Here is a 213,723-nt window from a genome sequence, read left to right as displayed (position 1 = left end):
CATTCATAAGATGTTTTTTTTGGATGAAATTAATACTTTTATTCAGCAAGGATTCATTAATTCATCAAAAGTGAGATTAAATCCATTTATAATGTTACAAAAGATTTATATTTCAAATAAACGGTGTTCTTTTGAACTTTCTATTCATCAAAGAATCCTGATTTTTTTTTATCATGGTTTCCACATATATATTAAGCAGCACAACTGTTTCCAATATTGATAAAAAAAAATAATAATAAATGTCTCTAGAGCAACAAATCAGCATATTAGAATGATTTCTGAAGGATCATGTGACACTGAAGACTGGAGTAATGATGCTGAAAATTCAGCTTTGCCATCACAGGAATAAATTACATTTTATAATATATTGAAATGGAAACAGTTATTTTAAGATTTAATAGTATTTCACAATATTACTATATTTTTGATCAAATAAAAGAAGCCTTGTTGAGCATAAGAGATTTCTTTATAAAGCATTTTAAAAATGTTTACCAACCCCAAACTTTTGAATAGTAGCATATGTTCAATAGAAATTAGTATCTTAAAAAGTAATCCAGTATATCATTTGCATAATGATGAATGCATGATTATGTTCACACAAACAATTCATTGAGGGAAGAACTACAATAAATCTGATGGGACATTGTCTTCACTGCTTCATCTAAGTAACAAGAATTGCATACTGTTGATCTGTCCTGACCAGTATACCAATATATTGTAGTGACAATCCTCATACACAAAATATGACTAAATCATACATGGCAAACTCTGTACATGCCATGCAACAAAAAAAAAGAGAAAGAAAAAAGTGTTTCCCTATAGGTTAGAGACAAATAAAATGTGCAGTGCAAGTGATCTTCAGGAGCATGATTGAGAAAAACTTTGGTATAATATATTAGTATACTAACAAATTATATTCTCTCATTGAGTTGATCACATCCAGGTATTTTATACTTATACTAATGCTACATTAGCATTATGTGTATTTATAAGTAGTTAATACGGAGGTTTGAAAAAGATAAGATTGACAGAATTAACTGTAATATAGGAAAACAAGCATCAGCACTTCTGTTTTTTCAATTTGCAGAGGGCCAGTTCATCACCAGTTCAGTATGACATGGCCTTAATGTTTGAAGGGCCTCGTGGTTTTGTTGCCGCTGCACCCTCAGATAATGGCTGCGATGGTAATTTTGTCCAGGCTCAAAAGGGCAAACCTGGCATTTGCTGTAGAATAGCAATTATATCTGTATTTGGGTTTAAAAATAGTTTTCATGCAGATAAACTGGATATGCATGCTGAATTCATGAGACAAAACCATTCCTGCATGTGGCAGCACTGAAGTTATCAATACTTTTGGAATCAAATTCATTTTAGTATATTAAAAGGTGTATTAAAGTAGTAGTTTCTCTTGCTTCATCTATCATTTTAAGTGGAATTGTTCACAGAGCTTGTCGTAGTGCATTGTGAGATTGCCTTATATGTGAAGGATACAGTAATGTTGAATTTGGCCAAAATATTGTGGATAAGATCCAGTAGTTTTTGTCCAGCTGAAAATTACCAGCATATAGACTAACCTTACATTAAAAAGTTTATTCAAGTGTGCTATTAGCATACTTCTTTTAAACTAAAACTAAGAACATATACTTTCAGTCTACTTTTTATGTATAGCATATTGTAATATTTCACAATATTACTGCATTTACTATAAAAGAAGCCTTGGTGAGCATAAAGTGATATCTTTTAAAACATTTGATTGGTAGTGTAAGTTCAGTGTAAATTAGCGTATTGTCTGTCTTCCAAAAGACACCATTACACCTTTTGCTTAATGATGAAAGCATGATTATGTTCAAACAATCAATTGATGTTGATGGATGAACCACAACATATCGGTTAGGACTTTATAGACACTTTGAAAACTTGTGGGTGTATCAAAAGGTAAAGTTACCTGTCAGTGAGATTAATGGTTTTATGAAAGGTGCAAGACAAGTTTAACCAGACTGCCGCTGGTATGTTTAAATCGTAAACTTCAGTATCCTGTGATTATGTTGCAACAGCGACTTTCTGCCCTTTCAAAATGATGATGCTACCCATTAGCACAGGGTTGCATTACTTTGTCCTTCAGAATGTAAAGAGAGAGAAAGGGTCATAAGTTAATCACAGTGTTCGGAAATATAAATTCCACAGGAACATTCAGTGGCTCAGAGTGAGCAAAAAGCATAAAATTAAAATGTTGGCAGGGCAGTTTCTCCTTTCATGTCATTGACAGCATCCAGTTCCTTTGCTCCCAAACTCTAAAAGAGATTTACTTACTGTATAAAATTGTATGAAACCCACACATACCACAGACATATATCATTACATCACTTTTGATATATTGCTGCATGGTATATAAAATGATTAAATATTTATATATATGGTCAACCAAAGAAGTTGAGTGCACATGCTCAGCATCATATCCAGAGGTTGGCTTTGCAAAATAGATGTATGAGTGCTGCCAGCATTGCTGCAGAGGTTGAAGGGGTGGGGGGTCAGCCTGTCAGTGCTCAGAACATACACCACACACTGCATCAAATTGGTCTGCATGGCTGTGGTCCCACAAGGAAGCCTCTTCTAAAGATGATGCACAAGTAAACCCGCAAACAGTTTGCTGAAGATTCGTAGTTGATGGAGATTTGTGGGATGCACATCCAGGGCACGAAGCTCCCGTTCCACCACATCCCAAAGATGCTCTATTGGGTTGAGATCTGGTGACTGTATTGGGTTGAGATCTGGTGAACATGACTCATTGTCATGTTCAAGAAACCAATTTGAAATGATTCGAGCTTTGTGACATGGTGCATTATCCTGCTGGAAGTAGCCATCAGAGGATGGGTACATGGTGGTCATAAAGGGATGGACATGGTCAGAAACAATGCTCAGGTAGGCCGTGGCATTTAAACGATGCCCAATTGGCACTAAGGGGCCTAAAGTGTGCCAAGAAAACATCCCCCACACCATTACACCACCACCACCAGTCTGCACAGTGGTAACAAGGCATGATGGATCCATGTTCTCATTCTGTTTACGCCAAATTCTGACTCTACCATCTGAATGTCTCAACAGAAATCGAGACTCATCAGACCAGGCAACATTTTTCCAGTCTTCAACTGTCCAATTTTGGTGAGCTCGTGCAAATTGTAGCCTCTTTTTCCTATTTGTAGTGGAGATGAGTGGTACCCGGTGGGGTCTTCTGCTGTTGTAGCCTATCCGCCTCAAGGTTGTGCGTGTTGTGGCTTCTCAAATGCTTTGCTGCATACCTTGGTTGTAACGAGTGGTTATTTCAGTCAAAGTTGCTCTTCTATCAGCTTGAATCAGTCGGCCCATTCTCCTCTGACCTCTAGCATCAACAAGACATTTTCGCCCACAGGACTGCCGCATACTGGATGTTTTTCCCTTTTCACACCATTCTTTGTAAACCCTAGAAATGGTTGTGCGTGAAAATCCCAGTAACTGAGAAGATTGTGAAATACTCAGACCGGCCCGTCTGGCACCAACAACCATGCCATGCTCAAAATTCTTTCTTTCCCATTCTGACATTCAGTTTGGAGTTCAGGAGATTGTGTTGACCAGGACAACACCCCTAAATGCATTGAAGCAACTGCCATGTGATTGGTTGATTAGATAATTGCATTAATGAGAAATTGAACAGGTGTTCCTAATAATAGGTGAGTGTACATTCATATGTTTTTCTAGGGTACTCCGACAAACATGGTCACAGGGATCATTGAAGTCTATAGTTTAAGGGACCATTTCTTTGTTAAAGCTTTACTATACTGCATTACACTAAAGTGTCCTCTCCTTGAGAGAAAGAACGCATTATCTTGATGTTTTGAGACGACTCTCCTGTTTATAATTAGAGCCTGGCCAAATCCAACCTTGGAAAAGCTGTGTGTCGGTGTGTCTGTTAGTCTTTTTGGTTACAGGTTAAGGAACCACCGGCATTATCGGAGATTGTCTGAGTTGTTGTTTGGGACATGCTGGCAGCCAGCAACCCAGAGACCTTGAAGGTCACGACGTGCCTAACTTCAGGGTCCGAGTGTCAACTGCATAATCGATGGAGATATGCTTCAGTCTATCTGTATGTGGAAAATTCTTAGCCAATGAGAATCATTCAACCTGAAGGAAGGACGTAGCTTAGACCTTGGTGAAGGGTATAACTGCTGTGATCTTTGTTCTGTGATCGAACTCCATGTGAGTCTTGAAGCTGACTTCTGCTGATGAAACTGCAAACTATCTTCAGTAAATCTCCGGGTAAAGACTCCGGGTTTTCATTCATCATATCTGGTTCTGGGTCTTTGACTATAAAACCCCTTACAATGTACTGTGACATACTGAAGCAGAGCATGATCCCCTCCCTTCTGAAACTGGGCCGCAGGGCAGTATTCCAACATGATAACGACCCCAAACACACCTCCAAGACGACCACTGCCTTGCTAAATTGGAGTGGAAGAGGACTCCAGTGGCAACCTGTGAAGCTCTGGTGAACTCCATGCCCAAGAGGGTTAAGGCAGTGCTGGAAAATAATGGTAGCCACACAAAATATTGACACTTTGGGCCCAATTTGGACATTTTCACTTAGGGGTGCACTCGCTTTTGTTGCCAGCGGTTTAGACATTAATGGTGTGTGTTGAGTTATCTTGAGGGGACAGAAAATTTACACTGTTATACAAGCTGTACACTCACTACTTTACAGCAAAATTTCTTCAGTGTTGTCCCATGAAAATATATAAATGTGAGGGGTGTACTCAATTTTTTGAGATACTGTATACATACATATATGTATATATATATGTATGTAACGAAGGCCAGCTAGTAAGCTAGTAAACCTCACTCCTCTGATCTCAATAGGCGCTATAGCGACAGACGCTAGAGGCTGCAGTCTTTAGCCTCCTTGTTAGAGCGTCTGACTCTCACGCCGGAAACCCGGGTTCGAGGCCCGCACAGAGTGGGTGGAGGGGTTACATATATCTATCTATCCATGTGATTGGCTCAATCTGTGATTACCTGTGGTAAAAAAAAAAAAAAACCTTTAGACAAGTTGGCCAAATGGCTCAGAAAATATAGCAGCATTTGTTTGCCGATGCCTATTGTTGTTTACTATTTTTAAATGACATTCAGACATTTATAGGTATAACTTAAGTGTCCAAATACTTTTTGGGGCCCTGTATTCAGCATATTATTTGGGAATTAGAAATTACAGTTCTCAGATTTCTTTTGTGATTTGTGAGGGGAAATGTACAGCACAATATAGCAAAGTCACCTAATGCATCTAGTACGGTATTACAGAGACACATGTAAGTTTGCATAATCATGTGAACAAACATCGGGATGAAAAAGAAATCTGTTGGGGAAATTGTGCTCTGTTTTTTTGTTTTGTTTTGTTAAGATAGCCGACAGGCAAAATAGCCCATGTCTATTCATGACCCATGACCCAAGGTCATTTTCATAGGAATTATGTTGCATTAATGATCTAATTTCAATATCAGAACAAGGGTTGAAATTCTGAAGATTAATTCTTTCTGGGATCAAGTTATGACTCACATCCCTTACTGAACCACTATACTGTTAACCTGCACTACCTTCCTCTATTCTCATCTATTCACATGCAGTGCCTGAACAAAAAAGATGGCTAACTTCACCTCAGACCATGCAAAGTTTGCAAAACTCAAATTTCATTATCAACCCAATGTGACATTTGGTCACATGTTTTCTTTTTCTAGGCCAATGAAATGACTGGCATCTTCTTCTCATGTGTGAAACATTAAAATCATGCAAAGACATAATCTGTCGCTGTTTTTTTGATAAATAAGTCTTTATTTTTGCGAGCAAAGGTAGAACCTGACCAAAAGCGGCACAACAGAAACACATATTTGGTAACCAGGCCTGCAGCGGTCCAGAGCTGACATTCATGACATCTGCTGTTATAAATACCATTTGCTTACAAGAGTAGAAAAACTATAGAAATATCACTGTACAATATGTACACAGCCATTTATCCTCATTTTTTGCACAATATGTGATTTTCATTCACAATGTTTTGTGAAAGGAAACTCCACGAGGCGGTGAAATGTGTGGGAAAGGAGTTTGGAGCACAGTTAGATTAATCATTATGAATGGCATGAACCGAATGAGCAACATTAAACAAAAATAGGAAAACAAAAGGCTTCTGTGAAAGCTACTGATGAGGCCTGATACAGAAACATGTTGTATATGTAATGTAATTGTTGTATATGACTGTGTATGTCCATTATAATGACCATTATGAAGCTCGTTACAAATGTATACTGTACGAGTGAATGGAGTCTTTTTATAATGTATCCTGGAGAGATGCCTTTGCTCAAGCAGGATGTGAACGCTTTCCCCTAATTGCTCTATAGCAGGAGTGTCCAATCCTGCTCCTGTCCTGTAGAGCTCCTAACCCAATTAAACACACCTGGACCAGCTATTGAAGGTCTTATTAGGCAAAATAGGAACTTCCAGGCAAGTGTGTTGAGGCATGTTGGAGCTAAACTCTGCAGGACAGTGGCCCTCCACTTTTGATGGCGAGAGTCTTTGGCAAGTATGCTGCTCTCGTCTTTGCATCCTTTCTTTGAAGTTGAGGGCTTCATTCTCCCCCTGGAACTTTTGGTATATCGAAGGTCATAGTTGATGTACTCCCTTTGGTAGGCTACTCACTTAAGAATTTGTCAAAGTGCTGACATAGCTGGGCCATCTTCCCTTAGAGCTTTGCTCTTGGGGCCTTATAAGGCTAACGCCTGTCCCGCATGGGAGGGAGGAAGGTTGAATTGGCTGGAATTTCCCTTGATATAAAGCATAGAAGCTTGGGTATCTTCTCTTGCTATTGGGAGATATTGGCTAATGCTGGGGCCACACCAAAAGATATTTAAAATCTAAGATTTTCAAAATGTGAGAGACCACAAACATGAGGACAAAAGATCCTAGATTTAACAGTTTATCTCCTATAGTGAGTGGTGTGCCGTGATGTGAAGAAGACATCTTCGCAAAATCTTGTGAGACTTCATAATAAACATGGCGGACATGTAATAATAAAAATTGCTATGATATTGTTTGGAATGCTTTTGAAAGAACATTGACAGGAAAAATGTCGTGTAGACGGCGGCAGCATGGACTTTACATGTAAATGAGCCATGGCTGCGGTTGTTATGCTTCCATCTTCAGTCAGCTCGCTTTCTGATTGGGTATCGTTTCATTCCATCTGACAATCAACAGAGTATGTGCGCGTTTGTCCTCTGGGTTCTCCCCACACATTGGGATTTCTGATCGTAAATATTCAACATGTTGAATATTTACGAATCACGATCTCTGGCGTTCTTCCGAGCAGGTTCGGTCACTCTTAACACACCTCACACCACAGGAAAATCTGATAAGATAATCTGTAGAACCATCAAGATAATCCAGACTTCACTTAGGATTGTGGGAAGGGGAGAAACCGTACCGAATATCTTATGGTGTGGCCCCACCATTAGGGAATAGCACCACCAAGTAGTCTTTGAGACATTTTGGATGTGCCCTTGGGGTTGGCGCGCTCGGACTCCAGCTATAGTAAGTAATCAAGCAAGTCAATTTAGGCTTTGCCCACTATGTTTGTGCATATTCACAGCTTAGTGAGGAAGGCATTCCCTCAGCATGGCGTGGGAAGTGCCTTTCCACATCAAAGAGAAAACATCTAGGTTAGGACAGTTCGCAGAGAAGGGAACAAGATGCTCCGTCACGTCATAGGATTTGCCTGCATGTCTCCTTCAGACAAAAGAATTGATGACTTTTATACTCACAGGTGCTCTGCTTGTGAGGTCAATGACTGCAGTCAGCCAGTGAATTGGTGTGTTTGGTATATGTGTTTCAGACACGGTCATAATGATGGTGTTCCCCATAGCGTCAACTCCATGACGCAGCATCTCGTTCCCCTTCTCAGGGAACCAGGGTTACATACATAACCTAGACGTTATGAAATAAATCTTACTGCACTTGAGTATTTACAGCATGTGCTATAAGTTTAAAGCATAAAATATTTCATAATTCACTGATGTATACTTATATATACTCACATTGGTAACTCGTTTGAATGCACATTAATTAGGAATATCTAAAATAGAATTTAAATGATTAGTTCCCTTCAGAATAAAAATTTCCTGATAATTTATTCACCCCCATGTCATCCAAGATGTCTTTCTTTCTTCAGTCGAAAAGAAATGAAGAAATTTTGAGGAAAATATTCCAGGATTTTTCTTCATATAGTGGACTTCAATGGTAACCAATGGGTTGAAGGTCCAAACTGCAGTTTCAATGCAGCCTCAAAGGGCTCTACACAATCCAAACCGAGGAATAAGAGTCTTATCAAGCGAAACGAATGGTAATTTTCTAAAAAATATATAAAAATGTATGCTTTTTAACCACAAATGCTCATCTTGCAGTAGCTCTGCGTTGTGCCACGCATTACATAATCACGTTGGAAAGGTCACACGTGACGTAGGCGTATTGACGTATTGCGGTACCATCTAATTTTCTCCTCCAACTTCAAAATCGTCCGATATCATTGTTTTACCTTTTTTTTGTAAAGGGCATTTGACTTAGTCTTTGCATGTTCGCTTTGTAAACACTGGATCGGTTCTATCGCCTATGTTGCAATTGACCTTTCCAACGTGATTACGTAATGCGTGGTGCATCGCAGAGCTACGGCAAGATGAGCATTTGTGGTTAAAAAGTATATAAATCTTTATTTTTTATAGAAAATGACCGATCATTTTTCTAGAAAAGACCCTTATTCCTCGACTGGGATTGTGTAGTCTTTTGAAGCTGCATTGAAACTGCAATTTGGACCCTCAACCCGTTGGTTCCCGTTGAAGTCCACTATATGGAGAAAAATCCTGGAATGTTTCCCTCAAAAAACGTAATTTAATTTTTGAATGAAGAAAGAACCGCCGGTTCTTGGCCAGACTAGAATATTTCTAACTTTGCCTTTTGTTTTTGTTACATTGTGTGCAATGGTTGATGGTGCAACTCTTTGCAATGATGTTGATTTACATGACATGTTTCCTTTCATCCTTTTTTTTTTTTTTTTGCAGCACAAGGGATTCTGGGATACATTCGAGGTTCTCGCGGCAGGAACTTTTTCTGTCCGCCATTGCGCTTCCAGCAAATACAGCACAGTTCATTGACCCAGACTGTATGAATCTACATGGCAAGTATTTACTGATAATAATTGCCAAAAATCTTGGGCAGTTCGAGCACTGTGTACACAGGGAGGCCATAGGGTACAGTTCAGAACACCGATTGATGGGAAATCTACAGTAAAGTTTGGTTTAATTCATTACTTAAATCACATTCAACAGAACGGGCCACATGAAATGAAATGTAAATAACTGTAATGAACTGATTAAAGAAAAACAAAGATTTCTCCCTCCACAGAATCTAGGAAACGCTCAGAAAGCTAATCAGATGATATCCAAAGTGTCTTACAAATGAGTGCCATGAGAGAGATGGAATGTGTGATAAGCCTTTCAAACGAAGCATCAGAGGTGAAGATTGTTAATGAATTCTCTTGCTCACAGGGTTGTTTGCTCTAATTATCCGGAATGTGAATTATTTGGTAATTATCAAAGCAGCAAATCATTCGCCTACGTTGAAAATTCCATGAAAATGTGCCTCAAAGCAGGGTGCACTGAAAAATTAACAATTCTGCGTTGGTTAACGACTTGTGGAATTATGAAATCAGCTGTTATGTGTGAGTGTGTGTGTGGGGGGGGGGGCTTCTTTTATGCCATAACGTGATGGTAAACACGTCCTGTCATAAGTAATTAAATGCTTTGCATGTTAATCAGATGCTTCTGAGAGGCATGTTGACTTGCAGCGGGTTCAGGTTATTGTTGACGACATGCTTTCATGTAACGCTGCACAGCTCAATCAGCTCATCTTCCTGCTCTACAAATACTAATGATCAAACGCTCCCACAGTAAGGGAAAAAGAATGAGAACAAAGGTTAAAAATGAAGAACAAACATTATTACATTGCATATTGCTTATCAGATAATGTGCATTCTACAGGGCCTCTAAAGGGACATGGAATCATTTGATTGAATTATTTCCCTGTTTATCACTGTAAAGCTGCTTTGAAACAATCTGTATTGTATAAAGCACTATATAAATAAAGGTGACTTGACTCGTTCTCTCGCGTTCCCCCGAGAAATTTTGCATTCGCCCGCAAAACCTTTGCATTATCTCCCAAGCAAACGCAAAAGCATTGAAATTTAATTTTTCTTCCATCTCATATTTTTTCCATCACCATGTCCCTTTAGGGGCTCCGTAGTCATATTTTTTTATAGTATTCCTGTAGCTCAAACAGTTGTGCTAGCAATTCTAGAGTCATGGGTTCGATTCTCAGGGAACGCGTGAACTGATAAAATGTATAACTTAAATGCTATGTAAATCACGTCTGCCAAATGCATAAATGTAAATTTTCATTTATATAGTGGTGTTTGACTGTGCAAAACTCACTGCCACAGTGGTAGGGTGTTGACAGTGGTCACCTATTTTATTATCATCCATCAGATGAAAATCATAAGTTTGATTGTGTAGAAAACAATGCACAAATGAAACGGGATCTCTAACTTATTAGGGCCCGAGCACCGATGGCGTGATGACCCTCTTGGAATTGCTTCGTTTATTGAGTATTTGGAATTGTAATTGTGATGTTTGGCTTAGCAAACACCACTAATAATGTTTGCTGATGACTTAAAAGTTTCAAATCTTAGACATTACTCACAAAGAAATGCACAAGCACATCCCACCTGTCTGCCCTCCTCTTACCTCTCCCGTATGAGTCTGACTAATGCAATCATTTATTATGCTGAAAGATAAAGTTCAACTAGCAATGTCTGTCCAATGGGAAATGTCAGTGAGTTCATTTGACTGTCCTGAGTGCAGAGAGTGATGTAATTAAATGAGGGTTTGTGTGGCTGCACACCTGAAGAGCTCCCGCACAGACACGGGCTCATCAGATGACAGAGACGGAGCATAGTTTGGGCGAGTGTAAGCGTATATTTGTGTATGTTTTACATTACGTAAAAGGATGAAGTTACCTGGGCATTGAAGTAGCATATGCAGTGATGTGGCACAGAAGAGAGAAATGAAAATAAAGATTAAATGAAGTAGATATTAAAGGTGAAGTGTGTAATTGCATAACTAACGACTGTTTCCAAACAGGTTTCTCAAACAATTGTTCCCTTCTCATAGTGCAGCATTTGGTTCCAGAAGTAAATATTCTTTCCAGCTGGTGAGAATCTGTTATTTTAGAACTGCGTTCGATTTAATGTTTACTGTTGTCACGTGTGTCTACCTCTGTGCTAAAGATATATCTGTACTGTATGCACATTTGTTTTGCTAGGGTTATCCTCTGTACATACACTACTATTCAAAAGTTTGGAGTCATTGGGATTTCTTTTATGTTTTTGAAAGTCTTTTATCCTCACAGAGGCTGCATTTATTGAATCAAAAACACAATAAAATAGTAATACTGTTAAATATTATATTAATTAAAATAACTTTTCTCTTTTAATATATTTATTCCTGTGATCAAAGCTGAATTTTCAGCCTCATTACTCCAGTCTTCAGTGTCACATGATCCTTCAGAAATCATTCTAATAGCTGATTTAGTGCTCAAGAAACATTTTATATTATTATCAATGTTGAAATGTTGTGCTGCTTAATATTTATGTGGAAACTGTGATAGATTTTTTCAGGAATCTGATGAATAGAAAGTTCAAAATAACCGTGTTTATTTGAAATATAAAATAAATGACTTTACTGTCACTTTTGATCAATTTAATGTGCCCTTGCTGAATAAAAGAATGAATTAAAAACTGGCCCTAGACTTTTGAACCGTAGTGTAATTTGACAAACCTTAGATATAGCTTTAAAGGAGACATATCATGCTTTTAAATCGTTCCTTTTTACAGATAAATCATACATTTGTAGTCTATATAAAGCGGAACTGCAATGCTTGGGTCTGAATTCCTCATTATTATTAGCTCCACAGGCCCCTTTTCTACCCCTTTTCTGATGTGCGTCTGAGAGCAACTCGTTTTGGTGCGGTCTCTTTAAATACAATTGAGACACTTCATACCCCGCCCCCTCTCCAGGATGCAGAGGTTCAACTCCACCCCGTTCGGCCATTTTTGTAGTTTGATAGCAGAGATACGATTATCTAGCGGCACAGAAACTTTTTATTCACACGTTATTAACAAAATGTCAACAACGGAAGACTTGTCCAGCCAGCCTTACATGTTCGAGCCAGAGTCGGAGCCGGAGCGAGATGAAAATGAAGACGACGAACCTGCAGAACAACGTCTTCATATGGATGTATCGCAATGGTGTGTTACTGTATTTACACATGAAACTTTGGTCTTCCGACCTTTTACCACCGTGTCGATTTATTTTGATTAATATGTGCGAGGGAGAGAGAGCAAGACAGCGTCTAGTTTGGAGACGGTGTCTTGTTTACATTTTCGCCTGGCTCCGAAGAGAGAGAGAGAGAGTGCGTGCACGCGACCGGGTCTCTCTATCTCTGCTCGTTCTTTCAGTTAAACATGCGTCCTGTCACAAGCGCGGCAGTTCATCTACATTAGACGGTGTAATGAAGCGTGTGGGTTACTACATCCAACAACCGAACATTTTAACTTACCCTCTCGTAACTTCTGCATCTTTTAGCTTGGACTACAAAATTGCAGCGAGAAATAAAAATGGCGGATTGCTCGAAGTGTTGGGCTGGAAGTCAATGTCCTTATTTGGCAGTTCCGCTGCAAATACTGTGACGTAATAGTTCACAAAACGTCATAGATAACAGAAAAATCGGAACAGGTTGAAAAATAAGGCCAAAACAGAATATAAAGATATCAACGAAGCACCTGAAGAGAATGATTTCAACTTTTCTGTACTTCTAAACACTCCAAATATACAACAAAATGCATTTAATGGCTAAAAAAGTGGATTTAGCATGATATGTCCCCTTTAAATAGAAAATAAAATGAAAAGATTAAAAGAGGTTTCAGAATTATAAGTGTTCAAATCTTTTGATATTTTGAATTCTTCTCATTTCTGTTTTAAAGATTTAACAAAGCATAATTCAAATCTTTCTGTGTACCAGTGTCTCTCGTATCCCTGCTTGATCATTTCTGAATTACACGACCCATAATCCTGAAGAGTTACTTTGTATTGTAATACAAATACTAAAGTGAATAGTTTTATATTGGACTGTCATTTCTGATTCTATTATGCATTTGCAATCCATCTTGGGAGAACATTTGCATTTATTCATTTACCAGATGCTTTTCAAAGTGAGGAACATCATAACCAAGTACTTTTTTTACTCCACGAAATACAGTTTTTCCAGCTATCAGGGAATGTTCTCTGGTTGTCTTGGTTCGAGGCTCAGAACACTATTTTGAAGAATTATTTGAAATCCCTAGAGGAAATAAATGAGTAAAAAACCTCTAGAGTCATGGCTCCTGAAAAAGTCACAGTTACGTTCAGTTGTTTGAATAAACAGGTTTCCTCATTCCCAAATCACACCAATGGTTGAGGTAATGTTGCGGTTTCAGAAACAGAGCAGATATTTGGGAAGCCACCATGGTAAATGGCTTGTTTATTGCCTACTTGTCTTTGCACGTTTAACTTGGATATTATAGTATAAAAATGTACACTTCACCTTTAATACAGCATGAATATCTCCAGAATGGTTGTGATGTTGATAGCTGACAGATATGGGCTTTGTCTATGCAGATTACGAAGGAGATGCAGCCTCTTTTGGAAATCAAAATCTAACCGAAGGTACCAGTCATATTCTGCATAGACTAACAATGCAAGGGCTCTCTAAACTGAACTCAGTCCGTCGATCATAAGCCGGCGTCAAGATTTGCTGTCACGCGACTATGAGGTAAGAACTCTTTCCAGGGCTTGATTGATTGTGACAATGCAGTCCAGATGAGATAATAAGAGAGAGAAAGGCCTTCTGAAGAACGGGAACCCATCGCTGTCACAGCCTATGAAAAGGAAAACAGATGAAGTTAAACCAGCATGAGAAATTATGCTTATTTCCTCCTCATCTGATGGGACACATTTAAAAATATACACACAGAAACACATTAACTCCAAAACCTAGTGAGCTGCCTACCTACACAACATTTTCAGACATTATAGGTGTGCATATGACACAAAAGCTGTTTCTAAACGTAGCCAGCAACATCATGCCTTCTTCAGACCAGATTTTAAGCAACATGCTAACATAAACCGAATCAACTGTGAGTGTTTGCTGAGTTAATAAAGGAGCATTATTTGTGTTCAGTGAGCCAAATCGGAGTTATTAGCATTAACTAAAACTAAAACCATAAAAAAAATCATTATTAAACATTCCTGAAATAAAATATAGAACTATAGTCCCCTTTAGACTTCAATGGTCTCCCTTAGCCATACTGTCAGTTAACTCTCATTAATTTGCAACTACAGTATACTATGCAGTGTACTTAATACAACTACAGTGTACTATAAAAGCTGTTCATCATATAAAGTAATCATGTCTCTTCAGAAAATTTGCACTAAACCGCTCAATTGGATTCGTTTTATGATCTCTTTATGAACTTTTTCAAAGTCAAAGTGGTAGTTGCATATTTGTTAATGGAGCGACAGAAGTCTCTCAGATTTCATCAAAAAGATCTTCATTTGTGTTCCCGAAGATGAACGAAAGTCTTACGGGTTTAGAATGACATGAGGGTGAGTAATTAATGACAGAATAAAAAAAAAAATGGTGAACTATCCCTTTAATGTTAGTCACATGAAAGGGCATTTAGTGTAAACCGCCTTCTTTTATCGACACTTTCATTGAACTTCTATGGGAAATCCTGCTGATTGAATTAGAAATGTATCAAACTGTCAAGGTATAGTTAGCTATCTAAATACTACCAATAATTAAAGCCATTTTCTGCCACAAAAATGCACACTTACAGAGACTGTGCACTTGCAATGCTTTGGCCACAGGATTTGCATCTGCATTTGAGCACTTGTGTTGAGTACGTTTTTGGCCTTGAACCCTAAAATTCGCACAATAAAACCCCGAGCACGATGAGAAGTCTGCGTCAGCATTCTCGCCGTCATTGCTAGTGGATCTCCAGCCTGCTGTGCGGTACAGCATTACCACTCTTTTATCACCCACCTTTAAATCTAACCTTTTCTCATTCTCTCACAGCTCTCTCCTTTTTTGTCCCAAGTTCGTGACTAATCAGCACAAGCTCAGTGAAGTGTGTGGGTGTCATCAGCGAGGTAAAGAAAAACCTCGACTCTCCTGCGCATATGACTTTTAAACTAGACATCTGAAGCATGAAATTGGTCAGATAGTCCTCCCACATAGACAAGACATGTATTGATACAGTACCTGTGACTGGACACCTTTTAGATTGGAGCGAATATGCTCATTTTCAGTGTAAACTCAGCTTGAGGCCATGAATACAGGTCAATTTTTTTATTTATTTTTTTAAATGTGAATGTAGCAGCAACAAGGTTTGGAAATTTCATTTACCTTCAGGCCTGGTTTGTGCATCCCAGTTCAAAACAACATACTTATTATGGGTGAGAGAAATTATACGTGGGGGTTGGTCAAATGAGAAAAGTCAAAAATGGAAGATTCAAAACGTTCAAAACACATCAGACGTTCGACAAAATTATATATTTTTTTAGTTTTGTTTTGTGCTTCTGAATACAAGCTCTGTTCCAAAACTTAGTGAGCCGCCTTGCTGTTTGCTGTCTACACAGGCAGCTACCTTTTAAGGCAGTACCATAAATGAAATGAAACCTCAAAAGTGACACTCTGTAGTGTTCCTCAAGCAATAATCCGGGCCTAAAACTAACTTTATGCCACACCTGCCAACTGGCAATTCCCTTTTCCAATTTTGATACCACAGCTAAAACTACTAGCCTGACTAATATGCTATGGGCCCTATTTTATCGATCTGAAACGCAAGTATCAAGCGCGAAACGCAAGTAACTTTGTGGGCGGGTCTTGGGCGCTGTTGCTATTATACCGGCGGGATAAATGACACTTGGGCCCGACGCAAATCTAAAATGGGTTGGTCTGAAGTAGCTTCATTATTCATAGGTGTGGTTTGGGCGTAACGTGAAATAAACCAATCAGAGCGACATCTCACATTCCTTTTAAGAGCAGGCGCGCTTGTTCCATGGCGGATTGCTATTATAACGGTGGATTTGCCAGGCGCGCACCAGGAGCGGTTCACAGCCGAGGAGAGCAACGTTCTCGTCAGGGCCGTAAAACACAGAGAAGTGACATTGTATGGGGATTGGAGAAACCCACCCAAATTAACTTCGGTTAAACAGGCATATGATAATTTGGGTAAATGTGTAAGCTAGATGCTTATGCTTTTATAATAAACTATCTATCTATCTATTGTAATAATGTATGATTTGCAAAAATGAAAACTGCTTCTGTGTAGATGAGAGAATCAAAGTGTATGCGCGTTGTGCACACGCTACATTGATTATGGCCAAGCATGCGTCCTTAAAATAGCATATGAATAACATGCGCAACGCGCCACTGACTTGGTCTAGGTTTTTCCTGGTCTGTAGCGGAATTGTTTTCTAAACCTGCAAAATAGCATCAGGGAACGTTTGCGCCGGAACACGCCTCCTCTTTTCTCTGAACCGCCCCCGGGAGCGCAAGTGTATTTCCTAGTTTACCGACGTGCGTCTGTGGAGGGAAAAGTCCGCTGTGCGCGGGTGCAAAATAGGAATGATACATGCGTCGGTGTACAAAGTCAATTGCGCTGGGTGCAAGATAGGGCCCTATAAATATAAATATAGTCTGCATAGTCTTCACTGTATAAAATAAAGATATATTAATCCATATTAAAGTTACAAAAGTTATTCAGTCAAGAGCAGTGAGTGATTTTTTACTGTGTTCTTTGCTGTTTGATGAGCATTAAAAACACAGACAGCAGAATGTTAGGCTGCTGTCACTTTAAGACCTAAAGCACGGATCCAATATACTGATACTGTTACACATGCGTTTTATTTCTCAACTGTTTACGTTAACTTAAAACATAACCTACTATGTTTACAAGGATACTCGTCGAGACATCTTTTTGTGTGAATTTGTCAAATCAAGTGCAAGAAGGTTTGAAATAGAGTTCAGTTTAGTGTTCACGCGCTAAGAGACGTGGATTTCTGGGTGCGCTCTACGGATGTTTATATTTCCCAAACAGTGTGTGAGTAACGAACTGAGTTCCCTTTCACGTCTTCTTGCGCTTGAATATTTAAATTGTCAAGGCTTACACTTTCGTGACGATGCAGCGCTGGCTGTTAACTGTCCTGAGCGTCGTTCAAGTTTGTTCTCATTCAGGTTTTCACAGTATTGCATTGTTAGAATTCATAATATTGTTTCCGGCCAACTGGATTGGAATGGCAAGGTTCTCTCAAAGTCATGAGCAAACATTCTTCCGGTAATATTAATAGAATGCTCATTCATTGTTATTATCTGGTCTTTAGTAACGTTCTCAAAACGTTAGCGCAAAAACATTATTAGTACATCGTTTATGAAACGTTTAGTTAGACATTCATCTAACGTTTTTCAAATGTTATTACATGTTCCAAAACATTCAATATTCAAAAAGCAATGTGTGTAAAACGATCAAATTGAATGTTCCCTTAATGTTTTTGCCAACCTTCGCATAAACAAGAAACTAGACATTTTGAACATTCGGAGAACATTCAGAAATAACATTTTGATAACTTAATGGGAACGTTATCTTAATGTTCTTAGAACATATTTTTGTTAGCTGGGATGGAACCATCGATGCCAGTAAAGAACCTTTATTTTTAATTAAAAAACAAACAATTCTGGATATGAACTTAAAGGCACACTATGCAAGATTTGTACCTTAATATAACAGCTTCGAAATCATTTTGATGGTAAACAAACTCGTAGTAGGGCGAATCATCCCGATAGCAAAGCAAGGGGGGGGACGCCGCTGGCAAAACCAGCAATGCAACTGGTGACGTCCTGACAAATCTCGCGAGAATCACGACTTGCTTTACGGCACAACGTCACATACATCAACAACATATGAAGCATTTCAGACGTGAATCATGGCAGAGTCGACGAAGAAAACGAGGTCGGAAGAGTGCAGAGACGGCTCTGCGTGAGTGGTATTTACGACAGTAACGTTAAATACAAGTACTCCACTTGAGAAAAACGGAAACTGCATAGTGTGCCTTTAATACATAAAACACCCATATATATTATGCAAAATAATCCATTTTTAATCACACTAGACTATTTTATATCATGTATATTTTTATTATAGACATTTTATATTTTTACTGAACTTTTCACAGTGCATTGTGGGATTGCATTCCCTAAAAAAGATACAAGGCAGCATAGTTAAGTAGCCTACCTTTCAAAACAGCGTTTGCACAGTAATGTGCTTATGACGCCTTAAAAGGCTCCTTCTGTAGTCAGCTCACTGGGTTTTGGAACAGATAACTCCAATAGGAAATATATACAGCGTGCATATCTACTGTAGTGTGTAGTCTACATTCAAAAGACAGATAATTTCACTTCCTTTACCATGCACTCTCTCACTCACTGCTCCTAATTCAATTAAGGATCCCCTGCTAATAATTTATCGTCTTTTATGGTAGTACTCCACAGGTCTTTCTTAAGCACTAATGCTCATCTGACTCTGATCCAGGGAATTAAATGAGTTTATCTGCTTGTAATTGGAGGATCTGAGAGGTGCTTCCTGATGAAGGTTTCAGGTCAGTTTGTTCTCTGCATAGTTCTATTATGTGTTGAGTGAAACCAAGGTTTTTTAAAGAAAACATTGATATTTTTGAATTGACATACCTATTAACTACTTGTCCTACTTGAAATTATAAGAGGCATTATACAATGTGTATAAAAATGTTTAATATATATTATATTGTAAAAAATAATTATTTAAACAATACTACTAAAATATTTGAGAATATAACTGTTAAGAAATATGTCATCAAAGCTCATTTTGAGCCATATGTCTGTAGTGAGTTTCAGACTCACCTCATTTAGTATTTTAAACAATGATTTGCCCTAATTAAACTCATCAGCTGAGGGAGAGATTGGGAGCAACAGGAGCAGATCATTCTCTCATTAGAAAGACTAGCCAATAGAGATGTGATGATTGACATTTGCAATCACATGTTGTCTGTTGCCCAAAACCTTAAAGGGATAGTTCACCCCAAAATATAAATGGTATCTCGTGTCATTTCAAACATGTATGAATTTCTTACTTCTGTGGAACACACAAGATGCACGAGGAAAACTGCACAAGAGTGAACAACCAGTACATTATTTAAAATGCGTTTTCTTCCACAGTACAAAGAAACGCATATGTGTTTGGAAGGACATGTCATGTGTGATCCTTTTAAATACACATTTTTAGCTCTGGATGTTGACCCTTTTTTACACTTTATTTTTATGGTCCTCTTTAGACATTCTGATGATTATAAGTAATGTTGCACCTACATGTCAACTAACTCACATTAGAGTATTAGTTGAGGACTGTTGGGGTTCAGGGTTAGTAGAATAAGTTGACGAACTTGCAAATAGTATATAATCAGTAGAATGTCTGTTGGGGAACCCTCAAAATACAGTGTTAGCAGATATTAAGCACATAATACTCTAATAAGAGTTAGTTAACATAGGTGCAACATTACTTACACTCTAAAAAAGAAAGGTTGAAGTTTGAACTCACCATTGAACCCTGGGGTTCTTGACTCAATTTTAAAGAATTCATTTTCACTCTTTTTCTAGTGATAAACTATGTTTACAATTTACAAAATTTAATTAAAATGAAAAATGAATTCAAATAAAATCCATAAAATGGTCCCATGATGGGAACCCCTGAAAGATTCTATATATGAAGCACCTCACAGAACCGTTTAAAGGGTTAGTTCACCCAAAAATGTAAATTCTGTCATTAATTACTCACCCTCATGTCGTTCCAAACTCGTAAGACTTTTTTTCATCTTCAGAACACAAATGAAGATCTTTTTAATGAAATCTGAGTGCTTTCTGTCCCTCCATTGACAGCTACACAACTATTACTTGACGCTTCAAAAAGTTCATAAAGAGATCGTAAAACTAATCCATATGAATTGAGCGGTTTAGTCCAAATTTTCTGAAGAGACTCGATTGCTTTAAATGTTGAACAGATTTAGTAGACTTTTGTTCACATTGTTCAAACATTGATCAACGAACATAAACAGCCGCTCAACCGAACCTGCTTGATGTGCGAGAACAAATGGTTCTTGCTGAAGCTCAAACGTGTTGCGTAACACGAGAATGAATCTCATTGGTTCTTGAGGAAACTCAAACGTGCTGCGTAACATGAGAATGAATCTCATTGGTTCTTGAGGAAACTCAAACGTGCTGCGTAACATGAGAATGAATCTCATTGGTTCTTGAGGAAACTCAAACGTGCTGCGTAACATGAGAATGAATCTCATTGGTTCTTGAGGAAACTCAAACGTGCTGCGTAACACGAGAATGAACCTCATTGGTTCTCGCAGGTCAAGCGAACATGCTTGAGCTTCTATTTACCACAACTGATGTGTGAGTTGATGAATGTTTATATGTGAATAAAAGCCTACATTTAATCTGTTAGACTAAACCGCTCAATTCATATGGATTCGTTTTACAATCTCTTACAAGTTTTTGAAGTGGTAGTTGCGTAGCTATCAGTGGAGGGACAGAAATCAATCAGATTTCATCAAAAAGTGATTCATTTTCAAGAGTATTTTTTAGATGAACTATCCTTTTAAGGTTCTATATAGAACATTTTCTTCTATAATCAACAGAATGTCTAAAGGTGACCATCAATATAGTGTTACCAAAAATTGATAGATCAGAGGTTTTAAGCCATATTTCTTTATCTCTAACCAACATTATGAAGTCTTAGGCTAAATCCGATATCAAGAATCAGTTTAATAAAGATATTTTATTAATTATGATATTTGTGAATATTTATAGTGTGATTTAGTACCTTTTTTTGGTATAGTTGCTCAAAATTAAGTTTAAGTGACAAAAGCTTTATTTTGTTCCCAACTCATTAAAATAATTACATTTACTTAACCACTTAAGACCTTATCATACAACGTTTCCTGTTTAAAGCTTTTTACATAATGTAATATAGATTTTCTGTGAACATAAAACATGAATCATGACAAGGAGCAAAAAGAAATGACGAACAAAAAACAAAAGTCCAAAATCAACACCTTTTTATTTATTTCATAAAGGATGAGTGCAAAGAAAGAGCTTGTGATGTGTACCAGTCGCTAAGCCATGGACCATAAGGCATCAGTAAATACAAGCTTTATATATACTTACAACAAATACATAATACAAAAAATCAATCATGGAGGCCATCAAAGAAATCTGCGAAGACACGCACACAATATCAGAAAAGAAACGTAAACCAGAGCGATGGTAAATAATCAACGACCACCAAGTAAATGCATGGATGGATAGAAAGACGAAAAAAAGAAAAGAAAACAACACCACGCACACATACACACAGAACAATTCATACATTCATAATGGGGCAGAAATATAAGAGATGACAATGAGGTCGGATTCAGTGACTGGAATATTAATTACAGCAACAGATTATTAAGCAAAATCTACAGCCTGTTAAATAGGCCTGATATGGAAGCTGCTAATGGTTGTTAACAAGATCCCATCTTCTCGTGATTTCCCATCATTCCCAGCGTGAAAACACTGTCCCAACACATCCTCATAGCCCCCGTTTCAAAAAATATATATAAACATTATAGCACAGTTATTTATTTATAGGTTTAAAATTGCGCCTTACAAGGCCTGATCATATCTGTATTACTTTCTCAGGTTATCACACAAGCTGTCATTTTTTATTTAGTCATAGTTTGTAAAACTACCATGTGTGTGGTACTGTATTCGGGGGGGTCCGTAACGTGAACAAATCCCCTAAAAATGTTCTCATGCATGTAAAAACGGTCGACCGTACAAATATAAACGCCCACTTAACAACATCTGTATTTTCGTGATCCTAAAATATACTTGAAAAATAACAGCAGCAACAAGTTTTGTGAGCACTGGCACTGTTCATGACCCAAAAAACCATGGCTTTACAAGTGAGCAGATTGTCTGTACCCAGAGTGCATGGTGTGGAGAAAGCGGGATAGCGGTTCTGTTTAAGCCATACCTAGCTAGCGACACCAACCTTCACACTCATTTTGACATGATCACCGTTCCGTGTTACAACATGGACACTCCAGAACTTGCAACATGCAACAGTCATATTAATGAGATGTGACTTTTAATAGTAATATACAAATGCCGTCGTGGTGAAAAGTGCACTATTACTCATGGTACTGTATATTCTCTACAATAGAACAATGTGTAGCCTAGTACAAACAACGCAAAGCTTTCAGTTACGCTAAAACATTCGTAAGTATGCACTGATAAGAAAAGGTTTGTAAGTGTGATAGATACAGTCCGTTATATCTATCCCTTTCTTTGTAGGCTCAGGAATAGCAGTTCTGTTTTTGTCACAGTCAGGCATGATACAATTCAAGTGTCGATAATATACATACGTACGTGCCTCGCGGCGGCACACTCCGTTACGGCGCCGTTGCACGAACGCGATGCTGACCGACCGCGCGAGTAAATGAGTGACGGCTGTGCAACGCGACGGGAAGGGAGAGAAATGATTCACATTCCCCGCGTTACGGTAAAGCTTTGTGATCGGAACGTCCGCACGTAATAAGCAAACGACGGGATGGAGTTCTGTGAAACATACACAGCATGGATGACAGAAAATAAACAAGCGTAAAACAACTCCGAAAGGTACATTTTTCAAAATCGAACAAAAATAAATAAATAAATAAATACATTCATCCAATGACTAAATTCAGAAAGGAAAGGAAAGAAAAAAACAATACAGACGAAATAACACTAGTTTCAGTTGTTTATAAAAATGCATTGCAGAGGTTCGACGAAAGAAAACAACATTCACTGAAAGTGGACTCATTCAAGATAATGAGAAATAATCACAAGCAGTTGATATATGCAAAACAGATCAAACATTTAGCTGAAAAAAAGAGAAAACATCTCTCTTTCACCAGAAAATACTGTGTGCTCTAAATATGCTAAATGATCACTGCTTTTAGGAAACGTTGCTAAATACAGCAGAATACATGCACCATCCAGAAGCGACTCTCGATCGATTCTCTCAGTCGCGTCGACTGACTCCATTTTAACGATTGTTTTGTTGGGGTTATTTGTTCATTCGGTTTTTTTGGGATATAAACTGGCATTTTTGAGTTTAGCTCATTTCACATACTCAGCTGATTTCCAGAAGTGTACTGGGTGAGACAGGCGACGGTTGCGTTTCGGAAGTTTCTCTAGTAGTTCCACGAGCTTGGAGAAGCTGGGCCGCTCTTCCTGTTCATACGCCCAACAAAACAGCAGGATGTCCTACACAGGAGAGAAGAATCTGTTTATATACTATCACTCACACGATCTAAAAGCCAGTCAAGCATGCCCGAGTCCGGTTTTTCCAATAAAAATAGATTGAATAGCCTCTTTTGGGACTTTCATGCTCCATAAAAGCACAATAAAAGTGGTTCATGTGACTCGTACAATATATTCTGACAGCTTTCTTTGTGTAAAGTTGGTAGTATTCAGACTTTCCCATACGTTTTGCTTATCTGCATTAGTGAGGTATGTGGAAATACTCACGGATATCTCCTTGCCCATGCCTATCTGAGTGAGGTTGGGCTTCATTCCACTTCCCACCTGCCAGATGATGACTTCAGCCGGCTGGTTCTTAAAGGGCCACTCACGCGCATGGAGCTCGAACCAGATAGTGCTGAAACATATGACACACACGAGTGTTAATGTGCATGTACTGGTTTGTCTATACTTGTGAGGGCCAAATGTATAAAAATGTTGTCACTGATATAATAAAACCTATCAAAAGCAAATAAAAAAGGGTTTGTAAATGGGCTTAAAGTGCCTCTATTTCAGAAATTACCTTTCATGTAGTGTGTTACATAATGTAGTGTGAATGTCTGCAAAGTTTCAAAGATCAAAGTGCACAATGGGGTTTATGTCTCCCAAATGGAAGAACCGATTCTGAACTGCCTGAAACGAGTCGTTAGTAATTCCAGTCTTACTTCCTGCATGAACCTACATAGGTTCGTAACAAATTTGCATTGGTCGCAAACAATGCCTACTTTGACCCGCCCTGAAGAAGCAGTGTTGAGAAGACATGCGCTGTAAGCAGTAGACCAATCACAACAGACTGAACCATCTGACCAATCAGAGCAGAGTAGGCTCTCGGAAAGGAGGAATCCCTTTATCGATCCGTTTCAGACACTGTGAGAAAAGAGGTGATGCTGCAATGTATGTTATGAGAAAATTAGAGTGTTTTTTGAACTTGGATGCATGTAAACCTATTGTAGGAGACCTTCAAAACAAAATTAGGAACATCTGAAATAGCATTACATAAATTATTTATACATCTATAAATCTTAATTCTAATATGACTTTTAAGAAAATTGCAAAATAAAAAAAAGTCCATTTAAATATACAGGAAAACTCTAAACTAAATAGGCCAAATAATGTCTTTATTAAAATATATTTTTTAAATTATATAAAATGAATAAATCTACAAATTCTTAATTTTAATTTAAGAATGCAATACCCTGACAAATTTAGTAAACCTCTGGTTCATAAATACATTATTTATATAAAATAAATTGAATAAAGCCATCATTCTAAATTATAATTATAATCTTAATTATAATTTAACTTAAGAAGAACAAAAAGTCAGATGGAACTCCTCACAAGTATATCACGTGTGCGTGTGTGTGTAAGGACGAGGACTCGCGCCTCCCTAAGAGACCGCAATACAGCAGTTCAAAAGCTTTATAGCACTACTGGTGCACTACATCACTTTGCATTCCCTGAAGCCGATACCGTCAAAGTCATCCGAGATAATTAATAAATGACTTTGAGGTGCTGTTGACTGCTGAAAAACACAGTATTCTGCTCTAAAGAGCATGCTCGTGTTAAAGTTTACTAAACCACACTTAAGAGCTAATTAACAATCATTGAACGAAGAGCCCTGCTGAAAAGGCCAATCATCCGAGCTCTGCAATTTAAAGCCAAACGTGAAACGTGCAGCTTGCTGAGACTTGTGAGAGAGAGAGAGAAAAAAAAAAATGTAATTGAGATGGCTTTTGCAATACTGAAGTGGGGGAATTCACTAAGAATGAATTGCATTTTCAACCAATGATAGTGTCATTTATTTGCATGCAAAAAAAGTGTGCTGAACGCAGTTTGCATGGCGCATTTCCAATCTTGCAGGTGATTTCTTAGTGCTTGGTTGCACCTGATCTGGTGTGTACTTTACTGAGACTGTATGACTTCACCACTGTGATCCAGACCCCTAAATCATCTCTCAAAAATGCTGAAAGTGCAATATGCCCGGTGATAGCGTCTTCTACATCATTTGATCGTCATTTGATGAATTACTACTGCCATGATCGCTAGAAACCGTATATAAACATCTCTTTTTGTTTTTTATAACAATTAATTTACCGCCCACAGAAAGCAAAGTTGATTGTGCCAGGCAAACAGTCCTGAATAATGCGCATACTATAATTAGCCTAATTTACTAAGAAAGAATGACAATGGATTGCAGGTGGTTGGTAAATAAGGCCATTTAGTGAATTTGCCCCTGAGTTACAGCATAACATACACTACATCCAAAAGTTTGGAATAATTAGGCTTTTTTAATGTTTTTGAAAGATGTCTCTTATGCTCACCTAGGCTGCATTTATTCATTTTATCATATCATCTGTGAAGTATCATAAGAATTTAAAATAACTGTTTTCTATTTTAATATATTTTTATGAAAAGTAATTTAGTCCTGTGATCAAAGCATCATTACTCCAGTCTTTAGTGTCACATGATCCTTCAGAAATCATTCTAATGTGCTGATTTGCTGCTTAAGAAACATTTCTTATTATTACCAATGTTGAAAACAATTTTTATATTTTTGTGGAAACAATGGTACACTAGCATTCAAAAGTTTAGGGTAAGTGAGTTTAAAAAAATAATAATAATACTTTTATTTAGCAAGGATCCATTAAATTGATCCAAAGTGACAGTAAAGACATTATAATGAAACGCTGTCAAATTAAATTTATGTCAAACAAATGCTGTTCTATTGAACTTTCTATTCATCAAAGAATTCTGAAAAAAAAAAAGGATCAGAGTTTCTAAAATTGATGATAATAATAAGAACCGGTATTAATAATTAAGCACCAATAATAACTGATAATAATTGAGCATATTATAATGATTTCTGAAGGATCATGTGACACTGAAGACAGGAGAAATGATGCTGAAAATTTATTTTAGATTGTAATAATATTTTACAATATTATTCTTTTTACTGTATTTTTGATCAAATAATGCAGCCTTGGTGAGCCTTTCAAAAAATATTGAAAACTTTTTACCGGAAGTGTATTGTACAGTACATACAGAAAAAGTCCATAAAACAGAACACGAGAGCATTACAGGCATAAAATATCCCACAGCTGCTGTTAAAAGCCAATGCGAACTCTCTGCCGCATTAAAACACAACGGAAGTGAAAAGAGGAGGCAGAAGGGACAATAGGGAGCATTGCTTTGGGGTCACCTCTAGGTAATGTCCCTTTAGTGGGACCAGCTGGACGGCTTGCGTGGGTGCTGTATTTGGCTCCCATAGAATGACAGTGTGACAGAGCCTCCATATGGAGAGAACAGCTGAGGACGCAATTGTGTTAGGACCCAACAGAGCAGCATTCCTTCATTTCGTCAACCATCCATCCATCCATTCTTTTATTCATTTGGCCCACACACTCGCTGCCTCTGGAAAGGCCCGGGTCAGGTCGAAATGAGTACAGATGGAGGTTCAGTTCCGCATGCCGTCTCATGTGAATGCATTCTGATTAGTGAAAGCTGAGCACTGAGTGAATCAATTCTTTGATAATCCTCATCCTAAACGAGCCTCTTGATGTGTATTATTGTGATTTCATGATCATGTGTGGTCATTCACAATGTCATTTTCATAACATTTGATACTATAGCTGAGCTGTACTGTAGCAATTAAAGGGACAGATTTAAACGGAAAAAAGATTTCGGTTTATCTGGTTGGATATCCAAAATGTATTTGGATGCTTATAAATCGATGAATGGAACTGCATTAGATAATATATCAAACGAAGTGGCATCTGCATGCAAATAATGCTGGAGATTTTCTCAAAACTGAAGTCACTTTTCTGAGACATTTTGCTTTTGTCTTTTATTCAACTGGTGGTTACATAGTGGATACATAAATTCAGTTCAAGTTCATTTTGAAAAGTACGTTTTTTATTGCAATTTAATGTTTTTGAAAGAAGTCTCTTATGCCCACCAAAGCTGCATTTATTTGTTTATACATTTTGATGTAAATAATTGTCTTCTATTTTTATATATTTTAAGCGTAATTCCTGTGATGCAAATCTGATTTTTTTTAGCAACAATACTCCAGTCTTCAGTGTCACATGATCCTTCAGAAATAATTCTAATATGCTGATTTGCTGCTCAAGAAACATTTCATATTATTATCAATGTTGAAAGTTAATATTTTTGTAGAAACTGTGATAGTTTTTTTTTTCAGGATTCTTTGATGAACAGCATTTATTTGAATTAGAAATATTTTATATTATTATAAACATCTTTACTGTCACTTTTGTAGGATTGAGTGCGAAACAAACACAAATGAATCTTCCAGGTGAATTGTTCAAACATAATTTCTCACAGAACTGAACATTCCAGACACCAAATCACCAACCCCAGAGCCATAAAAGAAGGCTCCAGCCAGCCAGTCTCCGCTGACCAACGAAAACCCCCAGCTAAGAACTTTATGGCCATGCAAGCTTCAAAGAAGATGAGCCCAACTAAAGGAAGAACTGGTCAATGTGAGATAGCTTGGAAAAGAATGATTGGCTCAGAGATAGCACAATTCAGCCCGATCAAGATAACAGCAGGAGCTGCTCGAGCCCACAACATTCCAGACCCCTCCTTCGTAAGGACCTCTGATAGACCTCAGGGTGTAAAATCGTTTCAAACCACAGAACTGAGATTTTACCTATAACATAAATAAAATCATTCAAGAACAATTTTCAATGGACTTATAGATCAAGCATCATGCAACGACATGATTCTATATTGTTCCTACAATAGATGGGTGTATCTGATATGCTTAGATGCCATACAATTCATGTAATTGTTATTATTGTTAGATGTTTGAATGAAAATGTGTTGTGTTTCATATCAATATTATCGTATGTTCTTAATTCAAAGGATGGCTTGATTGAAATCTGTGGAAAATGTTTCGGATTCTTATAATAGTAATAATGTCTTAGCTGTGGCCTCTGTACTCTTTGCTAGAGCTTAGAGAGTAAGGAGAGCACAGATAAGCTTGATTTATGATAAGAAGTGAAGAGAACGCCACCTCCTAAACAAAGACAGTGTCTAATTGGTTAGAACTGATCCAGGAGGCTGGGCGGACATTTGAGTTTAAAATCTTAACACCAGAACAAAGTTGAGAGTTTTAGTGCAGAACCAAAAATGCAGCGGGAGATGAGGATCTAAGACAGACCAGTAACCATGTAAAACGCGCAGACGAAATAACCCAAATCAAGATCTGAAGAACATGGGTTAAACAGCTTCATTCAAGCCATCATCTACTCCTCTCAATTTCCTTTCTTTTCTTAGTTTCCTTTCTTTTCCGTTGTGAGTCTCGGTTCTAAGTTAAGTTTTGCGACAAGATTTCGAGCCACGTTTCTTCTGCAAAGCCAGCTTCAAACAAAGACTTTCATTCCGCCAGCACGCCACGTGACTGACCACGTGACCCAGACATCAGGCACTCGGAGACCAGCCAACGAACGGACCGGGAAAACCCCTTTCACGCAACAAAAAGGGAATCCCCAAAAGCAAAGACAAGCAAGTACTGCCTCCAGACTCTTAAACTGAACTGGTGTATTTGATACAGATTTAATAACCTAGGAAACGATAAAAGGGTTAAACTAATGATTGATGGTTCATTCAGGTTGTGTTTTATAAGTGCATAGAAACTTGGGATTACATCATCTCACTCTTAAACTCACTCTTAAAACTTAATCTTTCCTTACTCTCTTTCTTTCTGCAACGCGTATGAATGTGTGTGTGTGTCTGTGTTAGATATTAGTTATGTGTTAGAATAATCAATAAAGTCTTGTTTGTATTTTAAAGAGAAATATTACTTGTGTTATTGTGCTTACAAAATTTAATGTCTTAAACTTCTGATCTAAGTTACCTTGCTAACTATATAGTGTTTCACTATAGTTCGGATATTTATATCCGTTGCAGAGTTGATAGTTACAGCCAGTTCAAATGAACCGCGAACGAGTCATTTGCTCGGTTGTAATAAGTGACTCTTTTGAATTCCCTATAAATTAATTAATAAATCCTTTGAGCTAAATTGTAATCACTACAAATTACAAATATCCTACACTTTTGATTAATTTTATGAATCCTTGCTTAATTAAATACATTTTTTATAAAATATTAATATTAATTAAAGATATATTAATTTCTTTTTTTTTTTTATCTTACTGTCCCCAAACTTTTGAACGGTAGTGTAAATCTACAGTATTATTTTATCATTAAAAAATAAACCCAAACAAACTTATTTTTGATGAATGTTTTGCTTAAAAAATTTGATACTTTCAAATAAATGCCGCTCAGTTTGAAATTGTCCTAATGCAACGCAATTCATATGTTTTAAACACTTTTCTTAAAGGGGGGGTGAAATGCTATTTCATGCATACTGAGTTTTTTACACTGGTAAAGAGTTGGATTCCCATGCTAAACATGGACAAAGTTTCAAAAACTAAGTTGTACGTTTGAAGGAGTATTTTTGTTCCAAAAATACTCCTTCCGGTTTGTCACAAGTTTCGGAAAGTTTTTTTCGAGTATGGCTCTGTCTTACGTAAGATAGGGCGGAATTTCCTTATATGGGTCCTAAGGGCACTTCTCCGGTAAGATCGCGGCCGCGCGCGCACTCGTAGACCAGAGCAAGAGAGTGAAAGCAGTTCGCCATCAAAGCGCCCTGCCCGGCTTTTGGGAAGTCAATGTCACCAAAGAAGTGTGTTTTTGGTTGCCAGGGCAAGACAACCCTGCACAGATTCCCAAAGAACCCAGCGTTAAGGAACCCGTGGATGGAGTTTGTTTTCCTGAGCATAAACGGAGTTGTGTAAGACTGTTGTTCCCTGCATTTCGACGATGATTGTTTTATAAACAAAGCCCAGATCTACGGATTTGCAGATCGTCTAATGCTTAAGGATCGAGCAGTCACAATGATAAAAATTCGCGGTCGTGCGTTGGAACCGGACGGTGAGTAAAACTGTTGAACTGAACAAATGTCTCTGTGTGTTGTCACTAGCTTGGCGCGTTAGCACAGCTAAGCTTCGCCCACACGGCCCGCCCCCAGCCTCTCGTTTTTTTCCGGAAAGACTCGGTACAGCCTATCTTTATGTTAAAAATTTAATAAAACAAAAGACTTTTTGGAGATATGAAGGATGCAATATTACTCTATAGGTACTCAAGATTAACAGGAGATTGAGTGAAAATGAGCATTTCACCCCCCCTTTAATGAAATGTGATTACATTCTAGATTTAGAATCCAAAAATGGTTATGCTGACACTATAAGAGCACATTACATGTGGAGAGAAACGGTCATAAGCTTATTTCTGTAAATAAAAATGGATTCTGTTGGTTTCCTGAGTGACAAAAATCAGAGAAGCAAGTGATTGGCGACAGAGAGAGACCCACCCAAAGGCAAAGACGTCAGACTGTTTGGAGAAGGGAAGCTGGTTTTCTGCGGTCTCGGGGGAGAGCTGACGGATGAGCTCAGGAGCCAGATGACACAGCCAGCCGCTTGGGATCCGCAGCTTATCCTTTCTCCGGCTGGAGAGAGAGAGAGAGAGAGAGAGAGAGAGAGAGAGAGAGGGAAAAACCTGAAGTTTAATACGTAATCAGTCACAACACACCAATGCTTTGAGTTCGATTTATTTGTACTACGCAAAAGGTCACAAAACAAACCAAAAGACCATTATAGGGACAATATACTATCAAAGAAATACAATAGAGGGCAAGTGACTATTAGTCTTGCATAGTCTGATTATCGACATGAAGTCTAGTCTACAAATGAGATCTCTTTTTGAACTCCGTTTCCCCTAGACAGATCAAATGGCTTTTGCATTAATCTCCTGTTTCCAAAACATTTTCTAAGACAGATACTCAAGAAATCTCAGATGTATCTTCTGTAGTTTCAGATCTCAACAAAGATATTTCTCATTAAATTGTCATCATCTGAGCTACACAATTCACAATCAGTTTTTAGCTCTATACTTTATTTCTAAATCTATTTCAAATTTTAAAACAAAGTTGATAGTTGCTACTAAACAGAAACTCTTCGATACGTTTCAAAGATTGAATGGCAAGAAACCTTTTCTTTACACAGTGCTGCAGTCTGGAAACTTGTAAACTCAACTTTGTTTCCCACTGGACCGATTAAAAACCTGTGAACCCTGTACAATGATAAAGTAGTTGCCTCGTTCTCAAGTGTAGGATGTGGATTTGGAAGTGGTCTATCACTGAGACAGAGCTGTTTCAGCTTGACTGAATGTCTGATCCAAGTGAAAACAAACTCAATCACCCATGATATATAATATACCTCCAAACCAGGGGCAGAAATTAATGGGGCTTGGGGAAAAATGCCTTCGAAATTGACAAAAAATACCCCCTACAATTCTTTTTTTTCTTATTTTATTTACATATTTGACAATATTTTCTTATTATTATCAATGTTGAAAACAGGTGTGCTGCATAATCTTTCTGTGGAAACCGTGATACACTACCGTTCAAAATTATGTGTTACACTACCCTCTTTATGTAAAAAATAAAGAAATTCAGCAAAAAAAATAAAATATTTTTTAAAGTTACATCTAAAGGAAATCTTTAAATAATTTATCAAACATCTATATCAAGCAATACAAAAAGTAATTCTTGAATTATATTTTCCATTAAAAAAAAAAAGCCTATCAAAATTGTGTCCTCGCTTTGCGTCAACTCCAAGTGGTTTTTTACTCCAATAAATCAGGCAATGTCATGGTTATCTTTTAACTCTGAGGACCCCTTTCCCTATTTCCTGCTCATTGTGGATCTCACAGAAGGACACATGTTTTATCTTTTTTTATTTTATATTTTATACAAACAATGTTGAAGTCTCAGTCGCAGTCACATCTTTAACATGTCAACTCCGTCATCCCGGTGTAATAGTTTCTGTAAATAGTTGTGGGATAAATCTTGCCATTTTTGATATGTTTATTAAGGCAGCTACAACTGAGGGGGAAAAAACTAAATTGCTCCACTGTACAACATGTGGTTAAGTTGGAAATATATTCAGTTTTGTCAACTCCATCAGGTTTTATGTCTGACAGAGTTGACTTGTAAGCTAATGGAGTAGACAATTGCCCACAAAACTTTCTCTATACAGTATATAAAATACTATATTTATAAATATGTCTAACGAATACTTATATATGCAACATCTTATATAATATGCAGAGTAAGACTTCATTTTAATAAATTAATGCAATATATCTATCATAAAATATGACATAATGGCTTGGTCTCACAAACAGTGCTTAGATTAAGTCAGGATTAAGCCTTAGTTCAATTAGGGCATTTAAGTAGCTTTTATAAACATGCCTTAAAAACACATTACTGGTGTGCTTACTTACACATGCACATAATGTGCTTCCACATTACTTACATATCTGGTGTGAAACAATGGCACTGACATATTTTATGATATGTCATTGCAAGTTGCTTTCAGCTAAAACAGCTCAAACATGCATTTTAGTCTGGGACTAGGTTTAAGCCCTGTCTGTGAAACCAGGGGACGGTGTTTTTATACCTACATAAAAGTAGAAAAAAGCCCTCATTTAAGACAAGAATCAAGACAAAAGCATGACCTCTTGGGTCTTCCGGAACATTAAAACTGCTATTGTCTCAAATCTGGGCAGTCTGTCAGACTGTCCAGAGTAAAATTCCAATGACTTCATCTCTCAAAAAGACTCAAACCCTCACAAAGAAACCTTGACATGATGCTTCAGTACGAGTTTGTCCACAGCCTCACTAGCCTGATAAATGTTGCCTTGCATGGATGTGGAATTTCAAACAGAACCAAATCCCAGAATAATCAGATCTTATTACAATACCCAGTCAGGTCCTGAGTCATCATAATACATAACTAATGTAAAATCATGTTATTAAGAGCCAGACTTATGCCTTTCAGATAAACAATTCATAATTATGCTAGAGCCTGCACGTCCCTGATGGCCGCTCTCAAATACTATCCCTTCCACCTAATAACTCCTGATAATAATTCACATGGCTGCGGAGGAGTAGAAGTGGGCTGATCAGAACGCAACCGTGAGCCGATCCAAGAGACTCGATCAACAATGGCTGCAATGTAAACCTGTCGCTGTGGAGACGTCAGCTTTTTCCCGGTGATTACTGCCAACATACGTAAACACACTTGTGCGAAATCAGCCTCATAATCAGATGAACCGATGGGCGCGAGTGTTTGTAATATCGCTCCATCGGGGATGCTGATTTACTGCTTTCAATGCCAATGAAAACATTTTCAAAGAGGCGAGACGCGCAAACACAAACGGGACGAGTGCCAAATCAACATCAACACGGCCATCAGTGGTGGCAAACGCTTCATGTTGCCCCAGATAATTTACTCTCATTTTCAGCACTTTCAAAGCCAAAGACTTTATTAAACGTCTTAATGCACTAATAAACATATAAAATCAAAACAAAGAAGTAGATTTAAATAGTGTCTCAGGACTGTTGATTGGTGACTGCAAGAACCGAACACTGTTCAGATGTTGCTGAATCTCATTAAACCGGTCAAGAACATGTTTAGGACAGATTTCATCACAAAAGAAAGAAACTCTTTTTCCTGCTTAACGTCTTATTAAGATGTTTTGCACTGTGGCATTATTATTACACGACATCTTTATTGCATTCATATTTTCCTTATTATCATTACTGGAAAAAAGTTATAGTAATACATGTAAAAATATACAATTATTTAAATGATTAAGTGTGTATATATCATGGCAGTATTAAATTATATTAGCATGACACCAAATTTATCACATTAATCATATTTCCCTCATTCTCATTACTGTAATGCTGGGGGGGGGGGGGGTATTATAAATGTACAAAATATAAAATTATATAAGTATTTAAATGGTAAAGTGAGTATTAAATTACATTAACATGACATCATATTTAATAAGAAGAAGAAGAATACATTTTATTTATTAGGCGCCTTCCATGACACTCGAGGTCAACTATTTATCACATTTATCATATTTCCCTCACTCTCATCACTGTAATAAGCTATTATTATAAATGTAAAAAGTATATAATTATGTAAATGCAAGTGTGTGTATAAATTACGCCAGTATTGAATGTGCTTAATTGTCTTAAACATAATATCAAATTGCAAGTACATTTTAATACTCCTAAAAATAGATATATCTGACTTAAGTAAGGGTTAATGCCCGACGAGGTGTCCATTATCAGGTTTTAATGGACAACGGCGAGGCGTGAACCGTCCGACGCGCAGCGGAAGTCCATTAAAACCTGATAATGGACACCTCGAAGGGCATTAACCCGCTTATACCATGGTCACTTGCCAAATAACACATTTTTAAAACATTAGTTTATATTTTAATTAGTTTTACAATCGAAATCTAAAGTTACAAGTTACAAACAATAACTTGGTTTCCTTGGTTACGCCTGACGGTTTATTTAGGTGTACATTATCACTTTTTAACGGACACCCTGCAGCCAATCAGAATCGAGTATTCACCCAGACCATGGTATAATGCAAAATAAAATTATAAAACTACATAGTTAGTACATGGTAAAGTGTAAATCATGGCAGTATTAATTTAAATTACATTAAATGAAATTAGCATGACATCACATTTATCATATTTCCCTCATTCTCATTGTTGTAATGCTGGAATAAATGTTATTATTATAAAACAATAAATAATAATATTAGGTTACACTTTATTTCAAGGTGTCATTTTTACAGTGTAGTTATATATTTAAGCACTGAGTAATATTAATTAACTACATGTACTTACTATAGGGGGTTAGGGTAGGATTAGTGTTTGGTCGAGGGTTAGTTGCATGTAATTATGCATAATTTATTGTAATTACTATGGCAAGTACATGTTACATATGTAACAAGGACACTGTAAAATAAAGTGTTACCTAATATAATAATAATAAATAAACAATTATATAGTTATTATATGGAAAAGTTATGATTTTGCAGTGTAGCCGGTTAAATTCAATGCACTGTACAAGAGGACATGTCCTCTTATGACCCTTCTGTTTGCCCATTCAAAACTGGTGAATAATCAAGATATATGGAGTATGGCACAAATTTACAAAACAAATCAAACGTATGCCACTGTTCACAGTGATTCAATGGCCTTGCCTGGAGGAAGGAATATCTTCCAGTTCATTCAGCCATAAAGACGAGGATCTTTCCTTTTAATACATTGCAAGAGAGCAACAAAACGCATACATCAGACACCCTTTTTCATGGATTTTCCTGTTCAAAGGACTGTGGCGGAGAAAGGCTTCTTTTAAGTCTTTGTCTCTTGAAGGAGAGACAGCGGTCCTATTTGTAAGGACTGTGTGGTACTCAATTAAGAAGGTGGTGGAGGTGATTAGTAGTACGAAGCCAAAAAGCATGTCAAGGTAGCTGTTATTCAGTACTGATCTGAGAAAAATGTTGTGCTTTTTCCTTGTGTTCTGCATTATGACTCTCAATCATAAATTAATGAATGCCAAAATCCTCACCCGCATCACATACTCAGGGGGAATTGATTCAATTACTTGGCGAAAATTGGCATTAAAACATAATTAACAGAATATCTGTAACATTGAATATTGATTTTAAATTTGAACTGAAATGAAGTGACCTAAGGGAAACGCTTGCTCAGTTGATAGACTCAAAAATATTGCTCATATATCTCGTGCTCATCGTCACGAGAATGGAAATGCTTCTAGCAATGAAAGCTCGATTTCACGCATTGTTGCGTTCTGAAATGTGTAAGATTGAAGGGATGGTTCACACAAAAATGAAAATTCTCATGTTGTTCCAAACCTGTATGATTTTCTTTCTTTAGTGAAACATAAAAGAAGACATTTTGAATAGTCTTTTTTTTTTTGTCCATACAATGAAAGCCATTGGGGTCCAATGCTGTTTTTGACCCCAACGTCCTTCAAAATTCCTCTTGTGTTCAGCAGATAAAAGTTGTACAGGTTTGGAACAATAAGAGGGTGAGTAAAAAAAAACAAAAAAGGTCATATTATGCCCTTTTACAAAATCTTGATTTTGTTTTTAGAGCACATTACGCTTTTCAGAAGGAGGGGCTTCATAGAGACAGGAGCTAAACAGAGCGTTACTGACAGACAGGGAAGAGAGGTGCTGCCACAATGTAAAATATATGAAAAATAAGTTGTTTTTGAACATTCAAGCATGAAAATATATTCTAGTTGACTCCAATTGGATGGCTGGACTGTGTGTTGATTGGTCACTGCTTTGAGTGTGTTTTGGAAATGTCACGCCCCTTACCTTAACTGCGAGATTAAACACACTACTTACACAACTCAATCAGGCCCCGCCCCTTTATTTTGCACATGCCTTGGGTGAGAATTATTTAAATGAGGAACATTGTGACGTGTACATTCCCTGAAGAAAGCTCAAGACTATAATCGAGGCGTTCCAGGAAGTTCAGAAACAGTGCTTACTGATATCGAGAATAACTCCCTTTGGAGTGACTTTAGCTTTTTCATGCTCAAACAGCAACATTACACACTAAAGAAGGTTGAAAATGAAAAAAAAAAAGCATAAAAGGTCCTCTTAGTATGTACAACGGGAATTTGCATGTGTTGCATGTTACATGTGTTGGCCAGGCTTTCATGTTTTTCATGTAATTTTGTAAAGTATGTTTCTGGCTTTATACTGTCAAGTTTTAAGAAGCATAAAAATAGTCCATATGACATGTGTACTATATGAGAACTTCATTTTATTTAGACAGTGCAGTGCACTGACATTGCTAGAGGGAGTTTCCCTGATAAAAGTTATTGAAGTTCTGTCAAACGCTTGTGTGTCGATAACATCTGCTGCTACTTCAACTCATTGAAGCATACATTTATGAAGAAGCATGAGAACACTGAAGGTCAAATTGGATTTAGCTCTGTGGCCCACACTTTAATAATTACAGGCTATGGTTTTTAATAAGCAGTTCTGAAAGTCATTACGTCATTTAAGGACGTTATTAATGGCCTGCCACATGTAGAGTGTGATGGGTTGTACATTTGTCACTCTTTTACAGACGAAACCTAGCTTATAATCAGAGCTCTGATGACTACTCTCGATTTCAGTGAACAACCTATCTAGACAGCATTTTACAGCATCACAGGCACACTCGCGTTAAAGGTACAGTAGCCAGAAACATCATGTTGCCTTCTTAGGCCCTGTTTACACCTGTATCTAAAAGGTTTAGAGCTTGTCCACTTTCGACCCCTTCTAGAGGTAGCCGAAAACGCATTCAACTGGATTGCTTTCGTAGTGCAGACGCGAATGTGTTCGAACAGCCGCAAAAGACCGTCTACTCTCCGCCTACTGAACTAATGAGTAGACATTATGGGAAGCGCGCTAGCCAGACGGGATTTAAACTTTGTCGGCTGGAGACCCAAATTTAGTTTGAAGACAAAAAAAATGTACCAAGCACAATGTTCTCTCACCGTTCCTGATTTCTAACACACACTCACAGCGTTCGGTGTGGTTTTGCGGCTGTCAGAGCAGAAACGAAAGTTGATGCTCTCCGTATATTTTTCCACCGTCTCCGGTCGCGTTCATATGTAAATTGCGTGAGCTTATTTAGTCCATTAGATCAAAAGATCTGAAAAAGACCATACATTTACGCACCCATAGACCCTCCCCTTGAAGAAATCAGGACAGAAGTGGTTGAAAGTGGACAAAAGAGACGGATTAAAACAATAGGTGTAAACGGGTAGGCCTATGTGTCTGTCTCCCTCTTCTACTTGTGATCGGAACGACCAAAACGCACCTTAATACCAGGTGTAAACAGGGCCTTAGATACCTAATGTTGGCCAATGTTTAAGGCAATATCACATGTATCCTATGCGAACGAGGCAATTCCAGAATGCACAAGAATAAGCTCAGTGAACAAATTAATACAAGATGAAAAGTACTGATAACAAATTCACTGGAGGTAAAAAGTTTGGAAGAAGTCTCTTCTACTCACCAAAGCTGAGTTTATTTGATAATATCTCAGCTCAGCTTTACTGTATTTTTGATCAAATAAATGCCGCCTAGGTGAGCAGAAGAGATTTTTTTTTAAAACATTGCACGTCTTACTTATGTGTGTTTGTGTGTATTTTTACATACCTGCCTGCTTGTAGAACACCAGATATTGTGAACAGGCCAAAGTCAGTGATGACCACTTTCCCGTTGTCATAAAATACATTCTTGGATTTCATATCTTTGTGAAGGATCCCTTTGGCATGTAGGTAGCCCATGCCCTGGAAAAAAAAGGTTAATGTAATTAGGAGAGCATGTTTTGGTAAAAAGCCTAATTGCGATTTATTTTCTGATAAAACTTGCAATTTAAAATGTGATTAAAAAGGGGGGAAAAGCTTCCAGGTTTGCTGTGCTTGTTTGTAGCACCTTCCCAAATGCACATTATGAAAAAGAAACAAGCGAAAAAGAAATCTTAAAAAAAAACAAAAAAACTTTATCATGAGCTGCTTGCTTGTACCAGAACACAGTGCCAAATTTTTGTTTTATTCTGATTAATCGTCCAGCCCTAAATGTAATCACAGGCTGTATAAAGGAACAGTACAGGTACATACAGTATAAAAGCTTTCCAACAATACCATGTTTTTCAAAATGACTACTGAATCAATTTTAGCTGACATTTAGCAAACAGTCTTCATCCTGACTTCACATCAGTAACTCTTACCTTCACCATCTCTTGTGCGATTTGTCTAGTCTTGTTCACGTCGAGAACAACTTTTGCATCTCGTACCACTGAGTAGAGGGTCCTGCCCTTACACAAGCTACAACAGAGAAAAACAACAAAAGAACACGTATTAGACATCAGCAGTGATCATAACATCAAAATATAATCATTTCATGTAGACTGGAAAGCTTCTTGTGCATATTCCAGGTTTTCAAAACGATCTTTGCAGAAATAAAGAACAGTAACATTACAGGGTCATGCAAAATACATTTGACTATTTTCCCAATTTATCGGCAAAAATGCAAAACAGTATCTATCTATCTATCAATCTATCTATATATCATTAAGCTCTGTTTCTGAACTCCCTGAAATGACTCAATTGTTCTCTTGAGTTTTCTTCGAAGAACGTACACGTCACAATATTCCTCATTTAAATAATTCCTGCCCCAGGCATATGTAAAATAAAGGGATGAGGCCAAGTTCAGTTGCATTAGTAGTATTTTGACATTTGTGGTTATGTTAAGTGGTGTGACATTTCTGAAGCACGCTCAAAGCGGTTAACCAATCACAACACACTGCTCCAGCGGACCAATCAGTGCACATTGGGCTTTTCAGAAGGAGGGGCTTCATAGAGACAGGAACTAAACCGTTACTGACAGACAGGGAAGAGAGGAGCTGCCACAATGTAAAATATAGAGTAAATTATGTGTGTGGTTTTTTTTTTACATTTAAAAAGAAAATCAAGACTTTGGAAAAGAGCATAATATGGTCTCTTTAACCTTCAAGATTTTAAAACTACTTTAAAATGTTTGCCAGGCTTTCTCAAGTCAACATTAAAGATTGTTTTGAACGTTTTTATCTAGTTACGTTTTAAATTATGATTGTATTTTATCAATGTATTATAAATAGGGCTGTCAAACGATTAATCGCGATTAATCGCATCCAAAATAAAAGTTTGTTTTTACATAATATATGTGTGTGTACGGTGTATAATTATTTTCTATATATAAATACACACACATGCATGTATATATTTAAGAAATATTTGCATGTATATACTGTGTATATATATTTATATTACATATAATTTATATTATATATAAATATTTTATATATAAATAACACATTTTTCTTAAATATATACATGAATGTGTATGTATTTATATATAGAAAATAATTATACACCGTACACACACATATATTATGTAAAAACAAACTTTTATTTTGGATGCGATTAATCGCGATTAATCATTTGACAGCCTTAATTATAAATTATGAATGTTATTTAGCTTGTTGATGAAGAACATCCTGTGAAAGCAGTAGGCGAAAAGCAGTAGTCAAAATGCAATATTATGTATTTTATCCATTTCCATTCTTGTGCTGCCACTGAGAATGATGGGAAATGAAGGTAGGGTCATTTGACAAACCCGCTGAAGCAACCTGTGGTTGAACACTTCGCTCTAGGTCACAATGGTAAAAGTTCATGGATCACCACTTGCATTGTTTGAACCTACAACCTACATTATCATATGACATGTGTTAGATACATGTTCATACTTCAACATGCTGTTGTGTATTTGCACACAAGCAGATATGAGCGCTGTCACTAATGATGCTGAGTGAGCCATGAACTTCACCTCGGCAGGAAGGAGGAGAAAGACACCCGAGCTCCTACTGTGACACCTGACGAAGACATGTGCATCTTTCCCCGGGCTGCCCTCTTCTTCCCTTTATACATATTCATAAAGGCATCAGGGTATGACGCTCATTTATTTTGCATCACTCTGGCCTTTTGGCCTTCTACAGTGTGGGACTGTTAAAAAATGTGACGTACAAATGCAAATGCTGAACTCTGTATATATGCCGTCACGAAGGAAATGTCTTGAGTGCATCACATTTCAGCTGTTAACACTAATAATGTCAAGATAGACTATTCGAAATAATAACAGGCTCTGACATTCCGGTGCAATTATGTTGTACACACAGCATTTGTGAGCAAAAGCCAAACTTTTATTCCACACTGCAGGGGTAATATGGAAAGCAATCAATGCATAATCACTCATAACAATGCTAAGAAAAACAATCAATATTTATTTTTAAGAAAGAGCCCATTTCAAGCAATTATTTCTCAATTTGCTTGTTTGGGCCTGCTTTGCTATGATTAAGGACTATGAATAAAATCATTATAACTTTTGTCTTTGTTAATAGTAATACACAAAATCATGCGCTTAAATAGTTAGGATTAGACATTAATAAATGTCTACCAGTGTTTGGCCAAATGAAAACTATTTGTCAATAAACTGAAATGATTCTTGTTTGGAAATTTTTACTGGAAATGAACTACTAAATACTGAACAAGTCAGATGTACATTTAAATATTGGCTAGTTTATTATCTATTTATCGTTTGTGTGTGTACCGGTACACACACACACTCACCAGCCACTATATTAAGTACACTTGTTCAACTGCTTGTTAACCGGTAGAAATTTGTCAACCGGTAAGGATTTTGGAATACCGTCTCTATCGCGGTTAAACTCCCGTGATGTTGCCGTGCTGCACTGTCACAAAAGCTTATCATTTGCATGCAAGGGATTTTAAAACGTTGAGGTGCAATAAGCAGCGAAAGATAACTTATTTTGGTATATGCACACACTGTCTGAGAGACGCGCACACATGAAGCTGTTCATAGAGTAAGAGTACTGAACTGAGTTATTTTTGAACGGTCAAATACACATACTTATGTGTCAAAATGCCCATCTTTGCTTGTATCCTCATAAACACAGTCATTTTTGTCATAAGTGAATGTAAACAGTTGAAAGCGCATGTGTATCAGTATATTAGATCAATGCATTCGGTCTTAAAGTGACAGCATCCTAATATACCTGCTGCTTTGTGTCATTAATGTTAATCAAACAACAAAAAACAAATTCCTCACTGCTCCTGACTGAATCACTTTTGTAAAAAAAAGATATATTTAAGCTACACAGTGAAGACTATGCAGTGTTTTTGTACATTTCATTACTTTATACAATTTATGTAGTAGGTCTATTTCATTTGTGTCTTTGTTTATTGTAGTTTTGTCCTATTGTTTGTAATTAGTTATGTTATTTTATCACTGACTGTTTACCTGTCTTCAGTAAGACTGAGAGGTTTTTTTAGTATTATTTTTTTTTTACTAAGGCTAGTATAGATTTTTTTGTTGTATTCAAAATGGTGATGATAATTATGAAATTTCAATAGTATCAAACTTTTGATACTACACTTCAATTATAGAAAAAGAAAAGATCTAAAAAATCTTTTATTGGTCATGGTCATGCATCTCAGTATATGCTTGCAAACAAACAAACAGGAAGCACCAATTTGTGTGGCAGGAGGAAGGAAATAATATTGGCCATCTCCTGTTGACATAGTATGCTATAGTAGCACTTGTTTTTAAAAGCTAAAACCAATGCTGACATGTCTTCTGAGAATCCTGAGAAGTGAAAAAATTCAGCCACTTACATATACATTTGTGGCCAATGACATGTTGTTTCAAATTAAGCTGAAAGCAGCTACTAATGCAAGCTATGAGGTCATGCTGATTAGAGAAGATCAGGAAAAGTGAGTCAACTTCCCACTAAGATATAGTCAGGCCCCGGAAATATTGAGCAGTCGTCACTCACAAAATTCTGCTCAAGCCTACCTGGTGATGATGGCCAGATGAGGGGGTCTCATACACGCTCCCATGAACAGGACCACGTTTTCATGCCGCGTGTTCCTGTATGCCATCACCTCTCTTTTAAATGCTTTCAGCTGCTCTTCATTGTCTCTTTCAATGTCAATTAGTCGTATGGCCACTTCTCCGTGCCAGCGTCCATGGTAGACCTGTCCAAACCGGCCTTTCCCAATCAGCTCTCCGATCTCCAGCTGCTCCATGGGAATGTCCCACTCCTGCAGGAAGATGCTGGTCTGGCTGGCCTTACGTGGGAAGTTTCGTGCGGACAAGAGGGAAAGATTCATCTCCTCAAACTCGTCCGCTGAGCCCTCGGCCTCATCGTTGCCTTCCTCGTTCTGATAGATAAATGGAACAATAAACACAACAATAAACAACAGAGAGAAAAGAGGGATGGATGGATGGATTATAATATTAGAAAACAGATTAACAGACAGACTGATGATAGAGTGATAAATATAAAGAATAATGGATGGATGGATGGATAGACAAATTAACAGACATGCAGATGATAGAGTGATAGATATAAAGAATAATAGATAGAACGATAGACAGACAGACAGACAGACAGACAGATGGATGGACGGATGGATTATAAAACAGATTAACAGATAGAGCGATCAATATAAAGAATAATGGGTGAATGGATGGATGGATTATAAAACAGATTAACAGACAGATGATAGAGCGATCAATATAAAGAATAATGGGTGGATGGATGGATGGATAGACAGATTAACAGACAGGCAGATGATAGAGCGATAGATATAAAGAATAATAGATAGAACGATAGATGGGTGGATGGATGGATGGATTAACAGACAGACAGATGAGAATAATGGATGGAAGGATGGATGGATGGACAGGCAGAGAGGTTAACAGACAGACAGATGATAGAGTGATAGATATATAAAGAATAATGGATGGATAGAATCTTAAAACTCTTAAAAATAAAGGTTCTACAAGGGGATTTTCACAGCAATGCAATAGAAGAACCATTTTTGGTTCCCCAAAGAACCTTCCAGTGAACAGTTCTTAAAAGATCCTTTTTTCCTACTGTAAAGAACATTCTAATAATCTAAATACCCTTTTTCACTGTAAAGAACCTTTTGTGCAATGGAAAAGTTTCATTGATTTGAATGGTTCTTCATGGAATCATCTATGCCAATAAAGAACCTTTATTTTTAAGAGTGATGGTACTCCGGTTTTAGCATATGATTGTACACATTTGCAATAGAAGACGGATGACTCACATCAGATGTTGGCTCAACCTCAATTTGTAGCAAGGGACTCACTTTGGTACTGTGTGAAGAGAAAACAGAAAATGTGTTTGCACAGGGAGGGTCGTTTACCTCAGCAGAACGAACCAATGTTTCATTTTCAAAGGCCTATAATCTAATTAAAATCCATTGTTTACATTAGGTCATCTGAAAGGATCACATAAAAAATTCTGTTTGTTCATCTTCATATTTTTAGCTTCTACAAAAGTGGTTCACACAGGCTCTACAGCTGAGTGAGCTGCCTTCAGTCAACCTCAAACCTCAAAACCCAGAAGACTAATTCGCCACTGGTTCCCTTGAGACTTTCCTATGTAGTTTTATAATGGGGTTTATAAAGAAAATAACATTCAAGTATCGTCAAGTTATGTTTACCACAGACCTTATTTTACTAAGAAAATCTTGAGGGAACCCATGGTGATTTAGTCTTCCGGGTTTTGACTCCGCATAACTCTATAATCACCGTAAACATAAATATCACAGACAAATACCAGGCAAAATAGTCTTAAATAGTATAAAATACAATTCAGCCTGGGCAGCAGACACATCCGCAAAAACCAGCAAACCAAACCAATCTGCCCAGTACAATCAGTTCGAGCTGATTTAAATGTTTTTTTTATTTATTATTATTGAATTTAATTTAATTAAAAAATATTTTTATTTTGTTTTATTTTATTTTATTAATAGAAGGCAGCATGACGTTTCTGTGCCTGGAATAAAAAATGTATAAGGATTATAACTTTTCCATGACCTTAGTAGCCAGTACAGCATATAATCATCATCTTCCACTTACAAAAAAGAGATTCAGTGTCTAAAATTAAATAAATCTCAAGGCCTTATTCAGTCTGGATGACTTGCCTTATACATGTCTGTGGTAAGAAATGTGTTTGTTAATACGCCTTTGACCCTTATTTGGGTTGAAAAATATGGAAGGACAGTGCCGGAAGATCTGTCAGGGCATTAATGCATACATGCTTGTAAACAATTGCACTCTACAGCCATGTCAAACAACTTATTTCAGCTGCATTACGATACCCCATAATGCAATACATACTGCTGTCAAAGCACTACAGAAACTGCAATGCCGTTTATACATATATATATATATATATATATATATATATATATATATATATATATATATATATATTTAATTTTTCTGAAGTTATTGCATCTTGATTCAGTTAATTAAAAAGGCCATTTTTCTTTATGGGTCTTTGAGTTTTACAAAACATACTCAGATATGGTTGACATCATCACTGTAGCGTGAACTCAAGCCCACTTTTTGTTTGGCGAAAGAGTATGTGTGTGTGTGTGACTTGTCTTCAGTCACATCAACTATTGCACCACAAATATTTTTGCTCTAATAATTCTGTAATCTAAAATGCTCATATCTGCCATAAATAGACACAAGCCGTGGCGTAACTGTCTGACATGTCTGTGGCCTTTCTCTGGGCATCGCTCTAAATATGCACAGAGACGGTACAGGACAGAACATGACATTTCAGACACTTTTGTATATTAATAAACAATGTTGAATGGTCTTGGCATGTCTTTATAAGTGACAAAAATCATAATAATTCCACATTTTATGGTATTTGACCTCTATCCAAAGGGGCAAGAAATCAACATAACAATATATACAGTAATCTACATTTTATGCCACTAATTTTGCATTCAGAATGAACAGAAGCTGATTAACATGTGACCTTCAGAGAACACTGTTAGTTTAAATAAAACCAGAGGTAATTAGAGCCTTTTTTTAACCTAAATTTCCACAACAGCTTTAACAAAAGATAATGTTAACACTTTACAATAAGGTTCCATTTATTAACATTAGTTAACTACATAAGTTAACATGAACTAACAATGAAAAATATATTTATTAATCTTAGTTCATGTTAATTTTAAAATTAACTAATACATTATTTCAAAATAAATACATTAATATTAAATACATTATTAAAATCAAAAGCTGTATCTGTTAATATTATTTAATGGACCTCAGCTAACATGAACTAACAATGAAAACTTGTATTTTTCAACTAACGTTAACAAAGATGAATAAATACTGTAACAAATGTAGTTAGTTAATGCAAAAACTATTAATAACTAAAGTGTTACAGAGATAAGTAATCAACATATTTGATTTTCATGCATTTGCACTTATTTACACTGTAAAATTCCCCAAAAAAGTGCACTATAAATACCCAGATGTTGTACTTAATTAACAGAAAAAATAAATTATGGAATGTTGGGCACTTTATGCACTCAACTGTCGCAGCTTTAATTACGTAGCAGAAGGGGCGGGGCTATCACACTCAGATGTTGGATGACAAAATAACCTTATAAAATCCATGCACTTCATGGTAGAGTACATAGTGAACAGTATATGTGCATAGTGTATAGTGTGTCATTTAGGACACAACTTTACACTTGCTGTTTACGACCTCAGACTGATTTTGAACGCTCTACATAGGCAGACTGATTTTCATAATGTTTAAATGCATCCTAAAATGTCAAATCAACAAACTCACACACACATATGAACACACACGCGCACACTTACCCAGTCTCAGACAGAACAGGGTGTAGAATGACTTGAGGGGCCCTGGTGGGAACCTCAGGGGCCACGTCTACAAAGAGAAAGAGTTAAAAGATAAGTCACAAGGCAGAGATGAGAGAGAAAATTACATTAGTAAAAGAGTGTATTTTTATAGACTAATGGAGAAATAAATTGATGGAAACATGCAGGAGTACTGCTGAGAACAACATTTAACTCTCTGACTTACACTGCAACAGTCAAAAGCTGATTCAATGTATTTTCTACACAACCATCTGAAGAATTACAACCGGTCAAATGCTTGGGGTTAGTAAGATTTATAATACATTTATTCAGCAACGATGCATTAAACTGATCAAAAGTGCCATTAAAGACATTTCTAATGTTGAGAATTGAAAGTCTTTGGGATGTGCAGGAGGAGACTTTACAGAGTGCTTGACTCTTGCATTATCAATGCAAGATCATGACCAAAAATTGATGCACCTCTTGATGGAAATAAATGTTGTGATGTTATTTCCATCAAGAGGTGCATCAATTTTAGGTCAAGATCTTCTATTGACAATGCAAGAGCCAAGAACTCTCCTCCAGCACATCCCAAAGACTTTCAATGAATGTAAGGTCTGGACTCAACGATTCTTCATGCTCCCTCTCAACCATTCTTTCACAATTTGAGCCTGATGAATCTTGACATTGCTGGAATATGGCCATGATGTGTATTCCTACATAGTTGTTTGAGAAATGAAAAGCTACGCACTCCATCAATTAGGGTTAGAAGAAATGTTGCCAATAAAATCTCAACTCAAGCCAACATGAACGTCCATTGATTTATTTATTTGGCAAGTAAGCAACATATTATACTGTCAGACAAATATATTATGCTTTATTGTCAGGAAAGGTGAATCCCTAGTTGATTTTCATTTAACAAACACTTTCCTTTAAAAAAAAATCCTTTTTGTCTAATGGATAAAACTGGCCGTATGTTCCCTTCTTAAAGGTACAATGTGATCTCAGCACCTCACATTGGTGTTCTCTTCATTGGATTAAACCAGTTAAATTGCCATCAGTAGCCACTATCTAAACTATCAGGCTATCAACAACACCATGGCTTTCCTCCCTCCACACGCTCATCAAAAACATGCAGCGAGCTGAGTGCCTCCCACAGAATACAGGCACTTATCAGCCGTCCTCGCCTTTAACAGAACCATCATTATAGAATACAGCATTGCTGGTTAAGATATGACAAGAAGAGGAAAGAGGAAAGAGAGACAGAGGGAGAGGGTTTGTTGCGTCTCAAAGAAAAGATGGTATAAAAATGACATCAAAAAAAGTTTGCCTCGGTATGTCGCGCTGCATTATGGGTAGGGGTAATGAGCAATTATGACACACTTACCAGGGAAGATGAACTGCTGCTTGTATTTGTAGAAATGAGATGCTGAGAGGAGCACAGGAGAGAAGCAGACAGAATTCAATAAAATTCAACAAACCCCCAGGTGATTATTGGCGTGTGTTATTGCTCTGCAAAATTCACCACAGTTTATCACAAAGAGAATATAGAAATACCGACTTTTAGGATACAGAAATGTCCAAAAGTCTGAGATCACATTAAAAATCTTGGATTCAATCAGCACCTTTACATGCACATTCTTAACTCGTTTATGCTTAAAAAGCCATCAATGCACATGGTCATGTAAATGCGTTAACCCGTTTTCTTTTATCGGAATAAGGTCAAAAGTGTATCCTCCCCAAGTGACTCCAAACTGGCATTCAGATCTGCTTCCATGTAGATAGCAACGCCCAACTTCCTACGATCCAATCAATTTACGAAAGACGAAATCAAGTTCCGCCCTACTTTTTTCTGTGGATTTAAGAGCACCCAGACAGAGCGAGCCTTTCACGGTAGGAGAGGAGGAAATATATCAAAAGCTCAGACTCTTTCTTGACCCAAGAAATTATAAAAATGTGGTCATCTCATGAAGAGTGGTACAGTCAAACTGCAGGAGAGGAGAATATGAGTCTGTAAGTTTCCCACTGACATTTTGGAACACTCTTGGGTTTTCAATGCTTTATTTAACATCACAACTGACATAACATATGAAATACTCAGAGTCAGATGTGCGAGTGGTTAGGTGTGGTTTGACATCACTACCAGGGAATAGCCTGATTTAATAATAAAGTTTTGTAAACGCAGTTTACTTGCATTGCCGGATTATTGGTTTGCATATAAACCGGGACAACGGGTTATTTCAATAAGCTGATTTTTGGAAGTTATTAGCATACTGGTGTGCATGTAAACATGCTGTCTAATTTAAATCAGGAAATATTTTTTTGGTTTTATGATTTTTGAAAAATGTATAACTAAGAAATGTTAACAATTAATAAACATTTATATTTCTGCACAGTTTTTATATCACTAATCAAATGAGCAATTTATGATGTCAAGTGAACTACAATTTTCAGATTTTCTATTCTTTGGCTCATTATCAAATCATGCGCACAAGGCTCCAGACCACAATTAAAATAAAACTGTTCTGGGTTGGTACCTGTAAGGTTGGACTGTTTCTGCTGTCTGGCGCTCTGCGGGGACGGGTGCAGAGGAGACGGGGGTGTCGCGCTGGGCGGCAGAGGGGGAGCAGGAGATGAAGGGGTGGAGGAGGTGGTGGAGGAGGGGTTGCTGCTGGAGTCGGGCTGATATGGCACAGGGATGTGGTCCTGAAACAGAGAGAGACAGACCTTCCGTAACACAAAAAAACACTCCCTACTCTGCTCATTACTGGCACGGTCAGACATCAGTAAACCTGGCTTCATTCTCACGGTCAGTAAAATATTCATCAAAAACCAGTGGTGTGGCGGCTGTAGACCTGATCTCCTGTGGGCTGAAAACTGGAGAGTCGTGCTACATTAGAAAAACTGTCCAACACTGTGTTGGAAAAAGGAACACATCAATTAGCCAGCAAGACTGAGTGGTATGTACTGTATACAGTGAGGAATATACAGAATACTGTATATATACAGAAGTATTTGAGAATATACTGTATACAGAAGTATTTGGACACCCTGCTATTTTGCAAGTTCTCCCACTTAGAAATCATGGAGGGGTCTGAAATTGTCATCGTAGGCGCATGTCCACTGTGAGAGACATAATCTAAAAAAAAAAAAATCCAGAAATCACAATGTATGATTTTTTAACTATTTATTTGTATGATACAGCTGCAAATAAGTATTTGAACACCTGAGAAAATCAATGTTAATATTTGGTACAGTAGCCTTTGTTTGCAATTACAGAGGTCAAACGTTTCCTGTAGTTTTTCACCAGGTTTGCACACACTGCAGGAGGGATTTTGGCCCACTCCTCCACACAGATCTTCTCTAGATCAGTCAGGTTTCTGGGCTGTCGCTGAGAAACACGGAGTTTGAGTTCCTCCAAAGATTCTCTATTGGGTTTAGGTCTGGAGACTGGCTAGGCCACGCCAGAACCTTGATATGCTTCTTACAGAGCCACTCCTTGGTTATCCTGGCTGTGTGCTTCGGGTCATTGTCATGTTGGAAGACCCAGCCTCGACCCATCTTCAATGCTCTAACTGAGGGAAGGAGGTTGTTCCCCAAAATCTCGCAATACATGGCCCCGGTCATCCTCTCCTTAATACAGTGCAGTCGCCCTGTCCCATGTGCAGAAAAACACCCCCAAAGCATGATGCTACCACCCCCATGCTTCACAGTAGGGATGGTGTTCTTGGGATGGTACTCATCATTCTTCTTCCTCCAAACACGTTTAGTGGAATTATGACCAAAAAGTTCTATTTTGGTCTCATCTGACCACATGACTTTCTCCCATGACTCCTCTGGATCATCCAAATGGTCATTGGCAAACTTAAGAAGGGCCTTGACATGTGCTGGTTTAAGCAGGGGAACCTTCCGTGCCATGCATGATTTCAAACCATGACGTCTTAGTGTATTACCAACAGTAACCTTGGAAACGGTGGTCCCAGCTCTTTTCAGGTCATTGACCAGCTCCTCCCGTGTAGTTCTGGGCTGATTTCTCACCTTTCTTAGGATCATTGAGACCCCACGAGGTGAGATCTTGCATGGAGCCCCAGTCGAGGGAGATTGACAGTCATGTTTAGCTTCTTCCATTTTCTAATGATTGCTCCAACAGTGGACCTTTTTTCACCAAGCTGCTTGGCAATTTCCCTGTAGCCCTTTCCAGCCTTGTGGAGGTGTACAATTTTGTCTCTAGTGTCTTTGGACAGCTCTTTGGTCTTGGCCATGTTAGTAGTTGGATTCTTACTGATTGTATGGGGTGGACAGGTGTCTTTATGCAGCTAACGACCTCAAACAGGTGCATCTAATTTAGGAAAATAAATGGAGTGGAGGTGGACATTTTAAAGGCAGACTAACAGGTCTTTGAGGGTCAGAATTCTAGCTGATATACAGGTGTTCAAATACTTATTTGCAGCTGTATCATACAAATAAATAGTTAAAAAATCATACATTGTGATTTCTGGATTTTTTTTTTTAGATTATGTCTCTCACAGTGGACATGAACCTCCGATGACAATTTCAGACCCCTCCATGATTTCCAAGTGGGAGAACTTACAAAATAGCAGGGTGTTCAAATACTTATTTTCCTCACTGTATTTGATAAGACAACAAAAAAGCCAATTCTATGCTATGCCAGTCATTATGCCAGGCTTTTTGGATACTATTTCTGGTGATTAAGGGCCAGATTTACTAAACAGGGCAAATTAGCATGAGACCACAATCCCATAAAAGTGCTGATGGGAGTGGAAAGTTCTTCAGGTGGACAGACGCAGCAGCTCAATTCCTTTATGACTAAGGGGCCGTTTACACAACACCATTTTCAACTAAAAACATTTTATGCGTTTTGAATATAACATTTGCAATTTTTATAACTTTTGAAAAAGAGTTTCAAAGTGCACGTTTTTGAAAACGATACCGTTATGCAATATTTCCAATTTATTAGCCGCTACAGGTAGATAACTAGAAGAAAAACAAAGTACAGTAAACGATAAAACTATTTGGCAACAAGCCAGTTTGTTTATGATTATGACAATAAAGACATTTATTTTTGTACAGGTAAAATAACTGGAAACGAATGACACCAGAATCCTCAAACATTCAAGTTACAAATGGCAACGCTGGTTCTTACCTTAAAAATAAGGTGGATACAAAAAATACTAATAATAAAATGCTGTGAATTGTCAAAATTGACCATTCTTAATTTTTGGAATATTGCTGTTTTTATTATAAATGATTAACCCATGCACAACATTATTATTTTTTAAATTCATTTTCCCCTTATAATCTTTAATCAAAATAACTTCCCCTCCTTCTTGCAGCAAAATCTCTTCTAATCTCTGATGACGTGTTTTTTTTACTGGCGTGAGGGCGGGACAACCTGTCACTCACACGAGATCGACCAATAGCAAACCACAACTATCCAACCATCCAATCAATTCCTGATGGAAAAAATCAAGTCCCGCCCTACATTTTTTCTTGTTCGAGAAGCTGTTACAGTTGGATAAACTCCTGCAACTTCCATTTCATGCTGACTTTAAGACTTTCATACAGTACATAACAGAAAGTTACACGTTTCATATTATTAAACATTTTTTAAATTTGCAGTGAACTATACTTTGTCACAGTTATTCCTTTGACAGATATATTAGGTACACATCCTGTAGCAGCATATTCTTTTGCAGTTATTTTTCCCCAGCTTTTTCTGAAGTGATTTTTATTGGATATGAAGTCAGTTCCCTTCACACAGGAGAGCACAGACAGAGGACGTGTTCTTGCATTTAAAAGCAGCTAAATAAAGCGCAATACAATTGAATTGAACGCGGGGTTCTCAAGACACGTTTTTAAACATAGACTGGTCTTAAAAATGTCACGCTCATCTAGTCGTGCTTTGTTTTCCAATACACATACAGTATAAGAAAACCAGTTGTGTGGAAAACTGCAGGAAGGTTGTTTGGTTTTGGTCTGCAAAAATTGCTTTTGATGCAACTTATTTCAATAAAAAGCAAAAGCAAACGTGTTGAAAATTACAGGAAGGACATGTAGTGCCAATCTGCCCAAGATAGTTTTGTAATGATGTTGACCGTGGAGGGATGTAACACGGTTCAGATGTGTTTGCTTAGACGTAATGCTACGTAACTATTCTTACCTTGTTGATTTTGTTGGTCTTGGGGAGAGTCTGGCTAATGTGGAGATCTGAGTACCTGAGGGGGTTGTTTATGTCACATGGTACCGACTCGGTCCTGACGAGCTGACGAGCTAAGAGAGAGAGAGAGAGAGCGCGAGAAACAGCATAGTATCCACGGTAACAAGAGGCAGTTGTCACGGTAACAGAAAAACTCTGAAAAGTCTTGTCACATTTTAATGGAAGAGCCACTAAACCATTATGTACAGTATATATCAGAAATATCACAGCAACGACCAGGGTATATAGCAGAGAAAAGATCAAAAGTATAGTAGAAAGTATTTTAAAATTGGGTAAACATATTTGCTATGCTATATATATTCATTTTTTCATATACTGTAATATATTGATATACAATACCTCTCGAAAGAATGGCGTCAGTAGGATTTTTTTCTTTAAAGAAATAAGTACTTTTCTTTAGCGAGAACACATCAAATTGATCAAAAATGACAGTAAAGGCATTTATAATGTTACAAAAGATTTCCATATCAAATAAATTCTGTTCTTTTGATCGAGAAGAATCCTGAAAAAAATGTATCAGGGTTTCCACAAAAATATTAAGCAACGCAACTGTTTTTGACATTGATAATAGTAAAAAAAAAAATCTTGAGCATCAAATCAGCATATTAGAATGATTTCTGAAGGATCATGTGACACTGAAGAGTATTCATGCTGAAAATTCAGCTTTGACATCACAGGAATAAATTCTATTTTATAAATATGTTATAATAGAAAATTGTAATAATCTTTTACATTATTACTGTATTTTTGATCAGATAAATGCAGCCTTGATGAGCAGAAGAGACTTCTTTCAAAAACATAAAAAAATCTTACAGACAACAAACTTTTGATTTGTAGTATATATATTCATATGACGCTTGAAACATTGCCAAAACAAACCTGAAGGTATGAAAAAGGAAATAATGTGCTTAAGGGGCACAAACCTGCTCCCTCACCTTGAGATGTTCCTTGATCTGCAACATCACAAATGAGGGAAAGATGAGGTGGTGAAAACAGCACACAGTTGGAGAAAAAAAAAAGAAAGAGAAAAATGGTAAGGTTGCAGACTGAAGGTTAAACATAATGCTTCACAGAGAACAAGACAAATTAGTACATTAATGCAAAGCAGATGTGAAGCCACTAACTATGACAGTCTTTTAAAAAAAAAAAACATTCTTCATTGTTCCCAGAATTATTCCCTTTAAATACATTCTCTGGTTTGGGAACCAATTTTCAAAATGCAATGTTTTTCTTTATATACAGATAAAGCCTGTAATTAAATATGTTCAATTGAATATAAAGGAATTATGAGGTTGAAAACATGCTGTGTATAGGAACATTGCAGTTTCTGAAATCATATTTGAACCATAATTAACGGCCTGCCTTGTGTAGTACAATGGATTTTAGCATTCATTCATGGAGTTAACAAAGAAGAAGAAGAAGAAGAAAACATAAAAGTTTAAATACCTCTGAATGATTCCCTACCTCCTCTGTGGTATATGAGTAAATGACAGGGCGGTGCTTCTTTGGTGCATTTGTTGTGGCACTTCAATCTGACAAAAGAAAGCATGACAGAAATGTTTATTAGTTTGCTCTTGTACAAGCAAATCAATGAATATTCAAAACAAACACTTAATATGCAGCCATCATTTGGAGGGTGTCAAAAACCAGCAAGTATCTTAGTAACAAGATGCCATAGTCAAGGGTGGTAGAGTGGAAACTATTAGGAAAGTAATTTATTCAAATAATCTTTTAATGATAATGATAATTATGCTCAATTTGAATGTTATACTGACACTACTGCAGGCAAAAAGTGTCTCGCCCTGAATGCTAAAGAGGCTTTGATGAAAACCAGAACATCAAATCACATCTTTACAAAGCTGAAATGGTAGGAATTTTCCTTTTCAGAGATTTGTATAATCATAAGAGATGGTTTAAGAAATGGCAATAAATAGTGGAGTATATATTTAACACTTGACATTTATGGCCTACACATGATGTGCAGAGTTTCAGCGTGTAATTTCTGCATCAGAAGCGGCACCAGACAGAATTGCAAAATTGACTTGATTTTTTATTATCTTTTGATCTTCAAGAAAACATAAGTGGTGTTTGCCCATGCAAAACACATCACAACCATTGCTTGAATTATAGCACTTTGCTAATGTTTTTTTTTTTTGTATCTGGGTGGTTGCTTACTGGTCCGAGTTCTGATCTACAGATATGGTTTCAATATCAGTCTATGGGATTTTTATTGCCCATTTTATCATTCAGAGGATTTCCACTTTGTGAAATTTCAGCTGATAATAAAACAGGTGAAAAATTTCACATACTTACATTGAATGGGAGGCCCAAGCCATATCTAATACTAATTAGCTAATGATCGTTTCCTGACAGGTTTCTCAAACACAGGTTTATAATATGCTGAGCCATTTATGCTATAAGCTGTTTGGTGCCACTAAGGGGTTAGGAAACATGAAATGGTTGTTAAATTATATATTTTCTAGCATTTTAAGGTTCAGACCAGGCTAATAAATGTCTAGAATTATTTTCAGACACCTTTGGAACAATTAACAAACACAAATAATAAAACGGTGTGCTGTGCTCTGTCAATTCATAATATACATATGCAAACCCATTTCTACCACATAAGAAAAAAATAACATGAAAAGTCATTAAATGTAGAAATTATGACATAAAAAATTGGAACTATGAGATAAAAAGTAAGAAAAAAATCATTTAAATTGATTGATGAATCAATTTACATCAACGTCATAAATCAATTATGAAATAAAAAGTCATAACTTTTTGTTCATAATAACTTATCTCATCATTTAAATTTCTTTAAATGTAAATTTTAGCTCAATTTTGACCTTTTATGTCATACTTTCTACTTTTTATCACATAATTATGACTTAGTATCTCATAATTTCAAATTTTTATGTCATGCTTATGATTAACAAAAGCCTGATTTATTTATTTTTTGTGGCATTAAAGCACTTACTTGCAGTTTTTGCATTTCAAGCCGAATAGCATTCCTTTCCCGCACACGATACACGTCTGCGACATCCAATACTTCGTGGAAAACCTGCAGAAGCACAAACGAGTGACGCAATTCATTAATGACCCTTTTTTAGAATCTAATTTCATCCATTTTTAAAATGCATGAGACCATATGGGTTTGTTTTGCTTCGCTGTCAAATTATTGACAGATGGTTCTGACCTTTTGACAACCACTCCTAAACTCTTCAGATGAAAGAGCGAATGTGTCACTGCAGTGATCACGTTTGCCAAGTAACCTTTTCATCGAGAGACAGATATGTGCAGCATATGCCCAAAGATAGACACTTCGGCAGTAATTCTCAGTTCAGGGTAATTTAATAGTAACCGAGTATCTCTCAATATCTCCTTTGCGCTCAACTGAGCATCCGCACTTGACAAATATACGTGAGGACAAAGGCCATATGGATGCATTGGTGATTGTTCGGCAGAATTGTATAGCAAGCGCTCTGTTTTTTCTTCATTTTTTCTATCTCTATCTCTTTTTGTTTACATGTAGTCACATTTGCTGTTCTCCACAATGAAAGGGCCATTCAAATCTCCTGCAATGGAGTTCCTCTGAAGGGTCACTGTGCATTTGCCAATCTATTTCTCTGATATGAACAGAAGCTGACAGTTAATAGAATATGACTAATGGGTTCTGACAGTGTCAAAGTGTCTTCATTAGATTGAAGCCGTGCTGTCTCGTAAAAGAGGAGGCTGGCTTTAGTACGCAGCTCACATCACCGTAGCCATCTCAGTTTAAAGTTGACATGAGCGTTTCAATTTTTTGGATCTGTTTATCTTGCTTGTGTTTTGAAACTGTGGCAGTTGTCCATCTATGTTGACATTCATTTCCACACCTGCATTCCATTCTGAAGGGCTCATCCCTATACCCTAATCCCTTCGAAGCGTTTACCCCAGAGTGAGGCCTTCGGAGGGATGAAGGGTGTAGTGGACCAAGTGTCATCTTGCCAAGCCAACTAAGGAGGCACCGTCGCACAAATATGTATACTGCTTGCCTGGGCAAAGAATCATGGGAGTGGAGAGTCCATCAGTTATACCCTTTGATTTTGGCCCTGTCCCAAACGGCATACCCAACACTTGCGGCCTTTCTACGAGTTTGCACTTCCGTGACGTGACAGCGCTTTGACTGTTGGGTAGAAGTCTCCTGTGGAGCTTACTTATGTGAGGGCTCTACAAAAGTGTGCATCGAAGGTGCATATCGGCTGCAAAGGGGACACTTGCGAACACCTTCTGAATCCTAAAATGACAGGATTGTCTTGTGGAAGTCTTGTGGACTTGCAATGGCCGCCACGTGATCGTGAAGTCCATGATACCATAGGGTGTCACATTTGTCAGGGCATATGAAGTGTGCCATTTGGAACAGGGCCTCTGAAGGGACCAGTTTTGAGCACACATGACTTCAATATGGCGGCCATGATTGTTCTCACTCCGAAGTGCCCTTAGATCTGTCCCATTTGGAATGCAGCCTAAATCTAAAGTATGAGGAAAAGGAGACGTGAAAAACAAGGCATTTTTTAGCCTTGGTGAACGTTGCATGTCTTTTGATGGCTAAGCCATGTCAAGATCTCATTATAAACTTTATGGGCCCTATCAGACAGGTGGTGCAATACGGCGCCAGGCGCGACGCAAGTGTTTTTTGCTAGTTTCAGCCTGACGCTGTTATCATTTTCACGTCCTGCGCCACATTGTTTAAACAGCAAATCCATTTGCTATTCGCCCATGGGCTGCTGGTCTGAAAACGAGGTGTGCAAATTCTGCCATGTAAATAGCAAATCAACCATGGCGCGAGCACAACTGGCTTTTAAAGTGAATGGGAGATGAGACTCTGATTGGTTTATTGCATGTTACAGGTAAAACACACCCATTACTCATTAAGAGAACAGGGACAACCCTTTTAGACCATTTTTCTCGTCGTTAAACTAGCAAAAGTAGATTCGCACATGCCCTAAGTGCACTTGCGCCGTGCGATTTAGACCATGCGCTTAGATCATTAAAATAGGCCACTATAACTTGCATCACAAAATCTTCAGTGTTTTGTTGTATAAGCACAAACGCAGACTCTTTGTTTGACTTGGGATCAGTGGTACTTGGGGTAATCGAGTCGTCAGATGTGAGCAGGCATGACTGGAGCTGCACAACCACATGAGTTAATTGGCTTGACATATTGTAACTACTACCACACACTCATGCATGCACAAAACTCACCTGTGTTTTATAGAGTTGCCAAAGTCTCTACGAGGTATCTGAGGGGACCAGCGGGGAACAGACAGAGTATCTAGATTAGATAAACACAAGAAAATAGAATTAAAACTTTTAATACAAGGTATTAAAAAAGCAAGACAGTTATAAACCTTAAAATCTCTTTCATAAAGCACATAAAAGAGGTTTTATAATTCCAGTTCCCATACCTGACTGGATGAGTGACAAAATTGTTGTAAAACAAAGCATTAAGTTACAAGAAGTCATACAGTGACTTTTACCATGGTTAAGAGGTTTTCAAAACTAACAAAATCGTAGCAACAACAATATGATAGTAGACACAAATGTTCAATAATGAATACATTTATTATCAATCATGAACTATTACTTGGATTAACGAAGGTTGTTTATGATTAACAAGAATTTTGACGCATTAATATGGAATTAAATTGATTTGTGGTTAGATGTTTGCACATATCAGAGATTGTACAAGTAATGTATAATATATGTGTACACACAGTACCGGTCAAAGTTTGGAAACATTACTATTTTTAATGTTTTTGAAAGAAGTCTCTTAAGCTCATCAAGCCTGCATTTATTTAAGCAAAAATACCCCCAAAAAAATCTGTAATACTGTGAAATATTATTACAATTTAAAATAATGGATTTCTATTTGAATATACTTTAATATAATTTATTTCTGTGATGCAAAGCTGAATTTTCATCATTGCTCCAGTCTTCAGTGTCACATGATATTTTCAAGAGACTTCTTTCAAAAACATTTAAAAAATCTTACTGACCTAAACTTTTGAACATTATAGTGACTTCATTATGAATTGTTAGCAAGCGCAGAGGCAAAACCAAACCAAATTTTTCACGGAAGTTCAAAAAAACCTGGGATCGTTATTTAACATATAAATCCTAAATGCTAAACCAAAAGATAAATCTGATAGAATTTGAAGATTTGAAATTTGATGTCTTCTGTCATCGCTCAAATGGAAGAGATCTGATAAAAACTTAAATGGAGACTTGTGAAACAATAATTGCATTTGCTTCCCACAGCACTGCTAGTTCAAAAGACCATTCATCAGATTGTCTACGCTCAATTATACTCTATTTGTTTATGATTAACAGGGAGATACGAGGACAAGTACGCACACACACACACAAACAGGATAATCTGCTCTGCCTTATCCTAAAAGCATAAAATACTGTCTGAAAAAATATGAGGAGCCTTGCGTTCATAACCAGATTTCTGCATTTGATTGCATCCACTTATATATTCACTTGAGATTCCTGATGACTGCCTCTGTCAATGTGCATTCCATGAGGCTTATATCAAATACGGATGCGAGTGTATCTCTATTGTGACCTCTGCATTCTGCTCGGCTGCGTCTTACAGGAGAATCAAGGATGTACACAGTGTTCCAAATTGGATCAGAGCTTTGATATGATCTCTGTTCTGGAGTGCTGGACCTCTATTGAAACACAAGTGATCTTGAGAGGGAAAACAGTATAACTACTGTATAAGAGTATTTGGAAGTTAGAAAATAAGCTGACACACTCTTCAAAGTGTATGGGAGAGTCTTTGCTCAAATGAGCAAAAAGAAAAAGAAAAAAGTATTTGTTTTTGCTCAAATCCCATTTAAAACCTAATCTAGTACTCTAGATTACTCATTTAAGGTAATGTTCTCTGACTACTTTTTAGATTAATTTTGAACTCATTTATCACATTGATTTTAATAGGATAATAATAATAATAATAATAATAATTCCTTACATTTATATAGCGCTTTTCTCTGCACTCAAAGCGCTTTACATAGAAGGGGGAATCTCCTCAACCACCACCAATGTGCAGCATCCACCTGGATGATGCGACGGCAGCCATATTGCGCCAGTACGCCCACCACACACCAGCTTACTGGTGGAGAGGAGACAGTGATGAAGCCAATCAGTATATATGGGGATGATTAGGAGGCCATGATGGACAGAGGCCAAGGGGTAAATTTGGCCAGGATGCCGGGGTTACACCCCTACTCTTTTTCGAAGGACATCCTGGGATTTTTAATGACCACAGAGAGTCAGGACCTCGGTTTAACGTCTCATCCGAAGGACAATCTTGTACTGTAATAATCTTGTACCATATTGATATAAAAATACAAAGATAAAGAATATATATTCCATTCTTTGTTATCAACAACATAAAAGTGCATTAAATATTACATAACCATTATGCATGGTTAAATGACTCACTGAGTGATAATCAAAATTATAATTAATGTGTTTGTCAGGAGATGATTAGATATGCAATTTTGCAATGTTAAGAAAACTTCTTAAAAGTTAAATGATTTCTGTAAATCCAGTGATCAAATGCTGTGTGGCTCTCGGTTTCAGTGTTAGTCACATGACTACAGGCTGGTCTGTGTGTGCGAATCCACAAATCTGGAAGACCTTCTGAACGTATATAAGCAGTAGACTTTATAGAAAGGAACATTTAAAAAATAACAAAGTAGTATAATCAATGATTTACGAATAATGAATAATTTACTGCCATTGTGAGAATAACATGTAATCATGTAATCAATAGAAAAGTAACTGTAATCTGATTTTGAGGATTTTAAAATGTAATATAATCTAATTACAAGTACTTAATTTTTGGAATCTGATTACGTAATCCAGATTGCAGTAATCAGTTACTACCCAGCACTGTATATATACACAGACATGTGAAAAAGAAAGGACACCCTTTAGAATTTTATGGTTTTACGTATCAGAACATAATAAAATCATCTGGTCCTTGGCAGGTCTTAAAATTAGGTAAATACAACCTCAGACGAACAAAGCCAAAATGGAAAAGCCATGGGTGACAGACTAAGTACACCCTATGATTCAAATGCTTGTAGAACGTCTCGGTTACTAATGTAACCCTCGTTCCCTGAAGGAGGGAATGGGAGACGTAACGTCGACGTGACGACGTAATTGGGATCACTTCAGGGAGCCCTATCAACTTCGACTGTCTACAGAACGAGCCAATGAACGTTGGCTCGCGTGAATCGCATCACACGCCCCCGCCCCGCAACGCGGGTATAAACAGGAAGCGGGTGCACGCATACATTGTTTTTCACTTAGGAGCTGAGATTTGTGACGGCCATGCAGCGATGGTCAGCAACGGTGGCGACGGGACCGGGGTTGTGGGACCAATGTACGAGGGTTACATTAGTAACCGAGACGTTCCCTTTCAGTCGCTCACGTTCAACGTAACGTTGACGTGACAACGTAATTGGGATCCCATGGAAAACGCCACAGTTGCTGCCACATCCAGCGCCCTACGCAAGACTCTCAGACCCCCAACTGCTGGGGCGGAAGACCTGCGTAGAGGGAGTTCAACTGCTGTTCCATTATACCCCACACAGTGGAACTCTTGGATAACACTGGGAAAGCGTACCTTTCCAGGGGAAAGGACGCTGCGGAGCCACATCCTGCCCGAAGGGAGGTAACATGTGGAGAATACACATATGGACTGGCCGAAGGGGCAGTGCAACATATGGAATGTCACTGGGGTGGCTCCACCCGAAGGGGGAGACTACACCGACAGTGACGGCAGAGCAGACTCTGCCGAGGGAAAGACACGGGCTCACCGCAGGGAGCTGGTAGTGGAAGAATACACATATGGGATCGCCGCAGGGATCACCACATATGGAACCCAGCCTACCACAAGTTACACAAGCATACGAGCACTAGGCCTGGCGTCGGACGCTCCGCAACGTCCGACTGCCGAAGGGGTGCGGAGGAACTCACAGGGTTCGCCAATTGGGGAACTCGACTGGAGCAAAAAGCGCACGTATCCATTCCTAGGAAGGGAGTGGCGCAGCAAGCCGACACTAGAGCGGGAACTTCGGTGTTACCGGCTAGTTGAAGCGAGCACACAGGAAGAAACCAGCTCAACACGTAGGCTATAAAACCTAGCAAACGTGTTAGGTGTCGCCCAGCCCATGAACGGAAGAAGCGACACCCCTAGTGGAGTGGGCTTTCAACCCGGGCGGGCAGGGCACGCCTTGGGCTTCGTAAGCCAAGGCAATGGCATCCACTATCCAGTGGGCCATCCTCTGCTTGGAGACAGCCTTTCCCTTCTGCTGGCCTCCGTAACAGACGAAGAGCTGATCTGAGGTCCTGAGGCTTTGCGTTCTGTCCACCTACAGACGCAGAGCGCGAACGGGACAGAGAAAAGCCAGGGCTGGGTCTGCCTCCTCCGAAGGCAGCGCTTGCAGGTTCACTACCTGGTCCCGGAAGGGAGTGGTAGGAACCTTGGGCACGTATCCGGGCCGGGGTCTCAGGATCACGTGAGAGTTATCCGGGCTGAATTCTAGGCACGATTCGTCAACTGAAAATGCATGCAGGTCCCCTACCATCTTGATAGAGGCCAATGCAACCAGGAGTACTGTCTTACAGGACAGGATTTTTAACTCAGCTGATTGCAGAGGCTCAAAGGGTGGTCTCTGAAGTGCCGAAAGGACCAGAGACAAATCCCAAGAGGGTATAGAGAGTGGGTGAGGAGGATTCAGTCTCCTCGCTCCCCTCAGGAACCTGACGATCAGGTCGTGCCTTCCCAAAGACTTACCATCAACACCATCGTGATGTGCGGCAATAGCGCCAACATACACTTTAAGGGTGGAGGGAGACAGCCTTTGCCTCAGCCCTTCTTGCAGGAAGGAAAGCACGGCTCTGATAGAGCAACATCGGGGGTTCTCCTCGTGAGAGGAGCACCAGTCAACGAACAGGTTCCACTTCAACACATAGAGGCGCCTCGTAGAGGGGGCTCTAGCAGAAGTGATGGTGTAAACTACCGCAGGGGGTAGGTCACCTAGAACCTCCGCCATAGGGTGCCCTGTCTCTGAGAGAGCAGGTCCTCTCTCAGAGGGATGGGCCAGGGAGGGGCTGTCGCGAGGAGCACTAGTTCCGGGAACCAGGTCCGGTTGGGCCAATACGGCGCAATTAGCAAGACCTGCTCCTCGTCCTCCCTGACTTTGCACAAGGTCTGTGCAAGAAGGCTCACTGGGGGAAACGCATACTTGCGTAGGCCCTGGGGCCAGCTGTGTGCCAGAGCATCCGTGCCGAGGGTCCCCTCGGTCAGGGAATAGAACAACTGGCAGTGAGACGTGTCCGGGGCAGCAAACAGATCTACCTGTGCGGTCCCGAAGCGCCTGAAAATCAGCTGGACCACCTGGGGATGGAGTCGCCATTCTCCCGGTAGCACCTGCTGCCGTGAAAGCTCGTCGGCTGCAGGGTTGAGCAGGCCCGGAATGTAAACGGCACGAAGCGACCTCAGATGCTTCTGACTCCAGAGGAGGAGATGGCGGGCGAGTTGTGACATGCGGCGGGAGCGTAGACCACCTTGGCGGTTGATGTACGCAACGGTCGCAGTGCTGTCCGTACGGACCAGTACATGCTTGCCTAGTAGCAGCGTTTTGAAGCGGCTCAGCGCAAGACGAACTGCTAACAACTCGAGGCAGTTGATGTGCCAATGCAGTTGAGGCCCCGTCCACAGACCTGAAGCTGCATGCCTGTTGTACGTGGCCCCCCAGCCGGTGGCAGAGGCATCCGTGGAGACCACAGAGTTGTTCCAGGGGAACACCTGCCCGCAGGAACCAAGGGTCCGACCACAAGCTGAGAGTTTGGCGACAGTGCGGAGTCACTTGGACCCGGCACGAGCAGCTCTGCCACGCCCATCTCGGGACTCGATCGTGGAGCCAGTGTTGGAGCGGTCTCATATGAAGCAATCCGAGCGGCGTAACCGTGGCTGCAGATGCCATATGCCCCAGGAGCCTCTGAAAAAGTTTCAGTGGTGCCACTGTTCTGCGTCTGAGCGTGCTCACGCAGTTCAACACTGACTGGACACGGGCCTCGGTGAGGCACGCTGTCATGTTGATCGAGTCCAACTCCATACCGAGAAAAGAGATCCTCTGCCCAGGGGTGAGTTTGCTCTTTTCCCAGTTGACCCGAAGCCCTAGGTGGCTGAGGTGACTGAGCACCATGTCCCTGTGTTCGCACAACTGCTCTCTCGACTGGGCCAGAATAAGCGAGTCGTCGAGGTAGTTGAGAATGCGAACACCACGCTCACACATGGGAGCAATGGCCGCCTCCGCGACTTTCGTGAAGACGCGGGGCGACAGGGCCAGCCCGAAGGGTAAGACCGTGTACTGATATGCCCACCCCTCGAACGTAAAGCGAAGAAACGGTCTGTGTCGAGGGAGAATCGAGACATGAAAGTACGCGTCCTTCAGGTCGATCACTGCAAACCAATCTTGGGGACGGATGCATTTGAAAATGCGTTTCTGCGTAAGCATCTTGAACGGTAGCCTGTGAAGGGACCGGTTCAGGACGCGCAGGTCCAAGATTGGTCGTAACCCACCACCTTTCTTGGGTACAATGAAGTACGGGCTGTAGAAGCCGGTCTTCATATCGGCTGGAGGGACCGGCTCGATCGTGTCCTTCGCCAGTAGGACTGCGATCTCTGCCCTGAGCACAGGGGCATTGTCCGCCAGAACACGGGTGAACAGAATGCCCTTGAAAGCAGGGGGACGCCGGGCAAAAACTTACAGGCCTTGGACGGGAGGCGTGGATTACCCCGCCAAGAGGAGGCGGACGCCGGACACAGTTGCATCGCAACGGCCCGCTCCACTGGGGGGATATCCACATACCCCTTAGCTGCCCCGCCGTCGAGGGTGGCGAGGGGGGAGGAGCCACTAAGACGGCTTCGGGCACTATACGGTGCCTTCCACGTCCTAGAAAGCTCCTCATACACCTCCGGAAAGAAAGGTACCGGGGCGGCGCACTGAGAACCAGCACGGCCCGCCCCGAGAAACCAATCGTCCAACCGAGAAGGTTCGGGACGTTGTGGAGGTCGGTCTCGGACAACGCTACACGCCCCGAGGGGGGTAACACAGCCGAGTCGTCATCTCCAGAGGACTGAAGCTCCCCCTCCGATGCTGCGATCGACATCTGGTCATCAGGAGGAGCCCCAAAGGAAACGGTTGGTCGTTCCGGAGAAGGACCAAGACGTTCGCTAAGGGACTCCAATCCTCAGATCACCCTGGTCATGCACTGAAGTAGGTCTATTCTGCGGGGCAGAATAAACACTAGATCGGGGCATAGGCGAGGGGACTGCACCTCCCTTGAGGTAAGCGAGTCTCGATCTAAGCGCTGAGATAGTCATATTCCCGCAATGGGAACATGAACTATCCACAAAAGCTGCCTCAGCGTGTTGAATGCCCAAACACGAGAGGCAACTACTGTGGCCATCTGCTGGCGCCAGGGAACGACGGCATCCAGAAACGCACAAGCGGAATGACATCTTGAAAAAGACGCAGGGTCACGCTTGTGTTGCTCTTTTAGTGAAAACAAAAAAATAGAAAAATAACTCTCTCAGTGCTGAGGCACCCAGGGGTAGCCGCGGTGTGAATGAACACACAGGGAAACGCCCACCGAACCGACACACACACACACACAGACACAGAACATAGTGCTGTGAAAACAGCAGTTGTGAGCTGCAATGCTCGCGGCCACCGCTGATCGCGCCGTCACACCAACACAAGGAGAGTCCTCTTCTCGTTCTCAAAGGCAGTCTTTTCCTGTAGAGATCGGAAGTGAAAGCAAAAGCTCGGCTCCGAAGTGAAAGACAATGTGTGCGTGCGCCTGCTTCCTGTTTATACCCGCGCTGCGGGGCAGGGGCGCGTGACGCGATTCACGCACGCCAACGTTCATTGGCTCATTCTGTAGACACTCAAAGTTGATAGGGCTCACTGAAGTGATCCCAATTACGTCGTCACGTCGACGTTACGTCGAACATGAGCGACTGAAAGGGAACCACTTTTAGCAGCAATAAGTTGAAGGACTCGTTTTCTGTATGACATTTTCAGTCACTCACATTGTTCTGGAGGAATTTTGGCCCAATCTTCTTTATAACGTGATTCAGTTCATTGAGGTTTGTGGGCATTTGATTTTTGCACAGCTCTCTAAAGGTCCCGCCACAACATTTCAGTTGGGTTAAGATCTGGACTTTGACTGGGCCAGTCAAAAAAAGTCAATTGCAACACCTTGATTCTTGTCTTTTTCAGCCATACTGTTGTAGATTTGCTGGTGTGCTTGGTATCATTGTTCTGTTGCATTGCCCAATATCAGCTGTCAGACAGATGGCTTCACATTTGACTCTAGAATACTTTGGTATACACAGGAGTTCATGGTCGACTCAAAGACTGCAAGGTGCCCAGGTCCTGTAGCTGTAAAACAAGCCAAAAATCATCAACCCTCCAACAGCGTGATGGACAGCTGGTATGAGCTGATATGCTGTGTTTAGTTTTCACCTAACTTGGCGCTGTGCATTACGGCCAAACGTCTTAACTTTGGTCTCGTCTGTCCAAAGGACATTGTTCCAGAAGTCTTGTGGTTTGTTCAGATGCAACAAACCATACTTGTCCCATCTTTTTTTAATTGTACTGCCCTGAACTTTAACATTTAACATGTTAACTGAGGCCTGTAGAGTCTGAGGTTTAGTTCTTGGGTGTTGTGCGATTTTTTGCATGGTCTGACCTTGGGGTGAATTTGCTTGGACACCCACTCCTGGGAAGATTGGCAACTGTCTTGAATGTTTTCCACTTGTAAATAATCTTCCTGTAGAATACTGGACTTCAAATTGTTTGGAAATAGCCTTGTAACCCTTCCTAGATGGGCAGCAACAATTGCTTCTCTAAGATCATTGCTAATGTCTTTCCTCCTTGGCATTGTGTTAACACACACCTGAATGCTCCAAACCAGTGAACTGCAAAAACCTCTGCTTTTATAGAGGTGATTGCACTTGCTGATGATCAGGTAAATCAAAGACATTTGATTAGCAGCATTTGATTGCTACTTACCCTCTTTATTCGTATGGAAGCAACCTGTACTCAGTTTGCCACTCATGGCTTTTGCATTTTGGCCGAGTTTTGTTAAATAAATAATAACAGTAATATGTCATGTGTGTCAATTATTTTACAGTTAGATTATTTACATGTGGAAAACATTCATATAACCTCAGAGGAATGTTTTCCACATGTAAATAATCTAACTGTAAAATAATTGTAAGACCTGCCTGTAAGACTTTTAATATGTGTGTGTGTGTGTGTGTATATATATATATATATAGGTTACACTTTATTTTAAGGTGTCATTGTTACAGTGTAATTATACATTTAAGTACTGAGGAATATTAAGCAACTACATGTACTTACTATAGGGTTAGGGTAGGATTAGGATTTGGTTGTGGGTTAGTTGCATGTTATTATGTGTAATGTACTGTTATTACTATAGTAAGTACATGTAACATATGTAACAAGGACACTATAAAATAAAGTGTAACCCATACATATATACATGTATACATATATACATAAATATATACAGGTGATGAATACACTATGGTTAAAAATAATACAAGTTATTTTAAAATAGTTTAAAGTGTGTAAATACTAATAGGCAAAAACAAATGACCAATAGTATAAACTGCATTATACTGCAGAGATAATGTTAGACAAAACCCTTCCTTGCCTGTTTCTACGGTAACCACTCAAAGTTTTAAAGAAGATGATGCAAATTATAACAAACTCCAGAAATTTTACAAAACTAATCTTACATTTACTATAATAATAAAATACATTGGTAAAGATTAAACTGAAATAAAAGCCAATTGAAAAATGATGCAACATCTGACAACAGACTTTCAAACAGTATTTTGAGAGCATCCATCAAAAAAAGTACTGTGGTGGCACCAAGGCATACAGATGCTATCAAATAATACCATTGTACTTTGATATGATACAGAATGATCACCATATTAATATACCATGTCATGTACATGCAACTTGAAATACTTTCATCCTATGAAGAAGCGGAGAGAAAGAGAGCAGTCTTTCATTACAGACCAGAATAAAAATTTTACCTAACAAACTCATTGTCTCACAGCAGGTAAATATTTTATCCGCAGGCGTAGAAACAGACCTACTAGTGAATACAAACCAGCATCACTACTGAGCAGGCGAATTTGTGTTTAATTGGTGCAAATATTGCTAAAAATAAGAAAACTACTAGAGGCAGGCATCTAATTTGCAGAAAAACATTATACATTTCTCTCTTTTGCTTTTTGAACCAACAGTCAGTCATTAAAAACCAACATGTTGACTCAATCACTCAATTAGCTATCAAATTTAGACGACATCACAAGCAGGAGTTTGTTCGAGCCAGATGAAGCAACAGTTGGCCAATTTTCACGATCAGCCAATCACATGCCAATGTTAGTGATATACATATCACAGGCATCTTACAAACAGACAGACTAAACAAAATGATTTGTAAAACAATGACTAACATAGTGATCCACCACTATTCCAGAACACAATATTGGATATTACACATATTGGATTTAAAGTTTAAGATTTCAACTGAGGCTTTTTTCAATAGGGAAATATGAGTGAGTGACACTAAGTACATTTAACACCAGCTATTGACCTGCTCTTAAACAATTCTATGGATTTGACTGACAGCCAGATAAATGGCGTTATAAAGGTGCTGCACTGCTTCTTTGTGTCATGGGGATAAATTGTTGCAGTGAAGAAATTACAGTCAAGAGTTGGCTTTTGCATTAGTTTAAATTTTTTCTATATAGCTAGAAAATAAATTGACACACTATTCAAAATGTATGGAAGAGTACAAAAAAAAGTCCTCAAGCTTTTTAGAAAGTAATACAATTAAATGGAGAACAATGGAGACTTAGGCTTGTAAGTTGTTTTGTCACAATTCTGTTTAAGTTGTTTTTGATCAAATATCAATTAAAAACTTGTGTACTCGAACTGCGTCAAGACGCTGTGGGAACGCTCCTGCGCGATTGCGTCGTGAAGCATGTGTATAATCAGTCCAATGGAGAGACGAGATGTCATAGGCGGGTAACCGACCAGGAAACTATAAAGCACACCTGAAAACAGACCGCAGATCTGTGCCTTCAGCAAGCGCTTTCTGTATACTGTTCCTGTCTATTTATTGTTGTCTGTCATTGCAAGCACAATATTTCACAGAAAGATATATATATAAATGGTGAGCAAGCAAGATTTTAAGCGGTGTGTTGTTCCTTGCCCTCGTTTCATCACGGGTGGGGACACAAACCAGCTTTGTGTTACTTGTTTGGGAGTGGAGCATGCCCAGTCAGTTCTTGAGGGGGTTGACTGTGAGCATTGCGAAAAGCTGTCCATGAGGACGCTCCGCTCCCGCCGGGCGTTCTTTGAGGAGGACGGTTCGGTGTGCGCTCCCCAGGGTGCTGGTCCCTCTGGTGCCGAGGCACAGCGGCGACGCACATCTTGGGGCTCGCAAATTGATCTGACAGCGGGGTTTGAGACGGGCCCAGCCCTATCTCAGCCTTCACCTGCCAGATCCAGTGCCTTATCTCAGGGAGAAGCACGCGCAGCGGTTTCTTCTCCCCGGGATGAGGCACCAGTGCTGCGATTATCCAGTTCTGAGGAATTGGATGTCGTCAGCATTGATGCAGGGGATTATGAGAATTCGCCATCTCATACCCCTGCTGATGAGGAGCTTATGGAGGTTGTGACTCGCGCTGTTGCCAAATTAAATATAGATTGGCCAGCTGAGGAACAAGAGGAATATAAAAAGAAAAGTTTACTAGATGAAAGATATTTACCATCTAGGTCACAGCCTCCTCGTCAGGGCTTGCCGTTTTTTCCCAACCTCCACACTGAGGTGGCGAGGTCGTGGAAAAAGCGGTTCAGGCTGCGGCATGCTTGCATACAATGTCAATCTTGCAAGCATACAAGGCTGATCTGCTTAGGGACATGGATGATTGTGATGAAGTCAGCACTGACGCAATTCGAGAATTGCGTCGCGCAACAGATCTGTCTCTCCGAGCCACCAGGAGATGGGCAAATCAGTAGGCCGGTCTATGGCAGCCCTGGTGGCCACGGAGCGACATTTATGGTTGAATTTATCTGATAGGAAGGATAGAGACAGATCTGTTCTTTTGGACGCTCCGCTTTCGCCTTCGGGTGGAGAAGAAGCAATCAGCGGCGTTCAAGAAGTTTCTTCCTCGCTGATCTAATGTCCCCCGTCGGCCATCTACAAGCTCCTCGCAGCACAGAGTGCAGCAAAAACAAAGCGTCGCCACTGTGGCAGTCACAGTCGAAGCCGGTTCGACAGGCAAGATCTGAGGGCTGTCATCGTCTCTAAAAAGGCTTCGACAAAGAAGAAGTCCTGACGCCGAGGCTAGTCCCCTTCGGGGAGAGACAGGTTCCCGTTTCTCCTCAGCGCCCTCTGGGGGGGCGACTCTCTGAGGAGGGTCACAGTGCTGCCAGTTCGGTTGTTCCCTGCTGGTTCGCCGCTTCAGGGCACCCAGGTGCCTGTACATCTCAACGATCTTCCGAGGAGGGTCGTAGAACAGTCAGTTCAGTTGTTCCCTGCCGGTTCGCCGCTTCAGGGCACCGAAGTGACTGTTCGACCAAATCCAGAGGCCAGTCTCGAGAGACTGGTTCCCTTAGTAGAATTTCTGGCAGCGTGGAAGCTACTGCCAAATATATCTCATTGGGTCCTGCATACAATAGAAAAGGGTTACAGAATTCAGTTCGGTTCTCGTCCGACCAAATTTCTAGGGGTCCTCGCTACGGTGGTGGTCCCCGAGCAGGCTCTGGTTATGGAGCAGGAAGTACAGACTCTTCTACGAAAGGGGGCCATAGAAAGGGTTCCTCCTCCCAGCAGGGAATCAGGGTTTTACAACCGGTACTTCATTGTTCCAAAAAATGATGGGGGGGTTGCGTCCTATTCTAGATCTGCGCCAACTAAACCGCAGGGTCCAGAAAATCAAGTTCAGGATGCTTACACTCAAACAGATCATGTCACAGATTCAGTCCGAGGACTGGTTTGTCACGATAAACTTAAAGGACGTTTACTTCCATATATCCATCCATCCTCATCACAGGAAGTTCCTGAGGTTCGCTTTCGGGTGCGAAGCGCACCAATATCAGGCTCTTCTGTTCGGCCTAGGTTTATCACCCAGCACTTTCACAAAATGCATGGATGCAGCTCTAGCTACCCTGAGACTCCAGGGCATTCCGCATGTTGAATTACATCGACGATTGGTTGATTTTAGCTCAGTCCGAGCAGATGGCGGTTCGGCATCGAGAGGTTGTTCTGTCCCACATAAAGATGCTGGGGTTGAGGCTCAACGCCAAGAACAGTGTGCTCCTCCCGTCTCAGAAGGCCACTTTTCTAGGTATGGTATGGGATTCGACAACAATGCGGGCACAGTTGTCACCTGCACGTATTACTTCAATTCACTCAGCCGTAAATGGGGTAAAACTAGGCCAGTCACTCACTATGAAACAGTTTCAGAGACTGTTGGGTCTCATGGCAGCTGCGTCCAACGTAATAACTTTTGGCCTCCTGTACATAAGACCCCTGCAGTGCTGGCTCAGGTCCAAGGGGTTTTCTTCGAGGGGAAATCCGTTTCACATGATCAAGGTCACGCGGCGATGCCTACGTGCCTTAGTCATGTGGAACAAACCTTGGTTCCTCGCCCAAGGCCCAGTGCTGGGGGCTTCTTGTCGACGTGTAACGCTATCGATGGATGCTTCCCTCACAGGTTGGGGGCGATCATGAGTGGTCACTCGGCGAAAGGGCTATGGCAGGACAATCTACTTTCTTGGCACATAAATCGGGTAGAAATGATGGCGGTGTTTCGAGCTCTCAAGCACTTCCTGCCAGACCTGAGAGGTCACCATGTGCTTGTCCGCACTGCACTGCACTGAAATGGAAAATGTTCTTTGCTTGGTGCGGATAACGCCAACTGAATCCTGTTTACTGCCCTGTTGGTACAGTACTTGAATATCTGCAAGAACATTTTTCTGCGGGGTTATCTCCTTCCACCTTGAAAGTATATGTGTATATGTGGCAGCTATATCTGCTTACCACACTCCTCTGGGTGGTGCATCATTGGGGAGAAATCCTCTCATTACTCGTTTTCTTCGTGGCACCCTGAGGCTGAGGCCTGCACTAGAGCACCGGCTTGGGATTTGGCCGTTGTACTGGAAGGCCTGGCTTTGGCTCCCTTCGAGCCCATTGAAGAGGTTTCAGAAAAGTTCCTTACACTAAAAACTTTATTTCTCATTGCTATTTCTTCTATCAAGAGAACTGGAGATTTGCAAGCCTTGTCGGTTGCTCCTTCGTGCCTAGAATTTTAACCTGTTATGGTGAAAGCCTAGCCAGGCTAACGTCAGACCTCTTCTCATTGAGACGTGGTCTGGGAACCACATGTTCATTTTCTCGTATTTGAGGCGTGGTTTACGAATGCCCAGAGCCGTTTATTGGGCGCTACGAATGTCTATCAAATGCGCCTGTACGTAGCTCATAGCCAATCGTTTCAATTATACCAGATGACGTATGTAGAGCGACAGAAATTCGACGAGGAAGAAGATGAAATAAACTTGCGTTCTAAACTACTTAGAACACTATCTAAGGCTGCATCGAAAGGCAACTTCGCGTCTGATGCCATGTTGGATCCATAGATATAAACAAACTGCTTCGGTGTGTCGCATAGACATCGTCATCGTCTTGCTGCTCCCTCCTCATTCTGTGATTGGTTCCCTTTTTGAGGGGAAAATCTGGTCCATGGTATCCAGGCTGCCTAGCAGCGTGAATAAAATCGCGCTGCGCACAAGGCAGCATTGGGAAACCCAGGCTAGTGAAAGCCTTTCTTCACCCAAGGCTGGGTATATATTCCTTAGGTCCCTACTAATGTTATGGGCCCAATTGTGCTGCAGGCCTTCTGTCCTCCACCTTTTAATACACCAGATCAGGAATAACTTAATCCGCTGTGCCCTGTGCGGCCTTTGGATGCTTACGTACACAGAGCTGCCCTGTGGCGTAAATCGGATCAACTATTCATCTGTTTCTGGTCACCCAGAAAAGGTTACCCTGCATCCAAGCAGAGAATGAGCAAGTGGATAGTCGAAGCTATCTCACTTGCTTATGACGCGGCTGGTCAGCCTTCACCTTTGGCTGTACGGGCCCATTCTACTAGGAGTATGGTTGCTTGAAAGGCTTTATAATTGGGAGTTTCCCTCCATGACATCTGTGATGCGGCAGGCTGGTCCTCACCGCATACATTTGTTCGATTTTATGACTTGGATCTAGGCTTCACTCCGGGGTCTAGGGTGCTTGCTTCTTAGTGTGCGCAATGAATTCACACAGAACTGATATAATACTGCTGATATTTACGCTACGCCATGACGCACTACGCTACTTCTGACGTCACAAGTTGCGTAAGTTGCACATTAGGCGTAAGTAGACTGCGAATGGCCGTTTGGCCAGAAGCTAGACTTTTACTTTGTAACGTGTTAAATATTAATATTTTTCTTACACAAACGCATCGCTTCACTTTAGAAGGCCTTTATTAACCCCCCAGAGCCGTGTGGAGTTCGTTTATGATAGATGCCCTTTTATGGACTTAACAGAAACAGCAATTCACTGCCATTATAAAACTTGGAAAAGCCAGGAAATGTTTTAATATAACTCAGATTGTATTCGTCTGAAAGAAGAATGTCATATACACCTAGGATGACTTGAGGGTGAGTAAATCATGGGCTAAATTTCATTTTTTGTTGAACTAACCCTTTAAAAGTGGCCTTCTCTCTTGTGAAGTTATGATATACATACATACATATGGCCAAAAAAGTCGTTGTCTGGATTTAAATAGGCAAATGCTTCAATCATTATTGCAGTGATTATTATGTTTCTACCATGCTACAAGTTTGGCAACAGTTCTTCTAACCCTAATTGATTTTACTTTAGAGTGCTTGACTCTTGCATTGAATGAATGAGGCATTTATATAGCGCTTTCATATGTACTATTGTATACCCAAAATGCTTTACAACCACCACCAGTGTGCAGCCTTCACTTGGATGATGCAACGGCAGCCACACACCAGCTATAGGTGGAGCGGAGAGAGAGTGATAGAGCCAATTCAATGGAAAGGGATTATTAGGAGGCCATGATTGGCAAGGGCCAATGGATGGAAATTGGCCAGGACACTGGAGTCGCACCCCTACTCTTTACGAGAAGTGCCATGGAATTTTAAATGACCACAGAGATTCAGGACCTCGGTTTAACATCTCATCCAAAATGACAATCTAACACATTGTCAATACAAGATCCAAACCAAAAATGTTTGCACCTCTTGATGGAAATAAATGTTGTGATGTTATTTCAATCAAGAGGTGTATAAATTTTTGGTCAAGATCTTGTATTGACAAGACACTCTGTAAAGTCTACTCCAGCACATCCCAAAGACTTTCAATGAATGTAAGATCTGGACTCAACGATTCTTCATGCTCCCTCCCAACCATTCTTTCACAATTTGAGCCTGACTAATCTTTACATTGTCATCCTGGAATATGGCCATGATGTGTCTTCCTACATGATTGTTTAAGAAATGAAAAGCTACACACTCCATCAATTAGTGTTAGAAGAACTGTTGCCAAACATATAACATGCTAGAAACAAAATAATCATTGCAATAATGATCAATTATTGACTCTTAAGCATTTGCCAATTTAAATCCAAACAGCGACTTTTTCTTCAGTTGTGATGTTAAAAGTTAACAGTTAAACTGCACGTAATCATTTCAAAGTATTGCACACACTACTTGTATCCTGTGTGCACGTCAAGAAGCTTGAAACCGTGAAACACAGGCCTCCGGCACACTGTTGCTTGCTGTGTACAATAATACTGTCACCACATGCAGAAAAAGCAGACGCATTACCAGGGCTGACGACACTCGTGAGGCCTGGTTACTGCCAGCGCGTCCGGCCTGGAGCCCCATCGGGACGTCCAGAATGCAAGTAATGCCATTACAGAGGCTGCCACAAACCCAATGAGATTATAAACCTGCAACTGGTTTATCGGAAATTCAACAATAACGTTCTTTCATCTTGTTTCACAACAAGCCCTTGCGTCCCAAACTCTGGAGGAATTTGGTTGTTTGGGTAAAAAATCTTAACAGCAAGGATGTTATTAGTTACTTTTATGAAATATAATATGTTACGTTACTTTTGCATTACTTTTTCTCACCTGGGCTGGGCTTGTTTGTTTTTTAATAACAAAATAACACATTTCTATTTTTGGCAATGTAAAAGCCCTTTTACACCAAAAATGAAATTACTCAGGACAGAAATAAATTTAAAACAATGAAACTTAAATGTGATGTTTTTTGCTTATACTGTAAGTATGATTGAATTGGATCATAGAAGATCAACATCAAGGACATTGGTTAATAAAGTGAGATTAAATGCATAAATTAGGTGTCATTCAACATTTTAATTATTCCAAGTTTGCTTAATAGTTTGCATTTCACTGTTTTTATTCATTTTGAGGAATACTGAATCTGTATTTGTGAGTAAATTTATGAGTAAATACCTGCTCACATTTAGTCTAGAACTACAATGACGATCATGTTTACACAGCGCACAAAACGCCTCTGTAAATTTAAAAGTAATGCGTTACTTTACTTGAAAAAAGTAATCTGATTATGTAACTCACATTTCTTGTAATGCGTTACTCCCAACACTGGTTATTATCGTCAACTACTATTATCAAAAACTACTAATACTACTATTAACTATTAATACCTCTATGCTCATTGAAATATGTACAAAACATTCAGCAGATTGCTAAATCTTGGAGGGGGTCTATCATTCATAATTCTGGAAACAAGCAGTCAAAACTTTTCCCTCCATCTGTACGATAATCTCATTCCAATCTCAGTCTTTTGCGTCACTCTTGTGTCATTCCCAGTCTTCTCACATCCACACTGCTTCCGTTCGGCCCATTATTCCTCTAATAGCCCACGCTAAGAGGCCCCCGGTGTAGATATTGGGCTTGGACAATATGCGCTTACACGCTGCCAGGTGTCCTGGGACACGTGTAGGTTTGGGACGCTGCCCTTTAATAGGTAATGAGAAGGGAAGTCACATTTTGAAAGGAAACGACAAAGAAAGTTGTAATTGCCCGACATGCGTCATCAGACATCTGTCTACACTAACTGTGATCTAATGGTGTTGACCAACCTAGAAGAGTTTCAATGTCTTTAAACACGCACATGGGATAAAGCTGAACAATGTTACTCTAAAAGAAATTCAGATCAGGGAAAGTAGACAGAAGAAATGCATAGTATTTATTAATTGCTTAAAGGGTAAGTCCAACCAAAAATGAAAACGTTTCTCCTCCTCAAACCTTTAAGACTTTCGTTCATCTTCAGAACACAAATTAATCTAAGAGATTTCTGCCCCTCCACTGAAAGTCTATTCACCTAAAGCTCTGATGCTTCAAGGAGATTGGTAAAGAAATCCAAAAGAATTGAGCAGTTTAATCCAAGTCTTCAGAAGAGACACGATCCCTTTATATGATGAACAGATTTAATTTAGGCTTTTATTCACATTAAACATTGATCAGCAAACATACATAGTGCACTCAAATCTGGCAAATGGAAGTGCAAGCATGCTTTCAATGGAGGGACAAATTGATGTTTCAAAGATGAAAGAAAGTCTTACGGGTCTGGAACGACATGAGAGAAATTGATGACAGAACTATGCCTTTAAGTAATTAGTAAATACTATGCATTTCTTAAGTATATTTCTTATGAATTTGAAAAGACAATTCTCAACATGAATCATACTTTACAACCCATTTTAATTCTAGTAGGCGAAATGATTCAGGATATTCAATGAGCAAAAACATTCTTCTTTTTTTTTAATCAGAATGGTTTTTGTTCAAACTTTTAAAAAAAATCCATGGATATCACTCCCATACCAGAATAGAGGCAGGTGCATAAAAGGACATTAAGCAGAGGAAGTTTTTCAAATTTAATGAAAGATTATGAAGTCAAACTTTTTTCTTTGGAATAATGTGCACAATAAGACCAGGAACATGCATTAAAAAAATAAAGAGGTGAATTCAGATTACCCGTTGACTTAAACTAATAATCTGTGAGGTATTATATAATTAATAAATAAATATATATTATATATATTATTCATTCATTTCAATCAGTAGTGTATATTTGGGTAAAGCATCCTTTATGCTTCAGTGTTTACTTGATATGATGATGACGGCAGATTGCTTTGGTGTTCAATCTGGATAGTTGCATGTGTTTATTTACAGGCAAAGGATCACACGCACCATGCAAGGTTCTTCAGAAGTTAAAAGGTATAGGACTGAAAGGAGAACCCAAAATAATGTGTTGTCCTACACAGAGGTGAATGGATGTGTTTACTCACTTGCTGAGGGGGTGTCGGAGTGAACTGGTGGTGTCGAAGGGACAAAATTAGGGAAAAAGAAGGAGCGAAGTGAGTGGTCGGAGTGGAGAGGAGAGCGCTGGGTCGGCAAGTTTTCACAGCTCCCAGCAACACTGCTGTGGATCTTCAGGTTCAACGGCTTGTTCTTTTTTTTTGTTCTACAAAGAGAGTTAGAGAAAAAAACAAATGAGCCCAAAATAAGACAAGATCACAATGTTTACAATGTTTTATCTACAGTAGTTTCCAAACACACACTTGCACATCAAGCTCCATGACAGATTTAGCTTCAAAACTCAACATAAGTAAACCCACATGCGCACACACAAACTCATGTAAGGATGCACAAAAAAAGAGAGAAAGAACTATTTAAAATTACGTGATTAGGGTCGGTTGAGCGTTGTAACTGATTAGTTAGTTAAGAGAATGATTAGAGAAATTACTCGCTAGGCCCTTCAGTAATGACAACTGATCCTAATCAAGAAGGTTTTGTGTTGTACTTCTTTTCACAAAGTATGGTAATTTCACTGGTAATTTGAATTTATTTTGGATTTGTGAAAAACTAGATTAGACATTCTGTAAGATCAAATAAAAACAAAAAACATTTAGCAAATAAATCAGCATTTTTAACACACTGTCAGTGAGCTTGCGTTGAACTGCAGGGCTCAGTCGTGTCAACTTTCATTGACCACTTCAGTGATTAAAAACAAGCATTGGCATTGGCATTACAATGTAAATTGTATTAATTTAAGCATTTAAAGGTAAATTGAACTCAAATTATGATTTTCGTCATAATCCTAAACTCATGTAGGCTATAACAAGACATTTCATGCTACAGTTTTTGTAGCTGTACTTCTCACAATCTTAACACTGTTAAACAAAGTTGTTTGTAGCATCTGTGAGAAACCATTTGATTGCAAAAGAATAAAAAGACCACAGGTTATCATCAGGGCTCAGTCAGCAATTAAAAAAACACATTATACCCAGGGCTTAATTTGTGCCAGAAAAAGCTGGATCCGACGCCTCTGATATACGATCCAGCACCTCATTTGGCAGACTGCCCATCTCTCATACACCACTGAAATATGTTTATGTTATGACTTGTTATTGTTATGACTTTATGTTATGACATATGTTCAGGAAAATGATGTATAATAACTATAATGTTGTTAATAACTTGCTATGTTAAATGTATAAATTAATTATTAAGAAGTGGAAGAAATGCAGCTACAAAGTGGTCCATGCCATGTTTTGGCAAGGATTTATTGGATTTGACCACTATTCGCATGTCCAAAGCATGACAAGCAATATAAAGAGAATATATATAAACTTTGATGCACTTCTGTTAAGCGGTTTTCTGAAACTAATGGGTGGGTGCATGTTTGCAAGGGCAGATGTCTTACTGTTCAGAGAATATCATCATGTCACCTTTCTCTTAAATATCTCATTAAGTCTATCATTTTAATAATCAACATAATAATCTAATAATGGTATAGACTTCGAAATATCTATAACCAAACAGTTGATGGCCACATTGACTTCCACAGTATTATTTAACCCCCATACTATGGAAGTAAATGGTTTGGTTACCCATATTCTTCAAAATATCTTCTTTTGTGTTCAGCAGAAGATAGAAACTCATACAGGTTTGGAACAACTTAAGGGTGAGTAAATGATGACAACATTTTCATTTTCGGGTGAACTATCCCTAACACATAACACATCAAATTAAAAAGTGTATCTGTCCTGCACACAACATTGTCCATGATACAACATTATGAATATATCATATTGATATAATAAATAAACAGCATACTATCTTCTGGGCCAGATTGAACTCATTCACAAGCCAAATTTGTGTTTGACAACCCAATATTAAAGTCTAACTAGACTGAAAAACATTTGTTTACCATATTAGAAAGAGCTTGAGTTGACATCAAAAGAAAAGTGTGAGCATCAAACCATCCCTGATTGGTTCTTTTCATTAGTCAGATCACTCTCTGAACCCACTTCTAAATGTAATCAATGAACACATTGCATTTGATTTTACCCGGTTTTAATGTGTTGTCTTTTTGGTAAAGGCATTGAAGTTTATAAAGCTTTGAACTAGGAGGGAGATGCAGACATGTAAACTAATAGCGAATTAAAATGGGAACTCTTTCAAAATAATGCAAATCATAAACATGAAGATTCTTTTTGGTAAAAAGAATTATTATAATCCAAAAAAGGGAACTAATGTTCACCAATGGTTGGATGTTTTGGTGCATTGTGAGCGTGTTTGCGTGTCTACCACCGATGACAACGATGTGCAAGACTCTGAGAGGCGAGCACAATGCATTAGTGTGTGGATATGACAAATCCTGACAGTGTGTGTGAGAGAAGCTTTCTTATTGTGCAGGGATAAGCAGAACGATGAGGTGTGTGAACGCAAAAGCAAAGAAAAAGGGAGACAGAGAACAGCAGAAAAACAAACAAATAGACTGGCAGCAAACTACTGATGACAGATTTTCATTCTTTCTTTTATACGTTTTGCCTTTTTCCTTTTTTTGCCATCTTGCTTTCTTTATTTTATTGTCTTGCGGTTTAAGACTAGGTATAAAGTGCCAAATAGTCTGACATTTGATCAAAATATTACACCATGTGAGGTTTGACATGGATGTTAAAACAAAACAAAAATTGATCGGGCAGTCGACTGATTGATAAAAATTATAATTAAATAACGTGACATTTGAGAAAGGCCCTCAAAATGAAGATAATTCAACCTTAACCAAATCATTGAACAAACTTTAAAAATAGTGTCTATTCAATAAAGTCAATAAAATTAATATATTAATATATAATTTCCATTTCACTGACCTACAGGCCACGGGAATAAAGAGAATGTTATAATTAAAATAATTTCATTATTCTCATGATACATTTTTGCATGTGAATTGTCAATTTGGGCAGAACTATCCCTATTGATGTAAAACATAAAATTAAATTAAATGAAATAACATAAACAAAAACAAACAAATTAATTACATAGCATTGAATATAAGTCTATCACTTACCTACAGACCACAGGAATAAACAGTACATTTTGGAGAAAAATCAAATATTGTCATGATGCATTTTTGAATGAGAATTATCAATTGTGGGGGAACTATCCTTTTAAATGTAAAAAATAAAAATTAAAAAATGAATAGAATTATACATTTTAGAAATATAATATAAAATAAAATAAAATAATTTTAAAACATAAAAAGAATGTATATTAATAGCATATATTATATTAGTGTATAGTTTTACATTTAAAGAAGATTTATTCCCAAAGAGGGAAAATAATGCAACTCCAATGCTTTACTGACTCTGTCAATGAAAGCAGCCCCGGTGAGCGTGTTGTTTTTGTAGAGCTGTCAACGTTTTTTGGAAATGATCTGTTTGTTTTGTGTGTGTGTGGCAATGCTGTCACTGATGACAATGATATGAAAGTGTCCAAGCGCGCAAGGCATTAGTGTGTGGACATGACACATACTGACAGCAGATGTTCTTGAGGTGTGTGTGTGTGTGAGTGAGTGAGTGAGTGAGTGAGTGAGTGAGTGAGTGAATGAGTGAATGAGTGAATGAGTGTGTGATGCAGTACTGAAGGTTTTGGAACATGACGCAAGCAGGAAACGTGACAGAGAGACCTTGACATGCTGTTACTCCTAACCTCAGAAACTATATTTTAAAGAGAAAATGATCAAGCAGCTAGTAACTTGAGGCCATTTCTACAAAATGAAAACCAATTAGCTTCTCTACAACAGTTATTTTTAGAAATCATGCACATGTGATTCTAACAGTGCTCATATCAGGTAAGGAGACAGTGAACACAACTTTCACAATATGAATGAAAGTTTAGTACTTAAAATTTGGGGTTTGTTCAAATCACTAACCCTAAGTATGAGCAATAACAATAGTAATGCCTGCCTTCAAAAGCACCATATAATTGAAATAACTGGTACTTTAGCAGAGTACTTTAACAGTTATATACTGTATATTTATGTATGGGACTCATCTATCCATCTTTCCATCAATCTATCCAGCCATCCATCTTATTTCAAAACTTTCAAACAAGACTTTGTCAAGCCAACATTCAAATATTGACAAACTTTCCTATTCCACACTGAAAAAATAATTTTTCGAACACTGCAAAAAATGCTTTTCTTAGTATTTTTGTCTTGTTTCCCGTACAAATATCTATACATTCTTAAATCAAGATGCATTCACTAGATAAGTAAAATGACATTAGATATTATGTCTTGTTTTCCGGTAAAAAAAAAGAAAAGTCAAAATAATTATTTTTTTTAAACCTTTATTTAACCAGGAGAATCCCATTGAAATTAAGAACCTCTTTTGCAAGGGTGACCTGGATGAGTTTTTGCTTAAAATAAGCAAAAGTATCTGCCAATGGGGAAAGAAAAAGAATCTTGTTTCCGTTTGAATTTTTGCAGTAAAGTTGTAAATAACATTTTACAGAAAAATACAATTTCAGTTTTTCTACTTCAAAAATGTCATGTTTAATCCAAAGTGTTACTTACTGTTTTTTTGCAATTGTTTGTTTTCAGTATAGTTAAAATTAGTTATATGAATTTGTTTTAATTTTACATCCTTTCAAATTTAAATTGCAATTATGTATTCTATTTGCTACCTCAAATAAATGTACTAATTGGACTGGAATTCAAAAGGCATTCTCAATTAAATTCTGAATAGTGCACAACCCTGCCCTTTGACACAAAATCTGCCCATAAACATCACATTATTGAAGCAAACTGCAGCTGGCCACTTTATATCGGTCAAATGGCATCTTCCTGCCTAGGTGGGCGGTTCTTCTCTCTGGACTATGCAGTAATGAGCAGTGAACTCAATGCCGCTAGACTGGTTATGTGAGACTGGAGCGTAATGCCTACCGTGGACTCTCCCCTCAGTAAGAGCAGTGCTAATAGGGAGGAACAGGGATAGTTAAGCTTCATTAGACCTCAGCTACGCTCATTATTTGCAACTCTGCTCTGCAGAACAGTGGGAAAATGTGCCATATAAAGGTGAAGGAGAGGAGCAGGAGGGCAATATAATTTTTCTACTTAAGGTTTTATATTCAAGAAAAGAGCAAGAGACTCACAACATAGACTGTAAATGAGAACAAACAAAGTTTGTAATTACGTTCGTCTGCAACTGTTGTGCAAGATTATTAAAGACTGAGAATAAGGTAACACTTTACAATAAGGTTTCAGTTCGGGTCTCGCCCGCCCAGGTTTATGGGGGTCCTATCCACCGTGGTGGGCCCCGAGCAGGTTCTGGTAATGGAACAAGAAGTGAAAACCCTGTTAGAGAAAGGGCCCATAGAATATGTACCTCCCTCCAACAGGGAAGCCGGGTTCTACAGCCGGTATTTCACAGTTCCAAAGAAGGGTGGGGGGTTGCGTCCCATTTTGGATCTTCGAGTGCTGAACGAAACATTATGCAGCTAAAGTTCAAAATGTTAACACTGAGACAAATCGTGCCACATACAAGACGGCTAAACACCAAGAAGAGTGTGCTTTCTCAACTACAGAGGACAACCTTTCTAGGCGTGGTTTGGGACTCAATGCCGATGCAGGCACGCCTGTCACCAGCACGCATAGAGTCCATCCTTTCGGCTGTGAAAAGAATAAAGCTAGGCCAGTCACTCACTGTCAAACAGTTTCAATGACTGTTGGGTCTGATGGCAGCAGCGTCCAACGTGATACTTTTTGGACTGTTGTACATGAGACCCCTGCAATGGTGGCTCAGGACCAGAGGGTTTTCCCTGAGGGGCAACCCCTTTCGCATGATCAGGGTTACATGGCGGTGCTTGCGTGCCCTGGCTATGTAGAAGAAACCTTGGTTCCTGTCCCAGGGTCCCGTGTTGGGAGCTTCTTGTCGTCGCAAGATGCTAACGACAGATGCCTCTCTCATGGGCTGGTGAGCGATCCTAGAAGAGCGCTCAATTCAGGGTCTGTGGAGGGACCACCATCTCTCATGGCACATCAACCGTCTGGAGATGTTGGCTGTATTTCTTTCTCTAAAGAATTTCCTCGCAGATCTCTGCTTGTCCGCACAGACAGCACATCAGTGGTCGCCTATATAAATCACCAGGGGGGTTTGCACTCGCGTCCACTCTGCAAACTGGCACACCAAATCCTCCGGTGGTATATAGGAGCAGACATCCTGTCGAGACAAGGGCAGAGGCGTGGGGAATGGAGACTCCACCCCGAGGTGGTGGAGCAGATATGGAGGGTGTTCGCAAGTGGATCTGTTTGCGTCTCGAGAGACATCTCACTGTCCAGTTTGGTTCTCCCTCACGTATCCAGCTCCTCTCGGACTGGACGCTATGTTACAAACGTGGCCGAGGCACGGGCGTCTTAGGGTAAAGACCCGTTGGTGTCTCGTTTCCTCCGTGGTACTCTGAGGCTGAGGCCTGCAGTTCGTTCCAGGGTGCCGACATGGGATCTGGCCATTGTCTTTCAAGGCCTTTCCCTGGCTCCCTTCGAGCCATTGGAGGAGGTTCTGGCCAAGTTTCTGCCCTTCAAAGCTTTGTTCCTACTCGCTATCACTTCTCTTAAAAGGATAGGAGATTTGCAAGCACTGTCGGTTGCACCCTCGTGCTTGGAATTTGCACCTGGCATGGTTAAAGCGTTCCTTCATCCTAGACCAGGCTAGGGTCCCCTGCAACTAAGCAAAGAATGAGCAAGTGGGTGGTCGAGGCTATTTCACTTGCTTATGAGTCGGCCGGACAGCCTTCGCCTATGGCTGTCTATTCCCACTCTACTAGGAGTATGGTGGCCTCCAAGGCCCTTATATCAGGAGTTGCTCTCCAAGATGTTTGTGATGCGGCAGGGTGGTCCTCACCGCACACATTTGTGAGGTTCTATTCTTTGAACTTGGACTCTACACCAGGGTCCCAGGTGCTCTCGTCCAAGTGCTGCTCCTCGCGATTTCACACTGGACAGACACTTGTCGCCATGGTGGCGTTGGTATAGACGTTCCCTTAGCGTCAATCCGACACAGCACGAGTTCCCTTGAAAGGGAACACCTCGGTTACGACTGTAACCTCGGTTCCCTGAAGAGGGAACAAGACGCTAAGTCACCTTGCCATATCTTCTACGTGCCTGTCAGCGACTACTTCAGACTTTTACGAAGTGTTATTGATACAGTTTCCACATGTTCACCGCAATAAATTAGAAAAATACTCAGTAAATAAATAAGTACAAGTAAAATAATCGGTTTGTTTGATGGACATGCACTTATTAATGCTGATGGTGAGGAATTACAGTTGCAACATCTCATAATATACCTCAAACTGAGAAGCGTATCACTGAGAAACGTCCTGCTCGAGTTGTCCTTGCGATGGAGGTTCGGGTTGAATAACTAGTTCTTCCAATGTTTCATTATTGGACTCGCACTCAGATTGATGTGGTACAATCAACGTCATTGTTCGTTACTGTGTTTAGTTTACGGTGTAGGAAGCCTCAGGACACGCAGAGTTGACGTTGTTATGGCAATGGGTGGTTTTGTTTTCGATACACACGCTGCACGCGGAAGACCAATCACAACAGACTGAGCTGTCTGGCCAATCAGAGCAGAGTAGCTTGTGGAAAGGAGGTATTTAGACAGATTGATCTGACGAGTCGTTTGAGAAAATGTGGTGATGTGCAAATGTATATTATGAGAAAATGAAACTGTTTTTTGACCTTTGGTGCATGTCAACCTGTTGTAGGAGACTCCAAAACAACATTAGGAAACTTTAAAATGGCATACTAGGGGCACTTTAACAAATAAGACATTATTGTGAAGTGTTACCTAAACTAAAAACAAAAACTTTCCATGCTAACCATAGTTTCAGATAAAATGGCAATCAGCAGCTAATAAACACTATATCATTATTTATCACACTTTTTGTTTTTTGAATCACCTAAAAATAACAAGCAACAGCAACTATGACACTTTGGTGGAAACAATGGTTACCATGGTGAATTTCTGAAGGGGAAGAAAGGCTAATAATCTGTTATGACTTTTTCTTCTTTTCTTATTAAGCTAATAAGTAAAAAAAAGAAAAAGCGATATTATATAAAAGGGAATTTCATAACAATCTAATAAATGAGTGTGTGTCTCTTTAAATGAGCAACATTTCTTACTGTGATGGAAGTAATAATTCAGATCTCAGTCAGACTGCACTGCATACATATCACCGAGATGAAAGGCAGATAGGACGTGGGATCTGATTCATTGATATAGCTGGTCTCCAGATACCCGTTCAGGGTCTCCTGGCAGGTTTGTGTCCGACAGCTCGACTCCCGTCAGTAGTTCACGGCTGTGATAAATCAATGATACGCAGGGATGCAACTGAGGCCGGTCCCTCTTAAACACTCATTTAAATTCGCAATCATGACTCCAATCTGTGCGGGAGGGAGAAGAGAGCGACTCATTACGAAGGCCAGACTGGGGAAAGGAAACCGGCCACACTGGTGCTTATACGCCTTTAACCTGACCGCTCATTAATGGGACGGAGAAAGAAAAGGCTGGCATTAACATGGATGAGGTTTTCTTAATGGCCCGATCCCTCAAACACACAGTGCTTAAACACATGTGCAAGGAGATTTACAGCCTAGGCCCTAGCACATATAATACATAGAATCTTCTTTCACCCAAAATTGAAAAGGAAAAAATGCAAAGAAGAAAAATTACATGGACCCTTTTCACATTTCCGGGTTTGTCAGAAGCGGAAGTCATCATATAGTTGGGTAAAATGCTGGTGAACTGAAACTACAACAAATATATTTTTTTTGCGTTCACATTTGCTCAGATAACAAAAGAAAAAAAATCTATGATAGCGTTTCTATGAGTTCACAAAAAAATGGAGAGATTGATTATGTTGGTCAGAAGAGAGAAAGATGTCAAATTTGCCGTTGCATTAGAAACACTCGCAAAGCAAACTAACTTATAAACTAGTTTTCTGAAATTGAATGCCAAGGTAATGAAACACAATGTATTTTGTTATAAATTTACATTACATTTTTTAATAATGAAAATATAAGATTTAAAGATTTAAAATGTTAAAAACTGTGGAAACGCATCATCACAGTCTGTGAAAAAGTATATATCAATTAAAATGTAAAGAATTTATACATCCTGGTAGTATTTGTTCTCTATTTAATGTGCTAGTGCTACAATGCAAATTTATTTATAATTTTTTTTAAATCATGGTGACTGTAATACAGCATGGAGAATCTTTAATGATAATACGGAGAATTACAAACTAAAAAATAAAACATTAAAATGTATGATAATGAGAATTGGGAAATTTGACCAGATCGGAGTTCAGGTGCAGGTCAGCATTAGAGTCGTGATTTGTGTCTTGAGAGAGGAACAGGTTTGTCCTGACTCTTGGGACTGTATTGGGACTCTATTGGACATGAGGATTTATGAGCTGTTCGTGCACATTTTGAAGAGAGAGGCCATTAAAAGAGCTTTTAAGACTGCACAGCACTGCTGTGCCTTTTTTAATTCTCTATCGGTTGTACACTCGATAGTGCAGTGCATTGTGGGATTGAATGAGTGCATTCGTTAAGATGTATTATGGATTTGGACACCACTACAAACGGCTGTCCCCTCAAATAGTGCCCTATTAAAGGGTATAGGGGGCGATTTCGGACACAATCGTGGTCAGTCAATGCTGGTGATGAGGGCTAGATGAGTTCCAGGCGTGTGTGGTTATGTGCCAGGGAGAATAATGGGAAATGCAGTCTTTGACACTAACATAATGATATTTACACATTTCTATGTGTGGCTCAAAGGAATAGTGCACTTCAAAATGAAAATTCTGTCAACATTGACTCACCCTGAAGTTGTTTCAAATCAATTTCTTTTTTCTGCTGAACACAAAAGAAGATATTTTGAAGAATGTCGGTAACCAGACAGTTGATGAGACCCACTGACTTCCATAGTATTTTTTCCTACTATGGAAGTCAATGGGGTCCATCAACTGTCTGGTTACCGACATTCTTCAAAATATCTTCTTTTGTGTTCAGCAGAAGAAAGAAATTCATACAGGTTTGAAACAACTTGAGGGAGAGTAAATGATGACAGAATTTTCATTTTGAAGTGAACTATTCCTTTAAATGTCAAAATACAAGTATAATGAGTTCTGTTCACTTCTTCACCAACCTCTAAAAACAAACGGTTAGTACATGATTCAACACCAGCCTCAGTCACTCTATTTCACAATTACTATTTAAACAAGTAATAAAAACTCAGTGAGTGTTTTAGCGCAATTTTCTGACGTCATGGGATCACAACACTAAGAGATAGTAAATCTTTTTATGTTTTTTTTTTTTTTTTTTTTTTTTTTGTGTGCGTTCCCGAGATTAGACCTTCCTTAACATAATGCCGAAAACCCGAAGTCTCTAGGTGGTCTGGTTGAGGAGGAGATAGAAGTGCAAGATTGGTGCGCACAGACAGAACAGAAATCATGAGTTAACAATCGCAATTTTGTCCGTAGGAAAATTGCGCTAAAAAATGACTAGACAAAAACACAGAAAGCCCTTTGTTCATTAGCAACTTCAATCTTCCACTGGCCAAGAACAAACATTTGCTGTTAGGTCTAAATGTTGAGGAAAGTACAATGTTAGGAAAAAGAAATCCATTTCCCCGAACCAGAAATTTAGAAAAGATTTCATCACACATCAATTGCAAATTTTATGTAAATTACTTTTCATTGTGGAAAGGTGATTCTGTCTGTGTGTATTTACTCTTTATTCAATGACTCATCTGCATGATAATACTTTACTTTGAATTTTCAAATATAACCCTAAACTGTTCATTTAATATGGAAAGTCTTTATACAAAAATCAGTATGACTGCGCTAAACTAAATGGTCTTATTTTAATGCTTGCAAAATTTTGGCTTTGAGTTTATACAATGTTAATACAAATCTAATATTTATATACATCTACACAAATTGTGAATTGGCATTCCCTTGCATCATAATATGCTTGATTCTCTCATTTTTGTATGACTTTTGTAAGCCCAAGAGACATGATCCTATTTCCATATTCTTTAGATTCCCAGACGTCTCAATAGCCCTGAACTAAACACGATGATCAAAGACAGGTCTGCTCCTCATCTCATTTCAAAAGTTTTCAGCAATAAAAAAAAACACTCTCATTAAAAGAGAGATGTGCAGGAAGAAGGAGTAAAGGGGAGGTAACAGACCTAATCAATCCAAACACAGCGGCTCGCATTGAGGCCGATGCAAATTTCCCAATTTCAAGTAATCCATGGTGGAATTACTTGAAGAAAAGGCTTCACAGCGTGATTTATGCACCTCCTCCTCCATATTCCACCCTGTTCCCAGTCCTCTCTCCAGTATTTACTCCATTTCTCCATCAGAGTCTCCCGAGCTCATCAGAATAAATAAAGGAGTGCTTAACATTTGCCATAAAGACAGCCGTTCCCACGCATATACACACTCTCATTAAGTACTGCACAAACAGACCTTAACTTTCATGAAGGAGTGTATTATATTTATATATATAATTTATTCTTTTAGACAACTTTATAAAAGTAAGCTTTCTCACATACATGTATAAAGTTGCATGCGCTGTCTAGTGTTCACTCATATTAAACAGGATAAGTAAATGTCATCTGCGTGACGAAGTTCTAGAGGTCTACAGAGCAACTTAAAGAGGCCTTATTATGCTCTTTTACAAAGTCTTGATTTTGTTTTTGGGGTCTACTAGAATGACCAAAAAACACTTTATTTTTTCAGATATTTTACATTGATGCAAGCTTGCAGCACCTCTCTTCCCAGTCTGTCAGGAACACACTGTTTAGTTCCTCCAAGACTACAAGAGTTTTCAAATTTGAACCGATTGTGAAATCTGGTTACATCACACACATAAGGACAATCTTCAGTTGGGTTCCTCTGGATGATGCATTATCATGTTTACCGTTATTACCTTGTCAATTCACTATAAAAGAGCCATGTTTGCAGTCGTGCCACCCTGAAATTTGAGAATACACAAATTGCTAGACAAAAGTTTTTCAATTATCTCAACAGCTTTAAAACTACTGATATTTATAAAATTAGTTTACTGTAGATGAAAGGTTTCAAACCTAAATGATGCTATAGTATTTAGTTTTTAATTTTTTTTATTATCAAGACACCATTTTAAATAGTTTTCTTAGTCTGTTTACGTTCGGACAGTTGGGGGTTTAAGATAACAAAACATAAAAAAAATGTGCTATTTAAATGTACTAAAACTTAATTCAAACTAAACAGGTTTTGTAGAATAAAGTGATATAGGTCGTGAATTTATCAGATAATTTTAAAACTAAATAATGCACTTAGACCCTCATGCATTCCCTGGGAATCAAACTAATGAATATTAACTCTAAAAAATCTTCAATGCATTTTGACTGTATAACTTCTTTAAAACATGAGTAACATGTAACTTGTGAAATTACAGTTTTAAAGTAGCTAACTGTCTTCCGGCTCATCAAGTAGTTGACTAGCACAGAGGCCCGGAGAGACATTGGCCTTTATGCAGATGCATGTTGACGCTCATTAGCATAGCAAATAAGCCTTGCTAATTATCTCTACAGCTGAGAGCAGCACTCAGCTTGAAAAGGGCAGAGAGAGAGGTGGCCCGGGTACATAAGCAAAATTAATAGCCATCCACTCCACGCTAAAAAAGTTTAAGATGTGACGACTGCTGAGCGTTGCAAAGATGGGATGAGAATCAAATGACCTCAGAATATACATATAAATTATAAATTCACCATAAAACATATTTTATTTATATATATTTTTCAATATATGTTATAGTTATATATTATTGAACAAAAATTTGATATCTACAAAATTACATATATAGATAGAGACATACATATATACATTAACGTTCAAAAGTTTGTGGTCGCTAAGATTTTTTTCATATTTTAGAAAGAAATCTCTAATGGTCATAAAGGCTGCATTTATCAATATTGAGAAATATTATTACAATTTCAAATAACTGTTTTTATTTTATTATATTTAAAAATGTAATTTATTCCTGATTTTACTCCATTCTTCAGTGTCACATGATCCTTCAGAAACCATTCAAATATGCAGATTTTCTGTTCAAGAAACATTTCTTCTTATTATCAATGTTGAAAACAGTTGTGCTGCTTATATTTGTGTGTGTATAAATATGAACATGCATGTAAAACAATTGCAGAGATTAAACCGATTCTTATTTCATCATAATTCACCCCCCGACCATTCAAAAAAACTCTCTAATATCTATTGAAATTTGAAAAGGTCCTCGAAAAACATTGAAACTGACACACTTCTCTTATTCAGCCAAGTGGGGATGGATATTAGCCAATGCCGATACTGTCGAACACTGGTTGATGAATCAGGCTGACCGATATACAGTATCTGTCTACCACAAACACTGACATAGAATATGGATAATACATAAAAATAGAGACAGATAAAACTAAATTGAAATCATATTCAACAGATTACAATGCCAAATGATTCTAAAAAATCCTATCAGTTACAATTCAATCACAAAGGCGGAATCAGATGACATGCAAATCAAACAACCCTAATTTCATCATCTCCTGCTTCTCCGTTCCAGCCGTTTTTCGCCTTCAAACCTGCCAGATATAATAGAACAGCTGCCAAGCATTTCACGCTTCTAACGCCTTTCAAAAATATCTCCTCACACACAAACACACACACACGATACAATACAGGAGCCGGCAAGTAGAAAGAATGCTGCACAGTGCAAATGACACCATGAATGATGAGCAGGGAGAAAATAACATTCATGTTAGCTCTTTATGAGACGACTAAAGGATAGACACATTCTCACAGTCTCCATAATACAGATTCTTCTCATATGCTAGATGCACATTTGAATGGTGAGAGAATTCCTCTGTCCGGTCTCATTAAAAAGCCATCATTAGGAATTCTGAAAGTGCGTGTGCGTTTGAGCATGAGTGTCTCAGTGTGTGAGGGTCATAGGTTAATGTGAGCTGTCAAAAGGTCTGTAATTATGAGGAAGAAACATGGTGAGCTCGGGTACATGCCCACTTCTGTCCCTCGAGACGACGAACATTTTTCCAGAGCGTCAAAAAGAGCCCATTCCTGAAGAGCAACATAATTTCAGACTCCAAACAACCTGTCCCTGGGCTCTCGAATATAAAAGTTCTTCAATAAAAGATTAGTAGATGATTCTTGAGTTTTATCTTGGGGTTTTTAATTAACACAAGCAGATTTGGAGTCGTGATATGGCAGCATTAGTCTTGAGACCTTTCGAGACCACATAAACGTGGCCTTGGTCTGGATCTCATTAGGTGGTGTTTGGGTCTCAGGTTATGGGATATATATACACTTTTATTCTGCAAGGATGTATTAAAATGCAAATAAAAAGTCAAAGTGAAGACATTTCTATTTCAAATAAATGCAGTTGCATTCATCAAAGAATCCCCAAAAAATGTATCATGGCTTCTACAAAAATATGAAGCAGCACAACCGTTTTCAACACCGTTAATAATAAGAAATATTTCTTGAGCAGCAAAAAAGCATATGATTTTTGGAGGATCATGTGACACTGAAGAATGAAAGTAATCATGCTGAAAAATCATTACTTCGCCATCACAGAAATAAATACATTGTAAAATCTATTACAACAGAAACACTTACTTAAAATTGTAATAATATTTCACAATATTGCTGTTTTTACTGTATTTTGAATTTTGTATTTTGACTGTATGCTTAAAGAAAGTACATTCTGATTTCATGTTGACTTCATTCTCCTATTAACAGCCATGTCTTCAATAATTTCTTAATTGACAGTTCAGGTTTTCTCCAATTTATCATTAAAACTGTCAATTTAGGACCATGACAGTGCCTCACAAAGACACATTCATAATCAATCTGCATACATGCTGCACACAAGCTAAGCATCTTTCATTCGTCGTGATCGTATCAAATCAACAGAAAATCCAAATCCATTGTGACTGAAATAGGAAGTTGGAGTAAAACTTATTAATATACTACCTGTTCTAGTAACTGTTTCCTCTTTTTATGATTCAGCTAAACAGCTGTTCTAATGAGATATCTGTAGCACCACACGTCATTTATTAAGGTAGGAATTGAAAACACAGCATTTCTCAATCAGCTTATGCAAATATGTAAATACGGCCATAAAACAATTGTGGTTAGAATGTCCTGCAACTGGTGATGAAACAAACCATTATGAGCCACTAAGACTTTATATAGAAAGTACTCCTCAACAATAGCAGTGAAACAATGTGGGTTTGACAGACAAGCTCATTAGCCGTTTCAAATAATGCATTATGAAAACCTTCATAAATTGTGGAAAGGTTGTTTTGGAGAGACTTTAGGCCCATTCACACCAAAGACGATAACGATAATGATAAAGATATAGTTCTAAAAATTGTTCTAAATATAAAAGAATAGCAAAGGCCACACAACAAATATAACAATAATGGCACAGAGAAACAATATCTTTGGAATCACTTTCAGAATGATTTTTTTCAAGCTGATGAGCGATAAAAACATTGACAACCAATCAGAATCCACCCTGCTTTAAAGGGGTGGTATAATGCTCTTTTCACAAGATGTAAAATAAGAGTGTGAATGTGAAGTTTTAGCTCAAAATACCCCACAGATATTTTTATATAGCATAATAAAATTGTCACTTTTTGAGGGTGAGCAAAAATGCACCGTTTTTGTGTCTATCCCTTTAAATGCAAATGAGCAGCTGCTCCCGGCACAGAGGGCGGAGCTTCAACAGCTTGTGTCCTGAAAAATTCAAAAACCTCTTTGTTTATGTTTAAATTTATGTAGCTGATGTGGAGTTAACTATCTTCTAATCATTGATTAGCATATTCTGTCATGATAATCTATTCATCGCGTTCCCGGGGGCGGGGTTTATGTAAATTTTAGGGTTAGTGATGTCACTAACCCGGGAGGAATGTTATGTAGTCCATACCAGCCGTTTGTTGTAGTCCTTAAAAAGCAATTTCTTTAAAAGAAAATATCTCCCTTTGCTTTGAACTTTGAGCGTTGTAACTTTGCGAATGTTGTTTATGCTCAAACAGCAACATTACACACTAAGTAAAGTTAAAAAAGTGAAATCATAATCAACCACCCCTTTAAAAAGAAATGTGGGTGTTTATTTTGACACCAATCTTACCTTTGAATATCATGTTAAGAAGTTGGCTCAGTCTTTATCAGGCAAGGCGGTTTTTAAGTTTTAATGATATAGAGAAGCTTATTCATGCTTTTATTTCATCCTCAGTCTTGATTATTGTAATGCCTTGTTTTCTTCTTTAAATCATCATACTTTATCGCGTTTACAATTAGTACAGAATGCTGCGGCCAGACTATTGACACGGACAAAGTTATTTAATCATATTACACCTGTTTTAGCTTCTTTACATTACATACAGCTATCTGTTCATTTTAGGATTGATTTTAAGATTTTATTGGTGACATACAAAGCATTAAATGGTTTGGTGCCTGAGCTTTTGACCTTACAAAAACAGTGAGATGTCTTAGATCTTCTTTAAACAAATTGCTGGCTGTTCTGTTTCTGTTTTTAAATGTCGTTAGTGATGTCTTTTTGTGTATTTTGAGGTTTGATATTTTATATTTATATTACATTTTGCTTGTTCATACATTGTGTACAGCTATTCATGAATGTATTCTTAATGATTGTGTTCTTATATTGTGTAAAGCATTTTGTACATTGCATTTTTGTAAAGTGCTATATAAATACATTTCACTTACTTTTAACTGTTCAGACAGCAAAAGTCATTTTGCATCCACTATTTCCACACAAACGCCCAACATCTACACCAAATGGTCTCACCGTTGACCTGAGCCTGAGGCTAAAATGTAGTAGATCTGGATTCACAACTGATGAGCTGATTAGCTGACTAACTCTTATTTACAAACAAATTCCAGTGCTGGCCATAAATTAAAATCCAACAATAGGCCTTGACAATGAGATATGCTTGGACTTTTTGAAATGCCATGCATGTTCACGCCTAAATGTATTGCTTCATAAGGCGGGTTAATTATACAACACGATGACCTCCTTGCGCAAACATATCAGTGCCTGTTCACAAACTATCCTCTGCATGAAATCAGCAAAGTCTCAAATGAACAATATAAGTCCCAAATCAGGTCTAGTGGAGGTATCGGAATAGCTTTGTCCTGATTGGATTTCCCTATTTGCTGGCATTCTCAGCGTCCAGGCCCTTATTAAAGGGGCATGGAAAGGGTCTGGATCACATCAGAGCACGGGGACTGGTAATCACTGATCTAATGCCATTTAATCCAGTTTACTGATCTAAGCTAGGAAGTAATGTCTCTCTATTCTTCTATTTCTTTCTTTCTCACAAGACAACACAAGGCACTTGAGCATCATGAAACCTCATACGTTAGTTACACTCTAAAATTATTATTCATGCACACAAAAACAGCGTCTTTGAGAGTCTAGAGACAGTTGCTTTCAGATTATTCCAAAATAGTTTGCCACTAACATTTTCCTGGACTAATTACATGATTCTCTAATAAGTAAAACAAAATACACAAATACAGTTTGAATCAGTGTTATTTTAGTATCATTGATGTACTATTACATTTTTTTTAAGTAAATTTATTTCAGCTAGTTTCCTAGATATAATTTCTTGTTTTCATTTAGTTTATCTTAAAGTAGTTTAACAAAAAATAATGTATGGTATTAGTTTTAATTTTAGCTAACCCTGGTTTGAATTTCTCAGAACTGCTGTTTTATTAGTGTTTCATTAATAGTTTCCAATATGAAAGAAATGCAAGTATATTTTAAGGGTTGTATATATATATATATATTATATATATATATTATATATATATATATATATTATATATATATATATATATATATATATATATATATATATATATATATATATAAAACAATCCCAGAATGCATTGCACTAAGCTTGATTTTTATTCAGATGGAGGAATTGCATATATTTACAATTTTTTTTATTAAATGAAATAAATATATATATATATATATATATATATATATATATATATATATATATATATATATATATATATATATGCTGATTAATTCATTAATCAGTGCATTCTGGGATTGTAACTGTGAGGGATTACATGAGCATTGAGCGATACATTTTAGAAGGGAAGCCTAATTTTGCTTCCTAACTTTTGGCTTTTGCATCAAAAACATGTTTACGATGCATTAAAATGCTGTCTACGTATGCAACTCGCTTGATTTTGCTGAGCTAGAGACAAACATGTGGCAAATCAACATTTAAAATGCACTATGACTCACTTGGGTGTCTGTGCGTCATCTATTCTGTTCCCCAGCTGGAACTCGTGGGATTTGCTGCGGTGCAGAGCCGTGAACCCCGGCAGAAGGTGGATGAGCTTCCGGCTGGCGGGCGGTGGGGTTCCGGGGGCCTTCAGTTTATTCCTGCGCCTGACCTGCGGCGTCCCTGGAGGGGTCATGGTGTTCACTACTAAGGGAGTCCGCGGAGGGGTGTGGGCAAAGTGCCTCTGTCTGGGGGAAGGAGGGAGAGAGTGATGTCCCGTATCCAGAGGCGAGGGGAAGAGGCCGGAGTGAGGGTCTACGGTCAGCCGGTCTGAATGCAGGTGAGGGGAGTAAAAGGGGGGTGCCAGGGCCTGGGGGCTCTGGCACAAGTGCTGGCTATAGCGCGAGTGCAATTTGGGGCTCTGGGAGAGCTGGAGACGGACCCACTGACTGGGGTCCGACGGCCCCACTGGGGTATTCTCTTTACCCGACTCAGACGTGGGCCACTGAATGGACCAGTCCTGCTTGGATCCTGTGGACACACAGTGTGAGAGGTGGAGGTTTGTACTGGCCAGAATAAAGAGGTACAGGTAAGTTAGAGAAGAAACACTGGAGAAGAAGAAATGAGATAAGATGAGAAGTAATAAGAAAAGAAGAGATGAGAAGTAAACAGGTGATGAAATAATAAGAAGAGAAGGGACGAGGTTAAATGAGGTTACATGAGATGACAAGAGAAGAAAAAATGAAGATGAGATGAGACAAAATTAGACACGTATAGTGGTTGTTGTTTTTTCTATGCCTAAAGCCGATATCTTAGAGAACAAAGTGAATCAACACAAATGAAAATTTATTTTACATAATATTTAATAAAAAATGAATCAATTTGAACATAAATTAAACTTAATTTAATAAATCTGTAAAATAAATATTTATTTATTTACAATTTATTAACATATTTATGAAAATAATATGAATTAATTTGAAAATGAATCATTTTGAACAAATAAATTGAACTTAATAAAAACAAATATGTAAAATTAATATTTACTTTACATAATCTTTACTAAAATAATTTGAAAATGAATCATTTTGAACAAATGAATTTGAATAAATTTGAGTCAACTAAATTGACAAAAAATAAATCTGTAAAGTGAATATTTATTTTTACATCATATTTACTAATATATTATTTGACAATTAAAAAAAATATATTGAACAAATAAACTTGATAAAAACAATGAATATTTATTTTACATTATATTTACTAAAATAATTAATTTGAAAATTAATCAGTTTCAACCAATAAACTGAACTTGATAAAAAAAAATCTGTAATATATATATATATATATATATATATATATATATATATATATATTACATAATATGTACTCAAAATAATTTGAATTAATTTGATAAAAAAGATATACAGTATTTACCAAAATAACTTGTAATAATTTGAAAATTAATACATTTTTAAAAAGACTTAAAACAGATTCTGTAATCCTTAATCAGTCAAACAGAAAGAGATTAGATGAGACAGCTGAGATGACAGAAGAGAAGAGAAGAGAAGAGAAGAGAAGAGAAGAGAAGAGAAGAGAAGAGAAGAGAAGAGAAGAGAAGAGAAGAGAAGAGAAGAGAAGAGAAGAGAAGAGAAGAGAAGAGAAGATGAGTTTGATACCAAGTGCCAGATGAAGGATGTCAACAGTGAAGAGACTCAGACTGCATCTATCATGACAAACAGACAGAAAGATGAAAGGACACGTGTGATTGAGAGCAAAGTGATTCTGAAATGTCTGAATGTAATGAGTACTGAAGTTGACTGATACGCAAACACTACTATGACAAAAGACACATTTGAGAAAGAGAAACTGACAGTGCCTCACCTCCATTACTGTGTAACTGGTCCTCCTCAAGTTGTTCTTGAAAAACAAAAACAATGCAAATTCATTAATACATATTTAAATGCAATTCAATACATATTCATTTGATTTCTCTATGGCCCTTATCTTAAAACAATACTAAAGCAATTAAGAAATGATCCCATCTGAGAGTATCATTTACGTATCATTAATTAGATTCAGGTATATTTGTCTTTGGACTATCATTAATTATTATGTTAAGAGCAAATTAATCTTCTATTTAACCCTCTTTGAATCTTAGAGCAAATCCCATTCATAATAGAATCACCAACACCATTAATATAGAAGAACAAAAGATGACACAAACACAAAGCTCACAGTGAACTTTATCTATTAGTGATCCACCTTTTGTTCCAGAGGATGACCATCATCCATCATGTCCTGTTTTTCACAATCTCTCTAGCTTTCTCCTTCTCTCTTTCCTTCTCTCAAAAATAATTTGGTGTTGACGTAAATGTCAGCGCATTGACGTTAAACTCTACATTACAGCGAACAAACAGAAAACATTAAAGATGTCTAAAGATGTCTTTTCGGGCTTACCCATTTTCTGAGCATATGTATTTTCAGGAGACGGAAAAGTAAGTGAGCTGAGGAAAATGTTTCCAACTCTGGGAGAGCAGCAAGGCTGCTGTGATTTGATTGATGGTGCCTTTATTTAGCATAGCTGAACGACAGGAAGATGGATGGAAACCCATACGATGAAATGTGCTCCAGAACATCAACTCTTTTTCAAACTCGCCTAACAGGTTAATTGTAAAAGTGGTTAAATTTTTCATTCAAGTAAATTGCTTTAATTCTGCACCTTATTAAATTATGTGTTCCCAAAATGCATGTTAACTTTGCTGCAATTTCATTGGGCTCTACAAATATTGGCACCCTTTGATTCAAAATATTCACAAAAGTCTAATCTGTAATTAAAGTCAAATAGTGGAAAGAAAGAAATTCGGTAACACTTTACTTAAAGCCTTTATGTATTATAAAAGTATTTTAATGCATTCATTGTGGCATGTGATGCACCTTAAAATGCATTGGATAGTCTCATGAATAATTGTAATCACAGTTTTGATACATTATATAACACACCTTAAGTTATCAATTAAATAATCAATTAAAAAAGACTTAAACCAGATTCTATAATCCTTATTAGGTCAATTTTTGGTTACAATTATTTACGAAAATATATAATGCATTATAACGTACATTATAAATACCTTTTTAATGCATTATACATAGAGGCATTAAGTAAAGTGTTACCAGATTCTTATTATATATTATTTTTCTGAAATATATGTCATTTAGAATTGCAAAATCTGTGTGAGAAATCTTTCACTCTCACATGAAATACCAGATCGTATGGTTTCCTACAGAAATGACTATTTTATCCATGAAAATTCCCTGAACAACAGACACATGATATGACTACACCTTTAGGCTTCAATTTTATTTAGTTAAAATTTGTAACTCTGATTTCAACTATTACATTTTTCTTGAAGTGTGGATTTTTTTGCCTACATTTTATTAATATAGAACACGGTCAGGTAATATCACAAGCCGGATTTGAATGCATGCCGCTCACATGGGCATCACAGATGTCAGGGTAAATGAAGTAAACTTTAGGTCACATTGCAAAACTATATCTTCACAAAGTTATGGTTTACAAATAAAACTTTCTGGGGAAAAAAAAAGAGAGAAATGTCAAAAATGGTCAGTTTCCGTCAAAGATTGTTAATCAGTAATTGCTTTGAACCCACAATCCACCAACTCCACACACAAACATCATTACAGGAGCTTCCCTCTTGTGGTTTCTACCTGGGCCGCGGCTCAGCGGTCACAGTTCACTGTGCACAAATGAATCCAAGGGCTCTTAACAACCCCCCAACCCCCCTACAAGACACGCTCGCTCTAGGGGACACACTCCCACTCTTTGAGCATGATGGGAGATAAGTGTTTGCTACTCCTAAGGAGGGGTCCAGTGGGCACAGCTGAAGGACACTTCTCACAGTCCACCCCATGGCCTGGAAGATGCTCAAATGAGCATTTTTAATTACAGCAAAGAGATGACAAACAAGCTACTCGAAGTTTCAAAGTTTCAGGCATGGACACCACTTGACCCGCTGGGAGATGTGTGACGTTTGCCATGTCTAGTTGCGTGCGCGATTGAGGAATCAATGACCAGCTACTCAGCTGACAAGGACTAATACTTAGCATAGCCTCGAAGGATCATTAAACAACATCCTTCTCCTTCTTTCAGGTGATTTCTAAGGAGTGACAAACAAACAACCCTAAATGTGTAGTTCATTTTAAAAGTGTGACATTGACCAGAAATGACAATATATGGACTTAGAATGAAGATGAAGACATTGGGCCAGATTTACTAAACAGGGCAAATTAGCGTGCAGCCGCAATCAAAAAAAAAAAGGCCATCTACTATCTTCTTACAATGCGCAAATTCAGTGCCATGTCAGGCGCAAAATGGGTTGAACTTGCCTTTTTTGGGGTGGTAAATAATGGCGCAAATACCAGATAATTGACTACTGGAAACCTTAGTAAATCACCTTGCATGATTCATTAAAATACTCTCTTCCCATTCATTTTGCGTCTGAACGGGAAACTCCTACAAAATCATATGCAATAAGGTCAGCCAGAAAAATAACTGTGTCCATGCTTTTTAAACAAACTACACCAGGGTCATCACTTGTACACCATGTTTCAAAAGCACTAACCAGATATCCTTTTATGTTTTGCTTTGTGTATACTACTATGTTTGGGGTCAGTGACAAATTAAAAGATTGAGTACAACTATAGGCCAAATATATTTACAAAGTCGTACATTTCTACGTTTCTAAGTCGTACACAAAAAATATATTTCTGATAAGTGCATAAAAAGTAGACTGAAAGTATACTTTCTCATTTTTAGTTTAAAAGAAGGGTAACACTTTAGTTTAGGGTCCAATTCTCACTATTAAAGTTGCTTATTAGCATGCATATTACTAGGATATTGGCTGTTTATTAGTATTTATAAAGCACATAATAATGCCTTATTCTGCATGAGCATATTCTACATCCCTTAATCATATGATACCTAAACTCCTTAGGAGTCTACTGAGGCAAAAGCCATAGTTAATAGTGAGAATTGGACCCTAAACTAAAGTGTGACCAAAATAACTATACTTCAATAAACTTTTTCTTAAGGGTAGTAACACCCTGAAATGAGTACAAAGATTTAAAAAAAACCTGTTTGTTCTCCAAAAAAAGCTGTTATATGTATTTTTCTAAACATCCTCATCTCACCACCCCATGTAGTTTTGTCTGTCGTCAATTTCCGACCTCAAGATTCACCTCTGTCTTGCTACAGAAAGGTGTGAATGAATCTGTCTGTTGTGCAGTCGATTGTGGCAAGAGCTATCAATAATTCCTCAGTGTTTGTTCTCCTGAGATGATGAATGTCTTATTAAAGCAAGCAACAATTGTTAAAGATTTAATCCTACACAATTAATATCACTTGAAGACGTGCATTGCCTCGCAGTTAGTGTTACAAATGTTCTTCCTGATTAAATTCATTGCATTTTTGAGTTACAAATCAACTCCTCTCATGTGCAGAACTTGATGCCACAAGGCTAGAGTGTTCTGGGAGTTTGACAAGATATTGCTAGGAGGTTGCTAATGTGTTTTGAGTGGTTGTTAATATACTGTATGGTCGTTTACAAAGATATGCAAATCTATAGGGTTTTTTTGACTGTTTTTCATCACCCACCAGGTCTAAATCATTGCTTAAAGTGCTAAGAAATCAAGCAGCTCCAGTTGAAATTCCATTGAGGTCTGTAGCACAAACAGTGTGTGACGAGTTACATGACCAAATTGCTTACTCGGGGTTAAAGGTTGGTTCAAATCCCTAATATGAGCCTTATAACACCACTAATGACATAATGTCCAAACTACAGAACATAAAGAAGGAAAGTCAGTCAATAATAATCCATCCAGTAAATCCTAATGAGAACATCTCAACATTTCTGAAACAATACATTTGCAGTCACAACCATTGCCTAGCAACAGTGCCTTATGCAACTGCTACAAAGGGACACATGGATGCTTCTATTAGCATCTCGATTAGCAACGCCATTATCACAAGTCGAAGATACTACCATTAATGTCACAAAACGACTCATGAGAGGTGTCAAGACGACTCCACCCCCCACCCCCACCCGCGGTTTGCCTATACATTATCATTTCCCAATACCGTTAATTAGGTTCTGCTCTAATAATAAAGCAATATGACTTTGACTACATTACACGATGACTATGTATATGACTTAGCAGTGATATTTGTGTCAAGACAAGGCTAATTATAAAGGCTCTCAGCCCTCCAGAGTAGACAGAATCCTGACAGACAGGAAATGACACAAGTATCCAATCAAAAAGACATTTGAAATATTTGGAAATGACTAAGTCTCTCCAACCAAACAAGCTTTTAACCAAGAGGAACTGTTCTTTTATATGTACTTCTTTGTTTTACATGCATATAAAAGGCATTTTACGTGTTACACTTTACAATATCATTCAAAGGTTTGGGGTTAGTAAGATTTTTTTTTTTAAATTAATCAATTTTATTCAGCAAGGATGCATTAAATTGATCAAAAGCGAGAGTAAAACATTTATAATCTTACAAAAGATTAAAAAATTTCAAGTAAATGCTGTTCTTTTGAACGTTCTACTTAAAGTATCCTGATAAAAAATGCCATCACAGTTTCCCCAAAAATATTAAGCAGCACAACAGTTTTAACATTGATATTAATAAGAAATGCAGCAAATCAGCATATTAGAATGATTTCTGAAGGATCATGTGACACTGAGGACTGGAGTAATAATGCTGAAAATTCAGATTTGCATCACAGGAATAAATTACATTTTAAAATATATTCAAATAGAAAACAGCTATTTTACATTGTAATAATTATTTCAGAATATTTTACTGTGTGTTTTTTATCAGATAAATACCGTCTTTGTGAATATAAGAGACTTCTTTCAAAAACATTAAAAACTTTGAATGGTATAAAGTAAGCTCTATACTGACAGCTTCTTTTCCTACTTCAAAAATTCAGTCACACTTCAGTTTAGGGTCCAAATCTAAATTATTTATAATTATTACATGGCTTGGTTGAATTCCAATGTAGAATGCGGTCTGTTATTTCTTGTTATACCATGGTCTGGGTGAATACTCGATTCTGATTGGCTGCAGGGTGTCCATTAAAAAGTGATAGAGGACACCTAGTAAATAAACCGTCAGGCGTAACCAGGGAAACCAAGTTATTGTTTGTAAAAACTTTAGATTTCGATTGTAAAACTAATTAAAATATAAACTAATGTTTTAAAAATGTGTTATCTGGCAAGTGACCATGGTATAAGCGGGTTAATGCCCTTCGAGGTGTCCATTGTAAGGTATTAATGGACTTCGGCAGAGGCCTCGCCATCATCCATTAATACCTGACAATGGACACCTCGTCGGGCATTAACCCTTACATAACAGACAGCTGCGAAGTATAACACACCGTTGCCATGAAAAACAAAGCGTTGCTATGGACACGGAACAGACTATTTTCTTTAGCGGAAGCAATACAATCATTTTTAAATCAATAAACTCCTTTTTAAATCAATATTTTGTGTCAAATTATTGATTTATTTGGTAGGTAGCCATGTAATAAGCGGGGTAATGTAGAGCGAGGCGGTTGTTATAGCGAATAACAACCCCTTCAGGCGAATAACAACCCCGTTCAGCCTGTCGGGGTTGTATTTGCTATAACAACCGCCTCGCTCTACATTATCCCTTACTTAGTATAAATCTCGCTTATTAATAGTTAGTAAGGTAGTTGTTAAGTTTAGGTACAATAGGATTAAGGGATGTAGATTGTGGTCATGCAGAATAAGGCATTAATATGCTTTATAAGTACTAATAAACAGCCAATATCCTATGCATGCTAATAAGCAAAGTTAATAGTGAGAATTGGCCCCTAAACTAAAGTGTTACCAAAACTTCTAACAGACTGTTACACTGAAATTCTAAATGGAATTTTTCTGGTAATTTGGAACATCCCATTTTAAGTACATTCCTGGACACACATTTTCTTTTGATTTTATGACATGATGGACAAGTTGAAATGATTGCAAACATCACGGAAAGATGCTGCTGACAGAACTAAAACTGTATTGAATCTTGGATATGAGTTTAAAGCCAGGTATAATGAGAAGTAAAAACATCATGGTTTATATAAATTCTTTTTACCATTTGTAAATTTTTCTTTTACGAAAACAGACACTTTTGGGTGAATATATGTGGCAATGACTTCTGAAAAACAGACTATAACGCTGTTTGAATGACTGCCTTTGTGAGCAATTGAAAACATACATTCCAATTATACACTAATATGGATGATAAGCAGCATTTACAATGAGGAAGCCTGCAGGGGAGGATTGTGGGTAAAACAAGGACACAATTAGAATCCCGAATGTGACTTACCAGCATGCCTACTGACTCAAGATAATACATTTGAACAGAATTACACTCTTTAAGGCATTTATCTTTTCTTACTTTGGTTAATTAACTCTTAAGTGTCTGAGTGTTGCCTCCAGCACTGCCTTCAAATCATATGTGTGGTTGTCTGTTGTATGCAATCTCTCTTCTTCAGTCAAAAATAAAATAAAATAAATGTTTAAATGTCCAAGAGACGCTCAAAGTGAATAAATATCTCTACGAGGTCAGAGGCACCTGTGAATAAAGTAGGGTTTTCTAACTCTTAGTATAGATTAATAACTGCACTAATCATTTATTTAGTGCTTTTGAAAACGCACTATACTCGTCTACAGCAAATACATAAAAGTAAACTAATTTTGTACAATATGGATTTGTCACTGTATGTTGGAAATAACATGGTTTGAACGCCATAATGTTTTTATGCCAGTTATGGCAATTTGGTCAAACAGCTGCTCTGCAGTAATAAAAAAAAAAAACGTTTTATAATGTATAAAATGCCTATTCAAAAGTGAATTCGATGAAGAATTCAAGTTTTGTTCAACAATGGGAGGTCAATTAAATAGCAAGATGAGCAGTATTATACACCTGATCTTTATAAACTGTAGATGTATAAATGCTGACATGCTGAACATGAAATTGGTACACACTATTTAAAGGTCTTGGGAAATGGCTGAGATGTGATTTTGCACTTTCACTATGGTGTATGTCTTTTAAAAGATAAGACAGAAATCCCAAAACAAAAGATAGATGACTGATTCCCTTGCGCTGCTTTGCTCTGCCTACAAGAACCCTGCTTGACAAAATTACTTTTTTTTTCTCTGGAGAGCAGTGAGGTGTGAGGTAAATCACATGGAACACAAAATAAAAGGTTTAATTGAACATCATGCTTTCTTTCATAAACTGAGACTGAATGGTGACCAAAGCTCCATAAAGCATGTTAAAAGTAGCCCATATGACTCATGTACTATATCATATTTAAAGGGGTGGTTCAGGATTTTAGACATCGGACATCATTTCCAAGTTAGCCTGGGTGTTATTTATCAGTGGAGACAGTTTTCAAAAATTTTCACCCAGTCCTCCCAGTTGCATAGTTCGCTGGTGCTAGGCTAGCGCGAGTCAATGGTATCTGCTAGCCTGCCATTAAAAACAGTTTTACCCACTCCACAGTACACCAAAAGCAAATAAATTATAACGCCAGACTATCGATGTAAATGTCTGTTGAGAGAATAAAGTTAGAAATCAAACTACCCTTTCATCGCATTGCAATAGTTATACTTTGTTCCCTGTATTTATTAGCACAGTCTACAGCAACGGCGGAGTGATATTAAGTTACCTAGGCAACCGAGACTACTACTAGCTAGCTAGACGTCCCGACTGTAGTCCGCTTCTGTTCTGTGTTTACTTTTCGGCGCAGTACTAACCGGAGCAAAGTAAAATTCCGCCGCTGCTGAGAAACTAGTTCCTGTAAATGTAATGCGATCATTGAGATGCAAGAGTAGTTTGATTTCTAACATTATTCTCTCAACAGACATTTACATCGATAGTCTGGCGTTATAATTTATTTGCTTTTGGTGTACTGTGGAGTGGGTAAAACTGTTTTTAATGGCAGGCTAGCAGATACCGTTGACTCGCGCTAGCCTAGCACCGGCGAACTATGCAACTGGGAGGACTGGGTGAAAATTTTTGAAAACTGTCTCCACTGATAAATAACACCCAGGCTAACTTGCAAATGAGGTCCGATGTCCAAAATCCTGAACCACCCCTTTAAGTCTTCTAAATCCTAATAATAGCATTATGTGAGGAACAGACCGACATACTGTACAAGTCTTTATTCACTGATAATCTTTCTCGACATCCCTAGTCACCGTTCACTTTCATTGGATAAAAAGCAACTTGGATCACAGAAGAAACAATGTCCCAAGTGGGTTCGTAATGACATGAGAGTGAGTAAATGATGACAGAATTCTCATTTTTAGGTGACCTATTCATTTAAATGAATCAGAATCTGAATAAAGACACAGCAGAGATGAGAACAAGGGGGGTATATAGTGGCAGACGGAGATGGAGAGCGCTAAAGAAAAATAAATCAAGATGAAGAGAGGTGCGATTTCTAAATTACACACCACACTCTCGCGACAGCTGGAATCCCCCGTCGTCCTTGTGTGGCACCTCTGCTGAACCCGTGCTGCGTCCTCAACAAGCTACCAGCATTTCTAAGCCCGTCTTTAAGCTTTAAAACAAAGCAATCCAGCCTGATCTCACTTTCAACAGTGCAATCGGCGGTTAGCGCTGTGTCTGAAACACTATCACAGCGGGAATCCACGTTTCAGAAAATCCAGGCACTCCAGGGCGGCCGCACTAACGCTACTCAAAGCAAATACAGAGTCAATGGAGGAAAGAAATATCCAATGAGAGGGTACCACGAAATTGGTAAAGAGATTCAATTACAACAAACTGCATTAATTTACATTTCATCACTTTTTTTTATCAAGATACCAGCACAATTTGAACCGATAGAGAATAGCCTGTAAACAAACACTCAACTATAAGTTTACCTTTTTTTTAAAAAAGCACTATGAGGCTTGTGCAAAGTAATATGTGTAATATAATTCAACTGCAAAAGAACATGCCAGAATAGTTCTCCTTTGTTTCTATTCTAACATTTACACAACATACTAACAGACTGAAAAAGCTTTGCTGCCCTCTGTTGGTCAACACAGACATTTTTAAGTTTCCCAGAGTTTCCAGTTTTGTCTTTGATCAAAGACGAAGCCTGGGAAATTCATTCAAGAATTTTTTTTTTCAACATTTATAAAAATCGAATGTTTCTTTCAGGTAAAACAATGGAAAATCTCATTATGAAAATAAATGTTTTTCTCTAATATACATTGGCCAGGACTAATGGCACCCTTTCATTTCATACTTTTTACAACCTCCTTTTGCCAAGATAACAGCTTTTGAGTCCTATAATGCCTGATGAGTTTGGAGATCAGAGACCATTCCTCCATACAGAATCCCTCCAGATCCTAATTTCATGTTGATACGCTCTCCTCTTCAGTTTTCTAGGATTCAGGTCAGGGGACTGGAATGGACATGGCAGAAGCAACCACGGCTCATTATAAGATTTCTAGCAGAAGTGGTCAGGTTTTGATTTTGATTTTGGTTGATCTGTTGGTATTTGATAGAATCAACGATGCCACGTCTCTGAACAAGATGTCCAGGACCTCCGGCAGACATATAGGCCCACAACATTAAAAATCGTTCACATGGGTTACTTTTTATCCCCATCTGCACCAAACCCATCTGGTGCGTTTGCTGCCAAAAAACTTTCTTTTTTTTTGTTTAATCTGAACATAGAATCCAGACCCTTTTGAAGTTCCAGTCGTGTCTGGCAACTGAAAATGCTGGAGTTTGTTTTTGAAGGAGAACAGAGGGTTTTTCTTGAAACCCTTCCAAACAACATATGGTTATTAAGGTGCTGTTTGATTAATTTTAATTTTATTTATTTATTTTTTGAGGTTTTCTGACCCAGAGACTTAACTAATCTCTGCAATTCTCCATCTGTGATCCTTGGGGAGTCTTTGGCCACTCAATCTTTCCTCCTCGCCGTGCATTAAGACAATATATTCTCTTCTAAGCAGATTTGTAACAGCTATAGTTGATTGGAACTTCTTAATTATTGCCCTGATGATGGAAAAGGGGATTTTCAATGCTTTAGCCATTTTCTTACAGCCACTTTTTATTTTGTGAAGCTCAATAATGTTTTGCTGTACATCAGATATCATCAGACTATATTCTTTGGTTTAACTCATTGTGATGGATGATTAAGGGAATTTGCCCTTTGTGTTTCCTCATATTCATACTCCAGTAAAACAACAAGTCATGGCTGGAGAATATCAAGTTCCTAGTCACCCTGGTGTGCTAATATACTTCAGAGATATTTTACTCATAAGAATTTCTAGGTGTACTAATAACTGTGGCCAACGTGTTTTGGAGAAAAAAAAAACAACATAATTTGATTCCCTCTCCCACATCCATTAATTTTACTCCAACGAAATGTTATATTTTTGTAAAAAAATATATATATATATAAAAAAAATACACATATATATTAATATATATATATATATATATTAAAGATCAAAAGGATAAACAATGCAGATTTATTTTCACTACCTTCTTTGATCATATTTACCAAGGGTGCCAATAATTCGGACCACATATGTGTATATTATGTGCAAGATGTGGTTTTATAGGCTCCGGTCCTTCAAGTGATTTAGCATCAGTTATCGAGCTCTTCTAACTTCACACACTGGTGACATCTTAAACTTTACTGAGATTAGAACATCTGCAGCAGAAACACTTCCTTCAATCAAATCTTTTTCAGGTGAGAGCAGGAACAATCATCTCCAGCTGTGGAGGCAGAGGACAAACACTGCCTTCGCATCTTTCCGTTCATTTAAAGTGTGAGGTTACCTAACACCATTATCAAACTGTGCTGTATTTAGAGAGCATAGTAATGCAATGCTGCCCTCCAGTGGTAGAAACACACACACAACGAATAAGCTCTGAGGTATCATACAGCATGTAAAAACACAGCCCTGAAGCTCACTGCAATAAAAAGCCTCATTTTATTTAAAAACTTTTCTTTTCTTGTTTCAAGCATAAAATATACTGCTGAAAATTTGATTAAATGTTTAATTTGTGTTACTATGGCTAATGATTTTTTTTTTTTAAATATACGCTTCTATAGGGTAACAAATGATTACATTTGTAAAACATTTCTGTGCATGTCGTTTCCAATTATTATTTTTTATCAATAGTAGTAGTAGTAGTGATACTATACTACAGTAGTTTAACTACACTCACCATCCACTTTATTAGGTACACCTGTTTAACTGCTTATTAATAAAAAAGTATCTAATCAGACAAGTCAAGATGAGCTGATAAAGTTCAAACTGAGCATCAGAATAGAGAAGAAAGGTGATTTAAGTGACTTTGAACGTGGCATGGTTGTTGGTGCAAGACGGGCTGGTCTGAGTATTTCAGAAACAGCTGATCTACTGACATTTTCATGCACAACCATCTTTAAGGTTTACGTGGTCCGGAAAAGAGAAAATGACCGGTGAGTGTCAGTTCTGTGAGTGAAAATGCCTTGTTGATGGCAGAGGTCAGAGAAGAATGGCCAGACTGGTTCAGCTGATTGAAAGGCAACAGTAACTCATACAACCACACGTTACAACTAGGCTTGGCGCGATAGTCGGTGTTACCGGTGTTACACGGTGTTCAGTCGCAACACCGGTTGCATCACTTGCCCACCGCAGCACCGCAAAAAAAAAAAAAAAAAATTTTTTTAAAGCAATTACGCAGTATCCGTATTTTCTGTCACCAGTTGACTAGCGTTGTATGATCAAGCTCAACCATTCAAGCGCGACAAAACAAGAGACCGCGCTGTAAGTCCTGCCTATTACACACACACGGAAAAGACGCGCGTCAGTATCGAGTTCTCTTTTCGGCCTTGAACAAAACATAACACACACAAATTATGCCAAAATGTCCGTTTTGTCGAGTGTTCTCATAAGAGCAAATGATTTAAATAATATCATAAATTAATGTAGAGATTTGTGAGAATGGGACGCGTGTCAGATGGAGTGTCATTAATGTTAATCAAAGAACAAAGGTAAGAGAGTAAATTACTCACTCAGACCCGGCGCCAGGAGAATTAGTATACCGGTAGCCTAATAATCATGAATACACTCTCTTGTGTGCATGAATGAATCTTTTAACACATCTCCGGCGAACGGCTTCTTCACGCAAAATAAAAACTCTTCATAAAGCGCAGTGAAATTCATGTGGCGTTTCCTGATGGAACGAGGTTGTTCGTTAACTTCATTTTATACGTGCAATTCACACGAGCTCTAAACGAATGTGAGACTGCTGCGATTAGTCAAACTTTATTAATGAAACAAAATCAGAGGGAATAGTTTCTTTAATGTATTTTTTTCTTTTAGTTTTTTTTTTTACCGGTTGGCCACAACGGTTTTCATAGTTTTCAGTTAGGCTAGTGCGGAGACCAGGGCCGGGTTTCCCGATAACGATGTATCTTGGATCTTAAGAGCGTTCTCTATGTGCAAGGTTACGCTCGTCACACGCCGCAATTCCACGCGCGTTTCCCAAAAATGCACTTAACATGAATGCGCGAGAACGCATTCGTGATACTTAAGAGTCGCTGTCCATTCGCGAAGTGCTGAAATAATAACATGCGTTTTTCATGAATAATAACGAACCCACCATTCAAACATTGTGGTTGAATCCGAAATCGCGCCCTATACACTCAAATAGGGCGTTATTGTTCTCAACATAATCTCAAGCAGTGAAAAATAGAGGACACGGACAACGCGCTGAAAGACAGGACCGAGCAGGTAATATTTAATATGAAACAGTCTCAACTTTCAAATTTGGTCAGTCAAACAAAAATAAAATAGGCCTACCGTTTTTTGGCTCTTTAATGTGTCGTGACAGATTGCCTCAGTTAAAGCCAAGTTCAAATCCACCGAAGTTTATCAATAACTCTTCTGACTGCTTTATCGCACAAAAATGGTGGAATTTGATTGGTCAGATCGCATGTCAATCAAACTCAATACGAATGATGAATTGACGCCATGTAAAAAAAAAAAAAACATCACTCTAACACCCCCCACCCCCACGATGAAACCGGTAATACCGGTGTTGTCACAAGTCGATTAACCGGTGGGAGAATATTATCACCGTCACATCTCTAGTTACAACCAAGGTCTGCAAAAAAGTCTTGAAGCAGACGGGCTAATAGCAGAAGACACACCAGTGCCACTCCTTTCAGCTAAGAACAAGAAACTGAGGCTATACAATTCACACGGTCTCACAGAAACTGGACAATAGAAGACTGGAAAAACGTTGCCTGGTCTGATGAGTCTGGATTTCTGCTGCAACATTCAGATAGCAGGGTCAGAATTTGGCGTAAACAACGTGAAAGCATGGATCCATCCTGCCTTGTATCAACGGTTCAGGCTGCTGGTGGTGTAATGGTGTGGGCCTGTGGGGGATATTTTAATGCGGTGGATAATGCGATAATGCGGTGTGTCACAAAGCTCAAATCATCTCAAACTGGTGTCTTCAATGGCCTCCACAGTCACCAGATCTCAATTCAATAGAGCACCTCTGGGATGTGGTGAACTGGGAGATTCGCATCATGGATGTGCAGCTGATAAATCTGCAGCAACTGGGTGATGCTATCATGACAATATGAACCATAATCTCTGAGGAATGTTTCCAGAGCCTTGGATTTATGCCATGAGGAATTAAGGCAGTTCTGAAGGCAAAAGGGGGGCAAACCCAGTGTTAGCAAGGTGTAGCTAATAAAGTGGCCGTTAAGTGTATTTTAACTTTATTAAAGCGGAATATTTTACTAGTATGTATACATCTATGTTATATATATACTACCATTCAAAAGTTTGGGATCAACTAGATTAAAATAAATTAATTCTTTTATTCAGCAAGAATTCATTAAATTCATCAAAAGTGTAAGTAAACACATATATAATTGTAATTACAGCTACTATCTATTTCAGATTCATCGAAGAATCTTGAAAAATATCAGGGTTTCCACAAAAATATTAAGCAGCACAACTGCTTTCAACGTTGATAATAATAAGAAATGTTTCTTGAGCAGCAAATCAGCATATTAGAATGATTTCTGGAGGATCATGTGACACTGAAGACTGGAGTAATGATGCTGACAATTCAGCTTTGATCACAGGAATAAATGACATTTGAAAATATATATTCAAATAGAAAACGTTTGAATTGTAAAAATATTTCACAATATTGCTGTTTTTACTATATTTTTGGTCAAATAAATGCAGCCTTGTTGAGAATAAGAGACTTCTTTTCAAATTATTTAAAAGACCCCAAGCACAAAGCTCCCTCCCCAGTCCATCCCACCTGTATATAATAAACTAAAATACTAAATAAAAAACTTCACACGAAAACAACCTTCTATATCACTAAACGCATCATATTAAGTAAAATCAGATGCATTATATGGCACTGAGTTACATGAAGATATTTTTACACCCCAGTCCACAATAATGAAACTCAGCATTGTGTTGCCCTCTACTGGATGTTCTCTGGTAGAGCTTTTCTCTCACGCCAGAACTGTGAACAAAACTATGAATACCCCTTCTAATGATCTATATAGATAGATAGATAGATAGATAGATAGATAGATAGATAGATAGATAGATAGAATTTGTGTTATATTAACACATCACCACTACATTTCTAATAGCACTGTCAGTAATTCAGGACTGTGTGAAGGCTATCAGAACAGTCTGGTGAAATTTGCATCCTGTGAACTCACCTGATTTGTGGGCTGATCGTAGACATGTGAGCGAGGCATTGAGCCGAGCACATTCTTCATCACTCGCTCCAAACTTCAGCAGTGCCTCACACACCTGCTCATCCGACATCTCCAATAGAGCCTCGAGAGTCAGCTCACCTGGGGAGATCTCCTACAACAAAGACACGCACACACAACTGATCAGTGATGGAGACGAGTCTGAGACATGGATGGAAGCCACGTGGATTTAGAATACAACTTCCAAAAAATAGTATTTGTTTAAAATACTACACTACTATTCAAAAGTTCAGGGTCAATAAGTTTTCTTAAAGTTAGTACTAAATTAACGTATAAAGTATAAATTAATACTTTTATTCAGTGTGGATGCATTCAGTTGATCAAAAGTGACAGTAAAGACTTTGACATTGTTACAAAAAAAATCTATTTTAAATAAATGCTGTTCTTTTGAACTTTTTAATCATCAAAGTATCCTGAAAAAATGCATCAGAGTTTCCACAAAAATATTAAGCAGCAAAATTGTTGCCAATATTGATAATAAAAAATCCTTGAGCAGCAAATCAGCATATTATAATGATTTCTGAAGGATCATGTGACACTGAAGACTGGAGTAATGATGCTGAAAATTCAGCTTTGATCACAGGAATAAATGACATTTTAAAAAATATATTAAATTAATATTTTAAATTGTAATAATATTTCACAATATTACTGTTTTTACTGTATTTTTATATTAAATAAATTCAGCCTTTGCATTAGAGACTTTGAAAATATGTAATAAAAAAAAAAAAAGGGAAAATCAAAGAGAAATTGCAGAAGAAATATTCAGAGGGCATTTATGGAAAGAATAAACATGTCCATGTAAAAAATAATAAAAAAACATATGATAAAATTATCTTTTGTAAAACTTCAAATAGTACTATTTTTATATGACTTGATCTGAACAATCATTTGAAATAATACCTCTTTTTGAGTAAATTAATAATTAAATTAATTGAAAGGGTTTATAAAACTCATGACATAAGACTTAACTTGGACTCGTCGGCAAATATGTCGGCAACACATACAATTACTAACGCTGTTATCAACAGTAAATTATACTAAACTTATAACCTTGGAGCAACCTGAGGTTAAGTGCTTTTCTTACAGGTTAAAACCTTGACATTAGGGCTGCAACAAACGATTATTTTGATAATCGATTAATCTAACGATTATTAGAACGATTAATCGACTAATCATCGATTATTTCGCCGGCTAATCAGTAAGATTGGAACGATTATTCAGCTTTTTCAATTAGTTAAAACACTGAGTTATACATATTCTAACTAATATATATATAAAAAAATCACTTCAGCTTTTGAAATGTTTTTTTTTTTAATGATCTTTGAGTCAACTAAACAGGTCATTCTCTTTAAGTTTTCAGATTTCTGTCCAACTCAAATCACACACAAATGCTCTAAGCATTGGTTAAATATTCTGTTCTCTTTCAATAGAAAAAAATAAACAAAATAATAATCAGCTGCATTACAGACAAACTTAAACTGCAAACAATTATTATAAGAATAAAATAAAATAAAAAAATTGACATGACAATTGAGCTGACAGAGACATTCTCATTCACCTTTTAATTTACAGTATAAAAAATTAACTGACATGATATTCTTCATAACATCTCATTTTGTAAGTCTTCATGAATATGGAACAAAATACAGGCAAGTGATAAGACTGTAATACCTAATAATAAAAACAGCCCTGACTACTAAGCTCGATCAAGCTTTATTCTATGCAAAAATAAATCATCACATTACTGTAATTATATTATTATTGTTAATATTATTGCTATTATTAGTAGTATTGCATTCTCTAATACAGAGATTTACTGCTAGATATTTAGCTCCAGCTGGAGAACATTCACCTATACCTCTCACTGGCTCGTCTTGTGCCGGGGTGTTTCCTCTTTAAGTGCTTTAACATGCATGTTGTGCTCCCGTGAAAAGCAAGTTACGCCTTGCATGTGTTGCACACGACAGCATTCTTGGTTTGAAGTTTTGTGAAACTTTCACACACCTTGCTAGTTCGGATTCGTTTGCACTCCGTCATAATTCGCGCTGTTTTCTTCTACCGCAATAGCATTTGTAACGGCTGCATTACACTCTAGCGCTACAGCGTCGTAGCGGTCAAATCGCGATATTGCAGGCCCTTACATTAGGTCACGTGAGATCAAACGACTACTCGACAACAAAGATATTTGTCGACAATTTTTTATTGTCGACGTTGTCGACAATGTCGACTAATCGTTTCAGCCCTACTTGACATACATTCAAATTCAAATATTAAACACTCAACTTCAGCATCTTGAATACACATTTATTTTCTTGGGAGATGTGTAAAATAAATATGACATCAGTTTAGCTTTTAATTCATACAAATGTACTCTTCTCATGGCCTTGGTTCCGGAAGTATTTTTCCCCATTCACTTTTTCCATTGGGATCTTTAATAAGTCTGTTAAAGAGTTATAAGCCATAAACCAAACCAACCAGCTACGAGCTGAATCAAAGCATTAAAAACTTTAACTTGAATCAAAAAGTATTTGAAATCGGACAAAATTGCAAATGTACAAGACTGTGCACTCAACGGCTTTAATGAGGGAAAGAGCTACAATCCCATGAAGCACTTCGAATGATATAATATAAAACTATTGATTTAAAGATGTAGATTATATATACAGAGACAAATAAATTGAAATTATGTGGGCTAAAGTCTTAAAAAAAAACAGCGGAGCAAACAAAAAAACAACTCGTAGCTCACAGTAGGTTGGTCTTTAAATGTTTATAAGTTACTGTTCAAAATCAGTTCCCCTATGGAGAAAAATTTATATGATATTGGAATAGGATAAATGAATATGAATATATAATTCATATATAACCGATTGTTGCATTCTATATAGTTGCAATTCCTTCTCCACATCAGCAGGGGGCTTCAGCACATTGGACAGCACCAACACTTCAGCACTGAGGACAGCGGCACAGGAGAAAAACCTCAAGGCCTTCAGAGTATCTTCTGTTAGAGACCTTCTGTTTACACTGTTTCTTCCCATTAGATGGGAAATATTTAGAAATATAATGCATGGGGAGGCTCAGAATGAGCTACTTCCCCCAAAGATCCTTCATAAAGATGTTCTCACTGGCCAACTGACACATTTACATATAATTATACACATCTCTCCACACACTCATGTCTGAATTTCACTTTAGTGTACAATATCTAATTTTTCTATTTATTTCCTATTAGCTTTCTGGCATTTTTCTTAATTCCCTTTGTATAGACATAGTAGCTTGTAATACATTTCACAGCTAGGCCTAAACCCTGAAATGTGTGTAATTTGTTAGCTTTATTAAGATTTTATTAAGATCTTTTTCTGAGAAGTTCCTACTATCAATTTCAGCTTGGAATCAAACACTGAGAATGAAACTATATAATGTAACACTGTTAAGTTTCCATGAAGAACCTTTAACATCCATGGAACTTTCCATTGCACAAAAGGTTCTTTATAGTGGAAATCGTTTCTTTAGATTATTCAAATGTTCTTTACACTAAGAAAAAAATGGGTCTTTTAAGAACGGTTCACTGAAAGGTTCATTGGGGAACCTTTATTTTTAAGAGTGTAATTAAAGCAATTAAGGGGAGTGAAATTGTCAGTATAAAACTTTTTTTTTTAAATGTAGTGACATGTTTTCTTCTAGCGCAGAAGAACATTGTGTCGCCCAAACACGCCCTGTGGCCGATTCTAAAGATGTTGTTAGTCATGTCAATCACAGAGCTGATTGCCTAAAACAAATTAAACAAATTCGAACCTCTAACCCTAACCTTAGTGTTGGTAGCACATACTAAAACAGTGGTCTCAAACTCCCTGCAGTACAATGCCCTGCAGAGTTTAGCTCCAACAATTAATTAATTAATTAAACACGCCTGATTAGGGTTGCAAAGGGGCGGAAAATTTCCGGTAAATTTCCGGAAAGTTTTCGGTAAATTTCCATGGGAAGTTAAGCTGGGGAATTTTGGAAATATTCATTACCACGGCAACCGCTTGCTCTGACAGTAACTGTACACATAAGCGACGGATAGATACATTATTTTAGGTTATTTCTATTCGTTAGAATATTGATAGATGAACTTGTTGTCAAGTAAGCCCAGTTGTGAGCATGTGCGTCTCTCTAAACTTTCAGTGTGCTGCACTGCTCTAGTTGACTTCTGCACCTTCCCCCCCGAAAATATCATGTTAATTTTGAAAACGTAATTCCTTTTGTGGATCCTTTTGGTCTTTCTTCATGTTTCTTTGACAAATATCAGTGTCTCAGTCTCATGCACGCTGCACGTGAGTTAACCACGCCTACTTATTTACATGTCGCGGTATACACGGAATAAAAAAATCTGTTACGGTTGACATTTTCTTCCGCGGTAACGATATACCGTCATACCGCCCAGCCCTACTTATGTGGTAAATAAAGTTATGCTAGCTTATTTAGGGCAATTCCACGCAAAAATGTCACATCCATAACGCCAACTAAATACCATTGCATTGTGTTGGTGTTATGGATGTGACAGTTTTGCGCGGAATTGCCCTTTAGCATCTAACTTATCAGCTTGCTATCTACTGATTAATACATTTGTATGTGATATTTGCAATTTAAACATTTAATAAATATATTTCCCCATAATATCATCAAAACTTACTTCACTTTGTTTAGTCCACAGGCTCAAATGTGTGCCTTCAATAGTCTTGTGCTTTGGGCTTCTGTACATGTGATGGAGGCATGCACAGTGCCAGTAGGGGGTGTGGTCTCAATAGCCATGCAGTAAGCAGTGTGCTATGTGATTGAGGAATGGCATGGATATTCAAGTGTATTTGAATGGCATCTATTTGTTTTAGTCAAGCTTATGCTAAAATATACTTTCCTCAACTATATTTAAGTTCCCTATGAAGAGCCAACCTCCAACTTTGAAAATTCCCAGTTTATTCCTGTTTATTCCCATAAATTCCTGTTAATTCCCTTAAATTCCCATTAATTCCCATGGAAAGTTTCCATCTTTGAAAATTCCCAGAATTTTGCAACCCTACGCCTGATCCAGCTAATCAAGGTCTTCGGGATTACTAGAAACTCCAAAGCAGGAGAGTTGGCGCTGGTTTGAGCTAAAATCTGCATGACAGTGGCCCTCCAGGAGCAGAGTTTGAGACCACTGAACTAAAAGATAGCATTACTGTTTGCCACAATCGGATCCATCCACGATATTTTCAAACTCTGAACTGAATCCATGAAGTCTGAGGTGACTGCATGATGGAGTTGAACAAGGAAATCAACTGTGGGACAGGGTTAGGGATGGGCAATGTACGGGACTGGTAGACACGATTTAACGATTGAATTTTGTCAACCAGTAGATATTTTGTCTCTATCGCGGTTACGCTCACGTGACGTTGCTGTGCTGCGGCGTCATGAAAGCTTATCGTTTGCATGCGTTTTTAAGCATTGCAGTTTAAAAAAAGTGATTTTAAACCATTGAAACGTAGTGAAATAGAGCTCATTTCATTATATGCGGGCTATCTGAGAGATGGTTTCTGAGCACTGTCTGAGAGAGACGCACACACACTAAAGCCGTTTCTGAACTGCAAGTATCTTTGCAAGTATCCTTGTAAACGCAGTCATTTATATCTTAAATGAACGTAAACAGTTGAGAAAGAAAACGCATGTGCAACAGTATATTGGATCCGTACATCCAGTTTTAAAGTGACAGCAGCCTAATTTACCTCTGTAATTAATGTTAATCAAACCAAAAAATCTGTCACTGCTCTTGACTGAATCACTTTTGTCTCACTTTAATAAGAATGTATATTTAATTTACACAGTGAAGATATGTAGTGTTTTTTATACATTTTTATACTTGTCTTCAGAACGCATCAGCAAAGAGTTTGGTTACACTTTATTTTGATGGTCCGCTTTATACATTCTTGGCTAGTTTCACAGACCAGGCTTAAAGGGATACTTCACCTCTGGAAAGATGAATATGTATTTAATTCATCTTTTTTAAAGATGTATATTTCTATTTAAAATAGGTCATTTATGTAGAAGAAATGTGAAGAAATTTTTTAATTTGGAGCTTTCTAGACTGAGAAAAGCCAGAAAATGTATTTTTGGCTTATGTGGATGAAAGACAACAACTCCCAGAATGCACTTGCTTCGCTGCCCTGGGAGGCCACTCCCAAGCCACGCCTACCGGTTAGAGAGCGCAGTTGAAAACAACAAGGTTAGGCTACTAGTGAGTCTCCGTGACGAGTTTGCCCGGGATTTCGAGATCGCCCAAAATGTCCGGGATTCGGCTTTTGCATTCTACAGTCGCCATTCATTATGTTTACTGTGGCGAGCAGGACGAGGCTGAGGGGCGCGGGAGAACGGCGCGAGGCTGGTGGCGTGATTAACATTACTGATGAGCGGCACCTCTGAGACGCGCCGGTCTCGTATCTCTCACGGAGGTGCGGGAATTTTAAAACGCATATCAACCGATCACTTGTTGTTTAGCGTTCATGTAAACACTACATTCAGATTCACCAATCGGAATGAATTCAGTTAGATTGAAACAAAAGGTGTGCATGTAAACAATGAATGGCGACCGCAGAAAGCAAAAGCCGAATCCCGGACATTTTGCACGATCTCGACGGCCGGACATGTCCGGGAAAAAGAGGATGGTAACCCGTACTACTCAGCTTTCTCCACAGAACAAGAGCCTGCTAGCTTAGCTTCCAAAGAAAGACGTCTGAAACTATGTGTACATTCTGTGAGTGAGATCCCACCCTCTATGGGCGGGTTGAAAACATGCGGGACAGCCCCTTCTACTGGCTGTAGTCTTTAGCCTCTGGCCAAAAAATCCTCCGATGACGCAAAATGACGATTTTTGCGTCATCGGAGGATTTTTTCCAGACAAAAAATACATAAATCTCTCATCTCAGGGTGATATGAGGGTGGAAAGCATGGTAATTCGAAAATACTGCAGGTTTTCTACTAATACAAAGCTTAATGCTAAATCCTGAAGTATCCCTTTAAGCTTAGTCCCAGACTAAAATGCATGTTTGAGCTGTTTTAACTGAAAGTTATTTTTCTCTTAAAATATGTCAGTGCCATTGTTTTAGGATGCACACCAGTAATGTTATTTTCTAAGGTTTATAAAAGCTACTTAAATGTCATGTAGTTAAAAGGTTACTTATAGTATGTCTGTTAAGGGACCATCAAAATAAAGTGTTAGCAGATATTAAGCAGAGAGTCTACTAATGCTTTACTAATACTCTGATGAGAGTTTACAGACATGTAGGTGCAATGTTACTTACAGTTAGTACAATGTCTAAATGGGACCATCAAAATAAAGTGTCACCGAGAGGTTTATTGTTTGTTTGTTTGTTTTTTTACATTGGCTAGTATTAGTTTTTGTGATATCGAAATTGGTGACAAGAGTTGTGAAATTTCAATGGTATCAAAACTTTTGATGATATTAAACCTTATTTAAAGCAAAAATATCTATATCATGATATATATCGTTATAGTGAAATAAATTGACTCATATCGTGCTATAAGATTTTGGTCATATCACCCACCCCTGTTTGCACTTAACTGGTTGAGGACAAAACATACAGGATTGTACATACCTCGATAACCTCTTTCCTCATGTTAACAATGCGGAACCAATGTCCCAGCTGCGGGAATCCATCCAGGTCCACATTCCGCTCCTGTAAGGACACTTTACGCTTGCAAGAGAGCTGCCGACTAAAGTACTTCACCAGTTTACCCTGGAAAGAAAGAAAGACTTTATATAGCACTCATATTTTAACATCTTTAGTATGTCATAAGTTAGAGAATTTACACCAATGTGTCACGCAGAATGTGCATTAAATTCTACAATATTAATATAATTTGAAGACCTGTCTCTTGGAAAGTTCCCTTCTCCTTGCATGTTTATTAAGATTACTGACCAACTTTAATACTCCCAAAGTCTAGCACTCTCAGCTCTGTTTGCACATGTTTAAAATGTTATATCACCATGTTTACAAAAATATAGTCTTTTCTTCACTATTTTGATGTATATCAGAGTGAAACGGCTTCTCGAACAATCCATCAGGAATAGACAGGATGGTTGGATCATTGTGGTTTGCTATTGCTGTGATCTCATGTGAGTGACAGGTTGTCACAAGAGAAGAGATGTTGCTGGAAGTTATTTTGATTAAAGCTACAGTGTGTAGGATTTTCTCCCATCTAGCGGTGAAATTGTACATGACTACCCCCCCCCCCCCCATTCCGAGGTCGTTTTAACCTACGATGGCTGTATTATTCCAAGATTAACATGGCTTCCAGTTCGACTTCGTCCATGAGTGTTCCTTCAAGTGATGAGGTTACTTTAGAAAACTATTACAAATTGCATTTAGTTATTTAGTCAGTTAACATGTAGGTTATGACCTCTATGTAAAATGATTAATAGTTTTACGTTTTCGTTATTTTGGTACCATTTCATTGCTAACATCAGCTATCAGGTTCCCGAACGAATGTAAGCTAATCTTAGTAAAGTATCAGTGCTATCGTTATTCTGTATATTGTACGAGATTAATAGTGTAAGGCAATGTTTACAGTGTAGGCTGCATAATTTCCAATATTGACGTTGGTCTTGTTGATTTGCCTGTCGCGTTGTCGTTTTAATTTTATCCTTCACTTCCTTGGTGACTCTGTTACATGTCCTCGAGAATAGGCGTGATCCTCCATCTTCAACAGGCTTTCAAATCTGCCAGCAGTCGCGAGTAACCTCCCCCTCGCATTCGTCACGGTGCCAATGAGTGTAAAAGCGTAAAGGCTTTTTACGTGAATTTCCAGATATGTCCCTCTTTGGCTAATGTATTTTCAAGATGGAGGCGCAACATGGCTGCCGCCATTCAAGCGACTCGCTCGTATGTATTCTGAATGGCAGATTCTACGCTCACGAGAATACTTGATTAGTTGGTGGAAGTAATTACACATGAATGAGCACATATCATTTTGAAAGAACAAAGTGTTTTTTGCTAAGAATCAACTTAAAAAATTACACAGTGTAGCTTTAAAGTAGAGATGGTGCTCCTCATTTCTTATTTGTGTATCCTCATTTCCTATCCTTGCATCTTAGCTCCACCCTTTAGGATGCGAGGAAAGGATACACCTGTGTATCCTCACTCATGACTTCTAAGGAAGCTTTCCTCGCCTCCTTGCGGAGAAATTGTAGAATTAAGATGGCCTTCAAAATAGTTAAGTTCGATCAGTTTCCGAGTCAAGGGCTGGAGGACGGGCGGAGGGAGGAAATGAGAAAGCATCAACTGGAGTATTGAGAAGCACTCTAAATGTCTCCACCGATACGATAGCCGATTATTCAGAATGATATCTGCCGATACATTTGGTACATTAATATAATATTAGAGGTTAAAATTAACAACAGAGCCCTCTTATATATTCAACTGTTATTTATTTTCAGAAATAATAATTATTATTAAAATAAAAACTGAAATGTTTGTATACAACTCTGTAGCACATAATGTAACTTTCATAAGCACTTGTCTACATGACATATTTATTCAAACATACATATATAACTATCAGTAAATAAGCTTCTCTCTAGTGTTTTTTATAGCTAACTAACCAACTGTGAACACTAGATAACTTTGGATAACCTGAGGTAAATGTAACGTTAAGTGAAATTTTTCACAAGCTGTTTTATTGATGTCTTTCCACGGTTGAAACACTGATTTAGCGATTAAATCAGACATTCTACATTTCTATAAGTTGTACTGTATCTTTCAACATACCTTTTGAAGTTCATGCAAGCATTTTCATGATGCCGCTTGAACTGAGATGCTACAGCGATCTGTCTCGTCACATTTAAGAACGTCAAAAAACGCCATTTATTGTTTGAATTGCGTTATAAAATTCACAGAATTTGAAAGCTGAGACTTTGTTTCTTATCAGAAACAACAAAGCGCAAAGCTCTTGGGAGGCGGCGAAGCGCAGACCTGGCAACCCTTGCTTGAACTACGGATGATTCATAGGGTCAAATAGAGCCTGCAGTAACCAATGATAGTCAACTTCATTATTTTTTTAAAGTTGAGTCCGAAATCACATACTGTATGAGTAGGTACTACATTTGAATTTGAACTTTGCGACCGTTAAATAAGTACGTTCAATATGGTATGAATATATGGGTAGTGAATGAAATTCGGACGTAGGGGAGAATGGGGCACAAAGTAACGCTTTTTGACTTTCTCAGTTTGTGTAAATCTACTTATGGTTCAGAGTATTTATTTTTTCCCACATTAATTTCCCACATGTCTAGTACAATTATGTGGTTTTGTTTTATTAATACAGTATATACTTTTTTCTGGATATACCCCGAAAGAATGGAAGTGAAATGTGACAACATGCCCCATAGGTGGGGTACATTGTAACATGTGAGGGGCACATTATAACATGACATTTGACAGCTTAAAATGTTATCTGATCTAATAAAAAAATATACAAGACAAACTAAAATATTTTCTAAATAAAATACAATTAAAAAACTTCATATAAAATAATGGCAATTTTTAATAATATAAACTCATTTTTGAAAACACAGCTATACAACATAGTTCAAAACAAATAAATAATTAGTAATTTCTGAACATTGACTCTCAGTCTTTATTCACCTTTTTCTCACGTTTTCTCAATAAAATTAATAAAAGTATAGAATATAATAGCATATTTCTAATAGGGGCACATTGTAACGCAGTGTGACAACATGCCCCACCTGCACAACTGGGATTTAAACCCTGCTAGTGTCTTCTGCTAGTTAGCGAAGCATTAAAGAACTATCTCAACTGTTAAATAATATATTGGAGATTAAAATAATATCAGATTTGTCTAATTTTAAATAAACACAAAAAATAGAGATGAAAAATTTACTTAAGTAAGAAATTAACTTTTGCTATGGTTTAATAAATGTCTATGGATATCTTCCAAAAACAAATTAATTTTGATGCAATTTTTCCTCTATATAGTGTTGATATGGCAACTAGTAAATGCACCAAGTTTCGTCATCCCAGCATGTGTGGAAGTATTTAAAACAAGTGTGTTACAACTAGCCCCGTGTTACGTTGTGCCCCGCGCTCCCCTACTACATCAGCCATGTGTTCACGTGAACTACCAGCGTTAGTTGCATCACTTCACTGCCATTCATAAATCCTCTCCCGTGGCCTCATGGGATAGTAAAGTATCCATAATTTTGCACACTTCAGAATCTCGCTGGAAGTAGTAGATAATCCGCAATTTAAAATAATAATAATAATAATGTTCATGGATAAATCAATATTCTGGAATTTTCGATGTTGACTTTAAAATGTGTGCAGATTCCAAAATAACTGTGTATTTTTATCATATATATCATATACAACTGAAGTAGCCTATAATTAGTTGTATGACACGCATGCAGATCCATAAGAAAACTCTAAATGCAATGCTTGGCATTTGTATCTGTCCTTAATGTCATTCAATATTTTATGATCTTTTTGAGCTGATTTTAAGCATGTTGAAAAAACATGAATATTCTAAACTGGACAAGTTTCCCAAGACAGTGATGTCACTGCAATGTCTGTGCAGGGAAACGAGGAGGAATACAAACAACACAAAAACTCACAAGACACACTAGCTATTTTCTATAGCATCTTACAGTTCTCTTTTATGTATTATATACTGTATCTCTCTTTATGGTTACAATAGCATCCAGTGGTTAACAAGGATGCAGTGTTGAATAAGGGTAGAATTCTATAACATACAATATATTTATATTAAACATTAGAATGTGACAGCAAAAAATAAAATAAAAATAATAGCAGCACTGTACAAAAACACATTAGTAAACAGAGACCTATTTTGCAGACCAAAACTATTTGGACAAAAAGCATAAATGCACTACAGTGTAAAAAAAATGATTCTTACATCAAGTAAATATTGCTAAAAATGCTTTTTCTGTCATGATTTTTAAAGCACAGCAGGTAAGTTAGAATAATGCATTTTTGAGTTTAAATAGGTTTACACCGAATAAAGGTTTTGTGGTTCAGCTCCATTCCCAGCATGCACTGGGGCATGAATAATTAATATGGTTGCATTGTCTGACTGTTTAACAGTTTTATTCACACAGTTGTTGTGGGTTTTGTTTTCACGTTTAGAAAGGTATTTCATAAGTAGTTTTCCCCCATGTGATTACATATACACTGGGGGGAAAAATGGTGTAGAAGAAATTTTCACTCAGAAATTGCACAAATATTTACAAAGATACTGACAAGTAAACACATTGAATTAAATAGAAATTATTAGAAAACGTGAGAGGATGCACGAATGATTAAAAGAATGATGTGCAAAAAAAGCAATTTATAATCAATCTACATTCACTTAAACATTGAATTAGTAATCTGTAAATTAATTAATTATTTAACTCGCAAGTAATGCAAACTGACTGTTGCCCTTTTTTAAATTCTATGTTTGTTTGTTTTTTTTACAATGTACAAAATGTATAACAGAGGAAAATATGTTTTTGTCCACAAGTGAGCCTATAAGGTAATAAATGTAACACTCATAGTGAGAACAAAGGATTACTGAAACTGGATGCCATCAAGATACATTATGACCTTTTAAACTAATGAGTAAATAAGTATCAGCTATTTGATCGTTTCAGCCTTATCAGTTTATTGAACACTCTCCATCTACATCAGAAGTCTGTTCAGTTTTAATTGTGTTGGGTTGATCTCTCTTGGCAACACTGTTTGCTGAATGTTACTGTATAAAACCAAAGCATGTTGTCTGTGGGTCCCAGCTCAAATGCAAAGATTAAAGCCTAGAGATGTTCCTTCACATGCATTTTTCCTCAAAGTTTTTAATTCACTACCTGAACTAAATACCCTGACTGAACTGAAAAATAACTGACCCAAATAAACGGAATAATAAACTCCTGTCACAATACACGTCACTCTCTCGTTATATTGCGAACAAAACAGATTAATTCTTTAACCCAGGGAATTCCAAACTTTTTTTCCTTTGGTAAACCCTGTTTAATCCTTTGATGTCAAGTCAAGTCAACTTTATTTCTGTAGCAACGTTTAAAACAACAGAAGTCGACCCAAAGTGCTTTACAGATCAAGCAAGATTTTTTTTTTAAAACAATACAATAAATTGCAGCATCATATTTTTATCCACTTCAAACCTATTCCATAATCCATTCAAAAGCCACAGAATAAAGATATGATGTATATATTTTTAAATCGCAAAATTTAAAAATGAAAATAATACCTTAATGTTTTTAGTTTTAAAAACAAACACATAATCACCAATCTTTTTTTATTTAGATAGATTTACACATCTGTCCAATACAGTGGATTGAACCAATGTAGTTTCTAATGTAATTTGCCAGTGGCAGTTTGTAAGCAAAGGATATGCTTGATATGCTTGTTTTAACCCATTAACATTAGCATACACTGAATGTTATGAATTTAGAAGACAGCATATAATCAATTATAATCCCTGATTATAAAATATTACAGATTCTATCAGTAGCCTATCTGATGTATTTGAAGGACAGAGTTATAATTGCAATATACTTTAAAGGTGCAGTAAGCAATTTCTGAAAATCATTGTTGAACACTGTTTGATAGGCTATTTGAAATCAAACACACCCCTCCCTTCATTGCTCCGCCCCCAAAAATGTACGAACACACGATGCAAGAGCAGATGTAGCAGAAGCGACACAAAATAAAGTTTCTTGAAAAATAAAGTGAAGGTGACGAATGTCAAGGAAGGACAAAAAATGAACATACAGTACGTAAGCAAGAGTTTGTTGTTAGTCGCCAGCAGCGCACACTCAAAACCAATGTTATGGACATTTCACACTGCAACCGTGAGCGGTGCGCGAGCAGCACATATTTATTTCGCCGTCCATTTCAACCAATGAGTGCATTTAACTTGGAGTAGTAGCAGCAGTGAAGCGGGGGTTTCAGGGCCGGGTCTATTTTTGCTGCGCTGATCACGCTCTAGTGGGAAAGCACACTTTTGATGGACACAAAAAGTGCTCAAAATGCACAGAATAAGCATGTGTCTACTGTGTTTTAACAAGAGTATGTCAGAAAAGAAAATGAAGAATTAAAAATATTTATAGAAGATCTACCCATTTAAACTTGTTTTTAGTTAGGCCTATTCAGTTTGGGTGAAAGTATGGTGTATTATAAAAAACTAAAGTAAACTAGTCAGAAAATGTGATTTATAAAACGGATAGTTCTGGTCCTTTATTCTGATTGGTTGAGCCCCATTCGAAGCCGTTGTAAATTACTCAACAAACATACACCTGTGACCGCATTACATTGGTATTACTGTGCAACTGCCGTTTGTGATTCTTTGATGCTACATGTGTTGCTTAGCAACCTCTTTGGAACTACATTGCTTGGCGGAGGAATACATGTGTTATATGTGTTGCTGGTGTTTATTTTATGAATAAAATAAATAAATATTAAAATGAATATTTTTATTAAGTAACCGTTTTATAAAAGCCCCTTGAAGCCATGTTTTACACTGGATTTAGAACAGAGCTGAGGGGGTTTTAGCTGTTCTAAAGCTATTCCCCGCTCTGTGTCGTGCCTAACAACGCCCCTTAGCTGTTCTAAATCCACTGTAAAACACGGCTTCGTGGGGCTTATTGCTTAAATATAAACTTTCTTTTAGTTTATTATGTAATACACAGACTATATAGGCTCTAGCACTACCCAAATTTAGTTTTTTTTTATCCATAGAGTTTGCTGTCTTGTATATCGAAGTATGTGTGAAACAACACAATTGGAGCTATTTTCTTGGTTGTGTTTGCCGTTTACCATTTTCATGCGAATGTTGTACACACCCCATGTTAACAAACTTTCAAGACTATCAAGTTTAAACATTACCAACTTATAAAAACAAATGTATAGGCTAGTTGTCTAGCCTATAAGGCTAATTTAAATTAGGTTTTCAGGCCTTCCCGCTGTTTTGGATATTGATATTGCTATCTGCCTGTTTCAAAGAAATGTTATTTTGCTTGCTTTTACAGTAATGCCATACATGCTTAAATATAAAAATGCTTGAATGCTATATGAGTGGAAAGTACCTAAAATACTTTGTGACATAGATGTAGGGTATAAACAACTGCATTTGGCTTCCTTTGTTTATTATGGTGTGAAAAAAAGAACAAGAACCAACAATAAAGGTCAATGAAAGGGTGCACAAGGGTGAAGATAAAGTGTTAAAATCACAAAAAGAGGTGAAAGTAATGAAGGCTACAGTAAAGAAGGGGAGAAGCGCTAGAAGAAGACAACAGTGTAGGTGACAGTTGATGGACGAAATGGATTTGGAATTCCCCAAAAAGAAGTATAAAAAGACTAAGGAGTGAAGCACCCCTCAGATGCTGCCTGCATTAAGCACGAAGGACACCTGACTTTTTCTCTTTTGTAATGTCTCTCAGCCATCTCTCTTTCTACAGTCTTTCTTCAAATCTCCCTCTTGCTCACTCTCTCTCTCCTCCCCCATCAAGAGTGGACACGCCCCCTACTGCTGATTGGCTACAAGTGTGTTATGGTGCTCGGATAGATCCAATTTCATCAATGTTTCTCAGAAATCCCTTACCGAACCTTTAAACCTGGAATGAGTTTTTATTATTTTTGGGTGAGCACGTATAGTTAAAGAGGGATCACTGTATCGATGTAACCAAATGGCATATTACGCTTTGAGCATCACTGGTGCCTGGTAAATTGAGGATGCTAATGCACGTCCATCACCAGGTAAACAAGCAAGAACCCCCAGATAATATCTAATGTTTGTAATTATTATTCCATCAACATGAACAAACAAAGTGCTTCATTGTGACATGCTGACACGAGTGACGGCTGCAATCAACAGCCAACGGGAAAATGGGTTTCCCCACGTCAAGTGAACAGAGCACAATTATACTGGAGCCGTTGAAAAGCAGACTATTTGGTGGAGTAAAAAAAAGGATAAATGCAAAGCAATGCCAGCAAGCATGCAACAGCACATAATCATGATCAAAAGTATAATCATATAAAAACACAGACCTAATCGCAAAATAAAGCAATACTAGATCGTAAAAGACAATTAACTGACTATAGCCAAGATAGTAAGTGTCATAAGTACAGTAATATATGGCCTACACATCAAGCCCATAAGCAAGGATCACTTTTTTGACTTCTTGCATCTAAGCAGACCCAGTCTAATGTAAAGAAGTATTTGAAGCCTAAACACGCTTAAACAGAGCAATAGAAGACAAACAACTGACTGCTGGGAGGAAATCTGAGCCAAAAATCACACAGAACTGCAGTTGGATGTGGTTTAGTGTGAAATTCTCCATCCATTCAAACAGGTGCCCAGGGTAATGTGTCCAACAGGGAAGTTGTCACAAGGACTATATCTCTGTAACTAAGGTTTCAAGTTACAAGTCCAGTTGCACAACTGTGTTTTCTCTAGCAGTGGTTTTGAATGTTGATTTCAAGCACCTTATTCAAAACTGGTGTTTTAAATGTTGTCATTTTAAACAATTTGTTAATTGCAGTATCTCTCAAAACCATAGTCTGATATTTTTTCCTATGTTAGGCAACATTTTTGCTGTTTAATTGATTTATTGTATACATTTTGCTGAAAAGCCAACAACAAAAATATTGAGCGTAACCTGTAGTCCGATTCATAAATGCATTACTCTTATGAGCCGGTTCTTTTTAGTAGTTTGAATCAGAAACATACTGAGCGGCCAATGTAGTCAGATAGATTAATGAAAAAATTAATCTTAAGAACCAGGGCCCGTATTCATAAAGATTCTAAGAATCCTCTCAGAAAACTCTTAATTTAGCTTAAAAACTTTTATGTAGGAGTCTTAGCTTAAAAGCGATTCGGGACCGATCTGAGAGCAACTCTGAGTAAGGAAAATACAAAAACTTTTATCTTAGTGAGGAGGCGGGGTTGACCCCGTTGCTATGTATGACACAATCTTTTGAAGACTGTGATTGGTTGGTTGTCCAAGAAGGAAAAAAAAGTGATTTTAAGGAAAGGGTCTATTCTAAGCCTCCACTTTGAACTTACATGCGTAATTTTTCCTATTTGATCGTTCTCTCTCTCACACACACACATTATATATGTGTATAATCCTTTTTTTTTACCATGCTGTTGATTTCCTATAAGGTATTTGATTGCTTAGAATGATAAAAATTGTTCCACTCTTTCCAGTTACACTGATTGCTGGCATGTCTATTTAAGTGGTGGTTTGAATGTTGGTTTTAATGTATCAAACATGGAATTTTCCCAGTTGCCAAATATCGTAATGTAGTGATTACTTTCATTTCAGACGCTATGGCATTTCTGCGCTGTGTTGGAGATATTAGCGTGTCTCTAAAAAGATCAGTCACAAACATGATCCCTGCACGATCTAATCTATAGCGTCTTATTAACTCACTGTCATCCATTGTCTGCAACACATTTCTTCTCCCTCTTCGTCTTTCTGCCATTTTCTCCTCTGCTAAAGAAACTCTTAAGCCTCTTAAAAGTCCTCGTCCGTGCTCCTAACAATTTTGACCTTAAGACCTCTTTTAAGGGTTAAGATGCTTTCTGAATTACTTTTTTCTTTACTAGGAGTTTTCCTTTAATTTTAAGAGTAAACGCCCACATTTCTAAGAATTTTCTTAGAATTTTGTCACTAGGAGCTACTCTTTGCATTAAGATTCTTTATGAATACGGGCCCAGTTCTTTATAGTGAATCAAAAACATGGGCTGTGTTCGAAATTGCACCCTATACCCTTAAATAGGGCACTATTTGAAGGGTCAGCCATTTGTGGTTGTGTCCGAAACCACAGTGAACGTTATTGAGTGCACTCATTCAATACCATACAGCACCACAATAACAAGGGTACAACTCATGTACACTCAACACAGCTAGAGAATACCCATAATGCACTGTGACGGTCGTGCCGAATGAATTTGCGCGTCTCGCCAGAAGATGGCGCCCGCAGCTGAATCATCCATCCATCCATTTTCCAAACCGCTGGTCCAATGTGGCTACAGCGTAATATCATACATAGGGGTGGACGATATACCGGTAGACACGATTAACCCGGTAGAAATTTTGGACTATCGTTTTTATCGCGGTTACACTCACATGACGTTGCTGTGCTACACAGTAACGAAAGCATGCGTTTTTAAGTATTGCAGTTTAAAAACAAGTGATTTTAAACCATTGAAGTGCGAGAAAAACAACAATTCGCTGTCAGAGAGACTGTTTCCCAGCACTGTTTGAGAGACACGCACGCATATGAAGGCTTTTATTCACATATAGGCCTAAACATTCATCAGCTCACACATCAGTTGTGGAAAACAAAAGCTCAAGCATGTTCGCTTGACGTGCAAGAACCAATGAGATTAATTCTCGTGTGTTACGCATCACGAGGTTTGTTCTTGTGCGTCAAGCAGGTTCAGTTGGGCTTCTGTTTATGTTCGCTGATCAATGTTTAAATGTGAATAAAAGCCTAAATTCAAGCTGTTCATCATATAAAGAGATTGAGTCTTTTCATAAATTTGGACTAAACCACTCAGTTCATATGGATTAGTTTTATCTCTTTAAAAACTTTTTGAAGCGTCAAACTGGTAGCTGACAGAAAGCTCTCCGACTTCATAAAAAATATCTTAATTTGTGTTCCGAAGATGAACGGTCTTAAGTCTTACAGGTTTAGAACGACATGAGGGTGGGTAATTATAACAGAATTACATTTTTGGGTGAACTATCCCTTTAAGTCAGCATGAAACCGAGTCTAATGGCTAATAGAACCGGAAATCGTTAAGAAAAATCGCAATCCCACCATACCATTGCTAAGTTTGAGACACGTGACATAAAAGGAAAAAACAACATTTAAACAACATGTGTTTCCTCGCTCTCCCTCAAGTCTAATTTGCTGAAATTATTTATCGGACACCCTGATCTAGATATCGAGTCTTTGAAAAAAAAAAAAAAAAAAAAAAACATATTTGGTCGACCACTAGCCTTCACTGCCATCATGAAGAATATATCTGGGACATTAACTCTTGTTACATAACATAATTTAAAACAATGCAATGTTTATATTGAAGGTACGAATGTTTTAATGACGCGGATGATTTAAAAACGATGATATAAATTAATGTCAACAATAGGCCCCTTTCGGTGTCCATGTTAGCAGCGCGAGCGCACGAACCACCTTCTTCACCACCTGCAGAATGCGCAAGCTCGCGCCTCTCACTGCAGCGCGAGCTTCTTCATTTATCTCGCCAATACAGTCAATTCCCGAGATGCAACTTTAATTTGAAACTCATTTAAAGATGCAAAATTGTATAATGTGCGTGCACCCGCGCACACATATGCTCTCGTGACATTTGTAGAAATGCAGGGGGGCTGGGGTGCAAAATTCACATTTGGGCTCAGGCAAATGGATGCGTGCTTACCTCCAGCGTTCGGATTTCTTTTTGTGTCAAGTCGTTGGATGTGGCACATTTGGTCCTCAGACCTTCCAAACTGGAGATACTAATGTCAATCATGTTTTGCACCAGTTCGCACTGCTGCAAGGCTTTTTGCAAACTCAGATGATGCTCGTCGCTTTTGGTCATATTCTCCTCGTCCATAATTTGTGAGCAGTGGTCCTTTTCTTATGTGCAGGCTACTTTTTTCGGTCAATCAGATCAGAAAACACTTTAGATAGTGCGTTTAATTGTGCGATCATGAAAAACTAGACTCTACGTGTAAGGCGATTCCATTGTTGATATCCTGATGTCCTGACGGTGTTGTCATCAGGGTTGCACAGTTTATGTTTGATGCTCCAGCTTGACTCTACCATGATACACATACATTGAAGGAAGGAAGGAAAAAATAAAAATCAGATCCTCGCTGCGGTGGCATCAGCTAGATCCATTGCGCGCTTGTGAAATGCAACACAAATTGAGACATCTTTGTCATTGATGATTAAGGAGAACGATTGGTGATCTTTCTTAACGATAACGTCTGATTTGACTGCATGTATTCCCCTTCTGGAGCATCATCGGCTGCATCCCGGCGCTCCCCCATCACACCGACATGTTCGCGTCAATCAAATTCACAGCAACAGCATCAGCAGCATCGCACCGCCGACACAAGCAGGGGAGAGAGTTCTCGCGAGATAAGCATCAATGCAGTGAGCTCACCGTTTGAACTCGGAGAACCTTTTCCAATCAGACCACTGTTTTATATGGTCATGTTTTATAAAAGTAGTTTAACTGCCTGTCACACGCATTGGAAATACACTTGGATAAACAAAGTACACTTGGAAGTAGGCTACATTAGGGCGGTAAGCCCCAACCCTAATGCATTTTCAAGTGTACTTAACAATATTGACAAGATCCACTCCAAAAAATTATTTGACAGATTCAACCTGATTACATTGGGTTACACAGCAATGATAGTAATTTTAAGAGGCAGGAAAAAATAGTACATGTTCACTTTTTACAGTAGGCTATATTAAAGTTTCCTTGTTTTAACCCCCCCCCTGCTTTGGCCAGTGGTTTGCTGGTCTTAGCTGATTTACACTGGTCTAACAACCTGACCAAGCTGAGACCAACAGACTGAGCTTGATGTGTGAAAATAGATTTTGCAAAAACATATACAGTATATACATGGGTTTTATGATTACGAATTGCAGTCAGTGTGTGTGTGTGTGTGTGTGTGTGGTTCAGGTATACCCTACATTATGGGGACAAAATGTCCCACAAAGATGGCAGAATCAAAATCCTTGTCGTGACATTTTTTGGTCCCCATGAGGAAAACAGCTTATAAATCATATGCTAAGTGATGTTTTTTTGGAAATGTAAAAATGCAGAAAGTTTTCTGTGATGGATTGTATAAAAATCATTATTTCTAAGGAAAGTCCCCATAAAACATGAAAACACAACGTGTGTGTGTGTGTGTGTGTGTGTGTGTGTGTGTGTGTGTGTAGCCTATTGTTTGTACAGGTTGCAAAAAACTTGCACAAATTATATGTTGCCTTTAACTTTTTTAATAGGCTATAGATTACTGATTTACCTAGTATTACCTGATTTTTAAATTATTGTACTACTTTTTACCTTTAGTTTTTAATTATCTTTATTTTCTAATTTACTTTTCAACAACACTATTACTTTTTAACCTTTAATTTTTTAATTAATTTTAATTTACACTGTGGACCTAGTGAAATTACATTTCTTACCACTGTATCTGACAGCAAACCAAACTTGACTTAACTCAAATGTTAATAGAAATTAATAAAAATCAAACCTGCAAAAGCTTTATGTGCTTTATCAGTTTGTGAAAACCCTTAAATAGCCTAACGTTACTCACGGTAACTGCTGCAATTATATCGTATTAGGGAATACAATCAATTAATCCATCCTTTTAAACATGATGCGTTAAGAAGTGAACCATAGCTAACATTAACTAATGACTTTGATTATCTCTTAAACTCTTATTATGAAATAACAGTAAGCCAGTTCCTCGTTAAATCCCGCCTTCATTTAAAGCGCGCTTCTGATTGGCCAACAGACTGTCAGCAAGTGACGCTCGCGGATGGAGATCTCCGTATAGTCAGAAAAACGCGCCAAGACACATCGAAGGGGTGATTGAACAAAATACAAGAGAATGGCATCAACAAGTAAAGCACAACAGCAGACGAGAAATTTACCATGGTAATTTAATTTGCATTTGGTAGTACAAATTTCGCTCTTTTGTTATCAGCTGATAATTATAAATAAAAGGTGTTAATGCTGCTTGAGACATTGTTGAGCCGACATGTGCAGCATTGCACAGTTTTGCTTTGTTTACATATTCTGCACGTATGACCATGATGAATTTATGAATAATAATATCCAACCACTGGCTGTAGTTGAGCTCGTCGTGCAGTATGTATGAAAATAGATAAACCAGAATAATTTAGGTTTTTGGGATGACAGCTGACATTATACTGATGAAGAAAGGCATTGACTACTCAAGGGGAATCTGTCAGTTCACTGCAAAATAAGCTAAATATCTGAAATAAGTTCTTTATTATTAATATCTAATTGTAATGATAGCTATTATCATTATAATAATATAATAATAATACCATGATGTTAATATGAGGTGATCTATGGTTAATTTTGAAAAGGTAAGAGAATTGCATTGGAGTTGCTGTCACTTAAACAACATGATGAAACAAAAAAATATAAAAGTATTTAACAAATATTTTTTGATTTTCAGGGTTGAAAAGTACAGGCCACAAACATTAGATGATCTCATCTCTCACCAAGATATCCTGAGCACAAGTAAGCAGTGATATGGATTATAATTTGCACTCTGCCATTATTACTATTATTAACAAATAAAGATTTTCACTGTAATACTACTTTACAATGTACTATATGTTAATAATGTCAATTTCAGTTTGTTTCTTTCACAAAACTAGTACATCCAGTACATTCTTGAACATTTTATTTAAATGTAATTTTAAAAAAATTTCCACAGTCCAGAAGTTCATCAGTGAAGACCGATTGCCTCATCTGCTCTTCTATGGACCTCCAGGAACAGGAAAGACCTCTACTATATTAGCATGTGCTAAACAGCTGTACAAAGATAAAGAGTTCAACTCCATGGTTCTAGAGGTACTGTAGATATTTTTATTACATATTTGTTTTCCAAATGCACATGTTTGGTGAAATCTTCCCCATGACAAAAAAACATATTGTCATCCATTTCATTTAGTTGAAAAAAGGTCTATTGTTAGTTTTGTCTGATGTTCTTTGAGTCAGACATCAATTTATGATCACAGTTTAATATTCATTTATATTATACTATTAAAGTCCCATTCACCAAGGACGACAACTAACGATAATGACTAAGATGTAGTTCTAAAAATCGTTCTAAATATTAAAAAAAAGAATAGCAGTCCACACCACAAATATAACAATAACTGCACAGAGAAACAATGTTGTTGAAATCACTTTCAGAATTATTTATTTCTAGCTGATGAACGATAAAAACAATGACAGCCAATCAGAATCCATCCTGCTTCCGGGCATTTAAAGCAACATACGACAAACCTGCATAGTTTACCATGCATAGTTTAATAGAAAGAGCCGAAACACCGATCACACGGAGTAATTTTTTGTGTTTAAAAATAAATAAAATTTTGTGTTTTATATTGTGTAAGTCTCCAGCTAACTCACATTATTACTGTCTGTTAATCAGCTGTGTTACCTAAAATGTGTCCATTAATGCAGGTTGTTGATCACTCTTACTACTTTGAGTAAAGATAAAGGATGGAGCAAGGTTTTTTACAAACTTTAATATTACACCAGTCATTCACGTTAATGCTCGGCTAACTTATGCACAGTTATGATACAGTTAATAGTACAGTTCCCACATGTGAACTGCAATAAATTAGAAATATACACATAGGTTTGTTGACGGACATACATTTGTTGCTGATGGTGAAGAATTACAGCTGCAACATCTCAGTGTACGTCAAACGGAGTAGTGTAACACTGAGAAATGTCCTGCTCGAGTTGTCCTTGCGATGAAGGTTCGGGTTGAATAACTAGTTCTTCCAATGTTTCATCATCGGACTCATCGACGTCATCTTTGCTGTCTTTACAGTGTGTACAATCGCTGAGCTTTAGGAAGCCTCCGGAGCTGAAATTCAGTAATGGTAATGTGCGTTTAGCTTCCGACACGCTATGTAAGCGCTAGACCAATCACAACAGACTGGGCCATCTGGCCAATCAGACCAGAGTAGGCTTGCGGAAAGGAAAAGTTTAAAGAGACTGAATCTTCAGACGCGTCTTTTGATAATCATTGAAAAATTAGATGATGTACAATGTATATTATGAGAAAATGAAAGTGTTTTTGACCTTTGTCGCATGTAAACCTGTTGTAGGAGACTCCAAAACAAAATTAGGAACCTTTAATATTGCATTATTATAGGGGCATTTTAAAAGTTGAACTTCTTTTAACTTTACATGGCTTTCTAAACATGCAGCTCTCTTGTGACAGACACGACTGTAACGGTCAAAGATGTCCGGCTAGTGCTTGTTTACATAAAACACAATGGAAAAGTTGCGTTCTCACAATGGAAAAATGCGTTCTGTGTGAACGGCTTGGTTACGGTTTTGGCCTAACCAAGATCTTCTCTGCATTGAGCTTCTAAATTTCTGCAATGTTATTAAATTTGTAAGTGTATAGCACTGTAGGGGCTTTTTGTCCACAAATTAATCTAAAATTAAAGCCACCCATCTTGTGTAAAGGTTGAGGGATTATTTGAAGCACATAATCCAAGAAATGACCTCCATACCCAATATAAATGCTAAATTAAGTATTTATTTCCTAAAAAGAGCAACAAAGAAAGGTTCATGTTGGTCAATCAAACAAAGTGTGGTCAAAAGCTGTGTGCTCTCTCTCCACCTTCACACCTGAGTCCAATCTGCCCACTTCCTTATCCAGAGTCACCTTACAAAATAAAAGTCATCTCCTTTAAATTCATCAAAAATATATTAAATCATAGTTTAAGTCAACAATTAAGTTACATTAAATACAATTCAATCATTCAAACTTAAATGCTCCAACAAGCACTGTGGTCAGTCTTGTGGTTTTTAAATGTGCTAAAAAACTTGGACTAAAAGAACTTGTTGGTGTGACACTGATATAGTTATCGTTATGGTTATGTTTACAGTTATCCTTTTTGGTGTGAATGGGCCTTTAAGAAATAGTTAGAGATAGTAAAAAATACTATGGAAGTCAATAGCTAGAGAATTTCATTAGAGGTATGGAACAACATAAGTGATGACAAAATTTTCATTTTTGGGTGAACCTTTCGTTTAAGGCTAAATATGCTTGTTGCAAATCTTTTTTTCTTTTCTTTTTAATGGGAACTATAACACATTTGACTTCATCAGCTCAATGCATCAGATGACCGTGGCATAGACGTGGTGAGGGGGCCGATCCTCAGCTTTGCCAGCACGCGAACCATCTTCAAGTAAGAACTGTACCGACCCTCACAGTTCATTCATGAACAACTTGTACTGTATAATATGATAATGTCATCACACACAACAATATAAGAATTTAATTTTCATGTAGCAAGTTTACTATTTGTTTCCATATTGCATGACATCTGGTCTTTTGGCTTTTATTGCATTAACATATTTACTGTTGTTGTAAAAGAACTGATCATTCTTTGTGTTTGCTCCTGGTAGGAAAGGCTGTAAGTTGGTGATCCTGGACGAGGCGGATGCTATGACCCAGGACGCACAGAATGCTTTGAGGAGAGGTAGCGTACCATCTGCCCCTCCATCAGCTCGCCTGCTGAGCCCCCAAATGGCCCGATGGCAGAAGAATAGGGATCTGCCATTTCACTGTCCACAGTGAGACATGAACGAGAACAGTGGGATTACGACTGGAAAAAATATTTAGAGAGTTTAAGGTTCATTTGGACAAAGCATTTGGATCTAATGCTTTAGATCCTGTAATAATTTCTGCTGTGGATATCTAAGTGGATAAAGTTTATTTATATATATATATATATATATATATATATATATATATATATATATATATATATATATATATATATATATATATATATATATATATATATATATATATATATATATATATAATATTATTATTATTATTATTATTATTTGCTAAACATTAAACATTTTTTTTATTAAAATATATATATTTGATTTTATTTTGAGACCTGAATGAGAAGTTTGGTTGGAAAAAAATATTTTTAGAGTTTAAGTTACATTTTTACAATGCATCTGATTTTATTAAATAACTGCATGCTTTGTATACAGGTTTTAAATGTAAGAATGTCTGTTGTGAATATCTTAGTAGATAAAGATCTATTTTATTATTTTAATTTAATGCTATTCATTTGAAATATTATGAATTTAATATTTTATATTATTCTTCATTTCAGATATTTTTCAGTATTTAAAAAATGCCTAATTATTTTTATTTTATTTTGAGACATGAACGAGAGCAGTGTGATTTGAAAAAAAATTGTTTTAGATAGTGTTAAAGGGTAATTTTGACAAAGCATCTGCTTTTATTAAATAACTGTATGCTTTTTTATTGGTTTTAAAATGCAAGAACAACCAGTTTTGCCCAGTTTCACAGACAGGGCATAAGCCTAGTCCCAGACTAACTTGCACTTACATATCTTAAAATATCTTCTGATAAAAGCATATCTTAAAATATGTCAGTGCCATTGTTTTGTCTCAAGATTCACACCAGTTTTTTTTTTTTTCTAAGGTATGTTTATAAAAGCGACTTAAATGTCCTAATTTAACTAAGGCCTAATCCTGGCTTAATCTAAGCCCTGTCTGTGAAACCAGGCCATCATTTTTATTTCATAATTTTATTTTATTTTTGCAGTCCCTTTGGAGATTCATTTGTGCAGACTTCATTGAGCCACACCTGATTTTCTCTCTCTCTCTCTCTCTCTCTCGCTCTCTCTCTCTCTCTCTCTCTCTCTCTCTCTCTCTCTCTCTCTCTCTCTCTCTCTCTCTCTCTCTCTCTCTCTCTCTCCCTCTCTCTCTCTCTCTCCTCTCCCTCTCTCTCTCTCTCTCTCTCTCTCTTCCTCAGTCATTGAGAAGTTCACGGAGAACACACGTTTCTGTCTGATCTGTAACTACCTTTCAAAGATCATACCTGCGCTACAGTCTCGATGCACGCGGTTTCGTTTCGGCCCCCTGTCCCAGAGCCAGATGATCCCCAGAATAGAGCATGTGATTCAGCAGGAGAGGTGAGAAGCTCATCACATCAAATCCAGGTCAAGTGGATGTTATTTATGAATGAAATTTAATGTTGAATTTATTGCATTCTGAAGAAATCTCCACTCACATTTTCTTCAGAAAATGCAAAAATCTAGTTGTTAATATTTTTATGTAATTAGAAGCAAGACATCTGTAGATAGAGCAACATCGAAATGACAATATTAAGACCTTCTAGTGTTTTTATCAGAATTGAATCATCAGATGGATCCACTCAAAAGACCCTGAACACAAAAGATCCTGGCTGAAGTGATCCAGCCCTATGGCCCATTTGATTAAAAAACTCTTCACACACAAACACGCGTTTTATATCGGCTCTGCCCTCCGGCGCAGGACAGCACCGACATCTTTGAGCTAATAAAACCAAACATTGTGCTTCCCTAGCATAGATTCATAAATATTTAAAAATCTGTTTTGTTCACGGTTTTTCACTGATAGCATTGACATCACTCCAGATGGCATGAAGGCCATTGTGACCCTCTCAACAGGAGACATGAGACGATCACTAAACATTTTACAGGTGTGTATCGTGTGAAAAAGTGGTGATTTTATATTGGATTGCTGCTGGCATGAAGAATTTTCTTGAGAAAAATGTGTTTTATATGTTTTGATGTGTAGAGCACCCACATGGCCTATGGGAAGGTGACGGAGGAGACGGTGTACACATGCACTGGACATCCTCTTAGATCAGACATCGCCAACATACTGGACTGGGCCCTCAATAAAGACTTCACCACTGCGTACAACCGTATCCTTTTAACTACAGTGATTGCTTAATTAGTTCTTCAAGCTTTTCTGTAGCATATTAAAAAGTGTGGTCTTTTTGTCACTTTTTTTATTGTTGATCTAAAAAAAAATATTATATATATATATATATATGTATGTATGTGTATATTATTTTTATTTTTTTTATTTTTTTACGTATTTTATATTATTCTTAATTTCAAACATTTTATTATTTTATTTATTTTTTTTTATTTTTTTTTACAGTCCCGTTTGAGATTTATTTATGCAGACTTCATTAAGCCACACCTGATTCTCTTTCTCTCTCCTTTTCTGACATTTTATTGATAAGATGGAAAGGATAAAGAAATGTGATCGGGTAAAAAGTCACCAGTTTGCTTTAGATTTTAAAAAAAAGCAACAAAAAAAAATATGAATTACATTTTCTAGAATTATCACCAAAAATTATTATAATTATTAATGATAATAATGTAGATTGTTTATTAATCTTAATATAGATTAAAAAAAATCATCTTTTTCAAAGCATTAACAAATAATTAATTTTATTTTGTAAATTAATAATTTTATTTTGTAAATAATAATTTTGTAATTGTATTTTCCTCACTTTAACCCTTTCCACCAAAGCAACTAAACATAATATAATAATAAATTAATAAGTAAAATAAGTAAAATTTACATTCAAATATGCACATTTACAAATTAACATGAAATCCATATTAGGAAAATGACCACAAATATAGTTTATGCTCCATATATCCTGATCTCCGTTACGTTTGTGGTCTGTACATGTAATATCACTGATCAAACATCAAATTTCTTTTATAAATATTACTATAGAAGCAAATGTTTTTAATATTGATATTTATAATAAAACCATTATTTTATTAAGGATATTTAACGGTTTATGAGAATACCATTGTGATGAGAACTTGCTGATATAGTTTATGATGTTTCAAAAGTCCTTAACCAGGTTCAACAGAAATTCTGCAGCTCAAAACTCTGAAAGGTCTGGCACTTAACGACATTTTAACTGAAGTTCATCTTCTCATTCACCGCGGTAAGAGCACACAGTTAACAGAGTTTCCTGTTTAAAGAACTAAAGCAGCACAGAGTCCAGTTGAGGCCTGGAACACATCAGAACTGCTGTAGTGATGAGCTAGATGTTTCCCTGCCCTCGCTGCCATGGAGATCCTTTTGTGGTTGCCATGGAAACCGGTTGTTCTTGTTTTTAAAGGACGCCTGTTATAAGTAGCAGAGTGTAGCATGCTTCACACACACACAGAACACACTACATATTAAGCTATATTCAGCAAAAATGTGTATATCATAACTGTATATCAATATATTTATCACACAGCATGTGTCAGAGTATCTGTAGGTTTTTTTGTTTTTTTGATAGGACAGTTAGGTGGGTTATTTTGCTCTAATGTTTTTGTGTCTCTATTTCAGTGGATTTCCCTCCCTCTATCCGCATGGGTTTGCTTATAAAACTTGCAGATATTGAGTGAGTACATTCATTTTGTCAAGTTGTTAGTAAATCAGTATAGCAAGAGATCATTTTATTTATCACTGGTTTGATTACTGTTAAATATGAATAAACCAAAAAGCACCACTCCCATATATATATATATATATATATATATATATATATATATATATATATATATATATACATATATACATATATACATATACATATATACATATATACATATATACATATATATATATATATACATATATATACACATATATACACATATATATACACATATATACATATATATACACATATATACATATATACACATATATACATATATATATACACATATATACATATATATATACACATATATACATATATATATACATATATACACATATATACATATATATATACACATATATACATATATATATACACATATATACACATATATACATATATATATACACATATATACATATATATATACATATTCATACATATATATATATACATATACGTACATATATATATATATATATATATATATATATATATATATATATATATATATATATATACATACATACACAATACTGGTCAAAAGTTTGGACACATTACTATTTTTAATGTTTTTGAAAGAAGTCTATTGTGCTCATCAAAACTGCATTTATTTGATCAAATACAGTAATATGTGAAATATTATTACAATTTAAAATAATGGTTTTCTATTTGAATATATTTTAAAATATAATTTATTCCTGTGATGACAAAGCTGAATTTTCAGCATCATTACTCCAGTCTTCAGTGTCACATGATCCTTCAGAAATCATTCTAATCTGATGATTTGATTATCATCAATGTTGGAAACAGTTTTGCTACTCAATATTTTTTTGGAACCTGTGATACTTTTTTTCAAGGATTCATCGATGAATAAAAAGTTAAAAAGAACTGCATTTATTAAAAATAGAAATCTTGTCTGACAATATAAATCTTTACTATCACTTTTTATCCATTTAACACATCCTTGCTGAATTAAAATATTCATTTCTTTCAAAAAAAGAAAAAAAAGGACTGACCCCAAACTTTTGAACGGTAGTGTATATTGTTCTTTTTTAACTTTTTATTCATCAGAGAATCCTGAAAAACTATCATAGCTTATAACTGCACAACTGTTTTCACCATTAATAATAAATCAGCATATTGGAATGATTTCTGAAGGATCATGTGACACTGACGACTGGAGTAATGATGCTGAAAACTCAGCTTTGATCACAGGAATAAATTACATTTTAAAATATATTTGAATAGAAAACAGATATTTTAAATTCCAACGTTTTTACTATTATATTCTTGAGCTTAATTTCTGTTCTTTCCTTTTAAACCATAAGATATCGTCTGTCCTCGGGAACCAATGAGAAGATCCAGCTGAGCTCAATGGTTGCTGCTTTCCAGGCTGTTAGAGACATAGTAGTCAGCGACGGATAGACTGTTGGTTCACACTTGTCACATGAAAGGGTTTTGATGTCATGAGAGGAAGTTTTTACTACTACTTCTTCTTTTTACTTTACTTCATGTTGTTTTGACCAACAACAACAACAACAAAAAAACTGTTCAGAGCCCTGTAATATTTTTTTAAATGTTTATTTTCAGTTCTTTGTAAAACAAATGCTACATTTTCAAATTACTTATGTAAAAAATAAAAGTCTTTAAATAAATATTTCAAGTACAGCATCATAATTTTATGTCTCTTTGTTTTAAGTCTGGGGAAATTAGGCATCTTAGGAAATTATGCAACATCTAAAGCAAAGTTTGACCCACAAACCTTCCTTCTATTCAGTCAACTGCAGTGTTCTTTACAATATATGATCTTTTGCTTTGGAATGTCCCTATATGTAAGGTATTCCAGGATTTTTTTGGGCAAAGGAAGAGCCTCCACCTGATAGGTTGAAACAGAGAACCTCAGAGCAACCCGGCACAGATGCCTAAGGCTTGGAACAAGCTGAGGAACTCTCCAGAATTTGACTTGTCCATCTCTGCACCTATAAACAAATGGGGCATATGTTAAGGTCCTGATATTTATTCCAGTATACAAGCCCTAACGTTTCAAGAGTAAACATTATGAGCCATAACTAAATATAAATGACGTTCCAACACATTGGTGTGAACTGCATTACCCTGTAGCAATGACGCCCCCGTGTGGATGGAAAGCACAGCACACACCACCGGCGCGACTGTGATCGGTGTTGGTGACCAGTTTATCTCGTTCCACGTCCCAGATCTGTAACGCCCTGCAGGACAATACAAGTGTCACCGGTAACAATACCGAAAGTGGACGATCGGGTGTGAGGTCGCAAGAATGTCGTCTGAAAATCTCAGATCTTGAATGGATGGTTCTCTGCTCACCTGTAGTCTTTGAAAGCCAGCTGCAGGCTAACCGGAGAGAAACTCAGAGATGTCAGTAAATTGTCACTTCTGTAAGCACACACCTCACAGTCTCTGGAAAGAGAACAAAGTATTTTTACGTCATTATGACAAGTATGAGAAACAATACTGTCTTTGTCTACATGTTCAAAAACATCAAATCATTCAGCTTTTAATGTTACAGTGGCCTATGGTTTCCACCACAGAGTAAAAAAAGGTTAAAAAAAACTTTTATCTTGCAATCGCAAACTTATATCTCACAATTATGACTTTTTTCTTAAAGTTAATGTCTCACAATTCGCAAAAAAAAAAAAAAAGGCCAGAATTGTGAAAAATAAAGTCAGAATTGCGCAATTGTGAGAAAAGGTTTTTATATCTTTTCTGACTTTTTTTCCCCTCAGAATTGTGTATGAACTCCCAATTTGCAAGTTATAATGTCTGACTTGCAAAACTCAATTCTGAGGGGAAAAAAAGATTGAAAAGATCAAAAATTGTGTGATATTTGAAATTGTGAGGAAAAAAGTTAGAATTGTCCGATTAAAAACCTTACCTTTTACATAACCTTTTTAATTTTTTGTATTGCGTGGTGGAAACAAGCTTTCATATGGTTACAAAAAAATAGCTCTAAAACTGTTTTATTTTCTCTCTTCTGTGCAGCATGAAAGTAGATGTTTGTGCTGACACTTTCTGGTTCTAAAAATTGGAAAAAAAAAATTATTTTATATAAACTTGTAGTTGTGAGTTATAAAGTCCAAATTGTGTGATATAAACTTGCAATTCTAAGAAAAAAAGACTCAATTGTCATTTAAAAAGTTGCTACAATAACCTTTTCAATATTTTTATTCTGTGGCGGAAACCAGCTTCCATATTATGGTTACAAAAAATAGACAATATTAAACAGCACAAAACCAGATATTCGTGCTGAAATTTTCGTTTCAAAAATGAGAAAAATATCTTTTTTTTTTTATTAAAGTTCATTATTGTAAAAAAGAAATGACATAGACAGGAACATTTTGCATGGAACATACTCTACTCTAGTCAGGAGATCTGCCGTGTACGGGTCCCACAGGTCCAGCCACCAGCCTGTGGTGGAATGGTACGAAGCGACCGCAAGCAGCGCTCCATCCTGGGAGAAGTCACATGACGCCATGGTGCGCTCGTGGTCGTATGTAAGGTGTTTCATGAAGGTGTAGGACCGCAAGCTCCACAAATACACCTTCTGTTGGGAAGAAGACATTCAGACAATGTAGTATATATATATATATATATATATATATATGAAGAGTTCAGATGCAAAAGCCTCTAAGTGCCATCTGAAATTTTCTTTTTTATCAAGCTTGTATATTTAAGTTCAGTAATTTCACTTAAATGACAATGAATAGGTAATTTTCATTGCCATTTAAGTGAAATTACTGAACTTCATAAAGTTGATACAACCTTGATAAAAATGATCATTCTAGAAGAAAATTTCAGATGGCACTTAGAGGCTTTTGCATCTGAACTCTTCATATATATATATATATATATACACAAACAAACTTAAGCTTAAAAACATCAAAATTTGAAAGGTTGAAAATTTGAAAACTAACTGGTTTTTTTTTTTACATATTAAACTTACTAACACTTAAAAAAGCTAAATAGAAATATTTTAAAAATGTATATATAATTGAAATATAAAAGCAAAATTACTAAAACTTGAACTAAAATGAAAACTGAAAATATAAAAATAAAACCTGACTCATATATATATATATATATATATACAGTAAAAACTCAAATAGTATATAAAAACTACTAAAATAACACTGCAGCGCACTAAGAAACTCACAGAGTCGAGGTTGCAAACCGAGGCGATCGCACTGCTGTCAGGTGACATGGAGCATCTGAACACCCAGTAGTTTGGACCCCGCAGGACATGGGGACTGGAGCCTGCAAATATCAAGTGTGCAATCAGCGCCTTGCACAGACATTTTAATCACAGAATCATTCATTTAACCGATTCATTCAAAGCATCTAATTAATTCATGAAAGAAGCAAGTTTCCGCTGACTTTATGAATGGGTCATTGAATCATCAACTCGCTCGATTCGGTCAAAAACAGTGTATGCTTCAAGAACAAAACACTGCTGTGTGTTGCTGGGAGGTGAACGTCTTTTCACCAAGTACAGCATATCGCTGGGAGACGCAATGTTTCTGCTTTGTTTAGAACTATAAAATAAAAGTCTTGCAAAAAGGACATTTATCTAATTAGAGACCAATAGGGTAGATGCTTGAGCACCACTCGGCCTCTATCTGTGCCTGAATACAATGTTCAGAAGTGCAGAGTTAAAGACCATGAAAGCTTTTTTTTTTGCTAAGAAGTTTCTTCCACATCAGATGCTCTAACCTTTCTTTGCCAAGTTCCATATCCTTAATGTTTTGTCTCGGGAGGCCGATGCAAGCGTAAGACTTCCATTTGGAGTGAAGACCAAATCCCTGACAGGAGCTTCATGTCCGGTTAGAGTAAATCGCAGGTTTCCTGAAGACAGAACAGGGGTTTACTAATCTTATACTACATTTGCTTCAGGTCGTGTACCACCATCCTGTTAATATTTAGACCAATGTAAGCTCTTGATGGTGAGTGCAGACTCAGAGTTCAATCTTACCAGTTGAGACGACCCACACTTGGATCGCGCCGTTGTTCAGACCAGCGGCCAGCAGTAGTTCATGGTCAGGTGCGTTCTGATGTAAAACATCCATGCGGATAGACCAGCAGGGTCCAAACGCCAGTGCCCACACCATCTGACCGCAGTTCAGCGTCTTCTCGTCACTGCATCCAGCTTCAGCACTACTGTTATACAGACAAGAAGTTTCAGCTGTGAGTTACATCGAAGTAGGAGATGTTCTGAATCAGCATCCATCATTGTTTCTTCACTGTTCTTGGAACAGTCTTCCACATTATCCTGTCACTTTATGTTCAAAAAAGTACTGTGGTACAGTATCATAATTCATACAGTATAGTATATTCATGTACCATATGGCATAGAATGCCATGATATGACCATTACATGATCATATCATGGTACTTTTTTGTAAGGACTATGGTAATATGGAATGTGGTATTTTATATAAGGACTATAGTAAAATAGTACTGTCAATTCATTTATATAAATATATAAAGTATTTAGTTTTTATTAGTATTTTAAAGTATTTTTTATTTTTATATTTTCAGTTTGCATTTTTATTTTAGTTAACGTTTTAGTAATTTTGTTGTTTTTTGTCGTTTTTAGTATTTATTTATTTTTTAGCTTCAGTTTCTGTTGTTTTAATACATCTATTTAAACCGGTAACACAATAAGGTTCATTACTTAACAATAGTTAACCACCTTAGTTAACATGAACTAACAATGAACAATACTTCTTCCGCATTTATTAATCTTAGTTTATATTTATTTCAACGTTTACTAACACTTTATTAAAAGGTTGTATTTGTTAACATTAGTTAATGCAAATGTGAACTAACTTGAACAAACAATGAACAGCTGTATTTTTATTAACTAACATTAACAAAGATTAATAAATACTGTAACAAATGTTTTGCTCATGTTAGTTAATACATTAACTAATGTTAAATAATATTGTGAAGTGTTACAGTTACACTAAATGAAAATCAAAATGTTGCTTTGGATTTAAAGTAACGAAAATGTTTTTATGGATATATTAGCATGGTAGGCTACGAGTAGTACTTTATTATGGTGCTTATATAGGACTATACAATTATTAGGCCCATTGAACTCATTGTGTTATTTAATGAATTCAGACGCACTCTTTGCATGTCAGTGGCCAGGGTAGGAGTTTGACTATGCCGTAGCCCATCGACCAGGCAAAATATGACCCGTCCGGGGAGAAGCGGACGCTCCATGTCTCGCAGCCGGAGGAGCCGTACAGACGCGGGAGGAGAGCGGGCTTCAGCTCCGCGATCAGATCATCCTCATGCGCTTCTGTCACAACAAAACAGACCTGTCACACACAGACACAAGCTGCGCATAGCCGGAACTACTCCTTTACTACTAATATGAAAAGGCATCTTCCTCATATACCAAATGTACATTATTATATATCATGTAAATTATATTAATCGCCTTACCTTTGACAGTACAACCTCGAAACGAAGTGCACATCTTCTTATCATCACATCATCTTAGTAATAGTAAGCCGTCGCCTCACCTCTACACAGGAATTCATTTGACTCGGGGTGAACCACGTGACTAATCTGAGCACAGTAGGTGTGTCTACTGCATTTTTACAGGGTAAGGGTTAAGGCGTGTTTTATGCTTCCTGCTCTCAAATACAACACTGTCATTGTGTGCATGTATCTGTTATTTTACACAGCCTTACGTAAATGATGGTTTCCTGTTCTTTTATATAATGCATCACTGAAATTATATATGGATGAATCAGTTAAGCACATTCGAAAAATTGTAATATGAAAAAAGTGATGTCTGTGTATTACAATCTGATAAGAAATCACCATTGGTTAAAAAAAAAAAGACAAAAAAATGTCTGGATGTTTTATAGTAATGCGAATGGGGAGGGGGGGGGGTGCTCAATTGCTATAAAAATAATTTCACAATGTAAACTAAATTGAAATGATACAAAAAAGGCTTCCAATAATTACTTAAGTTTTTTTTTTTATTCATTATTTCGCCATGAAATATGACCCAGACATATTCACCTATACATTTTTATGGAAAGCAATCATTCAAAACCAATTCATTAACAATAGCATTCTGTAACAGTTCACAAACATACTGTAGTATAAAGTAGTAAAAGTTTTAATTTCACTATTTGAAGTCAGTGTATTAAAATCTAATACTGAAAATAAAGACAGGGCCTCTTTAAAATTTTAAGGTCTTTACACGGATCGCTAGAATATTATACAAGTAAAATATCACACAAAAAAAAACGAACAAATAATTTAATACAATTCACAATTTTGAAGAATTGATTTTCTGTATATTTAAGCTGGTCCTTAACAGTCTTCTGACTGATGTGCTGCTTCGGTTTGATCTGGATGAGCTTGACCGGTGTGTTCGGTACTGTCTGCAGTATCCTCATGATCAACTATAAAATAAACATATAGACTTGTTTCAGCAAATCAGAAAGTACAAAGAATAGAAAATTCATCATCAATATCAAACATGGTATATTTTACAGCTGAGAGTATACATCCTCTCTGAGAATCTTATGCAGATTTTTTCAATTACTATTTTAAATGTTTCTAATTTTGTTTTGAAGGTCTCCTACAATAGGATTATATGCATCCAAGGTGAAACCATTTTAATTTTCTCATAACCTCATAACATCACCTCTTTTCTCACAGTGTCTGAAACGGTTCAATCAAGGATTCGGTCTCTGTAAACCGCTCCTTTTCCGAGAGCCTGCTCTGCTCTGATTGGTCAGATGGCTCAGTCTGTTGCGTCGGAAACAAAACGCCTATTATATCTGAAGTTCACCTCCAGGGGCTTCCTCAGCACTTGATACCAACAGTAATGATGGCGTCAGTTTTACTGTATCAATTCAAATTCAGTCCTCATCCTTTAGAAGTGCATGCAAAGTGGATTTGCTTTCACAGCACAGAAAACAACGTCTTCTCGACATGTTAACACAAACCAAACTCTTCCAGGCCTCAGCTACAACTAAGGTGTTTGAGGGCGGGTCAAAATACTAAGCAGATGTTGTCCCAACGAAGACCATAGGCTAGCATTATACATTTTTTGTTACAAACTTACATAGATATGTTACAGAAGTGAGACTGTAATTGCTGACGAGTCATTTCGGCAGTTCAGAAACAATTCTTTCTGGTCTGCAACAATGTTTAGGTAGGTGGCACTGCCAAATGTATGTCCACATGAATGGCCAGCACAGCAGAACAGTGCCCAGAGCATCACACTCCTTTGGCCCTTGTCAAAGTCACTCATATCTTTATACCTTTCCCATCCAACAAGTTGATTATGAGAACTGATTGTTTGCTTATCATCTAATCTACCCAGACGTTAATATGTGGCCTTGTTAGGAGATGGTCATAATTTTTTGGCTTAACAGTGTAAATTCCTTTTATTTTTAAACACAAAAAAGTCTGAACAATATTCAGAAAGCCATTGACTTACTTGATGGTATTCTGTGAATCTCTACGAGTGTGGTCGCATGTCCGTTTGTCACCGGAGGGAGATGTGGAACAGAATCATTGAAAATTTCCTCTTCATCCGAGTCCACTAAACTCAGTATATCCCCTCTGTCATCATCTAAACGACTAGAAAAAAAAAATAGTATAATGCCTCAGCTTTACACATCCTTATTGACACGTTACACAGTTGTAAATGAAATTATTCAATACCCACTGCAAATCAGGTTTATTTGCAAAAATTGACAGAATTTCAGCTGTTTGCAATCAAACAAAATTACAAAAAAATAATAATAACTGATATAGATCAACACAACAATTGTTTCAAGAGGTTTGTCTGAAAATGCAACTTATAATGACTTTCACAGTCTCAAAATTATTCAACCCCCTTGAATAGAATCCCTCAAAACAACACAAATCTGCAAAACAGGTGTTGTCTTCAAGCACACCTGATGCAACTAATCAAGGGCTTCATTAGTTGCACCAGGTGTGCTTGAGCTAGAACACATGAAATATCTGAACTGGCTAGGTTTGTTGAGTATCACGTTTCATGTTAGAAATATGACTAAATCAAAAGAAAGGTCCAAAAAGATAAGAGAAGATATCATCGCCCTTCACAAACAAGGAACAGGATATAAACCGATAGCGAAGGAACTAAATGTTCCTAGAGACACCGTTGGAAGCATAGTTTGCAAGTTCAAAGTTAAAGGAACAGTGATTACACTACCTGGACGGGGAAGAAAAATGAAGCTACTATCAACAGCTGCAACCAGATTTCTGAGAAGGCAGGTTCAGAAAAACCCTTGAGTGACTGCAAAAGACCTGCAGCAAGACTTGGAAGCAACAGTCACTGAGGTTTCAGCTGCACAGTAAGGCGCGTACTAAACGCATGCCAGAACTCCAAGACGTACACCACTACTGACCCAAAAGCACAATAAAAGTGCTCAAAATCATAAATAAGCCACAGAGGTTTTGGGATTCTGTTCTGTGGAGCGATGAAACAAAACTGGAACTTTTCAGCTCTATGGATCAGCGATATGTCTGGAGGAAGAAGAATGAAGCTTATGCTGAAAAGAACACTGTCTGAAGTTAAGCATGTTGGGGCTCTGTGATGCTCTGCGGCTGCTTTACATCCTCTGGCACTGGAAACCTGCAGCGTGTGGAAGGCAAGATGGATTCACTGTAGTATCAGGAAATCCTAGGAGAAAACGTCATGCCATCAGTGAGGAAGCTGAAGCTTGGGCGTCATTGAACCTTCTAACAGGACAGTGATACCAAGCATACCTCAAATTCCACCAAGGCTTGGTTGCAAAAGAAGTCCTGGAAGATCATACAGTGGCCATCAGTCATCTGACTTGAACCCAATAGAAAATCTCTGGTGGGATTTGAAGATGGCGTTTGCAGCACACAAACCCAAGAACATTTCTGAACTGGAGGCCATTGAGGAGTGGGCTGAGATTCCTCAGAAACGCTGGCAGAAGCTGGTGTCTGCTTAAACATCTCGTTTGCAGCAGGTCATAACAGCAAAAGGGTGTTCTACGAAGTACTAAAGATGCTTGCCATGAAGGGGTTGAATATTTTTGAGACTGTGGAAGTCATTAAAAGTTGCATTTTCAGTTGATTTGGGGAAACCACTTGAAACATTTGTTGTGTTGAGCTATTTAAATTACTTTTGTTTGATTTGTTCATTGCAAACAGCGGAAAGTCTGTAAATTTTGCCAATAAACCTGATTTGCAATGTGGGTTGAATAATTTTGATTACAACTGTATGTGGGAAAACACTAAACTTAGATTTTGGAATACTGCTGTAATGCTGTAATGTTTTGCAGTAATGTTCTGTGGTCAAACTTACCTAAATCCTAAACCTGAAAAATAATAAAAGAAAAACATTTACATAAAGAATCTTCATTAAAGCAGTTTTATTTAGGTATACAGTATGGAAAAATACTTACCAATGCAAATTTTATCACGCTTTGAATATACTGTCACACCAACAACGATTCCCAACATCATTATCAAAATGGAGACAAAGACACCAACTACGGCCCCTCCATTATCTGCAGAGGCTGAGAATAAAGATTAAATGCTGTCAAACTGTACATAGTCTGAAACTACTTTTCATAAAAAGGAAAGGAAATTTTGAGGGAGAAGATTTGATACTTTTGGGGGGAAAGGGAGAGGTATTACAAAACAATGTCAGAAACATCTTGTCTGGTCACATTCATGCACAAGTGTCAAAGCTTTAGCATTGCTAGTATTTGAAGTATCTCCGGATCTGAGCTCTGATGTATTATGTAAAACACGCGTCTCATTCTTAAACAAGTGAAATCATTATGCATCTGCTTTAACCCCACAAATTCTGGCAAGAACATGTCTGGGTCATATTTCTAAGAAATTCTATTTTTCTTATAGAAAATGAAGTCTGTTGTAAGGACTATTAAGATGCACCATGACAATATTTCCCCCCAAATTCTACCATAATTCAAATGAGATAATGTTCAATTAATCCAATAATATATATATTGTGTATGTATGTATGTATATATATACACAGTATATATATATTATTGCATTAATTGATTAAATAAATATAAATATATATATATATATATATATATATATATATATATATATATATATATATATATATATATATATATATATATAAATTATACCATTTAAAATAACAAAAAATCTACAAAAAGAAGTGTTGTATTACTATGAGAATCTGCATACAGAATAAAGGTAATCGAATAAAATTAAATAAAAATAATAAAATCATGGGGAATTTGAGGGAAAATATATGCTTGCCATGAAAATGGTGCTAAACTGCAAAAATATTAAAAGTCGAAAAATTAGGTTTATCCTTCTCGATCCTTTATTTATTTTATGTTGGATTTGAGTTCAAATGTGATCTGGACATGTATTAACTAGGATAAAAGGATACTTAAGGATGCTAGGATACTAGTAAAAAAATATATATTAAAAAGTATGGTGAAAAATTCAAGTTTGTAACTTACCCATCACAGTTAGAATCACTTCTAGCTCTCTTGCGCCAAGAGGGTTTTCACTGTAGCAGTAGTAGACCCCTGCATCATCCTTTGTTACATTGATTATAGTGAGTTTGTAAGTGGGTCCATTTTCAGACAAAATATATTTCATGGTGTTGTTGATGACATCGTTCATTTTCTTCCAGACAGTCTTAGCTGGTGGGAGAGCGTTGGTCTCAGAACAGCTGAGGGTGATAGTACTGCCCTCCAGAGCCGGTACCAAGGGGTCTCCTAATGGATACGGAATCTCTGGAAGACACATCAAATATATGGTTTCAACTCAGCTGGAGATGGGTGGAAAAGAGGATGATAAGCATAAACACAAACGGTACTATTTTGGGAATGGATAAAGATCAAGAAACCTTAGTGGCACCAAATGGGATTGCAAATTTTTTTAAACATATATGCAGTCCATCGCACCATTGGTTATGCCGGCCCACTCAAACAAATTGCAGTTTGACTTTTAAGTAATACCTGGGCTGATATAAGAACAATGTACACTAGGGTTCAAAAGTTTGTGTTTTTTTTTTATAGTTTCTTCTGCTCACCAAGGCTACACTTATTTGATCAAAAATGCAGTAAAAACAGCAATATTGTGAAACGTTATTAAAATTTAAAATATATGTTTTCTATTTTAGTATATTATAAAATGTAATTTATTCATTTTTTATTATACATTTTTTTAGGACGCTTTGATAAAAGTTAAAAAGGGCAGCATTTATTTGAAAGAAATCTTTTGCAACATTATGTATTCACTGTCCCTTTTTATCAGTGCAATATATCCTTAATGAAAATTATTAAAGTATTGTTTTTTTTTCTTTCAATTTATTATTATTTTTTAATCTTACTGACCCCAAAATGTTAATGGTCATGTACATAAAAGGAAATGCAAATTAAAAAAAAACTAAAAAGGCACTATTTTCAATATTTCATCTTTCAACCAATATTTTTGTGTTTCTTCAAAGTCAATACACTGAGAAACGTAAAATAACAGTGAAGGCTTTCATCAAAAGGGATAGTTCAACCAAAAATACTTATCATTTACTCACCCTCATGTGGTTCCAAACCCGTAAGACTTTCGTTCATCTTCGAAACCCAAATGAAGATATTATTAATGAAATATGAGAGCTTTCTGTCCCTCTATTGACAGATACACAACTACCAATTTGATGCTTCAAAAAGTTCATAAAGAGATTGAAAAACGAATCCATACGAGTTGAGCGATTTAGTCAGAAAGCTCTCTGATTATATTTAAAATATCTTTTGGGTTTGGAACGACATGAGGGCGAGTAATTCATGACACTGTTTTCATTTCTGAGAGAACTAACCCTTTAAGTATAGAAGGTAAATCTCATGAAAACATATCTGGGCCTATAATGCATATAATCTGGGTCTGATGCATTCAATGATTCTGTAGAACTGTTAGAGAAATGCTCTTACTGAGGGTAAAAGAACAGTATTTCTCCACTCCAGTCACATGATGTCCAGTACACTTCACGTCCTCTTTATCACGCAAAATATGCCTATTCACATGGATCTCCAAGCGTTCTGTCTCCTGGGACGTGGAGTTGATCATGGGACCCTTGGCTATTACAGATTTTTCATAGACCTCTTGCCAGTGCAGACTGGGCACAGGGTAACCTCCATACCAGGTACATATGAACAAGGCATCTGATGGTTCATTTCCCACCTCCCAGCTGCACTCCGGATGCCTCTCTGGAGCGTCTGAAAAAGGGATTACAGACATCACAAATCTAACAAGCAAAACAAATGATATAGAGGAAATGACTATTGAAAATATTCTCAAGGTAAAATGAAAGAAGCAAATAGAGTTGCTGCAAAGAACCATTTATGAGAATACATTTCTAAAACATACAGTAAACTAGGAGTTCCTGGCTCTTGTTCACAGTTGTCATGGAGAGAGTATTCTGGGATGTACAGGTGTACATCCCTTGATCTTGTGGCTGGATTTCGGTTATGGAGAACTCAAGGGGCAATTCGTTCCCAGACGCCCTGTCAGGATTATCCTGCGCCAAATTGTCAACTGTCCATGTCAAGTTTTGTGAGGGATAAGACTCACTGGAGCAACTAAAATACACATCTGAACTTTTATTGACAAATAATGTTCCATTCTTTAGGCGAGTTGCTGGCCTTATGTCCAGTGATATGTTAGTTGGACCGTCTGAAATATAAATCAAATGCACAAACATTAATATGAATTCATTTGACTCTCACAAACCACATCTCATTTCAATCATTTCAGGATCATTACTCCTTCAAATCATTCTAATATGCCTATTTTGCTGCTCAAGAGACATTTATTATTATTATAATTTATTATTATCAAGGTTGAAAACAGTTATGCTACTTAATATTTTTGTGGAAATGTTAACATTTATTTCAAATAGATTTTTTTCCAACACTATAAATTGTCTTTACGGTTACTTCTGATCAATGTAACACCACCTTGCTGAATAAAAGTATTCATTTCTCTCAAAAACTGTTGAGAGGTAATGTATGGTTTGTGTATTTCCTGTTTCTGTAATCTTTCAAATGTTCAAAGGAACTAGACTGATTATTTCTTGTGTTCAGTTAGTCGTCGTTATGTATGGCGGCTATGTTCAGTCACATGGTGGTGGTTTTCTAGGTTCATGCATAGCAGCTAAACCAGAAAAACCTGTTTGAAGTCGGACTCTCTATCTTACAGAAACTAAAGACATCTTATTGCATATCAAAGCTTTGCATTGTCACATTAGTACGATTTAGATATCCATAACACCATACCGGCAATTTTAAGCTGGATGTTTGAGTGAGTTTGCCATGAGCTGTCATTCTTGCATTCACATGTATACAGGCCTTCATCAATATACAGAAGACCACTGATCCTCAGAGAACCATTGTTTAAAATGGAAAGATGCTCGGATGGATTCGAAGGGTTGTGGGTTGCAACAACAGCTCCATCTTTCTTCCACTGATAAAGAACTGAAGACATATTGACTGGCTGGTCATGACACTGAAGTGTAGTATTCTCACCTTTCTCTCCGATAACATACCGCTGCACCTGCTCCTCCTCTGACACTACAGGAAGAAGGACACAGACAATGTGGTTTAGTGATCACTTACAAATATGCAGCAAAAGTACTATGGTAATACCATGTTTTTTTTTAATACGGTACAGAACAGTACTTGATCTAGAAGTGAAATGATGTCACTTACAATACAATAATTACCTAAAGGTACCACCATGGTGTTTGGACAGGTACTATGGTATTCTTGGAAATCCAGTGCCATGTAAATACTAAGAATATCTCAGACTTGAAGCCAGAATAAATGTACCTGACTCACCTGTTTGATGTGACAGAAGAAGCAGATATAGAACTAATGCAGCTATTGTCATTGTAGGATTGTCTGGATGTCCCATCGGATTATGGGATAAAATATTTTCCTTTGCAAATTCGATTGAGTTGCCTTTTGTTTCGCATCAAAAGCTTCTCTGTGAATTAAGTAAATAACCAAAAATATTACTGGGATAAAGTCGTGGCCGTTCTAAATTCGCATTAGGTATTTTGTGTTACGTTTGACTCATGTCCATCTTCAACCAATCCGGCTGTTTACTTGCGTTTCTTTCCCGGAAACTTTGAAATTGCTGTTTGACCACACCCTTACCTGCGCTCTTAAAGGGATAGTTCACCCAAAAATTGAAATGTCATCATTCACTCACCCTTATGTTTTTCCAACCATTTATGAGTTTCTTTCTTCTGTTGAACACAAAACAAGATATTTTAAAGAATGCTGGTAATAATCAGACTTTAGTCAGACCCTTTGACTTCCTTATTATTATTTTTTCCTACAATGGAAGTCAATGGGTGCCGTCAGCTGTCTGGTTTTCAACATTTTTTAAAAAAATATCTTCTTTTGTGTAACAGAAGAAAGAAACTCTTACAGGATTGGAACAACATGAGGGTGAGTAAATGATGACAACATTTTCATTTTTGGGTGAACTATCCCTTTAAAGAGACACACACCACATTTCACATGCAAGGTGCCCCAAAGTCGAGTCTTGCAGGTTGATCAGGTTCACACAAAGTTACACTCTGTTCAGAAACTCCAAGCTCCAAAGGTCCTCTCAAAGTATCACTCATATTATATCCAACAACCGTGCATTACTGTGGTTTATGTAATGATATGCTGATTCTGGAGTTATTGTTGCCGATGAAATTAACCTGATTGATTTCCCTAAAAATGAAAATTCTGTTATCATTTACATTTGTTCCAAACCTGTATGTCTTTAATGTAGGCCTAGTATGGTATTTCGCTTAAATTCCTGTTTTTTTGTTTGTTTTTTGTTTTTTCAATTTTAAATACTACGTTAAAACTATTAAATATTTGCTATATTACTTATTTTTTATTTAGTATTAGCTGTTTGTGCAACAAAATTTTCACCTCCGTTAGAGGGCGCCAAAGCTTTGTGCATTTCTGACGTCTTCATGTGTGCGACATTATTTTGGTTCCCCCACGTTTGTTGCCGTGGAAAATCAGTCCTACCCGCTTTCCAATATGTCAGGCTGTAAGAAGCCACGAGCTGTTGCAAATCCTCTGGAGTCAACCATTACAACACCGAGTGAAAGAATACTAAAAGAATGTCACACTTTATATATCGACAACGAGAACGGTAAATAACGAGTAGCAGCTACACATTCATATGTAAACACATGTTGCTGTTTTGTCTTTGATATGATCTAAAACCATATGAAACACAGTAAGGTGCAAATCAGCTTGAAAGTTCATCGTCCGAGACATGTAATGTTGTTAGTTATATTTATACTGTGTCATTCTTTCAGAAGGCGGTGTCTAAAAACAGTCAACTGCCAACCTAGACAGTTTCGGACTTTACATGATAAATGCCATGACTTGACTATGTAGGCACAGCTCACCGGCTTTTGACCAGTTGTCTCTGCTTGTCACGGTACTGCAGATTATGGGTCCATAGTACAGTACAGTACAGTAATAGTAATAGTACAGTACATGTAAATCGGTGGTTATACGAGATCTTCAAGTTAATCGAAACTGAAAGGTCTTTTACTGGAATATGCCTTACATTATTTACAGTATACAGGTGCATGTTTGTATGCACTTTATCAAACACACCCACATGTGTGTGTGTGTGTGTGTGTAGATAGATAGATGTAATTGAAGTTAATACTGTGTGTTATAGTATTACCCTCTTTGCATCTTTAAATTGTTGTTGAGAAGCAATCATGTACTGATAACGAAGTTCTTTTTGTCTGAATGTGTTTGACAGGATTGGTGAAAATGGCAGAGAGTTTGGGAGTGAGACTGTTACCTCCTCGGAAAAAGATTATAGTTATGATCATGGGAAACCATTCTGCCGGAAAAAGCTCCTTCATTAACTGGTAATCAATCACACCTCTCACATCAAAAACACCTTATATCCCAAAATGATCTGGAGGTCATTTTAAAGATTATACAGACACACATTTTTTTTTTTAATGAGAATCACATTTTCTTTTCCCCTACGTTATATCTCAACATTAAGACAGTGGTTCTCTACCCTTTTGACTTCATTGTACACAAAAAAAATATTAAAATGATTATTTTTAAGGATAAGGATTTAAAAAATATGTTTTACTCACAATTTCTACCGGGTAAAATATTTTAGAGCTCGGCGTAGAAACTAGAAAAATGCACAATCATTATAAAAATGCCGTTGTTTTAAGATTGTATTACTTTACATGATGTTTTCCAGGTCTAGAAATAAAACTTTTATAAAAAGAGGATTAATAATATATATGTAAATGGGGATAAAAATATTAATAAAAAGGAGATGACTATCTTTCAGGTATGTGGAGGAGCACATACAGAAGACAGGTGTGGCCATAGAGACTCAAGGCTTTACGTTTATAACCAGTGGAAGAAAACGAGAGTCACTAACTGTAAGTACATCTACTGGTTCACCAGAAATTTGATTATTGCGAGAAAGCTGCTAAAAAAAACCCTGTATATGTAGCAAGGAAAATGTTGTTTGCATTTGATTATTAGCGCAGATATTTATCTGTTTAGGATAGTATAGTATAGTCCGTTTCGCTCATATGTAAGATCAACAGAGGGCAAAGTAATGGCAGTGAATATAAAAACACATGAACAGAGATGAAAAAAAAAAATACTGATCATTGGATTTGATCCACATTAGATTTCAGAATACATTTTTTACAGAATTCAAGTTAGCAGTGTTATTTTTCTTATTTTTATTTTGAATTAGCTTTTATTTTTATATTTTTAGTATTTGTATTAATTTTAGTTTCATTTAGTCAGTTCATTATGTTCTTTTTGTTATTTTTTATATTGCTATTTAGGTTTAATTTATTTTTTATTTCAGTTTCAGTGTTAGTTTTTATTTATTTATTTCAGTTAATTGCCAAGGCAGCATTTATTATTTTCTTTAATACTCATATTTTATTTTATTTCAGCTTTTTTTTTAAGTAACAGGAATGTTTTAAATAGTTTTAGTTTTAGTTAACGATAATAACCCTGGCATACCTGACCAAATCTAACATTCAAGGACATTTATATGTATTTAATACATAATCCATCTCCATATACCAGCAGAGGAGCACAGATAATGCATATATACAGAGGATAGGCCTATATATACACACACATCTTCTATTTGTGAGGTTTTGTATTCACTGCCATTACTTTGCCCTCCTGATGGTCATAAATATGGCGGATGAGCGGAAAGTCACATGACTGAAACAGATGTGCATTTGTGGAATGGTGGCTGTGTCTTGCCTTCAGAGGACACGTTCCAAGGTAGGAAGAATTCAAGACACGTACGAATCCAATGTTAGCATCACTTCCTGTCTCCTGAGATACCTTCATCTGACTGATTTTTTAAGGCATTATAGATGTATCCTTCGCTGCCTTCGATATCCCACAATCCTGTGCGTTCCATTCTGTGACTGTTGAGCTAAAAAATAAAGATGGCGTCTGAAAGTTGCGGTTGCTGGTCAGTTTGTGTGTAAATGTACGTTTTTGACCAACGTTTTCCACTTCTAATGTCATTTCTAGCAAGAAAGTACTATTGTACTAATAAAATATTCACTGAGTTATCACCAAAGCTCTCTTTATTTGGCTGTAGATCATTAATCCGTTACTCTGCCTCAGAAGTCTGTCAGAAATCAGTTTCTTAAGATGCCTTTGTTGGCAAACGCTGCCTGCAAAGTCATTGCCTGATAGGGCAGCGAGGCAACAAGTCTAAGATTTCAGACGCAGCCTGAGGCGATTAATAATGACTCATGGGTCAAATGTCGACACTGTTGTCATTAAGACCAGCTGCCAAAACCAAGCTGCAAAGAGATCAATCCAAGAAAAACACATTAGCTGAACCTGTTTGAATGCATTTTTCGAAGCTTTAGTACTTATAAAGAGACAGTATTTTTAAAGAAATGTTTGTTTGCTTTCAGCCACCAATAATAGTGTCATAGGCTCAGATTCATTTGGTACATTTTGACGTTTAAAGCTTCAGAATGTTTCCTCCTAAAATCAGAGCAAGAAAATCCTGCCCAATCCTGTTCCCTATTATTTCCTGTTCTCACACTATTTTCATCTCTATTGGCACAAGTCCAATAAACGTCATTGTGAGTAGATACAGACACCATCTCATTTTTTTGTTTCTTCAGCTGATTGAGGAGGAAATTCTTCAGAATGAATTGAAATATGGTCAAATACGCTGCGAGTGCTTCACTTGTAGCTGATTGTAGCATTATCAAAATAGCTAAAATGTTATCCCGGCATAGGAGTTGAAATCTGTAAAGCTTTCTGTGGAATTCTGCCGGTGTAAATTCCATTCGAGCTTACTAACTGACGTTCTGATGTGTGATGACATCTGTGAAGGCTTGCATTTGTGTGCAATGATATCCACTGTTCAAACATCTCAGATGTACCAGTTAAATACTGTTCAGATTAAGAACATAAGATAGACCTACAGAAATGAACAAGAACAAATAAGATCTCTTTATATTCTCCTAGAGAGAAATTACAGCTGTTAGCTGCTTAAATAATCTTACATACACTTCTGTTTAAAAGTTTATAGGGTCAGTAAGTTTTTTTGTTTTTAATTAATACTATATTCAGTTGTTTTAAACCTGTATGAGTTTTTTCTGTTGAAAATAAAAGAAGATATTTTGTAGAATGTTGGTAACCAAACCATTGACCTCCATAGTATTTTTTTTTTTTTTTCATACTATGGAAGTCAATGGGGACCAGCAACTGTTTGGTTACCAACATTCTACAAAATATCTTCTTTTGTTTTCAACAGAAAAAACTCATACAGGTTTAGAACAACTCAATGGTGTGTAAATGATGACAGAATTTTCATTTTTTGGTGAACTATCCCTTTAATTTGATAGCTTTAGTTTATACTCTTTCTGCAATGGTCTCAGTTGTGTCTATTTATATTTCTCTTTAGGAACTGTAGGAGAAACATCTGAGATACTTAAAATATAACTTAGTTCTCCATTAAATCTCCATAAAAGAGCAACCCATGAGCAATGCAATGTTCTTCTGATGGATGCAGATTATGGATCCAGTGTTAAGAAGGAAGCAAGAGCAAGAGGGAAAATTGTGCATGCGTGCATGTGGTGAATGCGTACACAATATCACAGCTCAGTCAGTCGCTTCTTCTGGAAGCAGAGGGGTTGTCTTAAAGACACAGCGTCTTTTTTTCCCTAGCATATAGGACTCTCCCTCTCCCTCTCTCTCTTTCCTTTTCCGTCTCTGTGAAGAAGACCTCAACGTGAGTAATGTAATCGCGGCGAAGGAGTGATATGAAAGCATTATCAGCTCTTTACAGGAAGAGCCTTCCAGCAGAACAGGAAGAGAGCTGCAGTGTGTCCGAGAGCATCACACCATCATCACCCAGCCTGCAGAGAGAGAGAGAGAGAGAGAGAGAGAGAGAGAGAGAGAGAGAGAGAGAGAGAGAGAGCGAACGGGGAGCCTCCCTACAGTGGGCCTGGCTTCTGACTTCACACCACATACTCCTCTTTAAATGTGTCTTATCTTTCCTTTCTCAACATGTTTGCTTCTCTTCCTTACAGGGAAATGCAACGCTTCACCTCTACCCACATTTCAGACCTCTACTGGAGTTCAAAGGTAGGATATTATAATCTCAGATTGCTATTTAACTTTAACTCTGCTGTCAAAAGATTCATGTGCAGTATATTTAAATATATTAAACAGAACGTTTAGGTTTAATCAGCATTGTAGAGATGTTATATATCATAAGCAACATCATTTATCAATGTCTCCAATCTCATCTCTTGATTTCAATATTTCAGCACCTTTAAATGGGATTTCTGGTGATGTATGTTGCTCTGATTTACCTGTTCATCATTTTTTTTTACATTGCAATTCATTTTTGTAGTCTTGCACACCTGTATTTCTCTGTGCATACATAAAATATTCATATAAAACGAATAGGAATATTTCGTCTGTTCCATGCGTATCGAATGTGAATAAATAACAACATAGGTGTTGATTATTGCCGCATGGTAGCACAATTTACTCTTCAAATGTTTGTAGTTTATAGTACCTCTTAAGCTATTTTCCTCTTTTAATGCTTCGAAATTAGACTGAGGTTGATGAAAATGTGTAGTCGAGGCAGGAGAGTTTACAGCTATGACTAACACCTCACACTGACTCATGCGAGCGTATGTACGGCCAGCGCTGTATCCGAAACATAGCAACACATCTCATTCACACGCTCCTCGATAAACTCTGCTGACTTCACGCTTTTCACTGTGCATTTATGTAAGAGTCCAGCTGATGTCTTGGTCGGTGTAGGTGAGTGATCTTTGGGCGTGTCAGAGGTCATCAGTGATCGTGCAGTTTTCCTTCAGTGGGCAGTGTGGGTTCACCTGGTGCAGAGAACCAGAATGAGTCATTCACATTGACAATAGTGCAGCACTGGTGAGATACAGAGGGAGAAATGTCTTCCCACATTACTGCTACACAGAACATATATGGCGTATTGTACAGCCATCACACGCTGTATCACGAGCCTGATATAATTACGAGATGCGTTCTACTTGTAAAACATGCATGCATCCTTCCATTTTCATGTACATTGCACTTTATTTAAAGTAAAAAACACAATTTTCTGGTTATTTTTGTCTATATGAATCTCGTTCTATTTTGTTTGAAGTTTTTAGCCAAGTTGAAGCGCATGAACAAGTTTTCATGCGCTTGAAAACCTCCATAAGGTGTCGCAGTGAAGGTTTTGCTTGGCTTCAAACGTGTGGTTGTTAGGGTGTGGCTTTGTGTAGGAAAGACTAATGAGATTTGCGATTGGTGCATTGTTTGGGTGTGGTTTGGGCCGGTTTGTCCTACCTCAAAAAGTTTGATACTATCATTATGACTCGGGTCTGTCCGCAGTGGTGCTGCTTTGCAGTTTGGAGATGATGCTGCACTTTCTTGACCTTTGACATTTCCCCAGTGGACTAGATCCCTCGGTATCTCCTTGCACCTTTCAGCAGCAGTGTCAGCAAAACGTATCTCTCAGTTACCTTTTCACCTTAAAAAAAGATCCCGGAGTGATTATTGAGCATATCACATGCACATGACTAAATCTGATTTTAATTACGTAGTGCCTGTGGAATGAAAGTTTGGGGTCGGCAAGATTTATTTATTTTTTCTAGAAATGAATGCTTTTATTCAGCATTAAATTGATCGAAAGTGACAGTAAGGACATAATATGAAGAATCCTGGAAAAAATGTATCATGGTTTCCACAAAAATATTAAGCAGCAGCAGCAAAATATTAAGCTGTTTTCAACATTGATAATAATGAGAAATGCTTCTTGAGCAGAAAATCATGAATGATTTCTGAAGGATCATGTGACACTGAAGACTGGAGTAATGATGCTGAAAAGTCAGCTTTGCATCACAGGAATGAATTTCATTTTAAAACATTTAAAAATAGAAAACACTTATTGTAATAATATTTCACACTATTACAGTTTTTACTGAAGTTTTAAACAAATAAATGTAGCCTTGGTGAGCATTTCAGTATGAATTCAATTATTTATCATTAATTTCTCATTAAAAGCTAAATTATCTAGAAACATCCACATTAATTTTATAGTTTAATACTCTTTCTGTATGTAAGTAATGGTCTCGTCTGTGTCTATATTCCATTACAATAATCAATTATACTTTAAAATACATTTAAAAATAGATATAAAATGATAATAATAATAATTCACAATATTACTATTTATTTTTCATAAAATAAATGCTGTTTTTGGTGATCCGAAGAGACTTCTTTTAAAAATCTTGCTGACCTCATACTTTTGAATGGTGGTGGAATACTCATAAGGAAAGAGAAATCATACACTTTATCATCTACATCCATTTTATATCTTTGTAGTCTTGCTGTCTGGAAACATTTGTGAATTTAAGGAAGTTTAGAAGAAACATTGAGTCTCTGTGACTGTTTTACCAGAGAATTCCTGCAGGTCTTACTGCACACGTTTAAAATCAATGTATTTTCTGTAATAGGAAAGAAAGAGCAGTTGAGAGCGAGAGAGATGGACAGACAGATTTGAGGGTGTGTTGGTGCACCTTTGGTGAATGTAGATGAGACGGAACAAATCGGGTTTGTGCGAGATCCTGCACACCTGCAGCCACTATAAAGAGCTTCAGTGTGAACCGCAGATGTGTTGTGAAGGTAGCATAATGAGACATGATGTGTAGTTTCTATGCAGATTTAAGGATATCAGGTGTGATGTTACTTTTTCTTAATAATCTAACCTATGGATTTCACCTGCCTGATGACAAAAAAATGAATATTTTTAGTTAAAACCACCCCGAAAACCTTAGCAATTACATAGAACGTGCTAAAATCATTCAGAACATGTAAGCAACCATTGTGGCAATGACTTTTGCACAGTGAAGCACCAGTTGCAATCTTTAGAAAATGTGAACATGTTGCTTTATCTTAAATACTGTACATGCTTTTGAAGTATTGGCCGGCTGGCGTTGCTTCACAGTCGTTCTTCACTGGCTAGCTTTATGTGGCTGTACCTTAAAGCTGCCAGTTGAAGAGCTGTTGTGGGTAACCATTACAACAGGCCACCAAGAGGGGCCATGCAGGAAAGTGGGACGAATCAGATTTGAAGGGCAATGAGTCAATAAGAATTCATCGGCATGTTTTATTTATTTATTGAAATGTAGTTTTGAAACATCTGTGCAGATTGATACTCCACATGATGAATCCATAAACGTTTCTAATTCCAGCGCAGTTTTATAAACGCCTGCAGTTGTATATTGTAGGTGTCACGGATTACCTGAGCGCTGAGATTTCCACCTCCAAGCAGAAGAAATTCAGCCTGGTGACGTTTGTGGACACTCCAGGGTTGGTGGATGGAGATATGGTGTACCCTTTTGATGTCAACAATGCCATCACCTCTTTTGGTAAGGCTGTGTCTCATCATTTTGGACAATTTTGTCTTCTATAGCCTACTTTAAAAAGGAATTTTCTTGGTGGTTTTACTCTTTTAATGAGCAGAGCCATTTTTTCTGTTAAGAGGAACTTCTTTTAATATTTTTTTGGCTTTTAGACAATGCACTATTGAGTTGATAATGTTAACTAAAACTATTAAAAATCATTTTTGTTCATATAAATATAAATAAAAATATTAGATGGGAAAATTTCAACTTAAAAAGGGTACATGCAAATTCAAACTGAAATAAATTAAGTTGACTAAAAATATTAAACCTAAAAATGAAATAAATACAAGTTAATATTATATAATAATAGGATATAAATGATTATTAGTGGATATACACATTGGATGATTGACCAATCAGAATCAAGTATACAAGAGCATCGTTAAGATGATTTAAGTCGGGAGATTTTAAAGTGTACAGTCTTTCTCGGACCAATAAATATTGATGTAGCAAATTGGATTGTGGCAATTATATATTGTAGCAAGTTGCAAATCCTGCTTCCAGGCTTGTGGCTTAAATTAAAGCTTATTGGCTATTTTAAAAAAAGGACAAGCCCTTGGATTCATATCATATGTCCCAACCCAACATCCTGTTTCAGAAGGAAATGTCAACGTTGGAAGGCAAATTTGTCAAACCTTTTAAGATTGATTATCTTTTTTAAGCTGATGAGACAATATGTCAGTGTTTTATGTCCTAGTTAAATCACACAACTGTTATTTGAATATAATTTGACGTATCTGTGTGTATCCAGGTGAGCAGGCAGACCTCGTCTTCGTGTTCTTCGACCCGATGGGACAGGCGTTGTGCAAGCGTACACTGAACATCGTTGAGAAGCTGAGTGAGAAGTGTGGAGACAAACTGCGCTTTTACCTGAGCAAAGCTGACGAGGTTGGACGAGAAACGGACAGACAGGTGTGTGTGAGTGTGTGTGATTGTGTGTGTGTGTGTGTGCATGCGTGCCTTCACTGCCCTTAAAGTCAATATGAACATTCAAACCTGTTTTACTTCAGGAATCTGATATATTTACGTCTGCAATAAAATGCAGATTGGGATTTGATTTAACAGGAAGATGTATTAATAAAGTACATAAGGTGATTTCAAATGTCATGTTGACTTTAATGTGTGGTCATCTTGCCATAATAATTTGTTCTCAGACAGGAAGCCAAACAGGTGTTATTACGAATCTAATCTTCTGGGAGTTTCTATTCAACATGAACTCATCTTAAGGTCAAATGTCTCCGTCAGTTATACTGTACATGGTGTTGTTTTTATTCCCACAGCGAGTGATGATGCAGATTGTCCAAGAGCTGTGCAGGAGACCTGGACTCAACAAATGTGGCTTTGAAATGCCCACGATATACATCCCCAACTCTCAAAAAGTAAGAAATGATGGTAACAGATTGCCATGTTGGTTAAATGTCTATGGTTTCCCTCCTAGAACTGGAATCAGACATGAGTAATGTAAGCTTGCCCATGATGCACTGCTGTGTCAGAAATGGATGCATGTCTTTCTGCAGCATTTACTGTCAACAGAGACTCTTAAAGAGAATTAGACGCTTTTCTTAAAGGCCCAACTTAAAGCTACAAAGATAAAATGGGCTGATTCTATTAAGATTTCTTTCTAAGTGGTCTAGCTAAGATTTCAGACCGGTTATAATGCACTACTGTTCAAAAGTTTTCAGTCCCATTAATATTTATATTCAGTAAGAATGCATTAAATTGACAGTAAAGACTTTTATGTTACAAAAGATTTCAATATCAAATAAACGCGGTTCATTTGAACTTTCTTTTCATGAAAAAGAATGATCAATTTTCTACAAAAATATTAAGCAGCACAACTGTTTTCAACATTGATAATAATTAGAAATGTTTCTGGAGCAGCAAATCAGCATATTAGAATGATTTCTGGAGGATCATGTGATAATGATGCTGAAAATTCAGTTTTGCATCACAGGAATAAATTACATTTGAAAATATATTCAAATAGAAATGAGTTGTAATAATATTTCACAATATTACTGTTATTATTGTAATTTTGATCAAATGCAGTCTTGGTGAACTGAAGAGACTGTTCCACAAACATTAAAAAAATCCCAAATGACCCCTAAACTTTTAAATGCTAGTGTATATTTGGTCTGCGATATCAGTCAGTTTACCTAGGATATATGAAAAATTACCAAATTACTGTAATCACAAAATAACTCTGATATTCTGTTATGAGCAGTTCATATCCTCAAAATGATTAGTTTCTATATCAATACTCATAACGGCAAAATGCATCCACATGCGGCTTTGTTGGTAATGACAGCAAACTACTTCATCACTCCATTAATTCAGCTCTGGCAAAATGTTGGTTGTTACATTGCTTGGCAACTGTAAACGGCCTGTAGTTATGATAAATAGCTATATTACTATATCAATTGTTTGTTTAGAACTTTTATAACACCGCTCAGCTCAGATGTGGTAATATAGCACAGCCTCTTATAGCCTATTGCTTTACTATGCAATTGCACATGACACTACTAGTATAGATTGTTGATGTAAAGTGAATATAAAATGATTTAAATTGATTTTGGTTTGTGTGTGCAGCCCAGCAGATGCATCAACCAGATTGATGAGGTGTGTGAGACCATTGAGAAGAGCATAAACCAGGCAGTGCAGAAAACACTGGACCAGCTGGAGAAAGACTGTAACCTGGTCATCTCTACCATCAACCATACACTGGAGCAGGACCGGTACACATCCATCCATCACGTCATCTGTTCTATACCATGACTCATGTATAATCTAATATTTATCAGTTTGGCATGGATTTGTCTTTCCCTCAGGGTGAATGCGAGCTGTAATAGAAGCAATCGGTTTAATTCATTCCTGTGCGCAGTTCTGGGAATCTTCCTTCCGTCGCTCTTCATCCTCAGCTTCATCATCAGCACTTTCGCTGCAGAGGAGCTGGACACTCTTGTTGGAGAGGGGTTGGCTAAAATGCTCTACTTTTCCACAGTATGTACTGTTTTTTGTGTTTTCTGAAATTCTGTTTAAAGGGATAGTACACCCAAAAATGAAAATGCTCTCAGCCTCATGCCATCCCTGATGTATATGACTTTCTTTCTTCTGATAACAAAGATTTTTAAGAAAATGATAGTCCATATAGTGCCATTGAATAAGTGCCACATGTTTGATGCTCGAAAAACCACACACAGCGAGCGTGACGATAATCCATACAACCCCATTGGACAAATCAATGTCCTCTGAAGCAAAACGATTGATGTGTGTAAGAAAAACACTAATTTTATTAAGTCCTTCCCTGCCATTGACTAAATTTCCTGTCATTTATGAGACAACGCTTCCCTGCCATTGACTCGTCATTCCTTGTTTTCACTGTTATGCGGTGGGGCCGCTTTAAATGTTTAAATTATGTTGTTTTCTTACATAAACCTATCGTTTCACTTCATCAAACGTGAACTGAGCACCGCCCCTTCACCCAGAGATTGATTATTTTCCTAAAAATCTTAGTTTGTGTTTAACTGAAGAAAGTCATCTGGGATGGCATGAGGGTGAGTAAATGATGAGAGAATTGTCATTTTTGGTTGAATCTATCCCTTTAGGATTTCTTTGTCTTCTGTTTGTGTGTGTGTGCTTGTGCTTTAATAGGGAATAGTGGTGTATCTGTGGGACTGGATTCCTGAAGACTGGCAGATATGGTTTGTGATCACCTTCGGTGCTCTGTGCTACTTCATGTTCTTTCTGGCCAAATATTTTGCACGGTGAGCAAACTTGCCTCTAATCGTTTCCTTTTGTTGTCACTAGGGGGCACCGTAACTCTGATATCATTTATATTTATTTACAGTATGTAGCACTTTATCCTTTGGCTATTTTGGAATATCATACTAACATTACTGTTTATTCTACAGTGCAACAGTGTGTAATTTTTCTGTAGATATAGAATAGCCAGATACCTTATTATACAGCATGCAAAGAACATATCCCACAATGCAATGCATTTAACTTGACTTTTTTTCTGGTGCAACAAATGAAGATTTTAACATCCTTTTCTCCACTTTCACAATGCAAAAATATACTATTGGTTAAAAAATGCAAAATGACCAGCTTTGTTTTCAAGATGTCAACTTGACAACACTTGTCAGCTACATGGAAATTATAGATCTTATTGTGAACAATTTATGTTTCATTTTTAAAAACTTTTTTTGACCTCATGTTTAGTCAACTGGATATTTCGGTGAAAACGACAGGCTTCTCTCTGGTGACGTATGCAGGACTTCTGAATCCCGTTTTTGTAATGGTCACTTCATGAGTTTAATGAATGCTCTGATCTCCTTCAGTCAGGGCAACAAGACGCTTACTAAGAGAGAGAAGAAGAAACTGGCGGAGTGCAGTGATTACATCCAGGATGTCCTCAAATCCAAGAAGGTACGACATACATTAGCTTTGCTATCGATGTTTCAATGTTCAACAAATCAACTTAATCCAACCTGAAGTGGTTTGTTGATCTCCCAGTAGGGTTAGGTGATGTATTCAATATTCACCACTGTGAATATCATTATTACACTATTTATACAGCCATACAGTAGTCTCATAATCCTTCCTTGTGTTGATAATTACCATACTGTTCAAAAGTTTTTGAAAGAAGTATTTTTATTCAGCAAGGCTGCATTAAATTGATCAAAAGTGATGGTAAAGCCTTGCAGCCTTGGTGATCATAAGAGACTTCTTTACAAGGCATCGTAAAATCTTACCAACCTCAAACTTTTCAACATGAGTGTGTTTTAATAAATAGTGTCTCTGATCTGAACTTCAGTAACAAATCTGGCATGAATGTGATTCTTTTTTTTTAAATTAATTCTTGATTTATTGCAGCTCGATTCCACATTCTTTTTCATTTGCACTTTTCATAAAAATCATTTAATATACAAATTTTGACATATACATTAAAGATTATAAAATATATATATATATATAAAATGTTGTTACAATGACCAGCTGACAAGTGCCTAAAACCCCTCTGAAACCACCAGACCAGCTGACCACTAGACTCAATGCTGGTTTTTCAGCGAGCATGTGAGAGTATCACATAAAAACAGCCTGCATTTGAAATGTACCTTTAGAAGGATTGCAGATGATGTTTATCTTCTTCTAATCTCGTAATATTTGTCATCTTTGTTTTAGCGGAAACTGTACGAGGAGTATCTTCGTCAGTGTGCTGCAGAATATGATTTCTGAAGGAAGCCGGAATGACAGCTGTTGGTCACATCAGAGTCGTCAGAATAATTCATAAATCACATCCGTGTGTGTGTGTGAGTTAAAATACTGATGTAGTTTCATTGTTGCGTCATAAAAAACAAATAGGTGCCTTTTCGTTAAATGTGAATAGTGTTGAACAAAATGTGACATACAAACAAGACCTCAGTATTCTCTTACACCAGCTAGTATTTCTATTTGAAGCATTTTTTTATCATCAGACCTAGAACTGTTTATTATCAGCATATAATGACTCCATAAACGCTGATTATCATGAGACATTAGCCTGGTTTCTGCAGCCTCCAGGTGCACTGTGGGAGAAACCAAAGGTACGCTTGCCCACCTTATATTCTCTCTACTCAGTGACATTTCTACTTTTGATATGATATAACAGAAGAATTTCTCCCAGCAGCCACAGAAGAAACTGTGAATGTACTGTTGCATGTTCATGTTTGTCTGTGTATTTTTATGTGGTTTATATATGATGTTTTGTAGTGGTTATCAGGGGTTTGAAGTGATGTACAAATGTTCAAATTGTAGCTATTTTTTAGGGCATTGTTTTTTGAATTCTATGAACTTGCGTCAGTCAAACCATTTTTGGACTAGCTGGTTTTGAAGATGGATTTTAATTGTTTTAACCGTCCATATATACAGGGTGAAATCACAAACTGATAGATTTCTTTATTTTATATTGTTTGGTTTTTCAGCTTTTTAAATGTAAATTTAAGAAAATGTCAATTTAAAGGGATAGTTCACCCCAAAATGAAAAATTCTGTCGTCATTTACTCACCATCAAGTTGTTCCAAACCTGTAGGAATTTCTTTCTTCTGTTGAACACAAAAGATATTTTGAAGAATATGGGTAAACAGACCCCATTGACTACCGTAGTATGGCAGAAAAAAAAATACAATGCAAGTCAATGGGGACCATAAACTGAAAGTAAATGATGACAACATTTTCATTTTTGGGTGAACTATCCCTTTAAGAAACTATAGCACTTCCATGACTTTTAAAAGAAAATGCCTTTACCTCAGTACTGCAAAAACGCCTTTCTTAGGGCTGCAATAATACTCATATTTCTTAATGTTTTCACAGTGCTTTTACAAATGGATATCATTTTAAATTCAACATTTAAATTGATGTTTTTTTTAGCTATGCTGATTTTTTTAACCGTCTTACAGAACAAAATGTCTTCTTTAATTGACTCAACGCTTTGTATTCCACTGTCTTATAATAAATAGCTTAGTTGTGTAAATTTGAAAGAACAAAAAGCACAATAAAATGTTATAGCAACAAATTTATTCATCATTTTGTATTCCACCAGAACCTGTCCCATATGACTGAAACCTCCGATCCCTGAGTTAGTACCAAAGAAAAGCTATAGGAGGTCAGAGCTACAAGAAAAGCATTCGTTATTATTGCGCACAATCTAAAAATACAATCAACAATCAATCAGTCTGTCATCAATAAATCATTTTACGATTAGTCAAAAAAAATACAGGCCTCGACTTTTATAATACGAGCATTTCTATAGATAAAGTTATAGATTTAAATATTTGTCGTCTTGTGCAATTAACTACCAGGGCAACCACAGTTCCCATGAGCAAGAGGTATATTGTCATCGTTAAAGGTCAGCGAGTGTTTCAGGCCAGTCCTGCTGCACGCGCTCATGCTTCAGTCAGAACATTCAGAATGACTGCATCGCTTTATTTCCATGGACATTCCACAAGACATTTGAACTTGAAATGCTTAATGGCTGGGAGCATTGAATAAAAGATAGATGAAGTCTGTCAATAACATGTCCAGGTCATAGTTCATCGCTAAATCATGTTATATTTGAAATGTGTAAAGAAAATGACTGAAAGAGAAAAGTCACACACAAAAAAAAATCAATGTTATAATAGTAATAAATTAAACATTTCAGTAATGATAATGTGGGGGGAAGTGTGCTGAATTCTCATGAAAAAAAAAAATATATATATATATTATATATATTTATATATCCCTCTAAATTCTCATTACTGAAATAATTAAAAATACTGAAATGTGTAAAACAGTATGTTTTATTTATTAATTATATATATTATTTTTTACATTTTTTTAATGACATTGTGAAAATGTCGCAATGCAAAAAATATATATAAAGGTCCTAAAAATAGACTTCCTTTTCTTTTAAGCTATTTATATATATTTTTGGATTATGGTTTCGTGATATTCTCCCAATTACCATGTAAATTGTGATATATGGTATCTTATATTTGATTTATATTCATAGACATTGACATATGGACCTTGTTACCTTCCCTGAATAATAATCCCACGTTAAAATCCTTTGGGAAATTCTTAATGAAAACGAATGCCCTATGCATATGAATTATCATGCATCTGCTCTCTCTACATCTACAAACTGCCGCGAGCGAAGCTGCATGGGGCTGCATATTTCGATGAGAGCCAAACATCCCGTAGCCAGGCTAATCAGTAGCAGAGGTTCGGTAGAAAAAGTGCAGTCTTATTTTTTTTGAACGTTTTTTCTGGTAACAGCTATATACAAAGTCGCATGTACAAAATAAAATATGATAATTCCCCTTAACGGCTCTCCTGTGAACACTGTGTACAGGCAGATGCTTCATGCAAAAGCAGAGAGGCCCGAGTCGACCAATCCGCGAAAGAGAGAGAGAGAGAGAGAGCTGTCCTGTTTAGTACAGAGGGTAAAAACCAGGTATGGCTCATTTGTTAGCGCTGTGAATGAATCCAGGCCTGGAGAGGTTCCACCTCACGGGGACGACGTCCTCGGCACGGCCCAGGTGCTCGCTTTAGGACAGCGCACGTCTCCCATGTAGTGTCCCGCTTAACCAACTGCAGCTGCAGCACTAAGACTACATCTGGTACAGGAGATCGTCCGAGTTTGGCAAGGAAAACACACAATGTGCACGTTCTCACTGTGAGCCTTTGTCTATCAGCCATGACATGTCTCCTGTCCTGCAGAGAAAATAATACAAAGCAGATTTTTAAAATACTGTCTTTTCTAGCTAAGAATGATACAATGAGAGAGTTTGTGTCAGGGTTATCATTGCCTAAACTTAAAACTACTCAAAAAACATTTTTGGTCAATTAGATAAATGTAAAATAAGGTATAAATATTAGAGGAAAACTTGGTGCAAAAGTGCCAGATTTCATGTCTATACGTTGCTATGACATGTTTAAACCTTGGTACATCTATAGTCAGTGTTTTCTGTGAAACTAGAAAATGTACTTACTCCACGTCACGTTTCCTAATCGTCTTTCCAGAGCGAAAGACTTCGGCAACCCGTGACACAATGGGGTCGTAGTTCATACTGGCCACGGCTACCACCTCCTCACTCCTGTAATCACGGTGGATTAAACACAGAACACTGAGCTTCAGCAGCTGAACACTCAATACAACAACAACAATATAGTTTCATAGAAATGAAGACCGTACCGGTCAAAAGTTTGAAAACATGTAAAAAAAAAGTATCTTATGCTCACCAAGGCTGAATTTATTTAATCATAAATACAGTAATAACAGTAATATTGCAAAATATATTATTACAAATTAAAATAACTGTATTCTATTTGAATATATTTTAAAATGTAATTTAGTCCAGTTTTGAAAAGCTTAATTTTCAGCATCATTACTCCAGTCTTCAGTGTCACATGATCCTTCAGAAATCATTCTAATATGATGATTTGCTGCTCAAGAGACATTTTTTTATGATTATCATTATTATCAATGTTGAACACAGTTGTTCTGCTTAGTATTTTTGTGGGGGAAAAAACAAGTATAATCGTGCTATTTTCCTGATCTGTTTCTTTCATCTGTGATGTACATATATATGAATCGATTTTAGAAAATAAGAATGCAGATTATGTCTAGAAAAATCATCAACTCATAATCTTTGTGCTGATTAACATAGTGAGCAATATCCAAAACTAATAACAGAAATTACAAATTATTTAGTCCCTGCCACTCATTTTTAGAAGTTTAGTGTGACTTGAAATTCAAGATAAATAGAGTATAACGAATCAATAATGCTTTCTGTGCAAAACTAGTGTGTAAGGTATTAAAGTCATGTTTTCTGATCAGTTGCATCCATGAATATACTGTCATTAATAATGATAAATGCCTTGATCAAATACACTTACTTTGTATAGAATGCCACAAATTATTATTATCGTTATTATTATAAATAATAATAATTTATAAAAATACAAATATAAAACTTTAGTTGTTTATATAATTTCATAATTTAATCAAATCAAATATTAATAATAATAATTGTATTAAATTATAAATTTTAACAAACCAATAAAGAAATGAATTATTAATACAATAATAGTATTGTACTGTGAAATAAAAAAAACGAGTACATAATAATAATACATTTAGGGTCAGATTTACTAACACAGCACAAACCCTCTTTTGGCATTAAAAACCTACTGTCAGGATTTACTAAAGACATGCAGTGAGGAATTAGCGCTGAGAAGCCGTGGACAGGGTTCATTTTGCGGCTGACGTTATTGCAAATGCATTTGTAGGAGTTTCCCTTTCAGACGCAAAATGTATGGGAGGAAAGTAAATGAATCACGCCAGGTGATTTACTAAGGTTTGCTGTTGTCAATTTTACTGGTATTTGCACCATTATTTACCGCCCCAAAAAAGCATGTCTGAAACCAGACTCTAAATTGCGCTGCTCTTGGTAGATTGTCACTATGGAAATGATCCGGCTGCGTCTGTGTTCATTTTGCGCGTCGTCAGTAGATCTCGCTCAGAACTTTCCACTCCCATTAGCGCTTTTATGGAATTGCGTTCATGCTAATTTGCCCTGTTCAGTAAATCTTACCCTTAATGATTTAATAAAGATCAAATAAACTCACTTTGTGTAGAATGCCACAAATTTCAGCTCATCCAGATCTCCCTGGATGACGACATCGTCAAAGCCTTCTCCATAACCTTGACAACAAGATTTAAAGCACTTGAGATGCATCAAGGGAGCGCTGACGCTGAAACTACGTCAAACGTTCACTGAGTCTAGAGTGTTCTTCATGAAGTGTATTTTCAGTGCTAGAAGTTTGTCCTTACCTGCATATCGTATGCTTTTCCCAAACATGGCTGTCCAGAAATAAGGCACCGTTTTAATATCTGAGGCCTTTCCCATCATGCTAAGGGCAGCCACTCGACCTGCAGTGGAAGATGGAAAAATGTCAAAATCTCGTTCTCATTATGGTTGAATGAATGAAACATTATTTGGCATAAGCACATGGAAACATCCCAATGGGCTACAGGTCGTACCGTGTACATGAGCCATCTGCCAGTGGGGAATGTTCACCTTCTTATTGCTGCGTAGAGCTAGAGGAAAGGTTACCACGTCACCCCCAGCGAAGACCCCATCGATGTTCGTCTGCATGGTCTGAAAGGGTTAAAGGGGTAAGTTTACACACTATTATGACATTGTCCTTTGACTCATTATCATGTAATCCTCAAGGTCATCGCACTCAAACAACTATTTATCACTGATACAATAGAAATAAGTATGGGCAGATTAGCACAGCTTGCAGAAATAGACAGTTTGGTAACAGATGATAGTGTGTTATAACGCAGTAAGAGATGTACAGTACATACAGTGACATGCAGTATTGCAGAATGACTGAACCTTATTGACTGGGATGAATCCTTTGGAGTCCATGTGCACTCCGCTCTGCTTCAGGAATGCTGTGGCTGGACCCGAGCCTAAACACACACACACACTTATAATCAGGACCCTGACACAAACAAGTATTTCATAATTGTTTCTAGTTTTTATTGTGACAATTTACTGTAACCCACATAGTTTGACAACATGCCCCACTATAATGTGTTATGTATTTTTCCTGGGTGGGCAATAATTGTGTAAAAAAAAATATATTCATGATATATATTCAAAATTGATAATAATACGAAATGTTTATGCATTAAATCAGCATATTTGAATGATTTCTGAAGGATCATGTGACACTGAAGACTGGAGTAATGATGCTGAAAATTCAGCTTTGATCACAGGAATAAATTACATTTTAATATATATTCAAATAGAAAACAATTATTTTAAATTGTAATAATATTTTGCAATATTACTGGTTTTACTGCAGTTTTATCAAATAAATGAAGACTTCGTTTGAAAAATGTAAACATTTGTATTATGTATTTAATGTGTTATAGTCAAGACTACAATGGGACTTGCAACAGGAAATGAAGGGAGAGGAAAAAATGGAAAGCCGGATTTCTGTAATTTCATTGACTCACCTATGCCAATAACACAGACGTCAGCTCTTAACACTTTGCCACTTTTTAGAACCACTTCTTTTAACTATTGAAACAAAAGAAACAAAAAAAATATTTCAATTTCACATTTATGTTCTTATACTTGGCACTTTCTGACCACTGTGACTTCAAATACAGCATACAAATCTCATTATGTTATTTCTTTGGAAAGACAATATTTATCAAAAGTGTAATTTCATAACAGATCACAATTCAGCTTAATCTCAATTATACATTTACTTCACTGGCTGTGTGCATTGTCGTGTAACAAGTTCTTATATTTTAGCCCAGGGCCACTCCCATTAATGCAGTAGCTGTGTTAGAAAATATTCAAAGCTAAGCAGAGCCACTGTGAGAGCAAGTGTAATAAATCAATCTACAGGAACGAGAGAGAGAGAGAGAGGCAGAGAGACAGAGAGAGACCTACACTTCACTGAACTCCTGTTTCTCTCACTTTCATGATACCTGTCCATTATGCCCTCGCATCTCCCACACCTCGTTCAACATGTAGAACTTCACCCTGTTCAACTCGAACAGCTGAGTAGAGAAACAAAAAGAAAAGAATAATGCAATGAGGGAAATACTCCTTGAATATAATGTGGTTACAGCAAGGGATAAAATACAGTCAGTGAGTCATTTCACCCTGTCAGAGTTTATTATGACAACATAAAAATCATATATTTGATATAAAATGCATGAAACAGCAATGTAGGAAACTGATGGTGTGGGACAACAATCAGTTTTATAAAAGTTATTATACACACTCAAAACACTGGCAAAAGTAATGATCTAAAATGTATTAATTTAAACATGCTTAACTTTGCTATTATAAAATTAGTATTATAAAATGAATGCCTAAGCAAATACAATTGCTTTTCTATTTACTAAACTGTATTGTTTAAAAAACAATTTAAAACAATAATTTAGCTTTCTAAGCTTTCAAGGTTCACACTTCACCTTTTTTTAAGCATATCTTCATATTTATCTGTTTGTTTATTTAATTTTTGCTTTAAAATATACAGAATATAAGTGAATTAGATTTTTTTTTTAAATGTTATAATCTAGTGTTGCATTGTATAATGGGTATAATGGAACATTTACTTTCGACCCACGGCCCTCAATCAAGTTTGATGTTTGTCTCTTCATAGAAAAAAGTTTGGGCATATCTGATGTACACCGTTTAAAGATTACTATAAATGCTTATATACGTATACAAAGATTACTTAAGATGCTTAAATCTTAATACTATTATATGTTTAAATATTTTAATTTAATACTGTATATACTGTATGCTTAAATCTTGATATTATTCTTCATATATATTTTATATATATACTGTATATTCAGTCTCTTTCTGGATGGATGGATGGATGGATGTATGGATGGATGGATGGATGTATGGATGGATGGATGGATGGATGGATGGATGGATGGATGGATGGATGGATGGATGGATGGATGGATGGATGGATGGATGGATGGATGGATGGATGGATGGATGGATGGATAGATAGATAGATAGATAGATAGATAGATAGATATTCTCTCACCTTCATCAAAGCTTTCCCCACTTTCTCTCCGAGAGCTTTCCGGAATGGCACGGCCTCTATGCCGATCACAGACACTGAGTGAGCCTTATCTGTGAGAGCTGCAGCCACCTCCATACCTGAACACCGCACATCACATACTTTATTCTTCATAAAGTAGACCCAAAAAAGTATGTGGACACTTAAACCAGTTAAAATGTTTGAATCTTGTTGAAACAACTGACATCGGCAAACAAATGCTGTTTTTTTTGCTATGATTTTTAACCTCAACTGACGTCAAGGTGATTTTAGTGGATGTATGAAGTCAGTTTTCCTCACAGGAGATATCCATTCATTCATTTTAAAGTGTGGCTTTAAAGGGGTAGTTCACCCAATAAATAAATAATAGATAGATCACCCAATAAATAATTCTGTCATCATTTACTCACCCTCATGTTGTTCCAAACCTATAAGACTTTCGTTCATCCATATGAATTGATCGGATTAGTGCAAATTTTCTGAAGAGACGTGATCGCTTTATATGATGAACAGATTGAATTTAGGCTTTTATTCGCATATAAACATTGATCAATGCACATCAGATATGGTAAACAGAAGCTAAAGCAAGCTTGATTAATGAGGTTCATTCTCGTGTTATGCAGTACGTTTGAGTTTCCTCAAGAACCAATGAGGTTTGTTCTCGCACATCAAGCATGTTCGGTTGAGATTCTGTTTCTGTTCGCTGATCAATGTTAATAAGTGAATAAAAGCCTAAATTCAATCTGTTCATCATATAAAGCAATCCAGTCTCTTTAGAAAATCTGGACTAAAACGCTCGATTCATATGGATTAATTTTACGATCTCTTTAGTCTTTATGAACTTTTTGAAGCGTCAAAGTGGTAGTTGCGTAACTGTCAATGAAGGTACAGAAACCTTTTAGATTACATCAAAATATCTTCATTTGTGTTTCGAAGATGAACAAAAGTCTTACGGGTTTGGAACGACATGAGGGTGAGTAAATGATGACATAATTTTCATTTTCGGGTGAACTAACACTAAGTGTCTACATGCTTTCTGGAGCCACTGTATAGCTGAACACAAGAAATGTGGCAAGTGCAAATGACTAGTGACATGTAACTGAACGTATTCAACTAAACAGAGACTAAAAAACTGTATGTAAATTTTCCGTAAGCTCTCACCGATAAACGAGGTTCCCACAATGACGGCATTCTTACTGCTGGCGAGTGTAGCGATGCCGTTTGCATCCTCTGGAGTTCTGAGGTGAAACACATTTCCCACATCTTTGCCTTTGTAGCTCAGAGGTTTGGGTCTATAAAGATGAAGGATGAAACTTATTAATTCAACACATTTAGTTTAATACTCATAGGATCAATAGGTAGTCATGTGTGGCCTTTACCTGCTTCCTGTGGCAATGAAGAGTTTTCGATACTCCATTTTAAAACCATCCCGAAATATCACAGTCCGTGTCTTTACATCCACAGAAACAACCTATGAAGAAACATATGGCAGTTTATGTAATTCTGCATATACATTTGTAAAAATTACACATATTTACACTCAATTGTTGAGATACTGGGTCATATCACTAATTAAACGGTACCAAAAAGTATCATGGTATTCTTGGAGGTACACTCTTAGAAATAAAGATACCATGAGAGGGTTTTCTCAGCAATGCCCCTGAAACATTTTGGGTTCTCCAAAGAACCTTTCAGTAAACAGTTCTTAAAAGAACCATGTTTGAAGAAAATGTTCGAAATCTAAATAAGTTTGCTCCACTATAAAGAAGCTTTTGTGCAATGGAAAGGTTATATGGAGGTTCTTCATGGACCCATAAATGCCAATAAAGAACCTTCACTTTTAAGAGTGTACCATGAAGTATTTCAAAATACCATAGTATTACCATCTGATACCATCACTGTACCACCGCAGTACTTTTTTGTAATGGGCTGAAAGAGATTAGAATCATATTTATATTTTTTCCCCCAAAAAACGAAAAAACGTGCCTCAAAACTCGACAAATATGCCTATGCAATTCACTGCAGTTTCCAGCTGAAAAGAACACTAGAGGCAGTAAAACACCAACAACCTTTATTCCTTTTCAAACAAATTATGAAAGGGGCAGATTATCGTTTACAAAAGGCTTATTTTCATGTAGTTCCTTGTACAAAACTATGTTCTGACCTCAAAACACTTTTACACGATTGTAGAAGCAAGTTAAAATCGCATGGTTATCTCACGTTTGCTTTTGTTAACACTTTTAGCGCCACTCACCAGACATTTCATTTCCGAATCACCACGATACGTACAACAACCAATGTAATAAAACGTTGCCAGATTCACGTTCATCTGTTTCACTTACTGGACAGAAATTGCAGAAATGTCGCCACAGGTACGTTTTTCCAATGAGCCTATTTTTCCTCATTAAATGAAGTAAACCTTAGTCAATTTCAGGCAAAAGGGTCTCACCTCTTTCTCTAAAAGGATCTCTATGTCGTGCACTTGAAAGAAGTCAGAGGATCGCAACTGCAGATGCTCAGCTGTGCTCTCTAAAGACTGAAGAGAAAAGCATCAAATCAATATTATTATACCAGCTGCATTTTAACATATTTGAGGTCAAGAGAAACATTTATATTGGAAAAAACAGTTTTATGTTAATTTTATATTGTAAACCTTAAATCTCACACTGTTCTATGGACTGTTCTGTGTACAAACCTTACTCAGTTTAGGCCTGTCGTAAGGCAGATGTTTGTCCATGGTGCACATCACTATACGGTCTGTGAAGCCCTCCTGCCTCAGAGTCTCAGCGCACACCAGAGCAGCAGGACCTGAGTGAGAACATCAACAGAGGTCAGAGCAGGTGCTGACACAACCTTTTGAAGACCATTTGCTTTACTAATATCAGTTTTGACAGTAATTTCAATATCAAAAACTGACATTGTTAACATGCCACATGTTGTGATGTAAGTGTATGTGTAGTTTATTGAGCTGACTGAGATGTCAAGTTTTTTTGTGTGTGTGTGAAAGACTAGTGGCTGTCTTTATCTTGAACTCTAATCTGAATATAAATGCATAATTTTAGCCGATGCTTTGGATGTTTTCTCTTACATTTTATCTTTATTTTAACTTAGCAATCAGTCATTTCACTGGATTATGTTTAAAGAATGCAAACTTTGGACCTGTCTAGTCTGTAACAAATGTAGAAATTCAGCTCCTTATCTGCCATAAAACATGTATAAGAAATAAAAATAAAATCAGTTTGGGACAGGAAATTATATGTAAAGGAATGGCTCAGTGTGAGTCTTTTCTTTTGTCATGGCATGTTAAAGTACATTTCATGGTACATCATCAAGTTACGTCAACCACATGTAAATAGATTAAACAATATGAGCAGGAAGCAATTAATGTTTTACTGTGAATACTGTATATAACCCAGTTGACAAGGTTAGTGGACTGTGAAGCAACACCAGTAAGCTACACATGTATAGTAAGCTTTATAGGGCCCTATCTTGCACCCAGCGCAATTGACTTTGTACACCGACGCATCTATCATTCCTATTTTGCACCCGACGCACAGCGGACTTTTCCCTCCACAGACACACGTTGGTAAATTAGGGAATGAACTTGTGCTCCCGGGGGCGGTTCAGCGAAAAGAGGAGGCGTGTTCCAGCGCAAACGTTCCCTGGTGCTATTTTGCAGTTCCAGAAAACAATTCCGCCACAGACCAGGAAAAACCTAGTCTAAAGTCAGTGGCGCGTTTTCAGTGGCGTGTTCAGATGCTATTTTAAGGGCGCATGTTTGGCCATAATGTAGCGTGTGCACAACGCGCATTCACTTTGCTTATCTCATCTACACACAGACGCAGCACTTGCCATTTTTGCAAACCATACATAATTACAAGGAAAAATATTCCACATGAGGGAAATCATTGTTTTGTCCATGAAGATGTGAAAAAATAGGCATAAATCTAGCTTACACATTTACCCAAATTATTAAACGCCTGTTTAACCGAAGCTAATTTGGGTGTGTTTCTCCATCCCCATACAATGTCACTTCTCTGTCTTTTACGGCCCTGATGAGAACGTTGCTCTCCTCGGCTGTGAACCGCTCCTGGTGTGCGCCTGGCTAATCCGCCGTTATAATAGCAATCCGCCATGGAACAAGCGCGCCTGCTCTTAAAGGGAATGTGAGATGACACTCTGATTGGTTTATTTCACGTTATGCGCAAACCACACCTATGAGTAATGTAGCTTCAGACCAACCCATTTTACATTTGCGTCGGGCGCAAGTGTCATTTATCCCGCCGGTATAATAGCAACAGCGCCCGAGATCCGCCCAGTTACTTGTTTTTTGCGTTTGATACTTGCGTTTCAGATTGTTAAAATAGGGCCCTTAAAGGTTTACTACTCCAAATATCATAGGGTGAATCCAGTAAAGAGTTTCAGTGCAAAAAATGGCGTCAATATTCCCTGAAATCCAGTTTAATTAGACACAAGAGCTTTTCACACTTGAAATAGTTAACCCTGGGTCATTAACCGCAGGAATCCTGGGTTATCTTGCTTCACGTTTCACACTGCTCATAATTTAATTTTTCTCATGAAACGCTGAAGCAACTATTTATACAACACGCAGTGTTTCTGTGACTGTCTAAGCATGTGAACATGAGGCTGTTGGTTGTAGGTTTCTAAGCATCTAGCATTAACATTCTAACACTGTATCGTTTCACACTGTACAGGTTTGTTACAGCAAAAGCGATGCTAAGGGTTTCATAACCCCGGGTAATAAGTGGTGCTGACCCCACTTCTAAATTACAAGTGTTTAATATTCCTTTACCCGTGTTTAAAAGCAGGGTTTAGAACAATGATAGCCCAGGGTTAAGTCCAGTTTTAAAAGCCCTACTGTATATGTGCGCTATAACAGCACTGTGTCTGGAATACTTTAAGTAATTAATTATGATAAACATGCATTCTTTGAATGAATATGCACTGAGATTGATTCTTCTCTAGAACAACACTATCTAGTGAATTTGCCCCCATGTTAGTGCATTTTATAACATTATGGCTGCAACCTGATCCAATAATGAGAACATGGCTGAATCCAGTGCTGGAATTGATGACAGCTGAACATTTTGACATGGCCTTTGACCGCCGCTGAGTCTGAAGGGCCTGTCAGGAAACAGATGATTTCCCACACATTACCATTTACAACTGTTGTTAAATTTAACTCTCTTTACACACATACTCCAGACACAGAGAGACTCTTTACCTGCTTGTTTGCTCTTATTATCACCTTCTCCTTTTCGACTCTGACCTGAAATAATGAGGAAAAAAAATTGACATGGCAGATAATTACATAACAGTGGGATTATGAAAACACCCCCACTGTTTAGTGATGACACATACTGAGGTTCAGTTTCTCTCTTCTGATCAGCAATATGTACCACGTACTATGTCTTTTTGGGAATATGCTTCTTTTATTTATCAGTAGATTTCGTTCACTATTTGTGCATCAACTTGTTTAACTTTCACACAAAAGTCATGATTCTTATATTATCTTATAGCTGTATATTACTTCCATATGGAAATCACTTTGACTCATCTCTGACTGAAAACGGAATACTCCTTGCTTCCTGAAGATCTAAACATATAAGCTTGAATTGAATTGAATTCAACGATTTATCAATAAGTTCATACTTATATTGGTTTCTAAATATAGGATCAAAATTCCAAACTGCAAATACACTACAAATTAAAGTATATATTCTTGTTACCTGGAAGGTAGGCAAACTGTCTAGTCCAGGAAAATCCTCAATATCACCCGTAGCGATGTTAAAACATGCCCCATGCCATGGACATCGCACATGTCCTTTTGATAGCACGCCTAATAGAGAAGAATTGTTTTTTAATACACAGTATTACTGAAAGAACAATCTGTTTTGCTATGTGATAAGGCACAGGGTTCCTACACATTTTCCATTTCAAAATTCCATACTTTTCCAGACTCAAATTACTTAAAAAAAAAAAAAAAAAAAGTGGTCAAAATTTGGCTTTTATTAGGGCAGTACATTATATTTCAAGGCTTTAGGTCTGCTTTAACACACTCTATGGCGGCCAAGAAACCACACCGTGAAATGGGATGATGTTGCAATAGGTGGCTCAGTGTGCACTGTCTATGCTAAGTTTAATGGTTTCTCATGCGCACATGAAAGTCTGCATATTTTTTATTTTTGCAAACATCCTTTTAGTGGCTCTGTAATACAGTGCTAAGAATATCATGAGAAGAAACCCAAAACACTTATAACCTGCATTTTTGCATAATGAAAAAGTGCACCTTGAATTCAGTCGTGTTTGACAATCACTAAACAGCTGCCATGAAAACACACTTCTATGATAAATTTTTGTTCATTAAATGCTTAATTTTCTATTATAGAAAACTAAACAGGGGCAACAGTCTGGAAGTGCAAATATTTTTCCATACTCTTTCTTTTTTCCATACTTTTCCAGACCTGGAAATTACTCAAATCAAATTCCATACTTTATCATACTTTTCCAAACTGCGTAGGAACCCTGAAGGCATGTTTATTTAAGTAAATAGACAACATTCAGTTCAAATAGTTGATCTCTGAGAGCCATTAGTATCCTTAGCTATGGAATGTAGAGGACCAGGAGAGCTCCACAGGACGCCCCTCACCTTTGACCAGTGGAGCCCCATAATGTGGGCACTTGTGTCCCATTGCAAAGAATTCTCCATGTTCCTTAATGAGCAGAGCACGACCTGCCCCCAAATCCACCTCACGCATTCTGCCAAACACAACAGAACACATATGATCAGCACAGCTCTAACGTCCAAAACACAACTCAATACTGATGCATTCAAAGGTTACAACTGAAGTAAGTCATTTCTGCGCCACCAACAGTAATATCCGTAATACCTCTATCTCTAAGCTTTGATGACATCTATATGCTAGCGTACTCCTGGTATACAGATATACGCATTTAAAATGTACAATCTTTCTCTTCTTGGACCAAAGATATTGATGACAACATCACTTACTTTTGTCCAATAAAATGCGCTTAAGAATGAGAATGTCTGGCAATTAACAGTTTAGTTTTGCTGAGTTATGATGTAAAATAAAAGCAAATAGCTGATTTCATGGCTCAACAACTTATTTTAATAGGGAATACATTAAAATAGCAAAGAAAATTGTTCATCAAATTATTGAATTGGGTGTTAAGGGTCTCTGAATTTAAACATTATTTGAATTCTTAGTTGTGATGTACTAAAGACATCTACTCTACTCTCTTAAAGGTTGCTTTTTGGCATTCTATAAAGAACCTTCAACATCCATAGAACTCACAAATTATTAAACTCTTTAGATTATTAAAATGTTCTTCACACTAATGAAAAAAAGGTTTATTTAAGAACTGTTCACTGAAAGGTTCTTTTGGGAACCCAAAATGGTTAAATGGCAGTGGTTCCCAAACTGGGGTACACGCGACACAGGGGGTACGCGAACAAAATGCTGAGTTTTGCCGTTCATTTAATTCTACACCACCTTAAAATAACATTAAAACTGATTATTAGTAAAAGTGGGGTTTTAGCGCTTACTAGCATGAAGAACAAATTTAGACACAGCTGTGCATAGAGATAGATTTAAGACTCAAATTCTCTTCGATACAAAATGTGCCCTGTACGAGTTCTTATTTTTAATGTTATAATAGCTAAATTATATGAGCAAGAATGCAATTTTCCTGAATATATACATGATTACAAATGTGACACTGATTTTATACAACAGTTAAACTAACAAAAAAGGTTATATTAAGTGAAAAATTTTAAACACAGTATTGACAATATTGTTTGCTCTATTTTGCAACAAAATAATAGTTCCGACGAAAGCCACAGTAGAACTTTTGGGTGTCTCCAGGTTTCGTTAGTGAACGAATCGCAGCTTTGAACGAATCGGGAGAGTCAATGATTCAATGACCCATTCATAAATGCAGCCACTTGCTTCGTTACTGAATGAATAAATGAATTAATGACTCACTCATAAGACAGGCTTGCCGCCACAATACTGGCAGTTTTAATTTAATATTTAAAAGCATCACTCCATCACTTACCATCATTTCATATTTCTCTATTGAAAAAAATGTTGAATGTAAAACATTATCTCATAATATTATTCATGCCATTGTAATTGCATACTTGCCATCTCTATGCAGCATTAATAAACAGTGTGTGGAATAAATACATCTAGATGCAGCTTGTGCCATTGCAGTGCAAAGATGGCTTTTGTTGATACTGACTTAATTTGATTGAAATTATTGATTTAGTTTAATTTATTGCTTTATTTATTATATTAATAAATAAATTAATAGAATTTTAAGAATTTGACATAAAACATGACACATACATTTAAAAGGGTTAGAAAAACTTTGCCTTTATAAAGGTAATAAATGCACCTGAAAATCCATTTAAGGGAGCAAATATGGTCCCTTAATGGAAAAGGTGTGACTGCAGTCTAAGTGGAAGAAAGGGGGTACGCAGAAGGATTCTAAAACGTTTGGGAACCACTGTTTTATGGCATCGCTGAGAAAAAAACCCTTTTGTCAGCCTTTTGTAAACATTGTTTTTAATGAGTAAACAGCAAAATAATCAATCTTTCTTCATTATCTCTGATAATGACACTCAAGGATATGCAAATTCGGTATTGAGTGCAACAGCCAGGTCCCGAAAGTAAAAACTGCATTAATTTTCTCCATAAGCAAACTTATGGAACCTTATAAACCTTTAAAGACAGTCCTACTGTTCCTACTTACGAGGATGTTAATCCATGGTATTTGCTTCTGTTGAAGCCATCAGCCCACATAATTTCAACATATTCTTAAAATAATGTTTAACAGTGGATTTCGTGGTGAAAACTACATTACCAATGACGCTGTACAGAAAATTCCACGAAATCAGAGACAATCAAAACGGCCCAAAATAACTCCTTAGCTCCGCCCACTCCCATGAAGCACTGCGAATGAGGTAATCACGATCTCCCTACGCTCTCAAAATACTTAAATATTTGTATATATGTGCATATTTTATTGCAAAAGTTGTTTTTATATATAATCAACTTATATTTTATATATAATATAAAGATTATATATAAATGTTTTTTATATATAATCAACATTTTGAAATGAGTATCGTAGTTTCATATTTCTCCATGGTTTTTAATTTGATTATGCCGTTCACAATAATTTGTTGTTCATTCCCTCACTAAAGCCATTAAGTACACAGTCTTGTAGCTTTGTCTTTTTGTCCGATTTTCAAATACTTTTTTGCTTCAAATCAAATTTAATAATGTTATGATTCACCTCGTAGCTGGTTGGCTTGGTTCATGGCTTATACATTTTTAACAAAGACTTTTTAAAAAATCCCTATAGGAGCAATAAATAAAAACTTACTGTCCATTCTCAAGGTCTTTTACGTGGCAGACAGACGCCTCTATGAAATCTCTGTGTTTACGCTGCGGCCGCAGCGTCATGCTGTCCTCGTCGGAACAGTGTCCCAGAGATCCGTTGGGTCTGCATTCTGAAAATGGACTGGCCTTTCCATTAGGAGACATCAGGTCCACCTCCTTCTCTTTGTCCAAAAGATTGAGCTCAACTTTGACCTCTACTGCAAAAAAATTGCATGATATAAGTACAAAAGAGAATAAGACAAGATTCTATTCTTTAGATAACAGATCGATTTATTTGCTAAATTCAAATATAATCCCCTGTCATCTTTAATTGAAGCAATTAATATCAATTTAGTAGGATTTATATGTTGCCATATTGAACTCCCAAGGCAAATTATGTGCAATGACAAAATAGATAGCATTTTTAATATGTAGGTATCTCATTAAGAAACTAGCTTCAGACAGACATGTCATGTTTGATGTTGTAGCATCTGGACCAAGCAGACACACACAAATTATTCATTATATTTAATGAATAAACCAGCAAACTCACTCTCCCAACAAAGATCTATGAAACTCTCCCCAAAACTAACATCCCAAATGAAAGTTGTGACTCTCACTTAATTCTTGCTGAGAAGGAGAAATAAACCCTTTTAATCCTATATATTCTATATATAACCACTTGAGAAATGTATAAACATAGATTTTCCTTTTGTGTGGTTTGGCCTATGTATTCATTCAACTCTTTTGGATTAATGTTTCAGACTTGCATACTATGGTTAACCAAAATCACGTGTAGCATGTTTAGTCTCTATAAACTCCAATCTTCATCCCCCATTTGTTAAAGGTGCTCTAAGCGATGTTGGGTGACGTCACTTCTTGTTGACGTTCGAAGTGTTGTCAAACAAAATGGAGGCTAGCTCGACCCTCCCTCATCCTCTCCTCCACTCCCCACACCCCCCTTCATGTGCACGCGCACTAACACCCCCACCCCCAAATCATTGTTGTTGGTTATTGGCTGGAACACTGTTTGTTATGTTTCATGGTCCAGGTTGGGCCAGTTTGATTTTGTTGCCGTTTGTGGAGCCTGGGCTGTCTACAGAGACCACGTTTTTTTACAATGTGTTCAGGGGACAAGCAGCTAGCAGATAGTGAGGAGATGTTTGCTGTATGAGACAAAAAATGTTTCGCCTAAAAAACGTGTGACATCGCTTAGAGCACCTTTAATTTACATTGCATTTTGCTAACTTTGTGACGCATTAGTATTATAAGAATCTTGAAGATTCTTTTGTTAAACACCCAATCAAATTACAAGTTCAAAGGCCTGCTTGAACAAAAGGTCGTAAATAAATTCCCTTCAAAGGGAACAACTTCTTATTGGCTCACAACCCACCAGAGGGTGTGCCATCTTCACGCTTTAAAAATCACTGATCACAAGATCACGTTTTTACTCTCTTAGTCTCTTAGTCCCTTTCTGAAATCCTGATGTGAAGATGATGCTGAACTAGAAGTCTTCTAAGGATCTTCTAAGGAGTTTAATTCAAATGGGCGAGACATGCAAATATCAAACTTAATCTCATTATTTGATACATTAAGTATCCTTAACCGTTTTAAAGAAGGGCGTGTTAGAACTAAACTGATGATTTGCTCAAGGCTGTTGATCTGCTGAATTTCAAACAATGCTATAACTTCTTGCTTTCCTGTATTCTGCTTCAGCTCTCTTTCCCTTGGTAAACTGTATGCATGTATGTGTGTGTATGTTAGAGTAGTTTAAGTGTTTAGACTAAAATCTTGTTCATGTCACACGTAAAGTTGTCCGTGTTTCAAGCTCATAACTGGAGTCCCTAATCATGCAGATTTTGACTACTTGCTCTTAGTAGTACTGTAAAGTAAGAAAGACATTTCCCATGCCCCGGAAATGTAAATTTCTTAGAATAAATAAACAATCAACACTGATCGTTCACAGGATATACAGGTTAATTGATTGTAATATTAATTTACAACATGAAGTTAATTGCATTAACTGATCCAAATAGTTAGTTATTATTACTGATTATTAATATTTCTTTAGAGCTAATTTGCTACAATGTTTCAGAGCAAATTCAAGTGAAATTTAACCTAATATACACTTCAAAATAAAGGCCCCAAAAGGGGGTCTTCACAGCAACGCCATTGAAGAATTATTTCCGGTTCCCAAAGATCCTTTCAGTGTCTTAGTGTGAAGAACATTTTAATAACCTTTGGAAAGGTTCCATTGTTGTTAAAGGTTCTTCATGGAACCATAAATGCCAACAAAGAACCTTTTCTTTTAAGAGTGTATAAGTACAGTGCTTATTTCTGTAGAAATATCATAATAAGCTGGAGAAGAACACTGGAAAGTGAAGGACTATTTAATGTATACAGTCTTTATCGAAGGCGATTGTGCAATGTGCTTCCATTACAGTCCGATCTTGCTGGCTTTCTCTCTGGCCGGAAAAATGTGCTGAGGACCTGCTTCTTATGCCTTAATCACACAGGAATTCACACCTGCTGAGTGAAGCTTAATTAAAATCAATGGAAAATCATGCAAGATGACTGAGCCGGCAGAGGAAAGGAAAGAAAACTCGCCATCACAGAGCTGGCTCCAGACGCTTTGTTTTCAGTGTCAGAACAGAGAAAATAACATCTGACAGATCATTTAGAGAACATACTCCCCTAAGGGCTCATTTAATGGAAGAAACCACACTCAAAATCTCATTCCCTTATTTAGCCTACAAGAACAAAATTATCTATGGGCATAAACGACAATCATGAAATATGTGTAAGGTGTGTACATTTTAGTCGTTTCAGCAGTGGGCTTCAATTGAGCAATAGGTCCAGTGCTCTAATATCTACACCATGTTCCCATTCCCACTCTACCTTTGATCATTTTAATTTCAGTGACAGCTCAACAAAACGGGTTGAAAGGTTTTCATTAATTTGGATTTGGAGTCAACATCATCTACTAATGTTTTTTGTAGCAGTTTGAAATACTGATTACATACAAATAATTCTTAAAACACGGTACCATTTATGACCCTATGACTTACCATTGATAAAATGTAACAGGATACAGAAACATAGTAAAGTTATTTGGTGGATTCTATTTAGTGATTAATACAGGAAAAATACATTCAATAAATATATTAAAAAATAAATTGCATTTCATATTGCATTTCCCCATTTATTTACATTTTAATTTTCTTAATAATTATTATTGTTAAAACTTGCTTTTATCTCGATTAAAGTATTTTAAGACGTTTTCCTCAAAAAAATCCAGAATTTCTCTCACCTTCTTTTTAACTGCAATTGACATTTGACAATTTAAAAAAGTCTTAGTATGTAGTGCATACATACACTTTAAGGGTGTGTTCACACTCCTGGCATTTTAACACAAAACCTAAAGGCACAGATATGTTCACAACCTGATTGGTCGACTCTTATTACGTATAATTCATGATGGAACTTTCAGAACATCCAAAACAATGCTGTGTGCTGGCTGGGGTAAACGTGCTCGTTGTATGTGCGTATATGATGGTATTTTGACCAAACTCGTGAAGAGCTTATAAAAATGTGTAAATGAGTAAAAACAGCGTCAGAAATCCCTTCGTTACACATACAAATAAAGATCTGCGCGGATCTGATGCCTGTACCGAACTGTGATGGACATTTTGTCCTCTTTAGGGTCGCATCTTGTAACATCATGTCCCGTTTTTGGTTCGTTTACATTTCTTTGGTCCGTGTTGAACCGCACCAGAGTTTGTTTGAAAGTGGACATAGACCCATCTTTTCAGCGCTCTCGGTCCGCTTGTTTGGTGCGCACTTATTCACGCTTATTCAAATTAACCGCACTAACAGAGCAATCGCACCATAGTTCGTTTTAATTTAACCAAATATAGAACCATATATATACAGTATACTATTCTTATGCTGAACAAGGCTGCATTTATTTGATATGCTGATTTGGTGCTCAAGAAGCATTTCTTATTATTATCTTAGTTGAAACAGTTGTGCTGCTTGTTTTTTTTTCAGGATTCTTTAATGAATAGAAAGAACAGCATTAATTTGAAATAAAAATGTCTTAACTGTCACTTTTGATCAATTTAATGCATCTTTGCTGAATAAAATCCTGAACTTTTCCGGCCCAAATGGCACCATTTCTTGAGAATGACCTACATTCACTGTATTTGAGATGAAAGGAACCTTAATAGATTAACCTGCAAGAGCAGTTTGTGATAAAATCATTGAGTGAATCAACTTCCTAGTATAGAATAGAAAGTCATATTCTTTTCCAAGCACAGTGACTGACTTGCTTGGACCGTTCGGCCTCTCTCTGCGCCCTCTGAAATCCAACACCCACAATCACACTTTCACAACTGAGTCTTTGGACAGATGAAAGTCGTTTCGGTGCCCCCTGCCCTCGGGTAGTACCCCCTCCCCCAGTCGCCATACAAGAGAAACAGCGATACATTGTGAAACATTCAAAACACAACTCATATTCCACTGTCTAATCCTCTTGAACACAGCAATTAAGAGCATTAAAATTCCTCCTGCACTAAAGGAAAGCCACATCACAGCAGCAGTCAGGGGTCACGTTAACTGACCTATATATAGGTGGAGACACAAGTCTCAATTATTACAGGATTTAATCAACGGGGAACACTACACAAACTGAGGGTTTTCTATATGCTCATCACCTGGTTTGGGTTTGGAAAGGCATCCTCCCATGATGGGCCCGGAGTGAAGCCAGGTGGCCCGATGAGAGGGAAGCCCAGGATGGGTGTAAGCGGGGCTGGGCGGATCAGATGCACAGGGTGGGCCACTGGCCCTGGAGGAGGTGGTGGCAGCGCTGCAGGGGGGAAATTCTGGCCCGTCTGGCCCACACGGCCATCTCAGAGATCAGCGACTGTACATGATACACAGCCTGGGAATAGACAAAATGTAACAGTTTTGTTGTGTGCATCTAATTTACAGTTTCCTCTTACACACCATTGCTTTGTTATTGAACCAGTCCGAACCCAGTACTTATTGTGTTTTGGAGGCTGATATGCTGGTGTCCCCATCAGGCTTATAACAAGTTTAACCAGCAAGATGTTCTCGGCCAAACAGCTTCATCAGGTTACTTTTGTTGGTGAACAGCAAACCCACCCAACCAGATCAACATTAACCTGCCTCCAGCCTGGATCAACATTCAAACCATGTTCCACCCCAGCAGGGGCAATATCAATGAATACAGCTGACAAACACATATACAGGTCCATTGCACTAAGCATGACTCTATTCAGACATCAGAACAATAAGTTTGGGTACATTTTACTTTTTTCTGGCCTGGACCTTGGTTATTTTTGTGCAGCATGGACAGGCTATAAACTATATAGATCTGGCTATGTGAGACTATAGTTTGAATTAAACCCTTTTCTTTGCAGGACACATTGACATTACAGTACAGATTAGCTCTTTCGCCATTATCTTAAACATTGTAAAAGCATTCATTTCATGTGTCATAGAACGGAAGAGAGTAACTCTCGGGAGTGCACGTAAAGGTCATATATTATAAATTTTCCCGGGAAAAATTTCCTGAATTCTTCACATAAAAATCTATCTGCAGGTTTTCTAGGAAGTAGGGGAAGGTCTTCGTTAAAAGCTGTTGGATATTGGCAATAAAAAAGCGATTAATAAAAAAAAAAGTTGGTGGTTTGTGCAGTGGGAGTTTTACGTCTGGCTAGGGTAATAAAAAACAAAAAATAAAAACAAAGCAAATATTTTTTTTTTGAAAAAAAATTATAAACACAATAAAAAATTAAGAAAGATTTATTTTAAATGGTGACCACCTCTTTCTGACTGTTGGTGTCTTTTAAAAATGTAACACAAGGATATAAACAGAAAACATTCCCACTGAGTCACTGTCCATGACTGATACACTTGCCTCTCTTTGAACCTGCAGCGTTAAGGCTGACCTTCAGATGTTTATGTCAAGTCTAATGATATGCAAATGTTGTAAAAGTGTAGATGATGATGGGAACCCAGCTAGCCAACAGAATGCAACATTAAGGTCAGAAGGTTCATATAACCTTACTATCATTTTATTGCAAATTGCCCCTTGCTCCTTCAATACGAACTAATATGAATCAAGAAAACTGCATGTTTGACGTTGATCTATGATCTCTGTATGCATGGTGAGTGTGACAGTGAATTCAAAAGTCATCTTGGAGAATTGCAAGAATCCATCATGGGGACAGAAATACAATTGGTCCCATTGGAGAGGTAATTTTAAAGGTGAAGGTGTAATGTTTTTGTTGAAATAATTTCTTAATGCTCAGAGGTTATGATTAAATCCCCAAAATTATAAATCCCCAAAATTATGGCAATATTCCAAATCCTTGTCTTTGTGGGAACATTTTTGGTCCCTATGAGGAAAACAGCTTATAAATCATACTAAGTGATGTTTTTTGAAAATGTAAAACAGAAAGAGTATTCTGTCATGGGTAGGTTTAGGGTTAGGGGGATAGAATATACAGTTGGTACAGTATAAAAATCATTATGTCTATGGAAGTTCCCCATAAAACATGGAAACCCATCAGATATGGAATGACAAAGTGTGTGTTCTTACATATGCATGTGCATGCATCTTAAATAAACCTCTAAAATCTTAAACTCTAATTGTTCTCAGTTTTCCACTTGAATCTTTTTTCAGCCCTTTTCCAGAGTTAACCATTACCCTCATTGACATCTGTACTGTACTTTCACTAACACTTGAGAAGTTCTTGTTTCACAGATTTCAAAGTATTCTGTTTACAGAATACACAACTTTCTTACTTTCTCTGTTTCTGTTTTACTGGAGGATGAAAAAGAGTTTGATATAAAAACTACTGATTTCAGCCTCATATAACATGAGCTTAAATGCCTCAGCATCAGTGTCTAATCTCAAGAGCCACTTGATATTCACATCACACCCAAAGGTCTGTGAAGTGGCGAGTAAAAAACAAAAGTTTGCCTTAAAGGAAAGGAAATGTTCCACAAACAAAACAGGAGCAGAAGCACCAAACTTTGGGAACCTTTCAAACACAAGCTTTGAGAGCTGCCACAAGAAATAGATTTGATGATCTGCTGGATATGGTGCACATTTTAAAGCAAATCACATTAAAAGGTGAAAAAGAATTCAAAATGAACCGAATTTACTCTCTTGGCGCTAAATTCTCCTCTTATCGCTCTCAGAGCTTTGCACTGCTCTGCCTTGTTTATTGTAAATAGAGATTAGCAGTATGAAAAAACACATACTTTTATCAATCCCAAAAGCATCACTGCCTGTAACAAAAAGCAAAAAATAGACTGCCTCCCTCTTCCTGCTGGCAGAAAAGAGCCACTTCTGCTATTCCTGAAGAATTTATGAAAATCTCCATAGCAACTGTGAATCTGTCTATAGAAGCTGTGCATAATGCATTATGGTTTATGGCTTACATGAAGGTAAATAAATAAATAAGGTGGTGATTTTATTCCTCTCTCTCTCTCGCTCTTACCCGTGCCCTTTTACTATATATTTATCAATTACAGTAAACCTATATCCTCACTAAAAGCTGCTCATAGGGTGAATATCAACATGTCCTTGTCACTATTCACTCCAAAATCAAAATAAATGCTTTATGAAATTATATTTTGCATTGTGACATTATTTTCATGAAAATTAAGCAAATTCTCATTACCATCAGTTTAGTGTAATTCTCTTTTATGCTCAATATTGTAATACAGTAATTAAGTAATTATTTAGATTTAAATGAGCAATTAAAGGCAGTACAACAAATAATACAAGGATCTATGAATATGACACAGGAAAATGTGCCATAATATCACAATGCAAAATAGGCTTTATTAAAGTTGTCGATGTCGATGTTCACGACAGGTTGCATCAGATTCCCCCACTAAGTAGCAACAAACAACTTTACTACATTACATGTTTGTCACAATACTCCTTACTGATTAGGACAGGCTATTAAAAGTGTTACATTGTCACATTGCTTTGCTTACAATTGAGTGAGTCACGTACCAACTTCTTTGTAGGATCAACTGCTGTCCTTTCTGGGAAATCGGGCAGCAAGCCCCAAATATTTCACTTTTTCCCCTAAAGTAGGTTAATCAGATTTTCAGCCTTCACAACATATGACGCAGTTCTCCCTCTCGCTTACGGTTATGTCTGTCCTTAAGCCAAAAGCAAAAACTCTTTGCTGTAAACAGGCTGGCAGACTCACTATCTACAGCTACCACAATACCTGAAGATCCAGCAAAAGACTTGTAAAAGACTATAAATATATATATATATAGGATACTAAATGCACCGATACTAAATTTCTCCACCGATACCAATACCGATTATTCAGGATGCCGATACCGATAGTATGATTTTCTTAAGGGAAAAAAACTCTCCCAACTAACTGCTTGAACTGAGATGCTACAACGATCAGCTACACGTCACATTTGAGAGCGTCAGAACACAAATTATTGTTTGAATTAAGTGATAAAATGGACAGAATTTGAAAGCTGAGACTTTGTTTCTTACCAGAACTAAAGTGCAAAGCTCTTTGCGATTATTGAAAGGGAGACGAGCTACAAATAATGTTTACTGTTGGGAAAAACTGTGGATCTGGCAACCCTGCTTAAATTATGGGTGATTCATAGGGTCACTTTGAGCCTGCATTAACGTCGCAATTTAAAAAAAAACGTATATGCGTTATTGTCGTGTTAACTTTGGTCATAACTCTGTTCATATATTGCAATAAAAGTGTATGGCTCTAAACTATTACTGAGCAGGTGACATGAAATCTTATTATGTCTTATTATGATCATGTTAATTGAGAGACTAAATAAATAATAAAACAAATTAGTAAAAATAATAGTATTAGTAAAAATAATGTAAAAAATATGTATCACACAGCAGGACTATTTAAAAATGAACTAGTCAAGGTGAAATGGTGATTAAAAATGGCGAAAAACCTAAATTAAATGCTGATCCATCACAGTACTTAAAATATATACTTGTCCTTTGATATTTCATATTCCTAGTCATATACAGCACTGTTCAAACTTTAGGGGTCAGTAAGATTTTTTTTTCTTCAAGAAATAAATACTTCTATTAAGTTGATCGAAAGTGACAGTAAAGACATTTATAATGTTAAAAAGAATAAATTACATTTCTAAATATTTTCAAACAGTATATACAATTAAAAATATATATTTTTTCCCAACGTATAACTGTTTTTACTGTATTTTTGGTCAAATAAATGCAGGCTTGGTGAGCAGAAGAGGCTTCTTTCACAAACTCGAAACTTTTGAACAGTAGTGTACATTATGACCTGAAATACTGATGCTGTTAATAAAAAAGCCATAGAGAACGTTATGTGTAACTACTACCCTACTGTATGTCCACTACCATCTCATTTATGTCTATTTTAGGAGGCATAGTTGATAATTAACTCCATTTAGTCTCAAGAACTAAAGGCCAGTCATATTTTCTTAAGGCAATGTTCAGAAAAGACACTGGCTCCCTCAGGATCTTTACTGATCCAGCAGACTTTAATTTTCTACCCCTGCTGTTCCACCCAAAATGTTTTGACAGTTGCAAGTTACAGCTCTACTCACAATACTGCAATGTACCAGCAAAGCTGGCCCAAGACTGCATTATAACAGCACAATCTAAAGCCATTTCATTAAAACGAGCAACACCATTCCAAAAAAACAGCCTGCAAAAGCATTTTCTCTCCTCCTGAAAGCCTTTGACAGACAACCTACACAAGCACAACTGTCCACACGCTGAGCACTGACTGACTGCGCTGTTTTATCCAGATTCCAGACAGGACAATGACAAAAACAATATACCTACTGTATGATCATGCCTGTCTCCGATCCATCATTCTTTTCTGCTGCTAAGAACTGGAAATGTCCCACCCAGTACATTTGAATGAATGCTTCTCTGGACACGGGTTTGTCCCCTTCCCAGTTCCCACACCCACAACCTCCCCCCCCCACCAACACACACACACACACACACACACAAGGTTTATCACCTGGACTCTGACTGACACACGAGCCCACAGTCATGACTTGAGCAGTGGATGGTTTCAGGAACTATATGTAAGTCCACAAATGGAAGCTTGTGTCAGCTGTAAATACATGACAGCATTGGTTTTATCACACAGTGTCAATCATTCATTCATTAATATGAGAAAACGTTTTTAAAAAAGTAGTGAATAACACAGTCGTTGAGCATGCAGAATTGAACTGTGAATTAAATTTGCATTAGAAAAAGTACAATTAAAATGCACAAAAAAAAAAAAAAAAAAAACTGCAATGAGTGTCATTTTAAATAGAAATGGAAGGATCGTCAAGACAAACTTCCAATGAAGGCTAGTCAAAGCCTTGTCTGAAAGTTTACTAGTTTTATAGGCCTTTAAAAAAAATGAATGATTAAAATCAGAGAGGATGCATTATATTGATCAAAAGTGACAGTAAAGAAATTTATATTGTTACAAAAGATTTCTATTTCAAATTAATGCAGTCCTTTTGTATTTTCTTTTCATCAAAGAATCCTGAAAATAATGCATCAGGGTTCAATAAAAATATTAGGCAAAAATATCGAATAATTTTATTATTAGATGATAATAATAATAATAAATGTTTCTTTACACTGAAGATGCGGAAAAGTCAGCTTTGCCATCACATGAATAGATTACATTTAAAATATATTAAAATAAAAAAAAGTTATATTTGATTTGTAATGTTTCACAATATTTTTACTGTGTATTTTTTTTATCACATTAATGCCGCCTTGATGAAACTTTTCAAAATCTCACCAACCCCAAAACATTGAATGGTAGTGTAGGCCTAGAAAATTGTATTCTATCTTTATATTTAAGAATTGAACTTCCATTGTATGGGCCGGTGTGGAAGCACACGTCATTTCACAGAATCCATTACCTGTGTTGACTTTCTTTGAATTGTTTAGTAAATTATTCTTCCTGTCAATCCAATTCAAATTTCAATTCAACTTCCAGTGGGTGTGGCCAATTTAGGTACCTCTGAAAAATTCCCAAGTAAATTCTAACCAATAAAAAACACTCAAAAATAAAAAAAATACAATGAGATCTTGTTCATTTCTCCAAGAATAAGGAGCAAATATAACTTTAGCTGCTGCTCAGATTGTTTTCCTGAGAAAAAGACCCCAAGAATCTCAGAAGAGACCTCAACAATGTCTCAAACTGTGCTCAGAATTACCAAGACACCAAAGTCTGTAATCAAAAGTCAGAGATTTCAATATGAACTCAAACACTTCTCATTAAATTAACCAAGGAAGGTGGCATATCTTCTCAGGAGCCACCAGAACAAGTAATAAAAATGTTCTTTGGGATGATATTTTGAGTCTAAACTTGACTGGCAAATATGACAAAAATCCCTTAAGGTGAATTTGATGCTCAAACAAACAATAGATGGTGGAAATAATTTGAAGCAAGATCATACAAGCTGTCAACAGTCCTTATGTATGAAGTGTATTCTGGTTAAACATTAGGCCATTTGCCCTGATCTAAAGAAGATAAAGTGTCCCCTGATCGAAGGAAGATAAATCAGAACCACACCTAATGTTTGTCAACCTTCATCCTGCTCTCTTCCTTTTTCCATTCACTGCTATTTGTCTCTAGATTTATTCAAAAACAACACAACCAGTGGCATTGCAGCTCAGCTGTTTGATCAACATGCTGGAGGAATACAGGCAAAGCATCACAGCATTGTTTGAGTGTTTACACCAGAACATTTACATGTACCCTCAGTCAGGGATGCCATGTACTGTAAGCATTTGCTGTATTTAGTCTGAACAGACGTGCTGTACAAGCAAACAATGACATGCTTGCACTTAGATATATCATTTAGAGACTTGCAAGTCAGGAAACAGCACAAGCACTTTGATAGATTGATATTAATTTATGATATAGCCTGATTATTATTAACGATAGCCTGTAATTCACAGCTGAATATTTCAGCAGTTTTCGTTCCTATAAATCAAAAATGTATTGCATTTCTGACAAGTTTTAAGAGATGGGCACCTTGTCATAAATGCAATACATTTTTGATTTATAGGAACGAGAACTGCTGAAAAAAAAAATGAAATGAAATGAAATAAAATAAAATGAAATGAAATGAAATGAAATGAAATGAAATAAAATAAAAAGGTTAGTAAAGTTGCCAAAGTCTGAATTATAAGTCTAATAAGGTTTCATTTGTTAGCATTGGTTAACTACATTATTTAACTAACAATGAACAATAGTTCTACAGCATTTATTAATCATAGCCAATGTTAATTTCAACATTTACTAATACATTTTAAAACCAAAAGTTATTTTTTGTGTGTGAACTAACATTACTGTGAACTAACATTAACAAACAATGAGCAATTAGATTTGTATTAACATTAACAAAGATTAATAAATGCTTTAAAAGTATATTGCCCATTGTTAGCTAATCCATTATCTAATGTTCACTTAAGACATTCTACTAACTATAAGTAACTTTGCAACTACATGTCAACTAACTCTCATTAGAGTTTTAGCAGACTGTTAAGTTAGGGTTAGTAGAATAAGTTGACATGTAGTTGCAAAGTTGAGGAGCATCAAAATAAAGTGTTAGCAGATATTAAGCAGACAGTCTCCTATGACTGCTAGTTGACATGTAGTGGTAAAGTTACTCATATTAAGTGGAATGTCTCAAGTGGACTATCTAAATAAGCAAGGTCACAGATCCCAGGGCCCCCAGGGTCCATCCGTAGGCCCCTTAAAGAACAGTGTCTGAGCAATAAAATTTTCCTTTGTTAATCCCCAAAACTACAATAGCGGTCTTGAGTTGTAGTGAGATGTAAAGAGGCTTTTGTTTGACTTAGTTTATCACTCCGAGCTGCCACAGGATTATTACAGTGCAAATGAAATTCAAATACTGGCTTACAGCTAATCAGATTCCTCATTACGAGCTCTGAAAAGAAGAAACAAACAAACATCATGACCCAAGTGGGCCTCTGGCTTCTTCTGATATATGAGTTCAGCTGGAAGTTGTGTGTGACTCGTTGTAAGCCTTTGCCATAATCAGAAGTTCAGTGGAGTTCAGCGCTGATCTGGTTGTGGAATTTAGATAGGTTAAGGCACACACTTATAATTCTAGCTGTTACTTGCATATTCACTTTAACAGTCAAAGCAAATGGTGGTGCTTGAATAATATATGTCCAAAATGATCAAACGCACCTTAAAGACAAAAAAATCGTTATATTTTCATACAAACCACAAGAGAAACAAAAAGAATACAGGCACACTGTGTTTTAAGTCTGAACAGGAATGGGAGAAATCTTGATATATCCTTTAATATCAAGATTTTATTATGCTGTAAAGCTCAGCTGTACTTTCATATCCGTTTTATCATCAATACACTGAAAAAAAATTGGTGTAGGATTTACTTTGAAGCAATTTTCACTTAGAAATAGATTTATTTTTACAGTGTAAAACATGAAAATATCTACATTTTTAATGTAGAAAAGAGTTCCCACACATTCCTATGATTTTCCAGTCATTATTGATTACTGAATAAGGATTTAAATGTGTATTTATTTATTTAGAAGATTTAATCTTTTTTATTATTATTTATAATGATTGCACCTACAAAGAGCCATTTGTCTAGATTAAATCTAAATGTAATATCTTAAATGTAAATTAAAAGTAAAGTTGACAATAGAAATTCCCATGGCTTTTCCATGCCTGGAAAATTCACAATTTCAAAACTCCTGATATTTCTAGGTTTTTCATTATTGTGAGAAGCCCAAATAGGCTAAATAGAAAGAAAAACTGAAGCTGACCTCAGAGAATTAAAGTTTACACAAGTTCATCCATCATCTGAGATCTCAATGCACCATGCTGTACTATTCCAATGCTGTGGACCTCAAATCTGCACCAACGTACTGTACATGACCAAACCGCTTCCCAGTGCAAAATTCAACCTCAGATATCACATGTACTGCACAGAGCTTTCCTTTATCTTATCTGCTCGCAGACGTTCATTAAATCTGATAAGACACTGTTCCATGTTCTAGCAGATTACAATCTGAATTGCATAACATTAACAAACTGAGAGTTCATGATCTCGACTCACCTGGTCCTGTCTCAATCAGGTGTGCTCAGAGTTTTCTGCACAAGGCAAGAGGTGTGGATCCCGCTGAAATTTCACTAGGTTTTCAGTCAGATGTTATCTGTGAAGCTGGATTGGTGTTATTCCTCTTTCCTGTGGAGAATTCCAGAGCGCAGCACTCTCCTCTCCTGCCTCCTCCTCGCGCTTTTACTGCAGTAGCCCAAGATCAAGACACAGTCCCACCACAAACCTCTGACACACACACACACACACACACACACAGCAGAAAGCAGAGGCGCTTGTAAGAACTGTTCTCTCTTACTCTCTCTCTCTCACTCACTTTTGTGCTTGTCTTTCATAAACACCCTCTCTTTTTACCCCCTTCTTTCTTTTTACTCACTCCTGCTCTCTCTCTCTCTCCTCTCTCTCTCTGGCAGAGGTTGGGGTTGCAGGCTTGCAGCAGCAGGACTCTTGCCAGTAACTCAGCTGTATGCAGTATTGATAGAGTTGCTCAGGGATGCTAACACAGCATGAATTTTCCCAGCGCTCCACTTTCCCTTTCGCTCTTCACCCCCTCCTGCAACTCCGTCTCTCCTTTGTGTCACTCCCCCAACCAATCAATCTGCTTCCTTTAGCTGACCGCTATCTAAATCACTCTGCACCCATGATCTCTTTTATTCTCCTTAGTTTTTATTGAGCTTGTTCTCTCCTAAATGTACCACGTCATGGGGCTAACTTGCCATTTTAGCAGATCAAATCTCAGGTTCGCACTTCATTGCTGCATGCTGCCTGTCTGCGTCCCTGTAGAATAGATGATCATTCTGGATCATTCTGGATCATTAGTGCTCATTAGTGGCACTTGCTAAGACTATCACTATTATTTATGCTCATACTTGTGTTTGGAATTTGAATCAATCTCTGTGTAACACTAATTGATGCAGGTGCTTTTCTCACCCTGAACTGTTTGTGCTGTGGAAAAGAACTAAAAGACAGGTGTTGAAAAGAAGTGCGCTATTATTTTTAAAGCTGCAGTCCTTAGTTTTTCCTCTTTGTCGCCATCTCTGTTTGAAATCTGCAATTGCAGTTATTAGCGGAATTATCAACTTTACGTGGGTTGTGTCTCGGCACGGCACAGGGTGGATGAATCCAATGTATTGAGGAGAATGTGCGGCTGTCAGTCACTGCGCTCGTGTGGATACTGTCATTCTCAATCACAGATTCTACTTTTTGGAAGTATGACCAACATAAGAATTTTCACCGGAAAATGTAATCTAAACAAGTAACATCCACTTTTGTTCCGACCAACTAAGAAAAAAAAGCATTGCAGTAAATCGCACTGATTAAATCTAACGATCGCTTATCATATCACGTCAAACCATGCAAATTATACTTTGTTCTCAAATTGTTAATGTTAACAACATCAGCATTGCGTGACTACATTTAATGCCCTTCAGATATTTATCCTTGTTTTTGCATGAGCCCGGTTGCAGTCTCTTTTTTTCTGTAGCCACTCCGAAGTCCGAAGTCTTTTGCGTTTTACAACGGGTGAATCTCCAGTTGTCACTGGTGATTGTCGTTTGAACCTTTCTGGATCCACCATCAAATTGATAAGTTTAATTATATAAAGTGCTGAGAGAAAAGACAATAACTCTCCACCTCCAACATCCTCACACGCAACATGGCCTACTAGTCGAGACACCTTCTTTATGTGTACAGATGTGAGGTAAGTAATGACGCAAAGACATGCTCGAATTTCCAGTGGAAATCCACCAGTACCACTGGAATTAAAAACATTATTACAAGCTTACCATTTTGAATCAAGCTAAGGCAAGCAGATTTTTGAACACTGGCTGGTTATATACTTGCTGAAACATTTATTTTGGATCATTTCTAACGCAAAAAAGTTATGGACTGCAGCTTTGAGCAAATGGATTTTCACCCTAGCTACTGCATATCAATACACCAAAAACCACCCAGAACATGCATAGTATTAGTCATGCACTAAAACTATGTATAACAGCACATTTATAAACTGTATCAGCATACCCTAAAAATAGGGCTAGGCATTGACACAAATTTCACGATTCGATTCCAATTGACAAACTTGCGATTTGATTCAATTTCGATTCAATTCAATTTGATATCAATTAATTGGGGCCTATATCAGGTACAGTATGGCACAAAAAAATTCTCTCAACGAATGCTGTAAACTATGGAAGCTTGTTTCCGTCACTGAATAAATATTAAAAAGGAAGGCTAATTGCGACTTTTTATCTCACAATTCTTACTTTTTTCCTCAGAATTGCGCGTTTAGGCTATATCGCGCAATTCTGACTTTTTTTTTGCAATTGCAAGTTTATAACTCACACTTCTAACTTAACCTAACTCCTAACTCAGAATTCTGAGATATAAACTTGCAATTGTGAGAAAAAAGTCAAAAGTGTGAGATAAAAAGTCGCAATTACCATTTTTAATTTTTTATTCTGTGGTGGAAACAAGCTTCCATAGGGAACCCCCAGTTGGTACATCACTAATAAAGGTTAAAATAACTGATTTGTAGGCTACTTACATTTAAATTACACATAAGGAAGTTTTTATAATAACAACGTCATAATAATAAATTTGTAATGACATTATTATGTTTCTACTGGCTGGCAACATTCATTTAAAAAATAAAAGCTGGCGGGCAAAGAGTTAAATGGTGGCTGACTGTCATAAAAACATGACAGATGTAGACTATTCAAACATAGCCTACAAATATGTATTTGTATTTGTATGTAATTCCATGACAATGTTCTTGTTATTGAGCATTAATACAAATAAAAAAAAATAAAAAAAACCATAGCCTATATTAAATATTGAAGAACAGTTACGTAGAAATGCAATGAATATGCAATATAGTGCATATATCAAAAAGTTAATTTTTCTAGATGACTGACGACTTTTTGGACATCGAATGTTTTTTCTGAGGTAATAACATTACCTGACAGATTGTTTAGAAGCGGTTTTATTGACATCTTTCCGCGGTTCAAACACAGATTGAGCGATTTCATGAGACATGGTACGGATTTCGGTAAGTTTTACTGTATCTTTCAACATACCTTCGGATGTTCATTCATGTTTATTTCATGCTGTAACTACTAGCAATAAAGAAGAAGAGATGATAAGTTCACGTGCGCTTCGCTTGAACTGAAGGCCGCGGGTCACATTAAAGAGCGCCAAAACGGTAGGCTTTTCGTAATAAAATTGACAGAATGTGAAAGTTGTATATCAGAAGTAACAAAGCTTATTGCGATTTATTGGATGGCATGCGCGCTATTCATGCATGATAATAAAAAAAAAACAGCGTAGGGGATTTAAGAATCGATATAGGTTCTTCAAAATAAGAATCGATTAAAATCGAGAAATGGATTTTTTTTTTTTACCCAGCTCAACTAAAAAACACCCAGAACACCCTAATAACTACATAGCTTACTAAAACCTTCCCAGGCCATCCTAGCAACTGCATAGCAACGTGCTAAAGGAACATTCAGAACTCCCTAGCTGGCTAAAATACACACAGAACACCCACAAAACTGCATAGAAACATAAACAAAAACACCCTGCATTGCAATGTGCTAATAACCAGGCCCTAGCAACCATCTAGCTATGCACTAACTTTAGCAACCATCCTTTATGTAAAAATGTAGATTTGTCTTTTCTCCTTTGTGTGTGTCTGACTGCCCTTGTAAAAGGGGCAAAGTAAAATGATGTCTGAAGATACTTACATTTTAAATATTATTTAAAGGGTCATGAGGCTTTGAGAAACCCTTTTTGCTGTGGTCATCACAAAAGGGAACCTCTCTGATTTCATATTCATTAAATATGCTGTCGGATCAGAGAATCGTTCGCTATGGGAAAGAGCGCACCTCATCTAAAAGAAACCTGAAATAATGATTCACTGATTAAAGTTGTGCTTGCCATTTAGATTAAAACAACACATGCTCTCACAATGCATTAAGGCAGCAATAAATAACAACCAATGCATTAGGGATTCAGCCTTGAAACCAGCAGTCTGATTTTACTACAGCCATCTGACATCTTTGCAACATCTGGCAGCAGGTACAAACAAAGTTAGGCCTTCCTCCATCAGGAAGCAAAGATCCTGGTAGAACATCTACTTGTGAGGCCCTCTGCTGGTAAAAGGAGAGCTGAGGAAACATCACCTCAAGGATAAAGGGACAAACATAACACATCATTTCATAAGGCATTCATTCCCTTCACCAAAGTGTCCGAGACATGGCCTGTCCCAGTGTAAAGAGCCATGCAGGTCACAACATATTATGCAGTAGATCAGAGATCTAATGAATTATGAATTAGCCTCATTCACTGCTATGAATGTTAATGTCTTCTTCCGGTAGGGATGCTTTTCAGCCTAAAACCCCTCTGGAGACAGTGGATGTCCTGGAAGAATCAATAGCTGTATATTTTCAAGGGCACAATAACTTTTTTATCAGGGTATTACCTAGTTGAATAGTAAAAAAAAAAAAAAAAAAAAAAAACTTAGCATGTTTAATACAATGACATTTAAAATATATAGTTATGAAAATATATTAGATTAAATTAGATATTAATATCAAAATTTTGGGGTTGGAAATATGTCACATCTTCAGTGCCACTTTATCCTTAAGAAATCATTCTAATATGCTGATTTGAAATGTATATTATCAATGTTGAAAACAGTTGTACTGCTTATTAATGTTTTTGTGGAAACCCTAACAGGCCTACATAAAAAGAAAGTTAAAAAGAACAACATTTATTTTATCTATGCTGTCACTTTTGATCAATTTAATGCATCCTTGCTTAATTAAAGTATTAATCTCATTCCAAAAATATACAGTACCTGTAAAAAGTTTGAAAACATTAATCAACATTAAACATTAATTTTTTATGTTTTTGAAAGTCATCTCTTTTGCTTATTAAGGCTGCATTTATTTAATCTAAAATGCAGTAAAAACAGTAATAATGTGAAATATTATTACAAATTAAAAGGACTGTTTTCTATATGAATATATTTTTAAATGTAATTTATTCCTGTGATGCAAAGCTGAATTTTCAGCATCATTGCTCCAGTCTTCAGTGTCACATGATTCTTCAGAAATCATTCTAATATGCTGATTTTCTGCTCAAGAAGCATTTCTTATTATTATCAGTTGCACAGCACAGTTTGTGGAAATGGTACACAAAAAAGTTTGGAACATTAACACTGTCACTTATGATCAATTTAATGTGTCTTTGATTAATAAAAGTATTAATTTCTCTCTCTCTCAAGAATCTCGCCAGAACTAGTAGGTCATCTGGGTACTTTTCACCGATTGTTTTTTGAGTACTATGAATTCGGACATAATAGTCGGCGCTCATAATGTTTTTCACCTACTATATATATATATATATATATATATATATATATATATATATATATATATATATATATATATATATATATATATATATATATATATATATATATATATATATGTAGGCAAATTCAGATGTATAGATGTATAGAGTATAGCTCTTAAGGAATGTGCCCTCATTGACCGTAAGCCAAAGGCACACCTTCTCTTCATTTGAACCCACTCACCTCTGTGTTTCAGAGGAAACTCTTATCTGAACTCTACACTAGCTCTCTTTCACTGCCAAGATTAGCCGACGGCTAAAAGGTAGCATGTCTGTCCTAGACGAGGAAAAAGAATTCATTGTTTTCCAACTTGTGCTTTAACTGCGGTCTGTCGCTCCCAATCTGCCTTCTTTCATTTCCTTTATACTTCTTTTAATGTTGATCTAACTGATGCCAAAATATCCATTAGGGATGGCTACACAATCTTTTCTATCCCAAAACACTACACAACAATGAAGGCCTTTGGAGTGAGGCCTGATCAAATCACACACTTTTATTTTGTATAACCTTAATGATTCATCAATTTATACAATACCTTGCTTGATTTAACAGTAATTATACAGAATTCAACATAAAGAGAGTTCATCTAAAAATGAAAATTATGTCACCATTTACTCACTCTCATGTACTGTACCTCCAAACCTTATTACTTTCTTTCTTCTGTGGAACACAAAGAAAGATGATAAGACAAGAAGATGGAACGGCTTGATGGTAAATAAATGATGACAGAATTATCCCTTTAGAAACAAATCTTTTGACTAGGACAAATAGACCATTCAAATATTTGTCATTTTCAGATCTTATGAGTTTTATGTCATATAAAGACTTATTTGATTATGCACAGAATAGTCTCAGATCCCCCCCAAAATTACAAATTTATTCAGACACATTGGCTACAAAACTTGCATTACGGTATTAACTATAACTAGCACTGCTATCGTTATTGATAAACATGTTAGAGAATAAAAAATGCACACACAAATCAAAACAACATAAAATAAATAAAACAAAATAAATAAAATGGAGTAAAATAAAATAAATTGATAAACAAAAAAGAGAAATTTCACATTCTTCATTTTTTATTATAGGATAATGTTTTTAAATCTATCAGTATGTAAAAGTACCAAGAGGCCACTGATTTGTTTTCCATAGAGTTTTGAAAGTCACTTAAAAGCTTCAGAACATGAATAATTCTGTCCAGATTCTTCCAAGTCATGCATAACATTACATGAGGATTTGGTGCAATGCAAGTGCAAAAACATCAGCTGCCATCCTGTGCAACCCTAACCAAAAGAGTTGCAGAGTTTTAGTATTCTTTACAGGATGACGGCTCACAAATCTCTCAAGTCTGCAGAGACCAATTGTAATGAAATAAGAACTGAAGCATTACTACATTTGAGGGTGATGATCACCATGAAAAATCTTCTGATTGCAATCATAATTCAGATTCAAACAAATTCAATATTTCATAAGTCCGGCCTTTTTTTAAATTTAATTACGCTGAGTTGCATTCTTGAATTTTCCAGCCGAAAATGAGATGAAATCGAAGCTATAAGATTTCCGTCTTTCGGTAATACTGAGTTCTCGGCCGCTGTTCATTATTACGAGCGAGAATCTTATTTTGCAGCTTTTCTTCATGATCGCCCATGCAGACGGCAACAAAGAGAAAAGCCCCTCCAACAACCAACAGAAGTCCAGCAAACCAGGCAGAAAACATGGCCTCTCCATACTCCCACCTGGGCATCACATCAGGAAGATTCTCATCCCAGAATTTCACTACCATTATGTACGCCATCAATGAAACGGGTGCGAGGGTCGTGATCCCTGACACAACGATAAACACTCCACCGAGGATAAGCAGAGCCCTCTTCATCCTCTCCCGCCCGGCACCAATCTCAACACCCTGGAGTCCAAAAAAAGCAGCCGCTACACCGAGAAATCCCGTTGCAATGGAAATGCACATGAGTACCCGTGAAGCTAAAGTGTCTAGTGGCAGGGCCAAGAAAGACTCGAAGGCTTTGCAGTGCAGTCCAACTTCCTCCGTGTAGATACACATGTGCCAGAGACCCTCATACCAGTTCTCCATCTCATTCAAATCTGAGTTCATCGTCTTCCACAGTGGCAGGAAGGTTGTGATAAACGTTGTGATTAAACCTCCGAAGGACACGAAGAGAGAAGCTCTCTGGACAAACTTAGTGGTGAACAGCACCATATTAACACTCGTCAGTTCTCTTGCTTTGTCTGTCTATCCATCTGATGCTGTCTCAGATTTTCAACTCGTCCTTTCTCGTCTAGTCTGGACTGGCTCCTCCTTTGCTTTAATAAAAACCCACCTGTTCTTGCCGGATAATCCCGCAGCCCTTCACAACGACGGGACTGTTTTTCAAACCGATGAATATCGTAACAGAGGACAATAACTGCTTTTTAAAGAGGAAATACGATATGTCCAGTTTTAAGTCTGTGCAAGAAGCCTGAACAGAGCGCAATAAGACATTATTGAAATTGAGGGGAAAAGAAAAGAAAGAATTAGGAGGAGCTTCAAAGAAACTTCTTTAAAAAAAAAAAAAAAAGTCTATGCACTTGTCTCTTTCCTTGCTAATTTTGGCTGATAATAACTCAGAAGCGTTTCTAAAGAGTTTTAGAATATACTGTTACTTTGCGAAGTGTCGGGTAACAGCTGAATGAACAGCATTTTGCTTTGAGAACACTATGTACCACTATTTTGTCACCGAAGCTCCTCTGATTTTCGGAGACCAGTGGCCGGAAATCGGACACCTTGTCCTACACGCTGAGCTGAACTCATCCATACTCATCCTCACCATTTGTCCTTGAACACCCAATCTTCCCCTTTATGTATAATAGGCTTAAAGATGGCAAACCTCTAACCTTAAGTGTTAACCTCTCAATGGTTATTTATGAGAAACAGACATACACTAGCATTCAAAAGTTTGAGGTCAGTAAGATTTTTTTATTATTTATTTATTTTTTGAAAGAGATTAATAGTCTAATTAAATTCGACTTTAGTAGACTTGATTTTCACGCATTAATTGGCATCTCTGAGTCAAGACCTTAAATTCTTTAGGAAGTGTTGGAGGAGACTTTACAGAGTTCTTGACTCTTGCATTGTCAATAGAAGATCTTGACCAAAAATGTATGCACCTCTTGATGGAAATAACATCACAATATTTATTTCCATCAAGAGGTGCATAAACTTACATTACACTGAAGGAGGAACCCCAGCCATATCTAATTGCCATAATATAATTGGGAGTTTATTTTTATTTTTACTGGTAATGGCATGATTTAAAGTTCTTTTTTGAAAGCCTGACAAAATATGCCTCCATCTTTGCTCTTGTTAAAAAAAAAAAAAAACCTGTCAAACTTCAAGATGGATGTTAATGACACTTGCATAATTGCGTTAAGAAAAATAAACTAATTTAAATTAAACTTAAATACCATTGCTAAATTTTCTTACTCTAAGAAGACTTCATTACACAGGCTTATCTTCTCATATCTGATGTAACCAGAGCCTCACACTGAAATGAAGATAATTTGGCTGGTTAAAGGTCAAGGATTGATCTGTGCTTTGAACATTATAGGCAAGTTTCTTTTAGAACTGAGCCTCTATAGGGGTTTTGGTCTTAACCCTAAACTTTATGTGAAAATGCAATAATAAAACTGGTTAATGTAAAAGGGCCTCTTCAGTCGACTGTAAAATGATGCTAATGATCCGAGATATGTTCAATCACTAACAATGGCAGATAATAATAAAGTCCGGGTGGCCTGAGAGATGCCCAGATGCACTTGCAGCTCCTGGCAGCGTGTGTGCTACTCTGAAGAGAATGATCCTCTTTGTACTGCCATCCAAAACTGCTCATTTTTCTTTCATCACCCCTGTCTGAGGCTCAGCTCTTATGGTGTTCTGTTGAGAATGACAGCAAACTGCATTTCAGTTAATAATGCTTATATTGTATTCAAAATTGTTTGAGAGCGTCAGCGATTTTGACTTTTTAGTGAAGTGTTCTACTTACAGTGGTGTAAAGTATTGAGTAAATGTAATTAGTTACTGTACTTTAAGTATAATTCTGGGTACTTTGAAAGTATCAAAGAAATTAGCAACTTTTCTACTTGACTACATTGTTTGAATATACACTCACCTAAAGGATTATTAGGAACACCTGTTCAATTTCTCATTAATCCAATTATCTAATCAACCAATCACAGGGCAGTTGCTTCAATGCATTTAGGGGTGTGGTCCTGGTCAAGACAATCTCCTGAACTCCAAACTGAATGTCAGAATGGGAAAGAAAGGTGATTTAAGCAATTTTGAGCGTGGCATGGTTGTTGGTGCCAGACGGGCCAGTCTGAGTATTTCACAATCTGCTCAGTTACTGGGATTTTCACGCACAACCATTTCTAAGGTTTACAAAGAATGGTGTGAAAAGGGAAAAACATCCAGTATGCGGCAGTCCTGTGGGCGAAAATGCCTTGTTGATGCTAGAGGTCAGAGGAGAATGGGCCGACTGATTCAAGCTGATAGAAGAGCAACTTTGACTGAAATAACCACTCGTTACAACCGAGGTATGCAGCAAAGCATTTTGTGAAGCCACAACACGCACAACCTTGAGGCGGATGGGCTACAACAGCAGAAGACCCCACCGGGTACCACTCATCTCCACTACAAATAGGAAAAAGAGGCTACAATTTGCATGAGCTCACCAAAATTGGACAGTTGAAGACTGGAAAAATGTTGCCTGGTCTGATGAGTCTCGATTTCTGTTGAGACATTCAGATGGTAGAGTCAGAATTTGGCGTAAACAGAATGAGAACATGGATCCATCATGCCTTGTTACCACTGTGCAGGCTGGTGGTGGTGGTGTAATGGTGTGGGGGATGTTTTCTTGGCACACTTTAGGCCCCTTAGTGCCAATTGGGCATTGTTTAAATGCCACAGCCTACCTGAGCATTGTTTCTGACCATGTCCATCCCTTTATGACCACCATGTACCCATCCTCTGATGGCTACTTCCAGCAGGATAATGCACCATGTCACAAAGCTCGAATCATTTCAAATTGGTTTCTTGAACATGACAATGAGTTCACTGTACTAAAATGGCCCCCACAGTCACCAGATCTCAACCCAATAGAGCATCTTTGGGATGTGGTGGAACGGGAGCTTCGTGCCCTGGATGTGCATCC

General features: G+C 37.1%; 7 protein-coding genes across 20 annotated transcripts; 2 read left to right on the top strand and 5 right to left on the bottom strand.

Annotated features, from left to right (window-relative positions):
* Positions 1-14,012: 14,012 nt before the first annotated feature.
* ksr2 (kinase suppressor of ras 2) lies at positions 14,013-133,266 on the bottom strand. 7 transcript variants are annotated; one of them, XM_079872426.1, is made up of 23 exons: positions 132,585-133,266; positions 120,701-120,841; positions 113,013-113,163; positions 98,053-98,088; positions 96,189-96,699; positions 77,764-77,939; positions 58,414-58,483; positions 56,147-56,230; positions 54,613-54,698; positions 54,090-54,119; positions 53,506-53,538; positions 53,110-53,219; positions 49,466-49,634; positions 48,316-48,357; positions 46,932-46,998; positions 44,339-44,387; positions 43,056-43,423; positions 39,373-39,469; positions 38,799-38,932; positions 31,043-31,177; positions 23,872-24,001; positions 23,474-23,607; positions 14,013-14,092 (listed from the first exon to the last, which is right to left on the bottom strand). In XM_079872426.1, exons 1-23 carry the CDS (start codon positions 132,759-132,761, stop codon positions 14,086-14,088), a joined length of 2,937 nt encoding a protein of 978 aa, XP_079728552.1. In that variant the 5' UTR covers positions 132,762-133,266; the 3' UTR covers positions 14,013-14,085. The 7 variants fall into 7 exon arrangements, with proteins under 7 accessions (XP_079728552.1, XP_079728551.1, XP_079728553.1 ...); XM_079872425.1 differs by lacking the exon at positions 14,013-14,092 and having other exon boundaries at positions 21,356-23,607; XM_079872427.1 differs by lacking the exon at positions 14,013-14,092 and having other exon boundaries at positions 21,356-23,607; positions 54,631-54,698.
* A 1,432-nt stretch (positions 133,267-134,698) lies between these two features.
* Positions 134,699-143,921, top strand: rfc5 (replication factor C (activator 1) 5). Its single transcript, XM_079872436.1, has 11 exons — positions 134,699-134,828; positions 135,379-135,443; positions 135,643-135,779; positions 138,069-138,148; positions 138,369-138,442; positions 139,768-139,927; positions 140,394-140,475; positions 140,574-140,703; positions 141,679-141,756; positions 142,149-142,203; positions 143,580-143,921. The coding sequence occupies exons 1-11, from the start codon at positions 134,782-134,784 to the stop codon at positions 143,674-143,676; spliced, it is 1,005 nt and encodes a 334-aa protein (XP_079728562.1). The 5' UTR covers positions 134,699-134,781; the 3' UTR covers positions 143,677-143,921.
* wsb2 (WD repeat and SOCS box containing 2) lies at positions 143,826-148,865 on the bottom strand. 2 transcript variants are annotated; one of them, XM_079872434.1, is made up of 9 exons: positions 148,738-148,865; positions 148,417-148,591; positions 147,257-147,441; positions 146,998-147,129; positions 146,441-146,541; positions 145,641-145,831; positions 144,595-144,687; positions 144,366-144,479; positions 143,826-144,230 (listed from the first exon to the last, which is right to left on the bottom strand). In XM_079872434.1, the coding sequence occupies exons 1-9, from the start codon at positions 148,769-148,771 to the stop codon at positions 144,029-144,031; spliced, it is 1,227 nt and encodes a 408-aa protein (XP_079728560.1). In that variant the 5' UTR covers positions 148,772-148,865; the 3' UTR covers positions 143,826-144,028. The 2 variants fall into 2 exon arrangements, with proteins under 2 accessions (XP_079728560.1, XP_079728561.1); XM_079872435.1 differs by having other exon boundaries at positions 147,257-147,438; positions 148,738-148,848.
* Positions 148,866-149,286: 421 nt separating this feature from the next.
* vsig10 (V-set and immunoglobulin domain containing 10) lies at positions 149,287-157,449 on the bottom strand. 3 transcript variants are annotated; one of them, XR_013821339.1, is made up of 9 exons: positions 157,170-157,424; positions 156,609-156,902; positions 155,701-156,006; positions 155,265-155,549; positions 153,795-154,073; positions 152,723-152,840; positions 152,059-152,360; positions 150,761-151,972; positions 149,288-149,714 (listed from the first exon to the last, which is right to left on the bottom strand). XR_013821339.1 is itself a non-coding variant. In XM_079872433.1 (8 exons), exons 1-8 carry the CDS (start codon positions 157,243-157,245, stop codon positions 149,623-149,625), a joined length of 1,344 nt encoding a protein of 447 aa, XP_079728559.1. In that variant the 5' UTR covers positions 157,246-157,449; the 3' UTR covers positions 149,287-149,622. The 3 variants fall into 3 exon arrangements, 2 of the variants coding, with proteins under 2 accessions (XP_079728559.1, XP_079728558.1); XM_079872433.1 differs by lacking the exon at positions 152,059-152,360 and having other exon boundaries at positions 149,287-149,714; positions 150,761-150,903; positions 156,858-156,902; positions 157,170-157,449; XM_079872432.1 differs by lacking the exon at positions 152,059-152,360 and having other exon boundaries at positions 150,761-150,903; positions 157,170-157,435.
* Positions 157,450-158,344: 895 nt separating this feature from the next.
* On the top strand, positions 158,345-172,902 carry LOC307158846 (uncharacterized protein). 2 transcript variants are annotated; one of them, XR_013821286.1, is made up of 13 exons: positions 158,345-158,496; positions 159,127-159,238; positions 159,685-159,778; positions 162,941-162,995; positions 166,175-166,315; positions 167,103-167,263; positions 167,632-167,730; positions 168,941-169,086; positions 169,180-169,351; positions 170,003-170,115; positions 170,692-170,779; positions 171,536-172,340; positions 172,594-172,898. XR_013821286.1 is itself a non-coding variant. In XM_079871808.1 (12 exons), the coding sequence occupies exons 1-12, from the start codon at positions 158,382-158,384 to the stop codon at positions 171,587-171,589; spliced, it is 1,350 nt and encodes a 449-aa protein (XP_079727934.1). In that variant the 5' UTR covers positions 158,345-158,381; the 3' UTR covers positions 171,590-172,902. The 2 variants fall into 2 exon arrangements, 1 of the variants encoding a protein (XP_079727934.1); XM_079871808.1 differs by having other exon boundaries at positions 171,536-172,902.
* Positions 172,903-173,816: 914 nt separating this feature from the next.
* Positions 173,817-203,893, bottom strand: aifm3 (AIF family member 3). 4 transcript variants are annotated; one of them, XM_079872869.1, is made up of 21 exons: positions 203,482-203,893; positions 203,110-203,335; positions 193,638-193,864; positions 188,927-189,140; positions 186,162-186,271; positions 185,242-185,351; positions 184,737-184,781; positions 184,540-184,636; positions 182,187-182,299; positions 181,941-182,027; positions 180,871-180,962; positions 180,653-180,783; positions 179,477-179,592; positions 178,392-178,463; positions 177,909-177,972; positions 177,280-177,356; positions 176,919-177,036; positions 176,709-176,807; positions 176,504-176,579; positions 174,865-174,969; positions 173,817-174,586 (listed from the first exon to the last, which is right to left on the bottom strand). In XM_079872869.1, the coding sequence occupies exons 3-21, from the start codon at positions 193,666-193,668 to the stop codon at positions 174,544-174,546; spliced, it is 1,800 nt and encodes a 599-aa protein (XP_079728995.1). In that variant the 5' UTR covers positions 193,669-193,864; positions 203,110-203,335; positions 203,482-203,893; the 3' UTR covers positions 173,817-174,543. The 4 variants fall into 4 exon arrangements, with proteins under 4 accessions (XP_079728995.1, XP_079728998.1, XP_079728996.1 ...); XM_079872872.1 differs by having other exon boundaries at positions 188,927-189,137; XM_079872870.1 differs by lacking the exon at positions 203,482-203,893 and having other exon boundaries at positions 203,110-203,348.
* A 6,181-nt stretch (positions 203,894-210,074) lies between these two features.
* On the bottom strand, positions 210,075-211,026 carry cldn26 (claudin 26; the record flags this gene model as incomplete). The annotated part of the gene is made up of 1 exon (XM_079872362.1): positions 210,075-211,026. The coding sequence occupies exon 1, from the start codon at positions 210,735-210,737 to the stop codon at positions 210,075-210,077; it is 663 nt and encodes a 220-aa protein (XP_079728488.1). The 5' UTR covers positions 210,738-211,026.
* Between the last annotated feature and the right edge of the window lie 2,697 nt (positions 211,027-213,723).

Source organism: Squalius cephalus (assembly GCF_949319135.1).
Source record: "Squalius cephalus genome assembly, chromosome: 5".
NCBI lineage: Eukaryota > Metazoa > Chordata > Actinopteri > Cypriniformes > Leuciscidae > Squalius > Squalius cephalus.
Note: the sequence above shows the minus strand (reverse complement) of the source record. Positions and strands in the feature narration are given on the sequence as shown.

Excerpts from the sequence above, each read along its gene's own strand:
- ksr2 (XM_079872425.1), bottom strand. The coding sequence starts at position 132,761 with ATGGACGAGGAGAATATGACCAAAAGCGACGAGCATCATCTGAGTTTG. Across the intron at positions 53,539-54,089 it reads ATCTCAAGGTGAGGGAGCAG|AAAAAAATCCTACTGACGCC; the intron begins GTTTGTGCCCCT and ends ATTTCTTTAAAG. Across the intron at positions 49,635-53,109 it reads AGACCAACAAAATCAACAAG|GACCACATCCCTGTGCCATA; the intron begins GTAAGAATAGTT and ends TCTCTGTTTCAG.
- rfc5 (XM_079872436.1), top strand. The coding sequence starts at position 134,782 with ATGGCATCAACAAGTAAAGCACAACAGCAGACGAGAAATTTACCATG. Across the intron at positions 134,829-135,378 it reads CAGACGAGAAATTTACCATG|GGTTGAAAAGTACAGGCCAC; the intron begins GTAATTTAATTT and ends TTTGATTTTCAG. Across the intron at positions 139,928-140,393 it reads CATGTGATTCAGCAGGAGAG|CATTGACATCACTCCAGATG; the intron begins GTGAGAAGCTCA and ends TTTCACTGATAG.
- wsb2 (XM_079872434.1), bottom strand. The coding sequence starts at position 148,771 with ATGTGCACTTCGTTTCGAGGTTGTACTGTCAAAG. Across the intron at positions 147,442-148,416 it reads TGGCCACTGACATGCAAAGA|TAGTGCTGAAGCTGGATGCA; the intron begins GTGCGTCTGAAT and ends TCTGTATAACAG. Across the intron at positions 146,542-146,997 it reads ATGGAACTTGGCAAAGAAAG|GCTCCAGTCCCCATGTCCTG; the intron begins GTTAGAGCATCT and ends TGATATTTGCAG.
- vsig10 (XM_079872432.1), bottom strand. The coding sequence starts at position 157,245 with ATGGGACATCCAGACAATCCTACAATGACAATAGCTGCATTAGTTCTA. Across the intron at positions 156,903-157,169 it reads TCTTCTGTCACATCAAACAG|TGTCAGAGGAGGAGCAGGTG; the intron begins GTGAGTCAGGTA and ends TTCTTCCTGTAG. Across the intron at positions 155,550-155,700 it reads CCAGGAACTCCTAGTTTACT|ACGCTCCAGAGAGGCATCCG; the intron begins GTATGTTTTAGA and ends TCCCTTTTTCAG.
- LOC307158846 (XM_079871808.1), top strand. The coding sequence starts at position 158,382 with ATGTCAGGCTGTAAGAAGCCACGAGCTGTTGCAAATCCTCTGGAGTCA. Across the intron at positions 167,264-167,631 it reads GACGAGAAACGGACAGACAG|CGAGTGATGATGCAGATTGT; the intron begins GTGTGTGTGAGT and ends TTATTCCCACAG. Across the intron at positions 167,731-168,940 it reads ACATCCCCAACTCTCAAAAA|CCCAGCAGATGCATCAACCA; the intron begins GTAAGAAATGAT and ends TTGTGTGTGCAG.
- aifm3 (XM_079872869.1), bottom strand. The coding sequence starts at position 193,668 with ATGGGAGGATGCCTTTCCAAACCCAAACCAG. Across the intron at positions 184,782-185,241 it reads ACAGTTTGCCTACCTTCCAG|GTCAGAGTCGAAAAGGAGAA; the intron begins GTAACAAGAATA and ends TCATTATTTCAG. Across the intron at positions 184,637-184,736 it reads TAATAAGAGCAAACAAGCAG|GCCCTTCAGACTCAGCGGCG; the intron begins GTAAAGAGTCTC and ends GTTTCCTGACAG.